The sequence below is a fragment of the Astatotilapia calliptera genome, chromosome 9, assembly GCF_900246225.1.
Source record: "Astatotilapia calliptera chromosome 9, fAstCal1.2, whole genome shotgun sequence".
NCBI lineage: Eukaryota > Metazoa > Chordata > Actinopteri > Cichliformes > Cichlidae > Astatotilapia > Astatotilapia calliptera.
The window spans coordinates 17,525,695-17,739,004 of record NC_039310.1 but is presented as its reverse complement, the minus strand read 5'-3'; the positions used below and the strand labels follow the sequence as shown (position 1 = coordinate 17,739,004).

The following is a 213,310-nucleotide window of genomic DNA, read 5'->3' as shown; positions in this document are numbered from 1 at the left end:
GGCAGCAGCCCACCCCTTAGTCTATGCGCAGTTTACGGTATTATTGGGTTAACATAACTGTCTTTACGAAAAAACATAAAGTTAAACACCGTCACGATCGCCGCCACTGTGCAGGCTTCACTGTGACTTCAGAGCATGTCCGCTGAGTCAGATGCGATGCCACCATGCATGTGCATTGAAGGGTCTGTTAGATGCCTACTTCACAGGCACTTATGAGAGGTCAGACCCCTGGATAGGAGCAGTGAGAGGCCGGAATAAGCGGTTAACATTAAAGCGAGGTCGTAAAACAAAAGTGTGCACAGGGCAATCAGGTCCAATTAGCACTTGTTACAAGTATAAACAAACCCTTCAGCAGAGCAATATGCGACCTTGTGCTCCTGTTCAGACTGAACACACACTGTGTGTGTGTGTGTGTGTGTGTGTGTGTGTGTGTGTGTGTGTGTGTGTGTGTGTGTGTGTGTGTGTGTGTACGTGTACAGATGTGGTTTTCCTCAAATATTTTTTGATTGGCATCCCTGCAACCTGCCACACCTCATTCTGTGATAAATCCACTGCTGCACTCCCCTGAGGAGACTTCAAGGTGATCGGTATTGGTGCCTGGCTTTCCCCTGCTTCTTCAGGTTCTCCTGTGGACAATAATACGATACAGGAGCTATTGAAGAGCTTGGTAGCATTATAGACTGAGAAAATCTTTAAAAGCCTCCTGGGTCTGAGCCAGTTCTAAAAAGGATCTGATTTTCTCTGTGTCTTTCTCCCTGTTTCTGTCACTGAAAGAATGGGGGAAGCTGGATTAGATGGATCAGTATGTTTACCATCTAGACACAGGTGTGAGTATTACCACAGTGGGCTGATATCTGGACTTGGGCCAGATAGGGAGGTTTGATGATAAATGAGAAGAAGGGCTGAGTGCAAGGAGCACGGAGCCAAGCAGACCTCTCAGGGTGGCAGCACAGACTTATTACCCCTCCCTGATGAACTAACCTTCCAGACACTGCTTAAGGCTTCTCTTCCAGGCCCTAATTAAAGCTACCATCTCTGTTTTATAGCTCCTGTTTTTATCAGTTGTTTTAGATGCCATTTACAGGAACGATCGCAGTGCTTTTGAAAGGCTGACTGGAACAATCATAAATGCATTGCACAGTCGAAGCATACATTGTCTGCTGAGTCTTTATGGAGATGATTGTCTCTATAGGAGCCATGGAGCCGTATCGTGAAGAGGCGTCAATACACTCCCCCATTTTTTATTCAGCAGGAGAAATGAAACTCTCGTGCCAGCAAAAAGCAGCGATGCTCTGCAAAGAGAGTGTTACTGCTGGGATTTATCTCCTTACGTTTCATTTATCAGTGCATCTGACTTGTGTTGGGAGTCAGCATCTGTTTTCCAGCAGGCCTTTCTATGGGTAAATTCACCTAATGACTAAAGTGTGGGAATCCAAAAGGAAACAGAAGGTTGTGTGTTTATTCCAATACTCTTTTCTTTGGGCAGGTCTGCCAAACATCTCACCTCCCATGTCACTGGGACGTCTCAATGGCGATGTTTAGCAGCTCGGAGCGGCTCTGGAATGAGTCAGAGCGCCTCAGATGGGATGAGAGGAATGAGACCTTGGAGGCACCATGGCAGGATGAAGGGGAGCGCAATTACTATGCCATGCTGTACTCCCTGCTTATCCTAGCCATCGTGTTTGGGAACGTGTTGGTGTGTCTGGCCGTGCTGAGGGAACGTTCCCTCCAGACAACCACCAACTACCTGGTGGTGAGCCTGGCTGTGTCTGACCTGCTCGTGGCCTCTCTGGTCATGCCCTGGGCTGTCTACCTGGAGGTGAGTGTCTGCATTTACATCCTTCAGTATCTCACGCATGTTCTTTTCAATAGCGTTTTAAAAATGTATTGTAATTACATCCATATAGAAGGATTTTCTTTACATATTTTGGAGGTTGAATGGTCATATTTTGCACTGTTTGGCAGAGGTTTCATTCCTGCTGCTAATGTTTAGAGTAGCAGAAGCTGAATCAAACTTTTATCCATGCTGAGGTGGGATCTGACAGAAATGGAACTCATTTGCGTTGGTCTGTTTTTCCCTTTGAATTTTCTTGTGATGCACTACACCGCTTCCAGCTCTCCGCTTATTCTTCTCCACCATGCCCGCACTTCAACTCTTTAACCTGAATTCCAGAGAACATCACAGAGTTGCAGGGGGCAAAATGAGACAAGAAGATTTCAGGTCATTTTGTGCCCAGTGTTCTCACTCAGTTGCCCCATAATATTACAACAGGTCTTTGCACTGATGATCTTACCCTGCTGGACAAATTCTGATGCAACGTGTTCTTGCCAGCCTGCAGGGCCTTCCACAGAAATACACTGTTTGGTCTTTGAGATACTCCTCAACATGTGGCTGGGATTGGTTTGAAACAGAAGTTGATATTTGCTTTCAGCGCCAGTTTGAGCTGAAATCTCATGGATGCACATGCAGATACCCACAGCAGGACTTCCAAAGAGCAATTTAATTTTCTTCTTATTAGAAAAGCTTTAGAAGAATCGGACCTTAAAGGAAATTACAGCCAAACAGAAACCAGCTAAAGTGTTAAGGTCAAACGTTTTGCCCCTTCTAATTACACCTTGGTAGTTCATTTTTATTTATCCATGTACATTTTCTAACTATTTCAACCATTCATTTTAAGCAAGTGTTTCACTCAGCTATCACTGTTTCATCATTTCTTTTCACTTGCTAACAAACTAGTTCCCATTCCTATTGGGATTACACCATTTTTAATCCTAATTGCATGTTTGCCTGCTTATGGATGTTTGTTTTTATTAATTGTTGATAATTAGTACCCTGCAATATTCCCACTAACAGCTGCAGAAGTGCCGCCTAACAGCAAATAAATCATGGAGAGCCCTGAAGCAGGGGGGAAGCAAGACATGATTAGAAATATGGAGGATGTAGACGGGATAAAATACCGTTATTTAGGAGTGAATGAGTTGAGATTATGAAGAGAACAGAGGAAAGTTGTGTGGAAGACAAAATAAAAAAGCTAAACTCAAAGAGGGAAAGGATGAGGGTCATTTGAGCTTATTACATGGTGACAGCTGTGTGGGTGATCCAAAGACAGTAATGATGATGAAAGTATTTTAGATAGTGATTCAGTATTTATGTAGATTATGCATAATTGCTTAAGGATATATTGAATATTAAATAAGGGCGTCATCTGCTCTGTAATTGGCTGAGCCGCAGATGATAAAGAGGCTTCTGCAAACTTGTGAATTTCATTCTTATCCAACCTTCGCAGCAAAAAGCTTTTTATAGTTTCTGTTCACTTTTATTTACTACTTGAAGATTACTCACTAGTGTAACATAGTTTTTCTGGTAATTATCGCTTTCCTTCGTGTTACTTGCTGTTCACCAGCTCCATTAAGTATGCAGGTGCACATGACCATCAGACAACCACACTTCACTAAGGTCACTGAACGCTGCAAATTTACTTCAGGCAGGCTCATAGGTGTGTATAGAACAACCTCCTTGAAGCACGCAGAGACAGAGAGTGTTCCTGCAGGACAGGTGTTTGCCAACATGAGTCCTGAAGTCCGGTTGTGTTTAATAAGCAGCCAACCTTTCGTGCAAGAATTTTGCACAGTGTCAGCAGAAAGTGCTTTTTCTCCTGCAGTGCAGAAGATTCAACAGCAGACCGACCCAAAAAAAAGTAATTACACACCCAGTGAGCAGAAGTTGACAAATTAAAGATGATTACATCCTCCGAAAGGTAAATTTAGGGCGCCATAAACCTCGACAGGGTTCAGTCATGGGTTTAACTTCCTAGCGAGCAGCTATGTTGTAAAAGCATGTGCTACTTTTTTTTTAAATTTGGAGTTGGATCTCCTCATTTCAGATTCAAAGGGGAGCTTATTAAACACTGTAAAAACTGGTTATTAAAAGATAATATGACACAAAAGTCCAATATTCATTATTTTAGAGTAAATTTAAAAGAATATTGTTTTAAAAAAAGGCTGGGGAGAAACTTATTCAGCATCAGAGGTAAAGACTTTCAGCTCCCAAGACTAAGCACCATCACCCTGGGAGCTGTAATCTGAAGGTCTGCGGATTAACCTGATGTAGAGGGATGCTGGTGAGCTTCAGCAGGTGTGTTCTTACGAGAAAAGTCAGTGAGCGTCGCTCTTCCTGTCCTCAGCGGGAGCCAATCATGTGCCCTTGAGCAAGTCATATTATCCTTGAATGGAGCAGCTGATCTATGACTTGTACTTGAGCAAAGTGGTTGCAATGGCAGTAATGAATGAGCGCTCACGTCTAGCACTTCATCCTAAACAATGTCGCTCAGCCTCCAAAAATATGCAACATGACTGTATAGAAACGGCTCCATTTATAAAGTGGAGGCTATATTCTCTTTTTAGGGTAGTCAGGTGTTAAATGAGCCGGTTCATATATAGCACTTTTATACTCGAGCACTTGGAGCGCTTTGTACGACTTGCCTCATTCACACGAGCACTTTTTATACACCTTTATATCTAACATTGACACGCCAATGAATGCATCGGAGCAACTTTGGCATGCAGATTAGCAGTCAGGAATTGAACTACCAACGTCTGATCTCGTCTTATAATTAGCTTGTGCATTCTCAGTAAAAAACATACAGTACTTTACGAGTCAAATCTGTTAGGGTACCTGGGTTGTTGACCCAGTGTTTTGAGTTTTTTATTATTATTGAACTTTGATTTTGTCATTATTTATATTTCTAGTATTTTGGTTTCTATGTTAGCATTCTTAGTCTCCTGGTTTCTGTCTCTGCTTCATGGTTCCTCTGTCTCCCCTGTCACCTGTATCCCCTTGTTGGGGCTCTGTGTTATGTTTCCTGTTTTACTTTGAAAGTCCGTGTCAGTGTTTCTAGTTTTGTTTTCCTTGTCTCTTGAGGTCTGATTTGTCCCAGCTCTGTTTCCCTCCCATCTCCCATTCCCTAATTGCACCCTCTGTGTATTTAAGTCCTGTGTTTTCCTCGGTCTCTGTCGTGATCTCCATCATCTCTTACTGTGTGTTCTGTCTGTCAGCCTGCATACCTTGTTTAGTTTATTTTTATTTTCAGTTCAGTTATTTTTTGCCATCCTGCAGTAATGCTGTGTTTGAGTTCACCTTTTTGCCTCCATGAGTCTGCACTTTGGGTCCACCATTACTGCCTGCCGCACACAGACATGACAACATCATCCCTGGATCGATGACTTGTAATCGATGACACCTGTTCAGCTGCTCATTAGTACAAATATGTAATCAGCCAATCACATGTATTACTTTCAAAGCATTTAGGTACGTAGACATGGTCAAGACGACCTGCTGAAGTTTGAGCATTAGAATGGGGAAGAAAAGTAATTTAAGTAACTTTGAATGTGGCATAGTTGTTGGTTCGTGTCTCAGAAACTGCTCATCTGCTGGGATCTTCACACACGACCATCCCTGAGGTTTACCAACCTTGAAGCAGATGAACTACAGCAGCAGAAGACCACACCAGGTGAAAGTGAAGCTACAATTCACGTGGGATCAATAGGCGAGATAATAGTTGACTGGAAAAACATAACATTGGCTGGCCTGATGAATCTCAGTTTCTGCTGCAACATTTCAGATGGGAGGATCAGAATCTGTCTTAAACAACATGAAGACATGGATCCATCCTGTCTTGTATCAACCGTTCAGGGTGCTGCTGGTGTATATTTGGTGGATATTTTCTCGCCATACTTTGGACCACTCTGTGCCAATTCAGCATAACTTCATTACCACAGCCTACCTGAGTATTGTTGCTGAGCATGTTCATGCCATTATGACCACAGTGTACCCATCTTCTGATGGCAGCATTAAGCAGCATAACATATTATTACACAAAGCTCAGATCATCACAAACTGGTTTCTCGAACATGACCATGACTTCACTGTCTTCAACTGGCCTCCACAGTCACCAGGTCTCAATCCAATAAAAGAGCTTTAGTATGTGGTGGAACAGGAGATTCATATCAAGCTCACGGTCAATAGTTCAAAACATGATTTCTACTTCTCCCTGGGTGGTGGCTTTATTTGCCTGACTTTTTGTATTGGTCTCACACACTTATTAAAATAATTTAGAGTCCTCTTCCATTATGTTGCAGTGCTGTTTACATGCATGAACATAATGTGTGTAGAGCCCTTATTTATTGGAAATGTATTTAATTGGGGCCACAAAGATTTAAAGCATGATCTAGGTTCTTTATTTCTTTAAACATCTAGTTCTTGGTTAGTGTTTGGGCTTAAAATCAAGATGAGAGAGGTGCCACAGCAATTTGCTTGAATAGATGCAGGCATTCATGACTCAGTATGATGAGGCCCAATTCCTTCCATTTTACTGAAAGCATAAAGATTTTCACTGTCAATGAAGCTGGTACATAAAACACTGCATTGCAATGTTGTATTTCAAGCAACAACTGTGGAAAACACTGACTTCCAGGAAACGGTGTCTCATGTGAGCACACTAAATACTTACAAATTGAAGAGAAACAGTATGTAGTTTCAAACTGGTACACAACGCAAAGCTGTTCTTCAATTTTCACACCTTTAGTTTGTGGAAGAATTTGTGTTGAAACTTTGTTATCTTAGTAGCAATCATAACCACAATGGCATCATTGTGCCGTCGTCATTAGATAATTATCTGAGACCTGCCAAAATTCCCCCCGAGCCTCCTGAGAGAAGACTTTATTCAACAGAAAGCAACTGATTTTTGTGTGTGAAGTTGGCAGAATCCCTTCTTTGGGATGAAATTTGGATTTCCACGTGTCGAAAAAGGTTATGACGATGTTAGGTTAAGCAGGTTAGGCATGTGAAATTTTTCTGAATTCGAACGTGTAACACCTCTGGTGTAGAAAAAAAATAGCAAAAAGAAGCTAATTTTACCTATTTACATACTTGTATGTTTATGTGCATATTCCCATGTTTGCCTGCTGCCTCTCTGTGTAGGTAGGCATATATTCACATGCTGGATTTGAGAGATTCAGTAGTGAGGCAATGCTGCTTGGATCCCATTTATCTCTGTCAGACAGTTATTACCAGGTATTATAGTGCCTGAATGAAAGCCTGTCGACTTGAGTAAGACTCTGCTGGGGAGGAAGAGGTGGGAGTACTGGTGTGTTAACTGGAGGCTTATGCCCTTTGTGAAAAAAAGTCTGACAAACACCTTCAGTGTAATTAAACCTTGCATTTAGATGGGCACCCTCCTTCGGCTTATTTCCATGCCACTCATCACAGCACTGGAATAACAGGACTTTTTGCACTTGAGTACTTCAGATTACCTCGCTACAAATCTGAAACACTATATCATAACATAAACACACATTAATAAACCAAAGTGATATCCCGGTAGTGTGTCAGGGTTAATATGTGACTCATGCTGGCAGCTCAGACTTGATTTTCTTTATGTAATTTGGGCCAAAGTGCCTCTTGTGTGCCCTTTTTTTCCCTTCTTCACGAAACCTTTTTGTCACCTGCGCTGCACTTCACACTTGACTGTGAAGAAGGGGAAGAAAAGGAGGGGGAAACGTGAGTGTCGTTAATCTGCCTGTCTGTCCTTTGCAGGTGGTCGGCGGAGCCTGGCTTTTCAGCCGCCTCTACTGTAACGTCTTTGTCACGCTGGATGTGATGATGTGCACCGCCAGTATTCTCAACCTGTGCGCTATCAGCATTGACAGGTGAGTGCGAGTGAGTGTGTGTGTGTGTGTGTGTGTGTGTGTCTTTATCTTTTTGCTGCAGTTACTATGTATGACTACAGATGTTGCCATGACATCTCCAGTGTAAATGTCATCTCTGTTAGACTTTTTTTCCGTCACCTCGCCACGTAGACATTTCAAAGCTCGCTGAAGGATTAAAATATTTTCCCCATCTTGCTCGTATCTTCTTGATAGTTGTGTGTCTGTGTGTGCATCTCAGCGTGCAAGTTTCTCACAACGAGAGACAGTGAGAAAGTAACAGGAGTGAGCATGTGCATGCAGGCTAGGTGTTTTTAGGTTTTTGGCTAATTGCTGAGAAGATGTTTGTGCCATTGCACAGGAAAATGTCAAGCATGAGGACCTCGAACCTCTCCTGCAGCATCTGGTGTTTACATCATTATTTGCGTAGGTTTTGTTCTTGTATCAAAGTGAACATTTAATATCTCTAAAGGGTCTTTGAACTTGGAACCCCACAGGCATCAGGGGTTCAACTGCACAGGATGAATACACTGATGCATAAGAACTCTCGGGGGGATATATTTGCTCAGCCTGTATGGAGAAGGGAGTGTTTGCCTTTCTCTGCAGCGAATACGACTGCATGGGAAAATGAGCGCTTTCATGAGTTTGCATGACAGTAAATGTTTTATAAGTCCCAGTTTCACTTTGTGTGACTCTGAGTTTTTGGTATTATTTCAAATACATTCATTTGCCGCAATAACAAACAAGGTTCTCCTGCAGTATTTGTTGTGGGGTTTTAACACATTGCTATTACTCTTGATTTGTTACTCATTATATTACTTTATATTGCATCATTGCCTAAGATACAGCTACAGCTAACTTAGAATTGCCAATAAATTAACATGGATGTATTCGGACCATGGAAGAAAGCTGCTAGAGAAAACTCACATGGGCACAGGATGAACATGCCAACTCCACAGAAAAAGACCCAACAAACGAGCAGATCTGAACCACTCTGCCAGATAAGGAGGAAACGTGAAACCAGAGTGGTGGCCACATATCAACAAGAATCTCTGTCCAAGCAAGAGCCGTCAAAGACCACATTTCCTCCAGAGCTGAGAACTCCCTCCACAAAGCGAGTCCCTGGACGAAGGATCTCTGGCTCCAGCTTAGATTTCCTCAAGAACATCAAAACGATATCTGCCAATTTTTGTTACATCAATATGATAAGCATTTGTGAGGATATAATGGGAAACGGCCCTACCTCACAGTGGTGAAGACTACTTCCAAAGAGTCCTCCTTTGGATCGACTCCAAAAGTGAATCACTTCTAAGTTGGGCCAGGGCCCAAAACGTCAATGCAAATCTGTTCAGAATTTTTTTTTTTTTGAGTAAATTGGACAAAATATAAACATTAAAAAAACCAATCCCACAACCCCCTTGGTGGAGGTTATAAAAAGTAAAATATAACATTCCTACACTTAATTTTAGTAGTGATATTTTTATAATGCCAGCGAGAAAATGTTCACAGTGTGGTGGGAGTTTCTTCTAGTCAAAAACCTACAGAGACATCTGCAGCTTCGATCACTTAGAGAGCTTATCGTGAGAGTTTGTCACTTGTTCACTATTCCAAAGACACTTGCTACTGGTTCTTGGTTTATTAACAATGAAATAATCAGATATAAATAACCAAACTTCCATAATGAAGCGTCGAGTGTAAAGAATAATAACAATGCAAATGCAAATAATGCAAATGCTCGAGGTAGATAGTAACGAATTCTATTGAACTGCAGGTGCAGTTGAAACTGCACTGAGCTAAACAAACACTAGTTAGACTTCAGAAATAACTCAAGTCCAAAAGCAAAAGAACAATGAAAACAGCACACGAAATAGAAAACAAGAATCTAAAAAAAACCTCAAACTCATAACCCTGAATCCAAAATCCAGAACAACAGCAAAAAATAAATAAATCTTGCTATGTCAATGCTGTGTTCATGAAATGTGTCTCCTGTCAGAAGTGGCCAAGAAATCATTATAAATGAATTAATAAACAACAAAACCAACAATGAGAATCCGGGTTTAATGAGGCAACATGGCACAACAGAAATGCCATGGAGCTCTGAGGCCAAAACAGGGCAGTGGCCCCAATTCCAGAGCATATAAACATGTTAATCTGGCAGCGATTGTATCCTGTAAAACTTTCCTGACATCATTTTTTTGTACGAATCCAACTGGTTAAATACTTTATGGGGCTGTCTTCACAATTAAATTAGCAAATTAGATATCCTGAAACCCTTCTTTTATTTGTTGGACTGCTTGATTCTTTTGGATGTTTCATAATTTGCACCTGAGCAATGAAGTCGTCCTGAACGCTGCTCTTCTTCCTGTTTAATACAGAAGTCAAAAGCACCTCTGCAGCATCAGATGTTTGTGTGCTTCTAAATTAATGCAAAGCCCCTGGGACATTGCGTGTCACTGAGATCATTTTTACCTTCGCAGCAGCGCCGTTAGTTTATCGCATTGATCTCTTTGAAAACAGAGGATTTGTCAGCTTTCAACGGCTCTTCAGAAGCAGCGTAAATACGCGATAACCCAAGTTCTACCGTGAAACTTCAAGGAGAATTGTCCCGGTGAAAGTACTTACAGTTTAAGTCGTGCTTTGAGTGGTGATTTTAAGAGTTGATGAAACTAAAGGTGTAACGTAAAGCAGCGCTTGATCAATAAAGGTTGCCTATAATTTTTTTTATCATTCAACTTTTTTCCTTTCTTTTCCTTAATTTTTTTTTAAATCTTTGCATTTATTCTAACCCAGCAGCGCCGTGGCAGGAGGTTAAAGGCAAAGGGAAGCAGCGTGGGAAGAATATTTTTAGTGGATGTCCGCGTTTGGCTCCGGGTTTCACTCTGCATTTTGCCCAGAGAAGAACAGGAGTAATTAGCCTGATGAGGATAAACAATCATGGCAGTTGTCTGGCTCTAAACAACATTACATCACATCTATTTTGGGTTGGGTTCCAGCATAATTGCAGCTTCTTCTAGGCTATTGCTGGACAGTTTTTCCGGGCTCATTATACACTCTTGGCATATAGTGTGCTGATTAACTCTTAAATCAAAGCCTCACTAGAGTTACTGCTGAATACCCATTTGTTTCTAAATAATAGTGCCTGGTACGCCTTCCCATTGTTGGTCTTTATACCATCCACTTTTTCTCTGCATTGCATTTCTTGGCATCCCCAAAGCCCAACATTCTTTTTCTCCCTCTAATTATTCCCTTTTGCAGGACCGCATCAGCACTTTTTCCTTCATTCAAATGTCACCACCTGTCCTCTGTACAAATACGTCTGCAAAGCAAACTCTAATCCTTGTCTGTGTCTGCAGGTATACGGCAGTAGTGATGCCCGTCTTGTACAACACCACTCATCGCTCCAGAAAAAGAGTGTTTGTCATGATTGCTACCGTGTGGGTCTTGGCCTTCGCGGTGTCCTGCCCCCTGTTGTTTGGATTCAACACCACAGGTCAGCTCAGCAACATTTCGACTTTGGCTTGTTTTCTGGTTAACGTTAATTACGTAATTTAGAATTAAAGTTTAGTGTTCTTAGCATTTAGGATGGCCGTGGCGAGTAACTCAAGTGCTGTAAACATTTCATGTGTCGTCTGAGTTTTGTCAAGTCTGTGAAAGTAACAGCAAATGATATTATTGGCATTAAGAGCTGAAGCATGTCGAATCTGAAGGATGTGGGCAGATCAGGGAAGCAGAGTCTAATGCAGTATTCCTGTCATGTTGTGAGGATGTAATCACAGAGAAAATGACCATTCATGTCACACATTTGCAGCGTTTTCACAGAGTTTGAGATTTTGTGCAATTTCTGACAGCTACAATATTTCCTGTTAAAAAATAAGTAAATTTATAAACCAACAAGTGGAAGATTCACTGCAATGCCACAACTGCTGCTGTTGGTTATTAATAAAACCCAGCGTTACAGCTTTTCTCATTTGGATGTTGTTACTTGCACAAGTAAGAGCGTTTACCATCAACAGATGGTGAATCTGCTCAGATGAACATTTTACAGGTGTAGAAGCCTGACTAAGGAGAAGAAGAGCGAGGGAGGATTGTAGTGTAGCAAGGAGATTACAACAGGAGGGAGGTGCAGAGGGTGGATGCAGTGTTGATGGTGGGTTTTCTCCTGTTACAGTGCAACGGGAGCATTAGGTGAGGTTGATAAGTATGCATGACCAAAAGACACAGCAGGATGTGCAGTGATTCCTGTACTGTGCACAGTAGGGCTATTTTTTATTTTGCATGTGTTTTTATACAGATACTTTTCTATGCTGTTCTGTATTTATTCTAACAGCGTTTTACTCTATTGTGGGATCAGTGCAGGAACAAAAATCCCCTCATTCTTGTCTGCAAGTAGAACATAAAATCTTGAACTCAGCATCTGAAGTATTCAGCTCATCCAAGTATCCACTTTCATACACAATCGTGGTCAGAAAACCTATAGTTTTATACTCGAGGCATTCACTGTCAGTGAAACCAGGTAGGACAGAGAGTCTTTTGCTTTTTAACACTACATCATTTTTGATTTGGGTTGCTTATTGCTTGTTTACAAATGTGTTGTAGCGTGGCATTACATCTGCTACGGCCCTGCCTCTGAAATAGACAAGCTTATATTGAGCAAACAAAGAGAGCATTCACACAATGAATTTCAGAGCATAAAACAGCTATCTGCTCAAGGAACATGGAGCCAAACACTGTCATGAGGCCAAAAATGGCTCCACTGTTATGTCTTTTGGAGTGAGGGATGATTATAGTTCAAAATGCTTTCCCCTGAGAAGATGCAGAGATGGCACGTTAGCAAGTTTGTTGGCTTGTCCAGAATAAATTGTGGACTTTTTCCTGATATTTGCAAAAGTGGTTCTGTTTACCTTTGTGCACTCAACACTGGATTTTCACATAGAGCCTTCTTTATTGTCAAAACTTTAAATCATCAGCCCCCAAATTTCTATCTGCCTGTTGGATAGACAGTTGTTTTTATGCTGAGCCTTATTTGTCACTCATGTGCTTGTGTGCATTTCTGTCTGCCCCTGATTAGGTCATAGATGCCTTTAAATTTCATATTTTTACTTCTTCCAGTTAAAATTACACTTACAATAAATTGCCGCTTGCTATTTTCCTCATTTTAAAATGTTGCTATTAAAGCATTAATTAGACATGTTCTAAATTACTATAAGCACTCATTAACCCCGATCATGCCTGGGTGCTCACTGACACACTCACTTGCTTCTTCATTAGTTACACATTGCTAGTACTGGGTTGGTTCCTCCTTCTGCCTTCAGAAGTGCTTTAAGTCATCATGGCACAGATTCAGATTCGGCATCACATCCATGATGTCAAACTCCTGTTCGAGCAAATCCCAAAGGTGCTCTACTGGAGAGATTGAGATCTGGTGAATGTGGAGTACATATGAATCGATATTTGGTAAAATAAATAAATAAATAAAAATGGGACAAGAATATTACACCACCATTGTTTGGATGCTTTCAGGTGGTTGAAACTCATCAGAGCAGGCAACATTTTTCAAATCTTCTGCTGTTCAATTTTGGTGACCCGATGTGAATTGTCGTCTCAAGGCGCTTTATATTGTGTGGTAGACCCTACAACAATACAACAGAGAAAACCCTAACAATCATATGACCCCCTGTGAGTAAGTGCTTTGGCAACAGAGGGAAGGAAAAACTCCCTTTTAACAGGATGACACCTCCAGCACAGCAGGTTCAGGGAGGGGCGGCCATCTGCCGCAGTTATATGAGCAATTATTTGAGTTACTGTTGCCTTGCTATCAACTCAAAGCAGTCTGGCCATTCTCCTCTGACCTCTGGGATAAACAAGGCATTTTCACCCTGAGAACTGCAGCTCACTGATATTTTCTCTTTTTCGGCCCATTCTCAGGAAACCCTAGAGATGGTAGTACACTAGCACAGCAGATCAGCACTTTCTGCAATACCACGCCACAATCAAAGTCACTGAAATCACTTTCTTATTTCAACACTTTCTTCTCTACTTCAAAGATTGCACTTGATTGATTGAATCATTTATGTCCATTAAACCTCCTCTTAATACACTGTTTCATTGGAGGCCTTTTTTGTATCTTTGGTAAGTGGCTGTTTTATATATTTAATACTTGTTTATTTATCCCTGTCTTCTTTGCTTTTGATCCTTTTAGATTTTTGTATTGATTTATTCATGATCCGTGCTCCTTTTATGGTTGGTTTTTATTTTTGTTCTTTTGTTGTTTTTAATTATTGTAGGAAGTCCTTCAAAGAAAAAACTTTGCAACTTTGTTTGCTCTGTCACACATTTTTCTAGTTAACAAGAAAAGTAAAGCAAATATTTCTTTTGTCCTTTCAAAATATTGTTTGCATTGCAGTCTGATTGGATGAGGTTACGTCAAGTGGAAAACAGATGCCGTCTTGTTTATTGTTAAAAATCATTTGTGTTTTCCAACACTGAAGATGTGCTGTAAAGCCAAATCACATATAGTTTGAAGCTAAATAACGAAATATGAACAATGTCACCAGCAGCTATTTTAATTTCAATAGCCAGCAGCAACACAGATGCATGAGTGAACACACACAATTAAGACCATTAGTGAAACACAATGTAAAGCAAATCACAGACGTGCAAGCACTAAGTTTAGTCTACCTATAGCCAGAGTGAAACAACGGCTGTTTATTGCAGGAATCTGACCACTCAGGGGCGGAGACCGGGGTGGGGTGGGGGGGGTCCTGTTAGGTCTGAAATCCTTCGTCTTTCTTTTGAAGTAATCGACTGACACGGATCAGCTCAAACAGACAAATCTGTTTTGTTCCCAAACAAAAAAGAAATAATCAGTACTCTGAGTCTAGCAGCTGAAGGTAGTTTGGAGAGTGGCACCAAATAGATTGTATCTATCCATCCTTCATCCCACTCTCTGTGTGACATGATTTTGGATGAGGAATTTGTCAGCCTTTATTATATGAAGTGGTCTCTTATCCTGAATTTATTGCTCAGTTCTTGTCAGATCAGTTATGTCTCTATCGTGCAGTGATCTCTGTTGGGGTATAGCATGTGTTCGATATATAGGCATTATATGAAAAGAGGACAAACGATCAAGGCTATTTTCAAGATTGACAGCATACTCTGGGGTCAGAGAGCCAGCTTTAAATGATGATGTTTGTCTCTTTTATTATCCTATAATTTTAAGGCTGTTTTCCATAATGATATTTTCCTTTTATTGCAGACGACCCTTTGGTGTGCTCCATCTCCAACCCTGACTTTGTGATCTACTCTTCTGTGGTATCCTTCTATTTGCCGTTTATTGTCACTCTGCTGGTTTACATCCGCATCTACGTCTTCCTCAGGATGAGGCGGAAGAGGATCACTTTTGGACAGGCCAGTGGGAAGGTGCAGCCAGGCTCCACCCCACCGTCTGTGGTGAGTCGGTTTCCATTATTAGTTTTTTTAGTGGTGCACGGTATAGTAAAAGATGCTTTATGAGATAGTTAGTTTAACAATAATTATCTATTGATTCTAAAAATCTATTTAGAGGAGCAGCTTTGGGGGTCATCATGAAGAAGTTTTTGACCTTGTCATAAAAAGCCACAAAATCTTCCAAACATTTATGAATAACAATAAGATTCACTTGATTACTTACACTGAGATTGCCTTGACTCTTTTATAATGAGCTCATGATGTTTAGAACTGTAGATGTGCTGTTATAATGATTTAATAATCATCTGACCAGGGTGTGATTTGCCGATGCGGTTGTGAGGGATTCCGCTTCTCTGGTCTACGTGTTCCTGCTTCCACAAAATCATTTAATTATTCTATAAATGTCACATTAAAGAACAGATATTCTGACAGACGTCAGAGTATAAAGGGGCCACGGTGGTGCCCGAATTATTTTTGCTGAGGGCAAAATAAACACATCATCCTTTCTTTTTATTTTTCTTTCATATATCAAACCTAAGATGTCAAAAATAATAACTGGGCAGCTAGACCAGTTATTATACTATTATAACACCTTTCACATTCACTGTGCTCCATTTCTGAAAAACTGTTATTTAGCTCCTGATTTATTGTAAGTGTATTTTCCTCACAGCAAATTCATCTTTCTCAGATTCTGTCTCACTCACTTATTTGCATTCACCAATTTTATGCACCGATAATGAATTACAACTCACCTTTATTTTGGACCCTTTTACAATTAGATAGATTCCCGGTGTGCACAGGGGGGGAAAAAACTCTATTAGACTCTAATAATTGTTTAATTTTAGAGTACAAAATGTAGACAAAGTGATCAACAAGAAAACCGGTGCCAGAAATACTGTAAAAGTGCCCGGGAAAAGGTGTCTTCTTCTGATATGCTGAATTTTATATTATGATATGCTGAATATATTAAAAAAATCTGAATGAAAAAGTAAATAAACAAAAACAAAAAAAATGCATAATTATTTGTTGACAGTCAGAAAAAAGGTTTTCACTGGACTCCCTGAAGTGCTGTAAAAATCCAAGTACTTCAATGATTCAGTAGTTTGTGAAACCACCTTTAGTAGCAATAACTTGAGGTGTTGCTTTTCTCTATGACTGTCATGGAGGTGGAACGGACTCAGGCGCAGACTGAGAAAGCACGGTTCAACAATACTTTATTAATCACACTGGTGCGCTATGTACACTGGGGAAACACACTTCTTCGCACTTGCTCCGCTCCTTGTCCAAACAATCTCCACACAAGCTGCCCACTCACACTCACGGGGCCCAGGGGTCACAAAAGGGCTGATCCAGGTAAACCTATTAACACAGACGAGGGTAAGTCGAAGGCAAGCACGGGAACAACAGAATCGCAATGAAGCCAGGCAATACTAACGAGAGTTACTCAATATTCCAGCAACGAGTAGCTCAGAGCCCCTGACCTAAGAAGAGCTGCAAATCACCGGAGATCAGCTGCAGGTGCGTGGGCCAAGGGCGAGAGCCCAATCAGAGCTCCGCCCACGCAGACAGGTAGGAGAGAGAGAGAGAGCAAGGCGAGGGAAGCAGAGAGAGTAAAACAACAAACACTTGTGGCCACACTGGGCTGGCCGGGGAGGCACAGGGACCATGACAATGCTTTTATCAGTCTCTTGTGTCATTGTCAAGGAGTTTTGGCCCATTCTGCCTTACGATGTTGCTCCACTTCATTTCCAGACATTCATTTCTTTACAGCTCTCTTAAGGTCCCACCACTGCATTTCAATCAGGTTGAGGTCTGGATTTTGACTCTGCAATTACAACACTTTGATTCTTCTTTTTCAGCCACTCTGTTGTGGGTTTGCTCCTGTGCTTGGGATCATTGTCCTGCTGCACAGCTGTTAGACAGATGCCCTCACATTTGACTCTAGAATACTTTGGTATACAGAGGAGCTCATAGATGACTCAATGATTGTAAGGTGCCCTGGTCTGTGTCTGCAAAACAAGACAAATCATCATCCCGCCACCACCGTGCTTGACAGTTGGCGTATGGTGGTTTTTTTCACCAAATTTGGCACTTTGCATTATGACCCAACATCTCCAATTTGGCGTCATCTATCCAAAGGAGATCGCTCCAGATGTTTTGTGGTTTGTTTAGATGCAAATTTGCAAAGCTAAGCTCTGCCGCGTGTTCTTTTTGAAGACTTTTTCCTGGCAATTCTTCCAAACAACCCATACCGGTTTAGTCATTTTCTAATTGCACTGTGATGACCTTTAAGGTTTAATAAGCTAACTGAGGCCTATAGAGCCTGACATGTTGGTCTTGAGCTTGAATGGGAAATATGGTTGGATGTCCACTCCTAGGAAGATTGTAAGATCATGTTTTCACCACACCATCAGCTTATCACTACCCCTGCTTTTATAGAGGAACACTTTAATCAAGTGCATTTGATTAGCATCACCTGGCTGCTGCTTAATTTCTATAAAGACAGTGAGGGTCTATTTAGTTTTTCACAGGACTGCAAATAGACATCATTGTTGACACATGTGGACATTTCCATGTTTTGTTGCATAGCAAAACCAGCTGAGAATTAATAAGAAGTTAAAGTAACTTCAGTGAAAATGTTTTACTTTGATTAATGTGCGCTGATGGGGTCATGTGACCTTTATTCAAGTAAAATTGGATGGATGGATGGATGGATCTGACAAACAAAGCAAGCTTAAGTTATATTTTAGTCCTCATAATAATAATGTCGGCACAAGGGTCACATTGTTCTTTAATCTCTATTATGAGACAATTTCTTTCTCTCAACAAGCTGTCAGTTTTTCAATCGTGTCCCAGTTACATCTATCATACAGATGATGGATGTCAATAACCACAGGCAAGGATACATTAGGTCACGTTTAATACATCTGCACCCTATTATTAAAATATGGTCTATAAAAAGACAAGTCAACCCAGTGACTTGAATAGCTTTGCCACACCTAGAAGCTTCCTGAGTATTCTGGCTGTGTTCATTGCACCCTTTGTTTCCCTTTGTTCCCTCCGTTTTTACACTAGATAACAGTGCAGTCCCATTTTGGAATCTCATCCAGGAGTGGAGGCCTCCAGCTGTAAGATGCCAGCTCTGCAGGGGTTCAGGTTGAGAGAACTACGGTGGAATGATGTTTTTAAACAAGATAATAGGACTCTTACTGAGTCAAGAGAATAAACGTTTCCTATGAAGGGGGAGTATGTCTTTTTTGTGTGTTTCAAAGGCACCTATCTCTATTTTCGCAGCAAGCTTTAATTGGACTGCACAGCGTTCGGCTCGGGAGGGAGTGACTGAAGGCACAACAGGCGTAAATCCTAATTCTTTTGATTTTTAGTCCGCGTCGGGGACGCTCAATGAGAATTGGTTGAATTTTAATGAAAGCATTCTGGAGATGAAAAGAGATGGATCAATGAGTTTGAAGTGAACAGCACAAATATGTTCCACTTGTGGACTGATGGGGTTGAGGTGACGGGGTTTTGTTCATTTCTCTGGAAACCATTTTCTCTGTTGAACTTTCCTCTGATCCCCGTAGGAGACCTGTCTGCAAGAAGAGACTCCAAAGGCGAAGCACGACTTGTCACCTATAAGGATTAAAGTGGTGGGTGTTATGTTAAACCAGATTTTATTTTTTTCTATTGCTCTACTTTTGTTTTTTAACTTATATATCACTGTTTAATGCTTAGGTAACTTATATTGACTGTGTTGGAGTTTTGTAATGTGGTTGCATGAATTTTAGCTTTTCATCTCGGTGTCTCTATGACGTATTCAGATAAATTCGATTTTTTTTCTCATTTGGCTGTGTGGTCGCAGCCTGGGGGGGTCACAGAAGGAGCCAGGAATTGTGATTGTGAAGCGTGGCTCAGCAAAGACTGCGTGAGATGCACTTGCAAAATTCAGCACCTGCAAAATTCACACAGCATTCAACGGCAGAGGATTCATATCAGCAACGAAATAAAAAAGCGCGATGGGCTGAGAATATCATGCAAATTCATGTTTGTGGTCTTACTGCAAATTGTACAGTGCTTAAAAACGTGTTATTGCTGGAGAGGGAAAATTGAGATTGAATTTGTCACAGGTTTGGAAAGTTAAAGTAATTGCTGGCACAAGAGATAAATGAAACAGCTCCTAAAATGTAGCAGGATTTCTTGGCGTGTGCTGAATGTCAACTATTGAACTTGGAGTCGGGCACACTTTTAGTCCATCTGAAGAGCCCTTCAGATATGTATTGACCATAACTTTACATTTTTCTGAGTCTTATTTGCCACTTTGTTGGCTTAGCAGAGCAGCCCAGCTCTCAGCTCCACATATTTTCCGCATGAGGTTAAGGAGGATAAGCTAAAGGCAATTTCTCAATAGATATTACGAGGGGTGAGGGGAAATAGAAGGTAGAGCAGTGAAGTGTGATGACTTAATTCAAACATTAAAACCGGAATAATGTTGTTTTCAATACTCTGGGGTGGCAACACAAGCTGAAAACACAAAATTGGCACATAGTCACCTTAGTCAAGACAGGTGAAGCAAACAAATAGATATTTAGGCATTCAGCAGGCACACGGAAACGTTTAAACTTGTATTTCAATTCAGTTTGATTTATATAGCACCAAATCCCAACAGCAGTCACCCCAAAGCACTGTATATTGTAAGATAAAGACCCTACAAGAGAAAGCCATTCAATAAATTAGAGCAATCACTTGGTGACAGTGGGAAGGAAAACTGCCTTTAAACAGGAAGAAATCTCTGGCCTATCCAGGCTCAGGGAGGGGCAGCCATCTGCTGCTTGGGGGTGTTTATTGTGGATCTTTAACCTCTGTTTTGGTTTTTACCCTCTACAGAGGAAAATGTCTTTTTTTTAATCCTTTTTTAAACCAGGTAGTGAAACTTTTGTGATGAAAAATCTCCTTTACAACAGTGTCCTAGAATGAGATAAGAAGTATTAATATATATCTCAATGGCAGGACAAACCAGGCCCTCTTGCTGTCTGGCTACAGTGCTAACCACTGAGCCTTCATCCTGCCTAGCTGGTTTTGTTTCATCTGTCTCTGTTGCAAATAAATGGTTGAATATGTTCACCAGATGGAAACTTTGTCTGCCAGCTGATGCTCAGATACTAGTGGCTCTGTGGTGCAGTAGTTAGCACATTTGCCTTACATGTAAAATATCCCCAGCTTGATCCTGGGAGAAGACACAAACCCAGCATCAGGGTCATACTGCACTCTGGCAGCTGGTCCCAAGTACAGATAAATGGGAGGGTTGTGTCGGGGAGTGCATCTGGCATAAAATCTGTAGATCCATCTGCTGAGGTGACCGCTTGTTTTCATTCCATTTTATATGATTTTGGTTTGTCTCTGATCTCCTACATGCGTCTTTACTGGTCTTGAATGTACCGCAGCGTGCCCTCCTATCTGTGAACACACTATTAGGATGTCTGGTTATTTACTGTTACTATTCTGCTGTGGAATTGTTCAAATTGTTCAAAATTTAGGAATCGTTGTGGCCATAATAAGATAAATTAATTATTGTTTTATTTAGCAAAGTTTCCATCACACAATTAAATCCAAATTTGTAAAAAGCACAGAGTTAATAAATGTCTTTTCTCAATTCCCTGGTGCCAGTCACACAATAAAACATCACATAATCTAAAATACACCTTGCTAATATTGTCATGGACTCCTTTTTGCCTTTAAAGCTCCCTTAATTAATAGTGGAATAGACTCAATGAGGTGCTGAAAACACATCCATGAAACAAATGTCCAGTTTCACCAGGAACTGTTACACAAAGTAACTTTAATCACCCACGATGCTCACTTTGAAGTTCAGCAGGTTTGTTTTGGCCATGTCTCCATCCTCTAAAGCAGTTGTAGTCATGTGACTGGCTGATTCAATATTTACATTAAGGAGCAGTTCAGCTGTTTCGGTGTCCCTGAAAAAGGGACCGGTGACAGTATGTAAACCCCTTGAAAAATCACATCAGTTTGTCTGTTGGAAGCATTGGTGTGGAAGCACTTGAAAAATTAATTTCAGGCTCGAAACTGTTGTCCTGATACGTCCAGCACACCAACCCAGCATTAAGCCTCTATTGATTTCAAGCTGTCAATAACTGTGTCGTGTCTCGTGTCAGCAGAGTGAAGAACCCTCGGGTCCTTCCAAGCCTAACCTGCTCTCAGGATGCCTGTGGGGCAAACGCCCAAAGACTGGGCCGGTGGAGAACTCAGTGCTGCCCCCGGTGGACATGCAGAACTACTGTAGCATCAGCCATGCCTCGTGTGGCCGCACCGAGATGGATGTAGAGGAGGAGCGGGGGGAACGGGACCCCGACGAGAACAGCCAGATCCAACGTCCTCCTGTCAGGATGAGCTGTGAGGTGAAAGATCTGTCCAACGGGCAAACGCACACATCACTGCGGCCGATGTCTCACATCAGCAATCCCCGATTCAGGAGCATGCACGCGAGGGAGAAAAAAGCCACTCAGATGCTGGCCATTGTGCTCGGTGAGTGGAGACTGAGATAAGCTGAGGAAATGAAAGTGTAAATGTCACAGTAACACACTCTATAACACAGGCAGCTTTTAGAGAGGCGATATATGACCGAGTTGCTTATTCTGCTTCGACTTCTTTCACATTTGTAGGATTAACTCTTCTGCCACATATACCCACGACAGTACCAACACGTTTTTTTCTCACTGTGTGCATTTCCTGCATATTTTTCTTATCTATACTACAATAAATCAAGCTGAAATGTCAGGCCTCGGGTTCACTGTGTCGGCCCAGACAACGCACACACTGTAGCTCCTGACACAGCTTTCACACGCTCCAATTATCAGCCAGGTTGCTTATTTAGGCCTGGTCCAGTTAGCTCTGACACAGCATAGATCTCACTGACAAAATGTAATCAGAGGTGCCCGATTACATTACACTGGTGTCAGTGAAAGCCAGTGGCGCATGCACAGAAGACAATCCCAGCCTTGCTTTTTCATCCAAACTGACCACAACTTTACCGCAATGTCAAGACACCAATTATAGCGCTTGAATTTAATGATTGCTCAAGCTACAATGCAGCATTTACAGTCTTGTTTATACACAATAAAATGTATCCTGATGGCCGCTGATGGGTAAGACTTCAATATGACTACCGCACAAACCACAGGTTAAAACTGGTCTAATTGGCCCATTAAAAGTGTCCTCATAGGTCTGCTCACTAGCAACAGGGCAATAGTGGAAGATTTATCCATGTCTGTATTTATCTGCAGGTGGTAAACTATGTAGTTAGACACTGTAACATTTGAAGCTTACGTTAGAGCAGACAAAAGTAGGGCTTAATCCGTTCTTTATTTTATTTTATTCTTCTTTTTTTTTCAAAACTGTCAGAGAAACACTACTTTGTGTTCACACCAAACATGAAGGGACACTTTAATGCAGCTTAACTGCATAGAAAGTGCAAATGGACTGGGTTTTATATTCCACTTTTTCATTTAATGACAAATCAAAGCACTTTAGACTGCACGCCACATTTATGCAGCTCATATCTATGGCCAACATGCATATCTTTGGACTGTGGGAGGAAGCTGGAGTACCTGGAGGAAACCAACCGAGGCACATGGAGAATATGCAAACTCCACATAGAAAGGCCCCGGGTGATGAGGGCGTTAAAGCAAGGACCTTGTTGCTGCGAGGTAGTGGTGCTAACCGCCACCGTGCCCACCCATTTGTGCAAAGAGGGAAATAAATTTAAATTGTTATCGTAAATCTGCGTCACAAAGCGTAACCTCGCTTTGTGTTTGTTGTGAACAAACCATTACTGTTCCTGCAGATGCAGGTTTCAACCCAGTGTAGTTATTATAGGGTTGTTAAGAAGGCTTTGGTAGATAACATTTCATTTCATTCATTTATTTGTTCATTTTCAGGCACAACAACTGTTTGAGGGAGGTTTTAGCCAGCATGTGCTGTGACCATGATTAACACGAATTCTGTTTTCTTTCTCTCCTTTTCTCTTCCTTTTTATTTTAAATGTTATTACTATACCCACCACTCTGTCCGGCGTACACCTTCAATTCCGTTTTGTCCTTTCTCCATACCTCTCTGCTGTCTGCCCGCTCCAGGGGTGTTTCTCATCTGCTGGCTGCCTTTCTTTGTGACTCACATTCTGAACACTCACTGCAGGACATGCTACGTGCCTCCTGAACTTTACAGTGCTTTCACCTGGCTCGGGTATGTCAACAGCGCCCTCAACCCTGTTATCTACACCACCTTCAACATCGAGTTCAGACGGGCCTTCATCAAGATCCTCAGCTGCTGAGGAAGGAGCCACGTCAGGAAATTTAAATGGAAATGAGGCTGCGCACCCGCGCTACAAGTCCGGCGCGGAGCATTTAGTAAACAGTGGCCAGAGAGGTGCATGCTTTGTGTGCTGCATAAGTTACACAGCGGCACCAAGGTGAAGCACAGAAATGGACAAACACTGCAGGGTACAATAAATGCAAATACAGATGGAAGTTTACTTTTCGGACTCCGACGAGGGCTAAAGCTTTCATTTCTCGACATGGCTGGGATTGTATTTGAACAGTATGACTCCTCAAATGACACTTAAACATGCATACAGTCTTATTTATAGCACAAGCTTTGGGCTTTCTTGTGGATGTGGGTTGTGCATTATGTGTACTGCTCATTGGCACGCTTCATCCATTCAGTACTTTCAGATTGATGGAAGTGTGAGAGACTGAAAAACTGACTGTAGAGCTGCAGGCCGCTTCGTTCAGAAGCCTGCTGCTAACGTAATGTGTTGACTAATTGATGGTACTCGTGTGCTCCGCTCACGCTCTTTCAATTCGATGTAGCTGTGAAGGCTCTGGGGTAAAAAAAAAAAAAAAAAGGATCCTTAAAGCTGAAAAATTGATCGCAAAGATGCAGGCCTCAGTTGTCTGGGGGCAAATGCCACCGCACTGTGTGGACTAACTCCTCTCAGCTCTCTGTCATCACGCCGGTCCCTGAAGATTGTCCTGGTCTGGAGACATTGTGCTCAGTGTGGATTCATCCATTCATTAGAAATGTGTGATGTTTTAATGTGATGCAGAGTGGAGACATTCAGTTTTTTTGTTTGTTTGTTTGTTTTTTAAAGCGACTGTCTATTTATCCGCAACCCTCCCTATGACTTCATCAGAGCTGCCTGCTTGGCTGCTCTGATTGGCTGCGCAACTGAATATTTACTGCATTATGTTGTCAATAAAATTTAAAAAAAATAGATGAAACATTTTTGAGGCTCATGTATGCGTGCATACATCTAAATGTTACTTGTCATGAAAGATGCCATTAGAGTTTGGTGCATAAAAGAGTTCTGCAGAGGACCGTGGAGGAGCCAAGCTGAGTGACCATGATACTTTGAAGATTTAAGAAACAGAGAGAGGATGAGTCTGAGGAGCAAAACAGAGATAAGGGATGATGAAGGGGGGGCTGAGTGGGAATGAGTGAAGCCAAAAATGAAAGAAATGAAGTGAGAGAACAGGGATCAAAGATGACTGTAGGAGGAGGAATAGAGGGGAGAAAAAGAAGATGGATGGAAAGCTGCAGGAAGGAGAAGGGGGTCGGTGTTTCTCAGCCCACATCTCAGGCTCTCTCTACTCCTCTGACAGGCATAAACACCTGCTCCCCTGACGCTTTGTGCCATCGAGTCGTTCCGCTGAAACCGGTTATGATGATGACGCACAAGGTGTGTAAACGGGCGCGTGAGTGTGTGTGCATGTTTTTATTTATGGATGTACGCTGGGACATGAGCGGAACATACAGTTTGTAATCATCATAATGCAAACATCAATAGCTCGTGGCATTCCTTCCTTCTGTTAAAAAAGTACATAATTTGGTGCTGAGACATTTGTTGAGCTGTTGTCAGGATTTAAAACAGGCTGTGATTCCTCTGTGATCAGATGAGGGATTTGCTCTTCTGTTCTTTAATTGAATTTGAATTTAATTAAAGGTTATGCTGTAAAGGCTGCCCAGCTGCGTGCATGTACCTCCAGATTATTCCTTGTAATTCAGTGACAATTAACAAAAAACAGACTTCTGCAAATAAACCTAAAGCCCCAAAGGCCTGACGCTACTCTAGAGGCTTAACGTTCATTACATGTAACAATGTGAAACTCCTGGAGGGATGAAATATATTAAGCTAATGGGTTTTCATCTTTATCTGTAGTGATGCTAAAAATATTGATGTTGTCCCTTAAAATGCAGCCAGAGGAAAGGTTACAGGGTCATAGAAAACAAGAGTCTACCACTTTGGGGTATTGTACGTGCTCATCCAATTTCATGGTAATCTGATTTTACTTTGAAAGATGTCGGTGTGAGCTGACTTTTTTTTCCCTGAGGTCAAAGTAAGCTCATGAAGAGCTCACTGAGTATCTACAATTATGTGGAGGATCCAGATGCTCTAATTAGAATATTTCTGCCAAAAAAACCCACCAAATTCTAAACATTAAAAGAAAATTTGTAATTTGTTACAAATGTTCTCAATAATTAGGAAAAAATTGCTTTTTTAGTCCCAGGAAACAACTTGATATTAAATTATTTAAAAAATAGACCAGTAAAATATTTTTTATTTTATATACCATACAGAGAATAAAAGATGGAAATAACCAGGATGATGTCACCCATTGGTTAGTGAAGACGATTATGAAGCATGGTGATCATTCAGTTAGCATTAGCTAAGAAGTTAGCTAAAAATATCACAAGCCAACCAACATGAGTAACGCTAACAGCAAACATAATCTAATAAGATATTTATTATTTTGAAGAAATTAATAAAGAAAGCACTGAAAATGCTTACCAGATTAGTGGGGAAAGACCTAGATTATCGAATCATGTGGCCGCCTGCACATGCTGAACTAGCTTTTATAAAAACAAACCCAGCTTCTAAAGTGACACTCATAAAGATTTGGCTAATAGTAATATTACCATCAACAACATAAACTATTGTTTTAACAGTCAGGCAGTTGCTGCTCCCATCACTCTGTAATGTGATTTTATGTGAATGGCATCAGTGTGGAATAGTAGGACCCAGTGAGAGTAGTTGACTAAGCATTCGGAGGTCTCCTGACTCCAAAGCACTCTCAGCATTATTTCAGACTGATCATCTGTCAAAAAGTGCAGAGTAAAGTCTGTAAATATGGATTCTAAGTGCTAGGCTTACTGACAAACACGATGCATTTCCTGTGAACTCCTGTGAATAAAACTCGATGTAAAGTGAAGCTCCAAAGATGGAAATGTTTGCATTAGTAGTAACTTCATGCAGCCACATCTGTAATACTGCAAATGTTGCTGTGCTTTGGCTCAATTGCTCTGTGTGGTTTTATTTATCAATAGTTAGTGATTGTTTTATTTATTTAAATGAAATAAAAGTGAGAGAGAGAAAGAGAGAGAGAGAGAGAGAGAGAGATGGCTACTTGAAGTGCTGACAGCGTTCAAAGTCCTCGCTGCTGCTTTCGTTCTGGATCGTGTGAGCTGCCTCGTGGAGCCTTTACTTAATTCGTATACTTCACGGTGAGCACTGAACCAGCCTGGTGAAGCTCCACACCATCTAATGTAAAGACTTCTCTGTCAGCTTTCTTTGTAGTTTTCCTTTAAGATTAACCCCAAAAAACTGGCACTGCAGAGGGCAAAGAGAGGTGGAGGAAATGGAGCAAAGCCATAGTGGAATCAATCTCATCAAAGATGAGAGATTTCACGGTAGATTTGGGTAATATCTTAAACTGCATTTACATTTTTGGCAAGAAGGAAAGGAAAAAGCAGGCAGTGCTAATTGACAAAACAGAAAAGTAATATAGAGACAGTCTTGTGGAGCAAAAACACTTGCAAAAAGTTTTTTTTCTTTTTTGTAATTATGCAAAAATTTTAACTAAATGTCCCGACTGAATGAACAGCCAGCAAATATGCACGTCTCCTCAGAGTCCTGCTGCAAGTGTGGAAAAACAGCAGTTCCACCCTAGACCTGTTATGCAAACTAACTGTTACTGGGTTCACTCTCCACTTCATGCTGCATGCGCAAACATGATCCCTGTATGTATGCTTCACAGCTGCATGCATAATTATGCCTGGGTGGACACATACAGGGGTTTTGGGGAGTTTTGAATGTCTTTGAAAGCACTAACCAGTGCTCGATTTCTTTCTGTCTGCATGCATTTATGTGATGCACACGACAGAACATAAGTGAGTTGGGAGGGCCACAGATGAAGGAGCCATCCATAAGTAAAAGACGGAGGAAGAGTTGAGCTGCGCTGCTCATGAAAAGATGAATGCTGTGCAGCTTTTGGCATGTTTATCAGTAAGTCTCAGAGGGAAGAGGATGCTTGCTTGATTGATGGCTGCTCAGTTTCTAATTACTCTGACGTGGTTGGACTCCTGTTAATCCTGTCAAAACTCCAAATCTGACTCTCAATACTGCCTGCTGCATTGCCACTGAGGAGGTGAAAGGACATAAATAAGTTGATGCCTTCGGTTGCTTTACTAACAGAAAGACTCTTCCTGCTCCTTCCTCCTCTCCTAATGGATTTGAGAGGCTTTGTGCATTTCTGTGGGCGTGTAAATGGATGTGATCGGCAGTTGCCGCATTTAACAGTGGCTAATGATGATGGATAAAGATGCTGATTACAGTGGCTACACGTCTTGGGTCTGTCCCTGTCTTCTTTCACCACAGCCTCTGAGGTTTTTTTCCTCACACCAGTGTGTCAAAGCGGCATGATAATTATCCTCCCCTCACTGTCTCTCCATGTCAGTTGAATGCTGCCTTTACTGTTAATTTGACACCATTTTGAGGTTAAGGAGTCGTGTGTGATGAGGAAATGAGTTCTGTTTCTCTGTTTGACTGGTCAAGATGTAATAACGCAGTGGTTTTTCAGCTCCTTTTGATTAGGCCATACCATTTCACAATCCCTTTAGTGACACACTTACACCTGAAAAAAGGGCACATTACAAGGGCTCAACTGAAGTCTGGGCACTTTCTACAAGGGTAAAGGAGGTGTTTGACATAATTTATGCTCACTAAAAGTTCATTTGCTGGGTCTCTCATCACTGGGAAATCAGGTGCAGGGATTTATTCATACACGGCAACATACGAGACAAAAGCAGCTTGAGTCACTATTTGGTATGACCACTTTTATTCTTCAACACAGTGTGAACTCTCTAAGGCAGCTTTCTTTTAATTTCCTGAAGTAATCTTCAGAAAAGCTTCTCCAGGCTTCTTGAAGGACATTCAAAGCTCTTCTTTGCATGCTGGCTGTCTTTTGTTCTGTTCTCTGTAAAGATGATTCCACACGGCTTCAATAATGTTGAGGTTCAGGCTCCGGGGATGCCAGTCCTTGACTGATAGTGCTCCATTGTGTGTTTTTCGATCCAGGTATGCTTTTACTGTACTGACAGTGTTTTTTTGTTCTCAGTTGTCCTTGTCCTTTTTCTTTTGTTCTCCATTTGTTCACTTTCCTCAAATCAAAATAAGGACACACTACACATCATGTCAAGATATGCCAAGTTTTCAGCTAATATATTTTTGGAAATCATCTTTTTTATCCAAAAATACCATTATATGTCTGTGAAACTGTGTTATCTTTGGCATTTTTGTAGATTCAAGTAAAGAAATGGGAACCAATTAATAATTTTTGTGACAGGCTGCTTGTAATAAAGCGCCTATTGTTATGTGGAGACACACCACTGACTTTTTGTCCTTGTTAAGTGGCTAAACAAATAAACAAAAAAACAAAAAAACATTCCTTTAGGTAAAGGTCGGGATTGAAAACAAGCAAAAAAAAAAAAAGTAGCCAGTGTCCAACAGAAAAATCTGAAAGACCTTCAAAAAGCCTGGAAAACTATCGCTCAAGACCACTTTTGAAACATTACAACAAGTCTGGCTGACAGTATAAACAAATGAGAGGTGGCTCAAAGATTAGCGCTAAGCATCAAGTTTTGTAAAAACACATACTGGGGGGAAGTTTGGACTGTATTAAACCTAATCACGATGCTTTTTCATATAGTGTCCTGCTAGCATCACAAATCAAACCAAAATCAAATCAAATCACTTTTATTGTCACATCACATGTGCAGGTACATTGGTACAGCACATGTGAGTGAAATTCTTGTGTGCGAGCTTCACAAGCAACAGAGTTGTGCAAAATACAATAATGTAAATAAGCAAAATACAAGAATGGCTACATCTGAAAAAATAAATATATGTACAATATATAATAGTATATGCATTTCTGGATGTGTATACTAAATATTTTTTCTACGCGTGTGTGTGTGTGTGTGTGTGTGTGTGTGTGTGTGTGTGTGTGTACACATATTTTACAAATTAAATAGAGTAAACAATAAATAAAATATATAAAAATATACAAAGTTGAGACATGTGCAAAACAGTGGCATTACTGTACAGTATGGAGTGCATAATGTTAAAGTTCCAGTAGTGAAGCTGAGGTGTCTATGAAGTGTTCAGCAGTCTGATGGCCTGGTGGAAGAAGCTGTCTCTCAGTCTGCTGGTTCGGGACCGGATGCTGCAGAACCTCCTTCCTGATGGAAGTAGTCTGAACAGTTTATGGCTGGGGTGACTGGAGTCCTTGATGATCCTCCCCGCTTTCCTCAGGCAGCGCTTCCTGTAGATGTCACAAAGAGTTAATAGAGGTTTTGCTAGCTTACAAAAAGTTATTTCTGTGCTTTCAGCTGCAATTCTTTGGTTTTCGTTAATTTTTCTCAATAGTTGCAATTTGGATATATGGACAAGGGGGAAACTAAGGCAACATCAAAATACAATGTTTTAGTAAGATGCTTGGTCTGCTGTGAAAAAATTCCAAAAGGTATTTCATCATTTGTCATTTTAATGTCTGTCTGACAAGTTGGTTCAAAATCTCCTACATTTTGATCTGAAGACTGCAAAAGCCATACCATGTAATAGTTGAGTCTAATTGAATTGAATTGAATCAAATCTCTATTTTGAACATCTTAAAAAAGTACAACAAGAGAGAAGTAAAAAAGAGACAAACAAACAAAAAAGCACAATTTCCACACCATCTATATGAATCTGCACTTTTGGGAATTCCCAAATAAGACTATTTTAGTTTACTTAGATTAAGCGATAGTTTATTCCTGTCAAACTATTTTTTAATTTTGCACATTTCTGATGTAATTGTATCCAGCAGCTCTTTTAGATTCCCCCCAGAACAAAAAATATTTGTGTCGTCTGCAAATAATACTAATTTTGATATCAATACAAATATAATTTATATAAAGGTTCATATAATTGTAATACTCATTAAATTATTCAGTGACTCAGCATTCCCTATGGAAGGCAGCACTATCAGCCTGGAAAAGACATTCGGATTAGAACAGATATTTTAATCCCAAAGGTGATCACTCGAGAAAAAAGACCCAATTAACTCATTCACTGCCAGCCATTTTCAAATCAGGTAACTCCCCATTGCCAGGGTTTTTGAGCATTTTTACTCATTTTTGAAGAGCCACAGAAAACTGTGTGTTATGATCATATAAACGCTGAACCTAGAGTCAGTACGGATTCAGATCAAGCAGATCAACATCATCGGCACTATTAGATTCAATAGAATACATCACAAATTCCATAGACAAAAAGCAATATGTGGCTGGGTTATTCATAGACTTGACAAAGGCATTTGACACTATAGATCATGATATATTAATAAGAAAACTGGAACGTTATGGTGTCAGAGGGGTAGTTTTAGATTGGGTCCGGAGTTATTTAAGTGACAGAAAGCAGTTTGTGAAAATAAATGGTGGTTGCTCCTTATATATGGACATTGCTTGTGGTGTACCCCAAGGGTCAGTTTTGGGTCCAAAATTCTTCAACTTGTACATTAACGACATCTGTAAAGTGTCCAAAGTATTAAAAATGGTTCTCTTTGCTGACGATACAAACATTTTTTGCTCTGGTGATGATCTGCAGAATTTATTGGAGGATATGACTAATGAAATAAGTAAAGTGAAGTTCTGGCTTGATAAAAACAAATTATCATTAAATTTGAATAAATCTAAACTGATGTTATTTGGAAATAGTAGTTTAAATACAAATGCAAAGATTCAAATAAATGGTGTTGATATTGAAAGAGTCAGTGAAAATAAATTTCTGGGGATAATAATAGATGAAAAACTTAACTGGAGAGCTCACGTAAGATATATTCATTCCAAAGTATCACGAAGCATTGCAGTACTAAACAAGGCAAAACAGGTATTCGACAGAACATCACTTCATATTCTCTACTGTTCACTGGTTTCACCATACTTAAGCTATTGTGCAGAGGTCTGGGGCAATAACTATAAAACCACATTACATTCACTTTTTACTCTTCAAAAGAAAGCAATTCGAATCATCCACAATGCAGGTTATAGGGAACATACAAACTCACTATTTTTGCAGTCTGAAATATTGAAAATTGACGATATAGTGAAATTCCAAACAGCACAAATTCTATTCAAAGCAAAAAATAAAGAACTGCCAGGTAATATTCAGAGTATGTTTTTTTTGAAAGAAGGAAGTTATAATTTAAGGGGTTTTTGTAACGTCAAAACAATGAAGGTACGTACTACAAGAAAAGGCTTTTGTGTTTCTGTTCAAGGAGTGAAACTATGGAACAAACTGAATATGGAATTAAAGCAATGTCCAAACATAAAACTGTTCAAAAAGAGTTATAAAAATATGATCTTCTCGATCTATAAAGAAAAGGAAAATATTTAAATTAAGTGAATGTCTCTATTTAAAAACAAACAAACAAAAAATTCATGATGTGATATTATAGTATATAGTATATCAGAAATCTGTTCACTATTTTTATTACAAATTATATCAGTAAGGAAGCTGACTAAATATTCACTGATAATTTATGGGACAGGGGTGGGATTAAATAAGTGAATACTTCTTCCCACTCCCTTTCAACATGTAAATTAATCAGAATGTTTTTTTGTATGTAATTTGTATAGTATATTTTTTTCTCTCTTATTTCTTTTCTAAATGTACTTGTATATTGTTCACATGTTGAAATAAATTACCAATCAATCAATCAACCTACCAAAATGAAGAACAGACTCTCTTCTTGCATCCAAAAAAAAAGCTTGTTTCTACCATTTTCCATTCTTTAGTAATCAGCTGTAGAAGAGAGGTGGGTTCCACCAAAAATGCCTGTTTTGACCAAAAAAAGGGAGAAAACGAGCTTTTTGTGAAAAATACATTTCAAGCAGAAAAGTGCCTTTGACACTAATATTTCTTGCTTTGTGACACCTCTAACATATAAAATAGTTTTTCACTTCTATAAAACAGAAATAACACTGAGAAAGGTTATGTTTTATCAAAACAATTTATTTACAAATATATGAAAAAATAAAATTCACTGACAAGCTGCCCGAGGTTGTATTCTGGCCCCTCCCATTGAAAAACGTAATTGACGTCTATAGACGTCAATGGCAGTGAATGAGTTAATGCCCTTTACAGCATAAACAGAGCCACCAAATCTGGTCACTGTGGGGTCAAGTGGAAGCCTAACCCAGCTGTCACAGAGCAAAATGTGGGGTACACCCTAAACAGGTGGTCAGTCTATCACAGAGTTAACACAGAGAGACAGACAGCCACTCACGCCTACATCCAATTTAGAACTGCTAGAATTGCCAATTAACAATTGTTTGGACTGTGGGAGAAAGCCGGAGTACCTGGAGAACCCACACAAGCACGGGCAGACTCCACACTGACCAGCGGTTTAAAACCAGGGCCTTCTCATCCAACAATCCTAACTAATGCGCCCTTGAATTATAATTTTAATTTCGTTTGAATATATGTTTTGTTTTAGAGTCATTCAGCTTCATAAGCATCACTTCATTTGATCCCCTGAGTTTGAAAACCAGAAGGCAGGAGTGTTTTTTTCGTCTTCATTGTTATTTCTTCCACATTCGCTTCTCTTCATTAGCTCCCTATTTAATCCAGAATCCCATTTAAAATGTTTCTGTTCACGTCCAAAGTCTTCAATAATTATCTTAAAGACCTCATAGTACCGCATCACCCTGACACAGCATCTCACTCTCAGACGTCTGGTTAACTTGTGCTTCTGAGGATATTTAAAAGTAGAATGGGAAGCAGAGCCTTCAGCTTCCAGATCTTTGAATCAGCTCCCAGATTGGATTTGGGAGACAGATACCCTCTCTACTTTTAAGATTAAGCTTAAAACTTAACACTTTTCTTTGTGATAAAACTAATAGTTAGATCTGGATCAGGTGACCCTGAACCTTCCCTTAGTTGTACTGCAATAGGTCTAGGCTGCCTGGCGCTTCCCATGATGCAATGAGTGTTTCTTCTTCACACACCTGTTTTCACTCAATATGTGTTTATACACCAGACTGCATTTAATCATTAGTTATTATCGCTCACTGAAACTCTTCCATAGTGTGTCTTTTGTCCTGTCTTCCTCTCCTCACCTTCACCTGGTTGTGGCAGATGGCCGCCCCTCCCTGAGCCTGGTTCTGCTGGAGGTTTCTTCCTGTTAAACGGGAGTTTTTTTTCCCACTGTCTCCAAGTGCTTGCTCATACAGTGTTGTTTGATTGTTGATTTCTCTGTACTATTGTAGGGTCTTTACCTTACAATATTAGGCAGTTGTTATTTGGCGCTATATAAATAAAACTGAATTGAATTTACTGAATTATTCAGGGAACATGGGATAACATCCAAACCTGTATACTCCTGGTGTCTTCAGTCTTTTGCAAACAGGCCTGTGAACACTGCACCTTGCCCCACATGCCTCGCGTCTCCTTCATGTTACAGGCTTAATTTATCTCACTCCTGTGATAACGAAGAAGACGTACACGAGGAGAAATGGAGGCCTCAGGAGGGCTGTGTTCTTTGTGCATTTCACAATTAACATTCATAAGTGACACTAAGGATTTGAAGTAACTTAGTGCGATTAGATGGAATTAGTTCTAGATGGTTGACGGTGCAAAGTGTTGGTAAATAAGGGATGTTTCAAAGGACTTTTCAAAGTGCATTACTTCAATAAGATGCTTTAGTTAAGATGCACAGAGTGGACCTGCTCTTGGACGTGAAACTATAAGTGAGAAGCCCTTTGGAAAAGTGTCCTGATGTTTGTAAGATCAGACAAAATGAGGATGATAGGTTACTTTATGTGCCATGTGAACAGTCAATTAAGAATCCGGCCAGAGAGGATCACCTGATAAGTCCTGAGAAACCTTCACGCACAGTTCATGGCACATACACTTGCTCACAAACTGAGTACACACACATTAGCGCACATGTATCCATTAAAAAAAGTTTGCATAATATCAGATGTACTCTCGCTCTTCAGGGTCAGTGCATCGTCTTTTCAGAACCTCTTCTGTCGAGGAGATTAAAGGCCCTGAGAATTACCACCACAATGTGGTCGTGTGATTATTTCCAGGCCAGGTCTCGACTGGGGAGCTACTTTTGGAGTTAATGATCAGAAGGGAAGTGGTGGAAGATAAAGACAGAGGCAGAGCAACCCCTCGAAACCTATCAGCATTCATCTTGGGGACGATTTGCTCTCACATTTTCCCAGGTGAGAGCTCAGCAGAGGGAATAGCCATCAATACAGAGCCTCCTGTATTTCCCAGGAGATTTGGAGGAAATTATGTCCATGATATGGTTATTTTACCCAGATGGAAGGATTTTCTCTATCTTGCAATTTGTAATTAGCAGCAGATTAGGTGTGCTCCTTAAATAGAGGCACATTCCTATAATGAACTGGGAGTTGACATGCATGATAATGCATTCTGTGCACAGTCACACCCTTCTCTCTCTGGGCCCTGCACACCTGGAATCCCCTTATTCTGTCAATCTGTTCAGCAATTAGAGTGAGCCCTCCCTGCCACCTTGGCAGGAGTGATGGGAAGTGGCTTTTCCAGGGAAACGTGTACTCGTGTGTTAAGCTGCTTATGTGTGGTTGCATGTGCAGAAGTATGGTCACATACAGGGTTGAAGATTCTATTTTATTCCCATAGAAGTTAAAGTAGAAATCTAACACCTTGATTCTCTAATTAAACCTTTCTCATGCTCAGTGTTACTTCTAGTTTTTTAAATCACACTCTTACCAGCAGAGATAAGCTTACTGAGTAAGTATACACCGCATCTCCCTGCTCCTCTTCAGTTTTCTCATGCTCCTTATCCCTATATCACCAAGCTACTGAGCCTCAAAGCCATGCTAAAAACAGGCCACACACGCTCCCATCCTCCTTCTCTTTTGTCACCATTTCTGAATCATTTCATCTCCAGCTCATTCTGCTTCACAGTCACATGTGTGCTTTGTTCGCATCTGTCAGGCTCTTGGGTGCTGATTGTTCAGCGATGACGTACAGGTGGTTGTTATTGTGAGGCTGCTTTGACCACTTTGCAGCTGTGTGCCTTTCCTGCAGTTTATGTTGTTTTAATCAGGAATAAACCAACAGAACAACATCAGGGTGAGTTATCTACCTCAATTCAGTTCAGTTTTATATATATAGCGATTCAACAGTGACTCGATGTTTTGTGTTAAGACACTCCAATATCAGAAGGTGGCAACAGTGGTGAGGAAAAAACTTTCTTCTTACTGAGGTCTCTCACGTGACATCATGTGCATAGTGCTTGAGACTTATCTGCTATACTGGACATGATATAACCACCACTTATGGAGAATTCCCACCTGGTTCCTTGAGTTTGTTGGTTTTCACTGGGTGAAGTCAGTTACAAAGAAGGTGCAGGGGGTTATTGATCAATCTATAGGTCTGTGTCACTGGAGTTTAGCAAACACTGCCATCAACCCCCAGTAACTACTCACAACTGGTAAGGTAATACTCTCCTCATGGCAGGTGGTTGCCAGATGGGCACAGACTAGTCGCTAGTTGTCTTAATCACTTGATCCTACGCTGTCACAATGATTGTCCAAACAAGTTAATGTCACATGTTTAATAGTCATGTGACTGCAAAACCCCAATAAGTAGAAACCTCTACCAGAACTAGGTTCAATGACTGGCAGCCATTTCCCACAACAAGTGGAGCAGTGGAAAGAGGATAAAAAGCAAGATGAAGGAAAAGGACAAAACAAACCGTGGGAGTAGACAAAAGTTAACTGATGCAGCAGTGGCAATAGTGAAAAGAGGGTACTGGAGAAGAAGTGCTCAGTGCATCATGGGAAATGCCCCAGCAGCCTGAGTCTACAGCAGATTAACAAAAGGATGGTAAAGAGTCATTTAATCCAGCCCTAGCTACAGGCTTTATCAAAAAGGAAAGTTTTAAGTGTAGTCATGAAACTAGAGAGAAGCTATTCAGCACTGAAAACTGGAATTAAGCATTTAGCTGGCAAAGGAAATAAAATCAACAAGTGACGTTTTAAGTTCAAATTAAATTATGAACAGAACACGCTGTTATAGGGTAAATTCTGCAGGCCAGTTTAGCTGTTTTCAGTCTTTATCCCATTAATTTAGCTTCTTTTTTTAATCACAGCCTAATTTTTAACAAGGTTAAGCAAAACTGTGGTACAAGCAGGTCAGTGATGCTCAAAATATATTTTTCAACGGCTTCTTGGTAATTTCTAAAAAAAAAAGCAACTAAATGTGATGCACATGTTTGTTTAAATTTGGACTCAAATCTGCTGTCAGAAATTAGTTGTACAGCAACTCTATTTTACTAATAGAGTTGAATCTTCTCATCAAGCAGATTCTTCCTCAAAGTGCACAGCTGACTTTTACTTGTTCATCTCCATAAAGTCGGCTTCCTCTCCTTCCTGTTGCCCGAGGCCTCGTCCGTTCCTCATACCAACTCTCCCTTTCTCCCCCACCACTGCTCCCTTCTTTCATTCTGCTGTTCCCCACCACTCTAACCGACTCACGCTCACCCAGCTGCAGGCCCCTGCTGCCTGTTAGTCCTGTGAAACTTATTAATTAAATCTGCCGATTGAAAGACCCCCGTGGGAACAATGTTTAATCGATGCGCACAAATAGATGACTTTCATTCCACACAATTGCTCCCCTTTTCTGCCCTTATCTAAATCGGGAGATTTAAAGATTATCTGATATGTAGCAGAGGTTTACTCTAACAGCTGTCATCTCTCTCCCAATGGCAGACTGATGTCACTGGCAAGTGACAAGACTCAGAATATGCAAATTGCACTAAACCTGTGCCTAACCATGTACAAAGGAAGTCAAATATTCATGCATTAAATTTGGCATGAACACATGTGCATTCACATGCTAAGTGGACTCAGTGGTAAGATAGAGGGGTGCAAGGCCCGTCTACAGCTGCAGGCAGTATCCCCGATTCGCCCAGCTGTTCTTTTGCCCCTGCGGCTAATTCTGTGTCTGACCTCCACATCTCCAGCAACAGCAACCCAGCCCAGCTGCCTCAAACATCAGCAACAACACAAAAAATGCAAAGTCACGGGGGAAAACACTGGCATGAATCACCACAGCTGCAGCAATTTCTCTTAAAATAGCCAACCAACAAGCTTTAGTGTGCCGCTTCATAAAAATGCGTTTTACATAGGTCATCGTTTTATCCTTAGATTTTAGTCGGGTTGAAGGCAGCCATCAGTGATAGCAGGTGACAAGTGATAGTCAGTGTCATGCCATTTTCAGGCAGCGATGTTTGGCGTGACATGAAGAGGTCATATGCAGGATACCCTTGAGGAAGACTTCAGATGAGACTCTTTAAAAACAAAGCTTTACTTGTCCCCATAAAAAATGTTCTGGCTAAAGTTTTCCACTTTGATGCCTGGTCACGAGCAGAGCCGAGCACAAAGAGCTCATTTGGCCATTTCTATATTTATTTCCTTTTAACAAGCCACAGCAAAATTAGTCCAACAGCTATGTCTGTTATTTCTTACTCCCACTCAATCTGACCTCATTTTTGTGATTTATCTTTCAGTTTTGACTGGTTTCCCTTTTTCGCTAAACTTTTTCTTTTATTTCTAACATTTTGTTTTTTGCGATAAGCTGAAAATTATTATTTGCAGCTTATTGGCATTTTGTAAACTACAAATTACAAACTGAAGTGTGGGCAGGAAATTTAATGGAAGTCTTAACTTTTGGCAAAATAAAAACCACAAATGTCACAAAGGGGAAATATCACGCGGATTATCTACTTCATAGATTTCCTCTGGGTATCATAAACATCCAAACTAAATTTAAAGCAATCCATCCAACAGTTTTTAAGACATTCACGACTGGGTCAACGTATTAAAGGCATTGCCATTAGTGTGGCTTTGAGTAGGTATACCTCTTCAATTGCTTCTTAACCAGTCAGCCAACCACACAAAAAAAGAGAGTACATTAAACCTTGAAGGAGATAAGCTACAGCAGAAGACCACACTGCACTCAGAAAAATAAAGGTGCCAACTGAAACCAAAAGTGGTTCTTTAGACTGATGCCATAGAAGAACCTTTTTTGGTGCCACAAAGAACCTTTCAAACAATGGTTCTTTGAAGAACCATTTCTTTCAGTGGTTCATTGAAGAACCTTTAAAGGTGCCCCAAAGAACCATCAAGAAATGGTTCTTTGGGGCACCTTTAATGGTTTTTCAAAGAACCTTTTTAAAAATGGTTCTTTAAAGAACCATTTTAAAGAACCTTTTTTGAGTGGTTCTTTAAAAAACCATTTTAAATCTTTCAAAATAAAATGCATCATAAATTGAATTTGAGTAGGGTAAAATAAATACGAGCACAGCATAGACATATATTAATGGTTTATTGTCATTTTGTAGTTACCAAAAGACAAAAAGGCATTTTAGCCCTCAGCACAACATCACTACTAATACATGTCACATATTAGTGTTTTAAACAGTAATAATTAAATATATTTGCTATACTATAAATAAATATATATAAATACTATAGCTACAGATAACACAACAAATAATACATGTATTGTTTAATTAATAAAACATCAGAAAGTGATAAAACACATTAGAAATAGCAATAGCTTCATAACAGACCAATAAATCAACACATTTTCATCAGCAGATGTTTGCATGTTCAGTAAAAATATTTCAACAAGTTTATGATTAAAATGATCAATGAACTTTAGCATTACACCATGTAATGTACTTTTCATGTTGTACTCATGGTCCTTTGTTAGTCCAGTTAAGGACAATGTCTCTGACGTATGTTTCATATCAAACATATGTCATATCAAAACAAGCCCACACCTGCAGTTGTTTCAGTTTTTCACTGGTGTTTCCTGTCAGCTGGTCAACCTCTCAGGCGGACATCCATATCAGCCAACCAAACGACAAGCTCCTCCCTTTGTGCTTCAAATCCCTCCCACTCTGAGACAAGGAGCTGAAAGAGAGAGAAAAGAGTCAATTATAAAGAAGAGAGAAAAGTGAAACCCTCCTCAGAAGGTCTGACTCGCATACCTGCAGTTGACCTGTGATGGACTCCAGTTTGGCGTTCACGTCATCCCTCGCCGATGCCAGCAGCCGAGTCTGCAGGGTGCCCTGGAAGAGCTGAGTTAATGTTCGACTCCTCCTGGTCAGGCTCTCCAGCTGGATGAGCCGAGGTCTCCCCTCTCGCCGCTGCCTCTGAACACAGAAACACAAATTGCATCCGAAGCAGGAGGTGCAGATTTTTTGCTATTCTTTTCTAAATCCAGGCTAGATCACTTTTTTGGCCAGTGGACGACTGTTGTCTTGCAGAAAGTCAAATCAAACATATGCGATACACAATCAATTCACAAGAACACATTATAAAAAATAAGTCCAGTTCTTGCCTGATTTCAAATGAATTCTGCATCAAAACAGGGTGACAGAAGTAAAACGAGTGCACAAAGCCTCACTTTGTACAAGCCTGCTATTACAGTTCTCCTCTATGCAGACGACTTTCCTGTTTTCAAGGCACAACTTGGATCTGCTGTACGAATCTTATGGATACACACTAAATGAAACAATAGTGTGCATGACTCCAGATTCTGATCCCTCATCCTAATATGGTCCCAACATAGCAACAGCAATAAAGCAGATGCTGAGGCTAAAAAAATACAAAGTCCATAAACCAATGGCTGACATGGGTTTTATCATAAGGGTGATAAATATACAGATTTCAGTCTGTCTTAGAGATTTGATGTTCATTTACCTGCAGATGCACTATACGTGCCTGCTCTATGGTTTTTCACAACATTTTGCACATCACTATTTAATACAGGAAGTACGTGAACTAAAACAAGTCATCTTTCTTTGTGAGAGGACCATATTAATGAAACAAACCTCAATGACATCATAGGGATCCCTAAAGATGCTCCTGCTGCTTCTCTTCCTCCTCATCCTAAGCTTCCTTCTCCTTGTCCTCGCCTTCCATCCAATTTTAATTCAACCTAATTGTGTTTCTGCCCCTCCTCTTCCTCATTTTGTTGGAGCTGTGAACACAATTAATGTGAATCTGGATTAATTTGTGCAAACAAGAAAAATCTACAGCTTTTTGGTCAGAGGTGCTCTTGTGATTTAAGCCGGGTAGAGTAGATTTATGTGTTGATGCTACCTGCTTCAGCTCTGGCTGCTGAGTGATATTTACACCCTGGCTGGATTACAAACTTTAACCATGTGCTGAACTTTGGCCCAGCGTTGATACCTCTTGTTAGTATAACGACCTCTTCTTAGCTTGTATGTATGATGGTGGATAAATGAAATATACAAAAAAAATGAACTATATTACAAAAGAACATCTATCTTGGAAACATCAAATGACCGGAGCATAACTTGTCAGCTAGTCCGAAACTAAGTTATGCAGGAACAGTCAAAGACACACCTTCTCATGTCACATTTCTATATAATTAGATTAGACAATAAAGAGTTATCTAATCTAATTATTCATTCAAAACACTTATGCATAGCTGTATTTTATACAGCTCATACAGAATTCAAAGTACAGGTTCATGTGAGTATTTAATGTACGGTGTTCCAGATCAACTGGCGTTTAGATCAACTGGCGTTGGTCGAACAGATGTGTGGCAGTCTTGCGTTTCAGGAGCTCCTACCGACAAACCAGCAAAAAAAACGCCAAATGTGTCATCTGTGACACTTGTGAGGTTATCTCAAACACACTCCGTCAGTCTTGATGCTGTTGAACAACAAAATGTTTAAAAATGTGGCGAGTTTACCTGGTGATATCCTCATGCGCGACGCGATCGCGAAAACAGCAAACAAGTAACACCACGCCGTTGTTGTTCACAGGACAGCAAGAGTAAACGATCGGGAGACCCTTGTCGTCGTTATCGTTCCACTCGCACGGTTTATTTCACCGAATTCAGCGTTTTTGCTCCACAACTAAAGCGAGCAGTTTGCTCTGTGCACTAACATGGACTCGAGTCAACCAGCGCCACCTCTGGCCAAGTGCCACAGCCTACAGCCAGATCAACCTGTGACACACATCTGCACCACGTTTGAATTCGTGTCATGCACATTTGCACCTTTCAATTGTGTGTTTGTGCGTCATGCAAACAAACCTTTGAAATGAATGAAATGATATCATGTATTTAATATCAGCCTACATTTGTACAAAATGCCAAATGACATACACATAAGAATCACCATCCTGATATCAATACTTTTGCCCATACGAAAAATGTCGTGAACACACTAATATTTCACCAGTGTTGTAACATCACATGTCGTTAGCGTAGTCTGTCTGTGTCTTCCCTCTGCAAACAAACATGTTAGAGTTGGTTGTGATATACAGTCTGCATAAGTGTGGTCAATCTAATAAACATTTGTAAGGAGATGGCAGTTACTGTGAATGTACAGCAGGTGATTAGTAATAAACAGCCAGACAATGACTCTGACAATCTCATTCAATCTTGCAGATTGCACCTTCTGTGGAAAGTGGTACCACACAGTGTGTGTGGACTTCCCCTGTGCAGAAGGCGACTACAAATGTTGTGGGTGCTAAATAAACAGAAAAAAGTGATCCCTGTTGTCTTTGCTTACTGATTGTTTTCAGTGTTGACAATCCACATTGCTGGCATTGCATCTTTCAACATGTTTGTGGGCAGATTTGGATGTACCAGGGGTAAGTGCAGCCACTCAGCCTCTACTCACTGTGATCATAGCAGCAGGTGCAGATGTGTCACAAGTTAATCTAGTAGTGGGCTATGGTCATGTGTTAGTGGTGGGAACAGTCATATCCACTCACTCTCACTGGCTGTTTATTACTAATCACTGTGTAACTGCTGTGGATTCACAGTAACTGCCGTCTCCTTACAAATCTTCATTAGATTAACCACACTTATACAGACTGTATATAACTCCAGCCATGTTGATGAATTGCCTATATTGGCTGGAAATATTCATTTTCAGGGAAAAGACACAGACAGACTATGCTAGCGACATGTGATGTTACAACACTAATGAAATATTGATGTGTCATATTTGTCCAAGGCGTATTTCATTGTTATGGAAAAAGAGAATATTAAAATCATGATGACCAATTGGAGTGGTGATTTCTATGACTTTGTGTATATAATTTGGAATTTTGTACAAATGTAGGCCAATAAGGAATATATGATATCATTTCATTCTTTTCAAAGGTTTATTTGCATGACGCACAAACACACAATTGAAAGGTACAAATGTGCATGACACGAATTCAAACGTGGTGCAGATGTGTGTCACAGGTTGATCTGGCTGTAGGCTGTGGCACTTGGCCAGAGGTGGCGCTGGTTGACTCGACTCCATGTTGGTGCACAGAGCAAACTGCTCGCTTTAGTTGTGAAGCAAAAACGCTGAATTCGGTGAAATAAACCGTGCGAGTGGAACGATAACGACGACAAGGGTCTCCCGATCGTTTACTCTTGCTGTCCTGTGAACAACAACGGCGTGGTGTTACTTGTTTGCTGTTTTCGCGATCGCGTCGCGCATGAGGATATCACCAGGTAAACTCGCCACATTTTTAAACATTTTGTTGTTCAACAGCATCAAGACTGACGGAGTGTGTTTGAGATAACCTCACAAGTGTCACAGATGACACATTTGGTGTTTTTTTGCTGGTTTGTCGGTAGGAGCTCCTGAAACGCAAGACTGCCACACATCTGTTCGACCAACGCCAGTTGATCTAAACGCCAGTTGATCTGGAACAACGGCTCAGATCTACAGAATTTCAGAGTTTCTAGAGCAGACACAGAGCTCACGTCACAACAGGCTTCAGGCGCCATTTTAGTGACTTTAACAATATATTACATTTTAATTTCGGTCTAGCTGACATTAGGTTATGTACGCAGCACGCAATTGAACCACATATTTTAGAAGCCAAAGGTTCAAATTAGCTGGGAGCACCTTCACTTAATTATAACAGTGGTTTTGTTAGGAAAACAGTTGGATACTAAATTGCGCTGACGTCAACGGCTAACGTATCTAGCTAATCGCTACTGTTAGCACAACATTAACAGCAAGCTACAATGACGAGTAACAAAAACAAAACAGTAATAAGGTTTTAATGAAAATGTTTTACCTTTTCTAACAGTCCCAGAATCCACAGCTTCAAAGTCCAGCAGGTACTGAAGACTGTTATCCGTTTCGCTGTCACCGTCCGTGAGTTTTTTTTCCCGAAAGGTCAAGGCCCGCCGCTCGCACACTCTGTCTGCGCATGCGCATCCCAACGACTGACCCCCTCCGTCCGCTCCCGGAAGGTTATAGTATGACGTCTTCTGACGTCACTCTCTCTCCCTGTCATTTATTTGACTCGAAACACATATTAACAAATTGCTCAGTGATGAACAACTACTCAGATCATTTACCTAAGCAGTGTGCTTTGTCAAAACGAAGTGTGTGTTCATTACACTGACATTCTGTTCTGCAATTGTTATTTACTTGTATTTTATAATTTGACTTTACATACTGCTGGGTGGTTTGTAAAGTTTACAATAACTAGTATTATCATTATACTATATTTTCAAAAATATATAATAATCTCAAAAGTAATGCCTTGGAGTAGAAAATAGTAATGCTTTATTAAAATTTAAAACTAAAGTACAGTACTTGAATGTGTGTATTGTGTCTACTGTTTACAAATATTTCTAACTTTTATTTGAATATTCAGTTTCCTACCATCTTCTCTTAAAGGGTAATTGCCAGGTATCCCGCCCTCCCCCTTTGCACACACATGCACACAAAGAAAACACACAGTATAATTCACAGCCTCATTATAGTGAATAAATATTTATGCTATTTACACCATCAAACTTAGATTGCTAAGGATGAAGAACCTTTTGTTCTTTAAAGAACCATTTGCAATAGCTGAAGAACCATCCACAAAATAAAAAGGTTCTTTGACGTATGATGGTTCTTTAAAGAACCATGAAGACATCTGAAGAACCATTTAAGAACCATAATTTTTCTGAGTGTGGGTGTCGCTTCTATCAGCTAAGACCAGGAAACTGAGGCTACACTTTATAAGACATAAGATTGGTAAAACTTTTCTGGTCTGAGGAATCTAAATTTCTGCTGGAAGCTTCAGATGGTTGAGTCAATATTTGATATAAAGAGCATGAAAGGATGGATCCATCCTGCCTCGTATTAACAGTTCATCCCAGTGGTGGCAATGTAATGGTGTAGGGGATACAACATGGAGTATTGTTGCTGACCACATCCAAACTTATATGACCACAGTTTATCCATCTTCAGATGGCTGCTTCTAGCAGGAAAACAGCTCATCTCACAAAGATCAAAACATCTCAAACTATTGCGTGTTTGTTTGATTTTCTTGAACATTACTCAAATGGGGTCCACAGTCACCGAACCTCAATCCAAAAGAGCAGCTCTTTGTGGTGAAACAGGAGATTCCCATCACACAAAGGAAGAGATGCTTCTCCTACACCTTTTAAAAGTTTTTATAGGAACTGACCCACTGATGTGGAAAGGATAATAGAAAGCTGTATGGGGTGATTTATCACCCCAGAAATATATGTATGGTTTTAAATTTAATAGACTTTAATTTATTGCAGTTTTACACTTTTCAGAACTACACTAATGTTTTACAGTGAACTTTGACTAATAGACCTAGAAGAATGATTGCTGCAGAAGCCTCAGGCAGACATACTTAAAGCCCAAAGTGATGATGAAAATGGCTCAAACTGCAGATATGAGCTGGTATGTCTACTTTTGCATAAAATTATTAAAAACCAGGTCTGATAAATTCAAACATTAAAAATGTTCCTGCATAACATATGCTGATGTTATACATGTCCCCACTCGTCTTTAGTCTCTAAAATAGATAGTTTGGGTCGTTTGGGGGTTAATTAGTAATTGTCCTGTTTGTTAAACTGCATTGAAAATGTGGCATTGCAAATGCACACTGGAATAAAAATAAAAATTAAATAAACAGTATTATTCTGAATAAACACCTGTGTTATGACAGCAACACTGTCTAAAGCCATCAGGGATCTATCGACTAAATAATAATATTCTGCCCCTGTTATTCATCTTTGTTAAGTATTTTGCTCTAAATTACGAATTATAGATGCAAATTAAAACACATACACACAAATTCTTTTCTTTTTAATTGTCAGAAAAAAATTAATTTTCTGCCAATTATTTCAGGGTTCAGGCAGTTCTCTGGGTGTATTGGCTGTGCAAAGCATTTCAGAGACAACTACAACAGCTAACCTTTCAAAAACCCAGATTATTTTTCAGTGACCTCAAAAGCCCAGAGAGTAAATTTAACAAAGCTACAGCAACAGCACAAAAACCACCTCACTGGTGTAATGATTCGTGAAGCAGGTGGGGTACTGCTGATTGGACACGGGCACCCTGCAGCCCCATCTTATGCATTTCAAATGACTTTGGCTGCATAGATGTGCAAATTTGTTTAAAAAGTCACTGTCCTAGTGTAGACTGGTGCACTTTTATCTGCTCTACTGATTGCAACGCTGGGCTCATTTCTCTGCTAAGTGTTTAGTGGGGGATGAGTAGCTGAGACGTGCTTTAGATTTGTGGTGTGGAGATGTGGAGATGTGGACTACAGCCAAGATTTGTGTGGACGCGTTGCCGTCTGACAGGCTTTTCATCAACAACATCGCAACAGTGGACTAATGCCAGAGTTTGGAGTGTACGGACTCCATCATTCACAGACTCACACACTCACACACACTGGAGCAATGAGGCAAAGCATTCTGCTCACAGATCATGTGCGCCCAAGACAAGTTTAGGACTGGGGTGAAGGAGATGACATCTGACAGAGGTTCTATTGGCTGAACACATCTCATCCACGACTGAGCCACCAGGACATCTATCTCTTGATTCAATCAAGACACAAGGAAATTGCCTTCAAACTCAATGCATGTCAGTGTATCTGTCACTGAAGTAGCATCAATCACACGGCTCATTTGTGAGCCAAAAAATCCAGAACTTCCTGAAAAATGTCTTCAATACAAGTCACACAAAAGGTTTGGCTTTAGAAAGGTTATTTTTCGAAGATTTATCTTGGGGAGAAGGCTGATTTTTGTATTTAGTCGTTTACCTGAAATCTCAGCTGAAGCTGTAGATGTACTAGTATTTTGTATATCATCTACAGACAGTATAAAACAAATGGATGTAGCTTCTGGATTAGAAAAATGAAATCAGTGCAAAATACCTAAAAACCTGCATTCTATCTGAAGGCCACCAGATGGCGATAGATGTGGTTGCAAAACAACTTCCAGTCCTATAGAAGAGTTTATCTGATATCTCCGTATATATGTTGTTCCTGCATTATTATAAAATTTTTCTTTATTAATTTATACAATATAATAAATATACTATCAAGCTAGGTTAGATGTTAGCCAAATTTATGTCACACATGTTAGTTTGTTAGTGATCATTTTTAGCCATTAGCCAATGAAATGGAGCCCTATAGTCTGTGAGAAAACAGGTTTGTTCCTGATGTTCATAAACACTTTCCTGCTGAGTTTAAGGGTTCACTCATTTTGGGTCATACTGAATAAAAGATTAAGTCTAATAGTATATCGGTGAGAAAATAACAATCATCAACAAATTTCTGGAGAGAGAGATTGCTGAAATGGAATAGGCATGAAGGAATGAATAAAGAAGTGGAAAAACTTGAGGAACAAATACTGAGAAATGGGAACCTAGGATGAAAAAAACCCAGCTTTTTATTTGTTTTCATACCACATAAAAATCATAGTCAGTGGCGGATCTACGGGGGTGGCATGGGGTGGCATTGTCCATAGCAAATAATCTCTTGCCACCCCTAGTGCCACCCTAGTTTTGCATATGGCAATGTTGTTTATTAAAATAAGCTAGCATTAACACTTTGAGCCTAGCCACAATTAACAATGAATATAAATTGTAAAACTGAATATCGTTAGCTTCATAGCATAAGTGCCTAAGTCATTTTTTGGTCAAATTGAGATTTTTGCCTAACTTTACTCCCCTACCACTGCTGCATCATCCTGTCCGTCTGCCTATGTCATTGGCCAATCACAACACTCATAAGAGTCAAAAAACATACTTGCCTAAGTCATTCATTTGACTTAGGCAGTTTTACCATTGGACTTAGGCAGTTTTGCTACAATCAATTTGACTTAGGCAGTTTTGATGTATGCAAAATGGCTGATAAGAAGAAGAGGTTGACCGCAAGTGAAGCCCTTGCTCTTCTTTTTGATTCATTTACATCTGGTAAAAGTTCATATTTTTTTAGTTTTTTGGTCACTAAATGTATTTTCATTCAATCAAAGAGGTTATGACCATGTTAAAAGATTACTTTTTTGTTGCAAACAAAGTAATGGGTGGGTGAGGTGAAGTGAGTAAGTCTCCTTACTCTAGCTGCCATTTTGTGATTAAAATTGAAAAGTTACAGTGTGTTATGGTTACATTATAGTATGTCATGTTCATTTTATAGTTTGAAGAAAAACTGCCTAAGTCATAGGCATAATCTGCCTAAGTCACTTTTATTAGACAAAAGAAATGATGTTGGGTTTTGTTCTTTTTCCATACTTTTCCTCACATATACTTAAATGTTCTGTGAAAATATCAATTAAAAATATGCATGTGATATTTAGAAAATTAGTTTTTTCTTGTTTTCCGAAAACACAAAAAAATGACTTAGGCAATTATGCTATCAAGCTAACGATATATTACATGGTGTTACCCCCCCCCCCCCCCACCACCACCACCACCACCACTAACAAATGGTTCAGCCCATAGCTCAGACCAGTTGTATTTCTTGTTGTCCATAGCAACTGATGTTTATGATCGCCATTTTTAAATTTCAACACAGGTGGTTGATTGTGACAGTCTGGAAATGGAATACTATCTGAATACTATTTATACTAATTTCTGAATACTATCGTCACGGTTATTGTGGGATGAAACAGTAAGCACAGCGCAAAAAAAAGAGAAGGAAAAAAAATTCCACCACTTTCCTATTGCATCCAATAAAATAAAAAATGATTTGGCAACACATGGGATTTGGTTATTTAGGAAGAGAGGAAAGTTTTGGGAGTGGCTGCGGCGAAAAGAGATAAAGCGAGTGCTATAGACAGCAAGTTTTGAGTTGTGATAGATTTGTGACATTTAACATGTTTGGAGAGTGTAGTTAATGTGTTGTGTTGTCTTGTGCAGTCGGTGTGTAGCCGTTGTTTTGTTTTGTGTATCATAAAAATGAGGGCAGTAGTGAATGTGACTAAAATGTTTAATTATCTGGGCTAAAGAAAATACAGTTATAGACTATATTTATATGAAACATGCGTAGACTTACTGCATTTGTTTATTCTAACCATATATAATGCATATTACAGGATGCAACTCCAGCATGTGTAAAAACACAGCTTTGATTTTGCCACCCGATTTGATTTCCGTGCCACCCCATGAACATTTCTCTAGATCCGCTTCTGAACATAGTATTGAGCAGCCACACACAAGGAGAATATACAAGAGAATATATACAAACTCCATGCATTCCTGCTCCAGAAAATGGTTTATTTCTTTAAATAAAACTAGAGATGGACCGATCCGATATTACATATCGGTATCGGTCCGATACTGGCCTAAATTACTGGATCGGATATCGGAGAAAAATAAAAAATGTAATCCGATCCATTAAATATCAGGAAAGCACCTCACAAAACTTGCAACACGCCGTAACGCACCTCAGAACGTTAGCACGTCGGAGCAGTATGCATCACGTGATAGAGCGGCTGTGGCATGGGGACCTGTCGGTGGTCTGGATAGCATTTGGAGCTTCGCTAGCAACCCGGCATTTCATCTCCGACAAAGTTATCCCCGAGAGAAGTAAAGCAAGTGTGTAAGTCCATCTCTGAATGTTTGTTAAGCTTAACAAGCGACTGCCTCTTCTTGCTGCTACTTCAATCATGAAACTGCTTAATGATCAGCTGATCGGCTTTTCTGTCGCGAGTCCGTCTCTCTAGTTTGCTTTTGGCCCACTTTGCACCAGAAAGAGGAAACCAGCGGCTGAACAACAGCAGCACGTTTAAGCTTGATAAGCTGTTGTTAGAATTTATTTAATATTACTTTCTACTCGAGGATCTTTTTCTACATAGCTGACGGCTGGTAACTGTGCAGGGGCGGATCTAGCAAAGTTTAGCCAGGGGGGCCGATAGGGCATGAACAGGGAAAAGGGGGCACAAAGACATACTTTTCTTTCTTATTCTCATTTAAAATGTCGAGCTTTTAATAAATAATTATCTGACACCCAAAGTTTTAATTTGATGTAAAATTAATAGAGGTCCATTACTGTATATAGTGACTATTAAGTCTAATATATATACCCTAGTAAGCTATAGTACTTTTTCCTTTGGGAAGGTACCATCTGTGCAGTCTGCAATTTTGTTGAAGAAAGATGTTGAATCTATTTAATATTTCTTGAAAAATAATTGATTTCTGTGCATTTTTTTTCACACTGCATCAAATTAAGGTTGATTACGTCGATTAAGCATCATGAGGTGGAGCATGAGGGGTGGTTCCCTATTTTTTTTATTTTTTTATTTTTGTTGTTGGGAGTTGGAACCCTATTAGTTAGGTTGCTTAATATTTACGCTAAGTACTCTTTAAAATACCAGAATAGGGAGGATGGTGTAGGTTTGAGTTTATTAGATTGATCAGTATTGCTGAACTATGAAATATTTTTTTTTGCATACAGGTATAACAGAATAGCTTTAGTGTAGTTGTTGTTTTAAACTTGAGTATGAACTTATACAAAATGCAGCAAGATATTTAAAAAAACAGTTTTGTTGATTAAAAAACACTATATCGGATTCATATCGGTATCGGCAGATATCCAAATTTATGATATCGGTATCGGACATAAAAAAGTGGTATCGTGCCATCTCTAAATAAAACATGAAAGCTAAGTTGGACAGAGGCTTCTCCCCACTTCTCCCAGCCATACTGTAACAAGAAAAGACTGGATTTTATTTGCTGCTGAGCTCAATCTGATTCTTAAAACTATTTATCCTGAGGCATCAATGTGAGCAGGAGTTGGTGTAATTATTTCACAAAGCAAACCCTCAAGAGAAATCTTTCTCACCACATTGAGCCTCTGATAGTCTTAGCTCGCTGCTAGCGGCTGTCACTAGCTAGTATATTGAATCAGGCAGTGTGAGTGTTTACTGTAGTCATAAATGAATGCCTGAAGTCTCTTTAGGTTTAGATTAGGGTGAAAACAGCTTTTTCTCTCATCTGCAGGCACCGCTAGACATCTCTGCGTCTATAGCACATAGTAAACGTTTTATATGATGGCTGCAGTATGCTAATAAAATGACACAGGTTCTCTGCAGTGCAGTCATTTTAGAGCATAAAGCACAAATGAGAGTCATCTTGACGTCTTTTAAAAGATATTGTTAGAGTGGACCAGTGACGCTGGTGATGTGTGCAGCATGAAGCAGCTGAGCATCTATATAATCACAAACATGCTGTTTAGGAATATTTCTTGGGGGTGGGGTGGGGGGTTAAAAAAATTGCTTTTAGAAAACAAAAATTACAAATAAAGTCTTACTAAATGGTGTGTTTTTTATGATTTCTAAATTATGCCCTGAGAGGATTTCTAACGGTAAATTTGCAGTGAGTCTGCTTCGTATTGAGCAACAGTGACTCAAAGTTCAATGACCAAGTTTTCTTTTGAAGTTCCTCCCAGTTCTGATGATCCTGTAATACTGGATCATCAGACACTCGAAAAGGCAAGAAGAAAGAAGAGCTTGTGTTAAAGACCAGGAAGGATCTTATTTCTGTCCACAGTTTTCATTCTCCCACTAAAAAATTCACTTTCTGTACTGGTCCTCTGCTTCCTCAAAGACTGCTGTCACTTTCATTTCTCTGTCACCCCCTCGTTCCCACATGCCCTTATTTCTTTTTATACCCCCACTAAACCTGCCAAAATAGAGAAACTAAAAGTTTGGTGTTTTTTTCAGCTCACTTTAGCTTAAAGTTGGCACCTTCAGAAAAATAAGGGGCAGTGCTTGTGATTCACACCCCCCTAAGAACACAGCTGCTGATGATTTCAGGCTGATTCCCGTGTTTCGTCTCCTAGTGTTGCCAAACATGTGACAACGGCTGTGAAAGAGAAAATTATGTGGACATGTGTGTACAGTTTTGTGTTAACATATAGTGCAGAGTGTTTTGTATTAACTTGACTGAATCTGGTGGTTATTTGTAAGGCTATAGCCTGTTTACAGGTTATGTGCCAAGTTTTAATTCTTGGAGAGACTTTTTTTCATCCAACCTCGTGAAAAGAGAATATTACATTTGTAAATGAGACCATAATAAGGTTTGAGTTTATATACAAGAGAAAACTATAAACCATGTAGAATGTGAAACATAAGTTGATTTTAGTGAGCAAACAAACTCATTGCTATCCACCCAAAACACTAAGTGTGAAAATGTGACCTACAAACCAATGAGAGATGTTTTTTTTATCTATACAGTTTTGCAGACATGTGACATTAACTTGTGGAAGAGACATGCCTGTCTACAAACAGTGTCCAGCTACTCTCAGAGCTGTAGAGAAACTGTGAAAAGTCCAACACAAAGTTGAAAAAGTAGACTTTGCCCTCAGAGTAAAAGGTGTATCTTTTGAAAATTGTTGGCTGCAGGTCTGAAGCCCAACTTTCACTTTGAAGGTGAATTTTCTCCATTTCTAGTTCAACCAGTTTCTTGTACAACCACTCGGCTAGTAGTTAGCGAGTATTTAAAGACCAACACGAAAAACGTTTGGTCACTAACCTAACCTCAGTTCTATGAAAGCCGAGTCAAGTGTCTCATTATGGGAAGTGCCCTCTGGAGGCAGCCTGCTAGCAACCAAAGCAATCAGATCAAGTTTTGGTGCAGCACCTTCTTTGCAACCAGTTTCGCCCCGTGAGAGCCAACAACCTCCAGGAACCACTGCCAACCAGTTGATAAATACACATTTTTCCATAAAAAAACTATAAAAAACCCGAAAGCCATAAATTTCACACCCAAGCCTCAACTCTCATGGCCCAGTACCAGGCTGTGGCCCGGGGATTGGGGACCGCTGACCTAGAGGAACTGCAGGTCTTGTTACTTGTCCAATGAGTTCAGTTTTCAACCCCAGACGTTTCTGCTTGGCTAAATCCTGAAACCACAAAACACATTCCCTGAAAACAAAACCTAAACACAACATAATTGCAAGAATCACCACAACACATAAAGTTGAACCCGTCCAGTGAGTTCAGTGCAGAACTCTGCATACCCACTAAAATCATATTAATTATGAAGCAGGCAGAACAAACAAGAAAGAGTATAAAAAAGGAAAAGTACTTGTACTATAGATAAAGTTAAATTCATTATTCAGTTTATGTAAGGCCATTGTTTGCATCTATGGTATTAGCCCTGAAATGTAGGCACTAAAAGCAAAGTGAGGATCCTTTTAAAGATAAACCAATGAATAGGTTTTTTTAGCAGTTAACTTTGTATAAAGTACAACAAAGGCAACAGAAACATAAAACCTGTCAAATCAATTTGTAGTGTGAGCTCTTGTAGCCCCCTCACTTGCATAGTTTTTCAAAGTGGTTGGCAGGTAGCATCATTCTTCGGTTGATTTAGGCTGTCTCAGTGTTTTCTGTTTCTTCACGTAATCCCACACAGACTCTATGATGTAGAGATCAGTGCTTTACAGGTGTCATACCAGATGTTCCAGGACTCTTTGTTGTTAAATTAATAAATAAAATAAATATCGCTGCATGTTTAGAGTTGTTGCTGCAGAGCTGCAGGGGTGTCTGACAGGTATTTGATGTTGGATAGAAATCTGAAACACTCAAAGTGCTTACATTTTATTTTTTGCACAGTAGTGAATCGGTTGCTTGCTGTGGAGAGCCGTGTAATAGCTGCATACGACGGCAGGGTGATCACATAAATTTGCTCTTTTTACATAACACACAAGAAACATTTGGAATCAAATGTAACTTGGTTTGAAGGTGCATTTTAAAATTAATCCTCTTCATCCCTCATTATGTAAGACGGTTGCAAATTAATGCATATCTAGAAATACTGTCTCCTTGGAGAAGAACACTTGAGGTACACCACTTCAGGTGGCAGTAAGTGACAGGTAACTTGGAGTATTAATGTTTTAGCGTCAATAACCCTTATTTCCTTAATACATCACTTCTTCCTTCCAGTGCTGTAAATAGAAATTTTGCACATTGAGACTTTCCTTCCTTCATTTTCCCATACAAACAAATTACACTCATCAGTAAAGGTCAAATCTTTCATGGCCTTGTCTTCCCATCCCCTCCTAGTAAACCTTTCCTTTGGCTCCTGTGACTGCTTTAATGAAACACAAAAACATAAGAGAATCATCACCCGGCCTCCTGAAGCACTCTGTGTGATTTGGTTAAATAAACACTCACAGCAGAAACTGTGCATGCAGAAGGTCTGAGCTGCGATCAAGCAGAACCCCGGATAGTAACAACTGCCACATCAATAATGCAGACATGTCATTACTCTCAACAAATTTAAAGCTGCCAAGAAATAAAAAATGCCTTTTACCCTCCTGTCCTAGGTGTATTGTTTTTCGCCTTTGATTCATATGCGCGTCATAAAAAATCATATTTTAATATCGCTGGAAAAAATTCCATCCATTTTTCTTATTGTGAATTTCTTTTTTGCTGAGTCAGAGAAAATAGTTTTGGGTTGCTTTTTAAAAAAAAAACCCAAAACAACAAACACTTTTCCAAAGAAATATGACTTTGTGCCGACCCAGCAAACCTCTCCAGTCAACGTGACGACTGTATATTCCACAGCGCCTGTGGATGTGTGCGAGCACAGGCAAAGGATTGACGACCAAATTAAACGTGCATGTTGGGGGCAAAAAAAAATGTAACTCGCCCATTAATTTATCTTTCTAAAATAGAGATTAACTGTCATTCATTATGATATATTAAATAATCTCAGTATTTTCTGCTAGATTCAGGTGGAACTTGTGTATTCTGTCTCTGGCTTCACGTTTTTCTGTTTTATCCTCAGTTACATTGACACAAAGGCATCTGCTGTGATGCTTATTCCAAGTGTCAGTACTGATAAATAATCAGAATTATAATATTTCTGACTGTCTGAGTCAAAACTGAATCAAATTGAATCGGGACCTTGTGAATCAGAATCGAATTGATTATAGAAATCAGTGACGATACCCAGTCCTAATCTGGGGTTTACAACAATAGAAATACACTTATTTGTGTCTTGGTAGTAGGAATGGTGCCAAAACCATTCCTGTGGACAAGGAAATACAGAAGATTTATACAGTGTAAAAATCCTAATAATGAAGCGTGACATGCAGTCAGGCCTGCAAAGTATTGCAATATCAGCCAAACAGTACAATGCTGCATGTGTGGTAATAAGCTGAACATAAACCATTTTCGGATACAAGCAGACAGAAAACAGATTCCACACTTCTCCAAAACGAGAGTTAGTCTTTCTTTTGTATCACATCCCATTAAATTTACACAAGGCATCAGGACAGACAGTCATGAGGTGACTAAAGCAATAAGTCTGGAGCAATAATGTGTTATGACCTTCTTTCAATGTTTCAGCCTAACACTTATACATTATGATGTGCAGAGTTGTAGCCCTGATAAAATATTCACTCGGGGCATCCGACAGCAGGAGAAGGTCCTGGTTAATTTAGAACATGCTGGCTGATGACTTGTGTGTAAACTAATCCTGAAATACTTCAGGGAGCAGGTAAAGAATTTGGCTCCCTGTTTGATGAGCAATCCCTTATAGCAATATAGGGGTGAGGAGCAGGGCTGCTCCTTGCTCCTGGTCAAGGGTTACCATGGGGACGGAGAAGAGGGTTAAAAGGGACGATGAAGGCGCGTCTGTCTCGGTTCACGGTGTCCTGATTGTTTTTGATTGAAGGAAAACCGAGAAGATAAGCTGCCACTGTGGTGATACTGTGCCTGTGTCCATTTCAACAATAAGCCTGGTCACTTTTTCTTATTCTTAAAAAGAATAACAAACATAAAAAACAACGTTGAATTTGTCATAATAATAGATGTTTGTTTGCTAAATCTCATATTTAGCTCATAAAGCTCCACTGCTATGTGCTGTCATGTTTCTTAATTGCAAACTTATTTTATTTTTTTAAACAAGTGTTCTTCAGTATCATAATAGCATTGACTTATACTAACCTTTAGATAGTAGCTCTTGTACTTGTTTCACACATCACATCCTAATGACTCTGGGGTCATAGACTGTAGATAAAGATGGGAGACACTGTGACGTCACGTGTTTGTTAATGAAAACCCTTTGTGAAGCCTAAAGCCACAACACTACAGGCTTACAGTCTAATGACAATCGCATGCAGCTAGCTATGGAGCAACACTAACAGTGATTATGATTTACAAAATGAACTTCACTTTCAAAACTAGAGGATGAGCCCATGAACTCAGCCACAAAGTGTTTACTGAGATCATCCTGGATGTATAGACCTCTATCCGGTGTTGCTTTGTTTTTATTTGGGGGGTTGGCCATTAAAGGAACATAGTTTTGATGGACTTCTTCTTTGCCTTCACTTTTCAGACCGAGCGGCCTGTGTTTTATACATCTATATCATTTCAAATCATAGATGGTATGGAACAGTTGGACATAGTGAAAGTGGCATCAACAACATTTGTTGTTTACTTCTATTCTGAAGCCTTCATTTTAGCTTAATGGCCAAAAGTGAACATATTTCACCCAAAGCTAGCTAAACCTGGTTGGCAAATTGCATCCATAGACTATATGGGTGCAGTTGTTATTCAAAGAATGCCATATATTATACATTACTTTTTTTAAAAGCGTTATTTAATTATTCGCTGGTGAAAGTAATTTGTTACTCTACTGCAGGGGTGCCCAATCCCGGTCCTCGAGAGCTACTATCCTGCAGCTTTTAGATGCATCCCTACTCCAACACAGCTGAATCAAATGGTTTGATCTCTTCAGCATGCCATCATGTTTGGCAAAGGCCTGATAACAAGCCATTCATTTGATTCAGGTGTGTGGGAACAAGGATGCATCTAAAAGCTGCAGGACGGTAGCTCTCGAGGACCGGGATTGGGCACCCCTGCTCTACTGGCATAATTACTAGTTAACAATACAAACCTAAGGCAAAGTAGGGGCAGCCACCTGCTGCAACTGGTTGGAGATGAGGGGAGGAAGACCAAACAACAGTCTACAGTCTCAATCCCTGTTCTAATCAGAAACACGAATATGGTCTATTTTTTAGTGTTTAAGTTTGAATACAAAGCTGAAAACACAAAGCAAAATTGAAAATAATCTTAAAGAGACGATTTCTCCTGTTATTGGCAGAAACATGACTTCATAAGACCAGGCTCTGGCTGCTGGGCTGGGGTCAGCATATACTTATCTTTCTGCTAGCTTTGTACTAGCATGCTGTCTGTGCAGATGTTTGCATGAATCCCATCCACCTCATCCCTGCACACGTGCAGTAGGAAAAAGGGCATGTTTGCTGTTTTAGTTCCATCCTGCCATCATGATGAAGAACTTGCATATCACAAGTAACATCATAACTGTAACTGTAATGTGATTACTGAATTTGTATTTGAAATGCTCCAAAAGGCACCAACACCACAAACATGACTGAGAGGTCTAGGACCAAGGTCAGCGACTCCAATTATCTGAGGTCAGAGCTAGCCAATTGTCTCAGGAGCTAGCTGTCAGCTGGAGACCACAAAAATGCACAACATTAAGGATGAAAACAATATAAATGTTTACAGAGCTCACTCATTTATTAGCCATGAAGGATATAAGTAGCTACAGAGACTAAAACATTTTTATTGTGCAAGGCTCTAAACTTAGCTCTGCTGTAAACCTAGATATTTTAACATGAAAATCATGGGCACTGACTCGCTTTTCAAGCCAGCCTCTAGAGGCCATTCAAGCAGCAGTTTTCACTCTTCTACACTGGTCTAATTTTTCAGCCCAAGAGGCTGTCGCTTAATGACTATCTGTTGACTTTGAACAATAAGCATTAATCAATAATTAATCAGTAAGAATGTGCCGGACATGGATTCATTTAACCTTATTTCTAAAAATGCTCAGAAGAGAAAACAGAGTCTAACGCTGTTACAGCAAAGTTGTGCTATTAGCCTGTGGAGCTAGGCTTTGTTTTCTGTAATGAGAATTCATACCACCCACTGCAACAGTGTGGTTTAGTAACATGTTTAAACAGAGAGATTACTGGAGCTCTTTGGCAAAAGATTATTAAGCTACATCAGGTTTTGGACAGTGAGTCAGACAATACAGGCTTGTTGTTTTAAGAATTAATAAAGAAAATAGAGAAAATCACCAGCCTTGTTCTTGAAAAACGAACTGGAGCTCTGAACAAATCGAGATAACGGGCTCCTGGGCACTGAAATGTAGGCCACCCACCTCTCTTTACACAGAAGCTAAGCAGGAAAAAAAATGTCTTTTTGTAATCATTCTGAATCCCCTTGTGCCTATTTTGCATCTCTCTGTAGTCATTTTGTGTCTCTTTGTAGTTGCGTTATCAGTCTCTTTGTAGTCATTTTGCATCCCTTTGAAAGTTGCTTGACTTTCCTACAGGAAACATTCAGAGCTTTTTAACTGGTTCAGGTGGCTCCTGGGCATGTGGCCAGTGGGCTTTTTCAGTAATCCACCCATGGCTCAGACAACCAAAGCTCTTTTTTTCAAACCAAAGATTTAAGCTCCCATTTCATTGCGGACACTGGTTTATATAAGTGACAAATGCAGTCACTGAAAAGACTCTAACAACACAATCCCCCACACATAAACCCCTCTGCTGGCCATCATTTCAACCACAATAACACCCCCCACACCACTGGCTTTATGAGACTTTGTCATAAAGCCATGTTGTTTTGCAAGGGCAGCTGAGCTCACTCCTTTTTCTTTTTTTTTTTTTTAAACGTTGCGCTGTCATGACAGCAGCTAACAATCCAGCTGCCGTGTGAAGTGTGAGATAAATGCTCTGCTCACGCTGCAGCCTTGTCCAGAAGAGCGGAGAGGAAGAAAGATACTTGTAGCGATCAAGCCTGAATGGTTCTCTCCATCTGTGTAATTGGTTGAAATGAGCTATGAGGACCACCTGCTGACTGTCATTCAGAGCTCTTTTACATGGAAACTGTGCCCAGTGTCAGAGAAAGAGGCACACAGGGAACGTTACCATCAGCCCTGCTCTGTAAAATTCCTCGGAGGAAATTAACTCCTGTGCATTACGAGATCGATTATATTGTGGTTGGATTATCTTGGCTCTTACTTTATGTAACTAAATATCCACAGCGAATGTTTAAACTGCATTCGACTGAGATAACGGCTATTTAGATAAGTGCAAATTTAAAATTAAAGCGATTGTTATGTTGTGCAGCTTCTTTGCAGCATAGCCAGTTTAAAACAGCACCAGTCAACATTTAAGATAAGCTGTAATAAATTTACATAAATTGTAATAACTTTCCCAAGAGTTGGCGAAAACCAAAACCTCGCTTTAAAGCAACATGCCCAAACACCAGCTCATCCCTCAGTGTTTGACTATGCAGCACCATATTTTCCACTAAAAAAGACCCACAGTAAGTAAAGTAAAACTTTAATTTATAGCATTTTTTTAAAAACACGACAACAAATAGTTACCCAAAAGCAAGTTTAAAAAGGCGAGTAGTTTTCAGCTGCTTATTGAAGATCTCAGGCTCAGAGGGAGAAAGCTCCAGAGTCTGGGGAGCACACTGATGCAAAACGTTCCCACAGCCAGCAGAGCCTGATCACATGACCCCAGAGACCTGCTGGGGATGTATGGATGTAAAAGTTCACTGATGATCGCTGGTGCTCATCCATGCAGAGACAAAATCAGAATCATACAGCAGATCCTGTAGTTAATAACAAGCCACTGCAACTGAATTACCAACTTTAATACACATCTTTACTGCTTCTATAGGAATTAAGAGGGTCAGTAGCAGCCAGGTGTTAATAATTGAGATCATTTTCTTAACTGATCATCAGCAAGTGTGAGCGCCTCTATAAAAGGAGAAGTCTTGGCAGTTTGCTGATCTGGAGTATTCAGACCAATGTGTTTGGGGAAAAAAAACCCGGGCACCTTGCAGACTCGATCATTAACTCCTCTGCATATCAAAATAATACAGTGTGAGGCTGTCGGTCAGACATCTAAACTGTGGCTGAAAGTGGGTCATAGAACAGGACAATGATCCCAAACACAGCACGAATCTACAACAGAATGGCTTAAAAGTAAAAGAATAAAAAGTGCTGCGGTCCATACCTCAACGTGACTGAAATGCTGTGGTGAGAAATGAACAAAGTTGTGTGTAAATAAAAGCCTGCAAACCTCAACGAACTGAAGCAACGTTGTAAAAAGCAAAAGAAAAAAAAGAAAAGGAAAAAAAGAGCCGGCCAAAATTCCTCCACAAAGATGCGGGAAACTGATAAAGCCAAACAGAAAACAATTCAAGTTATTACTGCTAACGGTGCTTCTACCAGCTACTAAATCATGAGGTGTACTTTAGTTCATTCACAGGACTGTAAAAAAATCCCTATGAACACTCCATTTTTTCACAAGGACTGTATTACTCATTTCTTATGCATATTCTGAAGGACAGAGTGCAGCCTTGTGTGAACCCGTGTTAATGTAAATGATATTAAACATGCTCCAAATTCACAAACCGTTCCCACTTTTACACCTTCATTTTCTCCTCTTAACACATTCAAGCTGTTATGTTTAAACTCGACTGCTACGCTCCTATTTATATTCCTATTTATTGTGCTGCATCTTATCATTACTGCAATCACTTATGTTCCACTTCTGGAGGTCACAAGCTTAATAAGTAAACCAGGGCAAGAAAATGAAAGATCGGCTGGGGTCTGGATTCATTAAAGGAAAATTCATTCAACAATCAACGGTAACAGCCTCAATAGGGCTTAATTAGTGCAGATGAAATCTTGGGTTTGTAATTAGTGCGTATTAAGCAAGGGTTGATTTGTTGCGCGGGAGGAAAAAAAAAGCACATTACATAAGTAAACTGCTGTTTTGTTAGCTTCCTTCTACTTCTACTGTGATTGTTTGAATACAAGATATCAATATCTATACAGCAGTTTTCCAGGGAAATGAGGGCAACAGCCATTTAATTCATTTCCTATTTTTACCAACTAACCAGGGGAATTGACTTTACAACCTTCTCTTCAATAGTTTGTCTGCTGCCATCCCATTAAGCCTCAAAATAAACCTAGGCTGAAGGTCATTGCTTGTTTTGGCCTTCACCCATCTTTTCATCTTTTTTCAGCCCCTTTTATGTCTTTGGGCCTTTAGCATTTATGCCCACCAACTGACGACAGCAAATCCTTCGGCCCACTCGTTCATAACGCTGGATGCAGTTAAGGTAATCCACAATGTAAATAAAATCCTCATTACTGTTACATAAATCTGTCACAGTCTCCTCTCTGCAAGTCTGCCCCCCCCAACAGACGTGTGCATGGTCTGGCAGTCAATTACATCCCTTCACCTTCACAAAAAAAGAAGAAAAAAAAGCCCCCTCCACCATGGCAGGGGAGGCAGCAGAGCCCCGTATCTTTATCTGATCTTTATCCTCTCTCAGCAGCACGAATGGGGGGAGCTGTCAGTCTAAAACTCCAGCTAGCCAGAGCTCGCCAGAGTCCTCTTTAATGCAAAGCATCATCTCAACATAGACGCTGGTTAGGCAGTGAGGTTGAAAACGACAAGAAGTCAATCTCCACACGTTTGAGAGGAGGTATCCAACTGCAACATTATAAATATTCATGATGCACGTAAACAAATGGAAAATGTTTGATTAGGACTGATCAGTAAGGTATGAAATGACAAAAACAAAGCCTTCCTGGAATCATATTTTACACATGACCTGTTCACATATAACAGGAGAAACAGTGGCATTTATTAATGTCTCCCCGCTAACAATTGATCACACTCGTTTGGTTCTCCCTCTGGTCTGTGCTTCTATGTCACTGAGTTCAGAGGACATTAGTCATCTGCCGACCTACAATCAGACCACATTAAGGTTTCAGTCGTCATCAATAGTCCACCACCATCCATCCTCACTATATGTTTTATGCAGGTTCCTTCTGACCTCATATTAAGCGCCTTTTCTTCCCTCAGCCGCTGAACCCTGACACAGTCTCCTCTGCTCAGATCAATAGACTAGGACACAAACCCAAGGCACAAACATCAAAAAGTTTTCTGTGTGCTCCTTTCTCCTTTCATCTTCTTCTTTAAAGCAAAGAGATGGCAGCATATGGAGTGTGTCATTCTCAAGGACAGTTCAGTTCGTCGTGTGACCGGACTTGGCAGAACAAGATAGTACTTATGATTGCCTCTGGCCATGTCACTCCACTGAAGAAGATCTCTCCCCCTTAGTCCCTCAGCTCATTCCCTCTCGCATCTATTGGCTTCCATCCATCTTACTCTTTTCTCTCTCTCTGCAGGCCTCCAAGTACTCGTTTCTTGAGTACATCCAGTTTATCGGTGGCCAACGCTTCTCTTAAGGCCCCGAAGAAGCCGTGATAGTGGGCTGTGTTGTGGATCATGAGTAGAACTCCAGCCAGCAGCTCATTGGTCACCAGCAGGTGGTGCAGGTACGCCCTCTGGTGGTTCTTACAGCAGTAACAGCCACACCCCTCCACCAGCGGCCTAAAGTCGTCCTGATACCTGGGCAGAAGTTCAAACACAGTTTGAGTTTAAGTAGAATTCATGAACAGGCATTATAAATGTAAATTAGGTCTTCAGCAAACACATGAAAGAAAAGAACTTGCAAACACTGCTACTTAGAAAACCCACTGGGGTATTACAATAGCTGCTACGAACCTTTTTTCTTTGAGGTTCATCTCAAAGGGTGTCATCTGTGTTTGATCATGACGATTAAGATCGCCATTCTGCTGGCTCTCCCCTGCTGTCGCCTTCTCTTCGTTCAACTCCAACACTGCCAAAACATGCATGCATCGTATAAATCCCAGCACAGATCCCTGGCCAAATGGCATGTCCCATTGCAGTATGACAGCAATAATCAAACACGTATCACCGCAGCTAACACTTATACATCCTTTTTTTTCCCCACTATTTGAATATAACATCCACAGTCACTGTTGAAAATGGCATTGGCTCCAATTGTGGCTGCAGCATGAGTGATTGAAGTCATTAATGCAAAGGGGGGTGGGGGTGTAGGATAAATACACAGCTGACTCAAACATTAAGATGCAATTTTTTTACAATATTGGCCATCCAGATGCATAATATTACCTATACTGATATTATCAACAATAGCAAAGTGAGAAGCAGAACTAACAGACAAACTGAGGCATTTATGTGTGTAGCTGCTAATAAACAACAAACACCCAACATACAGCAGAGTAACAGAGGCAGAGCTAGAGCTAACTGAGACAGCCTTTACCAAATCATAAAACAAAACCTTCATTGGCAACCTGCACAATCTAGAGTACTCAGTCTTCCACGGACCCGGACTTTCTTGTATTTTTTTAAATGGTCTTTAGCAATAGTTCTCGAGGCTTTCTGAGGGTCTTTTAGGGTTTTTCTTTGGGCATTAGTGAAGTGATTCCCAAAGACCTATTAACTCAACCTCAAATCTCAGTATGCTGTGTGGTGTCTCCTTCAAAAATTGCCTCATCAGAAATGTCTCAGTGGCAGAGTGGCTATCAAGAAGCCATCATTAAGGAAGGGAAACATGGAGAAGAGACAGAGGTATGCCAAATTACACAAGAGTTAGACTGAAAATCAGTGAGCACAGGACTTATGGAGTGATGAATCAAAATTTGTCATCCATATGTATGTATGGAGGAGCTCGGCAGACAATATTGAGTGTCTACATTCATCTTTGAAACACGTTTCAGGCTCTGTCAAGGTTTACGGCTCTATTTCAACCATTGCTGTTGGGGCTCTTGTCAAAATTGCTGGAAAAATGAAAGCTGAAAAGTACCATCAGCTTTAAATCTGCCATGGAATACCGTCTGGAAAACGTAGATAGGAGAACTCACAATGCAATACTATCAGTTGTGCTCTTTATACTTTATTTCCACCCGTTCAGTTTATTTCACGTCTCAATAAATATTTCCACCCATTTCACATTTTCCAAACAAAACATAAAAAATGAGGGGCACTTCCGCACAGTACTGTAGTTTCATAGGCTTTGAATGGTAACTCTTGTTGAAGAAGAGCGGTTTTTAATAAGAGGGCTGTTGTTTAAAGGAGGACCAGATCTCTAGCCAGAAACAGACAAAAGATACAAGGAAGACTGGAGGGTTTGCTGGAGAAGAAGAAGAAAAAAAAGTGATCCATAGCAATGTCTGTTATTAAAGATAGAGATTAAACGGTAAGAGAAGAGCATAATGGGTTTAGTGGAACCCAAGAGAGGTGATGCAGAGAGCAACAAAGTGCATAAACAAAGCAGAAAACGGAAATTATCATGGTGTCTGTGTGGAGCTTAAAAGGGGAGGTGATAAGCTTCAGAATAAAACTGGATGGAATGAAGCTTGACCAAAGCTAATAAAACATCAAGAAGAAGCGAGAAGTAACTTTCACTGGAGATTAAATTTTGCACAAAGAAAAAAAGCAGCAATAACACAAACTGGATCTAAGAAGAAAGAGACTGGAGTTCGAAGGCTATCATTGTCACAGGCCCTTCATAAAACCATAAGAGAGGAAACGCAGAACTGCATCTCACACTGCTGCGTGTAAAACACATCTAAAATGTGTACTCTCATCTATTTGAACTAATGAGCCAGGTCAATGAGTTCATCTTTACAAACATTTAAATTTATATGATCTGAAGTTAGTTTAAGCACTATAAGTCAGAGGCAGCAGCGACGTCATTACCGCCAAGCTGATAAGCTGCGCTAGTTAGCTTTTACAAGGAACAGCTTAGAGCCAAACAAATTTAGCTGCAATTAGCAGACACACAAGCTGTGCAAGCTGTTTTTACCTTAAATTACACATTTCTATGGCGTGATCGTTTTCATACGCTAAAATCTCCTTAGCTTTGTCTCAGATAAGCAGTTATCCTGCCTTAAAGTGGCAGAAATAGCAGTGAGGACACATAAAAAGATTGGAGGGGCTTCTAAAAATAGAGAAAGAAACCGTGTGACAGATGAATACTTTAAGTGGGTGACAAGGGGGGAACGGGTGAATTAGCATATGCTCTGACACGTCTAAAAGAACCTTAACTGGGAAGCGAGGGTGTTGACATACCTCCCACGGGGCTGTGTAATTGGCTGAATGGTGAATTAGAATTTCTCTAAGGGTCCGACACCTTCACTGAACTCCATTATGCTCCATGTGCAGAATTGATTAATGCTGTCTGGCACTGCATAGCGCCAGATCCCAAACTCCCCTCTGTCAGATGAGTTTAATACAACTTCTTACTAGGGTACAAGGAGCGCCAAGGCTCCTGTAGATTCTCACTGGGGATAGCGATCAGGATGGCTGTAACTCTGCTATCAGTTTGATACCATTTCACCCACCATGAACTGCATTTCTGCTCGTAAGTGATTTTGTGCTTCTACAATACACACAAACACAAACAAAAGCATAAGTTACAAGCCATCATGCGCACATCAGATGTCAATGATCACAAGTAACACTTAATTTCTATTCATTACTTGAAAACCGGCCGCAGCAGCCGTCAGCCTCGTTTCTCACCAAATTAAAACTAGATAACGGCATCGCTGTGAGATGAAAGCCCTTCGTCCGTTTGTTTAAGAACCAGGAACATTAACTCCATCCTTTTTTAACTCACCATCAAAGGCTCCTCCTATGGAAATTAACAAATCTGCTAGAGCATATTTAATCATCACTTCTGTTTTATCAGTTAACTCAGACTCGGTGCCATTTAAGACATCAAAGTAGCGTCTGTTCCCCTTTCTAAAGAATTAACACTAATACTTTTTCATACATGAAATCCACTATATTTATATCCTTTTAATCTTTTCACACTGCTCTGGTCATACCTCTTTAATCCACTATTCTGTTTATCACTCATGTGTATTCAGGGTTCATGCTGGAATACAAGTGAAAGGCAAAACTATGGAATTATTAACAATAAAATAAGATGTTTTATTCATGGAGTTCGGTCCTGAGGGGCTGCATGCATGAAACATAAAGAGCTTATAGATTTATATGTGTGCACAAAAACTACCAATGAAGTGAACTTTCTTTTCACTTCAGTTTACTTTTACTGGCTGTAATGACACAACTTCAGCTGATAAATGTGAGGAGGTCTAAAAGTGCTAACTACGTCTCAGCACAGCTCTTCACCACACCTGCAGGGGGCGCTCTACCTGCGCGCTCTGGGTCCGTGGAAATGTCAAAGCCGAAGGAGAGAGCGCAGCCTCGCTCTGTCGCCAGGAAGGGGAAAAAACTCTCAAACAGGTCCACGCCGGCCTCGACGCACGCCAGCACCTCATCAGGTCGTCCCACACCGTGCAGGAGTCTGAGAGTCACACACAAACGCGCACAAAGACACCAAAAATCAATAGCCTGAACACTCAATAAATGAAACGTTGATGCAAAATGTCAACAACATATTACTGGCAGACAAAAGCCTTTCACAAACACCAGCAGCACGCTTCTTCTCTGGAGTGTTGGTTGGCTCGTTGGTGCTTTCCCCATTTCCCGGGCTCCTCCTGACTCTCTGCCTCCAGGCATCAAGGTCAAGGCGAATTTAGCATTCGATAATGACTCATCTCCACTTTCTGGTAGGAAGCTGCTTCTCTAACAGCCAGAAAAACCAGCGGGGATGCTGCCCTATGGTGTTCCAGATGAGCCTGTTAACAAGCCAACTTAGGGAAGCTCCTGATCACAGACCTCTCATTTCTGATTACAGTAGCTCTGTGTAGCTCCACTCTTTAAGCCACGAGCAGAGCTCCTCCATCCCCTCCCAGAGAGGTGGGCTCATGTGACATGATCTCCAGAGAGTAAACTCCTAAAGGATGATTCAGTGTGGAGGAACACCCCCCCAAAGTCTCTAAAGGGACTGTAGTCTGCCATGTTTTAAGCTGCATAGAAAGATGTGTCTGAGACAAATGATTATCTGTCCAAACTGATCTAAATTAATTATCCAACAGGACAAAACGTACATTGTATTTAGGAGCAAATCTTCAACCGAGGTCACAATAAACTCCTTATCAAAATAGCTGCTGATGAGTTTTTAACCTTTTCCCCTTTAATTAAATTAATGATGTATCTAATAAAGTGGCAGTGACTGTGTATCATGCTCTTAGAATTGTAAAAGGAAATGCGGACGTGGATTTTCCAACCTAAAAAATACTTTTCTACTTTTTCCTTTTTGAATGTGCACATTTTGTCTTATAAAAGTGACCCAAAAAAAACTGTCCCAGCAAAGAAGAAATGTAATAAAGAGCAACGCAATGGATGAAAATTAAATGACACCAGCACTTTAAGGTCGAGCTGAGATAATGAGCGCTTGAAGATTGCGGAGGGGGTGGGGGCGAGGCATAGCTGCTGGGTTTTCACTTATAATTAATCAAGCAGGACAATTAATTGATTTTGCAGAATACATCAAATGCGGCTTCTCAGCCTCTGAATTATAACGTCTTTACACATTAATTGCTACATTTATCAGAAATGAATGAGCAGCTAATCGATCTGTCAGTTAAATAAGACTTAATGTGTTCCACTGTGACAAAAACGTGGATTGCCTCTTCAATACGTTCACAAATAAAATCAGTACAGTCGGTTGTTGTTGTCCATTTCCACTCTTCTATTTAGTTTTATCATGGCTGAACAAACAGGTAAATTAATAGATGAAAGAAATGAGGGGAAAAATTCATGAGAACAATCTTTTTTCGAAAAAATGAACAGAAAGTTCAAAATATCTGTTGCCATGACGTCTATATCCTCCTGAACTGGAACAGCTGGAAACGGACATTTTAACATTTTTATTTTCTGATGTTTTAACCAAATAATTAATTGAGTAATCTGCACATTAAACCGTTGCCAGTGGAAATCCTAAATTAAATATTTGACCGAGTAAACATGACTATTCCGTGCTAGATTCGACGCAGCGAACACCATGAGACCGGACAGTGTGCGCACCGCGGATGACGTCAGTGCGCACACTGTGTCTGAGGAGGATGTGCGGAAGTGCTTCAGGAAGGTGAACGCACGCAAAGCTACTGGTCCGGACGGGATTCCCGGCCGCGTCCTCAGGTCATGCGCGGCTCAGCTGGCTGGAGTGTTCACGCACATCTTCAACCTTTCCCTCTCTCTGTCTGTAGTCCCAGCCTGCTTCAAAGTGGCCACCATCGTCCCTGTACCCAAATCCTCCACCATCTCCTCATTGAATGACTGGCGACCTGTAGCCCTGACCCCCATCGTAAGCAAATGCTTCGAGAAGCTGGTCAGGGACTTCATCTGCTCTGCACTACCCGACTCACTGGACCCTCTACAGTTCGCATACCGCCACAACAGGTCCACTGATGATGCCATAGCCCTGACACTACATACTGCCCTGTCACACCTGGAGAAGAGAGACACGTATGTGAGGATGCTGTTTGTAGATTACAGCTCAGCATTCAATACCATCGTTCCCTCGAAGCTGGACAGGAAACTGCAGGATCTAGGACTGAGCAGCTCCCTCTGCAGCTGGATCCTTAGCTTCCTGTCTGACAGACGCCAGGTGGTCAGACTGGGCAGCATCACCTCATCCCCCATCACACTGAACACTGGTGCTCCACAGGGGTGTGTACTGAGCCCTCTCCTGTACTCACTCTACACCTACGACTGCACAGCCACTAACAACTCCAACATCATTGTGAAGTTTGCGGACGACACTACAGTGGTGGGTCTTATCACCAACGGTGATGAGACGGCTTACAGGGAGGAGGTCAGCGCCCTGACCCACTGGTGTCAAGACAACCATCTCACCCTCAACGTCGCAAAGACAAAGGAGTTGATAGTGGACTTCCGGAGGTGCAGAGAAGTACACACCCCCATCACCATCAACGGCGCTGCTGTGGAGAGAGTGAGCAGCTTCCGGTTCCTTGGCGTACACCTGGCTGAGGATCTTACGTGGTCAGTACACACAAACAAAACAGTGAAGAAGGCGCAGCAGCGCCTCTTCTTTCTCAGGAGACTGAAAAGATTCGGCATGAGCCCCCGCATCCTCAGGACCTTCTATCGCTGTGCCATTGAGAGCATCCTCACTGGATGCATCACCACCTGGTATGGCAACAGCACCGCCTACAACTGCAAAGCTCTCCAGCGAGTAGTGCGGTGCTCTGAACGGATAATTGGAGGTGAGCTTCCCTCCCTCCAAGACATCTACAGGAAGCGGTGCCTGAGGAAAGCGGGGAGGATCATCAAGGACTCCAGTCACCCCAGCCATAAACTGTTCAGACTACTTCCATCAGGAAGGAGGTTCTGCAGCATCCGGTCCCGTACCAGCAGACTGAGAGACAGCTTTTTCCATCAGGCCATCAGACTGCTGAACACTTCATAGACACCTCAGCTTCACTACTGGAACTTCAACATTATGCACTCCACACTGTATATAAATGCCACTTGTTTTGCACATATTCAACTCTGTATATTTTATATATTTTATTATTATTATTATTATTTTATTTTATTTTTTTACTATTTAATTTGTAAAAATGTGTATACACACACACACACACACACACACACACACGTAGGAAAATATTTAGTATACACATCCAGAAATGCATACACTATTATATATTGTACATATATTTATTAGTTTCAGGTTGGCCATTCTTGTATTTTGCTCGTTTGTGTTGTTGTGTTTGCACATCTCTGTTGCTTGTGGGGCTCGCACACAAGAATTTCACTCGCATGTGCTGTGCCAGTGTGCCTGCACATGTGATGTGACAATAAAAAGTGATTTGATTTGATTTGATTTGATTTGGTAATGGGCATTTTTAAGCCTTTAGCAGAGTGCATTTTTCAGTAGTAATGAAAACAATTATTGATGCTGAAAATAATGACTAGTTGTTGCCCTGCAGTGAGATTCTGTGTAGACACAAAGCTTCAAAAGTCAGATCTCCAACTGCTAGATAAATGCACAGCGTGGAAGAAATTGTCCTGGTGGCACAAAATGAAAAACAGCAGCAGAGAGGGCTCGTTTGTTTAGCCCCACTATTGCTCTTTCTGTTTGGTCCTGCCTGACTGTGTTCGGTGAATGCTTTCCAATTCAATGATGGGAAAAACTGTTTGAGCTGTAATCAATTCACAAAGGTCACGTAGCCACGAGAAGGCAAACCTGGGTTTGTCCTCAGGCAGCTCCTTGATCATAGCAGTGATGAGCTGGGTCCTCAGAGTTTGGTCCATGGAGCTCGTCTGGAGGCCGTCCAGACAGAATCCTGCCACGGGCCTCTTGGCGGTCTCTCTGGCAGAGCGTACTCTCTCTTCCAGGATGTCGCCTCCTTCCACCACACCAAACACCTCAACTCCCTCCAATTCCTAGAAATGACAGACAGCGAGGGGACTAGAAACTGCCAAAACACTCCAGAATGACAAAAGAAAGAAGGAGCCAAGAGATCAAAATCTAGATTTTCATGGGCACGCACGGTCCTTGACAAGATTTGCAGCTGCAAAAATAAATAAATTAAAGGCTTTAATCTTGCCAGAGCCCATCTGCAAGTTTGTACATTCAAGGCACAAATTTGACTGCAAGTCACGAGGAGCTAAGACAGTCCCCGTAGCACCCATGTCATGAATTACCTGCAGAATGCTGTCAGTCCTCTCTGCTTAATGTGACTCCAAACTCTCAGTTTATTGTCTCAAGGAACATTTGGTTTGTGTTCAGGTGAGGAAACAGCTTATAAATTTACAAGCAATTAGCAAAGACTTAGAGAACATATATAAGCATAGAAAAAAAAAAACACTAATATGTCCTAGGGCTAGAGGAGAACATTGCTTTTTTTTAATCTATTATCCACTGAGGCGTAAAAGAGCAAAGATGTCATATGCACGAGTCACGACAGTTCCCCCGCACCTCTTCATATTAATCCTTTTTACTCAGTCCACCCTCTCATGGAATGAGCCACTCTTTGACTGCAATCAAAAGAAAGCAAAGCAGACTATTCTATTAGTCATGCTTAATGCTGCACCATCACACACCTGCTGATAGTGTAGATACCCACTGATAATGAATTCATCCTAATCTCACTGAGCTTCCAGCTGTAGTACAGATGCACAGCAGCCCCTGTCACAACTGCACTAACGTCAATCTTTGTCTTGTGTGTCTGTGCGATGCATGACTCACTCGCAGATGCAAGCGTGCTCAGCGGCTGATAAAGTGTGTGTTCACTGTGTACCTTTGATTTTTGGTGCACCAGCAAACACTCGTCCAAATGAGCGAGAGTCCGATCCACCGACTTTCTGACCCGTTTGCGAGAAGCGCTGTTCTGCCAGGTCTCTCCGTCGCACATGCTCTGGTACCAGTCTGGCTGTACGGTCTTCTGAAGAGCCATGAACTTGGCCACCGTTAGTTCTATCCGCCCACCGCTGCCCCACACTGACACCGTCTAATAACAAAGCAAAAATATGTGAGAAACCCATTTCACCTGTGATCGCACCCAGCGGTAAAGTCACCAGGGCCTTTAGTTTACCACAGCGTGAGCAATGTCACCTTGTTGGTGGTGTAACCCGTCGGGCTGTGCGTGGCAGGGTCGTGAAGGGAGCAGTAGAGCACAGTATCATGAAGACCTGAAACCAGACGTAACTGCATCACTCACAGAGAACACAGCAGCAAAGGAGTTAAGAGGGTCGAGCGTGAAGCCAGGTGACAGAGCGAGGCGCTTCGACTCTGCATGTTAATGTGACGACTGAGAGAAGAACGAGCTGTGTCCTTATCAGCAAACCCAGCCGCTGCAGAGGATCAGAAGGTGAGAAAACAAAACTGTCTAATAGCAGCAAAGGCTATTCAATCACTGCTTGTCCCTTCAGGGGCTTCAGAGGCAGAGGCAGTAGTAATCAATGATAGTTTATTCCAAGTGATGATATCGTGGTAACATGTCTAATTTTCTTAAAGTGGCTGCCTGAGGCTGGGTGAAGCCCAGGCCACGTCCACAGCAACACATTTTTGCTTTCAAATCTACAGCTTCTTTATTTACACCTACCCATCACACCACTCTGGCATTTTAGCTTCCCTAAACGGGAGACTAAATAATTTTCAGTGTATTAAAATAAAAATGCAGTTGCCATTTTTTAAAGGTTTATATGGTTGGTAAGCATGGCACACTCACCAAAATGCTGCACATTTGCTTTCATTACTGTACTTCTAGAGGAGCTCAGACTGAATTTATCCACACATGTCTAAATGAATGTGTTTATTATGAAGGAGGAAGCGTTATCCCCTCCCCCCAATTTCTCTAGCCATACCCATACTCAATCGAGAAATCACTTAAATAGGACCTGTATGAGAAAGTGGAGTGGAACAAAAAAATCCTCAAAATCATCCCACGATCCAAGAAAACAAATAAAAAACTAATTTTAACTGCAATCTATCAGCCTGCAAAAGGTTATCAAGTCATTTCTAAAGCTGTTGGACTCCAGCAAACCACAGTGCGACGACATTATCCACAAATGCTGAAATCATGGAACAGTGGTGAACCTTCCCAGAAGTGGCCGGCTGACCAAAATTAACTCAAGAGTGCAGCGACGACCCATCCAATACGTCACAAGTATCCCTGAACAACTTGCAAAGAACTGAAGGCCTCACTTGTCTCAGTTAGCGTCAGTGTTCATCACTCCACCATAAGAAAGAAACTGGGCAAAAATGGCCTTCATGGCAGAGTTCCAAGACAAAAACCACTGCTGAGCAGGAGAAGGAACATAAAAGCTCATCTCAGTGTTGACGAAAAACAACTTGATGATAAACAAGACTTTTTGTAAAACACTCTGTGGGGTGATGAGACAAAAGTTGAACTTTTTGGAAAATTGTGTGTCCCATTAAATCTGAGGTAAAAGTAAGACAGCATTTCAGAAAAGAAAGATCATACCAACAGTAAAATATGGTGGTGGTAATGTGATGGTCTGGGGCTGCTTTGCTGCTTCAGGACCTGGAAGACTTGCTGTGGTAAATAGAAAGAGGAATTCTGCTGCCTACCAAAACATCCTGAAGGAGAATATCTGGATATCTGTTCAAGCTAACCATGACCTCTCTTCTCTATATGGATTTATTTTTCTTTTGTTAACGTGTAATATGCCACTCTGGAGCTGCTCCAATCACAAATCCACTACTCTACACCCACCTGTGGATCAGTAGTCTCCTGTATGGTTAAATGTGTGACTCGTCAGATGTGCTAAATTAATTTATTGTGCCATAAATCTAATAACAAACAACAATAATAATAGTGATAAATGGAAAAAGTCTGAATATCAGCTCCAATAATCAGAACGGCAGATAATCAGTCAACCCCTCTGCAACACTTCATATTCTCCATTTAGGTAAAAAAAGAAAAAAGAAAAAGAAATGATGATAGATTACCTATTAATCAATACTCAATACATATGAATACATTGGATAAGCTCTGGTGTCATCATAATTTAAGCGTAATTAATGGTGTCTTGTTTGAACACCTGTCGTCCTCTTCTTCTTCTGCTCTCATTACTCTCTGTAAGATAAACATGCTGAAAGGAAAGAGAGAAAGAGGAAATTATGAAAAATGTAAATTTTTACCTGCGAATTTTCTGAATCCATCCTTAAACTCCTCCAGCACCTCCTGGTGCTCAGCTCTAGAAGGAGAATGGTTGAGATGTGGTTTAGATTTGAAAAATAAAAGGAGATCACTGTGCGTGCTTTGGCGTTTCCATAATGGGACAGCTTACATGTGGGACAAAGTGATCTGAGTGACAGAGGGGAGACTGATCAGCGTGTGCAGTGTGTCCTGAGTGAGGTGGGGAACGGTGCCAAAGTGTGTGTACAGCAGACACCCCGGGATCTCCAGTGAATGCTGCCCCGTCCTGTCCAGTCCCTTCAGGACACCCAGCCGACTTCTTCCCTGAACCACGCGGGACAGCTCCAGTTGCATCCTGCTCCCAGCCATAGCAAAAACTCCAGTCGAAGCGCTAAAAGGACTCCCTCCAACAGCTGAAATAGTACGAGTGTTACTGGTTTTGACTTAGCCACGTAGCTAGCTAGCCTTCCCACTCACGTGTATTTGGAATATTTACCGCTCTAAGTCCGACACTTGGATGAAACCTACACACTCACAGGGATGCTTGTTTACGTGAGAAACGCTGAAAATCAAACAGCTCACCAACAAAACCTCATGGGCTGACAGGAACTACAAGTCGCAGGAATATGTCGTCATCAACGGCGAAGGCACCGCTTAAAAAAAAAGTTCGGGTTATCTCAAGAACCTTTTTTTTTTCTTCTCAAAACATTCAATTGTGGCGTTATAGGTGGCACTCCATGTAGGAAAAGCTCTTTAAATTATAATTATATTTTTTTAAAAATTGAATTAAACATTCTAATAATTAAACATTTTACATTAATTTGTTGAAAGACTTTAATTAGAAGCAAAGTATTTAACTACTTTATTAATACATGTTCGTTATCATTATTCTTTTAATGAATTTCAGTTCTCACTGAAGGACCTATCAAAGTTGCTATGGTGACCCAAGACGCTGAACCCCCAGCTACAGTCTTGTGGGAAACGTAGTCCTGAAAATCTTAATTTGTGGAACAGTCATCCAAAAAAGAAAGCCAATTTACTCCATTACCCAGAATCCACCATAACAGTAACTCGACGAGAGTTATGCTTACCACTTTTAGGTTTTCGAGCACTTTTTCTAATAACGTTTAAGCATATTTTGACGATAGAAATTGAAAAACGTTGACTGTTGCGCTTCGCGCACAATTTTAGTAAAGAAAAGACACCAACGTGATAACTGGGATTACATCATATTAAGGTGCAGTGCTGTATCAGGTGATTATGGCATTTCCAGGTCACAATTCTGACCTGTTTAGGTGGAGAAGAGTTGGCTCGGCAAACAAGGTAAGTCTAGTCTTTGGATTCGTGTAAATTCATAGACTGTGCTAAACTGAACGCTATACTGCATCTGTTTTCCCCAGTAATATCCCTGAGAGAGGGAAATAATTTGGCTAAATGCTCTTTGAATAATAAAGAAGGAAAAGCACATCTGTGTTATTACCGTGTATAAACTCGTGGCTCATGTCAGGGGCCCGTTCAGAAATGTCACCCGGCCCTATCTCTGATACTCACATGCTTGCAGGCAAGCTAGCAATGGCACAGACTTTTGGACGTGTGAGAAATGATTTTGAACTAACCTGCTGATTTGAAGCAGTGGCTAAGCTTTTCTGTGAAATAATCCGCAGACTTTAGGCCCTTGGCTCAGCCTCCAATTTGCAGACTGCCACCGCAGCTCAAAGTGTCTCTGAGCCTGTCTAGGCATTTTTAAGCACTCAAAGGTGACCATGAGGCCAGCATTTTTTTGTGTGTGAGAGCTCTTTGGTGTTTCTTACAGAGAATATTAGCTTACACTAATCTTTCTTTCAGATTCACGTAAAGAAAGGTGATATTGATCAGTGGAAGAAGGTAAGAAATGTGTGTGCTCAGTTATATATATTTTTTATTTATTATTGAGTTGAATGTCTTTGGGGGTTTGGGAATTGTGTGACGAAATTGTTAACTTCAGCTTTGCATGTGTGTGTCCTTTCCCTGACCTCAGCGAGTGGAGATGGCCTCAGAGTTTGCTGTGTCGGAAGTCTTCTCACACAAAAAACCTCATTCAGGAATCAGCAGCCTAGCTGTACCATTGCAAAGCACTGAACAGCTGAGAGATCATGATGAGGCTTACAGTGAAGGTAGGTGCCTTATAATAAATAATAATAAATAACCTGTCTGTGTAGAAATGCTATCTATATAACCACATAGAGTACAGCAAGAGGGATGATGATATATGGCCTGTTGTTTGTTGCAGCTCAGGCCCTTTTAGGTGACTGGCTGAGTAATAAGCTGCGGCTGGAGTTGGAGTTGGAGGATGAAGATGACCTGATGTGCTCTGCTGAGAGGACAGGCACAGCTGCATCAGCTAGTGCTGTGCCTGCTGCTTTAAACTACAACAACTTTGATGGTATAAAATATTACCTGATGAGATAACCCAAAACTCATTATTTATTAAGACCTTCTCCATTAGACCTGTGGCCCTGATGGACGAGGCGGTACAGAACACCTTTAAAGAAACAGTGACCTCTAGAAGATTTACTCATGATTATGAAAGGCTCATTCAAAATTCAGTGTGGGTTTTATATTGCTTCAAATGGCCTCTGACTGCTAGGCTTTATAAGAGTATTCAAAACAATCAGTATGCAGTACTGTGCAAAGGCCTCAGGCCACCGCTCATTTATTTTTATTATTAAGCTTCCAAAGAACCATACTTTCTTGTAGTTTTTTAAAGTGACCAATAGTTCTCCAGGTCTCAATGTTTTTCTATATAAACGTATATCAAAGTACACTAGAACTGGACTGAAAATCAGTGGCAACAGGTTTGATGGAGTGATGATTCCAAGTTTGAAAATTTTGGTTCAAATCATCAAAATATATGGAGTAGGTCAGGAGAGAGGTGCAACATTTATGTGTTAAACATGTTTTATGTTCTGTCATGATTTGGGGCTGTATTTTACCAGTGGTGTTAGGGGTCTTGTAAAAATCGATGGAATTATGACCTCAGAAAAATAGGATCAAATTTTGATCCACCATTGCAACGCCATCTGGAATGCATTTGACCGGCAACAAGAAAAACACACGATGGAACATTGTCAGTCATGGATTGGCCTTCCCAGAGCATGGATCTCAACATTATTGAGGCAGTGTGAGATCATCTTGACAGAGAACAGAAGAAAAGGTAGCCAGCATCTAAAGAAGAGCTTTGAATGTCTTTTAAGAAACCCGGAGAGCTATTCCTGAACACTACTTTAAGAAATTAGAAGAAAACTGCCTAACAGAGTTCAGGCTGTGTTGACGAATCAAGGTGTTCGTACCAAATATTGACTTTCAAGCATTCAGTTCATTAGGATTGTACAAACTGTTTTTGCATTTTATACTGCATGCACATTTTATGATAAATTAATTCACATTTCCTGCAAAATATAAAGAAAATATAAAGGTGGCTGAAGACTTTTGTACAGTACTATTTCAGTCTGCATTACAGTACCATTGGACAAAATGTTGCCTGACTTGGGCATCACACCATTAATCTTACAAGTATTGTGCAAGGAATTAAAAGCACTGGTTTCCAAGATAGAAGGAAATTAATATTAAAGCTCGAAATGTTGAAAAATGGTCATCAATAATGTGAAGTACAGTCTTTTACAAGTACTTCAGTTGTCATATTTCTTTTCCAAAAATACTTAGAACTCTATAACTGCCTTGTCGAGGAAGAAGAGCAGTCAGCTGTCAAAGGCTTCCTACAAGACCTCATGGAGCAGGAGCTGTTGGACTCCAGGATGATGGAGGATTTGGCACTTGATGCTCATCAAACCAGAAAAAGATTTAGAGACCCGATCGTTACCATGGAAGCCCGACACCAACAGGTAGTCCGTATCAAGAGATGCGAATGCTGAAGGTTTGGCTGTTGCTGTTGTGATGCATGTCGCTGAGCAAATCATCTGGAATGACGTGTGTTCGTGTGATGTTTGCAATTGTACAAAATGCTGCTCAATTCCAATGCAGGTGCGAGAAAACAGGGCCCAACGGGAGGCTGAGAGACAGAGGCAGCAGAGAGAGAGGGATGTCCTACGAGCTGCCAGAGAGGAGGCGAAGAAGAGGGAACAAGAGGAGGAGATGAGGAAAAGGCAGGAGAAACGCAGGCAGGAGGAGATGGTTCAGCAGGAGATGGTGAGGCTGAGGCGGCAGATGGAAGAGAGGAGAGGCCTGGAACAGACTGTTCGACAGAGGTAGGAAAAGATTACAACAAGCCGATTTATCACCCAGCAGATCACATTGTTTGTGATCTGGTTTGCTTCACCTTCCTTCCTGGTGGAGAGAATGGATTAGTGGTAACCTGTTGACAAGGAGAGCTGTGATCAGCCATATCAGTCTGGTGAGCAAAGATAAAGCTGCATTGTAAATCATGCTCTCACTATGAGTGTAAGGCCTTTCTTTACCACAGGAAATGTGTCATAACTTTAAATATTCCTCATGGACAGCAGTCAGCAAGTGTCACAACATATATCTGCGATGCTGTCACTATATCATATTAATGATTTTTTTGTCTACAGTTAATAATACTGACAAACTAAAAAGCCATTTAAGGAATTAACAAGAGAGCTGAGACTTGAAGGATTATGGGAGGTGAAGTGTTTAGAAAGAGACCACACATTCTCTATGAACTACAAAATGACACAATATATGAAACTAAGAAAAAGTACCACAAAAAATAGAAGATTTTATCCCAATTAGCATCATTGTGCTAACAGTCTCATGTTAGCTGGCAAGGCTAATGTTTGGCTACTATAAAACATATAGTAGCCAAACATTAGCCTATATAGCAACACCATTAGTGTTTCAGGTATTTGTACAGAAACCAAAAATATAATAATGGTTAAATGGAACTTAGAGGTTTGAGTATTGAACAGGTTGTTGTTGATTAGTAGTCTGGGTCTGTGTGGCTCAGATTGGGCCTTTTGTGTGCAACTATCCATGTAAGAAAGTGATCACTCCATGTACAGGCACGAAGTCTGATATCTTCTTGGACAGGTGTCCATGCATCTTTCAGTTATTTCTGACCTTTTCATAAACAACATGAAGCCCCTTTAGAGGAATGGTGTTATATTTTGTATATATTCATTTTTGCTTTATTTGTTCTTTTTAAATATACTTTAAGAAGTTTGTATTGCAGTCAAAATCAGATAAGGGCAGCACCATGGATGTTTATTTGGATATTGATTTGGACATGAGATTTGACCTTATTACATAAAATGATACTACAGTATCTCATTCATGACAGTGCTTTCTTGAGGTCAGAGGTCAAATGGGGCATAATGTTTGGATGCAAACTATAGTGTGATATTTAGCATACCAGTACCATTTCTTAAATTTACACGGGGTGCCTTAAGGCACACAGGTTTTTATGTTTGTATCTTCTGTGTTATGCACATTAGGTTTATGTATAATGAAATGTGCCACATAAAGAAAATTGCCATCATGTTTTATATATTAATGTACAGAGAGAGAGGAAGAGCAGAAGTGCAGATCACAGCCAGAAACCTCCATTCAGCTCCAACACCTCTCATTAAACAACAGCATGAGGACGCTAAGCGACTGTATCAAGAACAAATGATTCAAAGAAAGGTTCACATTAACAACCTTAAGGTTGGTACCTGGAAGCTAAGTATGTTTGTGTAAATACTGTAGATTCAGTTGTGTTAAGAAGTTTGCATACACTCGTCATGGGAGTGAATGTCATGGTAGTATTGGGCTTTCACTGATTCCTTTGAACTGGTCTTGGTGGATTGACTGTACAGCAGACATTTTGATTGGTAAACTTGACAAGACCAAAGCCTATTAACTTTCCATTAGTGATAATAATTGGCTACAACTGGTAGTTTCTTTTTCACAGAGTAAAAAGGATTTGTTTGACAACACTCACTGAACTGGCCAATACTGGCCAAGGAACTCAGGAAAAATCTAAGAAGAAAATATATTTACATAAATTGGCAAAGGTCACTTGGAACCATTTCTAAACAACTGCAGATTTCAAGATCAGTTCATACAGTTGCACATACGTACAAGTTATTCAGATGTGTCCCCAGTTTCTGAAATAAGACCCAAACTGTCACCCTCAAATAAGAGGAAATTGGTTAGGATATTCAGAGACCACCAAGTCTCAAGCCTGCTCTGAACTGGAAAGTGCTGGAATGCCAGTGTCTTGGCCTGGAGAAAGCTTTTATGGTCAGACAAGGCAAAGATTAGGCTGGTTGGCCCCAATAACAAACCTAACAACACTGTACCAGCTGTCGAGCATGGTGGCAGTAGCATCATGCTCTGAGACTACTTTGCTGCCAGTGTCACTGGTACATTACACAAAGTGGATGGAATATTGAAGGAGGAGGACAGTTCAAGGAATCATTAAAAGCCCAAAATTACTATGACATTTATGCCCATGATGACTGTTCATAAACTTCTGACCACAACTGTAGGTTGCTACTATATATGTGAATTTATGTTTCGCATGAATTTGTGTATATGGTTTAGTGTCTGCAAAGGCATTTCTCTGGGTGGTATTCAGTCGTGCTGGACCGAAGGCTACGTATGGGTAAGGCCAAGGCTCTCTATGACTGGAAGAGGCAGCTAAAAGCATGGCGGGCGTGGCGAGCAGTGATGTGGGCAGAACGAAAGCAGCACGAGGTGGCAAGAACAGAGGAAGCACTGCGAACCGAAAGCAGGCAAGAACCAGAGATTGTTAACATTAAAGTAGCTTTTATTGTATCATCGATGTCCTCCCCTTCTACCAAAATCTAAAATCAAACTATTAATTGAGAGTATCTCAACAGGTCACTCATTGACTGAGAAGCATTTATATCCAGGGTGCAGTGACCCAGCAGTAATTGAGGGCAAGAAATATGATCACATCCGTATCCTCCTCCAGACAGTGCCAGCTGGCTGCTGAAAGTGACCGAAGGCGGTTGCTACGGCGATGTCTGAATGAGTGGCAGCTATGGTGTCGGACGGAGAAGGAACAACGTGAGCTTTTGGCCCGGCAGCAGGAAATCAAACAAAAGATGGCTGCTCTAATCAGTGCTGCATCAGCAGGCAAACTCAAGGCCACAGAAAGTCTGGCTTATCGGCCAATAATGGCCCCACCGGAGGCACCAAACCGGACCACAGAGAAGGTGAGACTCACAAATCCTCATGTCATCAGCAACGGTGCACTCTCTTCATTAATGATTCCCACTGAACACAATCTGAAAAATATTACAGCGAGTGAAATCATGACTAAAACATCAGCTTTGATAGGCGGTGCTGAAAGCCTAATTACAGAGGCAATTACTGAGTTTCGGAGCTTAACTGAATGAAAAAATTTCCCTTTTAACGTTCCTCTTTGCATGAAATAACCTGACCTTTACTCAGCCCTTCAGCCAAAGAAGGTTTTGAAATATTTACAACTCTTTAGAGAGCAGGGATGATGAACAGGAGGGCAGAGACCTGATGGAAGAAATGCTGGAGAAACACATGAGATGCGTTGGCTGGTTTAACCATTACAGCAGAGAGTTGTTTTGATGATGTTTTCTTTCCTCGTGTTTACTATCTGTCTCTATCGTGACTCTCTTATAAAGGAAAGTGATGTAATTGTCACAGTCGGCTATGTGGGAGGCAGGAACTTGACAAAGAGAGAAACACTGAGAACACTGGAGGGACAGAATAGAAACACAAAAGGGACTAAAGGCACAGAATCATAATAAACACCAGGAACGTTGAACATAAACAGAAGGCTATTGAGCTAAACCCCGGATGAACCCAAAAACCTTTAGTGCAGGAGCACAGGACTAACGGCACGAAATAAAACGAAAGCAACCCGTAAGGGTAAGGAAATAAACCAAACGCGTAAACACTAAGAAATAAAGAAAGACAAATATCAACAATAGAGAATGAAGAACTATAATGTTACCTCCTTTGACAGTATCACAGTATCACCTTAAAGCACTTGTTGCAGGCTGCTGAGTTTGCATCTTTTGCTGTGAAGTACAGCCAGACTTTTGACCGCTTCGCCTTGGGCATTTTTAATCTGTAGCTCTGCTCTAAAAGAACCTACATACGTGGACCTGCCTACTATCCTCAGAAATGTAAAATAATTGGCTAGAAAGTGTATCACAGCTCAGGAAAAAAAAGCACAGAAATAAAGCACCGAAATGTGCGCTGCTTTTCGGTCTGGTTACTACCGTTTATGTCAGAACCGGTGCCATCATGGCACCGGATACCGGTACCCATCCTTACCTATCAGAGACTTTTTCTGTTAATGTATCAGAATTCTAAAAGGACAAAGTCTTAGTAAAGTTTGAGCAGCCTTGAGAGACCAAGAGAAACTTTTACTGCATCTGTGTTGTCGCCTTAGGCTCTATGTGAACCTAGCTTCTATGTAAAATCCCACCTTCTCTTTTCTATTCTCCTCAGGAAGATCGCTACAGCTCTGACACTTTAGCCCCCGAGACCTCTGCACTACCTCAGGAAAAGAACCCTATGATTACTGCAGCCCGGCCCTCTCAACCGTGGCAGGTGACCCGACGCCATGCAGCACCCACAGCTGCTGAGCTCCACAGGGCATGGCAGAAAGAGGAGGAGGGTGGTGCCTGCACCCGTTCGGTATTGGTATCACCAGGCAGCAGGTTTGAAAACAGACATGCTGCCCAGAAGCAGATCATCGCACAACAGAGGAAGCTGCTGAAAGAGCAGCAAGAGCAAATTACCCGGCTGAAGCAGGAGCAGAACATGAGGGGCTTGAGGCTGGAAATGGAGAGAGCTGCAAAAGTTACCCAGTCAACAATGCTTGGAGGCTTGAGACCAAAGACTCGCAATATTGACACCAAGGTGGAGAGGTATGTTCAGTGCATATCGTATGAACCGGTTAGCTCTAGATTAGTGTGAATCATTTTATAAGTAATACGTATTAAACTGAGTGTTTATTTGTTTGTGACACCAAACAGCCAACCCTGTGTCATCAGCAGTTTTTATAGTTCCACCCTGCCATAAGGCACCTTTTATAAAGGATTTAAAGCTACAATTATTGGCTTTTTCACTGAATGATAAATAATTAACTAATGCTCTGCAGGTCCATTATAAGCCAAAAAGCAACTTCTGGGCTGTCAGTTTGTGCTATTAAGTTATAAATAATTAAGTCATTAATAAATGCTTTTAGTTTCTGTCTTTTGTTAGTCTATCCAGTCTGCTGATGCCAAATGTTTCTAATTTCATAACAAATTAAAGCAAAGTATAATTTTTGCAAAGTTTTGAATAATGAGTATGCTTAGTGTCCGTCCATCCTTTATAACTTCTTCTCATTTATAGTTCCAGATTTACATTTCCTGTTTCGCTTTTTCCTTGTGAAGCCCGAGGTACTCTCAGGCCAGCTGAAAAATATAGTTTTGCAGCGAGTTCAGGGTCTAACAAAAGGTGTCCTCGTTGTTGGTTGTGCCCTACAAAAGCGTCAGGTGGAGGTGTGCTGGAGACGATCCTGGTCACTGCCCAAACCACCTCACTGGCTTCTTTCGACCTTAATGTGGTGTAGGAATGTGGTGTTTTTTCTAGGGGTATAACCGTTTTGAGGGGGAGAGCGGGCTTTTCTGGACTTTATTTGATAGAACAGTGAAGACTAGACATGTAAATAGGATAGAGATTGGGGGAAGGACACGCAACAAAGAGTCCTGGTTGAGACTCGAATGCGGGACACTGGATTGAGCCTTTCAGCTTATGACTGCCTGCTCATCCAAGTAAGCTAAACTGGTGTCACAACTTTAAAATCTGATTAGGAACCCAAAGCAAGGTGGAAAAAGCCCAGATGAACTGGATGTATATAAGCTCCAGTGCTGCTTCATAAACAGGGAAACTGGTGTCCCCTCCTGAAGACCCCCTGCAGGAAAAGACATTTGGCTCAGGTGCAGTGAAAGCTGTGAGCTTTGCAAAGGCAGATTCTGAGCATCGTGACATGCTGGACCGTCATTGAACAATCCGTTCATGCTTAAAAATCCTGTACAAACATACAACTTACAAACTCCACACAAAAAGGCCCAAGCTGAGCTGAAGGTTCAAAGCCAGAACCTGCTTGGTATGAAGACACACTGCACCACCATGCCCACCTGTAGCTTGTAAATGTGTATACAAATGTACTGCTGTGCTTTCTCATGAATCAGCTGTGGAACGGGTCCACATGAAGAAGGACGGAGCCCACTGAGAGATATTTGTCACAGCCTGCATGTGCAGTTTGGATGAAGCCAAGGAGGGATGACCTTTCACTGTGCATTATTTAAACTTGGAAATGTTCGTGTGACAGATGTTGAAATGAAACCATGTTTGGTTGGTTCCTCAGGCTTAGAGATTTAGAGCCTGTGCTGTTTAGGTTGATCCCGTATACTAAATTGTTTCACATACTATTTTTAACCTGGCTTCACACTCAGCCTTGTGTAAGACTAACTCCACACACTCCGAATTTGTTAACAGCTCTGAAACCTCTCAAGATGAGTAATCACTGTTTGTTCACTTCTCTTTCCTCGGCGCAGACTAATGGCAGAACAAGTGGAAAGGTTTATTTGTGTGAACACCTCATTAGGTAAAGTTAAAAGGAACCAATATTTCATATGTGTAGTTTGGTACTATGGTATAGATAATTACGGTTTCCATAATATAGATGAAGATGCACTGCGGTACAATCTGTTACCCGATAACAGCTTTTGTTATTAATATAAATCATGGAGGAGAAGATAAAAGAAACAGATGATGTTTAAACTTTAGAATGAGTAAAAGGAAAGAAAAAGTTTATGACTGCTACAGGGGGAATACACTCTCCAAGCAGTGTATACAGAAACAGAAGAAAGCTCGGCACATTGGAGTTCATTTACAGATTTACAGACAATCTAATGTATGTCAGTCAAGTTTGGCTTTGGTCATTACCTTTCTGAGTAACACTTGCCAGGAACAGTATCAGACAGACTTCTGACAGGCCTTTGTTTCTGTTGCAGGGCACCGAGAGGGACTGGAGAACCTGACAGTCAGAGTGCACCTTCAAGCAAAGCTGTCACGCTGCAGACATGCCCCCATCCACTCACCACAGGTCAGTATTAAAAGTAGCTCATTGTGCAGGGGAACTTGCACGTTCACACATGCACAGAAAGTTCATTTCCATCTCCCAAAGATGTGGTGAAGCACTGCTGTAGCTCTTTTATTCAGGAAATTAAGTGACTCCGAGTCACACTTGTGAGCAGTTTACATTTGGGCCGATGTGTTCGTGTTCAGAATGAAAAGTCTAAGAAAGAAACGTGTACATGACCAATCACTGGACTGCACAGAAGAAAAGCTTGTCATCCGCTCACTTTCCCTCCGTCTCTCTGAAGCCATGGAGGCCCGAGCACGTCAGCGAGCAGAGCGAAGGAAGGAAATTGAGGAACTCAAGAGGAAGAAAGAAGAAGAAAAGCTGGTAAGCTGAAAGGTCGTTTTCTGGGGAAACGTGGGGGGTTTTTTTTGCAGCAGCAGCTGTGGTTCAAGTGGTGGCTCTGATTTCCCATGGGTTGGTGGTTTGATTCCCTGCCCCTCATTGTTTGTAACTGATCTCAGGAAAGACGTGAAGCCGGGAGTGTGTGTGAATAGGTGAATGAGAAACCGATAGTAAAGCAGTAGAAGCCAGCTAAGGTTAAAATGCACTCCATAAGTGCAGACCTCTTACCATTTTTATTTTGGGACCTCCAAAACAGCTGTCGTTAAAAAAAACACATCCAAATTTAATGGCAAACACAACTTTCAGGCTCAGATGAAAGCCGGTGAAGAGCTCAGGCTGAGGGAGGAGGAGGAGGAGAAACGCAAAGCAGCAGAAAGACGTCGGGAGGAGAAAAGGCTGGAAAGAGAGGTGAGGTGTACTTGATATTTTATGGATGTCCGCAAAAAAGCGGAACTTCGTGGGTCTGAGTACAAGAAGCGGTTCTCTCATGTGACTCCCTGCAGAATATTAAAAATAATCTCGCTTTGTGTTTCTGCACAGAGAGAAGAGGAGAAACAGAGACAACTGAAAAGGCAACGGGAGCTGATGGCACTGGCCCGCCAACACCACTGCAGAACGTTGTTGCTGCGGCGGGGCCTGGCGCCATGGAAACGCCTCATTCAGCTCAGACAAGCCAGTGTGGAGGTAAATCACCTGTCCTGTCCATTTCAGCTGTCAGTCTACAGCGACACAGGGAGCCAGCAAGTACTATTGTATTTCTGGCTGTGAGGAGTAAACTAAAAACATTTGTTTGACTTTAACACCATTAATGTGTTAAAGTGGCAATTGTGAGCAATGTACACAATAACTGACAATTGTGAGCAATACACAAACTGCTCTGGTTTTTTAAAAAATAAATTATTGTCACTCAAAAACCGAGCCAAAGGCAAATCTACGACACACTTTGGACGTGAAAGTGCAGAAGGAATACGTCCAAACAAAAGCTTTCTAGCAGCACTCCCTTGACATCATCACTATTTCATCCTCCAAATGTTCCTGTCTTAGCAAAGCTTAACAAATGAACACAGAAAATCTTTTGTATTCATGTTTCAGAGCTTGTTATAAAACCTCTCTGTTTGGATGCGAGTACATGGCTTTTCTACCTGGCACATATGATTGAGTTTACATTCACGAGTGCACACTGGTGCTTTTCCCCCCCTCTTTTTCATTCCCTGCCAGCTGGCTGAGCGTCATCACACTTTCATCCTCCTGAGGCAGTGCACATTAGACTGGCAGCAATCAGCAAGAGAGTCTGTGTCTGACAAAGAAGCTTGTGCTGACCAACTGCACCAGCACTTTTTGCTTCGGAGGAGCTTAACCTGCTGGAAAAGGGTGCGTATACACCTGCACACATACAGACGCCATCCGGGGCTGACTAAAAGAAATATCTTTTTCCTAATCTCCTCTTCTACCTGCTCAGTCATATTTTCATTTTTCCAGTCTGTATGAGTGACAGGTTAAAGGAAAGAAGCCAGCCCTGTGCCTCTGTTTTGCTGTCTGTGTTTGCTGGCATGACTTGGGTACACGAGAGGGATCAATGCAAATCAAAACAAAGTTCTTTCCTACCACGAGACATTCCTGTGTTCATGTGACTTCTCTCTCCCAGTTGATAATAAACCATCCACAGGGCGATATGGGTCACTGATCAGCTTGATGAGTATGAAAATAATGGAAATCATCTGCTGTGACCTTCTGAGTCACCAGCTCCCCAGTCACCACCCACACTATCAGAAAAACATCAAATAAGGAGACAACCAACACTTATATTAGATTTTCCTTTAGTTTTTCAACCATCTTTTATATCCTGATTTCTTAGTGTTTTTTAAAAAATATTTTTCACACTTACATGTTTCAGGTCAAAAAAAATTAACATTAGACAAAAATAACTGATTAAATACTAAATGCATTTTTTAAATACCTGGCCCTATGCGGAAAAAAATAATTGTCCTTCTTGTTAAATCATGAATTAACTGTGATTAAGAGCAATTTTTGGAAAAGCTGAGTTCATTTTCATAATTCAGTTGTCTAATTACCCGACCTATTCAATCAAGAAATCACCAAAACAGAACCTGTCTGGCAAAGTCAAGTAGACTCCAAGAGGTGATTGACTCATTACAGAGGTCATGTCATGGCACACCCTGGACAGGTCAGCAGTCTTTCACAGTGCTAACACATAGAAACAGACAGCCATTCGCACTCAGATTCACACCTATGGGCAATTTATAGTTACCACTTAACCTAATCCCACTAAATGCATGTCTTTGGACTGTGGGAGGAAGCCGGAGTACCTGTAGAGAACCCACACAAACTCGGGGAGAACATGCCGACTCCACACGGAAAGACCCTGATGGTGGAATTGAAATCAGGACCTTCTTGCTTCCCCCCCCAAAAAAGTAATAAAAACTAATACAGCACTTCATAAAAAGAACACCAACACCATACCAACAGTGTCGAGGCTGCTTTAATACTTCAGGACATGGGCGATTTGCCATAATTGATAGAACCATGAATTCTGCTCTCTACCAGAAAATCCTGAAGGAGAATTTATGGCCATCACTTTCTGTCCTGAAGCTCAAGAGCACTTAGGTTATTCAGTAGGACAATGATCCAAAGCACACCAGCAAGTCCACCTCTGAATGGCTAAAAAAGAAATAAAAAATAAAGCTGTTGGGGCGGCTTAATCACACTCTGGCCTCAAATCAGACTGCGATGCTTTGGCGTGACCTTAAACTGGCTGGTCAGCCTTCAATGTGGCTGCTAAAGGTGGCACAATCAGTTTTTAGGTTTATGGAAAAATAACCTTTTCACAATGCATCAAGATGATATTTGATGATCTGAAACATGTAATTGTGATGAATACCAAAAAAACTAAGAAATCAAGAAAAGGAAAAATACTTTTTCACAGCACTGTGCATCTCATCTTATAATTTTTGTTCACTTTTACTGTATTCCTATTTGTAAGCAAGTGTTTTTCATTCCAGATGAGAGACATACAGATAATTCAGGAAGAGCGAGCCGAGCGCTTCTATCGCACACGCACTCTGAGGAGGTTTCTGCTGGCGCTGCTGGACCACGTGACTCAGGAGAGGCTGGTGGAGTGGGAGCATCAGGAGCTGGCTCTGGAGCATAATGAGAGGTCTGCTACCCCTGACTTTGCCATATGTTCACAGTAATATAACCAGCCAAGTGGGTGTTATTATATTTAACAACTTGAAAGAACTTTAATTACAAGTTAAACTGCTGAATCAGAACAGTCTTTGCAGCTCTTAGAGAAAGGACAGGGCCTGCAAGCCTTTGAAGATGTAAACATTCATTTGACCTCTAGGCATTTTCAATAAGAGACTCTCAAGACCTCAAGTAGCCCTGAAAAAATAGATTTACTAGGAAGTTGTGTAGATGGTAATTCTATAATACACATTGCAGAAGCAGTTTCTGGATATTCACCAATATGAAATATGAAGTGCATCTTTTTTTTCCATCTTCCTTTTCCAGTGTAACTTCCTCTTCATTAGACAGAAAATTTATACCACCATCTCCTTGACTCCGGTGCACCAACTCATATCTGCTGTTAGCTGCAAATGTCTTTTCATATCATGATTAATGGAGTCTGTTGGGATGCTTTTGTAGCTCAGTGTGTAGCGCTCCTAAACGGGCCACGTTTCTGCAATAATAGCCTTTGTAGATACCCAAAAGTCAATAAATCTGGGGGGTAATTGTGATATAGCGGTCTTATATAAAACCATCTGTGCTTGTATGGTCTCCCTAAATCCTAGAGCCAGCATGCTAACATGCTGCTGTTCATGCCATAAATCTGTTAAAGTAGCAAGCCAGAATTTACACAGACAAGATACTGCTTAGATTCTTCTTTTCCTGGCTATTTTAATTATGATATACTCGCACAGAGTTACATGTGAGAACTTATTAGCTGTTGTCATGCTAGAGGTCCCTTTAATCCATTTTGTTATTGCTCACTTGCTCTGTTCCCGTCTGTCCCTCCATCTGCCTGCATATCAGACGAGTGCTGCGGCAATGTTTCCTGGCCTGGAGGCAACTTCCATGTTTGCTGCGCAAGGAAAGAGAGAAGGACGAGCGGAGGGAGAAGCTGTGCCGCAAAGTGACTGAGGTTCTCCCGGATTTCTGCTCCCATCCACTGTAACGCCTCTGGGAAGACCGACAGAACGGGCAACGTACTGCATACTGATGCAGGCGACACGCAAACATCTCAGCATCACTCTGGAAGATGACACACTGCACACTTCTTACATTTATTTTATAAAATATTTTCACAGAAACACATAAATCAACCAGAGCAATTATTGGAATACAAAAAACAAACAAAAAACCCCCCCAAAAAAACCCCTTTAATGCCTGTGAGAACCAAAAGCAGTGAAAAACTCATTTCTAACTGATGCCAAAACATATTGATTCATTTGCGTTTTCCATTTATCTAAGAGTTGTTCCATTTCTGAGTCAGTTTTGAAACGGATTAAAAGAGTCAAAGTAACCGTGTGGTAATAACTAAGCAATCAGCTGCTGTGGAACTTCAAATTAGCTGGCCTATCTGGCCTGTGCCAAAATGTTTCAATTAGTTGTGATAAATATCCATGAATTCGTTTCACAAGGCCAAGTAAGGTCAAGTGCAGTCTGTTTGTGAATGATGAAAAGGTTATAGTGAGCCCTAGAGAGCCTCCTTGAATATCCTATCTGTGCACTCAGAGGCATCATCTTGTGCTGTGTTCAGACAAAATGTCCCCACCAGGATCAGCAGATTGGAGTTATTGTCTCGCATCAAGGCACTACGAAGGAGGGGAGACATAAGGTCAGCCTTCAAGTCAAGGAAGACATCCAGCGTGAAGGACTAGTAATATTTGTTTGGCAGAGGTGACGTATATGACCAGCTGCATAGAGGAGATCCTGCATGTCCTTCACATTTATGGCAGTATGTGCATCTTATGGGCGTGAGTAGTTGTTATTGCTAAGTGTCAAAGTCAGTGCAACTCCATATGTTGCACGTTAAAAACGTAGCAGCTCTGAGGTTTGCTGCCAGCAGCACGTCCAATCAGTTAAAAGGAGTCATGCTGCCATCCAGTGGACACTAACACACCAGCAGCCACAATTCCCAAACTTTAAACAGCATTGCATCACAAGTCTCTCACACCAAGTCAGTGGGAGAGGGGGGAATCACTTTGTCTCCCATGCTCATGAACTCAGACCAGTTGCCACGGAAACCTCGGGAATAGGCGCCAGTGTTCACGACGAGTCCCCAGTAGGCGCTGCGAGCGGTTTTCTCTCGCAGGGCGATGCGGGCTTCGCGCTCGGTCACGTTGTAGCTGACGTTGATGAGCTGTATCGCCAGCAGGTGAAGCAACCCGCCCGTCACGATGCTGCTGTACCACGCACAGGTGAAGCAAAGAGCAGTGCTGGAACACAGACAAGGACGGAGGTAGTCAATTTTTTTCTTTTTTACCAGCAAAAGGGTTTTATTTTCATGCTCAGCCACTTTCAAAGATAAAATATTTAGTGTAACCAGTTTAAAAGGGTGTAAATGGACAGATCACAGTTAAAAGAACCAGTATTTTTACATATTGAGGGCATGATACTCATTCACAGTTTTTAACTCTGAGTTCAGTAGCAGTGCCAGTACTAGTCATTTGAACTACTTCACATGCATGCTCGTTGCTCTGAGCAAAAACTGTGAATCTTTCTCCAACAGCTTAATGGGCACTGCTTCAAGGTACTCTTGAAAGTGATTCAGTAGAGCGAAAAAAGCCAGACACTCAATATGCTCATGGAAGGTCCTCACTTACTTCTGGTAGTTCTGGGAAAAGTATTAAATGGCTGTGCAGTGGGTCAGTGAGGATCTTAATTGCTGCGAAAAAGGCTGTCAACCCTATTTTCTGTGGACTCTATCTCAGCTGTGGGTGTTTATTTAAGCACAAGTACTGACGCTGTGCAGTTAAGATGTTTAATTTTGTTCACAGGGTAACAATACAGAGGCTCCTAATTTTAATTAATAAGGCACTGTGAATACATATGTTGATTACATTACATTTTAAGGAAACCTGCCTGTAGAGCCTGATTTATTTATTATGCTCTTTCTAGTATAAATACTAGTACAGAGTATATAATCTGTTCCATTTGTTTGGGTACCTAGGGTTGCTAAGCATTTGACCTTGACATTCATCGTTAGGACACAAAGTCAAACCATATCGAGTAACAGATTATATGAGAGCTGTACAACACACTTTTTACGACATCACAATGACGCCATAACAGACTAATTCCATCATATTGGAATATGGACAACATACTGGAGATCAATGAGAAGGCGAATGAGGAAATAAATTACATGTATGATCACCTGTGATGAAATAATGAATTAAAAGTAAACTCAAACACTTCTTCTCATTCATTTTTAGTTCACTTCCATATTTTAGATCTCAGCATTAACCACCACAGGTCCACATGGTCACTGAACGTCATTATATACAAACCTTACTGAGCTGATTATAAACCTGTATTTACACAGATTTTTTTTTTTTTTTTTTACAGCAACACCAAGTCTTCTCTGCAAAAAAACAAAAAAGTTGATTTAAACTGTGTATTTCACAATAAAGCTGACGCCAAAGATAACACCGCCACTAGTGTAGTGTGGCTTATGGTAGTGGTATTATCCTTCCATTTGTCACCAGTGTTTCCTGATGTCTGTGGGGCAATTGCCTTGTTTTCATTTTGGATTTGGTCTCTGTTTCAGAACCGTTACAGCCCTGATGCTAGTGCCAGAATTCAATTAGCTATGCATAAAAATTGGAAATCTTTACAGTTTCCAATCAATACACACATACATGCATAGTCATTTAAGGCTGCTCCCTTATTTCAAACAGTGAATGAATCTGAAAGTTACAACTTGGCACAGATTTGACACCAGATGTCCTTCCTGATGTAATGCCCATGTATCCTGGCTCGGTGGAGATGTTTGACCATAATGCACAGAAAAACCAAACACATCATATCAGCACAAAAGCTTTATGCTAACTATAAAGTGCAGTGGTGGAGGGAAAATGATTTGGGCTTGTTTTGTGGCCACAGAAACTGGACATGTTGCAGTCACTGATTTGACCGTGAAGTCCTCTGTGTACCAAAGTATTCTAGAGACAAATGTGAAGCCATCTTTCTGGCAGCTAAAGCTTGGTTTTAAACTGGGTCATGCAACAGGATGATGATCCAAAACACTGCAACAAATCTACAAGAGAATAGTTGAAAAATAAAAGAATAAAGGTGTTGCAATGACCCAGACCTCAAACTGACTGAAATGCTGTGGTGGGACCTTCACAGAGCTCTGCATTAATTAATTCCTGCAAACCTCAATGAACTGAAGTAATGTGGTAAAGAAGAATGTGCCAAAATTCCTTCACAGCAACATGATAAAGCCAAACAGAAAATACCACTTCAAAGTTCTGCTAATGGTGGTTCTACAAGCTCTTGATTAATGGGGTATACTTAGTTTTTGACAGAACTGTATGTCTGTTTCCACTACCTGTACTGGTTGTAGACTCCTGGGCAGTAGAGTAAGGCGAAGAGGAGATTTTGCCGTGGACACACACTCTGTAGCACCAGGCTGATTCCGTACAGGGACGTCAACAGGAAGAGGACGAGCGTGAGCAGAAAGCTGCGGTGATTGGCCTGCCCCACACAGCTGTTTATCCTGCCCCGACACAGACAGGAGGGGACGCACAAACACACGTGTACACACACAAGCAGACAAAACATTGTACTGAGACTCCAGGGTTACACTACACTACACACAAACATGCAGGAGCGTGCATGGTATAGAAGGATGGCAGCAAGGAAATTGTGACGTTAACACAACATAGAAAAAAATATGTTGAGCTAGACACAAGAGGACAAAGATATTCATTCTCTCTGAGCTCATTACCTGCAAAGACAGAGTAACTTAACTCTTATAAATTAAAGGTGTTATTTTAGATCTGCGTGGTCTTTGTGCAGAAAAGAAGCAGGTCACAAACAAGACAACTTCAGTGTTTGAAGGAGAAGAAAGCAGTGATGACAGGCAGGTCGAGTGAGAGGAATTTGAATGGAACCCACCAGACACAGTGGTGGTCGAGACGCAGCACGCAGACACCACAGATGCGACAATGCCCCGCCCTGGGGGGCCGCACCATCCTGCATGCCTGACACCAGTTCTTTCGGTTGCTTTCCTTCATTTCCTCCTCCGCATGCTCCGACACCCCAGCCCGGTTGGCTACAGTCATCGTCACATCCTGCCTCCCACCACTGAGGGAAGGGTTTCTGCCTGTGGGGGAGCTGTAATACGCCACCTTGCTGTGAACGGACTCTTCGTTTGGGTGCAGGATGCCCGGATCTCTCTTGGTGTGGAAAAGAGCCAGCAGGGTGAGGACAACCCCGACGCTTACCAGCGCTAGCTGAAGCAGTCCAAAATCCCCACGTGGAAACACCTCAGTGATGAACAAGTAGTACATGTACGCCAAGGAGAAAAGGGCCAGGCTGAGGAAGAAGAGGGTCCGTCCTTTCTTACGGTGGGTGAAATAGTAGTACCACAGCACTAAGCCCGGCAGAGCTGTCAGAACCACCATCCCAATCAGGAAGTGGAGAGCAGCAAGGTGCAGCAGGGCAGGAAGGAGAAGAAGAGGAGGAATGATGGACAGGTCCACCTTGCGAGCTCCACCCCACAGCCACGGCACACGAATCCGATCTGTGACGACTGCAGCCACCTGTGACAGGGATTCAGGCTTCTGAGGTTCCCTCTTCAGAAACCTGATGAGGTAACGGAAAAGCTGTAATACTTTTTTTTAATTAAAGTAACCATGTAGGGAACTTACTAACATGTTTCAAGCACCCAAAATACAGACAGAGAACTCAAATACAAGTTATTCATTCATCATATTTTCATAATAAACAGCAGATTGCAATTACAATGTGATTTTTATACCCTGAGTGTCACTATGTGAAAAACCTGATATTGATGATACAATAAAGCATTCAGTCATCAGCAGGACTCATGCTTCTGACTACCAAATTAGTCGACTAATGGAACTATCAAGAGCCCAACATTTACTGACATGACGGCAAATGAAGCATTTCTTATTGGGCCATAAAGCTGCAACAAGCACACACAAATCACACCTGAGGCCGAAAATTATAGGTCTTCCCCTCTCTTCTACGACGCTCCCAACAGGAATACAAAAAAGCTTCATATTACGAAATATCTCAGAATAAGTGGGCCTCAATGAAAATGTGATTTTAATGGGGTACAGTGTTGGGCAAGTTACCTTGAAAAAGTAATTAATTATAGTTACTAGTTACTTCTTCAAAAAAGTAACTGAGTTACAAGATTCTAAAAGTAATTAATTACTTGAAAAGTAACTATTGCATTACTTTAAAAAAAAAAGTTTAATCCTCTGGGGTCCAGGGTAGATTTGGCCATTTTTAACTACTTTTGATGTTTCCTCTACATTTCACCTTTAAAAACTATTTACTTTGCCTTGTTTGGTATCATTCTTTTCAGCGTGTATGAATTTACAGTTATGTTTTCATTTTGACATACTGTATTAACACAATTGATCTAAAATCAGACAAAAAACATAATATCAGAGTAGAAAAAGTTGGATTTTTTACTGTAACAACCACAAACGTGTTTAATGAATCATATTTCATAACTTTAAATGCAAATATAAATTGTCAATTTTAAAATCATATGCACAGCTTTTGCAGCCGTTTACCTTTTACCCCCCTTTTTTTAATAACAATTTCAAACTATTTACATAACAATCAGCTGTTCTGCATTCAATAAGCTGGCGCACAAATTATTTGTGCCACTCCAAATATTTCTGTCCACTATAAAGGAGAACATCACAGCCCGATACCTGCAGGTCTGACAGCAGCAGGTGTATCACTCCTATTCTCTACCTGGAGACAGCAGTCGCCTCATTGTTCTGACACACAACACAAAACTATCCACAACACTACACACTAACTACACAAGACAACACATTAACTACTTAACTAACTTTTCTGCTGTCTCTCTCTCTTTCTCTCTCTCACCATCACTCCTAAAACTTCCCCCTCTTCCTAAACAACCAAATGTCATGTTGCCATATCATTTTTTGATTGGTCGACATGGTGCATTTTTCCACCAACATGAAAGGGTAGAGGTTTTTTGCTGTTGTTGTTGTTGTTGTTGTTTGGTCATAAGCAGAGAGTGCTTGCTAGCTCTGTCCTAAACATGACAAAACTATTCAGGAACAAACACCGCGTATATTTTGTTTATCATGACTCTGGTTTTACGTGGCCTATCAACACAATTTAAAAACTGGTATATATCACCTTGTTGCTTTGTCATCTTAAAGTGGTCATGTGATTGGCTTACCGCGACTACTTCATTCTTCCTCAGTCAAACAGCAGCACTCATGCGATTGTTTTGCTCCCTTAGCTCCAGGTGTTGTGCCAAAAAGTGATCGTCAGGGAGAAAGTGATTGCCGTCCGCGGGAGCGCGCGGAGCTGCTTAACGCTGTAGCGCCCAGATCTTGGGGGGCCCTGATTACTTACATAGACAGCTGCTTCCGTGCAACTGATATAAGGTGCAATAAGCTGAAGACAGCTTCAACCGTCTGTTTGTTGAAAAATAGTTTTCCTTGTTAGTAACTGTAACGGCGTTGTAACGATAGTTATAGTGATTAGTTAGATTACTCGTTACTGAAAAAAGTAACTCCTTACTTCCATCACTGATGTGGTAGAAATAAAATTATCTGATATCTTTTGTTTTAGATAGACAGAACTAAGACAGTAGTTACATTTTTAAATTTACTTTCTGGGTTATAATTCTGTTAAAGCGTCTCTGTAAGAACAAGCAAGACAGTTTGTGCCCTTTGCACATATAATGCAAGCAGCAGCAGAGAATTACCAGCACTTTCAGCTGTTCTGTTATGTGATTGTAAATGATTTGGCACAGTGTTTAAACCAGATGGCCTTCGTGACACAGCCCTTCCATTTATCCGGGTTTTGGACTGGGCACTGGGAGTACACGTGAACATGTGACCCCATGACACTGGGTTAATGTCTCCTCCCAGTGTCAAACCAAGGATCTTTCACATAGAGTCACTGATCCCAGCACTGCTATATTAGAAGCTTTGGTATGAAAATGATGTGATTCTCTTTGGATTTTGCACCGCTGGTCAGACAAGTCCAGGAATTTGACCAAATTGTCTGATTTGTGTTTTGTTTTCTGTATATTATTTCTGCTGGTATAACAGATCTTTAAAGGTTGCTCCTTTTTATTTATAGTATTAGTATTATACGTTTTTTGTCTTGATTTAACTACAGTCTGTGTGTTTGTTGTAGTTATGTAGTTTTGTGAAAATCTCCTAAAGTCTGAACCAGTAACATTTCAACTGTGATGTTAAATTGTTACTAAATTTATAAAATCTAAAAAAAAACATTAAAGAAACATGGACTTTAATCCTTAGCCGACTAACTTTTTTCATTCTCTCCTAAAAACTGATGATCTTTAGCAGAGCCTGTGATTGGCCAAAAACAGCTCAGAGGAGCGACAGGAGTCTAGTTCAGATCAATCGAATTACAATTCACCTAAAGACTATTATGGATTTTCATCGAAATACACCAAAAACAAGTTGTCTATCTTGCCTTAAATTGGGGCACAAAATTAAATCTCGCATTTCCCACCTGTCACAGGCGTCATCCAGGTCCTCACAGTCACAGCAGCAGGCTGCTACATGGCTGCGCTGTCCATGTCTGTTCATGTATTCGCAGCAGCACAAGACCGCGTCCTCCTCCACCAGCACCTTCTTGGCTTGCCTCTTCATTACAGAGAGCCCTGCAGCCTGTCAGAGGTTTTAAAACAGGTAATGAGTTCGAGGAAAGTGAAAAGTTGCAGATGATCAAAGGGAAGGGAAACGTATTAAGTGAAAATACCTTTACCTGATTTGCTTTCAGCTAATAATCATTTGAAAATACCACTTTGCTGAACTGACCTTTTCATGCAGCAGCTTACCAGACACTTGCATGCATTTTAGATGGTGGAGTGCTCTGAACAGATTTCCACAGCACTTTCACGTCACTTCCTGTCCTCACATCTGTCACACATCTGTCACCCTTTAATGATTTACAGCAAATGATCAGTCCCCCCACCCCCCGCACACTGGCTTGTTTATGTGGCACAGATGGATATGGATTTGGGTTGAGGTGGTGTCAGCAGTTATAGCAATGGCAGGTCTTAGGTGGCCTCTCAATCATGGCATGACAAAGTGGGGTTAATCCTTCAGCTGAGTTAAACCTCTATCTTTGGGAGGAATATGAATGAGCCTCTGATTAGCAATAAATCACAGAATGAAATTGTGTGTTATTATTAAAGCTCAGCCAGCAATCACGCTAATGTGTTAAAAAGGACATTCTGGGTCAGAAAAGGTTACCAGCATCTAATTAGGGTCCTTCCAGGCACCCTTGGATCTGTAAGATCCTAAAGAGAGGACAGATTGGGTTACATGTACTGATTAATGGGCGTGTGCTAGCACCAAACAGCACATCTGCTCCCTGACAAATAAAGAAAAATACTGCTGCAAGGGCTTACAGTGTGACTGTTGCACTCAGCAATTTTACAGCTGTGGTGTTTAATGCTTTGGCCAAAAAGCTTTTCAGGGCAAAGCACATCATTTTGCTTCAATATCTAGGAATTGCTGTCGTTTAGGATGGAAGACGTCACTTTTACAACTCTGATTATTAGCTGAAAGCAAATCAGCAACATTTTTCATAGTTAATAGTTCCAGATTGCAACTGTCGAGGATGCTTGCTTTACTTACTTTATATAATTTTGCTGTAAACACCATATTTGTCTGACACAATCGAGGCTCATTCTCATCCTAGGCCAAACTCTCAATTTGAATGTGAAAATAAACAGCATAAAATAACATTCTCATTTGACTATATACCAGAGCCAAAGAAGTGTGACAAGGAAACCTCCAACAATGTCTCAGTGTCTCAATGCCCGTTGCTGACAAAGAAATGAAGACAGACCGATATACAATCACTCCAACCGATATTTGGGGGACTCCAGTATCTGATATATTAGCTGATATATTGGGGGTTTTTTTTCACATACACACAAAACATAAACCAATGTACCTAACACTTGTTATGTGTACTTTTATGTGTATTTACTCGTTCACACTCTGCTTGGATCAGGGTTTGTTACTGCTTTCTTACCAGGTTTGTTACCTTGTTACCAGCAGTGCCCTCTAGTGGACAAACTATGCAACAGCAACAGTGATAACGTGCCTGAATGGTGTTTCTCCCATTTCTTCTTTACTTTTTTCATTTATCAGCTGTTATAAATGTTGATACGGAGAGATCTGCAAATTGATAATATCACGTAGTAATATCAACTGTTACGCTATCAGTATTTTGCACCAAAAGCATGCCAACAGCAGCTAATAGGGTAGTGGTTTACACATTTTCCTAACAGCAGCAGATTGAATTCCTAAGCTACTGAGCTTCTTTCTGCACAATTTCAGTCAAATGTTAAAAAATGACTGTAAAACACTGAGTACAGATGGATAAGGGTGGAAATTCAGATCATGTTGAGCTCTGTGGGTTTAGGGAGTCATCAACTAAATGGGATTTGCATCTAATTATTAAAATAATCCCAACATTTGGAACATTAGTTTGTTTACTTTTAAGCTCATGAAAATGGAGGGACTACATAAAAAAGGCTGCAAATCCTCAGTTTTAGTACAGACTTTTATTCTAAACCCTTTCCGAAAGTCCACACTTTAATTACATTTTTCCCATTTCATTACAAATACATTTACCGTATTTCCCGGACTACAAAGCGCACCTAAATATTAGCCGCACAAGCTAAAATCAGGGGAAAATCCTGTTTTGTACATACATTAGCCGCACCTGACCAAAAGCCGCAGGTGTTTCAATGTTGACTTATCATATGTAAGAGAATATGCACAAAGGGAATTGTCAGGAAAGAGATGGCTGTTTGGAGACATCACTTTTATTAATATTTTGAAAAACAAGTTATGGGTACATATTTGCACATGTAGTACATAACAGTAACCTACAGCACACCAGAAAAATAGATTCGGACTACCTTTTAGGCTCAGGTGCAGTGACACGGCTTTAACAAGAAGAAAAGTCAGTCATTCACCACCATCTTTCTCTTCTTCCTGCGCACTAAAACCACCAAAGTCCTCTTCTCCAGTGTCGAAACGAACAGGCTCAGGGTGGCTTCGTCATCCACTCTTCTTCTCTCCTTCGTTGTCACTTTCAAAACCAAAGAAATCCTCATTGTCAGTGTCAGAGTCCTCCTCTCCATCATGCAGCAGTCCAGCCCTTCAAAATCCGTTGGTGATCGTGGATGTTTTCACACTTTTCCACGCTGTCAGAATCCACCGGTGGAGTTGGGCATAACTTGCTTTTTGGGCATAACTTGCAAGTTTATCGCCGCTCATCATCCACGCCTCCCGCTGAATGCGTAGCGCTACTTTGAAGTTTGTTTTTCACGCTACTTCGTACGGCACTACGTTGCCTGGCGGACGGACATGTGACTAACATACCACTCTTGAACCCCGATCCTTCCGCCAGGCAACGTAGTGCCGTACAACAGCGGAACACACAAAACAAATCGTCTTACGATATGACAAAAATCATGGACAATCCATAGAAAAGCCGCACCTGACTAAAAGCCGCAGGGTTCAAAGCTTGTGCAAAAAGTAGCGGCTTATAGCCCGACATTTACGGTAACTGGTGTACAGCAGCAAAATTAGGAAGATTATGTCACTGTCCAAATGACTGTACATTAAAAGGCAGAGCTGCACAGTTAAATTCCTGAAGCTTGTAAAGACATAAAAAGTACTTAAAGTGGCCTCACCTCCACTCAGTGCTCGGCAGAAAGCAGGATTTACAACATCAGTCTTTGTACATGTGCAAAGACTCAAATAGTAAATGGACTGGTACTTATATAGGACCTTTCTACTCAAGTTAAGATACTACACATCTCATTATCACAATCACCACTCAATCACAGCACTTTTATCTATGCCTAACATTTACATAGTTAAGCTCCCATGGATGTATCCAGACCAACGCATGTTCCCATGGCTTCCTACTGGTAGAAGACCACCTTTGCTTTTTTTTTTCCAGAGCAATAATATTCTCATACTTCCTAAAACGGGTCTGAATGTACCACTAGTGGTCAAGGAAGCTACACCTCGTTTGGAAGTCAGCCTCTTAGACACCTACACACCTGGTAACTGACCAACCAAGACACCATGCTAAACCTTCCAGGTGGAGGACCTAACAGCGGCTGGCTGTAGCTTAATATATACTTTATAGGTAGGATGACCAGATTTCCCACTTTACTATTCTTTCTCCCACCTCCCAATACTACATACTGAGGGAATGTCCCACATGTTGCTTTCTCACAAGAAACAAGGCTGTAAAAGAGATGTGCTGATCCACAGAACCATCCCTACAGAAACCCAAAAATGATTACCACGCAGAACAGCAGCTGCGATTACAGATAACCAAAAGTTACAACAATTGTAGTGGCATATAAAAAAAACTACCTTTCAGGTTATTTGTAGCCTTACTGCAAACTCCTTACCCCACATTTAGTCAGCATATATAGAGACTATCGAGTGTTATAAACATGAACATTCTATAGAAAACCATTGAGACAAGTGTTACTTCACAAAACTGCTGATTGCTGCAACTTGTGTTATCAATGAAATTTTACTTAGGGTAGATGGGGAGCCAAGATGGCATTAGAATAACTAAATACACGCCTGCTTATGAATAATCAATTAACATCATCAGTTATTTTTTTCTGCAGCACACCTGCTCTAAACTATACCTTGCATAATAAACTTTTGTCCCAGTAACAGGATGCTGTGCTGACACATTCAGTAAAAATCAGTTTTTATTGGAGACGCTGTGACTTTAAACTCGACTGCATGTAAATATTAGGACTTCACCGTTTTCCCTGGCATTTAACCCAATGAATCCTGCAGCTTGTCGGTAACATAATTGCAGACTGCAGCTCACAGTTAACCGACGTTCAACCGACGTTTACCTGCCAACAAGCCGCCGTCTCACCGGAGCGACACACTGCGTCAAAGCAGGTTTCACGACCCGACAAACCCGGGTAAACATACCTGCACACGGGGCTGCTACATGCCAGCCTCTAGAAATATCGACTGGAACGATTTTCCCCCGCCGTGCTTCTTAACGGAAGTCTCGGTCCCGGCAGCAGAGCTCGTATCCGGTGTTTCTGCCGCTAAATGCAAGTCGCGTGAAGTGACCGCGGAACGGCGGCAACTGCTGGGGCGGGGGCTGGGTTTGAGTATCCGGCTCGGCTGGTGCTTCCTGCAGGAGCCGGGGGGTGTCTTCTGCGTGGACGTCCAGGTTTCGGTACACAGAGAAGTCCTGCTTCCTCCTCTCCAAACTGGCTGAACTGTTTCTGTACTGACGTCACATGAAGTGGCTTTTCCCCGCCCAGCCTACTCCCACATGATGCTGCTACTGCTGCATGCACAGCTGTGCTCAGGTGAAGTGCTGGAAAAGCTGTGTACCAACACTCCATCAAAACAAACAGTCAGTTTAATGGTCTTTGTGAGAAGCTTCGTCCCGTTATAAATTAATTATAAGTAGCTTATCTTACTCTTGCACATTTGGTTATGCAAGAGAGATAATGCCAACATTTTTTTGGACTTTTATAACTTAAATCCGGGCATAATTGATGATTGTGGACATGGCAGTTTAGCACACGTGTGCTAAAAAGTGATTATATTAGATACATAGCCATCTGATTGCTTTTAATATAGTTTAGTTTCCATAGTGTAATTTTTCGGTTTAGTTTTAATTGTTATAAGTTCCAGTTTTAGTCTTTAATTATTACTGTATGGAGAGCATATGTCACAGGCAAGATTTAGGAAAATTGACTCAGTCTTGTAGACTCAAAATCTCAAGAACTAGTCCCATCAATGCCTCATCAGATAAGCTAATGTTTTAACATTAATCTCAGTTCCTTCACATGGACTCAAATTGCAACAAATACTAGGAATGACCCACCTACCTGAGCCTTAAATATTAGCCATCTGTGTACGTATCATATTGCATCATGGCTCATTGTCATATCAGAAATATATAACCAAAACAATGCACGCTGTCCATAGTCTGCTTTTTGAATACTTAAAGAGAAAACTAATTTAACATCAAATAATGCTTTTATTTGTATGTTTGTTTGGTGGGGTTCTATTTGTGCTTTTACATAAATGTTTTATATACTGATCTCTTTAGCATGCCTCAGGAAAGCCATCAGGTATAAAATTCTGAATTCAAACATGCAAATGGAAACATTCAAGTAGTAATTTCTTTTTCCTATAACTTAATACTACAAATTGACTATTAATGCTCATATAAGGATAACAGCAATCCTGCCATATGCAATATAAATGAGTCTCCTTGCAGTTTAGTCCCCGCTATCACTACTGTAAGTGAATACTACAGAGGAAATAGAATTTCCTTTGAGGATGAATTAGGACAGACTTGTGGTCAATAATTAAACACTCTCGATCATATTATGTTTCGCCTGTGACAAAATAATGGAGACACATTTGGCTTTAGTCCCATTTAATCTTTTGCTTCCCCCAGCAGAGCATCTATGCAGCTCCTACCAACACAATCTGTGTGTGTTTTGGTTTTGTTTGTTTTGGGGGGGGGGGGGGGGTTTAAAGAAAAAAAAAGTCTATATGGCAGTTCTGTCTTAGTTAAGTCAGATTCTTCCAAAGATAAATATCACTTTGTGCCAACACAGATCAGCCTTATACCAGGTTCCAAATCAATCACTGGTGAAACCGTTTGTTCCACTGGCACAACAAGAGAAAGCACCAAACTTGGAAATTAAGCTCATTATTTACACTGAGACATCATTTAGAAAAATCGTCATTAAGAGTTTAAAATATAAATAGTGTTTATATTTAAAGGTTTCCAGGAAAAGTCAAAACTTCTGGCAAAAGTAATATTTATTAAAATGATCAATGACAAGACAGCGACAACAATCAGGACCAAACACAGTCAAATTCAATGAAATTGATTTATACGTACAGGAAAATGGGAGTCTTCAAATTCAAGAATGACATGTGTAAACCTTAAGAATTAAAAAAATAAAATAAAATAAAATAGAACAAGCTTTCCTCTAATGTTGACAGAGTGAGTTCACAGTACTGAGATAGTCCGAGCCAACACCTTCGCTGAAAGATCACCTCATCAAAAGCATTTTAAACTACAAAAATCGTACAGTTCTCTAAATTTGGATCAGTGCAGAGGAGAGGAAAAAACAAAAAAAAAAAAAAAAACCCTGATTATACCTGAACAGGTGATGAGGATCAGTTCTGGTCTGCTTCATTTAAGGTCCAGGAGAGAACCACAGTGTAATCATTGAAATATCAGCAGGCCAGAATAACTGAAGTATACATGTACAAAATGATTCGAGACCACAGTGTGTAGATGATCCTTCAAGTCTGAGTCACTGATTAGCGGGATTTGTTGGGGAGAGGAGCTTAAGTCAGCCTTACTCATAAGACTCGTGCAAAAACGTAAATGTGTGCAAAAAGCTTAAATAATATTGACTCACATCCCAAAAATAAAACTAAAGTATTCACAACAGTTCATGTGGCACAAGGCTCATTAAAATAACCATGGAAGCTGCGGGAGCTGAGTGGTCCTCTGCAGAAATCTAAACCAGACTGGTGAAACATAATCCTCCTCCCAGCAGTCAGTCCGCAGCTTAGAAAACAAACAACATCCTGGCACCTGATACCTCACCACAGGCTTCGGGATGCATAACCACGAAGAAAACACGGCATGTGCCTGGGGATGCCCACATGGCAACATCTGTGGATAGCAGAGGTTCAGTGCTTCAGTGTCGTTTTACCCACAGGGACAGGTGCTTTGTAGTCACCAGGCGTGGCTGCGTCACTGCTGCGCTGCAGTGTGATTGGCTGTTGCAAAATTCTGTTGCAGCATCACCAGTGAAGTACGAAGCTGCAAGGAGAACACGTACAAGACCAGATGAACACCAGTGTTAGGCTTTGAGCTAACATAACAGACTGCCTGCCCCCCCAAAAAAAACAAAAAACAGATGTGTTCATATTTCTTCCAACTCTTTAGGTTTATGGAGCCTAAATGTGAATCACTCTAAAAAGCTGTGTAAATCACAAGAGTGCCATGATATTAAAACTGTTCTATATTGTGTAAGTCTGCATTTAATGGAAGGAACAAAGACAACATTTATTTACATTTCTTAATACAGGACAAGATATGTTCAAGAGATCAGGCCATCCTTGTCAGATTCTTTAATTTTATAATGCTCCACATATTTTCGACGTCTGGAGTGAGAGCAGGCAAAGAGCTGCAGTCTCTCTGCTAGAATATCTGCAGAAAGTGGTTTGCTTATCCTGCTCATTTAGCAATATTGGTGCCTTCACAGATGGCCATAATTAATTACTCTTATCTCAACTCCACCACTATATATAGCTATTTAAATGTTTGAAGTTCTCACAAATTAAAAAAAAAAGAAAAAAAAAAAGCATATGTTTAGTAAACATGAATCCAAATGTCAGTCTGCCATTTTTCAGGATTTTGGTGCCGTATTGTTTGCAAAGATACGGGAGAACTGCAGTCAGGCTGAAAGACAACACTAAGAAACAGATAATTCCTTTCTTTCCTTACTCGTGCCAATGCCACGATGCTCTGCACTTTAACACAAGCACATGCTTTGCAATTTAAAACAGACCCCATCACAACAGAAACTCATTGAACTATATAAATGTCAGCTGTTAAATGTGCAGTTCAGTCTTGTCACTCAGGATTTTGAGTAAGTCACTGACAGGAAAAAAGGCCTTCGTAATATGCAAAAATGAGCAAATCAAACCAAAACAGAACAAATCTAAACAAAGGAAAAATATTTACATTTGATTTTGTGATGAACTGGTCTTTTAAACAACCTACCTGTTCTAAGAGGTTAATGGAGTCCTGAAGTACATTTTTGAGTAAGCGCAGCTCCTCTGGAGACCTCAACGCTGCTCCCAGTTTGGATCCATACTCAGCAGCTAAGCTGTTAAATAACAAAAGGAGGAATTCATTCTCATGTGTAAGGTATTTTTGCTACAGAAGAACCAGAAACGGAAACGAAGTGAAGAATGTGAAAGAAGGCCACTGATGTCACTTACATAACACCAAAAATTCACAGAAGCAGACAGTTTGAACACTGAGTCATTAAAACAAGAGCTCTCTTGTGCTGTATGTGGGTTGCTTAAACGGCCAGACAAAACTGGAGGAAGACGAACCCCTTCCTCTCGTCCACCCACACTAAGACTTCTGCTTTCTGAGCGCTTGTGGCAACAGCTATTACAGGTACCATCTATGAACAGTCCTCGGTTATACGCAGGTCACAAAGAAGCAGTGGGAAGTCAACTGACCTGGCCTCGCTCCTCTCCCTCAGGCGATGCTTTGTAGTCAGATACATGCGCTGGGCCACATCCTCCATGGCCCACAGCTTAAAAAACAAGCCTAGATTCAGCATTGTCAGGATCAGCAGACTGTAAAAAAGGCAGAAGGTATTGAGTAATCTGACCAACAGAGCAGGCAGGCGGAAGTGACTAAAACTTTTTTTTTGTAAGTCAAAACAAACAGTTATCTTTCTGTGTGTGTGTGTGGTAACTTACACCACACTCATCCCAGCCACTATCGTTGTGACATTCCATCGATACGGACCTTTCATATCTACAGGGCCTGAAATACAGCAGCAAACATCAACACAACAGTTTTTGACTAGCAGTCCTATGAGGATAATATTGCACTCAGAGCACGTCGCATTTGTCAAGACATTTCCTCTTAATGACAAGCAGTTTTTTGCTTGAGGTATAAAAGTTGCTGTTCTCTGAGCGTGTCAAAAGATTGTACCATAACTCTACTTAAGATGACACAGTTATAACAGGTTTGAGTCTTTCCTATTCAAAGTGTACAGTAAAAAGTGTATTAAATGTCTAAGCCCACATTAAGGATTACTTGAATCCAGTTTAGGCCATTACAATGAAAATATCAACTTTAAGTGTTTAATTCAAAGCCAAGCACAGTTATAATGATCCCACCACCCCATTTTCATAAACTGTAGTTTCATTATTAAAAAGGCGTCAGTACCCATGTTGCCTTCTCTGTGCTGCTCAGCGTCGTGCCTATACTGCTTTTTGGGCTTTGAATGCTCTGCCAGAGTCCGGCTGTAAGTCCGCCTCCTCCTGCGAAGCCCACCCATCTTCCCCGCCTCTCCACCTCCTTGGTTCATCTCTGCTTCCTCCTCCAGCAGTTCTGCTTCTGTGTTGTGTAATCACAGGGCAAAACCAAAAAATATATATAAATAAAAGGAAACAGGTGGGTTAACTCAGCAAAAGCAAAAGTAATCAGCATGAACGGCCTGGCCCGTTTATGGTCATGCCAAAACATCTCAACACTGTATTTTCCCAAATGTTTTTTGGCAGGTATGAGATGTGCGTATGTGTCATTTGTGGTCAGCAGTGGTTTTCTTCTTGGAACGCCGTTCATGTATGCCATTCTGCCCCCAGTCTCCTTATTGTTAAATCATAAACTCTTAACCTTAACTGAAACGAGTGAGGCCTGCTGTTCTTTTACATGATATTACAGGTTCTTGTGTGACTTGGATGAGTTGTCAATTTAAGTCAGTTAAATTGTCTTTTTTTTTTTTTTTTTTAAATAGTTTTTATCATTAACTCTGTTTCCCTGGGTCTTTTTTCTCCGTGTGTTATAAATAAATCTTTTTTGGAACCAGTACTGGTCTTATTTTGTTGTATTTATCCACGACACCTTAAAAGCCGGTCTGCAAAAATATTGTCGGACATAAACCGGTCCGTGGTGCAAAAAAAAAAAGGCCTCCGATTTAAGTTATCTAATTAACTTTGGTAGGCCAGCCCCTCCTGTGAAGGTTCACCACTGGTCCAAGTTTTCTCTATTAGTGGGTAAGGGTGGTCCACTGGAGTCCCAAGGCCTTAGAAATGCCTTTATAATAGTTTCCAGACTGATAGATGTCTGCGACTTTGTTTCTCATCAGTTTCTTTAGATGGTGCGTGTTGGAGCCTTCGTTCATATCAGATCAGGGAAAAGAAAATCACAGGCTGAAGAAAGGAGACAGGCAAGTGCCCTCTTCTCCCTCCACAGCGTGGAGATGAGGCCGTCTACTCACCCAGATGCCGGAAATTCTCTTCTATGCCGCTCCAGGAGTTTTTGGTAATAAAGGACTTCACGAGGCCCCATGGCTGCTTCTTGTACTTTACATCGGTATACACCCTGATAATGTGACAGAGTAACATCCAGTTAAGGAGAATAAAAGTAAAAGTCAGACTCACTGATAACATGGTTAACTACACAAATAATGTGTGATGAAGATATACTTTGCATCAAATTAAACAAAGCCTCTGCATTAGCCTTGCTTGCTCGACCCAGTGCTCAAATCAGGAACCAGTATTTAGACAAACCCGTGAAATACTGGGAGATAATGGCGTGTTCAGAAGAGACCAAATCTGAACTCTTTGGCTGGCACAATACACGCCATGTTTGGAGTTCAAAAGGCACTCCATATCACCCCAAAACTAGCAGTGAAGTTTGGAAGTGGGAACATCATGGTGTGGGGCTGTTTTTCCAGCATGTGGCACTGGCACGCTTCATATAATTAAAAAGGAAGGATGAACAGAAAAATGTGCAAAGACATTCTTGAGTAAGATCTGCTGCCATCTAGCAGGATGAAGACGATGAAATGAGACAGATCCAAACACACTGCCAGGGAAACTAGGTTGGTTTCAGAGAAAGAAAATACAGCTGCTAGAATGGCCCGGCCAATCACCTGACCTGAATTCAATTGAAAGATCTACGGAAACGACTAGGAGGTCAGAGTTCATAGATGAGGCCAACACAACCTCCAGGATTTAAAGACTGTAGAAGAATGAGCCAAAAAAAACAAATAAAAAAAAAAAAAAAACAATCACATTTGAGCACCTGCCAAGGAGTCACAAAATCACATCTTAGCAAGTTGCTAATGTAATGCAGGACTAACACAGAGAGGGACGACCTTTAATGCTCACATCCACAGTTAACCACCAGTTAACACCATTAATGTTCTGGGACGAAACTGGAGAATCCAGAACCCTGTGAGGTGACCATCCTAACCACTGCACTACTCCGTGCCTAAATGTAAAATGGTTATGTGCAGACAACACTGGTTCATCCACTGAGTTAGCCCAGCCCCCCCCCAAGCTTGAAGAAATTATAGGTCTTTGTTAAGTGACTAAAAAAATGCAATCAGGTAGAGTATAAAGTCTGTAGAGATACTGACTCATAATATAAAGACATGAAAGGTGGGTGAAGGTTTTTACATGGCGCAGTATCTAATTAGGATATAACTGTGTGTTTACCACTTAATAAATGTTAAAATTGCTAGTTTTGTACAGTTTAATATGAAGTACACCTAGCTTTGTCTAAGTGTAGTGCCAAATAAACCAGACCCAGAAAAAAAGTTGACACTTTACCTTAGTCGACATTTCCTTTTAGAGTTACTCATGATGTAGTAGCGGGTTTGAGTGTAGAAGTAGTCATGATAGGGAACGTCATGTGTGTACACCTCCGAGTTTATGAGGTAATATTGACCATCCCTGGATTCTTTGTACAGCGTCTGACAGATAATAAAGTACAAATAAGCAGCCAGGCGTAGTTCAAACAACATTAACATATAAATTAATCAATTTGAGCTGGAAAGCGTCATTCATGCTGATGTAAACACACCTGGTACTCCGTAGCAGTGGAGAACTTCCCAATCAGAGGGTTGTTGATGGTTATTGTGTAGTTCAGACTCCGCTTCATGTTACCAGAAGAGTCTTTTTGCCAGGCAGTAGAGGTGATATCTGAGAACACAAAAGGCAACCTTGAATACTGTGCACACAAGAGCTTTTATTTGCTAGATCTGAATGAAAACTTTTCTCTTTTTTTTTTTTTTTAAATAAAAAGCCTTACTGGTTATCTTCCGGGCATCCATAAACCTGCGCATGAAGGTGGAGTCGGTGAAGAGAATTCCAAACATATGTTTTGCACCGATGTGGAAAACCCGGTTCAAATACTGTCGACCGGACACCTGAGACAGACCAACGCGGTCCTCCACTGAGGAGAGAAAAGAGGAAGAAAGATATTAAACCACAAAAAACAAAACCACACCTTTTAAGCATGCACCAGGCCCTGAGCGGCATCTTGTCACCTTCTTCTTCGCTTTCCGAGCCGCTTTCCTCAGACATGCCGTTTTCGTTGGCGTTAAGGTCAAGAGAAAGGGAGGAGCGCTTGGAGACGCGCTCCGGGACGAGGCGGTCCAGTTGGGGAGCCGGACTGCGCCTTTGGGATGGGGTGTTACGAAAGTCCTCCTGCAAGAAGACAAGTTTTTCGTATTTTTGTTTTCCTTTGAGGTCTGTTACCATAATTGGATCTGAGGTGCAATTATGGCTAGTTTTGTCATAATTCTTGCAAAAAAAAGATGGATATACAGTTGCAGTATTAAAAACGTGATTGCTTAAATACCAAGTTGGAAGAGCTCTGTGAGCCAATAGGGGAAGGCATTTCTTCCCCTTGAGGTGTGGAGGTGTCCAAGGGTCCATTTTCCACTTCAGGGATGCGGAGGAAAGGGGGCCGCTCTAGTCTCCCTGGACCGTCATCTCCGCCAGGCCTGGCTGTCAGGCTGCAAGCAAACAAATGGGCGACATCAGATTCTAAACATGTCATGCGGTGCGTGTGGCTGGAGATGGAGGTGTAGGTGCGTTTACCTGGTCTGCATGTTTGATTCTGCTATTATCGGTGAGCTATCCATCTCTTCATAGCTTAAGCCAAGATCAAAACCATAATGCTGCCTAACCGTCTGCCATAACTCGTGGCTGGTCAGAGACTGAAAGAGATGGGAAAAGGCAAGTCAACCATGACGTTTTGCTTGAAATGAATGACACGTGAGGTCTTTACCTAGGAGATAAGCACACAGACACACAAAGGAAGAAAAAAACTCCCAAACTGATCAAGCAAACCTGCTGTATTGTCACCATGGGCGACAAACTGGCTGACCTTATCTCTCTGACCTGCATAGATACTCATCTTACACTTTGGCATTAACCCTTGGCAGACAAAGGTTCAAAAGCTTCCATACAGTGTTAATAAGCGGGACCTTCAGTTTTTAGACACAAAACAGTGTTACACAAACAAGATCTTCACTTCAAAATAGATGAACGAGATTATTGTAGACCCGTTTATTCCACTGGAAATTTACGCGTTTTTGTCGAATGAGAACGAATTATTGTTTCACGTGAAACCCACAAAAACGTTTGAGATCCGTACACGCAGGTTTTACTTACGCGTTAAAGGACAACAATCCCACAGCTGCGAGCGTTTACTGGCTCCCAGGCAGTGATCAGTGACCTGGACGCACAGCGCACCCACATTCAGGAAGTAGACAACTCAAGCGAGTCCAAGACGCGCCGCCCAGATTTGCTCCAGTGAAAAAAGGTAAATAGAAAGCTTTTTGTACCTCCCGTTCTCTTATTCGTGAAACAGCCACAGGAAGCTTCTTTATTTTTGTTAGAGTAAACCCTCTGACAGTTTCAACGTCAACACCAGCGAAGCGTCAAGTGCGACTGGAGGCCAGTCGTCAATGCAAATCAGCCGTCCTGGCCACACCTGCAGAGGTCAATGAACTTTTATATTCAGGTGTTTGCGCTGCAGATCCCAGGAGACCCACACCCACGAGAAGAGGCTGCCATAGTGCCAAGGCAGAGGCTAAAGACCGATGACGGGAGAGTCCAAAGTTCAGCGATTAACAAATTAATCAGTGCCGATACCAAAGAGCCTTGAATGGTTCTCATCTTAAACCCTATGATAACCATGCTGGTTATTTTAGTCTCAATACCCAAAACAAAGCTACTGCCTTAACCTGAGTGGAATTTTCCGCATTCATCTCACATTTGAATTAATTTGATCACTTTCAGGAAAAGGAAAAAAAAATAGATATGACGACAATAGTTTCAATTAAAACAAACAAACAAAAAAACGTTATGACTTTGCATGTCCAGGTTTAACACAAGTGAGATATCGTTCATTTTACTATGAAAAAAAAAAAAAAATCCGGACAATACAAATAAAACTGTTCTTGTTTATTCTTATTTGTTTACCTTTACTACACAGGAACACAGGAAGTGGGTAAAAGGTGAAAGCTGACTTCCAGTGGGTTTATTTTAAAAGTACATCCCTCATTTACATGCAGGTTAACACATGTAAATAAAATAAAACCCTTGTGTCTGCTAGACTCGTGAACAAACACCGGTGCTGTGTGCAGATGGTTAACCCTACAGTACTTGGACGCGGTTGATTGGAGCATTGTCCTGCATGAAAATCATGTTTTTCTTGAAGGATGCAGACTTCTTCCTGTACCACTGCTTGAAGAAGGTGTCTTCGAGAAACTGGCAGTAGGACTGGGAGTTGAGCTTGACTCCATCCTCAACCCGAAAAGGCCCCACAAGCTCATCTTTAATGATACCAGCCCAAACCAGTACTCCACCTCCACTTGCTGGCGTCTGAGTCAGACTGGAGCTATCTGCCCTTTACCAATCCAGCCACGGGCCCATCCATCTGGCCCATCAAGACTCACTCTCATTTCATCAGTCCATAAAACCTTAGAAAAATCAGTCTTGAGATATTTTTTGGCCCAGTCTTGACGTTTCAGCTTGTGTGTCTTGTTCAGTGGTGGTCGTCTTTCAGCCTTTCTTGCACTGAACATAAGTTCCCTGCAATTTCTGAAGAATATTACAGTAAATCTGGCTGAAACTTGGCCCAGACGTACAGCAGGTTTCCGGAGGAGGGATGTGTTGAAAGTTGGACCTCAACTACTCAGGATGATTTTAATGAATTTCTGAAATTTCCATAATTGTAGTGTATTGGCCGACTGCATTGGATACAAGTACCCATTAATTTCTGAGGAATTCTACAGTAAATCTGGATGAAACTTGGCACACAGGTACAGTAGGTGTCCCAGAGGGGGGATGTGTTGAAAGTTGTACATCAACTACTCAGGAAGATTTTTCATGATTTTTTGAAAATTGACATAATTAATTGTATTGGCTGACTGCATTGGATACAAGTACCCTTTATTTCTGAGGAATTCTACAGTACATCTGGATGAACTTGGCACACAGGTACAGTAGGTGTCCCAGAGGGGGGATGTGTTGAAAGTTGTACATCAACTACTCAGGAAGATTTTCATGAATTTTTGAAAATTGACATAATTAAATTGTATTGGCTGACTGCATTGGATACAAGTACCCTTTAATTTCTGAGGAATTCTACAGTAAATCTGGATGAAACTTGGCACACAGGTACAGTAGGTGTCCCAGAGGGGGATGTGTTGAAAGTTGGACATCAACTACTCAGGATGATTTTTCATGAATTTTTGAAAATTGACACAATTGTAGTGTATTGGCTGTAATAGATTGAATAAATGTTTCCATTAATTTCTGAGGAATTCTACAGTAAATCTGGATGAAACTTGGCACACAGGTACAGTAGGTGTCCCAGAGGGGGATGTGTTGAAAGTTGGACATCAACTACTCAGGATGATTTTTCATGAATTTTTGAAAATTGACACAATTGTAGTGTATTGGCTGTAATAGATTGAATAAATGTTCCTTAATTTCTGAGGAATTCTACAGTAAATTTGGATGAAACTTGGCACACAGGTACAGTAGGTGTCCCAGAGGGGAGATGTGTTGAAAGTTGTACATCAACTACTCAGGATGATTTTTAATGAATTTTTGAAAATTGACATAATTAAATATTGGCTGACTGCATTGGATACAAGTACCTTTTAATTTCTGAGGAATTCTACAGTAAATCTGGATGAAACTTGGCACACAGGTACAGTAGGTGTCCCAGAGGGGGGATGTGTTGAAAGTTGTACATCAACTACTCAGGAAGATTTTTCATGAATTTTTGAAAATTGACATAATTAAATTGTATTGGCTGCTGCATTGGATACAAGTACCCTTTAATTTCTGAGGAATTCTACAGTAAATCTGGATGAAACTTGGCACACAGGTACAGTAGGTGTCCCAGAGGGGAGATGTGTTGAAAGTTGTACATCAACTACTCAGGATGATTTTTAATGAATTTTTGAAAATTGACACAATTGTAGTGTATTGGCTGTAATAGATTGAATAAATGTTTCCATTAATTTCTGAGGAATTCTACAGTAAATTTGGATGAAACTTGGCACACAGGTACAGTAGGTGTCCCAGAGGGAGATGTGTTGAAAGTTGTACATCAACTACTCAGGATGATTTTTAATGAATTTTTGAAAATTGACATAATTCTATTGTATTGACTGTATTGAATTGAATAAAGTACCCATTAATTTCTGAGGAATTCTACAGTAAATCTGGATGAAACTTGGCACACAGGTACAGTAGGTGTCCCAGAGGGGGGATGTGTTGAAAGTTGGACATCAACTACTCAGGATCATTTTTAATGAATTTCTGAAAATTGACATAATTCTATTGTATTGACTGTATTGAATTGAATATAAGTTTCCTTTAATTTCTGAGGAATTCTACAGTAAATTTGGATGAAACTTGGCACACAGGTACAGTAGGTGTCCCAGAGGGGGGATGTGTTGAAAGTTGGACATCAACTACTCAGGATGTTTTTAATGAATTTCTGAAAATTGACATAATTCTATTGTATTGACTGTATTGAATTGAATATAAGTTTCCTTTAATTTCTGAGGAATTCTACAGTAAATTTGGATGAAACTTGGCACACAGGTACAGTAGGTGTCCCAGAGGGGGATGTGTTGAAAGTTGGACATCAACTACCCAGGATGATTTTTAATGAATTTTGAAAATTGACATAATTCTACTGTATTGGCCAACTGCATTGGATACAAGTACCCTTTAATTTCTGAGGAATTCTACAGTAAATATGGATGAAACTTGGCACACAGGTACAGTAGGTGTCCCAGAGGGGGATGTGTTGAAAGTTGTACATCAACTACTCAGGAAGATTTTTCATGAATTTTTGAAAATTGACATAATTAAATTGTATTGGCTGACTGCATTGGATACAAGTACCCTTTATTTCTGAGGAATTCTACAGTAAATCTGGATGAAACTTGGCACACAGGTACAGTAGGTGTCCCAGAGGGGGGATGTGTTGAAAGTTGTACATCAACTACTCAGGATGATTTTTTCATGAATTTTTGAAAATTGACACAATTGTAGTGTATTGGCTGTAATAGATTGAATAAATGTTTCCATTATTTCTGAGGAATTCTACAGTAAATCTGGATGAAAATTGGCACACAGGTACAGTAGGTGTCCCAGAGGAGGGATGTGTTGAAAGTTGGACATCAACTACTCAGGATGATTTTTAATGAATTTTTGAAAATTGACATAATTCTACTGTATTGGCCGACTGCATTGGATACAAGTACCCATTAATTTCTGAGGAATTCTACAGTAAATCGGGCTGAAACCTGGCACACAGGTACAGTAGGTGTCCCAGAGGGGGGATGTGTTGAAAGTTGTACATCAACTATCAGGATGATTTTTAATGAATTTTGGAAAATTGACATAATCTATTGTATTGACTGTATTGAATTGAATATAAGTTTCCTTTAATTTCTGAGGAATTCTACAGTAAATCTGGATGAAAATTGGCACACAGGTACAGTAGGTGTCCCAGAGGGGGGATGTGTTGAAAGTTGTACTACTCAGGATCAGAATCAAGATCAGAATCAGAATACTTTATTGATCCCTGGGGGAAATTATTTTTTGTTACAGTGCTCCATTTTAAACCACATTAAGACAAGACAGACAATACGCTAACTAAGAATAGTACAATATATACATATATATACATACATACATACATAAGTCACTTATAAATAAATATTTGGAAAAGAACATGTGTAGTTGTAGCAGCAAACAGTGTGTTAAGTGGATGCATTGTACAGGGAGATGGCCACAGGCAGGAATGATTTCCTGTGTCGTTCAGTGGTGCTTTTCGGTAATCTCAGTCTCTCACTGAACGAGCTCCTGTGACTGACCACATGTCATGGAGTGGGTGGGAGGTGTTATCCAACATTGTCTTTATCTTGGACAGCATCCGCCTCTCCGACACCACCTTGAGGGAGTCCAGCTCCATCCCCATGATTTTTAATGAATTTCTGAAAATTGATGCAATTGTAGTGCATTGGCTGTATTAGATTGAATAAATGTTTCCATTAATTTCTGAGGAATTCTACAGTAAATCTGGATGAAACTTGGCACACAGGTACAGTAGGTGTCCAGAGGGGGGATGTGTTGAAAGTTGTACATCAACTACTCAGGATGATTTTTAATGAATTTTGGAAAATGACATAATTCTATTGTATTGACTGTATTGAATTGAAATATAAGTTTCCTTTAATTTCTGAGGAATTCTACAGTAAATCTGGATGAAACTTGGCACACAGGTACAGTAGGTGTCCCAGAGGGGGGATGTGTTGAAAGTTGTACATCAACTACTCAGGATGATTTTTAATGAATTTCTGACATTTCCATAATTGTATTGACTGTATCGGGCCGTTACATTGTAATTTGTGCGCGCGCATGCGCGCGCGACTGTTCGCGCGCGTGCACGTGTGCGCGGGTATAGGCTTTCAATCGGCACATAAAGCGAAAAGGCGCTACCGTAAAGACTGGTGTAAAAGCGCAAGGAAATTTATGCGGCGGATAGGAGGCGGCTGGCTTGACCGCGGCCACAAATGACGGCTCACTTTACCGCAGTACGACTCAAACTTCCTGCCGGTATGCAGACTCATCACCATCTTGAATGAGGCCAATGACAGTGGTGTCATCTGCAAACTTTAGGAGTTTGACAGCAGAGTTATTGGAGGTGCAGTCGTTAGTGTAGAGGGAGAACAGTAGTGGTGAGAGGACACATCCTTGAGGGCACCAATACTGAGGGACCGGGTTTCAGAGGTGATCTCCCCCAGCCTCACTTGTTGCTTTCTGTCTGTCAGGAAGCTGGTGATCCACTGACAGGTAGCTGGTGACACGCTGAGCTGGGAGAGTTTGGAGGAAAGAAGTTCAGGCACAATGGTGTTAAAAGCCGAACTAAAGTCCACAAACAGGACCCTGGCATAAGTTCCCGGGCGGTCAAGGTGTTGCAGGATGTAATGCAGCCCCGTGTTCACTGCATCATCCACTGACCTGTTTGCCCGGTAGGCAAACTGCAGAGGGTCCAGCTGGTGGCCTGTAATGTCTTTCAGATGGGCTAACACCAGTCGTTCGAAGGATTTCATGACCACAGACGTCAAGGCGACAGGTCTGTAGTCATCCAGTCCTGTGATGGTGGGTTTCTTGGGAACAGGGATGATGGTGGAGCGTTTGAAGAAGGAGGGAACTTCACACAGCTCCAGGGATCTGTTGAAGATGCGAGTAAAGATGGGAGCCAGCTGTTCAGCACAGGTTTTGAGGCAGGAGGGAGAGACGCCGTCTGGTCCGGGGGCTTTCCTGGGCTTCTGTTTCTGGAATAGTCGGCTCACATCCTGAGTGTGTATTCTTAGTTTCAGGGAGGAGGAAAGGGGGGTGAGAGGTGTGGTGGAGTTCGTTGAGTCTGGGTTGGAGAGGGTGGTGGTGGTCGTTGAGTCTGGATTGGGGAGGGTGGGGGTGGTCGTTGAGTCTTGATTGGGGAGGGGCAGAGTGAAGGGGGGAGAGGTGGAAGGTGTGTTGGGGATCAATGTCTGAAGCAATGTCCCTGGGGAGGGGAGGGTGGGGCATGGGAGTCTGTCCGTCTCAAACCTGCAATAGAAAGTGTTTAACTCGTTGGCCAGGTCTTTGTTTGCTTCAATAGTGGGTGGGGGGCGTCTGTAGCTGGTGATTTCCTGCAGGCCCCTCCACACTGACGCAGGGTCGTTGGCTGAGAGCCGTTCTTCCAGCTTCTGGGAGTAGATCCTTTTAGCTGCTTTGATCTCCTTGGTCAGTGTGTTCCTGGCTTGCTTGTACAGGACCCTGTCACCACTTCTGTAGGCGTCCTCCTTGGCCTTGCGAAGATGTTGGAGTTTAGGAGTGAACCATGGTTTATTGTTGTTGTATGTGCAAAAGGTCTTTGCTGGCACACACACGTCTTCACAGAAACTGATGTATGATGTCACAGTGTCCGTGAGCTCATCTAGGTTCTCAGATGCAGCTTCAAAAACAGTCCAATCAGTGGAGTCAAAACAGTCCTGCAGTTCCTGCTTTGCTGCATTAGTCCACTTCTTCACAGTTTTGACTACAGGCTTGGCACGTTTGAGTTTTTGCCTATAAACTGGAATAAGATGGACCATGCAGTGATCAGAATGTCCCAAAGCTGCCCGGGGCACAGAGCGATAGGCATCTTTTAGAGTGGTGTAGCAGTGATCCAGTATGATGTTGTCCCTGGTGGGGCAGTCTATATGCTGTCTGTATTTAGGGAGTTCGTAGTTTAGGTTTGCTCTGTTAAAATCCCCAAGAATAATTGTAAAGGAATCCGGGAATTTCCTCTCCAGGGTAGTAATCTGGTCAGCCAGCTCGCACAGTGCGTTGTTCGCGTTGGCCTGTGGAGGGATGTAAACTCCGACCAGCATGAAGGAAGAAAACTCCCGCGGTGAATAAAAAGGTTTACAGTTGATGAGAAAACTTTCCAAGTGTGGGCTGCAGTGTTTCTGTAACACTGTGACATCAGTACACCAACCTTCATAAATGTAGAAGCAGACTCCACCACCCTTTGTTTTCCCTGAGAGCTCTGTTTCGCGGTCCGCCCGGTGAAGTTGGAAGCCCAGCAGATTTAAGACAGCGTCTGGGACTCGCTCACTGAGCCAGGTTTCAGTGAAGCACAGGGCAGCAGAGCGTGCAAAGTCCTTGTTAGTCCGGTTTAAGAGCAGTAATTCGTCGACTTTGTTTGGAAGAGAGCGGAGATTCGCGAGGTGAATGGAGGGGAGTGCCGTGCGGAATCCTCGCCGACATTCAAAAACAAAACAACAACAAATCAGCGACCAATATAGCCACCTTTCTTTGCAAGGACACTCAAAAGCCTGCCATCCATGGATTCTGTCAGTGTTTTGATCTGTTCACCATCAACATTGCGTGCAGCAGCAACCACAGCCTCCCAGACACTGTTTAGAGAGGTGTACTGTTTTCCCTCCTTGTAAATCTCACATTTGATGATGGACCACAGGTTCTCAATGGGGTTCAGATCAGGTGAACAAGGAGGCCATGTCATTAGTTTTTCTTCTTTTATACCCTTTCTTGCCAGCCACGCTGTGGAGTACTTGGACGCGTGTGATGGAGCATTGTCCTGCATGAAAATCATGTTTTTCTTGAAGGATGCAGACTTCTTCCTGTACCACTGCTTGAAGAAGGTGTCTTCGAGAAACTGGCAGTAGGACTGGGAGTTGAGCTTGACTCCATCCTCAACCCGAAAAGGCCCCACAAGCTCATCTTTAATGATACCAGCCCAAACCAGTACTCCACCTCCACCTTGCTGGCGTCTGAGTCAGACTGGAGCTATCTGCCCTTTACCAATCCAGCCACGGGCCCATCCATCTGGCCCATCAAGACTCACTCTCATTTCATCAGTCCATAAAACCTTAGAAAAATCAGTCTTGAGATATTTCTTGGCCCAGTCTTGACGTTTCAGCTTGTGTGTCTTGTTCAGTGGTGGTCGTCTTTCAGCCTTTCTTGCACTGAACACAAGTTCCCTGCAATTTCTGAAGAATATTACAGTAAATCTGGCTGAAACTTGGCCCAGACGTACAGCAGGTTTCCCGGAGGAGGGATGTGTTGAAAGTTGGACCTCAACTACTCAGGATGATTTTTAATGAATTTCTGAAATTTCCATAATTGTAGTGTATTGGCCGACTGCATTGGATACAAGTACCCTTTAATTTCTGAGGAATTCTACAGTAAATCTGGATGAAACTTGGCACACAGGTACAGTAGGTGTCCCAGAGGGGGGATGTGTTGAAAGTTGTACATCAACTACTCAGGAAGATTTTTCATGAATTTTTGAAAATTGACATAATTAAATTGTATTGGCTGACTGCATTGGATACAAGTACCCTTTAATTTCTGAGGAATTCTACAGTACATCTGGATGAAACTTGGCACACAGGTACAGTAGGTGTCCCAGAGGGGGGATGTGTTGAAAGTTGTACATCAACTACTCAGGAAGATTTTTCATGAATTTTTGAAAATTGACATAATTAAATTGTATTGGCTGACTGCATTGGATACAAGTACCCTTTAATTTCTGAGGAATTCTACAGTAAATCTGGATGAAACTTGGCACACAGGTACAGTAGGTGTCCCAGAGGGGGGATGTGTTGAAAGTTGGACATCAACTACTCAGGATGATTTTTCATGAATTTTTGAAAATTGACACAATTGTAGTGTATTGGCTGTAATAGATTGAATAAATGTTTCCATTAATTTCTGAGGAATTCTACAGTAAATCTGGATGAAAATTGGCACACAGGTACAGTAGGTGTCCCAGAGGGGGGATGTGTTGAAAGTTGGACATCAACTACTCAGGATGATTTTTCATGAATTTTTGAAAATTGACACAATTGTAGTGTATTGGCTGTAATAGATTGAATAAATGTTTCCATTAATTTCTGAGGAATTCTACAGTAAATTTGGATGAAACTTGGCACACAGGTACAGTAGGTGTCCCAGAGGGGAGATGTGTTGAAAGTTGTACATCAACTACTCAGGATGATTTTTAATGAATTTTTGAAAATTGACATAATTAAATTGTATTGGCTGACTGCATTGGATACAAGTACCCTTTAATTTCTGAGGAATTCTACAGTAAATCTGGATGAAACTTGGCACACAGGTACAGTAGGTGTCCCAGAGGGGGGATGTGTTGAAAGTTGTACATCAACTACTCAGGATGATTTTTCATGAATTTTTGAAAATTGACATAATTAAATTGTATTGGCTGACTGCATTGGATACAAGTACCCTTTAATTTCTGAGGAATTCTACAGTAAATCTGGATGAAACTTGGCACACAGGTACAGTAGGTGTCCCAGAGGGGGGATGTGTTGAAAGTTGTACATCAACTACTCAGGATGATTTTTAATGAATTTTTGAAAATTGACACAATTGTAGTGTATTGGCTGTATTAGATTGAATAAATGTTTCCATTAATTTCTGAGGAATTCTACAGTAAATTTGGATGAAACTTGGCACACAGGTACAGTAGGTGTCCCAGAGGGGGGATGTGTTGAAAGTTGTACATCAACTACTCAGGATGATTTTTAATGAATTTTTGAAAATTGACATAATTCTATTGTATTGACTGTATTGAATTGAATAAAGTACCCTTTAATTTCTGAGGAATTCTACAGTAAATCTGGATGAAACTTGGCACACAGGTACAGTAGGTGTCCCAGAGGGGGGATGTGTTGAAAGTTGGACATCAACTACTCAGGATCATTTTTAATGAATTTCTGAAAATTGACATAATTCTATTGTATTGACTGTACTGAATTGAATATAAGTTTCCTTTAATTTCTGAGGAATTCTACAGTAAATTTGGATGAAACTTGGCACACAGGTACAGTAGGTGTCCCAGAGGGGGGATGTGTTGAAAGTTGGACATCAACTACTCAGGATGATTTTTAATGAATTTCTGAAAATTGACATAATTCTATTGTATTGACTGTATTGAATTGAATATAAGTTTCCTTTAATTTCTGAGGAATTCTACAGTAAATTTGGATGAAACGTGGCACACAGGTACAGTAGGTGTCCCAGAGGGGGGATGTGTTGAAAGTTGGACATCAACTACCCAGGATGATTTTTCATGAATTTTTGAAAATTGACACAATTCTACTGTATTGGCCAACTGCATTGGATACAAGTACCCTTTAATTTCTGAGGAATTCTACAGTAAATATGGATGAAACTTGGCACACAGGTACAGTAGGTGTCCCAGAGGGGGGATGTGTTGAAAGTTGTACATCAACTACTCAGGAAGATTTTTCATGAATTTTTGAAAATTGACATAATTAAATTGTATTGGCTGACTGCATTGGATACAAGTACCCTTTAATTTCTGAGGAATTCTACAGTAAATCTGGATGAAACTTGGCACACAGGTACAGTAGGTGTCCCAGAGGGGGGATGTGTTGAAAGTTGTACATCAACTACTCAGGATGATTTTTAATGAATTTTTGAAAATTGACACAATTGTAGTGTATTGGCTGTATTAGATTGAATAAATGTTTCCATTAATTTCTGAGGAATTCTACAGTAAATCTGGATGAAAATTGGCACACAGGTACAGTAGGTGTCCCAGAGGAGGGATGTGTTGAAAGTTGTACATCAACTACTCAGGATGATTTTTAATGAATTTTTGAAAATTGACATAATTCTACTGTATTGGCCGACTGCATTGGATACAAGTACCCTTTAATTTCTGAGGAATTCTACAGTAAATCGGGCTGAAACCTGGCACACAGGTACAGTAGGTGTCCCAGAGGGGGGATGTGTTGAAAGTTGTACATCAACTACTCAGGATGATTTTTAATGAATTTTGGAAAATTGACATAATTCTATTGTATTGACTGTATTGAATTGAATATAAGTTTCCTTTAATTTCTGAGGAATTCTACAGTAAATCTGGATGAAAATTGGCACACAGGTACAGTAGGTGTCCCAGAGGGGGGATGTGTTGAAAGTTGTACTACTCAGGATCAGAATCAGAATCAGAATCAGAATACTTTATTGATCCCTGGGGGAAATTATTTTTTGTTACAGTGCTCCATTTTAAACCAACATTAAGACAAGACAGACAATACGCTAACTAAGAATAGTACAATATATACATATATATACATACATACATACATAAGTCACTTATAAATAAATATTTGGAAAAGAAACATGTGTAGTTGTAGCAGCAAACAGTGTGTTAAGTGGATGCGTTGTACAGGGAGATGGCCACAGGCAGGAATGATTTCCTGTGTCGTTCAGTGGTGCTTTTCGGTAATCTCAGTCTCTCACTGAACGAGCTCCTGTGACTGACCAACATGTCATGGAGTGGGTGGGAGGTGTTATCCAACATTGTCTTTATCTTGGACAGCATCCGCCTCTCCGACACCACCTTGAGGGAGTCCAGCTCCATCCCCATGATTTTTAATGAATTTCTGAAAATTGATGCAATTGTAGTGCATTGGCTGTATTAGATTGAATAAATGTTTCCATTAATTTCTGAGGAATTCTACAGTAAATCTGGATGAAACTTGGCACACAGGTACAGTAGGTGTCCCAGAGGGGGGATGTGTTGAAAGTTGTACATCAACTACTCAGGATGATTTTTAATGAATTTTGGAAAATTGACATAATTCTATTGTATTGACTGTATTGAATTGAATATAAGTTTCCTTTAATTTCTGAGGAATTCTACAGTAAATCTGGATGAAAATTGGCACACAGGTACAGTAGGTGTCCCAGAGGAGGGATGTGTTGAAAGTTGTACATCAACTACTCAGGATGATTTTTAATGAATTTCTGACATTTCCATAATTGTATTGACTGTATCGGGCCGTTACATTGTAATTTGTGCGCGCGCATGCGCGCGCGACTGTTCGCGCGCGTGCACGTGTGCGCGGGTATAGGCTTTCAATCGGCACATAAAGCGAAAAGGCGCTACCGTAAAGACTGGTGTAAAAGCGCAAGGAAATTTATGCGGCGGATAGGAGGCGGCTGGCTTGACCGCGGCTCACAAATGACGGCTCACTTTACCGCAGTACGAGAAGAGGCTGCCATAGTGCCAAGGCAGAGGCTAAAGACCGATGACGGGAGAGTCCAAAGTTCAGCGATTAACAAATTAATCAGTGCCGATACCAAAGAGCCTTGAATGGTTCTAATCTTAAACCCTATGATAACCATGCTGGTTATTTTAGTCTCAATACCCAAAACAAAGCTACTGCCTTAACCTGAGTGGAATTTTCCGCATTCATCTCACATTTGAATTAATTTGATCACTTTCAGGAAAAGGAAAAAAAAATAGATATGACGACAATAGTTTCAATTAAAACAAACAAACAAAAAAACGTTATGACTTTGCATGTCCAGGTTTAACACAAGTGAGATATCGTTCATTTTACTATGAAAAAAAAAAAAAAATCCGGACAATACAAATAAAACTGTTCTTGTTTATTCTTATTTGTTTACCTTTACTACACAGGAACACAGGAAGTGGGTAAAAGGTGAAAGCTGACTTCCAGTGGGTTTATTTTAAAAGTACATCCCTCATTTACATGCAGGTTAACACATGTAAATAAAATAAAACCCTTGTGTCTGCTAGACTCGTGAACAAACACCGGTGCTGTGTGCAGATGGTTAACCCTACACGCAATAACTAAACAAGACTGATTACCTCAAAGGAAGACCGTTTGTGGCTGGGGTAGTGGAGCATGATATGTACTCTGAACTGATTAGATAAATGCTCCATAAAGTCACAGGACCACTGGTGTTTTTGGAGGAGTTGCGCACAGCAGTGCTTTTGGAAATGACTATAAATCATGAACTAGTGTTGGACATAGACATGAGTACTGTACCGATTGGGACAATGCGCTGTTGCAGGTAACAACAGGTGGGTGAAGCAGGGCCTTACCTTACCCAGCAGCGTGTTTTCCCACATGCGAGAAAATTCCCGGTAGCTTTTCTCTCTTGCTGAGAAGGAAGTGAAGAAGAACTGCGAGCGAAAATACAAAGAGAGAAACCGAATATAAGCAAATGTGTGTTTTTCATATGTTAAACCAGCTCTGAATGATTGCAGTTTGGTACCTTGTCTGTACTCGTGCAGATCTGGATGGCGTTGGGAATGAATCGAGCAGTTTTCTCTCTCGTCATATTTGTGATGTTTTTAAGTGTCAGAGTGATCTATTTGAAAATAATAATAATAATAGTGAAAGGTTAATGTGAATGCTTGAAGAACAAACATCAGTGTCATCTGTTCACCAATGCAAATATCTAATCAGCAAATCACATAGCAGCAACAGTAGATTTAAGCATATCTACTGAAATTCCAGTCAGGTGAGTGGGGGAGAAAGGTGATACAAATGACTTTGGTTGTTTATTCCAGATGGACTGGTCACAGTGTCAGAAACTGCTTATCTGCTGGGATTTTCTCCACATATCTATCATCAGTGAGTTTAACCTCTTGGGTACAGTGATACTGAGAGGTCAAACACACTGCAACTTAAGAAAACGCCAGCAAATAGTTTACACCCTCGTCCTGCTGCTCTCCATCCTTCTCTTCAGTGTTATTACCTTTGTTCCACGAAACACATTGCTGTAGAAACAGACCCAGTTCACTGAGAGGTAAATGCGTCCCTGTAGAAGTATATCCCGCTGGAGGGCACACGGATAATCTGAGGAAAAACACAGAAGAGCGCTGAAGCAGACACGCCATGCATATAAATAAATGTCTCTGACCTGTGTTTGCCGTTTTTAGGTTTCAACTGCATTTGGAATAAAGATGAGCATTTTCACAGAGAAACCTTTTTGTGAGCAGATCCTTTTTATCATTTAAAATATTGAACTTATACAAACAAACTGGTGCTGAAATGCAGTGCTCATTAAATTGTTACAACTGTGGGTTTCTGGCTGTTGCTAAAAGCTCGAGAAATGATCATTGTTTATGTGACTGGAGGTTCCTTAGCAGCTCTAACATAATAAATGATGTGCACTGTTTACAGAAATTTAATGATGCAAAGACGCCCATAGAGAATTGAATGTCATGACACAAATAAAATAAATATTATGATGCATTTGGATATAAAGAATGGAACTGATGTACACAATGAAAGACCCAACAATGGTAGCCTTTTCAACTCACCCACTAGGAGTCTCTCTGTTTCAGGCAGCTCTTTGAACAGCTTCTTAAACTCCTCGAGCCTCTGTTTGTAGGTTGGCACAGGAGGCTGAGGTGCCGCGAGGCACTGTGTCTGAACGTCAGAGCTCTGACAGAGGAACAGTTCACATCAATGACACGAGGACTTTAATGCAGAGCAAGAATTTGCGAAAGAAACAACAAAACGATGAGATCTGTAAAACCGAGATTAACATGTGTAGACAGGCATGATAAAATAAAGAACATCTCCAGATGATGAGCAGATTTATGAGCCTCAGGGAGGAAACAGCAATCACACCTTTGTGCTGGGAGGAAACATGGCCTCCCACAAGGGGGCAGTGAAAGATTTTCCATTTCACAGTTTATGGCACTGATGAGAGCAGCAGCAGCTTTATGTTAGTTGTATTTTTTCCTTACATCTTCATCTGAGCTCCACCTCAGGTCCGGCAGTGAGGTATCATCTGTGATGTCATCACTGCCCACTCCTGACCGGTTGGATACCTGGTCCATCTGCTCTGCTGCGCTGCTTAGAAGCAAAAGTGCATTGATATATGTGGGTTTATACATTTGGCTATGCTGTAATATGCTATGTTTAAACCATTCGTGCTTTAGCGTTATCGCTTTAAACTTTGATTAGCGGGTGTCAGGACGAGGCGGAAAGCTCTTTTTGGAGGGTTGAACTCTAATAACCTGCAAAATGTCAACAAACATCAGGTCCGCTGGGGAGGTCATTATCGCTTCAACGGAACTGGTTTGACTAGAGAGCTTAGTGAGGATGTGCAGGCATGCCACTGAACAGAAACCTGCACGATCTCGTGGTAAACTGGAAAGCTTACCACGAGCTTACCTTCGGTAAAAGGGCAGGTTTTGTGGCCACAAGTTAAAAGTTGACAGCAGAAAAAAAGTCAGGACTTTAAAGCAGCCTCCCCCTTTTCCCGTTCGCCGAGATAGAGATGAGAGATGGGAGCTATCAGCTGATGTGCAGCCAAGTCAAACAGCTCAAGTTGATAAAAGACTATCAAAGATCAGATACTCTGTTATCAAGCTTATGTTTACATCTCCACGTGCTCTCTAATGAGCGCACTTACCTGTCACGTAGTGGACCCAGGATTTCTGCTATGCGTGACCGAGGTTAAAATAAATAAATAAATAAAAACGCAGCCGTTTGTCCCACACAACTCCGAGGCTCTCCCGAGTTTAAAGTGCTCTTGGCACGCCTTCCTGCAGGTGCATCTTATCCGGCCCAGGGAGCATTCCTTAAGGGAGTTGTCATCTCATTGGTGGTGACGCTCATTGGGCTTCACTCAATTACTTAAATCTTCAAAAAAGGCCCCTCCCTCCTTTTATTTTAGTAATCCTCCAGATGAAAGGTTGATTTCAATTATAGCCATTTGACTGAGTAGCGCATTGTGATTTTTTTTTAAGTATTTCATATATACCTGTTTACTGTTCCTCAGCCAATCACAAGGCAGCAGCGTAATATATTTACACATGTAGATATGCCCAGGATGATCTGAGTATCAGAATAGAGAAGCAAGGTTATTTACGTGACTGTAAACGTGGCAGTCCTTTTGGTCTGACTATTTCAGAAACTGCTGATTTTCCAGCCCAACTCTCTCTAGTTTACAGAAAATATTCTAAAAAGAGAAAATATCCAAGTAAAAATGTTTTGTTAATGCCAAAGGCAAGAAGAAAATGGCCAGACTGCTTTGAGGTGACAGACAGGTGACCGTAACTTTACAAAACCATTGTTACACTCAAGGTTTGCAGAAGAACATCTTTAAGCACACACGTGTGAAACCTTGAAGCAGATGGGTTACAGCAGCAGGAGACCACACATGGTGCAGGTCTTGTCAGCTGAGAGCAGGAAACTGAAGCTACAATTTACTTTTTCACCAAAATTGGATGATAGAAGACTGAAAAAAAAAAAAAAGTTTCCTTGTCTGATGAGTCTTGATTTGTGCTGTGACATTTGGATGGTAAGATCAGACTTGAGCATAAACAGCATGAAAGGATGTATCCCATCATGCCTTGGCTCAATCATTCAGGGTGCTGCTGCTGGTGTAATAGTGTGGGGGCTATTTTCTTGGCACACTTTTGACCCCTTAGTGTCAATTGAGCATGATTTAAGACAACAGCCTACCTGAGTATCATTGCTGACCGTGTCCATCCCATTATGACCAGTGTACCCATCTTCTTACTGCTGCTTCCAGCAGGATAACACACCATGTCTCAAAGCTGAAATCATTACAAACTGCTACCTTGAACTTGACAATGAACTCACTTTTACGCTTTATACTTTTTTGACTTTGAGGTACAACTTATGCTACTTATTTAAATTATTTTTATGTTGTGTTTAACTTGATATTTAACTGCTAAATTCACATGAGATTAAGACTATTTTATATTAGATTACAAGCACTAAGATTCAGCTGTTGCTTTTAACCAGTAGTAATTAAGGTAGTTAAAATGTTAGGCAAATCGATCCTGAGGTCAGGAGACTACACAGTATGTGTGATATGTGGGGAAACCAGTTTGACAGCTCCAGCAGTATCATCAGAAACAATGAAGTCAAACAGGCGACGACACCACAATGTCTGTTTTTTTTCTCATGTTTTAATTCTTTGGGAGTAACATGATGAAAGCACTGGACAGCAGAGCGTTGGACTCTTACACATTCACACAGCAAAGTACACAGCACTGCACAGCGTGAAACACAACCATAAAAACAAAAAGAAACAAAGCCTTTACGTCAAAATGCTGGCAATAAATAGACTGATCTCATTAAATTTATATTCAATACTCTTCTGTACAGATGGTCTGTGAATTACAATACATCAACTGAACAATCCTCTTCAGGAAGAGCAACACAACACATAGGATTCATGTAAACAGAGAAAGGAATTACCAAGGTGAAGGGATCCCTGTTTCATACACACATCTAATTCACATACACGCACACATGATCGATGACCATGCAGAGGATCCAGAGTGTGCCGATACGAGGCAACGAGTAATAATGAATACAGTACATCTTTCTCTTTTCCCTCCACATGAAATTTCACATGCACACACTCTCACACGGTGACTCACAGAGGAGCACAATTGAGTACAGATAGTTTGAGGGATACATGGAGGTGGAATGTGATTCTGCAGTGGAGGGGTCTGAGATGAAAACTCGAAAGATTGTGACTGGTGGGCGCCTATTCCTCCAAGGTACGGAAGGCGTTCTGCATGTCCTCCACCAGCTGTGCATACTCGGCCTTGATCTTGGCTTCACCATCCTTAACCGGGTCCTACACGGAAATAAACAGGAATAAAGTGTCAAAGCTCGAAAAGAAAACGATCTGTGTTGGCTTATTTAATCCAACAGGTAGAAACAGGTTCTAAGTTAACTTTTGACTTCTTGAAATCTTGCTGCTTAAAAACTAACACAGAAGAAAAACAAACAAACTTCTAAACCAAAAAAAACAAAACCAAAAAAACAGATGATGGAAGAACAGAAGAAACATACGGTGGCTTTTGCATGTACACCTGAACACACCTTGAATTTCATCGAGCTGATCTTGTAGAGGATTTCTCCCATGTGCTCCCTGATTATGGCCCAGGTGATTTTGTTGTCGCTCTGAGCTGTGGTTTCCACCGCGTGCCGTGCCATGTCATAGAAAGCTATCATGTTGGAGAGAATGCCCACTGTCTTGTAGAAAGGACAGAACCTGAGGAGATTGACAGCAAAGAGTCAGGAAAAAAAGGAGCTAACTGTAGATTAGGTCAAGAAACGGGGGAACTTATGATTTATAAAGAGTAGCTCTAGGGCCAGACTTACTGCTTTGCAGCAGCACAACCTGGGTTTCGCCGTTTGTTTGTGCAAACTGATTTACTAATGTTTATGAAATGCAATTTACAGCTAACACTGTGATACCGCGATTGCAATGATATTTAACGCAGAAAAAAGCATCGTATTTTTTGGACCTGGACACTATTTTGGCCCCGTTTAGTAAATATGCTGCTATTAATCTAATGATCTCCACACAGAAATTACCCAGCAGTGAATCATCATTTTTTTCAAAATCTGAGCCAGTAACATCAGTTAAGGTTCAAGTCATGTAGGCTATAAATGTTACCTGTCATAAGGAGTGTAACCGTTCTGCTGCAGGAAGTCATCTTTGATCAGTTTGGCCACTTCCAATGTGATTTTATCTGTTTCTGCCAGTGAAGCCTGTCAGAGATAATGACACCTTAATTTATTCATGTGAAAAGACTTCAATGAATTTCTGAAACACGCCAAAATGGAACCAGTGAACAAATTTTTTTTAGGATCTGTTTCTGGCTTTGTCTCTGTGGTAAATTACCTTTCCGACAAGCTGCACAATCTCTGCCAGGTCCTCTTCCTCCTGCAGAATCTCCTTCGCCTTGGTACGCAAAGGTACAAATTCAGGGAAGTGCTTGTCGTAATATTCATCCAGGGCGCGGGTGTATTTGCTGTAGCTGATGAGCCAGTTGACGGATGGGAAGTGCTTCCTCTGAGCCAGCTTCTTATCCAAACCCCAGAACACCTAAGAGGGGAAAAAATGGGGGAAATAATAAAGCACATCTGATTTTATAAAGCTCATCCAGTCAGCGTGGGATCAGAAGGTGATCCTTTACCTGAACAATACCAAGTGTGGCTGAGGTAACAGGATCAGAGAAGTCACCACCAGGGGGCGATACACTGGAAAAAAGCACAAACATTTTCATTAAATTGCTGTATTCAACTTTCTGTTGCCTCTCAAAAAAAGATGTGCAGAGTAATGTCTCCCTCTACTGATGCAAAGCTGTACTCACGCGCCTACAATACTGACGCTGCCTTCCCTCTCTGGGTTGCCCAGGCACTTCACTCTTCCGGCACGCTCATAAAAGGAGGCGAGTCGGGCACCCAGATACGCAGGATAACCACTGTCTGTGGGCAGATGCAGGAAATAGCTTTTTATGCTGTGCCAAGTACCACTCTGCTTTTATTTTACCAAAGACCGAAGCACCAAAGCACACCAGCTCCACTCTAATGAAATTCGAAGCTGTCAGCTGTTTTCATACAGTCGCTTTTGCAGTTTTACCTCAAACAACACAAAATGGTTTAATTCATACTTATGGGTCAATATTTGTTCTATCTATATAAAGTCAAATGAAGATAAGAGAATGGCATATATGCTATATGGAGTGCTATTTATATAGTGCACTCATACATACATTCATGAGGTACTTTATTCTATAAACGTTAAGTATTCCATCTACCTCACATCGACGGGCAATTTATAACTACTAATTAATTTAGCATGCATGTCTTTATACTCCTGGAGGACGCACAGAGAACCCATGTAGGTAATGGGAGAACATGTTAACTCTATACAGTAGGGCCCTAGCCAGACTCAAACCAGAATCTTCTTGTTGTGAAGCAACAGTGCTAACCACTGCACCACCGTGCTGCAAAAGTAAACTTACATTTTCAATTGTTGCTGTTTTTCTATCAACCAGAAATACACTGCAGAAGCTTGAGAAGGCCTTTTGTTCAACGGGCAGCTTGTTTCAGTTGCTCTGTTGTTTTTATTTAAATGGCTGTGCTTTTAAAAGTGAAAATAGGGTCCATGTACGAAAATAAAGCAAGCGTACTGTTCCTGTTACTCCCATGTATATCTTTAGAAAACCTGATATGATTGTGATGAATCTTTTGAACATTTCTCACAAGCCCCTCCTGCTGTTGCGTAGCTTAGGTGAAAATTGGACTAAATCCACCCTCAAAAGACTGACTGTAACCAGCTAAATCTGTGTTACAATAATTAGGAGATCCTTGAATATTTTCTTCCCCATATTAGACCCTAACATTGCGCCCTAAAATTTTAAAAAGCTCTGCTCACATGAGACTTCAAACTTACCAGCAGGCATCTCAGCTAGACGTCCAGAAATCTCCCTGAGAGCCTCAGCCCAACGAGAGGTGGAGTCGGCCATCATGCTCACGTTGTACCCCATGTCTCTGAAGTACTCAGACAGAGTGATTCCTGCCAAAATAAACTGAGTTAGAAGGCACAGCACATGTGAGCCAATTAAAAAGAATCACACGAGGACAGTGAGTGAGCAATCCCTTAAGAGTGAGTGTTCTTCATTATAAGAGGATCGCACAGTTAGGGTGAGAGATAAAAAGTACTTTAGGGTACTGTTAACAGTCACCTGTGTAGATGGAGGCTTCTCTGGCAGCTACGGGCATGTTGGAGGTGTTGGCCACCAGCGCTGTTCTCTTCATGATGCTCTCCGTCTTTCCATCCACCTCCATCGTCAGCTGTCGCCCAAACAACACTGTCAGTTACCTCTGAACAATAGTTTCCTTAGAAAGGGGTGCCAGTACACTGCCACTTACTTCAGGGAAGTCTCTCAATACTTCTGACATCTCATTTCCACGCTCCCCACAGCCTACGTAGATGATGACATCACTGTTGGAGTATTTGGACAGGGACTGGGAGATGACAGTCTTTCCACAGCCAAAGGCTCCTGGGATAGCTGTGGTTCCTCCTTGCACACATCTTCAAACCATGAAGAGAAGAGATTAGGAAAACCTTTCTGAAACAAAAAAATCATCAAGGGTAAAAGGTCTGAGGGAGAATTTGAGACTCACGGGAAAAGGGCGTCCAGCACTCTCTGTCCGGTCAGCAGCGGGTGATTGGCGGGCAGCTTCTCTGTGACAGGCCGCACTTGTCTGACAGGCCACACCTGCACCATGGTGAACTTCTCCTTCACGCCTTCAAACTCCAGCTCCATCACCACATCCTGACACAGAAACACACGCGACATCAGCACAAATCAACGCCTCACAAGCTGCTCGTAAATTACAACCGCAGCTGAAGGCATGTCAGACTCACAGTGATATCATAGTTTCCAGGCGGAGCCACGTAGGTCACGGTGCCTCTGTTTTTAGGAGGCAACATGATCTTGTGCTTAATGAGGGAGTTCTCGTACACCATACCGTAGATGTCGCCGCCTGTGATGTGACTGCCAACCTAATAGAGTGAAAAGAGATGTACAGTAAATCTAATTCACCCGACATCTCAGACTTTTCAAGAAGAAGTCTCTACAAACTCCTACCCGCAGACTCTTGCTGGGAGAAAAATCCCACTTGAGGTCTCGGTTGAGGGCTCCAATATTTACACCTCTGGGAATGTAGATGCTTTGTGTGAGGTCATTAATGTCCTTCAGAGGTCGTTGGATACCATCAAAGATCGAGCCCATGATTCCTGGACCCAGCTCGACTGAAAGAGGTTTCCCCGTGCGGAGCACAGGATCGCCCACAGACACACCAGCTGAATTCAAGCTCAGAAAAATCATCAGGGTTTGGGTGAATTAGCTACCACCTGAGGACTAAGATAACCCCAGTTTGATTATTTTATAAGCAGCAAGGTGTTCAATAGTCTTGAACTCCCCCCCTCATTTCTTTATATTTTAGCTGGTAAGTGGGAAATGGACGCAGAGATTTGAAACATTTTCAAACATGCAGGGAAAACAGTATTTGGCAAAACTACAACCTCGAAAGTCAATATTTGGCATGACCACCTTTCTTCTTCAACACAGCCTGAACTCTCTTAGCCAAAAATCTGTTTTAGCTACAGACACGACTTTAAGATACTGTTCATCTGCTGTAAACAGATTTTAGGCGTTTTTGTCCTCCGTTTGTCCAGTTTCCTCCAATTTCTTAAGGACACACTTCAGGCCATGCCGTGTTTTTGTGACAGGCTTCTAGTAACAACGTTTCTAAGCTGTCTGTCATGTATAAACAAAAAAAACCTGGTTTGTCCCTCCAGTTACGTGCCTTTTTTTAAGCTTGAATGAGTCAACAAACAAAAATACATTCCTTTGAAAATAGTCAGTTACAAGGACTAGATTGAAGAGTCCTTGTCCTTTGAAAGACCTTCGGAAAACACGGAGAACTCAAGGCTTGCTCAAGACTGCTTTAAAAAATACAAAATCGTTTTGGTTTCTACACAGAAATGGAATGTCTGTTATATCCAGATTCACACGCTCTCATTAGGAATTTACGGCTGTGACTTAATCCATCCAGTTACATAAAAGATTATTTTTTTATAGTAAAGGGTACAGTAGCTTTTTCCAAATTAATTGACTACGTCCTTAAATACAGTCAGTGATGACCCCAAAACAATCTGGGTAAAAGACACAGGATGCCTTTGAAATGCTTGAGCATCATTATCCTTACCACCAGTTAGGGATGGAAGTATACTGACAATTAGATAGTAAATACAGCAGTAGCTTAGTTACACTGATGTTATTAATACTGTCCTAAACAATGTCACCTGCAGCTCTATCAAACTTGCTGCAAGAAGCATAACAAATGATGCACCCACTTTAGTGAATCTACCACAAATCCAGGGTGGAAGAAAGAGACCGAGTAGCATGAAATGGAGAAATCCTGCAACCAAACCCTATCTGACTGTTTATATGGACATCTTCTTCTTGTTTCAGGATCAACTTTTATAATATCCCATAACAGCAGCGTAATAAAATAAGGATACATGTCTCTTCATAGACCTGGATGGTGGCCATGTCTCCCTCCAGCCTGATAATCTCTCCCACCAGCTCACTGTGGCCGACACGGACCAGCTCATACATGGCTGCTCCTGCCATGGCCGTCGCTGTCACCACTAGAAGCACAGATGAGATGTAATCATAAGAGTGGTTGCTTTTTGTTTGACTGAAATGAATTTCGCTGTTTGTTGTAAAAGCAAAGTTGTTGTGCCTTTGTAGGATAAAATAGTGCTCACAAAACCTTATTGTTGTGACCAAGACTGAGAAATACAGATGTGGTTAAATGTGTTTGTGTCATTACACCTCCTCAGTTTTTTCTGGAAAGTGGTAATAATGTGTTAAATATGAAAGAGGAGTTTCATAAGGAGTATGTGGTGACCGACCTGGTCCAGAGACTCCGTGAACGTATCCAAACTGGCTCTCCCTCTCCTCATCCCTGATCTTGGGCAGCTTGGACATGTCCATCTTCACGTTTATTAGTCAGACTGGAAGAAAAGAAACATAAGCAGCTGTTACTGACAACAACTTCCCTTTTTGTGACAAATTTAAAATGACAAATTAGTTCATTTTCAGCATAAAGCCCCTACGAGAGTTCAATTCAATTTTACTTATATAGCACCAAATCACAACAACAGTTGCCTCAAGGCAATTTATACTGTAACCTAAAGACTCTGCAATAATAAAGAGAAACCCCCAACAATCCTATGACCCCCTATGAGCAAGCACTTTGGCAACAGTGGGAAGGAAAAACTCCTTTTTAACAGGAAGAAACCTCCAGCAGAACCAGCCTCAGGGAGAGCACCCCGGTTACCATCTGAGGACAAAGATAATCCGCGTTTGATTATTTTTATAAGTATCAATTTGAAACTTCTCATTTTCAAGTTATTGCATTCACAAACTTAGGTGCCCATGGTGCCCGCCCAGCAGCAAGTAAATGGGAATTCAGCTGGGAAGTATTTTTGCAGGCCAGTCGAACTCTTATTTAACCACGTAAAAAGAAACGTTCATGTTTAGAGTGGCTGGATGGGTAAAACCAAAGCCTTATGAGGAAATAGGAGAGGTAAAAAGAAATACTGAAAGTTAAAAGAACACCAGCACACATCTGAAAACATTTCAACATAATTACTAGTGAAACGGTGACCACCGGTGCTGAAAGTTCAAAGGCGGTAATTACAAAAGCCACCTTTAATGTGCTGATTCAAAAACTCACAGCAGCTCTCAAAAAAATGTTTCGTTTTTCTTATAACACATAGACATTCTGTGTATTCAAATGAATTTGAATACCTCTGTGATGAACTGGCAACTTGTACAGGCTGAGTGGGTAAGCAAATGGATATATGAATGTGGACTTTTGACCAGAATTGGACAAATTTATATTTTCATTATGAGTTCATTTAAATTTTTTCCTGGCATTATGCTGACTACTCTATATTGTCTCCCCCTGTAATAACCATAGAAACCTTGAAGAATGCACAGCATCACTGCTCAGGGCTCCTTGTGTTGCTGCAGTCTCAGCATCAGAGGCAGAAGTAGGCCACCTCACCAGCCAGTCCACTGGCCTACTACAGTCAGTCAGTGTGGCACATCCGGCTAACATTAGTGGGGGATCCCACTGCATCCTCTTTTTTTTTTTTTTTTCATATGAAGAATAGGGTGCATCTTTCCCACATCAGGCTGTTCCTTTTTCTGCTATATTTATACCTCACAACTCAGCCACATGCAGCTGTAACACAAGCTGCCATGAGTCGTGACACAGACCCATCCTCACAAAGCGCTGCCTGCAGATGCTCTGCACACATTCAAGATCAGCTTTATCTGCTAAATATATTCATTACTTGCAGTTACATCAAGAAAATATGCCTATATTGTGGATTTCTTTTTCTGCTCCCCCCCTTTCTTTCCATCTTTCTACATCTATGTCCTTTATTGCCCTTCCTACTGATGCACGGATCTTCCTGCTCACGCTAGGCTGCTTGGCCATCTGTGCTGGAATAAAGCAGCTCCACCTATTGATTAAAGCAAGAACTGCAAGAGAGATATACATAGGAAGGCTTCACTGCTCAAAAACACCAGACTAAATTTACTGGTTTTAACTGGATAATACTGGTATTATCCAGGGAGCTCACCTGGAAAACCTGTTAGTGTACCAGAGGCAAGCCTCTGCCCATTTGATTAATAACATCACAATAAATAACAAAAGAATTACACATAAAACATCAAATATGTCTTCTTTTAAAGCAGCACAATAATATTTATTGGAATAATTAACTTCTGTATGTAATAAACCCACAGAGTAGCACTTTTTCATAACTTCCAGATACAACAGCTATGGAAAAAGTATTCTACATGACACTAAGTCATATGATCCTGGCACATGACTGGCTGCCCTCAGACGATGAGTCTCTTTAAGGAAGTGGAACACCAGCATGGTGAAAAACTGGGAAGTCAAAATCATAACTGTCTATGTGGAAACTCTGGAGATTTTCTCCCACCTGACTGCAATACTTCATATATTAACCTCCTAAGACCCGAACTCTTACACGGCATGCATATTTAATTTCTCTTTGATATTTGGGCATATTGGGGCGCGATGAATGTAAAAACAAAGAATTACCAGATTTTTTTTAACCTTATTTTTGTTTTTAAGAAAAATAAGAGCCACATATGAGGATATTCGTTTAGAATTTTGATAAAACAGTAGCTGTATAATGTCCTTGTAAGTGGATATCAGGCCCTCGTAGAGCAAAATTTCGTATTTTGGTCTAAATAGCCCAAAATGTGATGTCCACATATGTGGACGCCAGGTCCTAGGAGGTTAAAGACAATTTACCACAGCATTAATATACTAATGTGGGCAACAATTGACGGCAAGCCTCCTGTTGGGACCAAATGTTACACCGATAAAACAGCTTATCAGACAGCAATTGGGGAGTCTGTAGTGAGTTTAACCCGAGTGTCCCTTCTGACCTGTATGAGATGTTGTCTGGGTAAAAACAGGCTCAGTAATATTACATGTAAGTGAGGTGATTCTGCAAAGCATCCTGACATGCAGATGTTAAATGAAAGTCCCATGGACGCAGGTAACGCTGCTGATCGAGTGCACAATATTCGAAACTATAAACTAGCCAGTTGTTTAGCCACAACAGGAAGAGTCTGAAATCCGAATAATAAAGCCGGAAAAAATAATGTTTGTAATTTCCACTCGGCCATATTTTGTCCTTACGTTAACAACAAGGTTAGCTAGCTGTGTGTGTGATTAGGTGTTGTGAAAACGATAGCAAGACTGGTTTGTCGGCCTGGGTGGAAAAAAATGCTGTCTCTACTATTCTGCTGCATAGGGATTGCTAAACGGTTTCACTGTACACACGCATCCAAATATACTTCGTAATATTAAAACGACATTAAAATGAAAAACGGGATATTTACCGTGTGGCTGTGAAGTGTCCGTTTACTGTCTTGGTTCGAGAGAGGAACGCTGGCTGCTGCAGAGCGTGACAGCGAGATCAGCTGACTTCATTCACTCACCGCTTGCTTTTACTGCGGGCTAGCGGCAACTGGCGCCATTTTGGATCCTCCCCTGGACTACCGGAAAGATCTCTAACTGGTGGATATTTGTGGTCATTTAACCTACTTAGCATAAAGCACGACTCCGAGCTCATAGCTTCTCATATTGTTGTTGTAAACCCTTGTCTTAAATTATGTTTTCACCTTTGTGGTAAATTGGTTTTATGGGAGACTACGTAAACTTTTAAGTACACCTTATGTGAGCGAGCGTAAACCCACAGTGATGTAAGTTCTGTTGGTATGCAACGATAAACAACCTATCTACATTACATAGATCATAATGAGCCACGGCACCTTATCTCTCATGTTGTTTGATATCTTTTCAGCAACGGTTGAGCCAAAATGGAGGTGCTTTCACAACTCCCGGTTTATCTTTCAGGTGGTTTAGGAGTAAACGATAAAAATGTAATTTTGATAAAATACATTTATTTAAATATGTATACATACCCCCAGTTTGTTTGTTTTTTTGTTTTTTTATTTTTTTATTGGGGGGTGTATTTATTGGGGTAGTTTCTCCAAACTACAAATTTACAGAACTACAGGGCTCATGGGTTTTTCTTTCGCTTTCGTTGTGTAACAGAAAATCTCAGCATCCATATGACCAACACTGTATTACATATATAAACTAATTTCGGATTTCCTTTTTTATGAGTAGATAAATATAAAAAATAATTTCAGTAATATATTTAGAAAACTAAAACGATAGATTTCATTGAGTAGTAGTAATCCAGTTCTGGGGCGAAGACGTAGGCGCTTTTCCCCCCAAAAATATAATGCTTGCTTTCGGAGGTCAGACAAATGCATTTCACACGCCTCAATGTCACACCAGAAGTAAGGTCCCCTTAAATAATGCGAGACGAATACAAGCCCTATATAATTATGACTGAGAACCAGGATGTTTTCAACACATAAACCGTTATTTAAATGTCTTAATTTGGCTGGAAAAGAGCCTGAGAGTCCAAATCCAGGTCAAAAAGTCTCATATCTAACATTAGAGGCGCGTGTGCGCATGCGGAGGTCAGGGTTGACAGTCCGTCTCCACACAGTCGTGGAAGGAGTGTGGCGGCTAAGCTAACTGCAACCATCGTAACTAGCTACATGTGGAGGGTAAAACGGGAGGCATCCCCGACCCCAACTCTTTCCAGTTTCTCACCTTTTACCCGAAACAACTTCAGAGTTCATACTCTTCGAAAATAAGGGATATCATCTCTTTAAAATGAAAGGGTGAGTGTGAACTTTTGGGTCACGAATACGTAGCTTAGCACAAGTAAAGTTTTTCATGTCTGTTTTTTTCCTACAGGAGGAGGCGGGGAGGTGACGGCGAGGCTAGCTAGCTTGCGAAACGACTTTTATTTAGGTTCATGGCCACTATATAAAGGACAGCACCGTCACTGAAGTGGTGCTGTCTTAGTTGTTGTCGTTAACTTTAGCCGCTTGTCGGTTTGTGTAGGTCGCGAACAAGCTAAGCTAACTAGCTCGCTGCTAGTGGAGAGCTGAGTCAGTAAAGCCAGTTTAGCTAAGCTAATCATAGCTCTGATTATTTTTGGTATTTGCCGCGAACCTCAGCTACCTGCACAGAGTCATACCAGTTTTGTCGAAAGTCTTAGACGTAGCTATCTCACGTTGGGCAAAAAGGTTACCATTTTAATGTCACACATGACAGCAACTTTAGCGTTTGTGCCAGCTGACTCAGTGTAACTTGATCTGCCAAAGTAACACACTATCAATGATGCTTCTGGACATTTCTGAATAAATTCTCTTATTCCACGAGGGCAATAAAGGCTGAAGTGTATTAATTGTATACTTAGGGTTTCACCGATCTCATTGTACATGCTTAAGGACAACACACGTGACCTCCACCAGTTCTTGGATGTGTAGTCGTCCTATAAATACCACAGTGAACCTCTCACTGAGGCGAGTGGACTGCTACGTGTGGGTCATTTACTAGTTACACAAATCCAGCCATGTCCCCTGGTCATCCTATAGATATTTAAAGGAGAATATTAATCAATTTTGATGGTAGAAAAGTTTCATTTTTAAGTAAAGAGTTATAAAAAGCACAAGCTGCAGGTGTTGTTAAAATTTATTTCTAAGCGGCATTCGTCCAAAGAATTACTGTTAGTAGTAGATTATGTAAATGTATGTGTGTGATTAGAGGGGACATGTTGATTTAAGCTATACAAGAGTTGATAACAGGTTCAGTTCAGCAGTGTTATAGCTTTTGGGACGAAATCACGCAGTTCATGAGAGATGATTTAATCAGTACTCAAAGTAGACAACTATCTGTGTAATTCATCTTTGAGCTTTGATAGTAAAAGTGAAATTCATCTTTGAGCTTTGATAGTAAAAGTGTTTACTCAAATATTGAGTGTATAGACTGAAAGAACTGTGCTTATAAACAAATATAAAGGATAGAAGGCTTGTAAGATGTCAGTTTATTAGTCTTTATTGTATTTTGGTTCATATAATGTTAAATGAAATGGTTTACCTGTTGTCAGCCATTTGACCGTTTTGCTCTTGTTCCAGTAGCCGGATCGAGCTGGGGGACGTTACGCCCCACAACATTAAGCAGCTGAAACGCCTCAACCAGGTCATCTTCCCCGTCAGCTACAACGACAAGTTTTACAAAGATGTGCTGGAAGTTGGAGAGCTTGCAAAGCTAGGTAAGACATCACAATACTTACACCTAGACAACTTCAGTTAGGGTGACACCTGATTATGACTGTATGTGATGACATTGATGCGTTAAAGAGGAAAGCGACTGGTGGAATTCAGTTTGCATGCACTTTAACAGCTTGATTTTCAGTCATGGGAAATGAAATGTAGAAATGTGGCTTTTAGAGGTATTTGATCTTTCAGCATCATGTTTTGTTTTGGTTTTTTGCAGCGTACTTCAATGACATTGCAGTGGGTGCTGTGTGCTGCAGAGTGGACCACTCTCAGAACCAGAAGAGACTGTACATCATGACACTTGGCTGTCTAGCACCCTACCGTAGACTTGGAATTGGTAAGTAGTAGTAGATTGTTTCTGTTATTGATTCCTGAAGAAGAAACTTTTTTTTTCTTCCCCACTATCATTAATGATCCTTATGTGTGATTCAGGTGAATAGAAGCTCTACTGTCATTAGTTTGATAACGGAAGTTACAATAATAATACATTTTATTTGAGGGCACCTTTCAAAAAGCCAAGTTCACCTTACAAAAGAACAAAATTAATAAAAGGAGCAATTGTCATCCTCTATGAGATGTATGATAGACTAGACTGTTTGATACTGTTTCTTAAAAGTTATGAGGACCTCAAGAAGAGGCTGTTGTGCAATTGGTGATTTTGTTTTTACCTTTACGCCAGGTACAAAGATGCTTAATCATGTGCTAAACATCTGCGAGAAGGATGGAACTTTTGATAATATTTACCTGTGAGTGTTTGCAGAATTTGCATGAAAACTTATCTGCATACAATAATTATTTTTGACTGATTTTCCAGATGAGCTGCCTGTTAATGCATTTGTATTTTCCCACTCTACAGTCATGTGCAGATCAGCAATGAGTCGGCCATTGACTTTTACCAGAAGTTTGGCTTTGAGATTATTGAGACAAAGAAGAATTACTACAAGAGGATAGAGCCTGCAGATGCCCATGTGTTGCAAAAGAGCCTGCGCAGTCCTTGTGCACTGCCCAGTGGAGAGCTTCAGAAGTCAGAGTAGGGGCACAGCGTTCGGAAAAGGCACTAATGTGGCCACCTCCACAGAAACAGAACTGTGACAAATGCCCCAGGATTCAACACTTTCTTCAAAGGACGCTAAAAAGAGAAAACAAATTTCAAGCATAAAAGTTGCTGCATTTATTTCACAAGAGGGTCCCCTGTTGTTGTTTTTTTTCTTCTTTTTTTTTCAAATTCTCTTCATACTGTTAATTGACAATGACAAAAAGCTAAGCATCCTATAGTGCTCCTGTTGACAAAGTTACCAACTTCTGACAGTTGACATGGTGGAGGGGGAAAGAGTTGGTGTTTTCAAATCACATTGTTGTTGTTTTTTTTGTTTTGTTTTTTAAATGCGGTTATTAAAGCTGGAGGGGACATATCTATGCTGTTGATCAAAGGAAATCAGTTGGTTTGGAAAAGTAAAGGGAAAAAGTGCTTGAAAGACCATCCCCCGACACAAATGCAGTCCCAGGTGGTCAGCTTGGAGTGATACTTGAGATATGTGGAACAGACAAAGCTCTATTCCTGCACCACCTGAATCTTTGGACTCATGAGAAATGAGTCTGACCGGTTTGTTGTGTCCGGGGGGGGCAGAAATGCGTCCCCTCAGTACAGGAGAAAGGGGAAAAGCTTGACGGTTTTGTGGCAGTGGGAATATGCGTTCAGTACTTTTAATTTTTAAATATTTCCAGGCTGTTATTTAAATCCCCCTTCAACTAGTATGTTATTTTTATTTTCCACACTGAAATGGCAAATGGTTCAGAGGTTCTCCTGGGTTTATCACAAAGAGTGAAAATATAAAGGAACGAGAGAACCAAACAAATGTATTGAATGTGTTATGAATAACATCAGATCGATTTGGATTTGGGCATTATTTTCAGTAGTATGGTGGAGGTGTTTGTGGATGCTTGTTTCTAAATATATACAAGTGTTTTGAGACATACCTTAAACACCTTTGGCACCTTATGTAGCCATCTTATGACATTGGTCTTCTCAAACTTCCTGCCACAGTGAGCTTCAGTGATTACACACACTTTCAGCTGAAAGTTTTGGAGTTTTGCTATGATCTCTTAACAGTGTATTACCCAGAGGAAGCTCTGACACCTCTGCATGCAAGGAGAGTTGTGTCCTCTCCACTGTAGTATACGCATGTTTTCATTTCTTTGGAGAATTTTATCTTTTCTGGAGCTCTATATTGTAAGACTTTTTAACGTCTAAATGAATAAATTACTATTTGCAGTAAAAGTTGTGTTATGTTTTGACATTATGAATATTTAGTATAGAAATTGGGTTTTGTGTGTGTGTGTGTGTGTGTATGATTTATGTCTCCCTCTGCCTTAAACTCTTCCTTGGATGCTTATAGGTGTTGTGATTGGATATAACCTCCTACCTCTGGAATGCTATTGGCTTTCAGGACTGCGTGCGGCCCGCCCCTTTCAGCACTAAGTTAGGTTATTCAGATTGTTTTGGGAGATGAGTTGAAAGCTTTGCTAGCTAATAGTTAGCCTCCAATTTTTAAAGTTCTTACAGGAACAGCGGTCTCCAAAATGTCGAGGCTAAAGGTTCGTGAAAACTACTCTCTGTAAGCAGCATTTGTGTGAGCACGGCCGAGAAGCGACTGGCGTTGTTCTGCTTAATAATCATGTCGGTGTCGATAAGCTAAGATAGCTGTTAGCCTGCTAGCTATCAGAAAGCTAGCTGAACAGGTAATTTCTTAGGTTTCTTTGCAGGTTTAAATATATGAACATCGCTCGCTGCCGATATTGATACACAAGCCCAGGAGAAAGATCTGTTTAATCACTTCGTGTAACACTCTAATTATTTTGTAACGTGTCGGTAAGTGTTTTTATCTAAATGAGTAAAGATAGGGTAATTACACTAGCTTGTTAGCATCTGGTAGTAGTAGAGGCTGAGTGTAGCTTGACAGATTTAATACTTTTATATCTGCTATTGTATGAAACAGTATGAGCTCATCACTAGTGTATCTGTACTATTTTTCTCAGCTGATACACAGCGGTGTGTTGACAGTGCTCTTATTTATAATCAATACTCTGTTCGGATGCTTTATGTTTTGCTTGCAGCAGGACGAGCACGGAATGGATTTTAGGTCCAGCTGTTGATGTGTTGACTGGTACCTTATCATACAGGCAACTGTGAGGACAGGATGCCAGAGATGACTGAAACTCAGACACCTGGCCGTAAACCCAAGTAAACATCTTTGAGATATAGTCTGTTTGTTCCGGTTCAGTCAAATAATTTCCGTAAGTGGTCGTTTAAAATGTGAACTGTTCAATTTTTTTTAACGTTATTTTATTGGTTGCAGAAAGAAGAAAAACAAAGAATCTCACAATGCAGGTAAAAAACCATAGATGACCATAGATTTATTGTGTAGGGTTTACTTTAAATGTACATGAATTCTGATGACTTTGTGTCTTTTTGTTGTTTTAGTTGAAAGACACAGAAAAGAAAAGATTAATGCCGGGATTAACCGCATTGGTAATCTTTTGCCATGTTCCCAAGCACTTAAACAGGTAAGAGACAATCTGGTGTTTCTGTTTGCCTAAATATAGTGAAATTAGAGCAAAATATTTTAATAGAAAAAAATGTGATTTTATTTTTAGAGTAAGAACATGATACTGGACCAGGCCTTTCGTTACATCACTGAACTGAAGAAACAAAATGATACAATGCTTCTGGAAGGAGGAGATAAAGTCCAAGGTAAATTGTAATATTGTACACACCAGCTTCCTAATTTAGTTGGAGTATCCTACAAGTTAAGTGTGAATATGGATTATGTGTGGTTAAAGTCATGAACTCTACACCTCATTGCAGCAGAGGAAATCCGTCGGCTGCGGCGTCAGCTGGAGGAATTGAGGCGAGAGAGTGCTCACTATATTGAGCTCCTCAAAGCCAATGACATTAACCCTCTGGAAGATCCCACTATCCACTGGAAGGGCAAACAACGCTGTGCTAAAGTGGCAAAAGTTCCCCCTACTCACCAGCTCCCAAAGGGGATAATTGTTTGTTCTAATGGCAATGGGAAATTCCCTGCAGGAAAGGAGACTAGCCCAGGAAAACAGTCATCTGAAACATTAATTATTCAGCCATCATCTGAGGCCAGTGCCAGATTAAGGGTTAATGGAGCCCTGCTGCATGTTAACAACTCTTCTTCTACCCCTGCACTTCTCCCTGGGTCAGCAGCAGCACCCACTCAGTCTACACCCAGCCTGAGAATGATAGAGCAGTGTGTGGTTGAAGCACCAACTGTGGCACCCACTCTGCCACCTTCTGTGTCTTACATCACCCTCCAGATTCCTGCAGCATCCACGTCAATGCCTCAGCAAGCTCAGCCCCTCACCTTAGCAGCTACTTCAGCCTCACAGCTCCCCACTGAAGGCTCTGCTCTGCCTGCATCCACCCACCCTACAAAAGCTTCAGAGGGTTGCTCATGGGTAACGCAGGACGCTACCATAAGGACTGCAAGTTACACTGCTATCCCAACCAGCCAAGCCCTTCTCAGGGCTGGGGCAGCAGGCAGCACACAGACTACCTGGACAACACTGCAGATGGCAGGGAACACAGTGCAGCCAGTCTGCCAAAGTCTTTCCACTCCAGAAGTCAGCAACACCACCCAGCCTATCCAGCAGGTGACTGTATGTCCAATGGGCAGCAAACCATCTGTTCACCCAATTCAAATACAGATGCAACCACAGGTGCCTGTACAGCAGGCACCTCTTACAGGTCACATTCAAGCGCAGCCGTTTCAAAGAGCACCCCAGATACGGCCAGCAGTCCTAAACCAGACACAGCCTCAGCCTATCCTAGCATGCCAACCTCAGTGTGCTGTTCTTCCTCAATCAGCCATAGTGCAGCAGCCACCTGTGGTGGCCCACCCTGCAGTCGTGTCTCAGCCCCAGCCTACTCTTCTTCAACCAGCCATAATCCCACAACCTCAACCCCTCCCTCAGCCAGCCCTGGTACCCCAGCCACAGGCCACCGTGCTTCCTCTCCTTCAGACCATGCAGGTGTTGCAAGTCAACCCAGGTGGAGCAACTGCTTCAGGTGTTACAGTACCACAGAACACAAACAATCCAAGTGTTGTAATCCTGCAGCAGGCCAGTGCTTGCCCTACCCAGCCAGTTGTGAGGGAGGAAATAACAAGTCAAACACCATGTCAGCATTTTGTAATCATCCAGGCACCCAATCAGGCTGCAACTTCTGCTCAGAATCCCCAAGTTGGCATGGTGCCTGCTGCTATCCCTACTGTTTCCACTCAGATACCCATGACCAGCACCTCGGTGTCTGCACCATCCTTGCAAAGTGTAGGGGGAAAGCAGCTGGTGCACATTCTTCCTCGCCCTGTTCAGCCTCAAGCGAGCCATCCTCCGCAGGCCACCCAGACATCATCTTCTCCACCAGTTCCTACAACCCCGCAGACTATCACTGTGAATGGACAGGTGTTTGCCTTGCAGCCTGTGAAGACTTCTGATAAGGCCAGTTCCCAGGGTGGCCAGAGTACATTGCAGCTAGTCCAGCCCACTACCAGTGAGGAACCGACTACTAATGTGGCTCTCAACAGCTTAGGGGCCCTCAGCAGTCTCAATCAGAGCATCTCTCAGGGTCTTCCTCTTAACATTTCTAGTCAGAACAATGGTCAGCCTCCACCTGCTCCATTATCAGTGTTGCAGCAGCAGCCTCCTGCTCCAGCATCCATCTCTGGAGCCACACTTGCACTACCTGCCCGACAGCTACAGGTCCCAGTCACATCAGGGCTGGTGGTTAGTACCTCTAAGCCTTCAGCAAAGAGGCTTCGCACAGCCTTGAATATGAAGAGAGCAGCAGCAAAAAGGACTAAAGCTGCAAAGAAAAAGGAAACCAGTCCCCCACAACCTGCTGCAGCTCTTTGTGCCAAGCCAATAGCTGCTACAGGAGAGAGCCAGACAGTTCAGGTTACAGGATCTCAAATTTTACAGTCTGCATCTGTTAAAGTCACAGACATTAACTCCACATGTACCACAGCTGTCACAGCTATAGATAAAGCTATAGGTAGTGTCACTACACAACAGAACACACAGAAAATGATTGTAAGCAGTTCATCCAGCGGGCCAGCTGTGTTTAGTCAATCCCATCCACGGGATAAAACCTCTGTCAGTGCGTCTCAGAGTGATTCGACATTCAGTCATTCTAACACTAGCAGCATCACAACTGCAGTTACAACAGTCACTGCCACATCGATCGAGCCATCGGTTAGTTCAGACTTGGTTGACAAGAGTAAAGTATCTCCACTTTCTGGCAGCGACTCAGCTGTAACCAAGCTCTCAACTGCTGAGGCTAAACATCCTATCACCAGTACAGAAACTAGCATAACACAAACTAAGTGCACTGCCAGCACTGCTGCTTCTGGACAAAACCGACCTGTGGTGACCTCAGCAGCTGCCTCTGAAACTCTGTACACTTCTTCCTCTGTTTCTACTGTATGTTTGACTCCAGTCTGCACCAGCAGTACCACAGCAACTGCACCGTTACCTTTTAATAAGACTACCCAACAAACATCACCTTGTGGTTCCCAGGGATCTGCTTCACAAGATTCTCTGCCTTGTAATAAACAGGAGTCTCAAGCCACTCCTTCATCTTCTGTGTCCACAACTCTGTCATCATCTGCACCTGCATTTTCTGCTATGCACAGCTCTGCAACAACCCCTACAACAAGTTCAGATATTAGTAAAAGGAACACTGCTCCCAGAGTTACAACACAGCAGACTGATGTGAGCACACCCAATCTGTCCTCCTGCCATCCTACTGAGGGCAAACCGCCTCAGGCCCCTAGACCAAACAGTGAGGCTCAGGAGGAGATGCAGTCCACACCAGCAGCCAAAGAGAGCTTAGTAGTGGCTCCTGACATTCCTCCTAGAAAGGACTTTTCGTTGTCTCAACAGGTGTACACTAACTTAGATGATCAAACTCTGGAGCACTCTTTGACCTCTAGCAGGCAGACTGATTCTCCCATGTCTTCTGGAGCTGGGGGTGGTAGAGGGTTTTCTGTGGCGTCCATGCTTCCCCAAGGCCACACTATCGGTGCATCATCTGGGTCCTTTGGAACATTTACATTCACAAATGAGCAGGCAGAGATGCTGGCGTTAGCCATGCTGGAGCAGGACAGCCCTGGAAGGAGGAGTGGAGGGTGCTCTGGGGAAAACACTGCATCTACTAACCCCACCACAGCCACGTGGGAGCCCACAAAAACCACACCAGTGTCAGCCAGTAAAGAACGAGGCTCAGCTGGGCAGCAGGCTAAAGTGAATAAGCCTATTGACCCAGGAACAGTTAAACCTGCTGTTGAGGTGTCTGTCAGAGGACAGGTTGGGGAAGGGCCTGTGAGTGCAGCCGGTGGAAGCAGACATCCACAAAACATCTCTTACTCCCAGTCTCAGCCTCTTCCCCAGGTCCAGTCTCAGAACTCATCCCAGAGTGGGACAGTGGCAAGCCTCAGTGTCAACAACCTGATTAGGCCCAGCTCTAGTCACCAGCCCTACCCTGGCTCCCCAAATCTGCCTGGCCAACAGGCCTCAACTCCCTCTCCTGCGGGGACCTCATCTCTTATATCCCAAGCCTCAAATAATGCTCACTCACCCTGTTCAGGTGCTACACAGCCAAATGAGTACATCCCCTTAAAGACTACACTAATGAGGGCTCAGGGAGGAGTTGGTATTGGCGAGCGACAAGTAAAGCTAATTTCCAAGCGGCAGGCTCAGGATGAGGTGATGTTAAACACTGGTAAACGACCTAAGCCCTGCCCTCCATCTGGTAACCCTGTCAACCACATGGATGTGAAAGCCACTGACCACAACCAGATGATGGTAGGTCAGCTACCGTCGTCTTCCTCAACCGTCATGACAAGGATTAATTCAGAAGGTGGAGGCCCTATCTTCTCTGCAAACTCTTTTATGAGCCCGGTAGTTAGGCCTGCAGATGGGCACTGCCCTCCACAAGGACCTCCTGAGCAGAACCAGCCAGGGGTACTTCATCTGCCCCAGGGGCATCAGCAGCATGCTGTAACACAGCCTGGTCAACATCTGGGAGGGAACCTTTACATGAAACAGCAACAGCAGGAGCAGCAGAGGCACCATCTGTATCATCTGCAGCACCACTTGACACAGTCAGACCCAGCACAGCGCCACTCAATACACCAGAGGGCGCTGCAGCAACAAGAGCAGCATGTCCAGAAGAAGCGGGCACTCGTCAGAGGCAGTCAAACAGGCTCACCTGCTGGCCTGCAGCAGAAGCAGCATCACCTGGAAAAGTCTGGAGTTCAGCAGCAGCAGCATCCTTCACATCAACAACAACAGGCACAGCATCAACAGCACACGCAGCAGCAGACCCAGCAACATCCACAGCAGTCACACCAACAATCACAGCAGCATCAACAGCCAACACAGCACCAGTCTCATCCCCAGCAGCACCAACAACAGACACACCAACAGCCTCCACAGGGACAGCATCAACAACACCAACAGCAGCAGCAGTTGCAGCAGCAGCAGCAGAGCTCTCACTCCAGACACCAGCAGCATCTGCAGCAGCAGATCCAGCAGCAGCACTTTAGGCACCAGGAAAAGAGTTGTGAAGCACAGGCAGCCAGTTCCAGGGGCCATCACAGTAATCACCTGGCCCAGCAGGACCACCTCAAGGTTGGTGTCATGTGATATAAAAAGTGACAGTTGCATTTTTAGCATAAAGCATATTTGAAAACCAGTCCACTGGAATGTTTTTGTTCTCCATGTACCATTTACTAAGTATTACCCCATGAGACTTTTTTTTTCCTGTGCAAGAGATCTGAAACAGTTTAAGTTAGTGTAACTCTGCCTAACTACCTAAGTGTCCTTTATACAAACACCTGGCTGCTGCAACAGTCTACCACAGAGAAACTCTCATTTACAGAAAGAAAAAAAAAATCATGAAAAGAAAACAATCACAGTATTGACACTTTATAGTGTGTGGGGGACTTTGCAGTGAAATAGCAGCTCTGCCCTTACAGCCACAGTGTAGACAGAGGAGTGTAAATTTAAGATTGTTTGTAATTGAAATGTAGTTCAATCATTGTGTTTTGTTTTAATTTCTACTATCTATTCATGAACATCTGAGAGCTGTCAGGATAAAAATGTTAACACATGCTTTGTGGTTGGATGACACTGTACACCAGGGGTTCTCAAAGTTTTGATGACAGAGTGCCACTTTTGGGACTTAACATATGATTGAGGGCCATGCAAGAAAAAGGCACACTACATTACATCACATTACAAAGTCACAACTTGTGTCAGTTCAGAGGATAGTCTTTTATGTGATTAATTCATTTCTTGATAGATTTCTTTAAGTTGATTGAGTTTTCTGAATTTCTGGACAGCAGCCTTATTTGTTAATGTTAGAAAGGTTTGGTCTGCTGTGATGGGAAGAACAGATGTTGAAATTGAATAAATATCTCCCTTGTTCATTTTCTGGGCTGATATATTGTAGCGTGACATGAGTTGTGGGTGTTGAAAATGTTCAGTAGTGCATTTTATGTTTGTTGCCCTCACAAGCTGCATAAAATACTACTAAGGGGCACCACTGGACTCCACTCTGATCTGTTCCCTTTCAGTCGATTCACTCGGTACAACACATAAGTATGGGATATCACGCCCTCGCGTGTCCTGGCTGAAGAAACCTTTATTCACGCCTTTACGGCAGATGACGTGTGATGACACGCGCAAGGCCCCGCCCGCACATATAGCCGCTGCCATCACCGTCATCCCTCAGTTCTTACGCTCTTCACCTCGCTGAGAACACCTCTGCTGAGTTGGGCTAGCTAGCTACTGCTAGTTAGCTCCGTTGTCTGCCAACTTGAACCTAGCTTAACTGCCCCTGTTGGTGTTAGCCTCCACCGCCCAGCTGGTGCGTAGGCTGCCCGCGGAGCGCTATTTTCAAGTTTTTCTTGTGCAGCGTTTCGCTTTGCGTTTTGGGAATGGACTCCAAACCGAAGCGAGCAAAGCAGAAATCTTCTGTTCGCCCCTGTCCTCAGGGATGTGGTTTCTCTTTGCACGACAGCGACCAGCACGATGCCTGCCCTGTCTGCCTGGGGATCGTCCACGCTAGGAGAGCGTTGACGGAGCCCGAAGCTTGTGCGTTTTGTCGCCAGCTCCGACGCTCGACCCTGGAAAGACGGGTGACGTTTGTGGAAAGAGTGCTGGGACGCTCGGCTGTCGCACGGCATGACCCTCTTCTTTCCGAGTCTGGAGCCCCGGCTTCGTCCGAGTCCGAAGACGAAAATTTTCAGGTCGATGTCCCCGCGATTAGCTGGGCTGACCACATGGAATACGTTGACGGGTTAGCCGATGACGGACCGGAACCATGCAGGAGCGCTGACGGGCTTCAGCCTGGGTTGAAGCCCGCCAGCGCTCCCCAGGAAGACGATGACGTGCTGGACATCGGCCTGGACATCCATGGTTTGTCGGAGGATGAGCAGGAGAGCTCATTGTCGACCCAATATGCCGCCGCTGCTGCGCCGGTCGGCCACGATGACACCTCTCTTTTCTCCCTGTTTCGCCGTGCCGCTGAGAAGCTGCAGGTGGACTGGCCCTCTCCTCCACCAGCTCGGAAGCCGTCGCGGTTTGCGGGTTTTTTCCTTCCACCGGAGCCCGCAACGGCCAAAAACTGCCTCCCCATGTTCCCAGACTTTCTCTGCGAGCTAACAGCGTCATGGGACAAACCTCTGTCTACCCGCGTCACTGTGCCCGGCTATGGACAGTACATGGAATTGGACGGCGCCGAGGGAGCTGGTTTAGCTAACCCACCCCCTATGGAGCCGTCTCTGGCTGCTTATCTGGCCCCGTCCCATAACCATGGTGTCGGTGGCCCCGCAACTCTGCCGTCCAAGCACTGCAGATTCTCGGCCTCGCAGCTGGAGAAGATTTATCGGGCTCAGGCCGGCACCGCTCGAGCCATGAGCTCCGTCACCATGCTCCAGACGTACCAAGCAATGTGCCTGGCGGAGCTTGGATCGCTGGTTCCGGAGGACAGCCCGCTGTCACCTCTTCTTAACGAGGTTAGAGTCACCACGGATTACATCCTCCGTGCGTCTCGCTGTGCAGCGCTCTCCCTGGGCAGAGGGATGGCTTCGACAGTGGTGGCGCAGAGGCACCTGTGGCTGACCCTCTCCGACGTCCCTGATAGAGACAGAGCTGTGTATCTGGACGCACCAGCGTCTGCGGCTGGGTTATTCGGACATTCACTTGAAGCCATTCAGGCTAGATTCGATCTGAGGAAGAAGCAGACGGAAGCTCTGCGCGACATCATCCCCAGACGCCAGCCCAAGCCCACTGCTAGCTCTCACAGGCCCGCCGCTCCTCTGACAGCTGGCAAGAGACCGGCGCCCACTGCTGGAGTGGGAGGGCCGCCGGCGAGAGCACGTACTCCGGCCCGAGCTCCACGCCAGTCGGCCTGGGGCAAAGGCCGGGAGACGCAGGGAGACGCTGCTCTTACCCCTCTGTTGCCGCACAAGAGGTGCCGCTTAAGTTCTGTTCAGGTTGTCAGCCCCAGAAGGCGCTGCACTTCCCTATCGCGGTCTCCCAAGCACATAACCCCTGCACACGGTTCAGATGTGTTGAATGTTCAAGCGACCACATCGAGTGTTCCCGCTGTTTTTCATTGTTATGCCCCGGAAAAGGTGCACCCAACAAAATGTATAAATGTACATGTTCCCATGTTGCAATCAATAAAGAGTGTTGTTTACTCTCAAACAATCTCAAATGCTCAACCTGCAGGCGAAATGAGCCAGGTCAGGCAGGGGATGCAGTCCCCTGCAGACACACTGGGGGGCGACGGCGCCCCGCCGTCAGTGCTGCAGGCCAGCCGGCTGGCTGCTCACTTCCCTCAGTGGCGCGCTTGCGCCCCCTCTCCGTGGGTGCTGCAAACCGTTGCCATGGGTTACCGGTTGCAGTTCCGGGTCAAGCCGCCTCGTTTCCAAAGAGTCGTGAACACGATTGTCAACCCCGAGGCAGCCTTGGTACTCAGAGAGGAAATACAGGCGCTATTACAGAAGAGAGCAATACGGGTGGTCCCCGCTTCGGAGACGGACAAAGGTTGGTACAGCCGTTATTTTGTCATTCCGAAGAAAGGGGGAGGGCTTCGTCCCATCCTCGACCTGCGAGTCTTGAACACGTACCTGCGAACGTACAGGTTCAGGATGCTAACACTCAGACAGCTCCTGAGTGCAGTCGGCCCGGGAGATTGGTTTGCGACAATCGATCTAACAGATGCTTATTTTCATGTCGCTATACACCCGAAACACAGGCAGTTTCTGAGGTTTGCGTTCGAGGGCGTAGCCTACGAATACCTAGTGCTGCCGTTCGGGCTGTCGCTCGCTCCCCGCACCTTTACGAAATGTGCCGAGGCAGCGCTAGCGCCCCTCAGGAAGAGGGGCATCCGCATCTTGGCCTACCTGGACGACTGGGCTCTCGTGGCTTGCTCCAGAGAACAGGCGGAGACGCAGCTGTCGCGGGTTCTGTCACACATTCAGACACTGGGGTTCTCTGTGAACTTTCAGAAGAGCTCGCTAATCCCAGGTCAACAGATCGCTTTTCTCGGTCTGGAAATATGCTCTCTTTCCAGCCGCGCACGGTTGTCAGAGCACAGAGTGGCCGCGTTTCATCGCTGCCTCGCTCAATTTCAGCTGGGACGCAGACTGCGTTTCCAGACGATATTGCGCTTGTTGGGCATGATGGCATCTATGATCGCCGTAGTGCCGCTTGGGCTGTTGAAAATGAGAGCGTTTCAACGCTGGACTCTCTCTCACCGTTTGTGTGCTTCGCGTCACCTCCGGAGGAGGCTGCCGGTAACTGCGTCTTGCATGCTAGCTCTCCGTCCTTGGAGGGAGCCCGGGCTACTGCACCAGGGCTCTCGGATTGGGAGGGTGTTGTTTCGCAAGGTGGTGTCCACAGATGCTTCCCTAAGTGGGTGGGGAGCGCTGTGCGAGGGTGCGTCAGTGAGAGGGATCTGGTCCGCGGCTCAGCGCCAGCTGCACATCAACCACTTAGAGCTGTTGGCAGTGTTCTTAGCTCTAAAGCGTTTCCGTCCAGTCCTGCAGGGCCAGCATGTCTTAGTCAGGACGGACAATTCAACAGTGGTGTCTTATATAAACAGGCAGGGAGGAACACGCTCTCTTCCCCTGTTGCAGCTGTCTCGCTCTCTGCTGTTATGGTGCAGTGTTCATTTTCTGACTCTAAGAGCCACCCATGTCCCGGGCCACCTGAACCTGGGGCCGGACCTTCTCTCCAGGGGGGGTCCTCTGGTGAGAGAATGGAGGTTACACCCTTCAATAGTGGCTCAGATTTGGGATCTATTTGGCGAGGCGCAAATAGATCTTTTTGCTTCCAGGGTGAATGCTCACTGCCCCCTGTACTTCTCCATAATCGACCACGATGCACCCTTGGGCTTGGACGCGCTAGCGCACCAATGGCCAGACGTGCTCCTGTATGCATTTCCCCCAGTGGAAATGATATCTCCAATTCTGGAGAGGGTGCGTCGGCATTCCCTCTCTCTGATCCTGGTGGCCCCTTGGTGGCCCGCGAAGTCGTGGTATGCAGAAATAATCAGCCTGCTTGCAGCAAGTCCTTGGCAGCTTCCTCTCCGCAGGGATCTCCTCTCTCAGGCGGGGGGGGAAGTGTTTCATCCGCGCCCGGATCTGTGGCACCTTCATGCTTACCTGCTGAGAGGTTAAACTTGGTTGCTAAGGGTCTGCCACCTAGTGTGGTAGCGACGATTCAGAGCGCCAGGGCCTCGTCTACTAGAGGCTTGTACGCTTACAAATGGCGAGCCTTCGAGCGATGGTGCCAGGACCGCCACACTCTCCCATTTCAGTGCTCTATTGTGGATGTTTTGACATTCCTGCAGGAGCTGTTGGATAAAGGCCTTTCGTTTTCAACGATCAAGGTTTATTTAGCGGCTATATCTGCTTGTCATATCGGTTTTGACGGGGTGACACCAGGTGCGCATCCCCTCGCCGTGCGTTTTCTGAAAGGGGTTCGCCGGCTGAGGCCCGTGCTTAAGTCCAGTGTCCCGGCTTGGGACTTGTCTTTGGTGCTGGAGGCCCTTTGTGGCCCTCCGTTTGAACCCGTTGAGTCGGTAGATATGAAACTTCTTTCGTATAAGACCGCATTACTTCTCGCTTTGGCCTCGGCGAAGCGAGTGGGGGACCTTCATGCGCTGTCTGTGCATCCTGCCTGCACACAGTTTTCTCCTGATGGCCGCAAGGTCGTATTGCGTCCGAATGCCGCCTATCTCCCCAAGGTCATGCCTGCATCTTATAGTTCAATGGAGTTTGAGTTGCTGAGCTTTTGCTCCCCTCCTTTTGAATCTGAGGAGCAGAGGAGGGTGCATTCTCTTTGTCCGGTGCGTGCGCTACGCACCTACATTGAGCGCACTCGGGATGTGCGTTTGTGTGACCAGTTGTTTGTCTGCTTCGCTAATCCGAATAGAGGTAGAGCTCTGTCCAGACAGAGGCTGTCCCACTGGATTGTGGAAGCTATCTCGCTGGCATACAGCACCGGAGGTTTTGCGTTGCCCCACGGGGTGGGAGCTCATTCCACCAGGGGGATGGCGACCTCATGGGCTCTTTTTAGAGGGGTGCCTGTGGCTGATATTTGTGCAGCGGCTAATTGGGCGTCGCCGCACACTTTTGTGCGGTTTTATCGGTTGGACGTTACAGCCCCTTCGGTGGCTCATGCTGTCCTTTCTGCTGGGTCTACCACTCACTAAGGATGTGGTGGTCCCGTTCCGGTTCGGTGGCTGCTCTGCGGGGCGTGTATATAGGTCCCATACTTATGTGTTGTACCGAGTGAATCGACTGAAAGGGAACGATTAGTTATGTCTATAACTTCTGTTCCCTGAAGGAGAGGAACGAGGTACAACACAGGGTGGCCCCACTGAGCAGTTGGCTCGGTGAAGAGCGGCTATCGAACTGAGGGATGACGGTGATGGCAGCGGCTATATGTGCGGGCGGGGCCTTGCGCGTGTCATCACACGTCATCTGCCGTAAAGGCGTGAATAAAGGTTTCTTCAGCCAGGACACGCGAGGGCGTGATATCCCATACTTATGTGTTGTACCTCGTTCCTCTCCTTCAGGGAACAGAAGTTATAGACATAACTAATTGTTTTTATTGCTGTTATTGATTTATGATAGTTAAGATTCATTTTGAGGGTGTCACTGATAATATTTCCACTTTTTCTCCCTCAGTCTGGTCAAGACCATAATGCTATGCAGAGGATGATGAGTTCTAGGAGTCTGGAGCAGCAGCAGCTCATTTCTCCTCCCGCCAATCCTGTGTCACGGTCGTCTGACTTGGCCTGCACTCCATCTCGGCAGGAACGTCACCGTGTGTCCAGCTACTCTGCTGAGGCGCTCATCGGTAAAAGCTCCACTAGTGGCGAGCAGCAGCGCATCGGTCTCCACCTTCAGCCTGGTCACAGTGGCGCTCAGGAGCAGCCAGACCTCCGTGGTTATCTGGACACGTCAAGAGGGAAGGCCAACATTGCACATAACCCACAGAGCCGTCTGCCATCTGACCATCCGGGGTCCGCTGATGTTCAGCGGGTCTCAGAGTGTCCGCCCTTTAAGGCAATGGGGGGTGCAGGAGGAGCACATCAGCTCAGTGGTTTTGAGGCTCAGGTATCTCGTGGGAGTGACATGACATCTAAACCAGTGCCTCCCTCCCAGAGGGGGCCTCAGGGGCAGCAACAGCCAGGTTTCAGGATGGGCCCTGCAACAGATGGCCGAAATCGTGGGGGCTACAGTGGAGCTCATCCTGGATCACAAGGGGTCCAGGTTGGACCAGCACTGCCTCGAGAACAGGATGGATGTCATCAGAGTTTCATGCAAAGCCTCCTGTCCCCCCACCTTCCTGAGCAGAGCAACCACCAACGAGCAGTGCAGTGCTGTCCTCCGGTCAGCATGGAGTACAGCTGTGTGCCTGGAAACTCGTCAGGAGACATACAGGCCAAGACCTCCAGTCCCAGTGTTCCCCAAACCCAGAAGGCTCCGCCTATGCGACTTGCAGAGGGAAACAAGGGCCACATTTCTCAGGTCAGCAGTAACATGCACCCAGGCCCAGGTGTGCGATCAGGACTCCCTCACCCTCCACCCCCACACAGCAGCTCTGAGCCAGGCCGCTCCTCCGCCCCCTCCCGTCCACCCACTGCTGTTAGCCAACACTCTCGCCACATTGCCAGAGATCCTCAGCCCACCAAACTGAGACCTGGCGACCGGCCTCGATCCGGTACGCTCAGACCGAGCAACCCGTTTGAGCCTGAGGGCCATCTGCCTCTGCCCCCTGGAGGTGGGGTGCTGCTGAGCCGACCGCAGTCTGGAGGAGAGGCACGGCGTAGCGCCATTGTGCGCTTCATGTCAGACAGTGCTCAGGTTCCTAGCGACAACAACCTGGTTCCTGATCAGCACCTAACACAAAACTTTGGTTTCCCTTTTATTCCTGAGGGAGGGATGAATCCTCCACCTCCCATCAATGCAAACTCTACGTTCATCCCGCCAGTGAGCCAGCCGAACGCCTCCCGTACGCCGTCCCTCCTCCCTGTTGAGCCTCAGAACACTTTAACCTCCTTCTACCCTTCCTATTCTCCAGCTGCTCACCCCAGCCTTTCCAGTGATGTCACCCTCCAATACTTTCCCAACCAAATGTTTACGAGCCCGAGTGCCGACAAAGGGAGCGCTCCTCCACTCAACAACCGCTTTGGCTCAATCCTGTCCCCGCCACGCCCTGTGGGTTTTGGTCAGGCCAGCTTCCCGCTGCTTCCAGAAATGCCCCCGATGCCCATCGCCAACTCGTCTGGAATCACCCCTCACATCTCCAACTTCAACTTGACCTCTCTGTTTCCCGAAATCGCTACCGGCATGCCCACTGATGGCTCAGCGATGCCAATGTCTCCCTTGCTGTCTCTCTCTAACACCGCATCTGCCGACTCGGGCAAGCAGCCGAATCGTCCTGCTCACAACATCAGCCACATTCTGGGCCACGACGGCAGCTCGGCCGTGTGAGGAGACCTCCTGCTGCAGCGTGAATGTGATGGTGAACTGGAGCTTTAGAGCAAAAATTTTAAATGTTGTTGCTTTTATTGTTCAACGAGTTCAGAAAGTGGTGATGAAGCACTTGTTGAAATGGTGATTTTTGTTGTTTACATGTTCAAAACAGTTTTGGTCTCAGATATGTTCCCTTTGGCGTTTGCCAATGTTATCATTTGTAATATCTGAACAATCTTATAATTTTACAGGAACATGGAAATGTGTGTCTTTAAAGTGTCCCTCTTATGCTTATAGGCTCCTAATTTTATTTTGTAGGTCTACAAGCAAAGGTGTGCCTCTTTGTGCACTGCTGTCTTTTTGAGGCTACACTCCCACGAGCCCATTCTGGTCTGGATGGTTAGCTCCACCAAATTCACATGTAACTGGCGTAGCCCTTCAAAAGCTGACATCTGCAAACAGAAAGCTGTAGCCACATTATAAAAACATGCCATCGCTTCTAACTTTAACATCATCCTACGTTTGAATTTGATCGAAATCACGGCAAAGCCTCGTTTTTTGTTTTTTTTTAACTTGGAGAGTTTTTTCCACGCGTGTTTGCTGTTAGTGCAGAGCAGCTTTTAATGTTCAATGAGTTCAGAAAGTGGTGACGAAGCACTTGTTGAAATGGTGATTTTGCACTTCTTGGAGACTTACAGTAAAGCATTTGGAGTATTTTGCTGATAAGAGACATTTTAGAGTTATCGCCCATCTTTGAGTTGAGGTCACTGCTCGTTCTGTCCTTCCTCAAGGATGGGAAAAATTATTCCAGTTTTTTACATGGGTGTCAAGTTTTAAGTGGAATAATAATAGTCATGTGTTCTGTGGGAGAGAATGGACAGCTGTGGACATCACGGTTGAGTTGTCCTTATCATACTTCTTCCTGTTCTGCAGGGAGACGTTAATAGGCATTGCAAGCAAACCTTTGCATAAAACCTTTCTAATTCTCTTTGGTGTGGATTTTTCAAACATGTTAAATTATGAAATGGATTGAATGATGAAGAAAAAAGTTAAAAGCATAACAGGGGCACTTTAAAGTTTGTTGTAAAAATGTTGGTTAAACCGACTGGTAGTAAAACAAAATCAGTTTTAGGTTTAGAACTTGAGTTCAGTGTATCCTGGGTCATTGAGAAACCTTCTGCACAGTTACCTACTAATGTAATTTACTAACTTATCAGGTTGTGCTGTACAGAATTGTTTTTCCAAGAGCTATTTTGTAAATACCAATGTTTAATATCAGAATTATTAGATTATGTATGTATTTGTAAATACAAGATTGATTAATAAAGTTTATAAGGAGACATTTGTATTTGCTGCCAACTGGAAAACTGTGTGCTTTTTTTATTCTCTTGTCCATGACAGCATTTGAAACATTTTTCTAGATCAAACGACAGCCTCCCGCCGCTCACTCCTGACTCTCTCTTCTGATCTATACATAGTGATGATCAATTAAACCAAAAGTTTTAGATTTGGATTCATCATTTCATCAGACACTAATTTTCAGTCCTGTAATGTGGCAAACTGCAGCCTTTTCTGTTTCCCTTCCTTAAGAATGGTTTCATGACAGGAACCCTTCCACCTTCACAATATGATGAGGCTTCAGCAAACACTCCGTGGATGAAAGGACTGGACGTATCTCTCAGGTCAGGAATCAGGTCTTTGTGCATTTCTTCCTCTTTCTTCAGGATATGACTTCCAAATATTTATCTGCTGTGAGGTTTTTAGGTCTGTTACTTCTTGTTTTCCACTTGTCTAATTTCCTCACTTTTTTGAAGAACACTGCACACCTTGCTGAGTCTTGCGAATGCATTTTACAGTCAACAGCTTTTTGGGAATCATTTTGTTAATGGAAAAAAAAAAACTTTTATACCCGTCAACTGTTATCGGTGAAGTTTGTTGCGGATTCAACTAAAGAAATGTGAACAAATTGAGTTTTTGCTAAAATTATAAGTGTGTAGACAATCCTGGTTCACCCATTTGTATGTTTGGATGATTCATTATGAGTGTTAAGTGGCTTGACAAGCAAAAAACAAAACAAAAACATTTCTCTGAAAATGAGTAAAAAAGCAGCCAATTTCCAAAGAAATTTTCTGAAAGACTTTAAAAAAGCTTAAAGAACTAATGCTCAAGATTCACAAACGACTCGACTCAATCTCATAAGCATTTATTTACATGCAATAGTGCTCCAGCATGTGCAACCACAGAACAGCTACACTTTAAAAAGAAAAAAAAAAGGGAGTGTAGATTCAGGATCTCCTTCATTTTGATTGCAGATGTCTCTGTCAAAGACTAACACTTATGTACCGACCAGTGAGGGAGGAATAATACTGACACACCTGTCGCAGCAGCCTCACCTGGCAGTCTTTTGGTAACCAGCAAACAAGTAAACACAGAAATGGTTGCAGTATAAAGTTCAGCTTATCAATGACTGAGTTAAAGACATTTTCCAGAATCTCTCCCATTCAGTGATTTAAAAAAAATATACCAAAACAAAATAAATAAACTATACAATATATAATCTCTTGTACACTACTGAAACAATGATTTATGTTGCATACACTTGTTAATAGTTTGTTAATGACGAACAATGCATAATACATTTGTGTTACTGCTATACAGAAATGACCGAGAACGTGATATCGCAGAGCTAAACAGCACCTCGTGACAGCATCAGACTGGGTCCGATTGTGTTTCTGTCTAAAGCTAAGTACCTAAAAGGTCCAGACTAAGGATGGAGGAAGGCTGGGAAAGACATGATTGGTGGGGAGGGTTTAGTTGTGAAGTGCTGAACTGAGAGGAAGTCCCTGGAGACTCCAGACTCTTCTTCACACAAGGAATAAAGGTCTCAAATGCAGACAGACAAAAAGACAACATACTACTCCCTTTGTCCGTGACATAGCGTGAGGAGATCTATGAATAAAAAGTCACTTTCTTTTCAATATGAAAATAACCTTATATACAGTATAATCGGACACTTATGTACAAAAGCATAAATATATAAATATCTGTGATACAAAAATAAATATTTTCTCTCTTTTTGTTTACGGTTTATTTAAGTCTCTCATGCATCTGTCACGCTGGCCGTCCCCTCGTCCTCGGGGGACGCTTCATTTGGGAGGATGTTCACTTCCTGTATAGCTGCATCTTGGGATTGTGGCGTTGTGGCTGCTGAAGAGGATGTGGTGAAAATCCCTTCGTCCTCCAGAGAGAGAAGCGGGAAAGATGCCGGCTCTGCGGTAAAGAGAGAGGAATGGTGAGAAGATGACAGGAGGATTCAACAACAACACCAAAACAAAGGCATCCTTAAAAGATGCTCGTTTGGTTGATAATAAAAGAAGAACATTATGAGCAGATATTAATGGAGACATCCTCACATACTTGGAGCGATGTCCTCCGTTTTGTCTCCACCACAGAAGCCGCCATCACCTCCCGCGTCCTGTGAGTTTAAAAGCTGATGTGGGGAGTTGAGGAGCTGGAGAGTGGAGTCATCTGGAGAATAGCAGGAGTGCTCAGGATGATCAGGGCCACTGAAGAAAACAAGAAAAACATATTTATTAGACTTTTTTTTATTGTCCATACCAGTTGTGACGTTTGGGATGTTCAGCCAACAAATTTCTTCAACATTTATCCAGGTGTTCAGTTTAAATTCTTGAGCCTGTTGGTCAAAATTCAGTTTTCTTGCTCATCAAATCAGGACAAAAAGGTTTTTTTAATGTCACTAGTTCATATTGGTAGAATTATTTTACGGTGTTAGTCCAGTACATTAAAAAGTAAATAAGTGTTATAATGAAAACACACCTGGTAGAATAGTGGTAAACAGGCAGGTGTCCATTGGGCTGTTGCAGCAGCGTGTCACACTCCATATCACAATCCACACTATCCTGCACAGACAGACGAGCATACATTAAATATTCAAACAAAAACTCGTGGATAGTATAAAACCTAGTTTTGTTTTTGTTTTGTTTTTTTACCTGCTGGAGGCCAGGCAGGCAGTGCTTAGGTTTGCCATTTGGTGTGTATTCTCCGTTGGCGGGGTACACGCCATGTGGAGCAGTCATGTGAGTATCCAGCGGGCAGTGGCCCACTAATGCAAGTCCCTGAAGAGGAACCATGGTGTACTGACATGACGACACGGGGGCGGCCACAGCGGGGAAGCACATGTCGGTTGTTTGCTCTGAAATGAGGACAAAACAGGAATTACACGGATGTGGACGGGGAAGACGTTAATCCCTGTAAAGACTCGAGGAACGGCAAAGTACACTCACTCTGTTTGGCCCAAGCCCGCCACAGGCAGAAGGGGATGAAGGCGACAATAATGAAGACGAAGGCTCCCAGGACAACGCCAACTATGAGGTAGGGGAGGTCGCCGGGGCGAGGCACACCTACACCGGGCGGTTCATACCGAGGGTCAGTGGGAGTCTCTGATGGGAGAGGCTTTTGGGAGTTAGGACGAGCTGTAGAAAAAAGGAGAAAGAGGAAAAAATTTAACTATTAGCAAAGAAACTCTTTTGTAAAAGACAAGACCGACTGACTGCGACAAGCTTTCGCCAACAAAGCACCTCACCTTTTGTTTCAAGGATGACGACATTGCCAAATTCGCTCTCTCCCTTCTCGTTGAAGCTCTGCATCTTGATGTCGTAGGCGGTCTCGGGCTGCAGGTCCGTAATCGAGTGCCAGTATCTGTCCCCTTCCACCACATCCTTCTTATAGTCGCTGTCATTATCGCTGTCTGTCGGCCGGTAGTAGATGTAGAAACCGTAGATGGGCGTGTTGTTTACTGGAGTGTACTGTCGAGGGGGAGAATAAATCACATTATAAATCACTGCAAGCTTGTTTTTGAAATCCTCAATCTCCTTCTGGACACTCACCGTCCATTTGAGAATGATGGTGGTCTCGTTGATGGCCTCATTATAGGTAATGTAGGGTCCATCGACGGGGCGTTCGTGTGTTCTCCCGCCAACCACCGTGTATGCCTTGGAAGGGGCGCTGGGAGGACTGGAACCAATCACGTTCACCGCTACCACACGGAACTTATAGGACGTACCTACAGGGAGAGGAACGGGCATTGTTCATCTCTGGGATTACAACCAGCCAGTGGCGCTTTCCCATTGTTGTGCTGATTAATGAGGCTTGTTTTCACTTTACTGTCTGTTTTCTTTGAGCAAATGCGATGCTGTGCTGTGCTTTTGACTGATGGCAACAATTACTGAGATGATTGAAACAACACTCATTATGGTGATAAATTTTGCAGACCATGGGAATGTAATTATGTGGACATCATTGTTGTAATGATATGGTACGACATGTCCTACTGCTCCCCCCACCCCCACCGAGCCAGAGTAAACAGCTTTGAGCAACAACGCTACAGTTTTGAAAAGAGGGTGTGAAGATGGCTGACCTTTCTCCAGGCCCGTGATCTCCACGGAGAGTCGCGACGGGGGGATGTTCTCCACCGCCGTCACCCAGTCCTCTCCTGCCTTCTTCACCTTCTTGTACTCCACCCGAAACGACTGGATGGGGAAGCCGCGGTTACCGCGAGGAATCCAAGTCACGTACGCCGACGTCTCAGTCGCTGTGGAGACCGTGGGCTTGTCGGGGGCTTCGGGAGCTGAAGAAAAGCAGGGAAGAGTGTCAAATGGAAGCTACAAACAGGGACAATATACTCAAACTAGTGAGAGAAAGTTCAACAACGGTCACGTTCAGGACTTACTGGGAGCTCATCCTTCAGGGAACAGAAATGCAAGAGAAAGTGAGACTTGTTAGTGAAAGGAGAAGGTGAAACTGTATCTAGCTCTGTTCATAATCAAAGTAATAGATTTATTAGTATTGTTAATCAGAGAGGAGTTTGTCTCAGTAATACACAGGACTGTTGAGAGCTTACGAGAGAGGCTTGGTGAGGGGACAGAGGGAGTCTTTGGAGGATCATTTGACACTCCCAGATTTTTGCGACCTGTGGACAAAAGAGATAAGGCACCACATCATCTTAAAGAAATATACTCCAAGTCATTTTTAAAGGAAAGGACTGGTGTCACTTTCTGACTCCCTGAGTCTGAGAAGTCAAAAGTTAAGATGTGTTTAAAGCTGTCAAAATAATGATTACCTTAAAGTGCCTCAGTGTTTAGCAAACATGACTCAAAACGGAACAAATAAGGGAATTTCTTGGAGACTATTTTTTTACAGGCAGATTATGCAGCAGCACGCTGATGTGAACTGACCACAAGTACCCGGCATGAAAAAAAAAAAGCACCTGGCGCGAAGACTGAAGGAATCTAGTAGGATAACAGCTGTTGTTGTACCTTTGCCGGTTCTGAAGGTCATCATGGCTGGTTGTCCCAGCCCTGCACAGTTCTTGGCAGTCATCTCGACCTCATACAAGCTGTCCGGCTGCAGCTTGGATAGAGTCAGCTTATGGAGAGAGCCCGGGATACTGGTGGAGGTCCAGTCTGCAAGAAGTTCTCCCACCTGAGAGGCAGAGCAGGCTCAGTTACTAACACAAGAACACATGTGTGACTCTAAAAAGTTTAGACGATGAGCTTCTTGCAGTACCTTTCTGTATTTTATCATATACTCCAGTACAGGAGGTCCATGCTCGTGCCGCGGCTTCCAGGTGAGCTCATAATAGTCAGCCTTGCCTGTGCGTGGCTGACTGAGGATGATGGGGGCTTCTGCAGGCATGTACCCTGGAAATTCTGAGCAGTCTAGAGGCAACATGGCACCTGCAACCCCCGGCCTCACAGGCGGCTGCTCTCTCAGCACCTTGTCTGGGCTGAGCGGGCGGTAAATGGAAGGCAACCTCCCTCGGGATAAAGTCCCTGTAACGAAACAAGAAGGATGACATCTAACATCTGTGAAATAAAAGAAAATCATCAACAAATTACCAAACTGAACCCACTCACCGGTTGATACGGTGATGAGGCGAGCGGAGGCCTGTGAGCTGCCCACCCCGTTCTCAGCCATGCACTGGTACAGCCCGTCATCCCGGGGGCCCACTTTGGAGATGCGCAGCCCCCGGGAGGTGAGGCGGTGGCGAGAAGACTGGGCGAGCGGCTGGGCGTTGTGGAGCCACATCACAGAGGGAGCGGGCTTACCGCGGGCCTGGCAGATGAAGCGCACCGTGTCGCCGTACACGACTTCCCGCTGCTGCAGCTCCACCATCACCTGAGGAGGCTCTGCAGGGAAACACACAAAGGAGAGAGGTGAGGAGGCCGACCTGAAACTCTGTGCATATGCATCTGTGTGGATCTAGGAAACATTTGACTATTTTCTGGTATTTGTAGACCAAACTACTAATCGAGGTAAACTTCGGCGCTTCGGTGAATACAATCGTTCACCAAAACACTTAATTGATCTCCTGATTCCTTAAGATTGCTTTACAAGTGCCAAAAATCTCCAATATTTACATTTTTATATAACTATTTTTGTCTCGCTAAACATCCAAACCCCAAAATGTTCTAACTATAGTGGAAATACTATGAGCTGGAAACAACATGGTTCGTGTTCTTGCTTGATAAGTGACTTAATCGATTCTGAAAACACAGTTGTAGTGTGTGTGTGTGTGTGTGTGTGTGTGTGTGTGTGTGTGTGTGTGTGTGTGTGTGTGTAAGGGGGTGTGTGGAGCCAGGCTGGGCCAGCTAGTTGATGGTTGGCTGCTTGTGAATGGGGGAAAAGACAGAGCTCATTACAGCTACAGCAGCACTCTGGCTTTAATTAGAGCCAGCTGCAGAGAGACGAGCCCACAATACATTCATACACAAACATGCACGCACGCACACACACACACACACAGAAAATCACTGTAAAAACAGTCATCCATAACCTAGACACACTCAATCAAGTCCTGGTGCAGAATAGAGAGCTCTGTCTCCACCAACTCTGTGTTGCAAAACACCGCCCACACTGCTCCTCTCTCACACACTCTGTACATACAGACCCCGTCTTGCCAGTCCGCCAAACAGGAGTCGATGTAATTATTAAATCCATGACACGGAAAAAACTTAAAACAAAACAAAAGTACCTTGTAGAGTCAAACAAAAAACACTTCATTTTACTCACCAAACACTTGGACGTCATAGAGCACCACGGCAGAGCTGGCCGAGCCGATGCCGTTGTCTGCCCCGCAAGCGTAAGTGCCCGAGTCTCCCTCGCCGACTGCATCGATAAGCAGGTTGCTAAGCAGGAAACGCGTGTTGTTGTGGAGACGCAGGTCCTGCCCGTCCTTTGCCCACGTGACCTGGGGAGTTGGGATGCCACTGGCCACACACTCCAGCACCAGCCGCTGGCCTTTAGTCACCATGATGGAGCGGGGTGCCGGCGGGTAAATGATCCGAGCCGCTTCTGATGTGGAGCCTGAAAGAATCGAGGCATTGTGCGCGTGAGCACCTACGAGTAAAATGCGTCCCCGCAAGACCAGAATGCCATGCTGAATGAGCAATAGTGACTCACGGCGTATGCGCAGACGATCAGCAGAGGTGGACGTTTTAACCTCCTGAGTGACGGGGTTGTAGGCAGCACACTTGTAGGGCCCCTCATCATCACGTGTGGCATTGGCTATCTGCAGGTTCCCTGATGGCATGATGAGGTAGTTCCCTGCAGGACCAAACAAAAACATAAGTCTGAGTGAGAGGGGTGCAGAAGAAAAGCAGAGAAAATAATCAGAAATACCACAGAGTCAAAGAGGAACCACAGAAAAACCGAGTCCATGTTGTGAAACAGCGTGGGTAATATGAGCCCTGTGTGCCATTCCAATACATAGCTGCACTTCCAGCTGAAGCCACAGAGTGGCACTGTCGAGTCTGACCCAAGTGAATGCTCTTCAACGTGGTATTCATTTCCTCACAGATAAGGTAGATATCAGTACCTACAGCTCCCAGGCATCATCAGCATACCAGCTACAAACCACTGGAGCTTTTCTTCTCTTCCAGGCAACTTAGAAGTAAATAGTTTGAAAAATAAACAACTGCATTCCCATGTTTCAACATTCTCCAGATAATGCCCTTATCGGTGGTTTTACGATGGGTCAGATAGCAGGATTATAGCATTCCGGTAAATTACGAAGATAGTATGGGAATTAAGGAGAGAGAGTGAATGCTATAAAAGATCTTGAGGGATTAAAGCAGCTGGTTACCTTTGGATGTTTCCAGCCACTCCTGTTTGACGCTGTAGCGAACCTGAGCCTTGGGCTGGCTTTCGGGGAGGTGACATTCAATAACAGCCGTGTTGCCTTCATCCACTTCGATCTCCTGCTGGTCATCGGGCTCAAAGTCCCGCAGCTCTAAAAAACAACAAAGACATGAGGAGAAAAGTCAGCGCCGTCTCATAGCTACAACACATTTCACCCTTCTTTCATCATCTTAATATGCAGTGTAAATCACGTCTAACTGCACATGTATACAGTCATTCCTCGGCTTCAGATGTACAAAACCGCAATATTCAGAGCAATAATAACTGTGCTGTTCCCATGTTGGGTGTCTCTCATGTCAGTCCGACTTTGCTGTGTTGTAACCACATTCCCACAGCTTCTCTAATGTTCCCTCTTTTTGGAAAAAAAACTTCTACCTCCACTTCTTTCCCACTGCTCGTCTTTACGTGATCCGCTGAAATTCGCAGGAATTTTAGGAAAGCACTTCAAGCTAATTTTTCTGGTGTCAGTAACATTTGAGTAGGCCACATTAATCTTGTCAAACATTATACCGGGGGACTGGAGCCGGGTCAGATTCTGTGGGAAATGGTGGGAGTGGGGATTACCGGGGCCATGTGCTGTGACTGTGTCCCACAGACACACGGTCTGCACAGCATAGACACTTATCTGGCCCCCTGACCTTCTAAGCCCCTGCCTGAGCGGCCTGGAGGCCTGGCATTGGGGGGAGGGGTCAAAGGGGAGAAAGCGCCATCCTATAGGGTTTCATTGCCATTTTATAGATTTGAAGCAGAGAGAACCTAACATGAGACAGAGAGAAGAAACAGGAGCAAAGAGAACAGCACAGGAGGGGAAAATAACACCCAAAGAAATTTGTCATTAAGGCGTCCAACAGTGAAATGAAAGATAAATAAAACTTCTCCAGGAACGTAATTAAACGTCTGCCAGCCTTTGTTGATTTATTCTTAACAAACACAGCCTCTCCATTCTTTCCAGAGCTGCTATAACTGGGGTGTTTTTCTTGGACCCGGCACACCGAGCTGCCCGTATGCACACACAGTCAGCTGATGAGTCTTTGTACACCTCTGTGCAGCAGCAACAGGAGTACCGCGCGCACGTCTCTAAAAGGGGGCAGGGATAGCTCAGTAGGTAAAGTGGTCGCCCCATGATCGGAAGGTCGGCGGTTCGAATCCACTTAACGGCTACCCTGAGGTACCCCTGAGCAAGGTACCGTCCCTACACACTGCTCCCCGGGCGCCTGCTTAGTGGGCTGCCCACTGCTTCACTGAGTGAATGGGTCAAATGCAGAGAAAAACAAGTAATTTCCCCATGGGGATCAATAAAGTATCCATTATTATTATTAATTCAATAAGCAAAGTTTAGTTAACAGTATCTATTGATAGGGGCTTTAAAGTGATTTACTAAAAGCACTGCGGGCAGTCGATTTATCCACCACGCACGCTGGATCTGCCCCCTCTGCAGGCGCCTGGGGGAGCTTTAATAGGCGTAATGGGGGAGATTGTCTAACACGCACGCACACATTAACAACAAACACACAACACAACCCTATGCCTGTGTCAGCTCTTATTCTGAAAGATGAGAATCCCAGCCAGGACATGTCAAGCTTAGCGGGGTGTGTTGAAGGGGAAAAAACCTCAAGGATAGGCCGTGTGGCGCTCCATTTGCAAAATCAATCAGGTGCTGTTTTTACAGACACCCCTTCCCCCACCTCATATCTCCCCACTCCACCTTCCTCCTCCTTCTCTTGGCTGTTTCTCCCAAATTCCTTCATATACACCTTTTAACGCCCCCTCTCACAACTCTACTGCCCCGCATTCTTCACAGGAAAAAGAAAAATCCCCTCGCGGGTGCCTCTCAGGTGTGCACGCGAGCGCGCGCATGTGATGTTTCTTGTGAGTGCATCCTGCATGGATGGAGGATTGATGGCATTCATAAAGTGAAGCAGACCTCCCGCACCACGGCTGCTTGGCAGGGCGAGAAGGAGCGAGAGAGAGACAGTACATTCATCATCTTTATGTGCAGCAGCAACAGGAGTCCCGCGCGCACGTCTCTGAATTATAACACGTTATAGCAACGTGTTGTGCGTTCACGTTGTGCAGATACATGTTTCTACGGCAAAAAAAAAAAAAAAAAAAAAAAGGAGGAGGGTGATTGTCTGCACAAGAATTCAAGCGGGGGAGCTTTTAAGTGATGCCAAGAAGACGCAGATTTTTCGGAGTCGGATAGTGTGGAGGGTCTGGAGTCAACGTATCCTGATCACAAAAAAAACATGTGCGTACAACTAAGAGGGCTCACAAGGAAAGGCAAGCACGTACACACTCCCCACGGAGCAGTTCCTTAGGCGGTTTGGGGGTGGCCGAGGAGAAGCAGTTATTAAATTAAAGAGGCTTTTTTGGGAAGGCGGGGCGAACAGACTGGCTCCACATGTGGTTGTCCCAGTGTGATTCATCCACTATTGGAGCAATCAATAACTTTTAATGCCTTTGTAGCTACAGCCTCTGGAGAAAACCCAAAGAAAAATAAGAGCGAGAGAGGTGAAGATGACAAAAAGAGGAGGATGAGGAGGAGAAAGAGAGAGAGGGAGACGGCGATAATGAAAGGAGGCGAGCTGAGAGAAAGTGACAGGGTGAAGAGTGAAAAACGTGCGAGGGGAAATGCGTGTGAAGATGATTGTGGAGGGATCCGAGGAGGCAGAGAATGTGACACCACGTCTCGTCTCGTGTCAGGATCTTGTCTCGACTGGCCTAAAAACAGCTTCCAGTTTCTGCAGCCGCATACATCACATCCCTACGCGTAAAACAATACTGGTAAAAGCACCCTCCCCACCCCCCTAGCTAATGGTGTGCTCTGCTGGGGCGTATACCTATATCCTCTGTCCACTCTTATCTCCACTCAGCCCTCAGCACAATTACGGGGCCATAACTTCTGGCGAGTCCTGCTGTCGGGCACTGCAGTGAGGAATGTGGTGTTGTGGGGAAAGCAAAGGGCCAATGAAGGTAGGGGGGCCTCCAAGCTAAGTCCTGCTGGTCCCCTTTCCTCCCCCCCACTTGCTCAGACTGGCCCCTGGGTCCCCTTCATTCCTCCAGCTCAGGTTTCACAGTTTCAGGCCCCCTTTTCAGTCCCACAATGGATATCAAATACAACACCGTACACTAGCAAAGCACTAAAAACGTCAGCATGGGGAATCATTTATTTTAACACTATTAAATTGACGCAGCTGTTTTTTGTCTGAGTACACAGAAGAAAAACTGCCTGACTGTGCAGAGTTAATCCACTTATTACTGATGTGCAACAGATTCTCACTGGAAGGACCAAAGCTGCAGTAGGTTTATATTTTTTTTCTCCCCAAAACCACAAGTAGTGGAAAAGTACGAGGTTTACAGTGATGTACTGGTAAAGGTTTAAAGCAAACAAATGCCGCCCCTTCACTGCTTTTGTTCTACTTAGAGAGAGAGAAAGAAAAAAAGTCCAACGCGTTCTTTGGATATTCTGACAAACCAAAAAGGGGCCCCTTTGTTTGTGTTTATTTGTCACAGCTTCGTGTGGGTGGCTACTCACTGGCAGCAGTGACGTTAGCAGGCACACTGGCTAGGGCTCCGGCGCTGGTGCTGGCCACACACTGGTATCTGCCAAGAGTCTGATTGGAGAGAACTGGGATGAACAGGCTGCTGGGCCTCAGCACTACACCCAAATCTCCGTCTACCAGCTCATGGCCGTTGAGGCGCCAGCTGATGTTGGCGGAGGCGGGACGGGCACTGCAATGCAGGGTGACGCTGCCTCCCAGCTTCTGCACCACGGATGTGGGCTCTTCGTTGAACGCCGGCACCTCGTCTGAGGAAACGATTAACAACAAGGATTCAGATGCAAATTAGAAACTCTTCATGTGAGCATGCGTATAAAAGATATTTACACGTCGGGGAACTGATATGTATGTTTGCCATCATTTCTTTTCTTGATTAGTTGGAAATCCAAAGCAAAGTTTGACGTGATTAAACCACAAAATTTCCTACAACAGACCAAGAAAAGCAGCAAATTCCCAGACAAATGTTTGGCTTCTTTGGTTGCAAATTTTGCTTGAATCAGTGAATGAGCTAATCGCCGTGGCTCCACATACAATACTTGCATTATTTTTAGTGGCAAGAACAGCTCATGCACACTATTCCCGCCTTCCAATTTCTTTCAAATAAACTGCTGTACCTGCTGCCAGACACATAACATCTCACTCGCTGTGCCTCAGCCAGAATATTTTGTCCCTGGCAAGGACTTACTGTGCATCAGGTGTGTAAAGGCACTCAGTAACTGAGGGTAGAGTGAGGTAGAAAACTGCCACAGCAAATTGTGACTGAGGGCATGAAGACAGATGGATGGAAAAAGGAAACATTTTCATTATTACGTTGCTTACTGTTAATACACAGAGAGAGGAAATAGGCACTGGGATTACAGTGAGAGTGGGGTCCAGTACTTCACAAGCTAATGTTGTTTACTCACCGGTGAGTGAAGCGCCGCTCTGCAGGCAGCACAGCAGTACTGCGCCAAGAGCGCACAACACTGGAGCCCTTCTCTTTTTCATCCACGGAGTCCAGTCTTGCTTTCCAGACATCTTCCATACACTACCCCCTGAAACACACAACAACAGGAGGTGGTTAGAAAGGTCACGTACAGACTCTGAGCAAAACAGGCTTTAGTCAGTTTGTTTCAGTCAAACCTGACTGAAGCAAACAGGCAGAACTGCACCGAGACACGCATCCTCCATCTAAACAGCGCGCAGCTCCCTCTGATTGAATTTTACTTGTATACACACGTGCACGAACAGGCGGCCGCTAACGAAACACAAGCCAGGCGAGGCGGCGCGCTCAGCAGAAAAACTCCAGACACAAATAAAGTCTTTCTTTTCTGTCAGCCCCCATCTCACCGTTGACCCCATCCCCTCCCGCTGCGCCCGCACCCATCCAGCCCACGCTCATCAAAGGGGCGCCCTCATTCTGCGTGCCGTAACCCGACCCCTCCACCTTCCTGCTCAGGTGTAACCGATACAGGTAGAGCGGTATGAAGAGAGGGAAGAAGATAGAGGAGAAGACTAAAACACACAGGCTGCTTTCAAGAGTTTGGACAAAGAGCAACTAATGAGAGGTAGTAGAAGGGAGGGAGGCACAGGGTGGAAATGTATATATATCCTAGAAGTAAGGAGTGAGGATAAGATGGATACTTAAAATACAAATAGAGAAGTTGCTGGTAATGGTTAGTCTATTAACGGTTAATATAGAAAGAGGGGAGCTTTTCTCTCTCTCCCCTTGCTGCCAAGTTTCCCAAATTCTTTCCTGTCAGGTTAAACTAACAACTTCCCGTCAGGATGAGGAGGGTGGTCCTGCAAAACTAAATCTCCCCTTTCTCCCCACTCACTCGCTCTCTCCCTCACATGCACGCATGTCCTCGAACATACAACGGTCCCGTGAGGAACCTGCAGAAGTGGAAGCGGCACGCAACTTTGAACATGCATTTTTGTTCTGAGCTTAATAAGGCAAAGGGGATGATTAATGAAGCCTGCCTGCACACCAACGCGCTCACACACAGAGAAGGGTCCCAAGGCAGGACAGTAAGAGAATGGAAACTTTTACAGTGCACCTTCATCATCTAATGGTAGCAGTGAAGAAAAAAAGATTATATATAAGTTTGGCTGCCTGGCACATGAAAACGAGCAGAGCGGTAGGGTGATGGAAAAGCAGCTGCAACAGCTCCACAAGGCCACACATCACTCTCTGCTCCGTTTTAATTGCACATTATGAATGTGTAAACAATTTCAGATGACTAATTCTCGTGCCATCAACAGCAACAAAGCAGCGCTCTGCGTGGAAAAGACAGCGTGGCGCAGTAATGATTAGTCAGCCCCGTAATGAATCGAGTTTATTTACACCAAGAAACAGAACTTTTTTCTCTTTTTTTAAAGCTGCTAAACGCTCCAGTGTTCCAGTTGTTTTTGTATGCTTCCTGCTGGGTGTTGGATTTTAAGATGCTACAACCCCCGCAAAAGCAAAAGGGAACTGGATTTGAGTGGTAACTCTACATAATGCTATTAGCACTGATGCAAAATTTGTATTAATACCCTGTTAGACAAAAACTCCAATCACTGATTTCTCTAGATTCACACATGTGTAGACCTTCTGTTTATCTCTCATTGTGACAAGCCCTCAAGAATGAGGATAACCCTTAGTGTCAGCCCTACATACATGTACAGTTTCATTTAATCACTCATCCACACAAAGTGGCTCATCAGTAGCGGGCTCACTCTGTAAACAAACAGCATGCTACTGTGGGGACCAGGAGGGAGCAGAGCTGAAGGCCTGTGGCTTCTGTGGCTGGTCACTATATGGACACAACTCAGTACAGCTGCCCATAAAAAACACCTACATCTCTGTGGAGCACCTGTCCCGACTGTAAGAGTCACTAACCATAAACCAACTACACGCACAGCGGGACACGCTACCTCAGCGCGTAGCCCTCCCATATGTCCGATTTCTCATTCTTTTCAAAATAAAAGCACTAGCAATCAGACGAAGGACAGAGCTTTGTTGCAAAGGCACCTCGTACAATATCACTCCCTTAAAAAAAGAGCCCTGCTTCTCTGAGTGTGTCTGTTGGTCTGATTCATTAGCGAGCTGGGTCCTGTGTTTGCTTAGCGGATACCCTGCGTCAAGATGAAGAGTTGCCCTGACATCCATGTCCAACTTTTTCCATCACTCCTTCCCAGAGAAGCCAGAGAGGGAAAGAGGAGCCTCCCACGCATCAGTGACACTGATAAAAAACAGAGCACACACACACAGACAGCTCCCCTAAATTAAAAGCAGTGTGCATGTGCACTGGTGTGTCTGTTTGTGCGCACATATGCCTGTGACTGTTTTGTTACAGCCCTACCCCATGAGGAACGACGCCGCATGGCAAACACATTGTGCGAACAGCTTTGCGGTATATGAGACATACTTTAGTGACAGTGCAAGAGAGGGAACTCTGTGAACTGTTCAAATCTGCCAGTCCCACTGAACAAGTATGACTAGAGTGGAACCATTTCTGTAGTCACAGTAAGGACCTGAAACTCGACTCGCTACAGTTTTGATGTAGACCAGTAAAAGAGACAGCAAACGATGACAGCGCTGTGATTTTTAGATTTTGGGTAGCTGTTTTAATATTTATCTTTTGGGTAATATAGCTATTTTTTAGTTCAATTAAGGATTTTGTTCATTTAAGTATTGAAATAAAAAAAAGTCTAAACTTGCTGACATTATTGAAAGATTTTCAACCTACCCCTGCAACAGGTGGGCCTCCATGCAACATATGCATTAAATAAAATGTGAAAAATCAACTTTTTATAAGCATAATTGTGCATATACACTGCTACAGATCCATATTAAACAGAGTTTCTGCAGGATTTCTTCTATCAGATCCATTCTTGTGGTTTCAGCAGGTTTAGATTTTCCTACCCTCCCTCAGTGCCTTCATGTTCCCTTTGAAATTTAGGGAGGAAAAAAAAAAAGACTTTGATGCTTATTACATCTATAAAGGTGTCAATAGAGAAAACGTTTTAATGGCACATATCCATGTATTGCACAAAAAATCCTTTCCAGACAGTTCTGTTCAAACCCTTTAAACTCATCTTGGTTTATCGTGATTAAAAAGTTCATTTTCATGGGAGGAGTTTTTAAGGGATTATCTTCGACTGCTGTGGTATTTTAATGGTCATCTCAGGGAGATCTTAAAGGTGTCTTGACTTGCAATTTGCTGTGAACACTTAATAACTTGCCTTCAGGACTAAGGAGTGATCACCTTAATAGTACGATTAAACATTTCTATCCAGGTGGGAGTGTCCTCAGGGGCAGAAACATATGAAAAATTATGAATGTAATTGTATGATGGCCAACCTTTTACAAAGTGCTTTCATCATATCACAAATGAGGGAATATGTTTTGGAAGAATTACATTCCATCCCTCCAGTAGAGTTACCATGCGGTGGACCAACACCATTGGTTACTGGACACAGATAGCTGTGGACAGCCAAACTAGCAATATACCATTTTTGTGTCCTCATGGTGTCCGCCTTGAATAGGCATCCATTCTTTGTGTCCTTGTTGTGCAGCATCTGCAAGGTCACGAAAAATTGGCAAGCACACGGATGTCTGCTCAGAGTCACGTGTTCGCCCTCGGATACCTAAATAAGCGTCACTTGAATTAAAACGGATGTTGGCCCATTTTGCATACTCTGAAACCAGAAGAAGAAGCTACTCTGTGCGGGTTCTTACTCCAACACCTGTTTGGAGAGGGCGAGGAGAAAGCACAAACAGCAGGCAGTGAGAGGTTGTGGCGGTGGTGTGCAGGCATGCATCACGAGCTGTAGGTATGCCGGTGTCTCATATGCCGTTGTGGGGCAGAGACACTTGACAGAAGTTCATTGTGAGCGTGCTAAGTAAAGACACTGGGGCCCCCGTTCTCCTGGGCCACTGCCGGTCCCATTGTGCCCCTGCCTCTGTGGATAAATTCATTTTGACAACCCTGCTAATTGGATAAAACCCGACTGGAGCCTCCTCCCCGAGCTCTCACATTCCATCTGCTTTCTAGCACGGAGAAGACGAACAGGAGAGAGAGGAGGCAGTGAAGGGGTATCAGGGTAGTAACTTCTCGTGAGGAGCTGAGCTGTTGAATATTTATCACCTCCCCAAAGTCCCCTCTTGCGCTCCCTCCTCCTCCCCCAGTTTTTACGTCTTTTTACAACCCGTGCGCTCCCCTCCACCCCACCCTATCCTCCCTTAAGGTTCTCCAAACACCACAAAGCCCCCCCTTTAGATAAACACATGCGGTGTCAAGTGTTAGGAGTGCCGGGGGTTCAACTGCCCCGCTCGGGCCCGCAGCCCACAATGCCACGCCGCATAGCTGTCATGCGGGAGGCCGGTTGCCCCTGGCGACGCTAACAGGCAGAACGCACCTTAATAGAGTGGAGAGTCATTGTAAAGCAGTGAGCCGGTGCACAGACAAAGACCCCGCAGACCCCTGGAGAAAGGGGAGACGCTACTCTGAAGGGTCCGGGGAAGAGCTGATGGGCCCTGCTCAATGACCAAAGAGAAGAGGGAGGGTGGGGTGGGGGGGGTGCTCAATGACCAAGAGGTTTCTGTAGTGGTGTGTGGAGAGTTTGTGGAGGCAGAGAGGAGGAGAGAGAGTTCGGTGCCTTTAAAGACTGATGTGAGCTGGGTGAAGGGGGTTTTATGGATGCAGGGGTAGGTGGGTGGGTGGAGAGGTTGACTGAGAAAGCTGAACAGCGACTCAAATTAATAGAGAGGATGTCAACTGGCAGGCGAGCAGGAGGAGAGAGCAGAGCCTCATCAATGAGCGGCTGTGTTCGAGGGAGCGTGTGTGAGAGCGTCGCTGAATGTCTCAACATATTTTCTCCTCATTCTGTCAATCTGTTGGCTGGCCTCTTAGCCTGGCCGGGGTTTTGGTGCTGAGTAAAGGAGGAGGACGCGCATGGTCCAACACAACCACATCCGGTTTACCATTAGACCATCACACAGGGCAACTACATAAAAGATGAGAAGGGGATTTTTATTCCAACAAATTCTCAAGAAAACACTGAGACAGGCGTCACATGTTAGCTGCTGGTCAATGACTTCCTTGTTCTGTTAAACCTAGAGTCCAACACCTAAAGATTTTCACCCAAAAGCTACATGGATTATTGACTAACCCGATTAACCAACTTTAGAAAGTCATTTATAGTTTCCTAAACCCCCAAAAAGACAGAATCAAAAGTCTTGTTTTGTCGAACTCGCAGTTTGAAAGCAAAAATATTTTTACTTCATTTTCTGCAATAATAAAAGGGAGAGAGGGAGCACATGCTGACACTGGAGATGCCAGCGTTAAACCAGCTAGTTTTGCAGATTATTCACTTAGCTGTTTCCGCACTAACTCTGCACATGGATTTTTTTTTTGGTCACCCAAAACGTCAAAACTCAAATATGTACATATAATCTGAATAGAACTGGGCAGAAATACATGCGGTTTTGTGTTAGTTACTTTAGTATTAATGCGTGTACCTCTGGATGTTGCCCATCTCTACTATAATGCAGATAATGCAAAAACTGAAGCGGACAACCTCCGTTGTTTTCCCTTCTGCCAACTCAACACCAAAACTTGGCAGAGTCTAAGTCTAAAAATCGATTCCCACCTCTCTTTCCACTCCCCCGCAGACAAGAGGACATTATGGAGTCCCCTTTGGCATAAAAATGCTGCCCAACAGGTGGAGAGGGGGCCAGCTCAAATCCTCCACTCAAAACATCACTCGTTCTCATGCCACAAAAATTACACATCAAAAGCATCCCTAACGAGGTTGAGAACCTACCCCCTCCTCCTTCATAATACGCTCTCTCAAACACACACGCACGCTTCACAAAGTATTAACGAGCTATACGCCCGTCCAAGCCCTCCTTCACCCCCTCCCCAAACCGACACTAACGAGCTACAGTGCGTCTCGGGGATTAACGAGAGGGATCTGGACAGGCCTGCCATGTAGAGGAGGGGGCGTTCTAATCAATTAGGCACTGAAGCATTTGCATAATTTAGATAACGAAGCCGAATTAACCACGGAGAGCTAATTATGGTGCCATGGTGAGCACATCCACCCACATTCTTCTGCCTGGTGTGGGATGCCAGCGTGCCCACCAAGGCCATGGGAACAGGGCTGGATCATAGAGGCTTCCTGGGGAGTTAGTTAGACCTGGAAGGATGGGAGCGAGGAAGAAAGGAGTAGAAAAGATAGAATACCAGGGTTAGGAAGACAAAAGAATAGAGAAAGATGTACAGAAGAACAGGAAGAAGGACACTGAGACCATTCCATATTCTTACTCCATATTAATAAGGAATAGTATCCATTATTGTTATGGAATAAGGATATGGAGAATGATTAAGATAGAAAGCTAGAAGAACAGAAAGATGGATAGAAACAGATGATAGAATTAAGGATACAAAAGCAAATAGAAGCATAGCAAAAATGTTAGAAAGATAGACGGCAGGATACAAGGACAGAAGGATGGATATAAAAAAGGATGATAGAAATAATTTTTTTTTAAAAAGAATAGAAGGATGCCAAGAAGGAAAGGAGGACCGATAGAAAAAAGGATAATACCCAGGATTTCACAGTACTCATCGCACAAACACACACACGCGCGCATGCAGTTACATATTTCATTTACCCACAACCATTCTCTCCTTGCACAAGAAGCACACACACTCAGTGACACATAAGCAAGCAATCACACAAACTCCTATTACATGGTAAAAGTATACTCACAGAGGCACATAAATATGCAGACCTCAGGAAGTTTTTCCAACACCAAATGTCAACACGCTAAAAAACAGGCTACCACTTATCCCAAGCCCGAGAAATAAAACGCACGCACGCCGCGGCATTCACGCATGCCAATATAGACTTTCATAGCTGTACGTATATGCAGCCTGCTCTTTGTGTGTTCCTGCGGCGCTGGGAGAGAGGGGAGGGAGAGAGGAGGGATACGGGGTGGGTTAAAGGGGGCCCCCCAACTCTTTTGGCAGCTCATGCATCAGAGTGAATGGAACCAATTATAAATCAAGAGCAATTTCTCCCCATTATTCAGCAGGAACCGGGAGGGGGGGGGACTGGCCCTACAACTCTCAGTGGGAGATGAAGGAAGGAAGAGAAAAGCAGAGCGGGTGAAATATTATATGAAAAACAGATACGAGGAGGCATTAGGAAATTGAGATAAGGTGGGGGGGTGACAGAAAGAGAGATGAGGGAATGGAGAAAGACTGTAAAGTTAGAAGGAGCAGGCCAAATGAGAAGGTTATAGGAAAAAACAGACATGAGGATGAATTGGGAAATGGATAAGAGGCAGGAACGTGAAGAGAAGGCGATGGGTTCGGCTGCGTCAACTGAGTTTGAGATGGTGCAATAGCGCCTGACAGCCTAGCTCATGGTTATCGAGTGAAAGCTGCTGCATCTCAAAGACATTCTTGGGAAGGGAAACAGCTGGAGGAGGCTCTTTTCAAAGAGAGCTCTCAGTTTCAGGAGCAGGATTTGTGAGACGCAGTAAAGCAGAGCTACCATTTGTCCTGTCACTCAAGGCCACGGATGTGCATTATCCTGCATAAAATAAAAACCTCATACAGATACAATTTGGACAGCAGACAGAGCCGCGCTGTCGATGGAAAATTCCAGCACTGATAACCTCAGGGGCCCAATACCTCACTAATCTGGTGCCCAGTGATTTATTCTGTTGAATCATGTCTTCTCCTGCCAGTCTGACATTCTTCGATGATGAGTTCTTGCTCTCTGGGGCAACACTTTAAATCTGATTATTGGTTGTAGCTCTGGGATACAACCCAGATTCCAGCTTTTTTTTTTTGTTGTTGCCGCTTTTATTGATCTATAACACAAGCTGGAGAAAAGAATACAACGCACTTATTATTCCAGCGTGCGTGCAGGCTCAGCGCGCCACACTCAGCGAGCCCGCACGCAAAAGGTGAGAAACTTAAGGAAACCAACGAAAGGGAGGAAACTTTTCCAACTGAGTGCATGAAAGAGAGCAGAAAGAGCAGGAACGTGACTGCGAGGCTTAAACCGAGCGGTTCCAGTCAGAATGCAATCTTAAGCATGTGTGTGAATGATCTATTAGAGCGTCTGGGTTGCTTTTGGCTCGTAATAACACCCCCCTAATCTTTGTCCAAATATCTGCTTTGCACACACAGGACTATTTGTCTGCACACACACACAGCTTTCTTACCAGAGTCTGGAGTTGATCAATGATCTAACAACACTCATACCGCACTCTCAATGTGCATTTGTGTGTGTGTGTTTGTGTAAGAGAGCGAGAATGAGAGTACGCCCTGGGTAACTTCATTATCCAATCAAGAACTTTTACTTTAAGCAGATCAACTCAACTAGTTTAAAGGCTTTGGATAATCTCTATAAAGCTGTTAAGACACTGGCTGTTTTTAATATACATATATGTGTATAAACTGAACACAGACGTGCAGATATGGTTTTGCAAACGTAGCCTAAAAGCGGGCTTCTGTAATGGAAAAAGCTGAACAACCATCTCTTGTTCAACAGACTTTTTCCCTTTCTTTCATTGCATCTAATTTATCTTCATTCCTTCTTCAATAATCTGCTTGATCACAGCCAAATTAGCATCTCCAACACTGTCAAAACTTTCTAGTTCCCCCCTTTTCTTTTTTTTCGCCCACCTCCCTCCTCACATTCCTCTCTCCCTCTCACTCTGTGGTCCTGGCTGACAGGATCAAGAGAACAGAGGTATGCAGCCCCAGGGGAGGTGCCTAGACCCCGGCCACCTGCCAGTCCAGGTGTCCCTCTTTGGTTATCTGATGTCTGACTGGACACAGAAACCCTCCTGAGGGAACGAGGCTCAAGTCCAAGCTTCCAATCTGTCAGTGCGGGAGGACTAATGCACCGTATGTCAACAGGCCAATAATGTCTGGCAGTGGAAAATGAGGCAGCCTTATTTGGCAATGAGTGTGTTCCTCGCTCGTTTATGAAAAGTACATTAACCCAGAAAAACATCTGCTGAAATTATCAAGTAAACTAGTCACACTTCTCTCTCTCTCAAGTCTTTAGTAACCCTTTTTCTAATGCACTAATCTCAAAACCACCACGCAGGTGACAAGTAATACATTCCAGTGCAAGGAGATGATCTTGATGGGAGGGTAGCTACCACACACACACACACACACACACACACACACACACACACACGCAAAGGCCTACAGATTCTCTCTGCAGGCTGTTATGACTGCATGAGCGTACCTGCTGTCAGAGATGAAAGCGTGCCCCCAGGATGGAGCTTTTTCTTCTTCACCTTTGTCAATTAACACGGATGTTACACCCACTACAACAATGGCCCACTACAACAATGGGTGCTTTTCAGAACCACAGTGAGAAACTTTTGGCTCCCAAAACCCGAGGGCGAGCGCACAGCGGTCCTTATGGATCTGCTGGCTATTCGCAATCTTGAAATGCATCTTTAAAATCCATTTATGTCTGCAGACTTTGATTTAAACCCAGATGTGAAAACACTCCCGGCTGCATGAGGGGTTAGTTAAAGCCTGTCCTCTTTGCCTTCATATCTTACATCATACCTCAACATGGCAAAGTCAATTTGGAAGCAAAGCTAAGATACGAGTGAGAAACTCTATTTCTGTTGGCGGCAGACCCAAATCCACACAGTAACTTTTCCTCACAGGCTATAACACATACGAAAGCTCAGCTCCTATAGGATGGATGAAAACTATCCAGCAACAGGCAAAATAGGGGAAAACTGTCTGTCTGGCAGGTAACCAAGATCAATGAAATTTAATTTCACTGAAGAAAAAGAAGGTTCTGCTGGTAACAGCCACATGAAACTGTAACCGAAAGACAATAAAGCAAGCTTCCTGTCCATATAGTCTTCATTCGCAGTCCTAAAAATGTAAAAAAAAAAAAAAGAAGAAGAAAAGCAACTTAATAGGAACATTGTATGGTTTTTTTTAACATTAATTACAGTGTAATACACATATTATAGAGGCTTGAAACATGCCTGTGGTGCAGCATAATACATTGAGTCTGCTTTACTGTATGAAAGCATGTTAGTCTTCATTTACGAACCATCTACAAATGAGAAATGGCACCGCCTTGAGAAACATAACCAAAAACTTTTGAAAATGTAGTTTGGTATCAGAAGACTTATTTCTAAGAACTTATTTCGTATTTCTGTGAGAAATATCTGAAATGTTTGCTCAAAAATGTGTTCTCCCATCTTTAACACGTGGTTCGTGTTCACAAGTCAATAATGGTATGATGGTATTTAAACTTTTATGGGGAAATAAACTGTTTGAAAATGATAGTTTCTGCCCACAGTAGCAGCAGCTCCAATATTTTTGCTTAGTATTGCACAAGATTGATTAGCAACTCCCATAATTGTCCCCCCCCCCCCATTCCCCACATCAGCAATCAAAGGGGCCAAAGCCCTGTGAGAAACAGGCAGATAATCAGACAGGAATCATTTAGTTCAGCTTTGATCCACCCGCCTGCCAGAGATGATCAACAAAAACAACAAACCCTGCTACCAAACAAGAGGCTCCTTTTTTACTGAGACCAATTAATTCGCCCAGAAGCTGTGCGCCTAATTGGAGGAGGCCAGGCCATTCGTTTCGACTTTTAATCCAAGTGACATTGATTCAGCGGGAACAATCGGGCCCTCTTGTCTGATGCCATGTCTGTCACTGAATCGCGAAGCCGTCCTCCATGCAAGGCAGTGGAGGCTAAATGTAGACTAATCCAAATAACAAAACGACACCTGGGGTTGGAAACTCGAGCCCCTGCGGCTGTTTCTGCAGGCCTCCATCCGCCTCCTCTCCACCCCTTACCTCCTTTCCCTCCACCCTGGGAGCCTTCACGGTGATGCAGCCTTTGGCCAGCGCTCAAAACTCGGGTGGGGGGATCAAGACGAACATTTAGTCATTAAATCAGACCTGGATGAGGGGAAGGCATCAGGGGAGACTCTCCTGACAGCGAGGCAGGATGCAGGGTTTCTCACCAACAGAGGTGCCAGTTTACTGGAGGCTTTAATGAGGTTAGTCTGACACCAGGACTTTGGTTTGGGGGTGAGAGGGAGTGAGTGGGACTCCACTCAGGTAGCAGTGTTTGGGTTTGTTGATGACAGCAGAAACATACAATCTGGTCGGGGCTTTTTTTGAGCACTTGGAGGAGGGTTGTGGGAAAAAAATAGAAGATTGCGGTCTAATGCGTAAACGTAACCAAACTGTTATGTTAAGATCCAACAACTTTGATAGCACTACATAAACTTCAGGGGGAGGGAAGGGGCAGGATTTTTAAAGATGGCTAAGCAGCACCGTAAAAAAAGAAATTAATTATTTATAAGAACTCTGAGAATTGGCTCTCGTTCTTTCTACTTCCTTACAAATCTACTCATCGGAGGTCACTGCTCACCCGCTTTTCTATACCTCACCACAACGATGCTGAGCATGAGGGTGATGTTGATGATATGGGGTAAATCTGGCAGAGCTCACCATGTCTGTCTCCTGTTACCCTATGGGAGCGACTATAGGCTGCGGCCTGCAAAACGTAGACACGTTTTCCCAAAGAAAAACGCAAGTATACCTAAACACACAGCCGTGAATCTCCGCGACGTGTTACGAGAGGTCCGTAGCTCTTCATAAACACGCATCGTGGTGAAATAGTCGCCAGAAAAGTGGGGGAAAACTTTGGGGGAAAATACGGACGCGAGACCAATCAGGGCGCAGGCTAAGTCCGAAACCAAAGTCAAATTTTTCCTTTTTTATATAAAAAGCAACTTCAAATCCAAAATCTGACCTCGAGGTGCGTCCCAATAATGCACGTCTGTGTCACGGGAACTTTGTAGCAGAGTTTTTGTGGATCATAAGGCTGGAGAAAGCGGAGGAAAAAAGCAAAACAAATGCGGCTATCGAAGCAGAGACGCCAGCATGAACGAACTAGTGATCAAACACCAAGAGTCGCACATTTCTCTGAAACAGAGTCACGGATGAGCCGGTGAAGTGCCCACAAGAGTGGGAAAACACGCAACATAGCCGATACGTTCATGTATAAAACTGTAACAACAGCGTAAAAAACACGGAGCGCACGAAGCGGTCAAACTTACCAAAACTGCACTGCTCGGCGCTCGCACCTCGTTTTAACCAGGCGATCTTCTCTTCGCGTCTCTCCTGCGTTTAAGTCCCCCAAGGAAAAAAAAACACAACAGTTTTCGCTTCTCTTTTCCCTCTAAAGCCTTTGCTGCTTTAGTAATTTACTGCGATGCCACCGACATTTTCTTCGGCTCCCCCAAGTTCTCACATTGAAAGGCCGTTTTTGGATGACTGAGCTCTCAAACAATTCTCCCTTTTGCGACGCCTTTTCGGGTCCTCCCACTTCCCAAGCAGGAGGAGGGATCTGAACAATAGGGACTGGCTCCCAAACTCCCAGAGCTGGGTAGGTACTGCACCGCCGTTTGCCCCTACAGAGCGTATGCACAGCGTATGAGGACTTTGCAGAGATTGTGCTTAAAAGTAAAATGTGTAGGGGTGTTTTTAAAATGCAGATGGAGATAACTGTGAATAGAAAATATTTTTTAAAAATGAAGTTTTCTTTAAACTTTGGTGTTCTTTAGGAGGAAAGTGCGCCCCCTCCCCCTCCTCCTGCTCTGTTCCCCCTGATTTGCTATGCCTCGGTCCCCACAGGGTTTGTATTGACCCCCGTCCATTGAGGCCTGTAGGCCCTCCAGTGCAGCTGTGTAAGTGCTGTGCTGTTGTTGTGTTGTTGTGGACCGGACAAGTGTAGTCAGGTCTGTGCAGCACACACACACACACACACTCACTCTCATACTACAGTGATCACAGCTCGAACCCCCCCCTGTGCTCACTCTGGAATTCTCTTCTTCACTTCAGTCAGCACACTTTGAAACGAGGGGAACCATTCCTGTCCAGTTCATTAATAACTGGGTATTCCCAGATCACAGGGTTTGATAGAGGGGTCTGCTGGTGGGAAGCCTTGCCTCTCTGAATGCAGGAACTCCCACCATGATGTACCTGAGGGGTTGCCGCATCCCTGCAGGCCTTCACTGTCTGACAGCCTGTGGTATTTCATGACACCTGTTGTTCTTGTCCAGGTGAGAGTATGTATGTGTGCACACCCGGTTTGTCTCATTTGGAGATGCTGTGTGTTAAACTTTTATTGGATGCCCAAAAATAAATAAATAAATAAATAAATAAATAATCACAAATCCCAGCAGGATGTTTCAGGTCCAGGATGTCTTCAAGGAGTCATTAATCGTGGGTGTTTTCCAGTGTTGTGCTGCAGTTTGCCAGGACTTTGCAGGTCCTGCCAATGTTTTGCTGTTGTTGCTACTGAGCAAGGCTCTGTTTGTATGCGGTTCCTTCACACTAGCGCCACCCTGCACTACAAGGTAGAGAAGAGAGAGAGAGTAGAAAAAGGGGGGGACTCCCATCGCCTCAAAAACCCCTCCATGTTCTCCCCCCCTCCATCTCTCCATGCTGGGCAGGATGAATTAGCCCAGGGACAAAAGGCTTTGTGGGCTGGCCATGAAAGGCCTATTAACCATACTGCATCCCCCAGAGGCCCTGCCCGCAGGACACCGCCTCCCAGAATGCCACTCTCTCAGCAGGCCGCAATCCCAGCATGCACTGCTTCCCTTCAGCACTAACCCCTGTCACCCCTGAGCCTCGCTGTAGAGCCCCACATAGATTGTCATGTAGATGATAATAAATGCTGTTATGAAAGTAATGGGGGGTGAGAAGCAGAGAAGGGGGCTGTCAGCGGTGGGTGAGCATGCGGTGTGATTTGTGCAGTTTACCCACAAAGACTCTGGGCTGGATGGAGCAAGAGCACCGGGTGAGTTTTGGGTGTCGGCTGTCAGGTGTGAATCCATCCAGTGTCATTACTGAAAGGTGCATTGTTCATTAGCGAGGGGATTTTTCTTTTTCCTCAAGGGTCTCAGCTTTGCAGTGGCTCCTCTTCGCCCTATTGTTTACCCGGGATCCATGACAACGACCCACTCTCTCCCTCCGTCTCTGTATCCTGCTGACCTTAGCAGCTGTGTCACTTCCTTGGTTTGACAAAACCGGAATGAATCGCACACACTTGTGCTTTGTGGTGCAAAGGTGTACTAAATCAATGCACTTAATCTCACATTAATGGGGGGAAAAAGCAGAAGAGGACTCACGTCTGCTCTCTTTTTTTCACTCTTAGTGGGTGGTTATCGATTAGCTGTCATCAACAGAACTTTGCTCACGTCAAAAATGGCGATGAGGCTCTCTGCTCTCCTCACCTTTGGTCTCTGTTATAAACCATTAACCTCTCCTCGTTTCTTTCTCAAGATTTCCTTACTGTCTCCTTCTTTTAGAGTTGTGTGTTTGCTAATCCTTTCGATCATGCCAAGTGTGTTTTGTTGTATTACATGTTGTGTTGTTTCATCTCTCTACGCCTGTCTGTCTCTCTATACTTTCCCCTTAGTCCTACCTGTAATACCGGAAAATAAAGCTGACTGTTCCGTTTCTGAAACAACATAAGCGCCATGACACGACCATGGGTGCAAATTGTGGGGGAATCATTAATTTATTCCATGGCGAATTCCTAAGCTTGCTCACTTAAAAACAAACAAACAGTCTCCAGTTTTTATGGTAGTTTCATTTTAATGGCGAGAGACAGAATATCAACTGAAAGTCCAGAAAAAACACATTACATAAAAGTTATGAAACGATGTGAATGTCATTGAGTGTCATTGAGTGAAATAAGTATTTGATCCCCTACAACCAAACCCGAATTCTGGCGCCTATTGGCTTTGTGCCCATGTGGCACACAGATTACTATCAGTCAAGTCAATCAATTACAGATTCTCCTCATTTTAAATCAGTATGTGTATAAAGCTTAAATCAGTTTCTCCCATTCCAACCTCTCCAACACCATGGGCGAAATCAAAGAGCTGTCAAAGGTCGGAAGGTTGGTTGGACTGAGATACAAGACCATCAGCAAGAAGTTTGGAACGTTCCCATTACTCCAACCAGTAAGGCCGATTGCAAGACTCCCTGCCGGAAGTTCCTTCTTAACAAAAACGAGACATTTTTACCTCCAAGTGGGATCATTTGATTATTTGTTTTCTCTTTGTAACAACATAAATTCTTATAAATTCCCATCCCTACTGAATCCAGAGAAGCTTCTGGATCCACTCAGTTTTCTCATATCCAATTTGATGTCTCTTCCAAAAGGTGGGCAAAGCCACACAATTCCATCCATAACTTCTAACAAACCAACCGACACACAGGCTAACCAAACCAATCACACAAATCCACATAAAAACAATCCTTGGCAGACATAGAAAGAGACAAAAACACCAAAAACAAAACAAAACCTAAAATGGGGAATATAATAACATGTGTTCAATAATATTTAATCTGTTTAAGCTTTCCCAAAATGCATCTAAGATCTAATAAAATTCTAGGGTCCATTAAGTCTGTCATGCCTATCCTCAGCTTGGAGAATTAAAGCAGACTGGTGCACTGATAGCGAGTCCATCAAATCTTGATGCAGTTCTCCATGCTGAAAGCGTTTGGCTTGCATTGTTTCGGTCTGGTTTGTTGTTTGTTCCATTTGGCTGAGGGTAAGGCCAACATTATAAATGCAGACCCTGTATTAATTTCAAATGGGCCATTGCACGAGCGCAGCCGAGGTGCTGGTGCAGGGGTGAAACAAAACAAATGCACGATTGTCCGCGCTCCAAACAAACCAGTTTGTACGGCAAGTTGTCCGACCCTGTCTGGAGGCTAAAGGGTTTCTGTGTGAATTGAAAAGCCACCCTCATAAGGCAAGTCCTCAGGGAGAAGAGAGATGTGATGGGGATAACAGCTCGGGCTTTCAGTCCCACTGCCAAAACATTCAGTGTCTAGCACAGAAACATGCATAGTGGATGAAGTGGGAAGCAAGGATACTAGTGCATTAAATCTGCCATGCAGTGTATTCTTTAGTGTATTCTGCTCAAGTCTGCCAATCAGAATATGAAATGAGAGGCTGGAGAAAACAACGGCGCACAAATGTTGTCTTCATTATTCAAATAATCTTAAAAAAGGGAATCATTTTTACTCATGCCGCTGTGGGAACTCTCTCGTGTCTATCAGCCAAAGCTTGTTTTTCATTTTACTGCAGTGTAAAAACATGACAGCGGGGCAGACGTATGATGCGGGTTGATGGCATGTCTCTGCTTGCAAATAACCTTTTTGCACCACAGTTTAATCATTCCTCCAGATTCAGCGAGATCACTGTTATTGCACGGTGTAAGATTCAAAGGTTCACCGTTTCATGTCTGTTAAAGAAACGGGGAATGATAACGCGGACCGCAGATTTGTTATCGTGTATGCGGATACTGTATTAAGATATATTTGAAAGTAATCCATTCCTTTTCAGTGAAAACAGCAACGAGCCAGAGCTCAGCGGGAGTTTCGGGGCTCATCCGAGCTTCACAGGACCAACTGGTGTCTACGTGAGCGCCCTCGGTCATGGTTCATATCGTTACAATAACCCTCACATTCAAACAACAGGTGCTTCTGTGCAGTCCAGTGTCATCATAAAAGGCCTTTCTGTCCATGACACATTATCCCATTACAGTGCCCAAATAAAAGATTTGATGAAGCACAACGGGAGGTAAAGTCAACAGTACAGTGGCAGCAGTTGTACTTTCCGGCATTTTCTTCACATATACGGCTAAAAATAAACTCATGCGAGCTGAAAAACTGCAGACTGCATGTCAGAGCTGTCTGAGAGGGAGTTTTTTTTCCACGAGTACTTTTTCTAACTTTCATTCCTCTGCTCCTAAATTTAAAAAAAAAGAAAAGAAATCACAGACGGAGCTCATGGGAACATGTCTTCATGGAGAAGTAAATGATGTTATTTTATGACCTTTCAACTGTAACTCTATGCATGTGATTTATTCAAAATCCTGAGGAGGATAAAGTGCACAAATCCTTTATGTAAGAGTCATATTTTGGCAGAGAGCCGGTAATGATATTAATACCACTGTTACATCCGTTAGTCTGCTTTAGTATAAAAAAAGAAATTCTTCCTCCTCCATTCATCTGCAGCCGAAGCAAAGACATTAAAACAGTAAATGTCTCACAAACTTCGACAGGTGTGGTTAGATTTGGTGTATGCGTAAACACATTTGGGGCTAGTTTACATAATGTAAACACCTTCAAAGTGCCCTGTAGCCGCCACAATGTGAGTGAGGAACAGCATGATGAATGTGAACTGAAAACTTTATTTTCACCTGGACGATGAGAAGTCTCAGAGACATAATCAGCCTTAAATAAACCAGCACATACAATTTCTTCATGTCTCCTCCATCATCACTAACCTCAGTCAGTCTTTCAGGCCCCTTAAAAATGGCTGCACATCACACTCTGAAGTTATCATGCAGTCTCTCTCTAAATAAGGGGTGTCAACATAAGGCCAGGGGGCCTGGATCAGCTCGGCAGAGACTCAAATCCGGCCCACGGGATGGTTCAGTAAAAAAACATTTTGATTGCAGGAGGCAATTTTCACATCATATGATTGTCATCCGTCCTCAGTATAGCATCTAAATATTTCTTCGCAGAACAGGTATTTGGCCCGGTGCCACTGTGATGTGTATCCACAGCCACACAAAGGAAGCAATCAGTTGTTAATATTCAGCCGCTCACAGCACTCGCATAAATCAGACATGAGGTTTCACTCTCCCACATCATTCGCGCATTTTAGTTCGTTTGCAGTCACTGATGTTACAAAGCAAACATTTAGTTTGTTTGGTTTAGTTAATTTGTGTCATTTGTCTCAACGCACTTTATGACACCACAGTGTTTTCTAAATGATGGTGTGCACATTTGTCTGCCTCAGTCCGTCCTGGTTTGAGGAAATGAGGACGCTGAAGGCAGAGGTGGGTGAAATACAGAGACCAACCAACTGGACTGAACCATCTGCTGTGATGGAAAAGAAAGACTACTATCCCTGTGGTTCCCCCTATGGCCACTTAAAATAGCTTACTCCACTACCATATAGCCTGAGTCTTATTTGTCCAGGTCAGTTTATTGAGTTAGCTGCTTGTTTTTGTGTGTAGAGTTCTGTTCAGCTGATCTCTTTTATGGGCCCAGCTATTTCTTAAAATTGCCTATTTTCGTTGCTGTGCACTTTAGAGATCATTTTACTTTTTTGGGTACACCCTTTGCAAATTAAAATCAGCTGTGCCTGTTTGTCTTTTGAGTGCTTGTTCTCTTGCAGCTGCCTTTCATGCAATACCATCTGTAAGGCCAGTGTTTTCTAAGCTAATTATCAACATTATGGTTTAGTTCTGATCAGCTTTTATTTCTCATGAGGGCCTCCTGCCTGTTTTTTTGGGAGGGGGGGTCTCACCTCCTATTTAAAACAGCCAAAACGTAAGGAATTGTATGTATCAGCATGTAGTTGTTGACTTTTTTACTGGAAATAATAAAAAGGAGACAGCGGGACTCTCCCAAATGGGGACAAAAATCTGTACAATATGATATTTTATGACTTTCTTTGTTTTGCATGAAATTTGATTGTGCAAAAGTTTGCTTTCATCTGTCGGTAACCACAGCTGCCAATTAAATGTAATGAAGCGCAATAAAACTGAAAATATAACAGTACCAGTACACGAGCGGGGCAAACACACTCCCCTGTTTCTGAGCTTGCCTCAGCCTTTCAGAAACATGCTGAGGTGTGCCTTTCGGCTTCTTCTCCAGACGTTCAGTCAAACTTCTCATCAAAACTGAGAGAGAATAGATTTATGGTGTCTCTTGTTTTCTTTTTTAGACATCTCCTCCGCACAGATGGAGCATCTTATATTTTAGCTGTGCATTGCCGCCTCGAGTGTTTTTCATATCCGGAGATTTTACTGTTCTTTTCCATTCTTTCTAACCCAAAGCTTACCCTTTTGGTGTGTGTGTGTGTGTGTGTGTGTGGATGAGGAGGTTAATAGGCTGTTATTGGGTCTCATTCCAGTGCGATTGTGCTGTTGAGACAGAGATCCAGGCTCAGGTGGGGTCGGACCTCAGGCTGAGTTACTGTCTGTGTGTCATGATGTGGAATGTGCTGTGTGACTGCTCTGATTGGATATTGGTTTTCTTCACAGAGGTAACTCATATCTGCACTGAGACTAAAACACTATAATTTTCTGCAACTGTTTTTTTTTTTTTTAAATAGTACCAAGCCAATAGTGATGACATTTGTTTGCCGAATCTAATTTGGTTTATTTTATTTACCGTGTTTACTTATTTGTTCCAGAGTTTGAAACCTTTTCCAATCTGTAAGTCATTTCCACAGTGGAAAAGTTTATGAAGCAGTTTTTTCTTCTATTTAAGTCATTTTAAGTTTGATTATTGCTTACTTCCTGGCATTGATTTGTAAAAAAAAAAAAAAAAAAAAATCTGGGATTTTTGGATGCAGGAAGGCTTTGCTTTCCTTCATTCTAAATGGGAACTGTGAGCAAAGAAAGTGTGAAATAATGAGGTGAATTTAATATAAAAGTCACAAGCTGCTAAGATACATGAACGAAAAACCAACCTAATAGAGTTTTACAGTGCAACCGTATCTGCCTTTTGCCCGGGTCAGTACATTTAATAGATGTTTGAATTAAAACTCTGAGCTTTGTTAGTCCAGAGATTTTGATCTTGCGATTTTTCCAGTAATTGTTTTCCCTCAACAAACCCTCAAACATAACCAGTGTTGCAACACGGAAAGAATCCTCTTACTGACACAATCTGACAGCAGCACGCCGGGCTCTCGCCGTCTCACACTGCCGTCCCCTCTCTCGAGTTTTATCAGCGTGGCTGTGCAGTGACTGGTTCAGGGCTGTAAATATCGGCCCGGCTCTTTGTGGTATTAAAGCTTAAGTGGCCTGTAGTCTCAAAGTTGTGACTTTATATCCCTATTGGAGTGAAGTGTGAGTTTTGACTCGAACTCTTAACTGTGTCCAGATGCGGCAGACACTCCTAATTGGACCTGGAGCCAGTTAAATCCAAGAGCCTCTCGGCTCTGCTCAGCTCAGCTCATATAACTACTTGGCCCAAGGTTGGCCTGAGCTGCCCCTGCCATACTTCTCTTTTTGAACAACAAACATTAATGTCTGAATAGGCGTGCTATTCTGTTGCTCCATCTGCCTCTTCTTCTTTTTGCTCTCTGGTTTTGTCTTGAGAGACTCAGATGAATAACAGCCCATCGGAGGAGCTTCGTGGTACAGAAGCTTGAATAGTAAAGTTAAGTTATAGGCACAAGCGGTGCTGCTGGAAAGGTCAAAAGGTTGAGTGGCAGCCAGGGTCAGAGAGTGTACGGTGTATATCGGAGGTTGGGGAGCAAAGAGCAAAGCAGGGAGGAGAAAACCCTGACGTGGGTGAAAGTCTGACATTCCACCTTTTATCAAGCACCTGGTTTAATCATCCAAATCCTCCCTGCATATGGTTTTATTTGAATCCGTCTCTCTGTCACTCCCCCATCGTTTCTTAGACGTCTCTCATTCCTCCCATCATCCATCTTGGCTTTTGCTTCTCCTCCCTTATTTTGACTCACTCCCTCCCTCATCCCCTCCCCCCTGCCTCCTATCATCTATCTGCCATACCTCCCTCTTTCCATCGCTCCCTCTCTCTGACTTCCTGCCTTCCAGTCTGCCAGACGGTCATAATTAACGAGGAAAGCGATAGTCCCCCTGGCCCTCGGGAGCCCTCTCCACTCACTGCCCTTAGAGAGAGAAATGCTTGGTGTGTGTGTGCGCGGGTACACACATACACACACACACACACAGATCCCTGTTTCACCCCGTACCTCCAGACTTGGCCTATAGTCCCACTCCACTCAATGCGTCTTTATGTTCAGCGTCAGCAGTGAAGCATGATCTCACCCCCTCCAAAAGACACACCAAATGACTTACAGAGACTCCCAAACACAGGCCGCAAACATGGAATGACCTACTATCCAAGAGCAATAACACATACACACACACACACTCACAATCACAAGCTGTCCACTGGCAGCTGCTCTTATTATGACTAATTCTGATGAGGAAGCTGGAAAAAGTAAAGAAAATTAACTAAGGCTGCCTGGTTCACTGTGCTTTTTCTCAGCGTTAAGTGATTTTGTGTGTCTGACTCACGTGTTGCAATAAATCACAAGACAGACTTTCCTTTATAGCCCTACCTGTGCATGCATTTATATTACTGCATGTGTATGTGTGTGTCTATTTATGCGCCACTGCCCTCTTGCCTTGGCATGTCCCCCCACCCCTCCACCCTCAGTTCTTGGAGGCAGATCCCAGATCAGAGGGCAGGGAGCTGATAAGGAGCAGCACTGATGCTATCTGTCAGTCACCGCTGGAGGGCTCTCCGTCCCTCTGCTCTCCCCTCCTTTCTTATCTAAACAAACAAGATGCTTTCACATACTGGCACACAGGGGGTGGACACAATAACAGGAACACCTTGTACATTAGGTCAGCACAACAAGCTGCACGATGCTAACAAGCCGATGAAGATCATTACACTCTTATGCTTTTGTGGCGGTTTGAGGGAGACAGCAATTTATGGGTTTGATTTTCTGACTCTCATCTGCTGTGGAGCAAAAACTGGCTGTAAAGTTTTATCTCCACAAACCACAGTTCACTCAACAACTGCACAGATTTAAGGTTTCGCCTCTGTTTCCACTCCTCAGACCCAAATCTGCATTAATTTTAAAGGTAAATAGCAGAAAAACAAGTTTCATAATCAAACGTTGCATGAATTATTTTGAAGATTAAAATGAATAAAGGCTGTCATATAATAAATAAAAGGAACAGAGGCAGGTGGATCCATATTCTTCGGACATCACAGTGAGTAAACTACACACAATCTCTATTGTTTGCACAGCTACAATTACGTTTTTCAAATACTGTTTTCATCCTAGCACCTGTTTCCTCTCTGAGCATGTATATGCACACACACCTCAGTGTTTGTTCAGCCCTAAATGTGTGCAGGTACATGTGCCGGCGAGTGTCTGTGTGTGTGTTGGTCCAAGAGTGTAAATATTGTGTTGTGCTCTAGTAACAGCTCTTCCTCTGACTCTCCAGTAGCAGCATGCTCTACTGTTTATTTTCCTTCCTGACGGACGACTTCTTATCAAATAAGCAGACACTGCCTTCTAGCCTGCTGTCCAACCATGCGCTCCCAGAGGATATCCCGCCCCCCTTTTTCCTCCAGGCTGTCGTACAGTGGAGCCTCTGCTCACTCATGATGACTGACAACCAGATGAACCACTCACACTGCTGTCAGGCCGTGTGAGCTGTACCAGCAGTGACTGGTAGTCTCTCAGCTCACCTTGCGTGAGGGGGATGTGCCTGATGCTGTGTGATGAGCAGATCCAGGGCTCTCATATGCGTTTCTCCAGAGATACCCATGTAATCACATCCAGAGCAGATGTGACTGTGTTTTCTCTCTGTTCCCATGGCAGCCCCCTCAGTTATGACAGAGAGATAAGGGCTGATGGTGGCTCCCACAATGTGGGCTTTTGTGAGTCAATATGGGTCTGGAGAGTCACTGCAGATGCTTGAAGCAGAGCTGCAGAGTAAGTAAATGACTCTTTCACAAGATATAACAAATATGTAGGGTTGAATTTTGCTTGTAAAAACAGCTGTAACTGTCTTTTGTAGCTCTCTATAAAAATCCCCAGTAGACAGTATATAAGGGCTGGATGTAGCAACAATGATATCACCCAGTAGTTTGTGGACTGCCATTCTGGATTCTCAGGTTTGGCTTTTCTGGCTGTTGTTGCCTTGTTTCTTTTAATACAAATGAACACTGAACAGACAAGCCGTGGCTCTGGCTGACAACTCATGTAAACTCTATGCCATTGTAGTAGCTACTTATAAATCCCCCACCTTAATGCATGCTCTTAGTTATTATATTTTACTCTAAATGGGACCACAGGAAATGCATATTGTGCAATACTAATGAGCTTGAAACAAGCAATTTAGGCCTTAAAAATATTAGAAAATGTGTTTGCCAAGGTCGTAAATGAAGAGAGAAGTATGGTCATTTTCTCGTAGACTTCTATGCAATCTGACATATTGCTGCAACCACAGGAGTTGCCCCCTGCTGGCTATAAGGAAGAATACACTTAACACTTACTTTCTTTTTCGGACTCAAAGAACACAGGTCTATGAACCGAACACAGAGGATCCAACAAATGGCATCTGGTAGCATTTTTGTTTAGTTTAGTTTTTTAACATATGGCGTAGGGGAAAGGTTACAGGTGTGCTGATTTGTACTAGAAACAAAAAGTTGGGATTTCTCAAGAATTTTTTGAGCTTTCCTTTTACGTCTTTCTCGACTTTATGCACAGTAATAAAACCCCCAAGAACCCCTTTAAAGGGCATAGAAGTTAGTACTCCATCTCTAAAATCTGGACTATGAACCTTACTTTTTCCAATTTTTCATAATTTTTTACTGTAACACATGAGAACCACCCACTTTGAATATTTTGGAAACTTACATAGCCAAGAAAACTAATTCACTGTCTTTTTATTTACACTCTCAGGTAGAACACATCCTAACTGAAACCACCTGGCTATTATGAGCCCCCTCTCCCCCATCAAGCCTCCTCCCACCTGCATGCTTACGTGTGTGTGTGTGTGTGTGTCAGGAAAAACAGGAGTGAGTAACCACTGGCCGTACTGAACGATGCATGGTTGTGATTACATGTTTATGTCCATATTTGTAAGTCTGCTGGAAGGCGTCTGTGTGTGTGTGTGTGTGTGTGTGTGTGTGTGTAGGGGCTGCCGACAGAGTTTGTGTACATGTGTATGTGTGAGAATGAAAGTGTGTACACTGCAAGTTGTGAGAGTAAATAAACGCAGTGCAGCGGGGGCTCACGTGGCGTTATTATCAGAGCTCAGAGAAAAGACAAACTGTTTTTTCACTCCGGTTTAATTCACACCACCTTCTGCTGCCTCCTCCCTTTCCCCACGACCCACCACAGTATACACATGCACACATGCATGCACGCAATCGCAGCCCCCACCACCCCAAATTCAACACATGGCTCCAATCAGGGAATTATTTTTAGCACTTCATGTTTCCGTGCAAGAATTCTAATCACTTGTATTGTGATTTTTTTTTTTTTTTTGTCAGTTTGTACACTCGCAGGCTGTGTGTATGAATGAACTTCACAGTCCGAATTCCATAAACGAACCCTTTATAGCCTCACTGAGGTGAAGCCGGGAGTGTTTGAGCACTTTGGCTTTTTCCTTTTTCTGCATATGCCTGCCGCTTGATTGCAATTGTATCCCAGCAGCTTTGTGAGTGGGGAATTTTTCAAAATGGCCCAGAAAAAGGCCAGTCTTCTGCGGAATCGCTTACTTTGATGATTGCAAAAAAAAAAAATTCCACAAAATAAAGTTTGGCTTGGAAACCACAGATCAAACACGCACACACACAAGGACTAGTACAGTATGCAAACTCACACACTCACAATTTGCGGTACACTGAGGCATTCTTTCTCCCTCGTTCTCTCTCACACACACATGCACACACACTGACTTACACTCATTAATCTGGGTAGACTCAGGAAACCACTCCAGCGAGCTGGCTGGAGGCCCCGGGAGCGGTGGAGGGGTGGAAGGGGGAGAAAGGGGGGGGGGATCAAAGTGAGGACGAGAGGAGCAGGCTCGCTGAAAAGAAACAGCAGAAGAGGGAAGAAAGGAGAAAAGAAAGTTTGGAGAGGGAAGAAAAGAGAAAGGAAAATTTCCTTTGCTCTTGAGCTATGAGAATACAGGAAGGAGAGAGGATCTGAAACCCCTCGATTTAATGAACTAGGAAGGTAGTGACTGTGTTTGTGTGTGCGAGATCGTGTGTATGTGTCCATCCATACCTTGGGGATGTGACTGAGGTGCACATGAAAGTATGTAAGACAAGAAACGGGCAGTGTTTTAAACATAAAATGAACTTTCGAACAAAAAAGTAAAAACCGTGAAATAAAAAAACACACTCCGTTTTACTCATACACACACACACACACACACACTGTACACACAGGTCAAGACATAAGTGTACGTGCACACACTCGCACACATGTGTGCACGCTTCTCCCCCCTAAAAGCTCCACAGGGAGGGTCGACAGTCCTTAAGAAAATATTCCCCAAAGCACTAATTAGAAAAACGATGGTGCTCGTTAATAGCCAGTCCCCCCTCAGACACGCACACACACACACTCATGCACACATCCCCCTACATCTAAACACTATCCTGGCTGCTCCCCTCCCCTCTCCACCCTACCTCACCCCCCAAGTCTGGCAGAAGAAGAAGAAAAAAACAGAAAATACAAAAACAAAACAAAAAAGATTCTGGCAGAAGGAGAAGAGAGCGTTCCACTGGCAGGCCTGGGTCAGGGCCCTATTTACCTACCGCAGCACTGCTCCTTCTCCCTCACAGCACCGAGCACCTCCCCTCGACACAGAAACCTGACCCTCTGTCTCCTTCTGAATCACACACGAACATATATCCATACACATAAACCAGCCCAGAAGTAAAGTGGCACATGGTCTTCGTTAAAAGGTTCTGGGCTTCCAGTGAAACTCAATCTCACGTCCGAATTATTCCTCCTCATTTCTTAAACTTGACTTCAGTAAATGTAAAAAGAGGAGGAGTTGTATTTTTTTCCCCCCTTTTCTGTCCTCCTCGATCATTCCCTTTTCTCCCCCTCCGTTCTCTTATCCTGATTAAGTTGCGGAGTGGAAAAAAAGACGCTGAGTGAAACAGCCAAAGGATTTCTCGAGCCTTTATTATCCATCACTGGAACCAGTTCAGGAAAACTGAGAGCAAGGGAGAAGAACAATAGCTTGGACTTTCTCAGACGAAGCAGGGCAGTCTAGTTACACACACGCACGATACATACAAAGCTTCCTCACCCATGGCTCAATAAAAGCAGGTGAGGTTGCAATTTCAGGGAATCAATTTGTTTTCTCTCCGCTCTCTTAGCTCTCTATCTGTTGCTGACATTTCCTCCCTGTACCATAGCGGAGCCCAACCGCCTATTACCACACCACACAGGCCCTTATTAAATGTATATATAGTCACGCTTCAGACCAGGAGACACTTTCTCACACAAAGACTGAGAAGAGAGAACACAGGGTCATACAACAAACTCCTCTCATGAAAGAATACAGGCGCAGGCGGGGAGGGAAACTGAAGCTTGACCAAGATCCAAAATGGCCTCAGCTTGTGTGGGCGGATGAAGACAGTCAAATCCAACACGCCTGCGTCTTGTTTCATGGTGTGTGCCCCCCCCCCAAAAAAAGTGTGTGCCTCTCTGTCACGCACCTCTCCAGCACTCATTAGAAACATCTCACTTAGGGTAACAGTGTTATTTCAGTGTTTGTAGCTCGTTATGGGAGTGTTTTTCCTGTGGCGTGTGTGTGTGTGTGTGTGTGTGTGTGTGTGTGTGTGTGTGTGTGTGTGTGTGAGAGAGGGAGAGAGAGAGAGGAGAAAGGGAAGGGAAGAGGGTGAGGTAGGGGGAGAGAAGGGGAGACTTCTAAAACATGGGGTGAGAGCATAGGAACGTAGAGTGTGATTCCAGATGTGTTTTTTACTGCTCTGGCTGGGATGACAGGGCTGTAAAGAAACTCTCTCAAGTAGCCTGAAGGGGGAGAGAGAAGGGGGGAGAAGGAGGAGTGAAATGCTCGGTGGCTTAAGGCCCTCGGGGGCGAGGTCTGAGAAGATTTGGGGAACAGGAGAAAGGTTGAGGAGAGGGTGATGGTGAACATTGAGGGGTTTGGAAGAAGTTAAGTGTGGGGCAGTTTTTAGGGCCTCTGGGACTCAAATGGTGGAGGCTCAGGAAGGGGGAGGAAAGGGGGCAGGCAAAGACCGAGTGTAATATGTTTTCCTGGCAAAAACGATATACTTTATTGGCTCAGGTGTGCAGAGCCAAGAGTCTGGAACTGCACACGGTGACTGGGGAGTAGTGGATGTCATAGTGAGCTGTGTAGTTGTGTGTTCATATTCAAATGCACTGTGTCTATGAGTAAAGAAAATGGAGAAGGACCAAGAAAAACAGAGAGAAGGGAAAGAAAGGAGAAGGCCTGGTAGGTAGCGTCTGCTTGTGTGGAAAATGGATAGGAAAAAACATAAGAATTTCCTGTTCCCTGTAGTAAATGTTTATGATTTCTGAATAACTAAAAAAAACCCTGAAAAACTGAAACAGACCAAAGAGCTGAATCGCAGGCCTCAGTTAGCATGTTAAATGTTAAAGGTGTGTTAAGTATGGCTTGTTTGGAAGGATTGCCAAGAGAAAGCCTGAAACATGGCAGCACAGCTTAAAATTTAAAAAGACTTCTGGGGCAATGTCCTCTGGACAGATGAGGCCAAAGTGGAGATGTTTGGTCATAATGCACAGCACCAAATCTGATGAAAACCAAACAGCACATCAGCACAAACACCTCATACCAGCTGTCAGTCACAGTGGTGGAGGGGTCATAATATGGTCTTGTTTTACAGCCAGAGAATCGAAGCACCTTGCAGTCACTGAGTCGACCATAAACTCCTTTGTACACCAAATTATTCTACAGTCAAATATGAGGCCATCTGTTTGATTTGTGCCTGAAGCTTGGCCCAAACTGAATCATGCAACAGGACAATGATCCCACAATGAAGTGCCACACCACTCCCATGTTAGGAAAGAATAGTAAGAAACTGGAGAAACTGGAACAGGGGGAGGCAAGTTAGCGAGGGCTGTAATAAAAATAATAAAATTTTAACCCCATTGACTAAGAAAAAGGTTTAGCACATAACCCCGCTACACCACAACACATCACTTTTCATTGTTTTTGTACGTATCAAACTAATTAGAAATGCTCCGTTAGTGAGCCGTGGAGGCGCTCGGGTTTTTTGACTTTTGAACAGAGCCGGGCTGTTTCCCCGTTACACTTTTCTAATCTAACAATTAAAGACGTCTGACTACTGTACTAGCATTAAAGTGATATACCACACTACCAGCTAAGTCTATGTCCAAAATGTCTAAATATTGCTTTAAGTCGGAGCCCTGAGAAGGACTTTAATCTAGACTACATAACTTAATCTGAACAGAAGCCAGTGTGGCCTCAAGTGACAATTATGGGATAAGAGTAAAAGCAAAAACATGTTGCAACAGTAGCAAAGAAGAAAGGAGCCATAAAGACATAGTAGTCGCCTACTATCTGAAAGGGGGGGATGATTAACTGAGTCAGTAGCATAACAGTATCTAACATCAGCCACCATAAACTACTGGCCATGCCAAACCTAGTAGGGGTAGAAGTCCTGAAAGGAGTTGAGTTTAGGCCTCAACTTTTTAGCTGAAAGAGGAAGACTGGAGAAGAGTGTCATCTTCTACTTCTTCTTTTAAAAGTAGTTAAAGAGTCTCACATTAAGACTTAGTAAACTGTCTGCTGTTTCCGCTTTCACCTCTCATACTTACTGTTCAATCCTGATCACTGTCAAAAAATTTTGTGAGCTCACTTTCGGTTTCAAATAAAGCAGTTTAGATCATTTCGCTTGTTTATACCCGGCGTAATCGTCTGACCAATCATCTTTCTCGCAAGACTCCATTGTTGACTCAGCGCTCCCAAATCTCAGTAATTACTTCGGTGAGTCACCTAAAATCTTTTCGCAACTGAGACAAACTATGGCCACGACTGCAAAAATAAGACCCAGGTTGAATTATCCTCTGACACAACTTTGAAAGAAAAGAAAAAAAATCACATGATTTAAAAACAGGTCTGGTTTATTTCAAGCATGAAATGGGTGTGGAAAAAAGGAAAAAGGTGTGACTGAGAAACAAAAAAGGAAGACTTGAAAGGAAGGGAAACGGTATCACGATGGAGAAATGTGTGCAGTGTGTGTGTTTAGTGTGATCCAGTGCAGCTATTCCTGCAGCTTGTTAGTCATGCTCGTTAATACACGCCTGTTTTATGGGATCTCTTCAAAGGCTGATGTGGTGTTTCATCTCAACCTTACCTTTTCCACGCAGACGCGGACAGAGTGGGGATGAGGAAGAAAGGAGGTGGAAGGGCCCGGGATTAACGGAAGAAGACATTTTCATGAGTTGTGGCTTCAGAAAATAGTGTAAAAAAACAAAAAAAAAAAACAAAGGAAGAGAAGAAGAAAACACAAGAATTAAAAAGATAAAGAGACAGAAAGAGAAAATGCAGAGTATCTGAAGGTTTAACAAAAGGCGACTAATTACACAGACTTACCATTTTATTTGGTACACACTTTCAACTGTTCCTTAACACAAATCTCTAATCAACCAATCAAATGATAGCAACTCAATCCTCTTAGGCATATATACATGGTGAAGACGACCTGCTGAAGCACCAGAATGGGGAAGAAAAGTCATTCAAGTGATTTTGATTGTCCATGGTTGTCGTTGCCAGACAGGCTGGTCTGAATACTCTGAATCTGATGATCTACTGGGATTTTCCCACACAGCCATCTCAAGAGAACGGTCCCAAAAGAGGAAATATTCAGTGAGCAGCAGTTCTCTGGAAGAAAATGTCTTGTTGATGTCAGAGGTCAGAGGAGACTGGCCAGACGGCCTCAAGCATATAGGAAGGCAAAAGTAACTCAAATAACAACCTGTTACAACTGAGAATGCAGAAGACCATCTTTGAATGCACAAATGTTGAAGCATGAAGCAGACGGGCTATGGTAGCAGAAGACAATGGGTCTCTTAGTATCAACTGAGCACTGCCTCTATGACCGTGGAACAGGAAAGCCACCTCATGGATGTGCCACTGACAAATCTGCAGCAACTGTGTGATGCTATCATGTCAGTATGGACCAAAATCTCTAAGAAATTATTCCAGCGCCTTGGTGAATCTATGCTGGTGAATTAAAGCAGTTCTGAGGACAAAAAGGGGTCCAACCTGGTACTAGCAAGATGTACCTAATAAAGTGTCCAGTGAGTGTAGAAGAGCTACTGTCCTCAATTCCCATGACAAGCAGCAATGGGAAGATTGCACCCTTGTGCTGTTCAGCCAAACACACATCAAACTTTATTTTAAATAAGAAAACTTCCCTTTATGGGGGTGTTGTTTTAGAATATATGCATCTTCCAGAATAGTGCAGCTTTAAAAATCATCTTGGTTTTTGGATGATTATATTTAACCCAAACAGCCAGGGGTTAAAAAAGAAATAAAGAAAGCTACGGCAAAAGAGTGAAAACCAAGCATTACCCATCTCTGCCTACAAGTAAGAAAACCTGCCTGCCAGCCCTGCTTCACACTTTTTAACATGTTTTATTTAATTCGTTTAATCCATACCAACATGCAATACCTTACCTCGACGATGCCAGATGAGCAGTGGAATATTTAGCAACTTCTTGCTCACAGTTATGAAAAAAATACCACAAATAACCGCATAAAAGCACAACATATCGGTTAGTAACACCTTAGCTTTAGTACAAATAACACGAACAAGATTTAGCATTTGAATTTACAGATACAGGAGAGGGTGTACATTTTATGCTGAGCTAAGTCAGCCGTTTTCTAGCGTTATACCTAAAAATAAAAAGACATGAGAGTATTTTAAGTTTTCCTCCTTCATGCAAGTTTCATGCGAGTTTTTAAGACTTTGGACGTAGAATTTAAGTCTTAAAGTGGTTCAGCTGTGCATATATATTTAAATCGATATAAGCTCTGTAACATGTAGGGATATTTCAGGTCTCGCAGGCATTCTGAAAATATAAAAAGAGGCCGCAGGGTAAGAAAGTGAAGGAAGAGTTGGTGGTAAAACAGGCCACATCGCACCACGTTGTACCCGACACATACTGTGTGACCGCTCACTTGCCCCCCCGCTCCCGCTCCGTGCTCCACAGGCACGCCAGCACCTCCAGGTCCGGAGAGCAAAGCTTTCTGTGGGGATCAGAAACAGATGTGCCTTCTGCCCTCTTCTCTTAACTCACACAAAAACACACACGCTGTCTTGTACACACACACACATGCTGGCGGCAATTCAGAACCGGCACCAGGACCCAGCCGGAGCACCGGGCCAGCGTGACCCCAGGCTTGACCCCGGCCCGCAGCGCCTCAGACAGGAAAGGGATGCAATTGGCTTCAGCTGTGACCCTCCGCCCCCTCTATTCTGCGTACATCCCCCCTTCTCATTAAGACAAACTATTTTTAAAGGCAAAGCAGCTTTCATTACCACTAAAGCCAGCACCCTGGAGCACGGAGAAAAGGATGGAGGAGTGGAAATATGGAGGAAAGGTATAAAGAACAAGAAACAAATGGAGGCTGAGACACCAGGGGCACAAAGGAGATATTAAAAAAAAAAAAAAAAAAGCGGGATGAAAGAAAACGAGAGAAAAAGGGCAGAGTGTAAGAAAATCCAGACTTAGGGGAGACGGGAAAGTCAGGCATATCACTTGCAGCTGTTGCAAGCTAATGTTCCCAGAATCCACTGCAACTTGGCATGGCTTTTCTAATAAGAAAGGGTGGTGTCATGGTTACATTCATATCAAAACATCCAAAACAACTGCTCTGAATGGGGGGGAAAGACGCAGCGAGAAAAGAAAAGGAGATGAAGTCACTTGATAATAATGACAATTAAAGCGCAGTAATTATAAACAGCAGCGAGACACATTTGTCTTAGAGACAGGCTGCTAAAGCGAACAAACAACATATTTATTTGTTTAGGGATGTACAGCAAAGACATATGGAAGAAATTGGACTGCTTTCACTCACATTTGAAAAAAAATCTACTCTTTATTTTGCTTGCCTCTGATTTTTTTCTGTCCTTTGTAACCCATAAACCAACAAAACACCAACATGTCTCTGCTATTTTCCTCCATAAGAGAGCCCTTTGTTCAGACTAGTTGGGAACTGTGCATGTGTCAGATTACCTACTCCAGGTTTTAATGTCTGCAAAACTGCTGAAAACATTTGAATATTTCATGTTTGGCGACCTGCAATGGCCAAAACCTGGAGTAAAGAAAACAAACTCTCCAGATCTGTGTTGAGTGTGGGCGTATGTAAGTGAGAGTGGCAGGGCATGCTGAGGTAGATTAATACCGCTCCACAGAGGAGGAGGAGGGGGTGTTCTTCTTCTATTCAGGGCTGACTGATGTGCGTCCCAAATTGATTTATGAAAACGGGACCTTAATCAATTATGTGTGGAGAAAGAGGGAAAGAGAGAGAAAAGGAGAGAAGAAGAAAGAGAGTATCTGGTGATGGTGGGGGGGAGAAGAGTGGGAATTAAAGAGGATGAAGCTGCAGAGGGGATAGGGTATGAATGCCGCTGCTCTGCTGAGGAATGCGTCTAGTAGACGTCAGTGTATGCCACAGGTGTCCAGCATGGTGGACGTGATGGTTTGTCAAGGAGAATAATGCGCCGAGGCTGATCCTGATGTATGCGACCAATTCCTCAGGCAACACACTGAGCGTGCTGCATCTATAACATTCATGTCCATCTATGGCATTCATAAAATCTGCAAAGGATCTGACGGATATCAAGGGGTGGGGTGGGGGGTGGATGCACACACGCTCAGTCACTAGCAGAAGTGGTAAAGGTTGTATTTGTGCAGCAGTATAATGTGGTTTTTGTGGTAATAATAGCCCAGTTTTTGGACCGGGGAGGGGAGCAGTGGAGGAGAGTGAAGCTGCAGTTGTTTAAAAAGTCCTTCCCCTGCTTTGCCCATTGTGCCGAAGACAGGGGTGTGTGGTGGGGGGGAAGAGAAGAGGGTCACGCTGGGAGCTCGTTTCTCCTGCCTGTCAGAACTCTATCTGGGATCCAGCCGGAACTAATCAACTCCAATAGGCCTCCCCATTACCCAGGGTGCAATGGGCCACGGGCCGGGGGCTGGCCGGTGGGAAACACAGGAGGAGGAGAAGGGGGGGGGGAAATATCCTCCCAACCCCTTACCCCCTCAGTCCTTTCCTACCACTACTCCTCCACACACACACACACACACACACACACACACACACACACACACACACACACACACACACACACTCTCCGTACTCCACCAACCCGTGCAGCACACACAACACTCCCACTGTTTCACACTGAAGCAATAATAAACACTTGCAATAATATTTTCACAGCAAGCAATAGCCTGCTTCAGATCAGGACCTCGCACAGCTGTGGAGTACTTTCCTGCACACGTGGGCATCCACTCACATGCACACACACACACAAACACTCACACACACCAGAGGTGTGGACTCGAGTCACATGACTTGGACTCGAGTCAGACTCGAGTCATTAATTTTATGACTTTAGACTTGACTTGAAAAAATGTTCTAAGACTTGTGACTTGACTTGGACTTTTACACCAATGACTTGGGACTTGAATTGGACTTGAACCGGTTTACTTGAAAAGACTTGATATTTTACCCCAAATATAAAATTTAACATGCATATATAGAGATTGAAAATGTGACGTCATTCACGGGTAGAACCGCAAAGGATTCTGGGAACTCGTGGCAAGCGGTACTAGCGCACGCAGGCTTTCAATTGAAATCAGTCACACAGCGATAAAAAGAAACACAAAAATGTCAAGAAGCTGTTGTATTATTAACTGCAATAGCCGGTCGCATGACAGCCACGGGAAGCCGACGGGTAAAGAGATCGGTTGTTATCGGATTACGTGGTTGAAGAGAAATTGTTCGAGCCATGTTTCCGAAGTAACAAAGAGGCGACAGATGGCCTGGATTGCAGCCATTCAAAGATCAAATATAACGTCCCAGAACCCTCCAGCTCACAGGTTAGTCTGCTCCAAGCATTTACACGAAGGTCAGTGTTTTTTAGTAGTTAATACGTCATTTTCATAACATAATTGGTGATATAGGTTACAAGCAAGTCTGGCGCTGAACAGAAATTGTCGCGCTATGCTCCTTTATTTATTGTGCATAAATAGTGAATTGTCCTGACACGATATTGCGTTTCGCTTCTGTTATTATGGTACACTGACAAAAACATATACTTTTATTCACAGGATAAAACAGTTGTTTTGTATCACTAATTGCCCAGTACGATTACAGCATACAATATTGTTGTCACTGCTACATTTCTGTAAGGCGTACCAGAAATTATTTCCACTACTAATTAATTACCCTTGAGCTCAAAGGTTATATTAATAAACTGTTAACGAATGTGTATTTATGAAGACGATTTGTGAGACTGGTAAACTTATGATACGTACGATGGTCTTTACTTTCTACACGGTGCATTTCAAGGTCCTGTACCCATCCGTCGGTAAACTGTACCTGGGCTTGTTGCAGTGACCTGAAGTTACTAAACTTCACGAGTGTATGCGCTCACTCCAAGAAGCGTATAATTATAAATATGCATATAAATATGCTACAATGAGATAGCTGACTTCATCTAACTAGCAAATGTTGTCCAGGCTACGTTGGTGATGCAGTTTTTTTTAATGTGTATGATATTTTTGTCATGCGATTTTAAAGCCGGTCCTACAACCGCATCCAAGAATAACATACAGCTTATCTCAGAACTGTCGGTGAAAATTATTCTTGGAGCTAGGTTTAATTGAGCTGCATTTTAAAGAGGTGCAATTTCACAATTTGTGTATATTTTCTAAGTTCACTATTTTGTCATGTGTTGAGAAAAACACAGATTTTAAAATTACATGGTCTAACATTTACATTTAGCATAACTGCAACATTTTTTCGTTTTTTTTTTTTAAAGACTCGAAAGGACTTGAAATTCAAAGTTTCAGACTTGTGACTTGACTCGGACTTTTACACCAGTGACTTGAGACTCGACTCTGACTTGCCTGACATTACTTGAGACTTGACTTGAGACTTGAGGATAAAGACTTGAGACTTACTTGAGACTTGCAAAACAATGACTTGGTCCCACCTCTGACACACACACATACACATGCAGTTTCCTCGTCACGCTGTGCTGATAAGCTTTGAGACATGTTTAAAAGCACTCTGGGTGACAAAGCAGTAAAAAGTATTCAGATAATATTTTCTAAACACAACTAAATATCTGCATCAAAACAGACTAACTGTGAAAATTGGATTCTTCTTCCTTTGTTATTTGCGTGTTTAGAAAGTTGGAAAAACAGATTCTTTGCTACTATTACATTTCTTTAAAGAATAAAACCATTGTTTTCTGCTTCTTTAAATATTTTCCCAACTGTATTTTTTTTTATTCATAAAACTCTGTGTGAAAAAGTCAAAAGGTTTGAGAAGTAATTCAACATAAACTCCCCAAATATGATCTGTAGCAACACAACTATATTGCCCTCTAGTGGCCATTTAAATACACTGCGACAGTTAAGGGGATTTACAGAATTTTAAAAAACAGAAAGTTTCCTTAACTTCTGAGAAGTCCTGTTACTGTGAGAAGCTTTCATAGGCTTACTAAAGAAAAAAATTTTTTTTTAAAGGAGATCAATCTTAACATTTGAAAAGAAATCTAATCTATATAATTACACAAAATTATATTTTTTAAATAAATCAGTGCCTGTACTCTAGAGTCCATGTTACAATTAGATAACACTTTGTGGTTTAAGGGCAACATCAAAGCCAACCCTACGAGTGTGTGCACCAGCTTTAGTGTGCATGTTTTTATGAATGACTTCAAACTCCTTCATGAAGCTGAAGTGGGGGCAGATTTAAATTGACTGAAGAAAACACCAAACACCCCCACTTTACATGCCCTGATGCACCCCTCAACTATGTATGTGTATTTGCCAGTTTCTTGTTCCAGCCTTATTGCATACACTTTTTTTTTTACTGAATACCCCTCTAATTAATTGCAATCGAACTCTCTCTATCCCCCTGCTACAACTTGCTGCATGCATGTGTGAATATATGTTTGTGAAGAGCTGAAGAGGTGATCCGAGCACTGCTGAGAGGCCCGGATAAAGGCGGTTGTCACATGGGAACCTTCCCCGAGGCCTTGTGGTGGAGGAGGGGGTATTGATGGGCACTGGGGTGGGGTTAATCCCCATTCACCTCGTCATTCACTCATCCAGGCCACTCACAATGAGCCCTGCCCGCCTCCCCCTTCGTCCCCACCGTGACATCTGACCCCACGTTTACGGCTGCTGTTCCCGTAGCCTTTATGCTTCCATCCTGTTATTATCTGCAATATTTACTCCTTTTGATTTCTCTGCTGACCGCTGCCGTCGCCCACACAGCTCTCTTGACTGAGTGAAAAAAACTCAAGTGCTCTTTTTACTCCTTCAGTGTCACCCCAGAAACCTTAAAACCAACAGCAAACACTACCTGAAGTGGAAGTAAGTCAGCTTACAATCATTTATTTATGACTATCTGATTTAGGGCACAGGAAGCAGCACTGCCACTTGAGTGGATGGGGTCAAAGAAGAGGGCTCTTCATAAGTAAATTAAGTGAGTGTAGTTATTATAAAATGACTGAACATTGATGTTATTAATAAGGCATAAACTGTATTAAAAATGATGATATAATATAAGTACAATCAAAAATATCAACACAATCCAAATATTTAGGAGGAGGTGACACCGTCTTAAACGAAATCATATTTTTGAAAAAATTTGTAATTTTAAAATATTACAAAAATATTACAAATACAGAATAATTGAAACTACATAAGGATGCAATACATAACCCATGAAACCATTAAATTATCATTCGAACACTACGGCAAATTCAATAGAATATCCACCCATCTCTCCCCTCGCAGTCTAAACAGAGAGCACAACTCGCTCTCCCCAGCCACCTCTTCCGGCTCTTCCAGGGGTACACCAAGGTGCTTACAAGCCAGCTGAGATCTGTAATCTCTACAGCATGTCCTGAGTCTGCCCGGGCCTCCTCAGCAAAACCAAATCCCCTGGGAGGTGCCCAGGAGGCAAACTGGTCAGATGCCTCCTGTTTCCAGGGAGGTCCTTGCCTAATTTTGTTGATGACTAGCTGAGATGGGAGGGTTGTCAGCTGAAGCAGTTTGCCTGGGCCTTCAAGGCTATAAAAGGTGGCCCAGAAGAACTGCTCAGTCCTTTGTAGTGTTTAATAAAACTATTTTTGAGTGAACACCCTTCTTGTAACGTGGCTTGTTCCAGTTTGTGCCAAACTGTGGCAAATCTGGGATGTGCTGGAAAAGAAACAACTATTTGGTTGTGAACAAATCAAAACTCGGGACCAACACTGTTCTCTTCTAACATCAGTCAAAGTCAGCAAAAGCAGATAAAAAACAGTCCAACCAAAACACCACCCTGTGTGGTACTGCCAAAAAAATCTTGGCCGCAGTATTACATCTCAAAATTCAGCTCTGAGCAAACCGCAGGCTAAGTTGGCCATCAACAATGACTAAATCTCTACCACGCACCAAACTGGTTTGAATATCCCAGTGGCGTCACTCTCGTCCGGGGGAGACATTGATAGTTCTTTACTCTAAAAGGCCTTAAAGAAAAAGCACAGATGTTATCATGGCTCACTTATATTAAGTCCCACCCACAATGACCACTAATAATTACACACGTGCTTTCCCTACTTTGATCACTCAAAACATGTGCTTTAAAAAGAAGATACTATCAGCCGTAACCAGTGTTGGGTAAGTTGCTTTAAATTAGTAACTTAGTTACATTGCTAGTTACTTCTATCAAAAGTAACTCAGTTATTTCAAAGTAACTAGTTACTAGGGAAAATAACTTTGGTTTTACTCAGAATTCTCCTATTAATGTGTTGCTTCCCTAACTGGATACCAGCAAGGATGCCAGTCTTCTATCTTGCTTACATGTTAGCACTATCCTGCCACAAGTGCACTGTGCCACCTAATGGCCTGAAACTTAAATGGCAGTGTAGTAGTGTGAGTGCAAGTTAATGATGAAATGAATAAAACTAAATTAGAAATGAACAATGTTTGTTTTATGCGTCACTTTTTTATGTGTCTGTTTTAATCTACACTCAACAAAAATATAAACGCAACACCTTTGTTACTGCTCCCATTCCCCATGGGATGGACGTAGAGACCTAAAATTCATTCCAGATACACAATATAACCATCCCTCCCAAACAGTGGTCACAAATCAGTACAAATGTGTGGTAGTGGGCACATCTGCTATATTGAGATAATCCATCCCACCTCACAGGTGTGCCACATCAGGATGCTGATCTGACATCATGAGTAGTGCACAGGTGTACCTCAGACTGCCCACAACAAAAGGCCACCCTGGAATGTGCAGTTTTGTCTCACAGCAAAATGCCACAGATGCCACAAGCAATGAGGGAGCGTGCAATTGGCATGCTGACAGCAGGAATGTCAACCAGATCTGTCGCCCGTGCATTGAATGTTCATTTCTTAACCATAAGCCGTCTCCACAGGCGTTTCAGAGAATATGGCAGCACATCCAACCGGCCTCACAACCGCAGACCTCGTGTAACCACACCAGCCCAGGACCTCCACATCCAGCAGGTTCACCTCCAAGATCGTCTGAGACCAGCCACCCAGACAGCTGCTGGAACAATTGGTTTGCACAACCAAACAATTTCTGCACAAACTGTCAGAAACCGTCTCAGGGACGCTCAACTGCATGCCCGTCGTCCTCATCAGGGTCTTGACCTGACTCCAGCTCGTCGCCGTAACAGACTTGTGTGGGCAAATGCTCACATTCGATGGCGTCTGGCACGTTGGAGAGGTGTGCGCTTCACGGATGAATCATGGTTCACATTGTTCAGGGCAGATGGCAGCTGAGAATGTCCCAGTTCTTGCATGGCCAGCATACTCACCGGACATGTCACCCATTGAGCATGTTCGGGATGTGCTTGACCGGCGTATACGACAGCGTGTACCAGTTCCCACGAATATCCAACAACCTCGCACAGCCATTGAAGTGGAGTGGACCAACATTCCACAGGCCACAATTGACAATCTGATAGACTCCATGCGACGATGTGTTGCACTGCATGAGGCAAATGGTGGTCACACCAGATACTGACCGGTTCTGGGTCCCCAGACCCCCAATAGCGCAAAAAACTGCACATTCCAGGGTGGCCTTTTGTTGTGGGCAGTCTGAGGTACACCTGTGCACTACTCATGATGTCAGATCAGCATCCTGATGTGGCACACCTGTGAGGTGGGATGGATTATCTCAATATGGCAGATGTGCCCACTACCACACATTTGTACTGATTTGTGACCACTGTTTGGGAGGGATGGTTATATTGTGTATCTGGAATGAATTTTAGGTCTCTATGTCCATCCCATGGGGAATGGGAGCAATAACAAAGGTGTTGCGTTTATATTTTTGTTGAGTGTATTTCTCAGTGCCAACATTAAACTGTGCCTCAGACCATTTAGGAGCTGTAGTTATCAAAATAGTACAAAAAATGTAGTGCAAAAATGGTTCAACATAAACACAGTGAGGTTTATCCATTCTTAACTGAAAACAGCTGAACTGCAGAAACTGTAGACAACATGTTAAGTAAACTTAAAAGTATTTTCAGCCTCACAAAGAAAAATAAAATAAATAATAAGTATTTTCAGCCTCTTAAATAGTTAATATTTAACCAAAATAATATTTTGGGCCAATCAGGATTTGGCCCTGATTGGTCCAGCATGCCACAGAGAGTTGCAAACGTTTCAAAGAAGAAGGATCAACACTATAAATACAGACTCTCTGGATAAATTTGATGAAATGACTCTTTTTGTGGACAAGGACTGAAGCTGTCTGGGGAGGAGAAGTCAAGAGGGATGGGTTATCTAATAAGTTAAAATGTTACTGCTGTAAATATAAAGGCCACAGAGAGAGCTTCTGTACCTTGTGTGAATGTGGTAATGGGGTTCCCAGGTTTCAGCTTGCTCTCCAGGAAGCCGTGCTTTGGTTCTGTGGTGATTTCATAAACCAGCTGTCCATCATCTGTGTCCGGGTCCATGGTCAGCAGCTCCTTCTTGGTGATCAGATTGGTGGCCTGACAGACATCAGAAATCATCTTTGCTTTAAAGTGGGACTCTCACAGTGCAAGAATTCATTACTGGGTATTTCATTCACAATGTCACACTATGATTCAGCTGAGCAGGAAGTTTTCTTTTCAATTTCAGCGTCCCTGATGAAGCCATCATAGCAAAAATACAGCTATTAAGAAGCATCGCCTCACTACTGGCTCAAGACACAGAAATCAGCATATCCAACATCACAGCGCCAACTAAAAAAACGTGTTTACCTCTGTATCTCATCTCGACATTGAGATTCAGCCAACAAAAGTAAGGGAAAGTAGTTAACTTGTCTATTCTGTTAATGGACAGCATCAGTTTTCCAAGTTTAAAACCACCACCTTTCACATCTGGAACATGTGAAAAATAAATCCACTGGTGTTGAGAACCGTTTGTTTCTCAAACAGATAAATTCACCACAGAAGGTGATGCGATGGCTTAAAATGATTTTTGGTGTGTCTTGTATATTTTAAAGATGATTCATTTATGATTATTTCAAATAAGTTTCAATGTATCCAACAAACAAAGTTCATATCAGCTGTGTTTATTAAGCCGTTTCTTCTGCAAACCACTTTGCAACCAACCTTCTTTTTCAATTTGCCAATAACTTCTATGTGGACGCTGGGTTAGAAACTACAGTTCTGGGAATCCTTGATTTGAACATTTTACAGTTCAGGTATTTTATTTGTAACTGTAGGTAGATTTAGATCAGGACAGCACGTCTGACACTGTGGTTAGCAGCACAGGAGCACCACAGGGAACTGTGCTGTCCCCTCTTCTCTTCACCCTGTACACCTCTGACTTCTGCTACATCTCTGAATTATGCCACATTCAGAAGTTTGCAGATGACACGGCCATCATGGGGTGTATCTGGGATGATCAGGAAGAGGAGTACAGAAGTCTGGTGAGGAACTTTGTCGCATGGAGTCACACAAACCACCTGCAACTCAACACCTCAAAGACTAAGGAACTGGTTGTGGACTTCGGGAGGTCCAGAGAAGGTCCACTGCCGGTTCAGATAGAGGGGGAGGAGGTGGAGGTGGTCAACAAGTACAAGTACCTCGGGCTGTGGGTGGACGATAAACTGGACTGGTCATGCAACACAGAGCACCTGTATAAAAAAGCCCAAAGCCGACTGTACTTCCTTAGGAGGCTGAGGTCTTTTAACATCTGCAGGAAGCTCCTGAGGATGTTTTACCAGTCAGTGGTTGCTGGAGTACTTTTCTATGCTGTGGTGTGCTGGGGGAGCAGCACAGCAAAGAAGGACTCATGCAGGCTGGAGAAACTGATCAGGAAGGCTGGCTCTGTGGTCGGCATGAAGCTGGACACTCTGGTGACAGTGGCAGAGAAAAGCACACTAAAAAAACTGCTGGACATTATGAACAATGCTGGGCATCCTCTGCACACGGCCATTAACAACCAGAAGAGTCTGTTCAGTGACAGGTTGCTTCTCCCCAAGACAAGAACTAACAGACTTAAAAACTCCTTTGTCCCACACGCCATCAAACTGTTTAACTCCTCTCTGGAGGGGAGAGGGAGGGGAAACAGGAGGACAAAGGAGGGGGGAACAACTAAGCTGTAGTGCCTCTTCACTTCACTGTGCAATACCTTTTGTGCAATACTTTTGTTAATAGTCAACAGTGCAATAGACCTCAATACAATTCACTTGTATTTTTATTTTTATTCCTATTTATTCTATTTATCCCCTTCGTATATTTTATTTTATTTATATATGTCTCTGTATTTATATGTGTGTGTGTGTGTGTGTGTGTGTGTGTGTGTGTGTGTGTGTGTGTGTGTGTGTGTGTGTGTGTGTGTGTGTGTGTGTGTGTGTGTATAATATTCTGTAATTTCTGTCGGTGCTATGCTTTTGGAAACCGAATTTCCCAGAGGAACCCACCCGAGGGATTAATAAAGTTTTATCTTATCTTATCTCTTATTTGTTCTCGTGAATTGAAGAAACAACAGAAAACAAAACCTTGTCGAGAAAGACCAACAGAAAATACAAAAGGAAGAAATGTATTGCAAGATGAAGAACATCAAGACACAAAATGAAGGCTTGCAAGTTATGCTTGATGAAGCTCTGGAGAGAAATAAGGAGATCCTCCAAGACAAAAAACAAGAGCCCGTAGAGCAGAGCGACCTGCAGAGCAAACTCCAAGCCATGGAGGAAAAATACAAAGCTCTGCAGGTGAAACATGACAAAACTCTGCACAAAAATCAACAGTTGCTTCAAAACAAGAAGCAAATGGAAATTAAACTGAAACAAATGGGCTCCAATGTTGACGAGATGGAGGAAAAACACAGATTGCTCCAAATCAGGCTCGATAAAAAAGTGCACGGAAATAACCAGCTGCTTCAAGAAAAAGACCAACAGAAAATACAACTGGAAGAAGAAAAACTTATTCTTCAGAGGAAAAATGAAGAACTCCAAGAACTGTATAATGAAACAAAGTACAAAACAACTGTACTGGAAGGAGAAAAGAAAAAACTGGCAAATCAATGCTCAGCGATGCAGAGTAGCATCAATGCAATGCTGAGAAAAAATACAGAACTTGAAGAACTTTCTAAGACCTTGAAGCACAAAAACACTGAAATCCAGGCACAAAAGCAAGAACAACAGAAAACACATAAAGACCTGCAGTGTAGACTTCAAGATATCCAGAAGAGAAACCAGCAGCTGGAAGACATGCACACAGATGTGCACAAGGC

General features: G+C 42.6%; 9 protein-coding genes across 22 annotated transcripts in view; 4 read left to right on the top strand and 5 right to left on the bottom strand.

Moving 5' to 3' along the window:
• Positions 1-24,520, top strand: part of drd3 (dopamine receptor D3) — a 25,226-nt gene extending 706 nt beyond the window's left edge. The window contains exons 2-8 of one of the 4 annotated variants that reach the window (XM_026180730.1): positions 1,487-1,819; positions 7,595-7,707; positions 11,058-11,194; positions 14,960-15,153; positions 18,732-18,797; positions 21,321-21,687; positions 23,356-24,520. In XM_026180730.1, coding sequence (XP_026036515.1) covers positions 1,529-1,819; positions 7,595-7,707; positions 11,058-11,194; positions 14,960-15,153; positions 18,732-18,797; positions 21,321-21,687; positions 23,356-23,633 — 1,446 coding nt within the window. In that variant the 5' untranslated portion in view covers positions 1,487-1,528 and the 3' untranslated portion in view covers positions 23,634-24,520. Of the gene's footprint in view, positions 1-1,486; positions 1,820-7,594; positions 7,708-11,057; positions 11,195-14,959; positions 15,154-18,731; positions 18,798-21,317; positions 21,688-23,294 lie in introns of all 4 variants that reach the window. The other 3 variants (XM_026180729.1, XM_026180732.1, XM_026180731.1) reach the window with 3 other exon arrangements.
• A 35,817-nt stretch (positions 24,521-60,337) lies between these two features.
• On the bottom strand, positions 60,338-74,129 carry qtrt2 (queuine tRNA-ribosyltransferase accessory subunit 2). 2 transcript variants are annotated; one of them, XM_026179586.1, is made up of 9 exons: positions 73,870-74,129; positions 73,525-73,786; positions 73,376-73,431; positions 71,324-71,400; positions 71,010-71,219; positions 69,953-70,152; positions 65,970-66,139; positions 62,506-62,620; positions 60,338-62,349 (listed from the first exon to the last, which is right to left on the bottom strand). In XM_026179586.1, the coding sequence occupies exons 2-9, from the start codon at positions 73,740-73,742 to the stop codon at positions 62,103-62,105; spliced, it is 1,293 nt and encodes a 430-aa protein (XP_026035371.1). In that variant the 5' UTR covers positions 73,743-73,786; positions 73,870-74,129; the 3' UTR covers positions 60,338-62,102. The 2 variants fall into 2 exon arrangements, with proteins under 2 accessions (XP_026035371.1, XP_026035372.1); XM_026179587.1 differs by having other exon boundaries at positions 65,988-66,139; positions 73,525-74,129.
• A 58-nt stretch (positions 74,130-74,187) lies between these two features.
• On the top strand, positions 74,188-89,084 carry ccdc191 (coiled-coil domain containing 191). The gene is made up of 17 exons (XM_026179585.1): positions 74,188-74,696; positions 75,219-75,257; positions 75,391-75,526; positions 75,643-75,795; positions 77,076-77,254; positions 77,394-77,617; positions 78,890-79,034; positions 79,917-80,107; positions 80,311-80,554; positions 81,834-82,255; positions 84,392-84,483; positions 84,764-84,846; positions 85,171-85,272; positions 85,405-85,548; positions 86,083-86,235; positions 87,885-88,039; positions 88,918-89,084. The coding sequence occupies exons 1-17, from the start codon at positions 74,634-74,636 to the stop codon at positions 89,057-89,059; spliced, it is 2,667 nt and encodes an 888-aa protein (XP_026035370.1). The 5' UTR covers positions 74,188-74,633; the 3' UTR covers positions 89,060-89,084.
• A 68-nt stretch (positions 89,085-89,152) lies between these two features.
• zdhhc23b (zDHHC palmitoyltransferase 23b) lies at positions 89,153-101,668 on the bottom strand. Of its 2 annotated transcripts, none has more exons than XM_026179588.1 (5): positions 101,121-101,668; positions 96,625-96,782; positions 93,010-93,699; positions 92,441-92,608; positions 89,153-90,323 (listed from the first exon to the last, which is right to left on the bottom strand). In XM_026179588.1, exons 2-5 carry the CDS (start codon positions 96,762-96,764, stop codon positions 90,056-90,058), a joined length of 1,266 nt encoding a protein of 421 aa, XP_026035373.1. In that variant the 5' UTR covers positions 96,765-96,782; positions 101,121-101,668; the 3' UTR covers positions 89,153-90,055. The 2 variants fall into 2 exon arrangements, with proteins under 2 accessions (XP_026035373.1, XP_026035374.1); XM_026179589.1 differs by lacking the exon at positions 101,121-101,668 and adding an exon at positions 101,039-101,114.
• Positions 101,669-102,971: 1,303 nt separating this feature from the next.
• gramd1c (GRAM domain containing 1c) lies at positions 102,972-126,254 on the bottom strand. Of its 2 annotated transcripts, none has more exons than XM_026180182.1 (18): positions 126,069-126,254; positions 125,398-125,506; positions 124,966-125,089; positions 124,398-124,498; positions 123,912-124,007; positions 123,739-123,819; positions 109,836-109,954; positions 109,594-109,750; positions 109,280-109,439; positions 109,042-109,185; positions 108,814-108,932; positions 108,561-108,703; positions 107,222-107,325; positions 106,168-106,338; positions 105,693-105,759; positions 105,447-105,566; positions 104,977-105,082; positions 102,972-104,010 (listed from the first exon to the last, which is right to left on the bottom strand). In XM_026180182.1, exons 2-18 carry the CDS (start codon positions 125,488-125,490, stop codon positions 103,942-103,944), a joined length of 1,974 nt encoding a protein of 657 aa, XP_026035967.1. In that variant the 5' UTR covers positions 125,491-125,506; positions 126,069-126,254; the 3' UTR covers positions 102,972-103,941. The 2 variants fall into 2 exon arrangements, with proteins under 2 accessions (XP_026035967.1, XP_026035966.1); XM_026180181.1 differs by having other exon boundaries at positions 125,398-125,503.
• A 1,320-nt stretch (positions 126,255-127,574) lies between these two features.
• On the bottom strand, positions 127,575-137,149 carry atp6v1ab (ATPase H+ transporting V1 subunit Ab). Its single transcript, XM_026180244.1, has 15 exons — positions 136,969-137,149; positions 133,926-134,027; positions 133,530-133,658; positions 132,091-132,305; positions 131,868-132,005; positions 131,624-131,775; positions 131,369-131,531; positions 131,182-131,290; positions 130,890-131,012; positions 129,805-129,919; positions 129,628-129,691; positions 129,333-129,536; positions 129,105-129,199; positions 128,525-128,696; positions 127,575-128,276 (listed from the first exon to the last, which is right to left on the bottom strand). The coding sequence occupies exons 2-15, from the start codon at positions 134,005-134,007 to the stop codon at positions 128,184-128,186; spliced, it is 1,854 nt and encodes a 617-aa protein (XP_026036029.1). The 5' UTR covers positions 134,008-134,027; positions 136,969-137,149; the 3' UTR covers positions 127,575-128,183.
• A 926-nt stretch (positions 137,150-138,075) lies between these two features.
• Positions 138,076-141,192, top strand: naa50 (N-alpha-acetyltransferase 50, NatE catalytic subunit). 2 transcript variants are annotated; one of them, XM_026180738.1, is made up of 5 exons: positions 138,076-138,330; positions 139,636-139,769; positions 139,994-140,113; positions 140,456-140,522; positions 140,633-141,192. In XM_026180738.1, exons 1-5 carry the CDS (start codon positions 138,323-138,325, stop codon positions 140,808-140,810), a joined length of 507 nt encoding a protein of 168 aa, XP_026036523.1. In that variant the 5' UTR covers positions 138,076-138,322; the 3' UTR covers positions 140,811-141,192. The 2 variants fall into 2 exon arrangements, with proteins under 2 accessions (XP_026036523.1, XP_026036521.1); XM_026180736.1 differs by having other exon boundaries at positions 138,078-138,330; positions 139,633-139,769.
• Positions 141,193-142,192: 1,000 nt separating this feature from the next.
• Positions 142,193-158,225, top strand: usf3 (upstream transcription factor family member 3). 4 transcript variants are annotated; one of them, XM_026179577.1, is made up of 7 exons: positions 142,193-142,371; positions 142,894-143,017; positions 143,133-143,164; positions 143,258-143,340; positions 143,431-143,527; positions 143,642-148,494; positions 155,073-158,225. In XM_026179577.1, the coding sequence occupies exons 2-7, from the start codon at positions 142,974-142,976 to the stop codon at positions 156,882-156,884; spliced, it is 6,921 nt and encodes a 2,306-aa protein (XP_026035362.1). In that variant the 5' UTR covers positions 142,193-142,371; positions 142,894-142,973; the 3' UTR covers positions 156,885-158,225. The 4 variants fall into 4 exon arrangements, with proteins under 4 accessions (XP_026035362.1, XP_026035361.1, XP_026035364.1 ...); XM_026179576.1 differs by having other exon boundaries at positions 142,891-143,017; XM_026179579.1 differs by having other exon boundaries at positions 142,193-142,391; positions 142,891-143,017.
• An 828-nt stretch (positions 158,226-159,053) lies between these two features.
• On the bottom strand, positions 159,054-183,059 carry boc (BOC cell adhesion associated, oncogene regulated). 4 transcript variants are annotated; one of them, XM_026179583.1, is made up of 18 exons: positions 177,386-177,545; positions 170,551-170,679; positions 169,621-169,893; positions 166,030-166,176; positions 165,348-165,491; positions 164,958-165,251; positions 163,802-164,074; positions 163,452-163,717; positions 163,202-163,367; positions 162,787-162,855; positions 162,304-162,513; positions 161,774-161,949; positions 161,470-161,692; positions 161,171-161,359; positions 160,877-161,079; positions 160,704-160,786; positions 160,284-160,432; positions 159,054-160,136 (listed from the first exon to the last, which is right to left on the bottom strand). In XM_026179583.1, exons 1-18 carry the CDS (start codon positions 177,393-177,395, stop codon positions 159,967-159,969), a joined length of 3,174 nt encoding a protein of 1,057 aa, XP_026035368.1. In that variant the 5' UTR covers positions 177,396-177,545; the 3' UTR covers positions 159,054-159,966. The 4 variants fall into 4 exon arrangements, with proteins under 4 accessions (XP_026035368.1, XP_026035366.1, XP_026035367.1 ...); XM_026179581.1 differs by lacking the exon at positions 177,386-177,545 and adding an exon at positions 182,766-183,059 and having other exon boundaries at positions 161,470-161,949; XM_026179582.1 differs by having other exon boundaries at positions 160,280-160,432; positions 161,470-161,949; positions 177,386-179,780.
• Between the last annotated feature and the right edge of the window lie 30,251 nt (positions 183,060-213,310).

Bases quoted from the DNA above. Each gene is read 5' to 3' on its own strand.
- gramd1c (XM_026180182.1), bottom strand. From the start codon at position 125,490: ATGGACCAGGTATCCAACCGGTCAGGAGTGGGCAGTGATGACATCACA. The intron at 108,704-108,813 runs GTGTGTTTACAT...ATTATCTGTCAG, and splicing joins CCACTGCTACGGAGTACCAG to ACGCTGTACAAAGAATCCAG. The intron at 106,339-107,221 runs GTGAGTAGACGG...TACACAACACAG, and splicing joins AGAGAATTTCCGGCATCTGG to AAGCAGAACTGCTGGAGGAG.
- atp6v1ab (XM_026180244.1), bottom strand. From the start codon at position 134,007: ATGGACATGTCCAAGCTGCCCAAGATCAGGGATGAGGAGAGGGAGAGC. The intron at 132,006-132,090 runs GTAGGAGTTTGT...TCACTCTATTAG, and splicing joins CTCCCAGCAAGAGTCTGCGG to GTTGGCAGTCACATCACAGG. The intron at 131,532-131,623 runs GTGAGTCTCAAA...CATGGTTTGAAG, and splicing joins GTGCTGGACGCCCTTTTCCC to ATGTGTGCAAGGAGGAACCA.
- usf3 (XM_026179577.1), top strand. From the start codon at position 142,974: ATGCCAGAGATGACTGAAACTCAGACACCTGGCCGTAAACCCAA. The intron at 143,165-143,257 runs GTAAAAAACCAT...TTGTTGTTTTAG, and splicing joins CAAAGAATCTCACAATGCAG to TTGAAAGACACAGAAAAGAA. The intron at 143,528-143,641 runs GTAAATTGTAAT...ACCTCATTGCAG, and splicing joins AGGAGGAGATAAAGTCCAAG to CAGAGGAAATCCGTCGGCTG.
- zdhhc23b (XM_026179588.1), bottom strand. From the start codon at position 96,764: ATGAAGAGGCAAGCCAAGAAGGTGCTGGTGGAGGAGGACGCGGTCTTG. The intron at 92,609-93,009 runs GTGGGTTCCATT...GTGTCGGGGCAG, and splicing joins CTCGACCACCACTGTGTCTG to GATAAACAGCTGTGTGGGGC. The intron at 90,324-92,440 runs GTAGTGGAAACA...TCTGTGTTCCAG, and splicing joins GGAGTCTACAACCAGTACAG to CACTGCTCTTTGCTTCACCT.
- ccdc191 (XM_026179585.1), top strand. From the start codon at position 74,634: ATGGCATTTCCAGGTCACAATTCTGACCTGTTTAGGTGGAGAAGAGTT. The intron at 84,484-84,763 runs GTCAGTATTAAA...GTCTCTCTGAAG, and splicing joins CCCCCATCCACTCACCACAG to CCATGGAGGCCCGAGCACGT. The intron at 85,549-86,082 runs GTAAATCACCTG...ATTCCCTGCCAG, and splicing joins TCAGACAAGCCAGTGTGGAG to CTGGCTGAGCGTCATCACAC.
- qtrt2 (XM_026179586.1), bottom strand. From the start codon at position 73,742: ATGGCTGGGAGCAGGATGCAACTGGAGCTGTCCCGCGTGGTTCAGGGA. The intron at 73,432-73,524 runs GTAAGCTGTCCC...TTCTCCTTCTAG, and splicing joins CAGATCACTTTGTCCCACAT to AGCTGAGCACCAGGAGGTGC. The intron at 62,350-62,505 runs GTTCGTAGCAGC...ACTTCTGCCCAG, and splicing joins ATGAACCTCAAAGAAAAAAG to GTATCAGGACGACTTTAGGC.
- naa50 (XM_026180736.1), top strand. The intron at 140,114-140,455 runs GTAAGTAGTAGT...CCTTTACGCCAG, and splicing joins CTACCGTAGACTTGGAATTG to GTACAAAGATGCTTAATCAT. The intron at 140,523-140,632 runs GTGAGTGTTTGC...CCCACTCTACAG, and splicing joins ACTTTTGATAATATTTACCT to TCATGTGCAGATCAGCAATG.
- boc (XM_026179580.1), bottom strand. The intron at 165,252-165,347 runs GTGAGTCACTAT...CGATTCTTTCAG, and splicing joins TGATCGTCTGCGCATACGCC to GCTCCACATCAGAAGCGGCT. The intron at 162,514-162,786 runs GTAAGCTCTCAA...GCTTTTCTTCAG, and splicing joins CCCCTCACCAAGCCTCTCTC to CTCCCGAAGCCCCCGACAAG.